The 269,081-nt window shown below is 41.6% G+C and overlaps 12 protein-coding genes across 14 annotated transcripts; 8 read left to right on the top strand and 4 right to left on the bottom strand.

The window, feature by feature from the left end:
• Window positions 1–6,361: 6,361 nt before the first annotated feature.
• znf532 (zinc finger protein 532) lies at window positions 6,362–12,967 on the top strand (the record flags this gene model as incomplete). Its single annotated transcript, XM_079235684.1, has 8 exons — window positions 6,362–8,668; window positions 8,933–9,114; window positions 9,856–10,032; window positions 10,566–10,728; window positions 10,977–11,288; window positions 11,593–11,705; window positions 12,037–12,175; window positions 12,287–12,967. 8 exons carry the CDS (start codon window positions 6,362–6,364, stop codon window positions 12,776–12,778), a joined length of 3,885 nt encoding a protein of 1,294 aa, XP_079091810.1. The 3' UTR covers window positions 12,779–12,967.
• A 2,709-nt stretch (window positions 12,968–15,676) lies between these two features.
• oacyl (O-acyltransferase like) lies at window positions 15,677–21,443 on the top strand (the record flags this gene model as incomplete). The annotated part of the gene is made up of 15 exons (XM_079235197.1): window positions 15,677–15,836; window positions 17,467–17,600; window positions 17,691–17,773; window positions 17,851–17,982; window positions 18,090–18,296; window positions 18,446–18,654; window positions 18,746–18,848; window positions 18,951–19,052; window positions 19,151–19,316; window positions 19,398–19,477; window positions 19,586–19,696; window positions 19,830–19,953; window positions 20,124–20,310; window positions 21,084–21,226; window positions 21,339–21,443. The coding sequence occupies 15 exons, from the start codon at window positions 15,677–15,679 to the stop codon at window positions 21,441–21,443; spliced, it is 2,046 nt and encodes a 681-aa protein (XP_079091323.1).
• A 6,651-nt stretch (window positions 21,444–28,094) lies between these two features.
• On the top strand, window positions 28,095–35,906 carry alpk2 (alpha-kinase 2). Of its 2 annotated transcripts, none has more exons than XM_079235176.1 (10): window positions 28,095–28,937; window positions 30,290–31,820; window positions 31,929–32,076; window positions 32,802–32,929; window positions 33,024–33,068; window positions 33,164–33,459; window positions 34,081–34,169; window positions 34,285–34,502; window positions 34,592–34,640; window positions 34,729–35,906. In XM_079235176.1, the coding sequence occupies exons 1-10, from the start codon at window positions 28,143–28,145 to the stop codon at window positions 34,931–34,933; spliced, it is 3,504 nt and encodes a 1,167-aa protein (XP_079091302.1). In that variant the 5' UTR covers window positions 28,095–28,142; the 3' UTR covers window positions 34,934–35,906. The 2 variants fall into 2 exon arrangements, with proteins under 2 accessions (XP_079091302.1, XP_079091301.1); XM_079235175.1 differs by having other exon boundaries at window positions 28,096–28,937; window positions 33,161–33,459.
• Window positions 35,907–42,303: 6,397 nt separating this feature from the next.
• Window positions 42,304–70,835, bottom strand: nedd4l (NEDD4 like E3 ubiquitin protein ligase; the record flags this gene model as incomplete). Of its 2 annotated transcripts, XM_079234670.1 has the most annotated exons (28): window positions 42,304–44,212; window positions 44,755–44,827; window positions 44,932–45,028; window positions 45,750–45,857; window positions 45,990–46,049; window positions 46,243–46,303; window positions 46,409–46,482; window positions 46,607–46,702; window positions 47,049–47,119; window positions 47,248–47,369; window positions 48,399–48,628; window positions 49,295–49,360; window positions 49,683–49,741; window positions 50,373–50,427; window positions 52,074–52,151; window positions 52,914–53,111; window positions 55,663–55,839; window positions 56,819–56,956; window positions 58,458–58,517; window positions 60,193–60,270; window positions 60,384–60,566; window positions 60,674–60,809; window positions 61,570–61,724; window positions 62,710–62,812; window positions 63,236–63,297; window positions 64,711–64,761; window positions 65,446–65,481; window positions 69,735–70,835. In XM_079234670.1, the coding sequence occupies 28 exons, from the start codon at window positions 70,833–70,835 to the stop codon at window positions 44,110–44,112; spliced, it is 3,831 nt and encodes a 1,276-aa protein (XP_079090796.1). In that variant the 3' UTR covers window positions 42,304–44,109. The 2 variants fall into 2 exon arrangements, with proteins under 2 accessions (XP_079090796.1, XP_079090797.1); XM_079234671.1 differs by lacking the exon at window positions 65,446–65,481.
• Window positions 70,836–91,677: 20,842 nt separating this feature from the next.
• On the top strand, window positions 91,678–97,504 carry prlra (prolactin receptor a; the record flags this gene model as incomplete). The annotated part of the gene is made up of 8 exons (XM_079234987.1): window positions 91,678–91,738; window positions 91,858–91,990; window positions 92,818–92,987; window positions 94,275–94,441; window positions 94,640–94,781; window positions 95,524–95,620; window positions 96,155–96,224; window positions 96,345–97,504. The coding sequence occupies 8 exons, from the start codon at window positions 91,678–91,680 to the stop codon at window positions 97,413–97,415; spliced, it is 1,911 nt and encodes a 636-aa protein (XP_079091113.1). The 3' UTR covers window positions 97,416–97,504.
• Window positions 97,505–98,993: 1,489 nt separating this feature from the next.
• On the top strand, window positions 98,994–104,796 carry agxt2 (alanine--glyoxylate aminotransferase 2; the record flags this gene model as incomplete). The annotated part of the gene is made up of 14 exons (XM_079235532.1): window positions 98,994–99,087; window positions 99,670–99,758; window positions 99,911–100,101; window positions 100,198–100,321; window positions 100,423–100,517; window positions 100,866–100,959; window positions 101,293–101,386; window positions 102,098–102,198; window positions 102,423–102,515; window positions 102,611–102,743; window positions 103,033–103,121; window positions 103,275–103,424; window positions 104,279–104,377; window positions 104,695–104,796. The coding sequence occupies 14 exons, from the start codon at window positions 98,994–98,996 to the stop codon at window positions 104,794–104,796; spliced, it is 1,548 nt and encodes a 515-aa protein (XP_079091658.1).
• A 1,906-nt stretch (window positions 104,797–106,702) lies between these two features.
• On the bottom strand, window positions 106,703–113,344 carry dnajc21 (DnaJ heat shock protein family (Hsp40) member C21). Its single transcript, XM_079235127.1, has 12 exons — window positions 113,004–113,344; window positions 112,649–112,742; window positions 112,437–112,560; window positions 110,195–110,326; window positions 109,686–109,990; window positions 109,431–109,597; window positions 108,977–109,073; window positions 108,266–108,427; window positions 108,106–108,154; window positions 107,839–108,014; window positions 107,402–107,483; window positions 106,703–107,215 (listed from the first exon to the last, which is right to left on the bottom strand). The coding sequence occupies exons 1-12, from the start codon at window positions 113,098–113,100 to the stop codon at window positions 107,054–107,056; spliced, it is 1,647 nt and encodes a 548-aa protein (XP_079091253.1). The 5' UTR covers window positions 113,101–113,344; the 3' UTR covers window positions 106,703–107,053.
• Window positions 113,345–117,331: 3,987 nt separating this feature from the next.
• rad1 (RAD1 homolog (S. pombe)) lies at window positions 117,332–119,369 on the top strand (the record flags this gene model as incomplete). The annotated part of the gene is made up of 6 exons (XM_079235471.1): window positions 117,332–117,526; window positions 117,641–117,749; window positions 117,914–118,071; window positions 118,287–118,387; window positions 118,580–118,678; window positions 118,790–119,369. 6 exons carry the CDS (start codon window positions 117,332–117,334, stop codon window positions 118,962–118,964), a joined length of 837 nt encoding a protein of 278 aa, XP_079091597.1. The 3' UTR covers window positions 118,965–119,369.
• A 123-nt stretch (window positions 119,370–119,492) lies between these two features.
• On the bottom strand, window positions 119,493–122,394 carry bxdc2 (brix domain containing 2; the record flags this gene model as incomplete). Its single annotated transcript, XM_079235470.1, has 10 exons — window positions 119,493–120,162; window positions 120,251–120,379; window positions 120,515–120,616; window positions 120,807–120,857; window positions 121,286–121,359; window positions 121,456–121,505; window positions 121,610–121,680; window positions 121,759–121,802; window positions 121,947–122,058; window positions 122,245–122,394. The coding sequence occupies 10 exons, from the start codon at window positions 122,392–122,394 to the stop codon at window positions 119,908–119,910; spliced, it is 1,038 nt and encodes a 345-aa protein (XP_079091596.1). The 3' UTR covers window positions 119,493–119,907.
• Window positions 122,395–124,707: 2,313 nt separating this feature from the next.
• dym (dymeclin) lies at window positions 124,708–169,973 on the top strand (the record flags this gene model as incomplete). The annotated part of the gene is made up of 16 exons (XM_079235425.1): window positions 124,708–124,847; window positions 126,260–126,312; window positions 126,476–126,569; window positions 127,657–127,793; window positions 128,988–129,060; window positions 131,237–131,362; window positions 132,630–132,769; window positions 138,611–138,796; window positions 138,912–139,090; window positions 140,639–140,764; window positions 140,885–140,998; window positions 141,174–141,268; window positions 145,267–145,366; window positions 158,590–158,772; window positions 161,178–161,291; window positions 168,616–169,973. The coding sequence occupies 16 exons, from the start codon at window positions 124,708–124,710 to the stop codon at window positions 168,763–168,765; spliced, it is 2,010 nt and encodes a 669-aa protein (XP_079091551.1). The 3' UTR covers window positions 168,766–169,973.
• Window positions 169,974–180,376: 10,403 nt separating this feature from the next.
• Window positions 180,377–196,892, top strand: smad7 (SMAD family member 7; the record flags this gene model as incomplete). Its single annotated transcript, XM_079234771.1, has 4 exons — window positions 180,377–180,842; window positions 181,808–181,861; window positions 185,516–185,587; window positions 195,993–196,892. 4 exons carry the CDS (start codon window positions 180,377–180,379, stop codon window positions 196,529–196,531), a joined length of 1,131 nt encoding a protein of 376 aa, XP_079090897.1. The 3' UTR covers window positions 196,532–196,892.
• A 36,533-nt stretch (window positions 196,893–233,425) lies between these two features.
• On the bottom strand, window positions 233,426–268,600 carry ctif (CBP80/20-dependent translation initiation factor; the record flags this gene model as incomplete). Its single annotated transcript, XM_079235533.1, has 13 exons — window positions 233,426–233,647; window positions 234,364–234,417; window positions 239,715–239,870; window positions 242,560–242,859; window positions 243,746–244,370; window positions 248,770–248,850; window positions 252,334–252,410; window positions 263,546–263,624; window positions 263,754–263,858; window positions 265,535–265,608; window positions 265,881–266,003; window positions 268,037–268,108; window positions 268,424–268,600. 13 exons carry the CDS (start codon window positions 268,598–268,600, stop codon window positions 233,426–233,428), a joined length of 2,145 nt encoding a protein of 714 aa, XP_079091659.1.
• Window positions 268,601–269,081: the final 481 nt, after the last annotated feature.

Genomic DNA, 269,081 nt, shown 5'->3' with positions numbered 1-269,081 from the left:
TAATGCCCTTCCTAGTTTCTACTCAGACTATTCATTCTTTTAAAATGTCATATGATACATTAAGTGTTCTGATGGTGCTGTCAAGACAGCAATAATATTGGCTTTATGAAAAGTAAAAATGAGTCATTTAATAAGGAAGGCCTTTCAGCAGCAAAGTGTCAATTAAAAAAGACAGTTTGGCATTATGAGGTCTTTGCTGTTCATCACATTTTAGAATAAATCCCTCATCTCTCCAATCAGAGGCCTTGAAGGAGCGCTGGGATTAAACATATACACATTGCTTTGCTTTCATTTTGTCACACAACAGACGGAAAGAGAATATAAATGACTCTGATTATTATTCATCCGAGCACATCATTTCATTTCCAACATTTTGTATTTCTTTTTTATGTTATAGCTTAGAATTTTTTTTATTTATATATATATATATATATATATATATATAAACACACATTATATTTATAGTGTGTTTTATTTCCATTTGAATGTGTATTGGTGTGGTTTTATTTAATTGCTGTCCTTAAATTCAACTATGTAACACTTATTGTTTTAGAAATTGTTATTAAAGTTTGAAGTTTGAAATTAATATCATAATTATTATTACTTTCTGTATTGTTTGTAAATGAGTCGTTTTCATAAGAATGTAAGAAAGAAAACAATAGCTTTGCTTTAAACATCTGAACAGAGTCAACTTGTGCAAATGCCACTGGATAGGTTTTTCTACTTATATTTGTATATTCCCATTACGTTTATAATCTTATTCCACAATGTCTGACAGTATTACACATACAAATATGTATATATTAACCAGTCAAAACTCGTGTGAAACACAAAGGAGCCTAAAGGCACTCAGGAAATCATACTATCAACACTAAGCTACATATACCATGATATTCTATAATCACTTATCTTGAGAAAATAAATGTACTCTGCAACAGGACTATCTGAATGACTGTATATCTTTGCAAGTCAAGCAGCTCTTCTTTGCTGCTGCTAGTCGATGTGAACGGAGACAACATGACGTCATGTGACCGTGCCTCTGTTCGGGGTGGGGGAGCACAGCAACCTCAGCCTCGTCTCCTGCACTGCATCTGTCACACTGTAGAGAGGCAGGAGGCACCATGAGGGCCTTTTATGATCCATACAGATGCACAAATCCAGCTGCCTTGCAGTGTATAAAACGCATTTGTGTTGTCTGATGAATAAATCTGCAGGATCCTCTGAACAATGAAGGATAATTAGTTTATGCTGCAGCATTCATGGCTGTCTTTGATAGGTCTGCCAGATGAACCAAGGACTGGTAGCAGGCCAAAGAGAGACAGCCTTATTCAGCTAAAGCCTCTCTGCAGTCTCCCAGGTAGGCTATTGCGTTTTCGTTTACCTTTTTTTTATGACACGTAATTTAATGTAATAACATAAATCTGCTTTTTAATTGCCTTGTTACCGATGTTTTGTCTGTGTACATAGCTATGTGGGCTACACGAGTAAGCAAATCATGTTCATGTTTGCATTCGTGAAATACAATGGTTATGAGTTCAAATACGTCACGTGTAGGATAAAATGTTGCCATTAATGTATGCATTACATCTTTTACGTTGAAAATATCTTTTCTCATATACGTATGCACGTTTTGTCTTGCTGAATAAGTTCCATCTTAAACAATAGACACGAGATTGGTTGACCTTGGCTTACACAACATGCAAATGGAGAACAGGCCTCTGCTATTTATACATGATGTTATATAAATGTATAATGCTATCGATCCCTTTAAGAAAAATGTACAGAATTGAATCAAGTTTGTCCCTGCAACCCCACCTCACTAGCTCATATGTCTAAGCTATGGCAGAGGCCTAACATATGAAGTATAGTGTGTATAGTCAAGCCCTCATTATACTCTGTTCCTACTCATTTCCTTGTCTTCCTTTCTATCTCCCCCACCTCCTTCTGTCTTCATCTCCCTCTCTCTCTCTTCTTTCTCTGCACCAGCTGCTGCTCCAGAGCCAGAGTGGAGAGTCCCATCGCCCCCCTGCACAGACAGAGACAAAAGGCCTGATTCGCCTGCTGAACACTGCCCCCTTTCTCTCTCCGTCCCTTCATACACGGCCGTAGTGGTGGTGGTGGCTTCAGGAAAAAGCGAGGCCTGGACTGGGACTAAAATCTAGGACTGACCCAGTGAAGGAGATTGGGAAGAGGGGGGAGGGGAGGAGGAGGAGGATGGGGACTGGAATGGTTGGGGCTGAGTAAAAAGGCAGGTGCTGAGGCCTCTACAGGAAGATTTTTCTTTTCCTGAATATCTCACAGAGTGGAAAAAAATCTGACAAGGGTATGCCACATTTATCTCTATATATGCATGAACGTGCATGTTTATGTGTATGTGTGTCTCTGTGGTGGCATATGTGGGCAGGGGTGGCATGTGTTTGATGGAAATCTGGGTAGTGGGGCGCAGGAACGGCCCATGTTTCCCCCATTGCTGCGGGCTGCATGGAAGTTTAAAAACAACCAGTGTGTCTGGGGTGAAAGCACTGGGGGAGAAACAGGCCAAGGTACCCGACTGAGCTTCTACTACAATCATAGTTACCTCTTTTTGTTTCTTCCTTTCAATGTGCTAAATTGATTATAATTTGGTTTTAAAGCTCATCTCATGTAACCTTTTGTTTCTTCACAGTGTGTGATTTTTCTCAACTGTGCTCACCCAAACCGCACCTTGTTTTGGGTATTGTTGTATTTTTCTGGCCTAATTTTACAGCAGTGCAAGCAACCCGAGTAGAGAATCTCATTCAAATACGTCGCCACCCGTCTATAAAATACTGTGTTCTTGTTTCACTAAATCTATGACAGGATACATGTAGCTTGGTGAGAAATGTTGCAGTGTTTCCAGGGAGGTGAGCACACCGCTTCTGCCTGTGTGTTTCTGAGGCCGTACTGCAGCACAGGGCTTTTTGTTGGGTGAGGAGAACCAGATGAAACCGGTTTGAGGTAGACGGAGGGCTGACAGGAACAATGCAGTCTCTGTGCTCCACTGAGGGATAGAGATACCCAGACTACTCCATGGCAGCCCTTCACAGCTCTGCTACTGGCGACCATGGTACATGCAGAGACCCTGCTGCTGCTGCTGCTGCTCGCTGCTCGCTGGATGTCGGCGTGCTACGCAGCGCGGCTCATAGCGAAGGGGGGCAGGGAGATTTGGGAAGGGATGAGGGCAGGGGGACGTGGCTGACTGGGACTTTGTGAATCTGCAGCCAGGAGCCTCACATACACACACTCATGCAAGAGCATGACCCATCCGTCTGTTTGTATGTCTGTGTGCTGCTAGTGGTGCAGAGAATGACGAAGGAGGATCCTTACACAGGACCACCACCACTCACCAGATCGCTGGATGTAACCTGACCCTGTATTCCTAGGCCTTTGCATGGCTGGGAAGAAGCAGGCTTTTTTTTCTCTCCTGCCGGCAGGGTGGGGTGGGTGGCTTCTTTGTGGGTTAGGAGTGTTGTGACTGTGTTTGTTGCAGGATGGTAAGGAAGGAAGGAAGGAAGGAAGGAAGGTTTGGCTAGTGGCTGGAGAGGGACGGAGGCAAGAGGGTGAGGAGTGGTTGATTCACTTGCATGTTTCCACCATTGTTGTTTTACATTCACTTGACTGAGATTGTAGTTTTACACAGGATTTCAGGTGGTAATGAAACGTGTATTAAACTGCTGTTGTTGAGAGGGTTTCTGTGTTGTATATTTTTCACATTTGTCTGTGTTTAACCTTCATTTACTTTCTATGTCAGGCTGCTCTGGCTGTCATGGCCGTGACTAGCTGTTCTTTCCACCAGGCCTTTCTCTCTGCTGCAGCCTCGCACAGCTCAGCAGACATTTTTTTTTCTCCCCTCGGTGCAATTCTTGCCTGCCCTTTCCCCTCCATAACGTTTCTCTCTGTCATTTTGTTTATGTTAGCCTCATTATTACAACCATCCCGTCATCTGGATTAAACTGAGAATTGTTGCTTTTTGAAACCAAAGACGAGGCTGCAAGATGCGGGTCTGTGTGTGTGCAGATGTGTTTGACCATGCATTTGGATGACAGAGCAGTTCTGGGTTAACTGTACAAGCAGAGCAGCTCCAAGCTGTGCCTTTTGTCCCCAACACCCACAACACATACAGACACAGTGCATTGCAGTCCCATCATTTCTCTTTTGCAGTGCTCACTATTAACAAATAAAAACTGGTTGGTTTCTGAAGAGTTACAACCCACTAAAAGTATATTTCTCTTCTTCTGATATGGAATACTACAGTATCAGACAATTTTCTTGAAAAATTCACGAACAAAAACATGTTCTCTGAACATTGGTTGTTTTCGATTAATAAATATGTTGTGTTTGTTAGTGTTCATCTTTACATTTTCAGTATCCCCTCACAAAAGTCTTCACCTGTCATCATGATCATGTCTACAGTTCATATTTCAGTATTGTTTATATGTTTTATTCAATCACAAAACCAGCTGACTAAGTCCACTGATAAGAAAAGAACTAACAGTATGATAATCACTGATATTGTATTAATCATTTGGACCAAATTTGGACCTCTGATTTCTGTCTTGCTTTGTTACGTCAGCAGCTTTTCTACACTTGAATATACTTGTTTTCTTCTCATTTAATTTGTTTAATTATAGCAATGCTGACCATGTAGTGATTAGAGAGGAAGTACTCATGTATAATGTCCTGAAAATGTCACATCTACCCCCCGTGTGGACCCGCAAGTGGTTCTCCGGTTTTAAAGCATACATAGAAAAAATTGTACGTCAGCTGGACTATTTCTTTTTAGAAGAGCTTTGCATCAGTGTGATGCACAGATTGATTTATAGATGTAGCACGAGAGAGTCCAGAACTCAGTCTGCTAACGCATACATTAAACATCAAACCAGACAGCAGCAACTCAGTCATGTTGTTCAGAGGCTGTACATGTGGACAGTGGTGCACCATGTGGTGATGAATGAAACCCCAAAACAAAAGCTGAATGATGTGTATGTGCCTACACCCAAATCCACAACAAGTCATAGTGTAATTTACAATATAGGAACACATTTAGAGTATTTAATAGAGTGAATGTTGTGGCTTCTTCCTAAAACAGAAATATCCATAGAACGTGTTTGTTACCTTCATTTTAAAAAGAGAGTTTCCAGTATTGTCAAGGAAAGTAACACAGAAACAGGACTGAAAATTAATGACCACATTTTAGTCAAACATATAAGGAATATCTTGCAAAGCTGGAAATCTGTGTTGTATAACATTAAAAATCAAATATGAATTTGGGATAGGGTAACATTTTATAAATAGATATTGAAATGGGACTTCCCTAGTTGATTACTTACATGAAGATAATTCATATTTGTATATTTATTTTTAATGCAAATGGTGCATTAGCTTATTAAATATATGCTAATTTGGTCAAGTTCAAGATGATTGTTTCATTTTGTTGAAATGCTGGAGACGAAGGTTTTTACAGAGGACATTTTGAATATCTCTTTGTATCACTCACTTGTATCACAGGTTATTAATGATGTATGAACAAACCACTCAGTGAAAACCTTCAGAATATAGATATAGGAATACAATTGGTAAATGTGTTGCATGAAATGGCTACAGACCCATTTTTCTGAAAAGTTATGAGAAGCAATTGACGTAATATGTAATGCTAATTGGTGAATTTAGCTTAAATCTACAGTAGCAAATATATTAACTGTAGTAACATAAACCTAATTGTGGATTGTGGATTTTTCTTTCCACTAGTCTGATAAAAGACATGTTATGGAAGCAAAATGGCCCACACTTAAAATGTTCCTCTATAATTTATGATTGACAGATTTTTGCATTGCTGCCTACCATGTCCCAACAAAATACTCATGAACACGATCATATTACAGTGGCCTTAGTCTTCCAAATTCAAAGAGAATTGCAATAATTGGCTTCTAAAAATATAATCAATTTCTCATAATAAACAAATTCTACTATCAACATTAACCTGCCATCATCATGGGAATAGGCCTCATTTAGGACCCAAGATGGATTTAGGTTGATTGTTAGTCAGCGTAGTGACTCGTTCATGATGTTTATCAAGAAAATTCCTATGTAAATTTCTATGATCCATGGATATTATTGGTTGTTATTTGAGCTAAAACCCAAATGTCAGCTTCACACACAAGACATCTCATAACCTACTGAGCAGATGAAAACGACAAGGAACATTCAGCACCAGAACACGACGGATTAACTATAATAGCCCATGTTGTTGATCAAATCTATAGTAAACATGGTTTATGTTACTGATTGTTGCACAATTTCTTCTGTGTTCCCTAGGTAATCTCCTCAGGACAGGGGCAGGACAATGGGAGATATGAAGACGCCAGACTTTGATGACCTGCTGGCGGCCTTTGATATCCCTGACATGGTGGATCCCCATAATGACCATGACGGACGGCTCAAGCATCCCAGTGGTGATGTGACTAGTGGTGACGACGAGTCCCACAACTCCTCAACAGGACTTGACGTTGGCGTTAGTGTCATTGTCAAGAACATCCGAAACGCAGAAACTAGGGAGCATGGTGGAACCATATCAGAGAAGGATAGGCATTTCCATCCCCAACCCCTTTCTGTTGACATTGGCAATGGACTTCATAATAGCTTCTTGGCCGCAATACAACCAGATACTCAATCCAAAAATGGATGGAAAGCTCCCATGGAGGAAGCACAGTCATTTAATAACATTTTACCAACCTTCAATCAATTCAGCCCCATCTCCAGCGCTGAAGAGTTTGATGATGATGATGATGATAAAATTGAGGTTGATGACCCCATGGACAAGCAAGGAGGCCAGTCAACTTTTATATCCACTACAAAGACAGAGGAGCAGAATCCCAAATGTCCTGTATTATTAGACAATGCTTCTAAGCCCACAGCAAACAGAGACCAAAGACCTGGTCCAAACAAGAACACCAATGAAACTCTAGCATGTTCCAAGTCTAACAATCTCCCTCAATCGAGTTTAACTGAAGGGGAACTACAGAAAACAATCCTCAAGTCTCAAGATCAGGAGTGCAGGGAGACTGGAGAGCCAACGGGGCTCGTTAATGTGTCCGGTATGTCTCAAGTCAAAGCCAAGACCTCTGCAAACCTTTCATCTTGTATAGCAGCCATAGTAGCTCTCAGTGCCAAAAAGACTAACATTACAGAATTGGGTGTTTTGGATTCTCCTACAACACAGAAAGAATCCACCCCAGCCGATACAAATCCCAGAGCTCCAGAGAAACCACATGAGCAGGAGTCAGCCCTAGAGTTTGCAAAGAGGCTACTAACAAAACAACCAGACAGTCCCTCCAGTGTCATCAGTGAGGGTAGTAGCAAAGGTTCCCCTGCCTCAAGCACGGACACCACCCCAGTGATCCCAAAAGTCAGGATCAAAACAATCAAGACATCATCCGGGCAGATCAAGCGTATGGTCACCCGAGTTATATCGGAGTTCGGTCCTGAAGGTCTGAAAAGAAGACAGAATAGCATTTCTGTCATGGCAACCACCAGCGCAATGTTCTCATCTCCCAAAAGGCCCTCTGTGTCAACCACCGTATTAGCCACCACTGGAGGCCCTTCAATTGAAATAACCAAGCAAATTACTATTAAACCTGTGGCGACAGCTTTCCTGCCTGTCTCAGCAGTCAAGAAAGCTGGTTCCCAAATCATCAACCTGAAACTAGCCAACAATACCACAGTTAAAGCAACAGTCATCCCCGCTGCATCAGTGCAAAGTGCCAGCAGTGCCATCTTAAAAGCTGCTAAGGCCATCCAACAACAGACGGGCATGGTACCTGCCTCCAGTCTGGCTAATGCCAAACTTGTGCCAAAGACAGTGCATCTTAGTAAACTCAATCTTCTGCCTCAGACTGTATCCTCCGCTGTCTGTGATCTCAAAAAGGCCCTCTCTTCCAAACAACCACAGCAAATCAAACAGCATACAATTCTCGCTAGCCGGGCCACAAAGAAAGTCTCTAGGATTCAAGTGTTCAACAGCTCTCAAAGCTCTGTAGTGGACGCCTTCAACAAAGTCCTGAGTAGCATAAATCCTGTCCCCGTGTATGTACCAAACCTCTCTCCGCCAACCTCAGCTTGTATCTCTCTACCCTCACGTGGCTACAAGTGCCTGGAGTGTGGAGATTCATTTGCTCTTGAGAAGAGCCTGGCACATCACTACGAGCGTCGCAGTGTGCGGATCGAGGTCACCTGCAACCACTGTGCCGAAAGTCTATTGTTCTACAACAAATGCAGCCTCTTGTCTCATGCCAGGGGCCATAAGGACAAAGGGTCTGTCATGCAATGCTCACATCTAATCCTAAAACCCATCCCCGCAGATCAGATGATAACCACATCACCCTCACCAGGCCCACCCAACGTCACTGGCACAACCTCCACCTCCCAAGCAAAAGCAACCACCCAAATCTCAGGGAGAGCCGCTGGTTCAGGATCCCAAAGTACAGTGATTTCAGCTCCCTGCAGTGCTCCTCTTGTTGCAGCCATGCCCTTGGAGGATGATGCATCGAAGCTCTGCCGGCACAGCCTCAAGTGTTTGGAGTGTAACAAAATGTTCCAGGATGACAGCCTGCTAGCTTTGCACTACCAACAGGCACAGGAGTCCAATGGGCAGGTGTGTGTAATGTGTGAACTGCAACGTAATATGGTTCAATTTGATTTCACTGCCTTTCAGTGATTTAGTGGTGGTAGCCACTATATTGGAGAGCCTCTGGTTCAAATGTATTTTTCACATTGACAAAGTTTCTTGGATCCACTTGGATCCACAAAAACACGTCATAAATAACAGTATCCTGATGAACCCCTCATATTTGGGGTGAAATCATGCTGGTGTCATGATGAAACGCAATTGATGATTTTCTTTATCTTCTCTTTTCAGAAAACATGCACCATCTGCCAAATGCTTCTACCAAATCAGTGCAGCTTTCTGTCACACCAGCGAATCCACCAGCACAAGTCTCCTTATATCTGCCCTGAGTGCGGCGCCAGCTGCCGTTCTGTCCATTTCCAATCACATGTCACAAAGAACTGCCTGCATTACACCCGTAGAGTCGGCTACCGGTAAGTCTACCTTAACTAAAACCATAACATTATTCATTTGCATTTTAGTTTTCTCTTGAGGTATGGCTTCAACTTTAATTTCCAATGTATTTTCTTTAAGACCCTGATTTTTTTGGACAGTCAAATCTGAAAACAAATTCATGGTATTTATTATTGAGCAGTGTTCTTCCTTTCCATGTGGCGATACTCAGACTTAATGTCTCTTGCTGATTTCTTTTAAAGTGCCACTTACGATGTCATATCTAATTACAGTTATTATTTCTGCATTAGGTTTGACTCAGCTTGACAATCCCATACAACTGAAAGTGATATAGTTCACAATTGACCTTATGGGGGAAATTAGACAATTTCTATGTGGAGTAACCCAAGATACAAACCATTAAAACTGATGATTTTCATTTGAACTTATGATTCAATAACAAGTCTGCTATTTCAAAATATTATTATAATTAACTTCTTGTCTCAAAGTTAAAATCTCCAAAGTTATATACATTTTGCAGTCTGGTGAGGATACTTTCACAGACATTTGGTTATTTGGTTTCTTGCAGAGAGTTAGATGAGAGGATTGATACCACGCTCAGCGGGCTGTTAGCTTAGCTTAGCATAACAGCTTGCCTGACTCTCTCCGTGCTCTCTATGCAAAGATAAAAACCTTCTTCTGTCCGAGGAATGAATTCAACTGAATTTCTGTATGTTGAAATAAATCTGACTTTTGCCACCTCGTATTCCTTCTCTCTCCAGCTGTATCCACTGCAGTGTGATCTTTGCTGATGCTGCAACTGTAAAGTCCCACATCCAGAGTTCTCACTGCGAGGTCTTCTATAAATGTCCTCTCTGCCCCATGGCCTTCAAGTCTGCACCTGGAACGCACTCTCATGTGAACACACAGCATCCAGGAATGAAGACAGGAGAGCCTAAGTAGGTTGAAAACACTGTGGGAACTTATTATTTATAAATGCCAACATAATCAAAGTTTGCATTTTGTGTACATTTTGAAAGACACACCTTTCAATTACATTTAAAACTATATCGTATAATAAATACAAATAGTACAGAGTACACACATAATACACCAGTTTTGTTTGTATTAAATAATTGTCAACTCACATCAACACACTCTTCCTTTTCACACTGGTACACACCTATATAACCTAATACCCACGTCAAATTCTTTTTTTTCTCAAAGAAAAACCATCTTCGCTGCTTCATCAGTAGCTTTGTGGGTTTTAGACATGGTGGCTTAACTTGGATTTGATTTTTCCACATGGAAACCTTTTACTGACTCACACACACTCCATCATCAGCCCCACTGATGACACAGGTGCTCAGTAGCAGGTGTTCTTGTACCATTGTTTGAGTTAGGCCCTGCTTTTGCCCCAAGCTTTTTTTTCTTTGAACATAAACATGTGCATTTTGTAGTAAATGTAAACGTTTTTTTTTTGGTCTTTCAGGTTGATCTACAAGTGTTCCATGTGTGATACCGTGTTCACGTTGCAGTCCCTGCTCCACTCGCATTTCGACCAGCATATCGTCAATAATAAAGTTTCAGTGTTCAAATGCCCCGACTGCTCCATGCACTACGCACAGAAACAGCTCATGTTGGACCACATCAAGGTGGGCATAACAATGAGTTATTTTGGTGATGCTTAACAATAACATCACCTTTTTATATATGCACAAGTCTGTTTTTAACTTCTAATCCATTCTAAAATCAAACCTCACGCTGTGACTTAATGATGTGTGGCACCATATTACTATCTTCATTCATATTTTCAAGGCCAGTTATGAGTCCTACTAATACATTTATATGCTTTATACATGTATTTGTTTTAATTCAATCTGCATCTGTGGATCCTTTCCAGGCCATCCATGGCACCCTGAAGAACATCGAAGGTCCACCAAACTTGGGCATCAACCTTCCTCTCAGCACCAAGCCCACTAACTCCAATAGCACCAACAGCCCCAGTAAGAATAATAACAACAACAAAGATGGAGGAAAGGACAAAGGTCAAGACAAGGCAGAAAAGAAGCCTTCACATCTAAAGAAAGCAAACAGTAACTGCTCCGTGGACCTCAAGAACCCGCCCAGCTCAGCATACACATGTGGAGACTGCAGTAGTCTATTCAGCTCCAGGGAGGTCTTTGTGGCTCACATGAGGCGCGAACATGGCAAGGTGAATGTTAACAGCTTCTCATGAGGAGGTTTATGATCCGTCACATGGTCCTTTTTGAGATTCTGCTTAGTGTTAAGAAACAGAACAAACAGCTTTTTAATACTTTTGTCATATTATGCATTATATCCTTAGATACAATGAGGTGTAAGCAGCATTTTACAGTTGTATTTAATTGAGTTGGTGCTATTTCTTAAAACAACGTATATAATTGCTGCAGATACTGATTACTTTACAAGTCACACTAGCGTAAATCCATAAATGTCTATATTTTAAAAAGGTATTATGCTTTCTCTTTCCATTGCAGATATTGAAGAAGCACCCATGTCGGCAGTGCGAGAAGTCCTTCAGCTCTTCCCACAGTCTTTGCAGACACAACCGGCTCAAACACATAGGACAGCGGAAGGTCTACAGCTGCCCGTGAGTACACACATCCACTGTGGTTTTCCTCCACAGTCCTCAAAATTCAACGACAAAGTACTTGTTGGTTCATGCCCTCCCGAACGACACATATATAAGTTTCCTGATCTTCAGGTTTGGTTAGGTTTAGGCATAAAAAAAGAAAGATTCTGGTGAAGAGATCTTGGTCATCATGGTGGTCATAAGTACTACTGGGATACAGTTAACCACCACAGCAAACAATCACATGATTCTATTTGCGGAGATAGTTAACAATAATAAAAAAACACAAAAGAAGGCACAAATCAGCTTGCAAAGAGGTTATGATTGTTATTTTCTTGTACTTTGCTAGGCATTGTCCAGCTCTCAGTCAGCCGTTCGCTAAAAGAGTGCTGCTGGATCAGCACATCCATTCTATGCATGGAGTCAAAGACCCAGATGGGAAGCCTGTAACCTCTGATTGCATGGAGGCGCTACCTGACAAGGAAACGGTACTGTGGCACACATTTGCAGACATGCATTTATTTGGTAGCAGTCCATCTTTTTTAACTTACAAGTGATCTTCTTAGATCTTTAATTCCTGATTGTAACCTCCTCTATAGATCCTCAGCCCCAAAAGGAAGCAAGGAGAGGATGAGGGGTCTCCAGGCCTGAACTCCAGGGGCACCGACTCACAGCCATTGAAGAGGCTCAAGGTGAACATCCTTAAAGTTCACAAGTGTGCCGTCTGCGGCTTCACCACCGAGGACATCGCAGCTTTCCATGAGCACATCCCCCAGCACAAGTCGGACGGCTCGTCCCACCAGTGTCAGGAGTGCGGCCTGTGCTACACCTCCCGCCGCTCGCTGGCCCGACACCTCTTCATCGTCCATCGGCTGAAGGAGCCGCAGGGTCTGGCCCGGTACACCGGGAGGGGCAAGGACGACGATGAGAGTCAGCGGGAGAACCAGCTGGACGTTGCAGACGGGACACCAAGTACCAAATGCAAAGTGTGCGGGAGGATGTTTGAAACGGAGGGGAACCTGAATACTCACATGAGGACTCACGGGATGGCGTTCATAAAGTCTAAGAGACTGAGCGCGGCGGACAAGTGACACTTTGAAACCATTCCATCGTAAGCACTGTTGTTTTTAACGTAAACAGATTGTTAAAGCATCAGAGATTCAGTATTATGTTGTGTATGTTATGAACATGTATGGTTCTACAATATGTATACAAGTATACAATATATGTACACACATATGTAATATATGTCTAAGTCACTTTATGCGTCTTTAAGCAAATTGAACATATAGGTCGATGTTTTCGAGAAGCTTTGAATAGATTTTTTTTTATGTAGAAAAGCTTTTTTATTTAAAAAAAAGAGTTTCCATTGGTCTCACTAGGGCTAGATAATGTATGGATAATGTTGTAATGGGATTAATCCTCATGCAGTCGGCAGTGTTCTGAATTGTTTATGTTAGTTTCAAACAGATGTCTTAAAAAACAGACATAGAAAATGTTTGGCAGCTTCAGGTTCCTCAGATCAGCTGATGTCTCAACTTGAGAAGATCAGCTTCAAACATTCTTTTTGTTTCAAGGAAAACTAATATCTCTCTCGGAGCACTCCTCAACTTCTAAAATAAACTCCAGCTCTGAAACTTTTGATTCAATTGAAATTACATGAAATATAGGAAGATAGCAGACAAAGATCATACAGTGTAAAAAGTATGATCATTTACATATCATCAGAAACAGGAAGCTTTTAAAGAAACACAATATGGGCCAAATTTGAATAAGCTTTTAAAAGTATATTTTGTAAAAGACTGTCTTACTGGTTTTGATGTTACATTCCTGACTTAATATATACACGTATATGGCAGCTATTTATGATGATAGGTCACGGAAGATTTTAAAAAGCACTTCTTTAAATCATAACCATCATAACTCGTACTTCAGTTATTGGTTCTTTTGTTTTAATGTTAAATCATAAAGTGTTTATTGACAGGAATAACACTGGGAAAAGTTGTGAGAACCACAACATTGATCTCCATTACTTTGTTTGTTCCAAGGATTTCAAAAAAGTAGTTTTTCTACTCAGACAATGAAGCTTAATTAAACTGTAGAACTGCATGAGAAGCAGTCTGTGAATTGTTTGTTGATTAGAATGTATCTCGCTCCTGCTGCTGCTGTTTTTAGACATTTCTGATGCTCGTGTACAAAGCTGTTCTTGATGTCAATAAATTATGAAACCTGCCATAAGTCAAATCTGAGGTCGACTGCACATTACACATCGTGGAAATATATCAGTTGACCTCTCGTGAACATTCACACTCGTGCTTGTATTGTACCGTGTGTGTCATGGGCATTCTAACTTGAAACAGAGATAAGAAATAAACATTAAGGCTTCCGGATTAAACTTTGCAAAGTTGCAAAACAACAATAATATTTCATTGCTTTCACTACATTATCCACTTGTGGAAACTACATCATGAGCTGTGACTTTGTTTAGGCAACTCAAGGTACCTGGTTAAGGTTAATATTATATAAAAAATGTCAATATTTTACTTGAAGTTTGCTTTTTCTATATTTAACCAAAACCCAAATCTGTTCCTCACTCTAATCTTTCACTTTACAGTTTGATTCATTTGCACTGCACAACACAGCAGACAGATCTGAACACACAAACATTATACACTTATTTTTTTGATTCAGACTCTGTGATATTATTTATTAATGAAACTTTCCTAGGATATAATTATTTCTGATGTTAATTGCGAATAAATGTGATTCATAATTCTGCAAAAAAAAGAAAAAGAGAATTATTACTTCAGAACTTGCTTGAGAATAATCACATGTTTAGGCTTTCTTCAGTATACAGTGACAGCTGCCTATACACCCATTGGTGCATTGCAAACAGGAGCCGCTAATGACTAATTCTGCATACTTGAAACCGTGCCAATCTGCAAAATGTAAACAATATCTTGATTTTGCCTGAAGGGGGTGTCAGGAGACTTTGAAAACCCTTCGTGTGGACGAATACAGAGCTAAAAGGAGAGACCAATATTGTTCAAGAAACATTCGTCAGGTCACCAAATGAAGGATACCGCTGCATTGTGCATTCTAGATGTGTAAATAGACAACCGTCTTGCCATATGAACTCTGCTATATCAACCTTATAAGGTGACAGTAGGTCAGTGTTGAGTTCACAGCTTGTTGTATTGCCCCATGACGCCTTAAAGTCAATGTATGCCGGTTTAACCAAAGTGTTGAATGGTATGGCAATTCTGTGTGGGAGAAGAATATAACACATTAAAAAACAATTTTTTTGAAATACGACAAAATCATTTAGTAAATTCATGTAATCTCTCCAGTTTCTTTTTGCCTGTTTTTACTTTGATGCTGTGCAATGAGATACATGTATTATTATTTTCTAGATACATAGTGAAAGTGTGTAGATTGTTTCCCTCACTGTTGTCTAGTAAAGTCATGGCATTGGTCTTTAGAACAAGGGCACCCTCTAGTGGCCATTGTTGATGTAGTTAAAGTACTACACTATTCTCCAATATTTTACCTTGAGACAAATGGTTCCAGTAACAACAAACTAAGACTGGGAGAAAATTAATAACATGGAGAGAAAGAAATGGAAAGAGGAAATACAATCTGATACTTTTGTAAAACATCTGTCGTTCCAAAGGTGACGATGGGAGTCACCCTACGCTGCCTTGCTTTTGCCGTCATTATTGTACTTGAATTCTAATTATGTTGATCCTGCGTGGTGGCAATAATCACAGCCTGCATCCTTTTTTTTGTTCACCTTTCATCCTCATGTAACCAAATCCTCTTCACACCTGACACAGAAAACCAGGTGAAGACGCTCTGCAGTTGTCAAAGCAGCTTTTCAATCCACCCCATGCAAGATGAATTTCACGCCATCTTTTTCCTGATGATGTGTCCCCTCCTATGTTATTTAAACACATTCTCCACTAAAAAGGTGCACTCAGTCTGAAAACATGGCCGTGGTTTGGGTGGCGTTCCTTCTGTTTGCAGCGTGTAGCAGTGTAGCGCTGGAAAATAAGCAGGCCTTCACTGTGTCTCAGAAATGTACAGAGGATACCAACACTTTCCTCTGGGAAATTAACCAGGACAGGCCAAAGGAATACGCGGTTTTCAGTAAGTGTTGCTGACTTTTGAAAGGCTTTTTCTTTCTGTGTGTTAATTTGTAGGGTCACTTGTGCATTTGCAATGTGTCTGGAGGGCAGTGGAGGTTCAGGTCCATGGAGTGGATCAGAAAACAAGTGAGATGTTTTTGAACAGGGACAATATGGGGTTTGTTGTACTGTATCACTCTAGTTCAATGCAACAAACCGGATAAGCGTTAAGACTTTAATAACAGACTTTTGTTCACAACAAAAAATGTGAATGCACGTGAACCAGAAAGATATACTGTCCTGCAAATATTCAATCTAGATATAAGAGTTAATGTTCACCTCAAAAAGGCATCATTGCATGAATTGAATACATCCCTTGCAGTCTTATACACAGTGTTTTATCTAGGTGTAGCCTACAAAAGTGCCCACGGAATTATATTATTCATGTTAACAAGGATAACAAAGTATTATTATTATTATTGTGGTGCAATTGCTTGTGGTTATGACAATGTCATAGTTTTGATTGTGTATTTTACATTATTCTCCCTTTTTAAAACATTGAATTGTTCCTAAATTGTCTCCTATTGGAACCTTTTAGTATTAGTATTTTGGTTATGAAAGTTGCTATATAACAACGTGTATTAACACAGCTTAAAACCAAAACAGGAATTAATTAATTCTCACAAAGAACTAGCAAGCCTTCTGCTCAGGCTTATTAAAACATTGAGCAACCAACAGGTGAATGAACAACTTGTGGATGAAACATTTTAGAAATTACAAAATTATAGTGTGAAGTTATATCCCTTCACACTATAATAACACACCAGCTTGAGTGTCAACAGGTAGAGAAAAAACAGACAGACTCACCGTTGAAGTCCTTCTTTCTTTCATGGGGACGAAGTCACCTTACACGTGCTGCTCAGATGACCATTTAGTTTGTTTGTTATTCGTTTTGATTACAGCTGCTAGTCTCGCAACCACACAGCTAGGTTATCTTGCAACACCGACAAAACAAACGCTAATATTAACGACACACTACTACTACTACACACAACTAAACACGTGTTCATTCCCAGTGTTACAGTGGCGACACAGTGACCGCGTCTGATTGTTAGACACTTTATAACCAAAGTCAACAATTTACACGCGGCCAGTGCTCGCCACACGTGAGGGTGCAACACCATGTTTGACCGTCAGCACACGGGGGGCGCTGTTTCACTCAATTAAAGCAACTAGATGGAAAAAATGAGGAAGACAACAAAGAAATATCTGTCATATATTTTTATTAAATAATACATAATATTTAAATAATATTTATTTGTTCAATTTCTATTTAAATGTGTACTAAAAACATGAAACACTCATTTACTTTTTTGAGATATATTTGGATTTACATTTTAGTCTTTTACATTGTATTTCAAAGTTGTGAAACTGCCACTGAAAACTGAATTTGTGTTGAATCGTATGACCTTCTTCCACTTAAATATATTGATAATAGTCACACAATTATATTGTCAATTATTGAATCTGTTAAATTAGGTTTTTGAAGAGTCACCAGTTTTGTAGAGGATCACTGTTCGGTTCTTTGCACTAAGTTGCTTTTGTGTGTGTGTGTGTGTGTTTTGTGGTTGTGCGTGTGTGTGCATTGTCAGTGTATGATGCATTTGGAAAGATGGGTAGCAATGTCAAAGGAGGTAACGCCAACCAGCCCGGCCTGCTGCAGCAGTGTCGCTCTGCACACGGTACTGCCTTCTCCGGAAAGTACTGCCAGGTGTTCCTCAGGCAGGTAAAACAAACAGCATAATTACACACAAGTTAAAATGTCATCCTGACAGTTGGCTTAGATTTTGAACAACAGGTGTTTATATCATTGTAGGAAAAAGTCCAATACTTTGTGGGTATTTGCGTTCCTGACTCCTGTGGAGAAGACGATGTGCAAATGCTTGTGGTGTACGGTCAGTGATTTTACGGACATTATCTTTCAGTCAATCCAATACTTGTTTTATGTTTGTGACTCGTTTTTTTTTAACAGGGAGACTTCAGCTGGGCCAAAATTCCCTTATTCCTCCTTTACCTCCCATCCTGGTCAATCATTCCACTCAGGAGATGATCATGACCCACTGCTTGTCCAACACCATTGCCCCTGATGCATCAGATGTCACCTGTCTGTCAGTATATAATTATCTTATATGCATGCATACTTTTAAGCTATGCAGGAAAACTGTCTTTTTACATCTCAAGTCTTCCCCTAAAACAGAAACCTTTCCTCCTGCAGGTTTGTGTGTTGTGTAATGGTAGCAATTCCTCTTGCGGCTACGCTGTTTACGGCTATAATAAGATGGCAACGGAACAGAGAGGTCAAGCCCACAGCGGAGTCTGCCAGTCTAAACACTGACCTCAACCTTTATAGGACCATGAAGACCAATGGCTCCTCCAGTAGCGATATTAATACAGGCACTTCAGAGGACAATAGCAATAGTAAGTATGTGTATTATGTGTTTATGTGTGAGTACATGTTCCACAAGATTTCCCTAAATAGTGTCCCAGATGACGCATCACAAGCATAATGCTGTTCTGTATTTGGACTATAAAATAGATGATGAATACAAATTGAACATCTTTCGTAGACAGAACCAGGCACACTCCGCGGTGTTTTCCTCAAGGCTGTGTGCAACGATGCCTTCAGGCGTTCTCTCTACAGACCACCAGGCAGGGCGTCTTTAGCACCTCCTCATCCGTCCCAGGAGGAGGCTACTCCTCCCTCAATGGCATCCGTGTCCTCAGCCTGTTGTGGATCATATGTGGACACTCGGCACAGTTCCCCGTAATAAACAACCTGGGTACGACAAGACGCACTGCCACTTGCTAATTCAGTCTGCAAGTGATGAACTCACATATATATTCTGACATATTGTGTTATCTCTTTTGCAGATAACTACAAAGACTGGAAGAAAACAGTTGAAAGCAACCCTCTGCATGTGCTTACTATCAGCGGGCCTGTTTTTCTGGCTGTGGACACATTTTTACTGCTAGGGTGAGAGTGAAATAACACAAAGTTTAAAAGCATTGTGTGCCTGTAAAAGTAAGAAAAAGTGAGTATTACGTTGTCAGTGATAAGAGTTTATTTGTGGTGTAGGGGTTTGCTTAGTGCGAGGTCTCTGCTGGGCTCCATCGACAGGGCTGAAGATAAACTGAGCCCCAGTTTGGTGGCCAGCTACCTCTTAAAGCGGATTAAAAGGTACGGTCTGATAATCTATGTGTCATTCTCTTGATTGTATGTGTGATCTAAAACCAGTAACACAAATGTGAATTATATTTGTCTTCCCATTGCTCCAGGATTCAACCACTGCATCTATTCATTATGTGTCTAACCATTGGCCTCATCTCGGTAATCCAGTGGGGACCCTACTGGTTCCCATTTATAGATACTATGATGGATTGCAAGACGTACTGGTGGGCTAACGTGCTGTTGATAAGCAATCTCCTCCCAGTCCATGAGATAGTAAGTTTAAATAATAATTCAGTCGCTCCAATTCTATTTTTGACTTATTTCCTAAAATGTGATTTCACAATGTCTCCTCAGTGTATTCCGTGGACTTGGTACCTGTCTCTGGACTTCCAGTGCTATGCTACCACTCCTCTGTTGGTCTATTTTTACAGACTGTATGTTATTTTTGTACTACCTTGGACAAATTCAATGTATGAATCCTGTCCACAGCTCACTGTAACAACTATAGTTCTAACCTGTTCATCCTGCCTGTGGTTCTGTAGAAACAGAGGAGTGTTTGTGGTTGTTGCTGGAGGCCTTCTGCTGATGACCACTGTGGCCAGTGCTGTAATAACTGCACTCCAGCAGCTGCCAGTCTTTCAGCCTTCTACACTGTAAGATTTAGTGAATGTGATCTCGTATTAACGCAAACAGCTGAGGAACCGAATGCATGACATGTGAAGTGACTGAGATGTCAATGTTTTACTATAATACAGTGAAATACAGTCTTTTTTTCCAATTTTGCAGAACATCGGAGAATTATGTTTTGTCTTACTATGTGAGACCGCACACAAGATATGGGCCATTTTTAATAGGAATCCTGACTGGAATATATTTAACAACAAAGAAAGATCGGCTGCTAAAACAAAAGGTGAGAACATCACTGCCAGAATCGCTCCACACATCGTATTCTTTTTGTAGAAATGTAAACACATCACACTATTTTTCTGATATAATCAAGCCGAACTGTATCAGTACATAATACAAGGGTCTAAGCTGCCATCACACTCACGTGCTTACCCTGTCTTGCTATTAATCCAGTGGCAAGCAGCACTTGGTTGGTTCTGCTGCCTGTCCGTCATGGCTACGGTGGTTTGGTTGGCCTACATCCTCAGGGAGACCCCGGCCCACCCATCTGTGCCACACGCCCTCTACCAGGGACTGCACAGGCCCTTCTGGGCTCTGGCTGTGACCTGGATCATCCTGGCCTGTGAGGAGGGTTACGGAGGTAAACCAAGAACCCAGTAGTCCAGAAATACCATTTAATATGCATCTTGACGAGCATTAAAGTATTTGTTCTGCATTTTGTAACTAGTGACTCGCTGATTAAGGATTTTTTACTTCATGGCATTTTCTTATGGGCCAAAATGGGACTACAAACTGCATTTTATTGCACAGACCTACTGCACAATGGCATTAAATATATAATTATATACATTAAAAATATGACCATGAGAAAAATATACAGTACAATTTGGACAATTTTGATCATTTACCACAAGCAATACTTAAAACAATCAATGTTTAACCCTCACCTACCACTTTACATTATTCAAGATCCAAAATTATTATTGTTATTATTATAATAATAAGAGTAATAGTAATAAGAACAACAATCATAATAATGACATACTAATCATAATAATATTGTATGCGATAGCGCTTAAAAAAGGTGCCCAAAGACACTTTATATGGCAAAAACAGCAACAGAAACAATTAAAGCAATAACAATAAGTAAAAATAAACAAATCACATAACAAATAAAAGCAATAACATTACATTGATAATTAAAACAATGAATCACAGATCAAAATCAGATTAAAATAGATGGGCTATGAGTGCATATGATTGAACAAATATGGATATAAATACAGTTGTAACATGTCTGTAAACTTCTTGTAAAGTGGCATGTGAGTAAAAGCTTGACCTTTCTACATAAAAGCAGAAATACATATTTAAAAAACCGATGCTACATTTTCTTCTGTGTTTCGTGCTCTCCAGGTTTCATCAAGAGCCTCTTGTCTTTGGGTTTCTGGGTCCCTCTTTCTAACATTAGCTTTGCCTGCTATCTAACACACCCTGTCTTCATCCTCCTCTACATCGGCTTGCAAGAGACCCCAATTCACTACACAGACATCAACTTCGTAAGTTAGCGCATTGCATTCAGCTCCATCGAGCCTGATGCTGAGATGTTTCAGTTTTACCTTTATTTGCGTGTGTGTCTATAATGTATCGCATGTCTCCTGTCTCCTTTAGATGTACCTGTTCCTCGGCCATCTGCTGCTCACGCTGGTGGTCAGCTATGTGTTTACCGTGCTGGTTGAGAAGCCATACCTCCTCCTAAAATGGAACAGTACATAAAAAGACAAGTGTTTATCCAGCTATGACCCATTATATATGTATTCTGTTTGCTTTATAGAAAATAAACCTGTTTGTTTTAAAAAAAAAAGAAGAAGCAGGAGGTTTTTTATAGTGATTGCTGATTATTTATGATTTGACAGTGAAGGCAGTATAGTTCAACAGTTTACATATCCTTGAAATGTCAAAAATGAAGGTCAAGATCAACTCATTCATCAAGCTTCACAGTGGTAATGGTGAATGTATTTGAGTTTTAATCTCCAGAACCATTAACGTCAACAAATCAGGAATCACGAGTTAGAGAGGAAGAAAAAAAACAAACATGATGTGATTTATTGTTTCTCCACATGGGCTAATCACGATTTTTGAAGTCATTAAAAGAGGAGGTTTCTAAGTTTAAGTTCTACCTCTTGCCAGGACACAACTATAATGTGACTGGCTTCCTCGTGACCAAAAGTGCATCATATTCCTAGGTCATCCTTCCCCTCCATCTGGAGGAAGACATCACAATAGCACGGGATATATTTCACTGCAGCTTCCATGGCAGTGAGTCAGAATTTACAAGCGACACTGACTCAGCTGATGAGCTCATTAAAAAGGTTTTCAGTTTCTTCTGACGCATTAACGGCCGACTACGTTTCCATTGTAGCGCTTGCGTTATGCGGGGCATGTACTCTGATGTACATTGCATTAAGTAGAGTAATGGGTCATGTACAGCCTGAAAGAAATACCTCGATACCTTCAGCAAATGATTACTATCTCTTCTGCTCACCCAGAAACTAACATTGTATGTGACGACCTCCACTGGGGTCATTTTGTTAAATGTACAGTTTCAGCATCCAATGTGCTTATTTAAATCATGTTTCATTTACTGGTTAAGTTAAGACTAAGCTATGTTTAGTGGTGGAAGATAAATGCCAAATATGGTTTGGCATTTCTCTCATAACGCTTTGGCTGTGAAAATGCATGTCTCAAATTTATCGTCGGCCTGCTGTGGCACCGTTGCCCTAATTGGTTCTGGAAAAGCTTTAGCAGCCAGACAAACAAACCGTGGCTGTGATGCGCACTATTCTCCACCTGGTCCTGGCAGGGAGTTCAGCGAAGGAGGGCAGACGCCAGGCTGAGGCCGACTGTGCGACAACATGGGGTAAAAATATACCTCGCTTTGGTAAGACGACTCTTCTCTCACCATGACGACAAGAGGCCGTGGGGCCACGTCCAATCCCGAACATGCTCAAGATGGTGTAACATGTCTCAGACTGTTTCACATTTTTAACGACACTGTTTAGGAGAAGGAAAATGAGTATGCTAATAGTTCAAGAACTACTGAGCATTGCTGAGATACTGGTATTCATGCTGTGGCCAGATACGTTGTACATTGTGTTATTCCATATACACATGTTTTTGCTGGTGTACCCAGCCGCAAAATACAGGAAGTGGTTATTTTTTAAATTTGTTAATTCATCTTTGTACTGATGTGTCCATCCGCCATCTTAACCCATCAGCTGTTTCTTGAAGATAAAGTGAATGTGTTTATTCTGAGAGGCACATCTATCCACACACATGCATTTATCTTTTAATAGCTGCATCATATCAAGCACGTACCGGATTAAAGTCGTGTCTAAGTGCTGCTTGGTGACTCAAATAATGTAATAGCCCGCCAGGTGACGTCACACATTATGAGAAAAGCTTAATTTTAATGGTTTAATCACATTGCTCTCCTTTATTTATTCTTTATTTACATTATTTCAACTTACAAGCAATAAAGCTGTCGTAAAAATATTTTTCCAGAAGACAGAAATCACAGTAATCTCAAATTGATACACATCATTATTATTATTAATATTACAAACCATTATTTACAACGTGGTGATTTTACAGCTGTAAAAGTATCCGTCCACAACTGTCACAGGAACGATGATGTAAGAGCCGTACATTCCTCTTGGTTATGAAACTGTCCATGTGTCATTATGAAAGAACATTTAGTGAGCGGTTTCCTGAAAGATGCAATTTGATAGTGAAACAACTTTGCATACGAGAGTAAACAACAGCAGGAAGAGAAATGAGCCGTGTTTAAAATAGGAGTGAAGCGTAACAACAGGCCGCTCTTGATTGTAAAAGGTTTGAAAAGTCATTATTTATACTCAAGTCTCCAGACACCTGAACAGCCTGCTACCTTGTCAAGTTGGTGCTCCACATTAAATGTGCGATGATTATCTGTTCGTTTAACATATGGCCGCAGATAGCCGCAGGTTAGCTTAGCTTACAATAAAGACTGCAAAAGGTGGAAAACAGCCTGGTTCTGTCCAAAGTAAAATAAAATAAAAAGAAGTCACCTACTTGCACTCAAGCTGACTAAATAACCACGTTTATCAGACTATTGCAGCATTGTAGTCCAACATTAGGAACCAGGATAATTGTTTCGTGCCTTTAAGTACAAACAACAGATTATAATGTTCCAATAAATTTGAATCATTGGACCATCAAATGATTAAAAACTGACCTGCCATCTATGTCATTAGGGATTTGTTTGTGTCCACTATAAGATGAGTCATTTGGATAAATGAGAGGCAAAGTCACATTTAATCAGCGTCAGACCACTGTGAGATAATTGACGACTAATAATTTTACATAAAAGCCAAGCAAAGTCTGTCCTCATTAGGGTTGTTTTGGCCACTCACAACAGCACAGTGTTGCTTTGCCAAAACAGTTAGAGGCACTTTGATGTTGCCAAAAATATATTTTGTTGTAGGTTTTCCCATGCAGGCTTAACTCCCAGCTGTAACTTTTTTTCCCAATTTATTTGCTTCTTCGCACCTATCTAAGTGAATAAAAGCTAAAAGGTTTCCCACACAAATTATAATTTACAAACCTTTCTACAAGGTGATAGTAACATTCAGGAAATTAATAGTGAGAGTGTTTTCTTATTTACTTAATTGGAAAAATAAACCTTTCAGAAAAAAACTAGCTTTAATGATTAATGTTGTATTAACCGCTTGTCTCTATTTCATTTCTTCTCTTCTAATAGTTTGAGTTGGGCAGACATACAGGATGTCTACTTGTAACAACATTAATACATTATTACCACAGTATGGGCTTGCTTAAAGTTTCTCATTATTTATCTCACTTGCCAGAGTCAAAGACTTCCTCTAATTAAATTTCAATAACACCCAAAAGTTTTTCGTTTAAAACAGCCTGTAAATATAGATATTGAGGGTTAATGTTTAAGATTACATGTCTTCAATATCAGGTAACTGACTTTGTACTTGCGGTGGACAACAGTTAAAAATAGACTCATACCCCGAGACGTCCGTCTCTCGCCTGAGCTCATACTCAGTCCTACATCACAGGTCTATATTCCCAACCGCAGAGCTATGGCAAGGGTACGTACTGCACGCATGGCTGAAAATCCCCCTCGCGGGCTGAGACAACGGGTTTATTGTTGCCTCGAGGAATGATTTATCACGTGTGATTCAGCTGTGAGGTAACAACCTGTTAGACATTAGCTTGTGGTTTCCTTTGGGAAAAGTAAATGTCAGTTGTTGCACTGCTTCGTCTCACACACTGCTGACAGGTTGACACACACTCTCCTGCGTTGCATGACACATATGATGCACTTTGTCAAGCATCAGGATTCATTCCATAAAGTGATTCACAAGTGTGTTGAATATTTGTTCATTTCTCTGCTCATTTGTAGCCATCAGTGGGATGTTTTGAGGCAGCACGTGTTATTATTATTTTCAAAACTGTGTTCCTAATTCAAGTCGCTCGCATACAGAAGCTTTTAAGATGCAGCGGGCTCTTGAGGGTGTTGTGTGACCGAGGATGGAGCTATTTTGGCACACGCATTCAAGATGAAATCAAATTACACTTTCCTGCTCTCAGTCATGCAGGTGCTGACAGCTTTATCATTTCTTTATGTCGTTAGAGATCAAGTCTTATCTAATCCACTAATTAACCACACCACGACAACATTGATTTCTAATTGACCTACGCCTTCCATGTTCTTCTAAAAGTGGGTTTCAACTCAGATATATGGGACTATTAATATGCTTGCCATAATTCAATCTAAATATGGAATCAGTGTAGTCAATGTAATTGTGGCAAATCAAACCGATTGCAGTGATTTAAGGAAAGCGATCTTTAATATTAGGATTTTGTTCCTGTTTTAATGTGTTTTTCAGCTTGAAATGTGAGAATTCTATTTATATTCAAGGTGTTTGTCAATAGACTATCTAAAGTTAGGGTCTCTACCAATACATCAGGCTTGAGTTCTGGGCTAGGTGTCCTTCACTGCAGCAGGAATGTCACAAATGCAGGTCATGGGTGAAGATGTGCTGGTATTTTTCCAGTGTCTGTGCCACTTGTTTTCCTCCTGCAATCTTGTATATCAGAGTCCATGTTTTGAAGGTTCCCCTTTCAACACTTCATAGCAGGCCTCTATGTCAGGTTGCCAGTAGTGGGCAACAGCTATGCTTTTACAGTCACCTTAAGTCTCTAAATAAATGCAAATTTAATCTAAAAAATAACAAACGAAAAATCCCCGGTGTTATTCATCATTTAAGATGGAAATTCCTCCAATTTGACAACTACTTCAAAACCCTTTATTCAAAATGTCTTTTAACTAATTATTGGTTTGGAATATCATGACTAGTGAGAGCATTAGCAACAGTGATACACATCCATAGACTGTAGCTTTCATATTTCATACATGGCATTAATTACAGCTGAATGTGTGCATAAATGTAGCAAATTGTCTTGAGAATCTTAAACCACAAAGACCTGAAATGCAAAATAAAGTGTTGTTTATACCATTTACATTAAACAACCTTTATGTCTGGATACTTTTTTGTATTTTCAATTTAGCACCAAGATAAGAGAAGTGGAATCATCCCTACTTTGACAGCAAACAAGCTGAAACTGGAGATCCTACCTATTTCTTACCTTTGAACTAATGAGTGATACCAGTGCTCTTTAACAAGTCTCTATATGTAACTACTTGCAGCTCTAAGGGCTTGTGACTCAATATTCCTGTGCTTTTACTATTTTACAAATAGCTAATAGTTAGTGAACAGGATTGTGTAAAAGATCACTTTCCAATGAATCCTTTACTGTATATTGCACAACGCACATATTAGTGTATATCATTATATATTGATAATAAAGACAACGCATAATTTACTTGTACAAGAAAATAGAATTAGAGAGTGTAGTGTGCAGCTGGTATCAACACAGCAGCCACACACCAGATGTTGTTATCAGCTTTAAAGTAAGAAAAGTTCCCTGTTGATAAGGTATGTCAAGTGTCCTTTAAAAGCTTCCAAAATAGATGCAACACTTCATTTAAAGTGGCATCTCCTGCAACTAAGATAAACAGCTCGAAGGAGATAGTGGGCCTTACTTCACATACTTTAGATCAGGGAGGTTCATAAACACAAGATCCTCAGGTCAGAGATTATTTAACTCTCTGACTTCATTTTGCAGGGACTGAATCTGAGGTTCGAAGGATATCGCTGGACCGAGGCGAGGAAATGACACCAGAAAAGCAGACACAAACAATCTGGGCGGAGAACTTATTGCAATTTTTTCCCAAAACTTGGCCCAAGTCTTTCTGCTGACACTATCATCCTGCAGCACAACTAGAAGTCCCGAAGGATCCCTCACTCCTTTGCACGGATGAACAAACGGCCACCACCAGCTCTTACGGACAAACGGATTTAGACTTTCTCTCTTTTGAAAAGTCCCAAAGAAAACATGCTGTCTGCACATGAGACAGGAGCAGAGTCAGACCTCTCAGACCTCAAAGACAAATCCACTGGGCCTTCATCAAATGTTTCCAAATGCCTCGCTCATGAGAGAAGCACCGAATCAGACGGCCTGAAGCCTTCATCATCATCCAGCTATAATATGTCGGAGCGTTTGTCACTTTGCTCCCAGCCTGCACCAAAGAATGATGATTTCAGGGTTTGTAGCAATTTTGGCTCATCAGAACCTGTATTACCTCGTTTACCTCACTTCTCTCATGACCTTATTTCCACTCTATCTGAATCTTTTTCAGAGTTTCACGTTAAACAAGAACCAGCGCTCTCCTTTTCTCTCATACAAGTAGATAGTACATCTCAATCTTTTGGGGCCATGACATCAGAATCAGAATGTTCGATGGAGCCGTCTGTCACTGAGCCTTTCTCCAGCTCTGAACACACTCATCTCTTAAGGTCGTTTTCACACAAGTCGGATAGTTTAGAGAGTGATACCGCTATAGCCCCTGTGTCAGACCTTTACATCTATGAAAGTGAGACACAGGACTTCCTCCTGAGCTCTCACGTAGATCCCCAGGATTTTCAAAGTCCGGAATACCAGCCGGGGGAAGCAGGGGAAAAAAACTCTGACTGCGATACACATTTCCTGATGTGTGATTCAGACAACGTGGTGACACGATGTCATCGCAGCTCCAGTGAGGAAGGAGCTACGGTTGACTGTGAGTCAGATGTGAGCAAACATGCAAGGCCACCTGCTGTGGATGCCTGTGGGGCCGGCTCAATGTTGGTAAATGATGGGAGGCGAGGGAATGCAGAGGCCATGGATTTAACCCCCCAAGCACAGCAAAGTAATAGCCCTATCGAGCTGTGGCTGGATGCATGCCAGTATCTGGCAGGTGAGGATACAGAAGACTGGAAGGTTTTGGACAAGACAAGATATTCTATGACGCAAGGAGGGCTCGCCAATCAATTGTCTTTTCCCCCAATAGAGACACAAGTGTCAGGTTACAACCTTGATGGCGGCGACGGGATTGGCTGGTCCAGCGATGACACCAGAGGTTGGGGGCCACCGGTTGAGAGGTGGTCATCAGTGGACAGCTGGGCAAGTGCACTCTCAGACTGGACTGGGATTATCGCGGCTCCACCAGCGGATTTCACGGCTGCCTTCACAGAGATTGGGGCCGAGATAGATGCTCTGACACAGGCACTAGCAGAGGTTAAAACTCATTTAGGAACTGAGACGCCCATAGAGGGAAAGGGTCAAGAGCCAGCAGTGCGGGTACAATCGCAGCCACCCATGGGTGTCCAGGATCGGCCTTTAGAGGCGCAAAACCTCCCAGAGAGCTCCATCCTCTGTCTCTCTTTGGGCCTCGAAGCTGCAGGACCTGAGCTCCGAGACAGAGAGGGCTCCCAGAGCGTTGAATCGTTGTGTGATTCAACAGCTACGGCACAAGAAGAAAAGGAGTCGGAAGAAATCCAGAGCAACCAGGCGGAGCACTCCACACACCAGCACTCATCTATGGGATCATCCGGTGATATGGTGGCCTCTCCTGGAGAACACGGTGTAGGTGTGATCCCTGTATTTACTTCTTCTGCTGATCTGAACCCTTCTCACTTTGAGAGATTTTTCGAGTCAGACTTTTTCATCGGCAGTGAAGAAGATCAAATCGTACTGAATATAACAGAGGATACAGATTTGAAGGGACAAAATACACCTGGAGATCTGATGATTGAGATGGTAAGATGGCTTACTTATATATATATATATATATATATATATATATATATATATATATATATATATATATACATATATATATATATATATATATATATATATATATATATATTTATAGTCGTTATAATAACGTACAATTAAGGGGGGAAACTTGCGCTCTGCTTTATATGAAAAGCATGAACTATGAGGTATGTTTGTTTTCCTGTTTGTCGGCTCAGACACTGAGCCTCTCCACACACTCTCAAACACACACCGCGTTCACTGAAGTATGTGGCAGACAGACAGATTGAGCAGTGGAAAGATTCACCCTTTATGCTCGAGAGAAACACAAGCAATCACCTTCACATCAGTCGAACGGGGCCAACAGATAAATCAGTCATGCACTTTGGAAACATGGCCAGAACGTTAAGAGACATTCCCGCTCCTGCCCTTGTCAGTGTTGTCATACCTACAGTATTGATGGAAAGTCAGCAGGTACTTAGTGTACTTCTAAGAGAGAAATCCACGTACGAGACTCATGAGTATTGTCACCTTACTTTGGATTGGAGCCACTCATTTTGCACCCATGCAGGACTCTCATCCAGTCTTGATTCTGTATTAGTGGATAAGTCCTTTGGCTCCCATCTCAAAGACTGACAGCTGTGTGCGCTGAAGGAAATGGGAGTGCATGAGAGGAAAACTTCAGATGGACAGAAATGGCATCTAATAATAGCAGGCAGTTCAATGATAATAGCATGCATCCATGGCGTGTCAGGGGGGAGAGGTGAGAGGAGAGCACAGCTGAGGAATGAAACATGACCCTCCCTCTCTCTCCCTCTCTCTTTCTCTCTCTCTCTCTCTCTCTCTCTCTCTCTTTACGTACACACCCTTTAACACACCCATTCCCACCGCATCTCCTTTAAAAACACAGGATCAGGACGCCGACAGGTCCGTTGGTCTAGGCGACTGCTTTTGATTGGCTAAGGTGCGCACGGCATAGCTGAAGCTCCTGTCTATAACAGCGACTGTGTAGATTTCAGTTGCATACAGGACATATGGACTGTGGGAGTGGAAATAGAAGCATGGTGTTTCATAACCGTCTGCTTTGTTGTTCTATAGAAAGGTATGTGTTGATCCAATCTGAATGTTGTGTTTTTGTAACGTTGATCTGCATGATCTTCCTTTAAAATAAGTACCTGATTAATGCTATTGATGACAGTACTTTAACAGTATTACATGCTATTATGCTACTTGTTACTATACTATCAGGCAGTCTTATACTTAAGCGCCTGGGGTTTTGATTGTATATCTGAGTCTCAGCAATATAAAACGACCTCACATCTTTATTGTCATTTGTCCATTTTCCTTTCCAGCCCTTTGGAGATAAAGTGTGTGAAGTGACAGAGGAACACCGTGTCTCCCAGCTGCGCTCGTTAACTGAGCAGGAAGTCAAAAGGAGCCGTGGGTCAGCTGAGGTCAACCGTGAAGGAACCGAACCTCCGACCGAGCTTCATTTACACAACACACACGCTCCGACAAACTCACACGTGCCAGGTGTGCACAAACAACCTGGCTTACATATCAATGTTCACACACACGTGTCGTCGTCTGACACTCTACCAGACCTTGACGGAGCACGTCAGGTGGAGCCACAGCGGGGGAACCTTGAGTTTATTATGCCCTTAGCCCCTCTTGGTAATTTAGCTCTGAGCTCCCTCGTCTGTCGGACGAACAGAAGTTTGGAAGGAGATCAAACATGTCCCAAAAGGTCTCTCAATGACAACAGAGACCCCGGTTGTGATCACATTCAAACCCGCGCTCTCTGGCCAACCGTGGAGGGAATTACTGATGTCAAATCCTTGGAAGGTGATGAATTGATTCATAAAAAGGGAAATACAAGAAAGTCTGCTGTGAAGTCTTCACCAGAGGCACAACTGAACTTGATCAGAAAAACAACAATTGAAGAGATTCATGACCTCAGTAGAGAACTATCAAACTTGGCCGATGTCCCTGCAGATTATTTCATCGTGTCAGAGAAGAACCGCGTTGCATTCATCACTTTAGATTTAAATGACCCATTTGTCTCCAGGTCTGCGAAACCCATCGCCAAAGGCATACAATCTGAGCTGAATCTGAAAACCGCCGAAAAGATGCCGCACAAAACACACAAATCCACCTCGGAGAGCAAAGCACGCTCTAAAAAGGACAAAACATCTGGTTATCATGGCGTACAAGCTTGTAAGAAACAGGAGGGTTTCTCTCATCATGTCTCAGCCCAGCAGGTCTGCAAACAGCAAGAAACTCATCCTCTTACTGCGGAGAATCACACCAGTGAGAACACTCAAGTCGGGCTTTTGGAAAAGGAGGCTAAACTGGTGATTGAGACTGGCTTGGCAAATGAGAGGGCTCCGAGCAAGCCACATGGCAAGAAGAAAAAGAAACACACTCCGAATGCAACAGGAGTGAAAAGTGCAGCGGAGCCTCTGGTGGAAGTGGAGAACGGAGCAAAACCAAAGACTGCAAAAGGAAGGATCGACATGTTTGAGGCCAAGCTGGGCGCTAAAGCTGGGAAAGCTCAAAAGGACAGTGACCAGTCAGATGAGAGAAAGTTACAGAAACCGGAGGGTAAAACTAAAGCTTCCCAGGGAGAACTGCCTCCACGTCATGCAGATCAGAAAGACCACCAACCTAAAAAGTTCCCCAGTCCTTTGAACGATGATATTATTAAAAGACGACGGCTGTCAGAAGATAAGTTTGGGAAGACTGTCAGTATATTAGAGTCTAAACTATCAAAGCCAGACGTTTCTATCCAGACAAAGGGAGAGGAGCCCAAGGTCGATACCGTGGCAACTCGCAAGAAGGCGTACAGTGAAGTGGTCAAACTGAAAATCCCACCAAAGGAAGGTAATTGATATGCCTTAAACTATTCATCTATGACAGATTATAAGCACATGCTCTCCTGCATGATGTAAACGCCTCATAATTAATGAAAGCATGTGACAATGTCGGCAGAACCCAAGGTGGTGCAGCCTATCCAGGCGGCCTTAGTGAGCGGGGATCCCCAGAGTCTGTGCCTGTGGTGTCAGTTTGCGGCCGTCTCCTCCCAACACACCATCACCTGGAGCAGAGGGGGCCCGGTCCTGTCCGAGAGCAAGAGAAGGTATTTAGTTTCATTTTACAGGATTTTTAATATGTGTTTTGCTCAAAGTTATATACCCTCATCTTTACATCTTTATAACTCAGCTTCACACCCCAATGTACCAACTAGTCTTCTAGTTGAACAATCATTTAACCATTAATCTATTTTTAGCTAAATATTTCAACTGTTAAACCTTTTAGCTCATTATTAAAAACAAATTAATTTGGCTAGTTCAATTGTTTATCTACTACGTTTTTTTCAAAAACACTGATGAGGAGGCAACAGGTGGTGTTTAATGATTTAATGACAAAAAAATAAATGTACAGGACAGACAGACAGACAGACAACAGAGGCAAATACAAAAAACAAACCAGAGATACAGAAACACTTAAACTAACTTATCAGACTTGAAACAGAGGAAACACACAGACTAAATCCAGGAGGAGGGCAGTTGATTGGACACAGGTGCAACAAATCAGGGCGGGAACGATAATCACGAAGGCGGGAAAACACACAAAGACAGGAAGTAAAACCAAACATGACACACGTAAAACCACAAAGCCAGAAGAGAAACCCTCGAGTTAACTTATCACACAAAAGCAAAGACATAAAAAAGAAGATATAAAACATTATAATCCTAGAAACACTCTATTTTGACCAAAGGCGTAGGAAGGATCCTGGAATGTGTATAATTAAATGTTACAGTGATCCAATACCCTTTTGTGACACTGTACCTCTCTCCGAAGTGCAGGGGATGAAAGCAGAGCGTCACTGAGCATCTCCAATGCTTCTCACAAAGACTTGGGAAAGTACCAGTGTCAGCTCACCAGTTTACATGGATCAGTTACCCTGGACTACCTGCTCACATATGAAGGTATATACATTATTTAACTATTTACAACATAAATGTTTTTTAAATGTGACAAACAAAAAATAAAAATGCATTTCTTTTTTTGACCGTTTTACAGTTCTCAGTGAGATTGTTATCCCTCCTCCTCCGCAAACAATCAGATGTAAGTGTTGATCTAATTTTAACATTTTACACAGTTAAGCTTGAATTGGATTTTGACAGATCACATTATTATAATTTTTTTTAAATCTCCAGCAGCCCCTGTAGAAGTAGGAAGTGAAGAAGAGGACGTCCACTGCTCCAAGCTGATTTTCAAGGAGGATTTCCTGTCTAACCAACACTTTGGAGAGAACCAAGCCGCCAGCATCATCACTGAGAAGGTTCATTTTGGGGAGGGGATGCACCGGCGGGCTTTCCGGACCCAGATGCAGACTGGTCAGATGTCGCTGATACTACCCGGACACTCCTGTGTGCTCAAAGTACACACTTCTATCAGCTACGGGACAAAGAACACCGATGAGCTTGTTCAGAAGAACTTCAGCTTGGCTGTCGAGGTAAGAGTCCAACAGTCCTCCATAGCTCAAAGTAGGAATATGTGCATGGACACCACTTAGTTTGGGAACCAAGCAACTCATTACCTGCCACAACATACTTCCACCTCCACAACATGTTGGCAATGGAATGAAATAATTTGAGATTTTGTGATGAGCCATTCCAACTTTTGTCCGGAAATACCTCATGAAAGGCTTTTGTGGAATTTATTTTGCACAAATAATATAAAATACACATCAGTGGTTTGATTAAAAAAAAAGTATATCTTGTATTGCATTACATTTAATTTATCGTTTAAAAATATATATTTGTAGGGGTTAATGCAAACCAAGTGCAACTAAAATGTGTTTGCACAGAAAACCGTAAGTGCCCCAAAATATACATGACATATAAAAGGTGACACTTTGGGCCACCTATGTTTTCATACCTAAATTATCCAGTTATTATTTAAGCTTTTAATTAACAAAAACTGCAGCAAACCCAATCTATTAGCAAAGCTTTTATGAGATGTCTTTTATTTCTAGCCCTCAAAAGCATTACCGGCTTAGATGACATTATTATTGTGTGCAGAGATCTTCCCATAGAGAAGGTAAGTGTATCGTAATTGAGCTTTTGCTCTGCAGGAGTGCCATGTCCAGAACACAGCCAGAGAGTACATCAAGGGGTACACCACTGCAGCGCAGTCTGTTGAAGCCTTCGGAGAGATCCCAGAGTAAGTGAAAACACATGACAAGTTGTAAACAACACAACTCTCTGCCTTTTTATAGTATTGCAGAACCATGTGAGATACTCAACGCTCGAGGCCTTTTGTTTCGTGCTTCCACCAGGATCATTCCCATCTACTTGGTTCACCGTCCATCCAATGACATCCCGTATGCCACATTGGAGGAGGAGCTGATTGGAGACTTTGTCAAGTATTCGGTGAAGGACGGCAAAGAAATCAACCTGAAGAGACGCGACTCGGAGGCGGGACAGAAATGTTGTGCTTTCCAGCACTGGGTCTATCATAAGACTGAGGGCAACCTGCTGGTTACTGACATGCAAGGTTAGCGGATAAAATGTATATATTTTGAATAATGTGCAAGTAAAAAAAGAGTATCGTGCTTTAAATTGCTGTTTCCTTGTGGTTCTTAGGAGTGGGAATGAGGCTTACTGATGTGGGAATAGCCACCTGTAAGAAAGGGTGTGTATTTATTTGTTTGACACAAACAAGAGATGCACATTGGTTGATACATGCAAACTGATGCATTCATATTTTATTTATTTTTCAGATACAAGGGATTCAAAGGAAACTGTGCCACCTCCTTCATTGAGCAGTTCAAAGCGTTGCACCAGTGCAACATGTACTGTGAGATCCTGGACCTCAAATCCTTGCAGCCCAAACCTAAAAAGCCTGCTCCGAAACCCAAAGCACAGCCCTCTGCTGCAGCAGCCAAGAAGAAAACATTTGGGCCAACAGTGAAGAGCAAGTCATAATCAGAGAAGAATCTTGGACTTTTATTTTTTTATTTAGGGTTTTAGGTGATTTGCTTCACTCACGTTGAACCTTGTCATGCAGAGTTCGACCCGTCAAAGAGGAATAAAAAGGTGTCTGTTGTTTTGGGCTGCAGAAGGACAGATGCTGCAGAGGACGGATGTATTTGACTCTGAAGAAAGCGATCGTTAACCAGCGACTGTTGCTTCTTCAGAGGTTTTGCTTCATTTCATGTTGAACATTTGAGCAATATATGTTATTTCAATGAGATGGTTTCTGTATATGAGTGTATTTATCATTGGGGGGCACTTTATTTTACGAATTTTTGGAAAACTGTGACATATTTAACAAACACTTGAAAGCGATGATGTTGGTGGTGAGTTTTTGGAAAGTGTTGGAACTGTGACGTCTTAGAGATTGCTTTATTGATGAGGCGTGATGATTTTTCTTTACAGATAAATTAATTTTTTTCTACTTTGGTGATGTTTTCAAACAATTAGTTCATTAAATTAATGAACTTGTTAATTGATTGATTAGCAGAAAATATATTTATTTATTTTATTTAATGTTCCACCATCAAAATGTTTGTTCATTTAGTAAAAGCGACTGATTCTGGATAAGCTCATATTTATATTGTAGAAACAACAAAAAACATCTTGTACACATAAAGCTTGTGTAAAGTATGCATTTGAATGTATTCACTGAAAGGTGAAGATTTATTGATTCATCATTTTATTGTCTGGTGCATACTGCTTGTAAATATTGTATTTCAAGGATCTTTACTGTAAAACTAAACATAAACCTGACACCCAGAATACTAACATACACATTACCGAGTAACATACCAGCAATTCATCGGCAGTTTCTGTAATAACCATCTCTGTGTGTCTTTGCTTTTTAAATCCCTTTTACTAAGGCCAGTGTGTAGACAGCACACAGTAGATATTTGTTATTAAAAAGTTGTTACTGGTTCAAGATGCATTCTGATTTATTTTTAATGAAGTTAAATCAACTCACATGTCCTGTAATACGACCTATGACCTACAGGTCTGAGGGATGTGTCTAATGTACATGTGCAGATATCTGCCTGCCTTCGTGCATGCGGCTGGGTTTGCAGGTGTTCATAAAACGTGGACATCATGTCTTATTTAATTCCTAAATGTCACTCTATAGCAGTGGTTCCCAAAGTGGGGGTCGCGACCCCTAGGGGGGCGCAGTGGTACCACAGGGGGGTCGCGGCTTCATCACCAACCCACACACACAGACGCACACATAAACCGGTAAAACAATATAAAATAACCGACGTGACATGCACTGTGTTCCAACCACGCCACCAGAGCGGCTCATGTCACAGACCGACTGTGGCAAAACCAGCGAGAGCGAGAGCGAGCGCGCGCCCGAGAGAGCGAGCGCGCGCCCGAGCGAGAGAGCGCGAACGAGCGAGAGAGCGCGAACGAGCGAGGGAGAGAGAGAGTGAGGGAGCGCGAACGAGAGAGAGACGCACAGCGACACAGAGCGAGAAAGATACGGAGCGACAGAGAAAGATAAAGATAAGAGAAGGAAGTATGTACAAAGATGGACAGATTTGTGACTGGTCTAAAGCGCAAATCCGATGGAACTTCTGTTACAGCAAGCCCACACCAGTCACTGATTGATATATATGAATAGGAATATACATAGGAATATGATCACAAAATAATATGGGCCATGTAGACCTGCACACCTTGTTCATAATTGTGTTATTTTATTGTTTGAGAAAACCTACTGTTCAATGTGAGGAAACACAGTATATGTTGTTTGCACTTTGCTTGAAATTAAGTTAATTGTATTTACAAATTATTTTATATATTTTTTATTTTATATATATTTTATTATTGCTATTTTTTTTCCCAGTTAAACAAACTGTAGAATAAACTGTGAAGTGATATGTACTTATTTTAGAAAAAATATTTTATACAGTTCATGCATTATAATGCAATTCATTAAAAACCAAGAAAAATTTGGGGTCGGGTTGCGGGGAGGGGGTCCAATGATCCTATATCATCAAAGGGGGTCTTGACAGAAAAAGTTTGGGAACCACTGCTCTATAGCAACAGACCAAAACAATAACACTTTATTTACATTATTTGCATGGGTGAAGACAACTGTGAAATCATAGAAGATTAACTGTTTACGAGTGGGAAAGAAGAAGAAGAGAAAAGAAACAAGAAATGGCGGCGGCAATGCAAACAAATGGCGCGTCTATTTTTATTCATACTGACAGTCGACGGTCTTAAGCAGCAAATTACCACCTCAAACGCGAAAGTATAGCGGGTCACACTCAGAGGCTCAAGATCATGTGCTATGGATCAACACACATCTATTTTCATCTATGCCCCTCCTGTATGGTTGATGTGTCCTTAATGTGATTTTAGGCTTTACAGGATGAACGAGGAAACTATTACAAATAGTTCAAAAATGAAAATGAAGATAATACAGAAGCCACAAAACAAACAAAAGCAGACGACAACGCAAACCAGGAATATATTGAGAGGTCTGTTTCACACTGTAGCTATTTAGTGTGATAATGGCGTTTGATACACAGGACACAAACACCATTGTCACACTCCACAGCTCTGGAGGACAACATGTACTGGAGATACTGCAGACGGAGACGTCAACTGGTAGATGGACAACCTGGGGAAGAAAAGGGTGAAAAGGAAGTTTTGTGACATCAATGAGGAGCAATGTTGGAAAGTGATAAAATAAACAAAGATAATGTGAGTGTTAAACTCTAATCAGGCTGAAATCCCACTATAAGCTATGATTTAATATCATCTGTGTCACACTTCTATTTTGGCTGAAATAAAAAAGGAATGAAAAACACTTAAAATAATGCTGAGTAAATACACAAGGCTTATTAAAAATGTCCCAAGCCTACGTGTTCTTTACCGATTGTGGGGATGACTGCAGCTGTGTGCATTTAGAGTGTGTGAGTGTGTGAGAGAGACAGTAAAGAAACACCTGTGTGATCCACATTTCTTATTATATAACAAACATTTGTGTGAAGTTGAAAAATAGAGTTGGTGAGTGCGTGCGTATTTATTGTTTCTGCTTTTAACTATTTGACAGTGACTCCTACAGCTAGGTCAAGTTATATTGGGGAAAAAAAGTTAAATAAAACCTCCTGCATGTCTTGGTATGTACATACCATTTCCGAGCTGACAATTAAATACATTGTTGCATTTCTCATAGTTCAAACTTTACTAATAAAGCGGTGTGATAAAAACATTGTGGAAGAATTCAGACCTATCGCAGGACAACCAACTCACCTAAAGTCTCTAGATCCTTTTCATTCATCTCCTGCTGCTGATTCTCACAGCTACTCTCTCTTGTCTGCTCCTTCCCTCTCGCACCAGCTTGTCTTTTTGTCTTTTCCAAACAGTTAAAAGTCCAGTGGTGCGTACAGAGCTGCAGGTTCACGAGGTGATATGTGCTGCCTTTGGGTTCGACGCTGACCCGTTCCCAGTCTTTATGTAGACAGAGCAGGGTTTGGACAAACAGCCAGTTCCACATTAGTGATAAGCTACAGGGGAAGTATTGATCGACCCTGACCAGAGGTAGAGGGGTGAGAGGTGGAGGAGGGGGAGACCAAAAAAAAAACTGCCCCGGTGAGGCAACAGGGCCCTAATACCAAGGTTTCACTGAATGTGATGGTTCCTGACAGGAGAACAAACTTGAAAATCTATGTAATAAGATATGAAGCGCGGTGAAGATGATGGGGCCAAAAAGTGAGCAAGGTTCACTACCAGCAGGCAGATGCTCGAAGTAAAATTAGACTCTCATAAAGTAAAAGCAAGTCATAGAGTCAAGTCAACACGCTTCCAGTCCACAGGTTAAATCCTCACCATATCCACGAAAAACATCTCAAATAGGATGTCCTATCCTAGTTAATTAGTTAATAGTTAATGGATATAAAGCAGTTAATGGATACACTATTAGTAGTGATATGCCGTCCCCAAAGAATCCGTTGCATAAAAACCTAAGGCAGATTATGAAATCACATAACTGGAGGTCAGACTGTATGTGTCATTCTGCTCAGGTTTCACCCTCTGAAGCCGTTAAATCAGTGATTCCCAACCAGGGTGACTTGCACCTTTGAAGTTGTCAAACATAAACTATTCCCATCAAAGCAGCGCCTGCATGGGCGGGTTAAATCAATCGCAACGAGCAAGACTTGTTCTCTTTCTAAATAAATCCGTTTGAAATTATGTGAAGTAGTTCATTCATAATTATATCATTACATATGCTGTATTACTGTGAATATAGATCATGTAGTGTCTGATCTGACAGTAAATATTTAAAGGGAAAAATGATAATTGTGATTGAACCACACAAGTTACTAATTTTGTTCTTTGACCAACTTTGACTTTATTTAAGATAGTACAATCACCTCTGCTAATAATCATCTAACAGAAAGCTACAGAACAGTAATTTTGGAAAGCAGATCATATTACACTACAATTCACACAGATGTCAAAGACAATGCAACGTTTTGACAGTAATCAGGAGGCAGTTCTCAGTCTTAATAAAATATGTTTTATGTTTGTTATGAACTAATATTAAAAACAAATATTCGACAGGTTTGCCCACATGAGACTAAGCAGAGGAACAACGTGAGAGTTGAAACTCACGAGACTATTTTCAACTTATAAGCGTCTTCTTTCGGTCCGGGCTACTGCCTTAACCTCCCGTCAGGGTTTCATTGAGGTCAGTGTGACGTAACACAGAGAAAGAGGCCGGTGGGAGAATGACAGACTGTAAAACTGTCTTGTCTTTTATAGAAAACCAAATAAACGTTTTTTTATGAGTCATTCTTTTGTCATAATATAACAGCTATGCCATTTGCACATTTTTTTCAAAAAGGTGGAATGTTTTCCAAGGTGGATCTAAAGAGTTGGCTCCTGGTTTGTTTGTGACCAGATCGCAGTTAGCAGGGCACGATAAAATGTCCCCGCACAGGCAGGGAGGCTTTTATTTGCTTGTCCTTGGAGCTGATAACTCCTAGATTGCCTGTGTGAATGAACTGGGGTCCCTTCACCACACCATCTGCACATGTGCACATGTGCACACACACACACACACACACACACACACACACACACACACACACACAGTGCAAAAAAAGCATAGAGACAGGGAGAGTTTAATTTTCATTAATTTCTCAAGACGTGTGATTTATTATTATTGTATATCTTGTATAACAACTTCTTCCCAAATGTTTTGATCTGCTGTGAAAAGAATATGTTGTTAAAACAAGTTAAAATATATTCACATTTATAGCTAAACAACTGCTACAACTGAAAGACTAATCGGGTATTTCTGTCAATTTTAACTCAGAAATTAAATATAAATGTCAATTCAGATCAGTACGAAGTGACAATATCAATATCAATATATATATATATATATATATATATATATATATATATATATATACATATATATATCTGTATATATATAGATATATATATATATATATATATATATATATATATATATCTATATATATATAGATATATATATATATATATCTATATATATATATACAGTGGCTTGCAAAAGTATTCATACTCCTTGAACATTTCCACATTTTGTCACATTACACGCCACAAACATAAATATATTTTATTGGAATTGTATGTGAAAGACCAACACAAAGTGTCACACAATTGTGAAATACAAAGAAAATTATACATGATTTTAACTTGTTTTCACAAATAAAAAACTGAAAAGTGCAGTGTGCAAAATTATTCAGCCCCCTTTTCTCTGAGTGCAACCAATTGCCTTCAGAAGTTGCCTGATGACTGCTGAATGATTGGATGTTGACCGAATGATCTCAGTACAAATACAGCTGTTCTGCGACGGCCTCAGAGGTTTGTTAAGAGAATATTGGAGAGCAAACAGGACCATGAAGTCCAAGGAACACACCAGACAGGTCAGAGATAAAGTTGTGGAGAGGTTTAAAGCAGGGTTAGGCTATAAAAAGATTTCCCAAGCTTTGAACATGTCACGGAGCACTGTTCAATCCATTATCCGGAAATGGAAAGAGTATGGCACAACTGCAAACCTACCAAGACACGGCCGTCCACCTAAACTTACAGGCCGAACAAGGAGAGCACAGACAAGAGATGCAGCCAAGAGGCCCATGGTGACTCTGGACGAACTGCAGAGATCCACAGCTCAGGTGGGGGAATCTGTCCACAGGACAACTATTGGGCGTGCACTCCACAAATCTGGCCTTTATGGAAGAGTGGCAAGAAGAAAGCCATTGTTAAAAGAAAACCATAAGAAGTCTCGTTTGCAGTTTGCCAGAAACCATGTGGGGGACACAGCAAACATGTGGAAGAAGGTGCTCTGGTCAGATGAGACCAAAATTGAACTTTTTGGCCTAAATGCAGAACGTTATGTGTGGCAGAAACCAAACACTGCACATCACCCTGAACACACCATCCCCACTGTCAAACATGGTGGTGGTAGCATGATGCTCTGGGGGTGCTTCTCTTCAGCAGGGACAGGGAAGTTGGTCAGAGTTGATGGGACGATGGATGGAGCCAAATACAGGGCAATCTTGGAAGAAAACCTGTTGGAGTCTGCAAAAGACTTGAGACTGGGGCGGAGGTTCACCTTCCAGCAGGACGACGACCCTAAACATAAAGCCAGTGCTACAATGGAATGGTTGAAAACAAAACATATTCATGTGTTAGAATGGCCCAGTCAAAGTCCAGACCTAAATCCCATCGAGAATCTGTGGCAAGATCTGAAAACCGTCGTTCACAAACGCTCTCCATCTAATCTGACTGACCTTGAGCTGTTTTGCAAAGAAGAATGGGCAAAAATCTCAGTCTCTAGATGTGCAAAGCTGGTAGAGACATACCCCAAAAGACTTGCAGCTGTAATTGTGGCAAAAGGCGGTTCCACAAAGTATTGACTCAGGGGGGCTGAATAATTTTGCGCACTTCACTTTTGTTTATTTGTGATTTCTTTTTTTAAACTTGTATAATTTTCTTTGAACTTCACAATTGTGTGACACTTTGTGTTGGTCTTTCACATAAAATTCCAATAAAATATATTTACGTTTGTGGTGTGTAATGTGACAAAATGTGGAAACGTTCAAGGGGTATGAATACTTTTGCAAGCCACTGTGTGTGTGTGTGTGTGTGTGTGTGTGTGTGTGTGTGTGTGTGTGTGTATATGTATATATATATATATATATATATATATATATATATATATATATATATATATATATACACACACACACACACACACACACACACACACACACACAGAAAGTCTAGCCATATTAACTCAAACAACACACAGAGTAGTTTCATTTTTATTTGACGGAAGTTAAATGAACCACAGAGTTGCAGAGAGTGGTGGAATCTTTAACAAAAGTGATATTTCCTGTCATTCATTAAAAAAAGGACACATATTTACTGAGTGAGTTTGAGTGGGGGATCACAGCAGGGAGGAAAGGGGGAGAGAAAGGGGACAAAAGAAGAGAGAAAACAGAGAAGACTAAAAAGGGAGTGACGTCTCTGCTTCACTTCTGTCAACTTTATCTACCTTAGCAGCAGCAGCCCAGATTTACAGACTATTTATATTGCACCAGGCAAGTGCTCTGAATGGAAACAAAGAATCACATTCAAGTTAATGACAAAAGACATACAATAGGCGACATGACCTCAGAGTGATCTATAAAGTGCCCTTTAGGTTCAATGGTGTTAGAAAAAGGAGAGTGAAACAAAAACATAAAAAAAAGAAAAAGAACATTTTTTTCTTTGTAAGAAACGTGCTGCTTTATATTCAGTGGCAATCACAGCTTTTCTCTCGAACACCCGCGCACACACACAGCTTCATTTTAGTGTTGTTGATCAGTAATACTTGTTAAATTCATACATATATTTATATATAATGAAAGAACTTAAAATGTGCCCACCCTGCCCCTCCCCCCCAGAACAATTTACAGCATTATAAACAGCAACAGGCATGAGAATATTAATATAATCATGACGCAAACGTCTCAGAGAAATACCCCAATGTTTCAGTTCACCCTTCTTGACCTCGAGACCGATTATACGTCCAAATTACGACGATGTAGTCAAAGCAAACACAAGGTACGGTTTCATGCTGCTTTCATAGCACTACAATATAAAACATTTTATTCAACACATTTGCTATCACCATAACAAATGATATGGATTAATTAATTCCCAGACTAGCCTGAGTTACACTTCACACATCATGTCATATAGCATTGTCAAAATAGTAAACAACATTGTTCATCAGTACAAATACGTTGAGTATTTTCCTGCAAGAATTATACCAAATGATTTAAAAAAAACAAATAAACAAATCTCTTTCATGACAAAAACGATAAAAAAAAAAAAAAAATCATGGTTGGGGATCATTTTATCCCCCATTCTTGAATCCTATCCAGTGGCTAATAAACAGAAAACATTGTTCTACAAAAAGGCTGCAGCGGCGATTTCTGATAAAACAACATATAGACAAGGCTCTATGGAGGGGTGTGGCCGATTTCCTGAAATGTGATTGGCTAGCATTCCTAAGGTAATCTGGTGTTGGTCTAAGGATTTGAGAGAGTTGTGATCATAGTGCCATTGCAGTTTCTTAGAGAAATAGTGCATGTAAGAGCCAAATTAAGGCCATGCTAAGTCCCCTCCATTGAAGGGTGCTTGAATACTGTGCTATAGTGTACATAAAAGGAGCTATTGAAATGCATTAGTGTTTTCCAGCACTGCAGATTTTCACAGGATGAGGGTAGAGGGGAAAGAAACGGCAGATCAGGGGCCAGCTCATTCATCGCTCATGCCTGTGGATAATAGATTTCAGCATTCAACAGTGCGACTCTCCCGTTCTTTCCCCAGCACCTTTAAGGAATGACCTAACCTCTGAAAAGATGTAAAGACGTAGGTGCATCGGCTCGACAAATCGCTGTACAGTCTCAAGCCACCGGTGCTGTGGAATGGGCTCACAGTCAGGCATTACAGTACAACATGCTTGCACAGAACTGCTACAGCAGCTGGTTTGATATCCCTGTGGCTTTTTGTTTTATTTTGTTTTTGTTTTATATGGTTGGTTGGTTGGTTGGATGCAGTCAGATGCTGCCGTCTTAGTCGACCCCCTCGAAGCCCTGCGCGTTCTCCACAGCCATGAGGAGTTTCTCTCTCAGGTCCTCAAATGTATCATAAGTGGGCAGATCCAAGCGGTTGAAACTGGGGAGAAAGAAGTTTGACGAATTACAAAAACTCAACATGGTACTAGGCTGCAAAACGCTAAAATAAAATGTACAAGTTGCTAACATGCCGGCTGCATAGCTTCATGGACAGCAATGTCGGTCAAGACTTTGTTCTAGACTAGAATATCTCAACCACCACTTAATTGGCACAACATTTGGTAAAAGCATTCCTAGTTCTTAATGACCTACATGATCCCCTGACTGCTCCTATAGCAGTGGCTCGCTATAGTTCACCATACTTATTGTAAAGCTAAACGAAATGTAATCTATTAAATACATTTCCAATTTATCCAATACTTTGTTCATGACCGAACACCTGTTTTTATTGCCAACTGGCAAATGACTTAACTAAGATGGTTAACATGGTAAACTTTAATCATAGCACCAGCATGTTGGCGTTGGCACTGTGAGCATGCTGCATTAGCATTAAGCTCAACACACTGCCTGAAAGCCTGTACACTTGTTTGTGTGTTTGTGTTTGTGTGTGTGTATGTGTGTGTGTGTGTGGTAGTAACATACCATGTGTGAGCTCTTGGCAGCTTCTCTGGTGTTCCCCACTGCTCTATTGTGAACAGCTGAGGTCCATTAGAACCTGGCACAAAACAAAGAAAACGATAATTGACACACAGTTGAGATACAGTATAGAAAGTATAGGAAACAAAAGGAAACCCGAGGTTCTCTGGCGAGGTAACGTACCATAAAGCTCAGCAAAACCGTTCATGGGCACTCGTGATGTTCCCGTAACAAACTGGAGGAGTCGGATCCTCTTTTCAGCATCCATCAACAGGACGACCTGACGACAGATAAAACATAACAAATAGTTCATTTATCGATACATTTATAAAATATCATCAAATATCATCATCAAACTTTTCTCATTTCCACAACTACAGCACACAAAAAGATGATGAAATCTTTCAAAGCAGCAAAGCTTTTGTTGACAGTTGTGTGTGCGTGTCTGTGTGTGCCTCTGTGTGTGTAAAACATTAAATCAAAGAGAATAAAAAAATAAAAACAGCAGATTCAAACAGAAGCTGTTTGAGCCAGTTCACTTAATCAAATGACATGACACTGTTGTCTGTGTGCATAAGCACGCATAAGCACACACACACACACACACACACACACACACACACACACACACACACACACACACACACACACACACACACACACACACACACACACACACACACACACACACACACAGTGTGTGTGTGCTGTTTGCTGTCTGAGTGTGTTTGCTGCATGTGTTAAAGCTCAAGTCAAGACAGATGATAACCATGAACCATGTCAGGTACTACTTTAGGCTCTTTCATCAGTGCAAACAAGCATGTTCTTCCAAACAGACTTTGATCTTCAAAAGTGAGGCCAGCAAACCAGTCACAGGCACAGGGAAGGATGACTGGACCAAACTTTTATTATGAAATATCCAGTTTCCATCACGAATATGTGGCAAAGTTTAGCTGATGGTTAACGCAACACGTCTTTGTATGGGTGCATCACAGGCGTACCTTCCAGAACCACTGTATAACAGGATGGTTGGGACAGTAGCCGTTCTTGTAAACCGTGTGTTGCCTCCAGTCATTGACGTCGACGTCACCGAGACCACACATGAGCAGCTACGCAGAGACACGGGAGAAAGAAAGTATTAACAACCATTGTCACCTTTTGTTGATTTAAAAAGTGTCATTATGTACACAGGTGTGATAATCGGAGGAGAAAACTGGTTGAATAATAAATCCAAACTGTACCTCCAGTTCGTTTTCGTCAAAGATCTTGATCAGATCTATGATAATGAGCTCAGTGAAGCCCTGGAAATGAAACAAAGTGGAAGTTCAATTCGAGCAACATAACTTCACACTATAATAGCAATGTTATCAAGTTTAGAAAGCACAATCTTTAAGGAATGGGTATAGGTTTAGATACAGAAGGCTCAGGCACACCAACCCAATGCCTGTGGTCACACTGCCCCCATGTGGGGACTATATTAGTGCACATAAATACCTCCAAAAAGGCGTTCATCTGCTTCTGGACTCGATTGACAAACCTCCACTGGATGACCAGGCTGACAGAGGGAAGATAATTGATATTAAGATTCATGTTGGATAAAGTAGCAAATATTGGACAAGCATTGCTAAAAGCTAAAAAAAAATATTTGTCATGTTCTTACTCGATGTATTCCTTTTTGTTCTCGTTGGTGACCACCATGTCTGAGCCGCTGGGCTTCAGGTCAACCTGGTACGTCTGAGAAACAAACAACAAACAGGATCAAATGAGGCTGGTACAGTCCAGAAACCAAACTAGATTACTTTACTGCAATTCAAAATGTTATTTTTTTTAACAGATAAGTGATTTTGAGCGTGCGCACCTGTCCAAAGTTGTCCTCGTCAATACAGAACCTGAGGTCCAGCTCAGTGGGATCATTCTCCAAGATCCACTTCAGAGAGTTGTAGTATTCACTGTCCTGCAGGGAAGCAACGCAGGGCAGATACGAATTTACACACAGAATATTAAATCCTTCTTTGGGCTTTTATTTGGGAGAAAGCACAATTTAATTCTTGGTTTTGTCAAAATTGCTTTAATGAAAAACCCTATTAAATCAAACAATCAACCATGTGATCGATCTTGTTAAGTACTCAATTAGTAAAAAAAACATTGCTGATTGCTAATATTACAATTAAAAGCAAATTAAAAGCATAATCCCAAAATACATATTTCAATATATTTTCAAAAGTAATATGTAGTGGCCCAGAATAGCAGCTTTTTTAAGTAATGAATCAGTAAATAATCTCTTAGCAAGGAGATCTTACCACAGACTCCATGTCTTTGAGAGAGATCTGTTTTCCCAGCATCATCTTGTAAAAGGGTCGGATGAAAAACCCTACAGCAAGAAAGCAGAAAACAACACTGTGCTGTAACTTAAAAAAAGAAGCATTTAAACATCAATACAAAAGATGTAGTCAATACATTTCTAATATTTAAGACAGGATACGACATCAAACTGCTTACCATCCAGAAGCTTTCCATGAAACACAGCCATTCCCGCCACACGCCCGATGAACTTGAAATAGGAGAGGTGGTCCTCGTTGCACAGACCAGAGTTGGGATTGATTTGGAGAGTGTAGTTGTCTCTGCACAAAGGAAGAAAGTCATTTCCAGGTTAAAAAGGTTACACCGAAACACCATGCTGTTATTTCGTAAAGCTTGGAGTAGTCAGTAGCACCCATTGGCTTTATTTCTGGCTTTATGCCAGCTAACTAGACACTCACATGGACTCTGCTGATCCTCCTGCAAAGTCTGTTCTTCTATATTGTTGATCCTTTACGTTTTTTTATAGCAGATTATGTAAAACATGTCTTGCTTTTCCAATAAACCCCTGCATGATTCACACAGACGCTGTTATGGAGCATCGTACATCTCATTTAGAAAAACTCATTCAAATATTACATTATATTCTTTTTGTGTGACCTCGGTCAACATTGTGTTTATATGCACGCAGGAGAAAACACAACGGGAGACCGAGAACTTTAAGGTGGCTGCTAATCATCGGCTTTCCCTATAATTGCAGCTGCTCTCTGATGTTAAAACGAAAAAAGTGCTGTGATGAATAATCACAATGTGGTTTAATTTCAAAAGTTCAAAGTTTTAATCACCCGCTTATTATTTTTTTTAATCAAGTAAACTTCATTAAAAGGACGGTTCAGTTTGAAATGTCCTTTCATTTTCAACAGCTTGATTTGTAATGTTTACCTTTAGTTACCTTTGCCCTACATGGCAAAAATCTGAGATAATCAACATAGTGATCATTTATTGATAACGGTTCCAAGAAATGGAACAAAGCAAACGTTACTTGTATTATCTTAACGTTGCTGTATGTGAGAAACATTTGATCCAGGATGGCTTTTTGAATGAGAGGAAAAGTTAAAGGAAACTTTCACGAGTCTCACAGGGAAACAATACGACAGCTCTGCCCCTTAATCCATCCACGTTGTGGAAAAAGCTCACGAAATATGAGTGGAGAACGATTTTCCAAGGCTGCAAACATATAATAGCGTTCCTTTACTCCGTCAGCTTTGCGCAACACTGTCCTGTGTCATATCCTGTCTATACCTCTTTCCTCTAAATCTAAAGCTAGCACACACAAACAAGCAGAGACTTACGTTGCAGAGTATTCGAACAGGCCGTAGTAAGGGTTGAACATCTCCTTTGATAAGAGGAAGAACCACTCTCTGGCCACGCCGCCGTAGTCCAGTCCTTTCTCTGACTCGAACTCGATCCACAGCCGTGCCTTCAGAACATCTGGCCTCTTCAGGGACATGATCCGGCGGTACGACTCCTCAAAGATGTTGTTCCTGTGTAACTTCATCTCAAACCGGTTGGGGATGTCAGCCTGGAATAGTTTACAAAGAACTCTTTAATGATGAAAGCAAATAAAAACAATATTATATATATATAAGTGGAAGTGGTGATCCTTTAAACTACCGACTCAAGAGTTTGAATACAATATTGGTATATATCATTTACATTTTCTACATGAGATTGATTGCTGAATTTCTTTTCAAAATGCCAAAAAAAGTCTGGGGGGTTGATTATTTTCTGGAAACTTATATCTTCTCATTCCTCTTTAAACACAAAAGTGTGCATATTAAACTCTGCTTTCTGACCTTAAACATCCTCTCGCACCAGACTGAATGCTGTGTCAAAGCTGAAGTCAAAGCACTCTATAATCATTACAATTCACCCAAGATTACAAATAAATATTTCGGGAGAAAAAACAGGCAGTAGTTATAAATGATGCACTCCACCTACGTGTTAATCACGGAGAAATGTGAAATGATTACAATGAATATCTAGCATGCGGTGAACATGCCAAACTCAGTCCCACAGTGTCACAACAGTGTGAAGCAAGTTGAAGTATGTAAATCAGACAGAATCAAAATAGAAGCCAATTAGACTGCCTTTATGTGCAGGGAGAAGTCAGAAGGTTTTAGCTTTGTCGTGAGAAACAAACCCAGGAACCAAAGAGAGGTCTCTATTTCTAAAAGTCGCTTCTTACCGGTTTCTTCAACTTCTTCCTAAAGTAGTCGTATTTCTGCTTGAACTCTCTGGAGTAGGGAACAGCCTGCACAGACAAAAAAAGCAACAGAACTGATCAATATCCTTAATAACCATTTGGCTTGTGATGTGAATGTGTAAATAGGCTTCTATTTTTTTGTGTGACTTGTGGAGGGGAGTTGGCAACACGAGAAAGCGATATCTGAAGTCGTTCACAGAGTGACACGGAGGTGTCGGCGTGTTCAGTGACAACCGCAGCAGCGCCAAGGTGATTTATCTTCACTGAACAAAGACGCCGAGGCTGATGATAGAGTGCGATAGATGGAACCGCAATGTTAAAGTGGAAGAGACGCTCTGAGGGGGCGGAGCAGAGAGAGGAAACTACTCACAGGTCCTGTGATAGCCGGACTCTGCAGACGAGGATCCTCCCACTGCGTGTTCTTTGTATCTGGATGGAAAATAATTGATTCATTATTTCAATTATTCAGCAAAAAAAAAACTGAAACATTTTCAAATGTGAGAGCTTACTGCTTTTCAATGTTTTATATCACTGGAACGTATCTCGACTGTTTGTCGGGCAAAACAAGTTATTTGAAGGGATCACATTTGAATTTGGAATGTCAAATTAATACTTTTCACAATTTTGCCACAGACTAAACAATTAATCCATGAAATAATCAACAGATTTAAACACTCATGCCACTTAACATACACTTACATTAACGTTATCTGTTTGTCTGAGCACTTTATCTTCATCTTATAATTGATTTAAATATCATTGCACTGTTGCTGTCGTTGGCTGTTGATTGTTGTTTGTCTCGTCTAATGTATGCACCTTCCGCCTAACAAAATTCCTCGTTTGTGTAAACATTCCTGGCAATAAACGGTTTCTGATTCTGAACAGATTAAGCAGTAATGAAAACTATGTTTATGACCAATCATCTTTCAGATGCTTTATTCCTCACACCAAAGAATCTGCTGCTGCACTGCAACCACTACACACTGTAAAACGGGTTAATAAAGGGAAAGGCCGATACAGAGTGGAAAAGACAAAAAGTGGAAAGATGGAGTCGACTTACTGTGGTCAATGTAGAAGGTGCGTCCGTCTGAGTGAACTCTTTCTTCCCATCCAGGCTACAAAGAAAGGAAGAAAGAAGAAAAGTGAGAACAAGGACACAGTCACCATGAGACTGCAATATCAAAACAGGCCATGCTCAAATAGTAATTGAAATCCATCAACTATGTGTTTCCTTTTAATTTATGTTTGATTGAACTTGACTGACCATCAAACACCGACTGCAAGTTCAATCACACACCACAAAGGAATAGAGAGGATTTTTTCCGCGCCAATTTGAGTCAAGGCCAGAGACAGGGATACGACCACAACATGAAGGTTAATCACCACCAGTAGATAAAACCAGTACACCACCACTGACACGGTGACTGCTTCGTACAGTGTCACAGGCGCCCCACACACACACACACACACACACACACACACACACACACACACACACACGATTGAGAGTAAAGGGGTGGGGAAAGGGACCGAGTCTGACAACGTGTCAAACAAGGTGAACCTACAGTGTGCGAGTCTCTACGTATGCTGCTATTGCGTGAGTGGAGAGACCAGATTGAAATGCAGCATACAGACCGTTACTTCCTCTAACATACATGTGTAGCTGCTTTTGTTTCTCTCCCTCCCTCTGCCCCTTTATTCAACCCGGTTCTCCTCCTCCAGTACTTCTTGTTCATTCTCCTTCCTTCTCTAACAGATGCCCGGAGCCTCGATCCACTTTCCCGACTCGTCTATCTGTGCCTCAGACACTGATACAGGTGCAGGGGTGGGGGGGGGGGGGGGGGGGGGGGGGGGGGGGGGGCACACAGCGAGAGGAAGTGGGGTAAAAATGCTGATGAAAAGGAAGGGAGAGGGACAGTCCATCCATGCAGAGAGAGAAAGAGAAAAGATAGAGCGAGAGAGAGAGAGAGAGAGAAAAGAAGAACAAAAGGAAGATATAAAATAAAATTAAAAAAAGCGCAAGGCTGTCTGCAGGCATTTGACCAGACTGGACCGGACCAGACAGGTAGGTAGGCAGGCAGAGGGAGGCAGGCACCAACCAACCTCCTCTGGTAGGTTCTGCCAAACAGACATGGCCAGGTGTAGAAGAAGTAGCATACATTAGATCCACCAGAACGGAGAGAAAAGAGAAAGAGAAAGAAGGAGAGAGAACACACACACATGCACACATCACACAAGCCTGTGAGATGTACAAACCTATGAAGCTTTGATTATTCAACATCTATCTATTCTAAGGTAACGTTAGGTCCACTTGTTGTTGTTTTTTGTCTTTATCAAACAGAAAGTAGCGCAGGTCGCAGTCCTTTCTCTCGTAATTATGGATTCTCACTCAGCCCCAGACTCCACTTTCTCATCTTCGCTAGTTACACTCTCCCACTGACACCCTCATTTCTAACAGGACTAAAAAGGGAAATGTCTGTTACATTCTGATCACAAGACCATGTCTCATCCTTTTCTGCAAAAGCTACTTCAGTTACATAGCTCGGAAAATAAATGAATACCTTTTCCTCATTCAAAGTTATCTTAGAGAACTAGTTACACAGTTACGGTAATCTGATACTGATCTAGAACACATAATAAGTATATTGGTAATGATGAGTTAATGAGTGAGTGAACAAAGCTCAAGCAATTATTGGGATTTGTGAGGATGTTGTGGGCCAGAGGTTAAATATGCAGTTGGTGTGATTGTGACTGTACTTACAGGAAGAGGACCAAGTTCCCCGGGCTCAATTGAGGTCTTATTCCTCATATGGACCGGGTATTTCAACCTGGGATCCTCCTGGTTGTCCGAAGAGAGAGGAAAAGATGCAAATACAAATGAGTTATTCCCAAAAAAAATAATACAACACAACAATTTAGTCTTAGGAGCTGAATCCTACAGTAATAAGGACTGAAGTAAAGTGGTATGTCCCACCACTAGATGTCACTACAAGATCTTGGAAGATAAATACTAACCACTGCCCTAGATTCATAAGATCTTTTTTGCCTATTTAATAACTAGAGCTGTCAAATAATGTTCATAAAAACAAACTCTCATAATTAAATGCAATAAACACTTATCAATTGCATAGCCTCATGTGCTTTGTACATGTTATTTTAAGGTCCCAACAGGTTTTAATGGAAAGAACTACGTAAATTGGTACTAATTGTAAAGAAAATAGAGACAAAAAGGTGGAAGAAAGTTTTTTCAGTTTAGTGGATTTTTCACACAGATGGAATGGAGAGGAATTTCCTTGAAATTTAAACCCATGTAAATACTAATTTATTATAAATCATGTGTTGTTGGAATCTTCAGATATGCTGCCTGCATTGGAGGCTTGTCGGCTGACCTTGTGCTTGAGTTCATGCCAGCAGTTCACTGGAACTGTAAATTGTCTCCTTCATTCCCTATAATTATCGCCAAACAACATGATCCATTCCCTGGAAACTTGGTAAGAAATTACAGCCCCGTAAAATAAAGCTTTACCCTTCAGTCATATTTAAAAATTATATTTTCAAGCCTAATTCGACTACAGCCTGTTACCGCAGTGTTTTAGCTCACCCAGGTGGTGACTTTGCTGTTGTGGTCGATGAAGAAAGGCCGTCCATTGGGGGCTATCCTCATCTCCCAGCCCGGGGGCAGGAAGCTCTGCTGTGTCTTGGGTGTCGACTTGGGGGAGCTGTAGGGCGACGGCTGGGGCGTCTGCGGGTTGGATAACGTGTCCTTCACAGCCCTCCGCACCTGGATGTTGTTAGCACCCTGGAACCAAAGTGGAATAATTAAATTAAGCGTAATAGTATCACATTCGTTGGACTAAAAAAGAAAGGAAAGTAAAATAATGAATGACTGACTGACAGCATGAAACAAAACACCACTGATCCTTTGAAAAACAACGGACAACAAAAAGGATGGAAACCAGTCTGCCTTCGTGTTCTGTTAGAAAACTGAATGGGGATTAAAAAGAAAAACAATAACCATCGTCACCACAATATATCATATCGGAGAAAGTCGGGGGTTATTTTTAAAATTAACATGTATAGAGGTTTGGAGCACATCAGCACCCATGCTGCGTACGCCATTGGCCTGTCAAGGCGTCAGTCTAGATGTCAAATCACAATTCTACAGATCTCAGCTTTTTCTGAATCCCCGGCTATTGCTTTGCTTCTGAGGCTTCATGTTACAGTGACAGCATTTTTGTAGATTTTCACACCTTTAAAATAAAGTTAAAAAAGTACGGAAAAACTGCTGATCATTTACAGTTAAATTACCAAAGCTCTTTATGAATCTCATTCTGGTAAAAGATAGAGACTGTGGTCACATGAAACCTACAAACTACTGAAGCAACTTTAAACCAACTTAAAGTTGCTCAGGCTAATGAGTGTTGCCACATCACATTATTCTTTTAACAGTAATTATTATCGCCTGATCTGATTTTTAAACAGAGAAACGTCTACGTTAATTAATCCTCAGACCTCCAACCTCCTAAAAGTTGTAATTACAACTTTCTACATCGACTGTTTCACTTTCTTTTATCTCTACGATGCCTTGTTGAAGCACAGATGTGCGCAGACGTACAACTTAATTAAACCTTCTTCAGTTCTGTTCCCTTGGCAGTAGCACAGAGTCAAACCATTAAATGCAGGTCAAAGCAAGACTGTCTGTTTGTGTGGTGTATTTATAGCTACTTTAAAGTGTAACTTAAAACTTAATTAGCATAGTTGACAAATGTGCAATAAAGTCATGAAACCAAAACTTTCACAAGTTTTCTAAACGTGAGCATGCTTTTGAGCTGCAATTGCATGTTCGACCACAAAACATTCCCAACGGAAACATAGACCAAAACACAGAGTTATGATGAGAGCATGAAATCTGATACATCCAACCAAATGCAACAAAAAACATGAGTTTTATATAAAAACGTTATTTATATAAATGGCACAGCCTAAAAAAAAAATAGGGCTCGACAGTTATTATCTGTCGAGTCATCTGGCTAACACACCCATTCTGTCTAATCATTAAACAATAAGTCAGAAGCTCAGCCAGGACATGATAACATAACGCTGCACTTGGCCAGGACAGAGCGCAGGACTCTGTGTTTACATTTATGATGCTTGGTGTTCAAACATCGTCAAAGTTGATGGACAATGTTTCCCATTGTGCCCGGGGAAATTGTTTTGTTGCAGCTGTTTACGTTTCTCCTGATGCAAATAAAAAAAAAAAATGCAAAATGTTGTTTTCTTTGTTTAGCAAATAAACCACAACTGCATTTTGTTGTGCAACCCTGTGTTCCATAATGACAATACATTCTCTTTGAATCCATTACTGGTCATTCAAGTTAACAATGTTCCAATCTACAAACAATGCAAATATTGAATCCGCCCACATTGTACAGCAGCTGCTTCACAGTAAAAGCCCTCCACTGATGTCGGCTTGCTCCATTGCTTACTTCCATTGATTAAAGTTGGTGTGAACACATAATTGTACATTTTATGCACATTTTTGTTTATGAATCACTGCAGACACTGCAGCGCCAACAAAGCACAGCAAAATGAAAGTTTGGAAGAATTTTGGAAATTCATATCTCAATAGATTTTAAAATGCAAAACAGTTTGTTGTTGTAATATAATTGGCCTCTGGATTTAGTCATATTTAGTTTCTATTAACTATAGCATTGATTTGAATATCTCCAGGTTTGCTTTAGCAAATTCCAACAATTATTTGGGACCTGGGATCAATTCAAATGATGTATTCATCCAGCAGTAACTGAATCTACCATCTTGGACCACAGTTAAAAAACACACGGTGCTGCAGAATGAAATGCTGACTCGGTCAAGAGAACTTATTATTCACAAAAAAGTCATCCTCATGAAAAGGCAAAGCTGGCGAAAAGCTCTGACTATTTCACGTGACTAATCATTGCTTAACAGAGAACTGTTTTAGAGTCTGTCATCGGCTCATAATCCAATGAAGATGAAAAAAAAAAAAAAAAAAAAAAAGAGCAGAAAGAAGAAATTAAATCATCCTCATTGGATGAAGAGATTAATATTTACATAGGATTGTTAGGGGATTAAAAAAGAGAAAAGCAGCATCAAAACAGAATCAACCTAAAAGAAATAGAGATGCCAAAAGAATGGTGTAATATTAAAGAAGGATGGGTGAGGGTGAGGATTTGGTCATCTTCAAAAGGAATGGAAATGAAGGATTGCATGACCATGAAGTGTGGAAGGAAAGAGGGGACAGAAATAAGTCTGGGTGCGAAAAGAGGAAAACTATACGGGGAAGTGGGATGGTACGGGTGACTCATTCTCACCTCCAAGGGGGTGGAAAGGGTGACAGTAGGGGAGCTGAGGCTACGAGGTCGTCGGACTGGGGGCTCATGGAGGTGGTTGTTGGAGGCATTGGAAGAGGAGGAGGGGGTGGATGGGGGTGCCAGGGCCGAGGCTCCTCCTGATTCTGCTGCTGAGTTGCTGGCTCCGTCTTCAGTCAGCTGTCAGTGAGAATAACACTTTTGAGGTTAAGTGGGGTAGGAATAAGGTACCGTATGCGAAATTGCAAAACTGGTTCTCGTAATCCATGCTGCCAGAAGATGCTTGCGTGCACCGGAAAGGTCTGCTTTTCTCACAGGGGAATTAGTTCCTAAAATATCAAAAGCATGGGACACGTAGGCCCAAGAATACAATTAAAATATAATGATTAAGATTATGCATCCGAATGGAACACAGGGACAAAAGGCCTGGGATCAGTAACATAATGTACTGGAAAAACAAAAGTTAGTGTTACTTACAGCCCTAACCCAAAGTGGCTATTACATACATTTAAAATAAGCCACAACTATGTCCCAAAAACAAAGCAATGCTATGATGTTGTTACGTAAATCATTTGGTAGTGTATAACAATAATCAAAAACAGATGAATATCAGAGAATGAGAAGACCATGTGATGAAAAACAACAGATGAACACGTATAATATAACTCCGTTGTTCTGATAAAAGCAGAAATAAAAGGGTGAATTTCAAAGAGGAGAGGCATTAAGCGCACACCCAGTCCCATGAAGCAGTCTCGCCCTGAACTGAGACTATGTGAAGCTGCCACATTTGCAGACAGAAAGACAGGGGGAAGACAAGTGGAAAAACAGGGTAGAAATGTGAAAAAAGAGGGGAAAGTGGTGGTTGCAGTTCCATGCCAGGGTTTGGAAAGGCATAACTAACACAGAGCTGCACTTCTTCCAGAGAACCACACAAAATGCTAGACAAGAGGAGGAAGACATTCAATACAGTTGGACAGAGAAGGAAACCGGACAGCGAGAAAGACAGAAAAAGAAGACTTTGAGGTTGCAAAGTCACGTCTCTTTCAGTCAATTCAGAGAAACACAGAGGGGAGCAGTGGAAGAGGCCCGACACACAGGAGGCCATGGAAAGGTCCAGTCCCATGCATAGAGTCCAGCTAAGCCTTCAGACCTGCTGTACCTGCACAATTGGCCTAGTCCACGTAGTGGTGCGGCTGTTATGGTTGACGTAATAAGTTCTTCCCTTGCCGTCCTTCCTCTCCTCCCATCCAGGGGGCAGGCCAGGGGTGGTCAAGGCGTAAGCAGTCGCCGAGGGAGACTGGCCAAGTGTAGAGAAAGAGCAAAGCAAAGACAACTAATCAGTACATGCTGGTATGCTCAAGGACATGGGGAAGGAAAGAATATTAAAATCAAAGGTTTTTTGTTTGTTTTTCTCCACATCCATCTTTAAAATCATTTCCCATTCAAGCTGCGCAGCACAGTGACATAAACAGTTCAGGATCATGTGACAAAAGAAGATGTTATAACTTAAATGGAAAAGTTAGTCACTGCGTTTGATGTGAACCTTCACCTATAAAAAAATAAAAATACAGAGTCGAACTAAACTAAACACCACATGGGGAAAAGTAGTGGATCATTACTACTTTACTGAGTGAGCTATTAACCATCTGTAGCATTAACATGACTGAAATGCCAAACGATCACAACATTAACGCTGCTGGTATTTAGATATGCCTGCGCAAAGATAGCACCACTGAACATTGGACACCAGAGATGCCCTAAACTGAACCGGGTATATTTTAATGGGTCGGTATCAGCTGATCAAAATGTCCTGATTTCTTTAGTGGACTCTACTGTTGCTAGAGTTTGCACTTGAGTGACTCGGAGTTGAAACACTGAGGATCCGTCTACGAATGAATGTGTTTCTATATACAAAATCCAACAGATTGATACTGTTGATACTTCTCCTCTCTCGTTGATAAGCTTGAATTCATATATTAATATCTTTTAACAAGACCTCAAGTATTTGGAAGCAGCTCCTGAAAAATGAGCTGAGTCACATTAAGTAGTCAGAAAGCTGTTATAGCAATGTCTCAGATACATATTTGATCAAGTATCAGATCAGACTCTGTATTGGCAGACACTGGATATTAAAAGACTCTGATTAGGGCCAAATAAAACTTTGATCCAGATATTACCATTGGACACATTTTATAATGCTGCTTTATGGCTCGGTATCAACGGTTGGTCGGTGATATTCCTTAATAGTGACGACCAGGTTGCCACACCAGCAGACAACACGCTTGTAGACCGATTCATTTGACTGTCGATGGCTTCATCAGCTGATCGTGTCCCGCCAGCAAGGATGAACATTTTTTTATGAATGTACTCACAACACTTCTTCATCTCATTTCAGAGTGAATGTTTGCGGTATCATTATCTCCGCCAATGAGGTTGTGTTTTCCGCTGGTGTGTTTGTCACCAGGATAATGGAAAAAACTATTGGCCTTTCATGATGGTGTAGCATGCCCCGAGGTAGAACCAATTCAGTTTTGGAGCAGATTGGCCTTGGAGGAGGTCTGCGCTCTCCCGAAGGCCATTCTCACATTATACGAAACTAAAGGAAAAGAAAGTTTGTGTGCTGCCCTTTTGGATAACATATTACTGAAAGTCATTATGTGACCTTCTGCCTTAGTGCAAGATCGTATTAAAGTGCTTCACAGAACTAGCCAGGGTTACATACAGCCCATCCTACGTGGTGTATGGGAACTACGAGTTGACTGATAGGATTTAAAACTGTTTATTAACTGAGATATTACCATGGACTCCTCACCACCTGAGACTGTTTGAGCTCTCGTTCTTCTGGTCTGGGAACCCTGCTGATGGTAGACAACAGGGGAAGATGGTCTTTAGTTCACATGATGTTATGTTTTAAATGCCAGGGTGGAATTAATGGGTCAAGGTGTGTGTGGCAGTGAAGGTTGAGTGAGGAAAAACTGAACGCACAAAAGGGGGTGAATTCATTCTTAAAGGAGGTGAGAAGTGATAGAAAGGTGAGGTTGACAGTAGCAGGAAGGAGCACAATTCATTTGGAAAGAACTGCAGGTGTTGATTGGTTGACGTGATTACACAAAATGTGGGTGATGGGAACTTTTAGCAGTGTGCTTTCAGGAACTTTTGAGCAAAGTCAAGTCAACTTTGATATTAGAAAAAGACAAAGAAAGAGACATTGATTATGTTCCCTGAACAATACAGTTAATCCCCGTCGAGGGCAGCGTCTTTAATCTCAACCCAAGTGGAAAATGATGTTCAAGCTACAGAAGCACCAGTCAGAGAAAGCAGAGTCCCGCGTCCTGAAAATCTGAGAGCGGTGAAAGTGAATTAGTGTGTTGAAGTTCAAAGAAAGTTCAGAAAGTTTGAATCTCGTCACATGAACGGCAAGCAAATTATTAAATGCAGGAAAGAGAAAATAAATTGTTTTCATCTAATCAATCCAAAAGTTAAGTAAAATGACGACATCAGTGTAGTTCAGCCAGCAGACACTGGATATTGTTTGGCTTAATCTATGCTACATGTCCTGGAAGACCTGGTAACCTGATTTGCATTTACAGTTGCATCATTACGAACTCTATAACAGTAAATTACCTTATTACTACAGTAAAGAATGACCTCCTCAATTGTTATTTATAATGTCAAAACCATAAAAGAAAACATACATACATGTTGACCTACATGCCCTCAACTCTATACGAGCAATTTTGACATTTAACGTCAACACACAACCTGCAATTAAAGGTTAAGTGTGTATATTTGTATTATTGTCAATAAAACCCAAGACCAAAACCAATAATTAATTGATTCTCTGAAGAGAGTCTGTGTAGCAATCAACTGACATACAGATTGTTCCTCTCCATTGGGTGACATGTTCCTTCATTGCTATGAACATAAACTAGTATAGTTTCTTTTGATATTCTCCACTCCTTAGAGACTTGTCATTCAAAGGAAAATGTGACATTATCACCTGTCCTTGTCCTTGGCTTGACAATACCGAGCTCACTGCTGTGACTCAGCTGTGTGACAAACATCTGACTCAGATCTTGAGACAGTTTCTTCGAGCTGAATCCCCACTGATGCTATGACTCAGAACTCTACTGGGGCACGTTTGATCGGTGCTGTCCTTATTCTCCCTTGCCAGTGGTTTCTACCGGAATGGTCACACAGCTGTAACGCCAACATTTCTACAACATATCAAACATAGCAGCGAGTGAATCACAAAGAGCAGACAGTAGTAGTGGTAGAGTAGGGCGAGGAAGAGGTGTGGTAATCCTACGGAGGCAAGAAGAGAAGACAGAACACGAAAATCTAAGACGCCTAGAGAACAGAAAGGAAAGGTGAGGAGGAAGCACGTACGAGCCCAGTGCGTAGAGGACATTACAAAACGCAAAGAGGCGCAAAGAAGGGGATTTGATGTGTGGCACACCAACACCACTGAGACATGCCAAAGGGAGCAAGAGAAGAAGATGTAGGAAAATGTCGGGGTGAAGAAATATGTACCATAGGAGGAGGAGCCTGGGTCTGATCGCTGACGCCATCCGTCATACTTGAGGATCGGAGTCTGGTCGATAGCTGGCTCTGTTAAGAAAGAAAGAAATAAGCGGTCACTCTAATATCTGAAACAAAAAAGACCTGCCCACATTCACACCATCTAGCCATTTACATGTGGAGGGATTGAGGTTTTGTCTCACCAGAGCGGAGCTGGGCCCTGCCACCTCGCCGTTGGTATCGGGAGTAAGTGACAGCCTCAGATTTAAATCGTCAGAAAACTCCTGGTTGCTCTGTGTTGGCGGTTGTTGGGGCGCCAAGGCGGAGGAAGGACCGGGCTGAGACTGGCTGTCATTAGGATCCTCTTCTGTGATGAGCTCCCAGGACTAGAGGGGAAACAACGAGATGCAGCCGTGAAACAATGATAACGTTCAGTGACCTTATCGCTTGAGACAGCTGGGGCTCAGTATGTATGTATGTTCTTCGCTCTCACGTTGTCCAAGTCCCTCGGCTCCAGGTGCTCGTTCTCTAGGTCTTCACTGATGTGGCGTCTCGAACGGAAAACACGATGTGCTTCCTGATTGATCTGCCGCTGTTGATTGTCACTCTCAGTCTCTGAAATCACATCCCTGAAGGAGAAGAAGCAGAAGCTATTTCATTCGGAAGAAAGTGAAAATGACCGCTAAGCAATATGTATGTCTGTACCGAATGTCTTCAATGTCGTCAATATAAATAAGGGAAATAATCTGATAAAATGAGTAAGTATTTCTTTTTATTACATTATTCTTTAATGAATATAACTCAGCAGTTTTTCTCTTTGAGTGCAGCAAGCAAACTGTTTTTGGACCGAAGTGAAAATGTTGTTTTTAAAAAGGCGAAACGGCAACAAATATGGTTTGAAGCAGAATGTTTTGTTCGATAAAAATATGTTGTGAGATGGAAAAGATTACATCCATATTGTTTCAATAGATTTGACAACACTTCAGAGTTATTGAAAAATATTTGGCTTTTGTGAGTTGAAACAATCCTACAAAAGCCACCACCGGAATCTAAGTCTACAAACAGTATAATAATATTTACTGCTGAGCCGGTTTCTAAATGGTATCGACGTTCAACATCCAGTTCACCTCCCGCTCCTCAGTGGGCAGAGGCTAAGCCCCCCCACTCACGAGAAACACAAGCGTAGACATATGCACAGCATAACAATTATGCCCTAAACACAGAGGATTGGACTCACAGACCCAGAGATTCATTCATACTGAAAATGTACACACCTATGTAATAAACCTATATTAAAAAGGTACGGTTCAGGCCTGTTGTGCTGAATTTACATTTAACTCATGTGAAAATAGATTAGAAAAAAAAAAAAAAGAGAACATAAAGGCGTACATGTTGGAGGGTCGTTTCCACTGTGTATTGCGTTTGTTGTGGTTGACATAGTAGGTGCGTCCCAGGTTGTCCACCTTCTCTTCCCAGCCAGGGGGCAAAGGAGGAAGCAGCTGCTGGGGTCGCTGGGAGCCCGAGTCCGCAGACTCATCCCAACCCTGAAAGAGAAAGTTCGGATTTTTTGACATGAGGCAGTGTGAGTAACTCACTGGTAGCCCGTGGGTCACAGATATCCCAGTGAGCTGACAGCTTGTCAGACACACATGAACGTCCAATTTCAGAGCATGGAAATACATTAAAGATGTCTGAGTCACTTGGTGGCTGGTGAAAACGTGTTGCTGGATTGTGGTTTCAAATGTTTTTGTGAGCATTTACTGGTGTTTATTTTTGTTTGACAAGCTGCCAGCTGGGTGGGATAAGACGTTAGACTGAGCTCATGAGACCAGCATTGACAAATTTGAATTTTTAGGCTAGATTGGCAGAGAAGTAGCCATGACCAAAAAGAACAGTCAATACATTTCAGTTTGGATGTCAGTGTACAGAAGTAAATAACTATCTAGAGAATGAAAATAAAAAAAATTTCATAGCAAGAGCCTGTAGTGAAAAGTGGTATTCAGAGTGGCATTCACATTTCCATACTTTTGCTGCTAAATGGCAGCTTATTTGAAGCCTTTCACTGTCTGAAATATCTAGCACCTCTCTCACACTCTTTGACAATCCACAATAAATCCACACACACACACACACACACACACACACAAAGTAAAAGCTCATATTTCTCCAAATAACAGGCAGTGTTGTAAATGGTTTTTCCATACTCTGACCTGGAAAAGACTTTCACCAGATTCTGGCAGCAAGGTGCTGCCCAAATTCTTAAGAGAAAATAATAAAAAGAAGAGCCTCTAATTCTTTGTCCTCTAACTCTAAGCAAAAAAAAAAAAAATTCTATTGGTTCAAATTAGGACACTCACTTTCATCCTTAAGCTTAAAAGTGTGTTTTCTTTGTGTGGAAGTAATAAATCAAACTAGATTCTGGTTTGGCTTCAGGTTGTTATGACCAAGACGGTCAAAAAGCAAACCTTGAGTAATGCTAAATCAGCAGTTCAAATGAACTCTCAACAACATTCAGAGCCAAGACCTTACCTCAGCCTCCTCCCTCATCTCTCCAGCCTCCTCCTCTGGTCCTCCTTGTTTGGGCAGATAGGCCATCTTCAGACGCAGGTAACCCTTCACCCTGGACTTGTGACTGGAAGGATACCATCAGCAAAAACAGATGCATGTCAAAACAGCACATTAAAACCATGTGGCCTGCGAACCTCAGAGCCTCCAAGAGGCTAAAGCTTAGAAATTAAGGGGGGTTTCCAAACTATTAGCACCAGATGGTCTTTCACATTCAGTGCTCAAAGGACCGTCACATGAATGTACTGCTCTCTGGAGACATGACACCAGTAGTACTGTTGCAAGCCATGATGAAAGTAACTCCGAGTTAAATAATCTGTCAATATCTAATTGCTCATGGGGGGGGGGGGGGGGGGGGGAAATCAGACACAATTTATCCTCAGAAGTTTACTGGTATCAAAGCTACGGGGCTGGCTATACCGAAGTCACTGTTATCCAATTTCACTGTTTACTCATTTCCCCCTGTATGTCAGATGCAGCAGAAACTGACCTTCTGGGCCGTAACAGGAAGTCTTTAAACGTGTACGGCCGCTCCATAGCAGGATCCTCTGTCTGCAAATTAAAAAGGAGGCGTTTGTTGACAGGAATCAATAGAACACACACGCAAATACACATGTTGAGTTTACAGCACGGCTGCAACCCTCTGCTCAGCCATCCCGGTATCATTATGCAACCGAGAGCTACTCCTGTTACATATTGAACAGCAGAAAGGTCTTTTGTAATCCACAGCAATCTCCCACTACTCTCTAACTGGGCCAAACCAGTCCACACTGGCTGCTCATCACATACTGCAGATTCCATATCAAATGTGTGATCTTGAATGCAAAATAAATAATAATAAAAAGAGATGTGGTCCTTCACATCTCAGACATTAATAATTGATATCAAGTTGTGTAAATAATGCATCCAAATAACGGTTTGAAAACATTGCTGTTAAAAGCCTGAAGCAACATGCACTCCATTGTATGTCTTAATAGTGCAAAACAGGGCTAGGAACATGAACTGGGACATGGTGTCATGCCATATGGTGCATGAATAAGGTTTTAAGTAACTTTGAGCTTCCATCAAGCTAAATGTCTTCCAGATTGCTTAAAATGAGTCAAGATGGCTGACTGGATTAATGAAAAGTGAAAGAGGAGACGCTGGTATAGCAAACAGGCGATGACTAAACTTATGTCCAGGAACTATGAATAAGACTTCCTACGACATGTAGTCATGCATGAAACTCAAAGTCAAAAACACACATAAAACACAGATCACACCATTGAAACAAGCATTAGCAGCATATTCATGTGCAGTTTATTCATTTAATGGCTAAATCAGGACCAATATCCAGTCTACTGACTTCATCTCTCAACGTGACTCAGCTGAGGCTTTTATCTGCTGCCAATTTCCTGGACCAATGGGAGTCAAATAGGACATTAATAATTAACCCCAACACCTTGTACTGATGTGCTTTTAAGGCTCACGACTTAGACAGAACTTCAGAGAGCCTCAATCAGTCTTACACTTCTCAGCTGAGTGCAGGAGGTGAGAATGATTTGCAGGTCTATTTGAGTTTTAGGTCCAGTTCACCTACATCAAAACCTATACTGTTATTGTTTTCAAAAGGCCTTCATCTCACAGCAGTCCACACTTTCCAAGCGAGTACATGTCAGTGTGAGAAGTGCAGCTTTTTCCATTTCGTTGTGATGGTAGCCCGCCCTCAAGACAGCCAGCTCTGTTGATATTCTAGACAGCCCGCTTTCCATTTCGAGGAGCATGCTGTCTGATCACAACAACCCTGCTACTTGTGTGAGGCTAAAACTTTCTCACACTCAAGACAGATGCACACAAACAGACTCTTTGCCTGACCTTCACAGAGGTTAATCAGGCAGAGCAAAATTGAAGATAAGAAACAGCTGAGTATTCAATCTGGTCTCTCACACTCTCACACACACACACACACAGATGCAAATAACTCACCGGCAAATGACTGAGAGGAACATCAACCTGTCCCAGGAAATCATCTCTCGTCTTGAGTGGGGGAGGGAGGGAAACAAAACAAGAAGGTCACCTTCAGCAGCTTTATTTTAGGAGTAACAGCTTTTTGAGTGTGTCTGGGGAATGCCAAAATTCCCAGCAGGGAAGAGAGAGAGGAAAACACACAATGGCAAATTACCGAATGCTCCAGAAGGTCCAGCAGCACTTAGTGTTTATTTGTCACAGAGTGAAAAAGAGAACGATTTTTTTCTTCCAGAAATAACCTTGAGCCTTTTTTATGAACACCGATAGTGGTCTGAAAATCTCAGATGGAAGTGCAATTATGTTGCACTTAATTGTAGATCAAACAATGTTTGCTTATGTTTAGTAGACTTATTAGGCGACAAAATCTTTTCTACCAATCAGATTTTGATATTTTGAAAGTGTCCATTGCAGAAGGCTCAGTGTAAGGTTTTATTTATGGACAGGCCTTTGGTATCATTTCATAGGAGAAGAACCTGTGAACCCAGCAAGGAAAAACAACACCCACTGCCACCAGATTGAAGCCAAGTCAGCCAGACAGAGGGAGAAGAAGGATAGAGGCGACGACAGGGGAGAACCAGGGAAGGTTTGCGTTTCAGATTCAAGAAGCCTGTTGATTTTTTCTGAGAGGAACCGGGGGAGATTGACGGATGATTGAGCTGCACAGCAGCAGCCCCCTGAGGGGGCAATGATTACCTGTGTGAGATGGAAAATGCCATTCTTGGAAGTAGCCTGTGTGTGGGACACAACGAATTGATACAACAGGCGTTAACTAACAATGATGTTTGTTTTGAACACTGGTTTGACAGGAAAGGCCGAGTTGAAACAATGCCGGCCACTTTAATTAGTCCAGTGTTTATCTCTTTGAGCTTACGGTCCACAGAAGAAAATGTCAATGTTGTAGCATCTGTAAAAGTTGCTTCACTGCTGCACAAAAAGTAGTACAGTCATAAAAGTTCCAATTGAACTTTTAAGTGTGGGGGACCCCGTATATCAACTTGATTAGACAATGAAACATATGATATCTGGACCCTTTTTCACTTTGAAGAAAATGTGTGAAAAAAAAGTTATTTAAATCTCATCAAATATAGTTTTGCGACATCAACACTTTGAAGTAAAACAAGGTTCATATACAGAAATCACACTGGTCTATTCTGACCATCAGTAGGCGGAAGCTAAAGCAGTGTTTGGAAGTGAGGCCACTGGGCTCCCACCAGTTAACAGACCTGGAATTCAACAGTGAAAGGTTACAAATGAGTCACATTCAGTCACATTAATGCACAGCCACGTAAAACAGACACATGTGATTGCATGTCTACTCACTCACTCACTCACTCACTCACACACACCGTTTAAACTATTTCTTCTTGGAAAAGCCAGAGCCACTATACACTGCTTCAGTTACAGCAGTGTCTACTTTCAATTCCCAAACCAACTACACAATTCATTTACGTCTGGCTTCACTACCAAGTAATTAAAAACAACGAGTCATGAAGTTCATCTGAACTTGGAGAGAGCAACAAAAGCAACCTGGACCACAGCACGGGTTTCTTAGTATTACACTCTGACTGTAACCTACAACAAAGAAGTGCTTCAAAAGTGCTTAATAAGTCAAGTTTAGAACAACAATAAATGCTGCAGAGATGTTACTAACCAGCCAAGATCATCGGCACTGATGATTTAATCTTTACCTGGAAGTCTCACTCGCTCACATGCTTGAACCTATAAAACATAGTGGCACTCTGGCTTGTGACCTATGGGATAGTCAGTGGCAATGGCGGTATCCCATGTGACACATGTACTTACGGCAGGGTTTTTTTTCTGTCCATAACAATAACAAGCATTTTAAGCTGTGGGTATGTGTAAGCAGAGGGATATAATTGCAGAGTCATCAAAGGGTCACAGTTGAGCCTGCAGCTGCCTCCCAGGGCCAGGTTACACTCTCAGAGGGAGGGTGCCTCTGAAGACCAGCAGAAGGAGGGAGGAAGAGTGAAGGAGGCAGATGATGGATTGTAAAACTAGCTAAAAAAAAAGTTAGAGAATAGGACAGAAGCAGGACCGTTCCTTCACCTCATCTCACATACTTCTAGTCGTATGCAGATAGGTTTGGGGTTTTATAATTCCGTCTGTGAGATTTCTGCTGCAGCCCCAGTATAATGGAGAGGAATGCAATTTTAATTGTGTTGCTCACAGCATTGAAACAATTAATAAATGAAAAAAAAGTAATATTTAATATTAATATTAATATTTAATATTGAGAGACAAAAAACAGTAAACAGTCAATTTAGAATTTAAAAAAATGAAAAATTTGAGAAAGAAAAGAAACTAAAATCGCTGTGATGTTTTCATTTAATAGGCCCAATTCATAGCAATGTTCCTACAAACTCTGGTTATTTATGATAATATGGTGATTCTGGGCTAAAAGCAAGAGTATTTCCTTATTGCCAAGTCTAATTTGATTAGCTCAACCACAGCAAGCATAATAAATGGCAAGCAGCAGCTTCTATAATGTGATTAAGTTGATCCAATGACGTGCTTTCTTATGGATGTGTCACTTTAATAATTTTTTCCAGTAAATTGATTCAAAAAAAATCTTGGACACTAATGGCTCTAATCTCAAATAATATTCAATATAATTTTTTGTCTTACTCATAAATGTGCAAATTTAACCTTGGATAAAGTCTTACTTACCACCATTTACTTTTTTTTAACCTATAATTGCCCTAATACGCTGACGTAGTGTTGGGCCCGATCAAATAAAACCTAAACTATCAGTATGCCCGGATAACACAAGACGTAAGTGAGAGAAAAAGGCTTTTCTGTCATTTGGGTGAACCGATGCTTGAAGACAGCAGTCTTAAGTAGCAAACATTGGTAAAGCCAAATGTAGCTGTACTGAACTGCCATGACGGGCTGGTAACAGACTGAGAGTTTATGATATACAGAAACCTTGAACGGGTCCAGGCTGGCACTGAAGTGTGAAAAGGTTGTCTCACCTACTCAACCGCCTCCGTGCTGACACGACTGAATTACAATGCCAGCATGGTATCAGATCTCAGAGATCAGAACAGAGAAAAGCCCTTCACAACAATAGCAATTTGAACCCCTCTTACATGCTCCTGGACCAAAATAAAGAAGAGAATCCCCCCGTCCCCCATCCATCCACAACCCTGTAAATATAGCAAACCCGTTGGCCTGCAGGAGCTCTTTGTGAATGGAAACTGGGGGGCGTCGAGACAGGGCTGTAACGAGGGCATGGCACTGTGGCGTAGCTGTCTCCAGCCAGTCTCACTGGCACACGCACACACTCTCATAGTAGCCCATGCAGGGCTTTAAAAAGGGGCACTCCAACTCCAGGCTAACAGTTGGGGAAGACCTGTCATTATGGTCTAAATGAGGATTTCCTTGTTGTAGGAGAAACAGGATGCCCCGAGGTAACACAACACCACGTGTCTTTAAAAAAAAAAAAAAAAAGGAGGAGAGAAGAAGGTGTGTGAAATGCATTCAAGTATGGTTGTCAAAAATAAAAATAAAATTAAGATTTTACCAAATCTTTCACCATCATTTGGATGAACATTTTGCAATTCTTAGCAGACTGCAGATGTCTTGTTATCTGGCCTTAATGGTCAGGAAGGCCAAGAGAAACCGGTTCATCACCAGCCTCATGAAACGAAAAGTTAGAGAAACCCATCTCATATGTCATGATATCTCATCCTTATTGTGGCTGACATTCGAAAAACTACAGTGCACAATTTTGGGTTCAGAACTGAAGGTGTCGTGTAGTTTTCTTTTAGAACAAACTAATGTGTTGAATGCGTTTTCTTCCTCATTAAACATTTGCACATCTGGATTTTTAAATATTTTAAAACCTGTTTACATCCATGTTGACCTGCTGGGAGTGTTTCCCTCACTGCCTCTGCTGCTGTATTCTTTTTTTTCATTGCACATTGCCACCATCTGTCAAATGAGTGGACCAAAATCAAACTATTGGCAAGATGGTATATTGTGCAACCCGCATACAGAATGGGGACACAATAAACTGCTCCATTTCACTATGGAAGGTGAAAAGCTCCACAGGGTACCGTTACAGAACACAACACATCTGTTTTGCTGCCAAAGGTTTAGCTATACACGACAGGAGAACAGACAAGCAACATCAAAAGATTTTGGGCTTCCAGGAAACAGATACTGATTAGCTTGTTTAACTTCTTCATCGTTTGGCCCGTAATGACATCTTAGTTCTTAATCACCCATGGAGCAGCTGCAAGGATACGGATCCATACCAGTCGAGAGCCAAAAACATGCCGCCGGCCCGCTCTCAAAATCAACAACCACACGAGAAACAGACTAAAGATAGAAACAGCCAACTCTCAAAGAGCGCTGGCTGCAGTTAAGGGTATTACCAAACTTAAGTGTCACGTTTCTGTAGAACAGAAGGCAACAAGTGCATGGGGAGAAATTATCCATTCATCCTGTTCCCGTTTGCCTTTCATGACTGATTTAGCCGATGTGTGTGAAACTTCAAATGCCTGTGGTTATGAAGTGAAAGAAAGTCTGCGTGTGTGTGATTTAGCGCAGCAGCCATGTCTGTGCTTTTCACTTCCCAGAATGTCACCACCCTCTTCCTGCACCATACTGATCTCTCCTCAACTGGGCTGGATTCAGTGAGTGATAAATTAGATGCAAAATATTTAAGACACCCCACAACTTTTGCATAATTTACGCCCCGATTATCATTTTGTATACCCATGGCCCTCCTTCTTCTGGCTACACTGCACACAAGCTATCATGTGTTCTACTAAATGTCATATGAGGGAGATGACCCATCCGCGATTCAATGCGATTGTTTATGATTCATTGTCAAATGAATTTTTTCATCATTAAAAACTCCTAATCTTATTTTCAACAGTCTTCACAATATTTACAAAATAATTTTACATTTAAAAACTTTTCTAGTCCTATTAAAGTTTTCCAATAATATTTACCTTGGGATCATTCTTCATCAAATCATTGCCAGGGCTAACATCCTGATCTCCACCTCCGCCTGGGGTAAAATAGATCTTGAAATGAGGCTGCCTCTGGGAAGAATCTCCACGGATTTTGAAAGTACACCCATTAGATCGGTTTCTTGCTTCCGTTCCCTCCGTGTCTGTTTGGATCTCCTCTATAACTTGGCTATCTTCACCAGTCTCCTTGTGTTGATTTTCCAGCAACAGCCTCGGTTGAGACGAGCGTCTTTCCAGTCGAATTCTCGGGTAACGCACCATACGGCTACCTCTTGAGCTGTCAACGCCAACATCTGTGCATTCGTCCTGGGATGCAGCAGACTGTGGCCTGCCCTGGCTCTGATCCTGGTTCTGACTTTGCTGGAGCTGAAACACGAGCCTCTGTGTTCCACCATTAACCACAGAGCACTGGTCCAAGCCCTGCTGCTGGACAGACCAGCCAGTACCACCATAGGGGTGGATTCTGAAATGCTGGACATCAGAACCATCAGTAGAGTTCCTCTGGATACAAATACCACCAACACTGATATTCGGTTGGCCTCTGCTATACATAGTATGGCCATTGGAGCCGATGCTAAAGACCCTGCGTTTGGGCAGATTCGGCTCCGTCATAAAAGTTGGTGAGTTTAAAGTATCTGGGTCGTAGTACGGAGGCGGCGGGTGTCGTGGAACGTCTGCTTGGATCGGTTCAGAGTAGGCAGGCGCAGGTCCCGGAGGAGTATAACTGGGTGGCGGGACATCATAGGCATAACCTCGGAAATCTCCATTACTGGATCCGTTGGCGCGCTGGAGGGAGATGTGCATGGACGAGCTCTTGGTGGGCCGCGGCTCAGCGTAGGTGGCGAGCTGGGGTATGAACATAGAGGAGCTGCGTTTCAGAGAAAGCTCCGACCACGGAGCTCTTGGTGGGGCATGCTGCGCAGCTGACTCCTGAGAGGATGTCGATACCGGAGGCCGCTGCCTGCCTAGCGCCGTGACCACATCATTGTCTCCCTGCTGCTCCTCAGAGTCTCCTTCCAGTATCTCCGGGGCTGTGTTACTGCGGCCTGAGCCAAAGTACAATCGCAGACGTTGAGCCATTTTCACTTCACGTCCCACAGCTCCCGTTCCCTCTCACTTTCTCTCTGACTGGCTGTTTGGTTCTCTCCTCTGGCTCCAGTCTCTGTCTCTTAGTGTCGCCCACTTCTCTCCTTTGGCTGGCTGGATGACTGATCCCCTTTTTTTTTTTCCTTCCACTCTCCCTAACCCCCACCCCTCCCACCCTCTTCTATTCTCTTCAACAACTTTCCTTCCACAGTAAACTGTACGGAGGAAAGAAGTCACACCACCAACACTGAACACTGCAAAAAGAGCTGACAACTTTACACTGTGCACTCTACGGAATGGCATAATGGAGGCTAACGGGAAGGGTGAGGGGGGGTAAGAAGGATCCCTGTATGCCAGACTCTTAGCACTACCAAGCTCTAGCGACAGACAGCAGAAATAGCCTGAGCCGAGTGACGGCCAGCATTCCTGACATGATTGGATAAGAGCGACCGGCGCTCCTGGTTTCCGAGGTGACAGTGGGTTGCTTGTAAGCCATGTGACCACAAATGGCCCCAGCACCTCCTGTTACAACCCCATGCTGCCATCAAGTGCCAACTGGGCCCCCTAAACACACCGCACGTACCACTGTCCATCACTTCCTCCATTCACATGATCTTTCTAACCTTCGATCATTTCCCTGCCTTAACACCCCTCACAAATGTTCTCACTTCTCCGACCACACGGTTTGGTAGTTTTCAGACCCCAAAAGGTCACCTCCCACTTTATTACTTTACCTAAAACTGACATCTTAAGTATCAGAGTGGAGCTCAATTTCTGTTCTGGTAAATGTGACCTCTACCCTCTAAACTATCTCTTCATTTATGTCATGACTTAAGGCCATAACATCAGTCTTCTGCTGTTACTGATCTGCCCACATCATTTTTCAACAGGTACACTGGTCACAACATGAGCTAAATTTACCAACAAATCTGAAAGGACAAATTGAGCCCTGTTCCTTCTTGTAGCTTGGAAACAGAAAAAAATAAGCATAAGAATATTGTTGCTAAAAATGAGATTTAAAAAAAAAAAAGGCACAGCCAAAGTGAATCTGACAGATTGCAGCTTTGATAAGGCAAACAGCACAATTATCTGTGGAGAAAGATATCAAACAGAATAAACTACGCTGTCTACCATACACAGCCAAGCACTTAACTGTCTGGTGGTTTTATAGGCCACTCTGTTTGCGTCCAGAAAAAGCCCAAAACACGACTCTGCTGTGATTCTAGTCTGCAATGTTGAAGACATGCACACAAATGGTGATGCCTACACACTTGTAATGTAGTATTTGGCTAAATTACAAGATTACAAACAGAGAAGGAGAGATTTTCACAACATACTGTACAGTCATGGGAGGACTCAAGGAGACCAGCGATATTGACTTCAGGCAGAGAAACAGCCAAAAGAAAAAAAAAGACTGTAGAGCAAGAAGAAATCGTGGCTTGGCAGCCGGTTACACTTTGCGATGACACACTGCCTACTGTGTTAGTCAATAAATGTGTGTGAAATGTTATGGAGAGTGTTCTGTAGAAAAATAAACTAAATGCCAATGTGTGGTCCAATGGCACCAAGCCTAGTTTGTCAAATGACATAACATGCCTGCTTCAAACAAAGCACTACACTGTATTGTAGGTTAATTAAGTTAAACCTGTCTTTACAGTCACTGTTAGCAGCCGCTCATGTAGTTCTCCTGTATTTAGTATGTATATTAGTCGAAATTGTGTATCTCTTTTTAAGTATACATAAGTGAACCACAATCTATCACAAGTGCTATAAAACAGACCTTAGTCAAACATGTCATGTCTATAAGAAAAATAGCCCATACATTGTAGGATGCAAGAGAACAAGCAGTCCCTGGCTCGTGGTGGAGGAGCTGCCTTGGCATGCACCTAGAGATAGACAGAAAAGCACCTCCTCAGACATATAAGGAGAGGACCGGGCTTAGGGCTGCCTGCGCTGAGCTGTTCTTGTGTCATCCCCTTCTATACGGCAGCAGAGAGCTCCAACTGTAGTGAGGGAAAGAACTGCGCTGCCCTTTTCTTAGCGGGCTGAGCGCCAGTAATTCCCCGCTATCAAACATGCACACAGCACGCAATTATGTATGCACAGATTCTATCAGTAACATGCACATTAAAGTGACTGAATGAGATTACGATCATACATTTCCCTTAATTAAGTTATCAGGAAAACTGCAGAGTGCGGTGTAACGAAAAGCTAAAATCTTACGACCTCCCACGTCGGTGCTGCAAACATAAAAGCACAGAAGTCCTGAACCTGCGAGGCCAGGACAGAATGTGCCTCATCCCGCCAAGAACATCAATACCTTCTGGGGCTGCATCCGCCATTTGTTTTATCAAACATCAAGACAGACCCCCAGAGTTACTGGGAATTCATGAAGGACGTACTACTGCAGACTTGAACGTCTTCAAGAGAAGCCTTTCGCTTCTTCCACAGGACAACGTCTTCATTACGTCAACCACCACTTCACCCGCCTCTGAAGACGTTCTTCAAGGTGAAAGTTAGACAAAAGCGTAAATTAGTGAATACATCATCAAGGCCTACTCGTGCCGTTTTTAATTGCTGCAACTCTTGACATTGTGCAGACGTTTGATCTAGTTGTCACGGCAACAGAGGGCCTGCAGCTTAATTTCACAAGTCAATGAAACTAGTGTTCTCGTCTGTGGTGGAAATCTGAGAAATTTGACATAAGCGGAATGTAGGAGTTGTTCATGGACTACAGTCTTAAAGTAGAGCAGTAAAACTAAACAGGCCGTACACTGGCTATGACCATGCTTCTTCCATGAGTGCTGCAATGCATTTCTTTTGTTTGAGTTCCACAGCTGAAATCCTGTGATATCAAATCTGGCAACGTGTCAGAGTTCTCAAGAAGAAACCTGTGAAGACACAGGGGTGCAGATAAAGTCAATATCATTAATTCCAGATTGTTTTATTATTCCTGTGGTGAAATGAGAGCAGAACTATTTCAGGGAAATGGCAAAATAAAGAAATGCCGGTGTGGATCATCACATTTCATTTGATGGCACGTTGATGTTTTATTTGCATGACTGAGGCTAAATCATAAAAGAAAGTATCACTGGAAAGCCCATGATAATCCAAAAATAAATGGGGAAAAAAGATGTTATCAAGACTGCACAATGTCCCAAGAGTTTGAAGTCACGACGTAAATTAAAGAGACATGAGGTTCTCGGTGGCTGGACCTCAGTAAATCAACTGCCGGCGCCAAGTATCAAAACATCACTGAAATTAGATTAAAAACAATGTGCGATATACGCAATAGAGTGAGTGAAGGGTGAGAAGTTACAAAGTGTGAATCTTACCAATCGGTTTTCATCGAACACCTCAAAGAGTAGCCTATGATTCTGCGGACACACCTGAGTTGGAAACAAAGTACATATGCAGCCGTCATCCAGCTGTTATGAGGCGTACAAAGCCAATGTAGATGTACATACATGCAAACAAACAGAAGGGGCTCGCGTCACAATAATTCCTGACTACTGTCCCTAAAAGGTAGTCAATCTTTGAATCGTTATAGTATAGGGCTGAACAATAATTATTTTATAAATAACCAGAGAGGAGTAATCATACACATGCAGCTAAGCTTCTCCAGTCTGATATGGTCCATTTGATTACAGGGGTGGACTAAGCTCTGAGTTAAACTGCAACCAAACATGAACAACTCTGACACTACCATTCTAGAGTAAACAAGTGCAGGAACAGACCGTCGTAGTGGAGGGTACTGGGAAGACAGGGAATCTGACACATAATGAAGCACACAAAGAGTTCAAAATCTGAACTCACTCTGAAGTAGAATTCCTCGTTCCATTTGGGATTGAGGGTCTGAAACAGAAAGTGCAGACGTGGTGAGACAGTGAACACCATCATTAGTTTACATAGAAAAACAGAACAGATGTATGAAACCGATCCAACTCGGAGTGAGATGAGCCCGAATGAGAAATTGGACTCAATCTTGTGCGTTAATGATCCTCTTACGTTGTTAGAGAAAGTCTTTGGCTAACAACATGGCCCCGTGATTGGCATTAGTCCCTAGATTAACAACCATCAGGATTGTCATGCCCTTTTCGGGGTGGATCGGCTCAGTGTGTGTACGCGTCGCACAGACTCTCTCCTTCTGCCTCACACATTTGATATTTTATTGGACTGAGAACTATGTGGCACATCTCATGAAAATTCCTTTGGTGATTGAAAGGACTTAAACACTAGAATGTCAACGAAGCCTTAATTTCACAAGTCACTCCGATTAATAAGCACTTCCCAACATTTTACGGCAACGATGAAATAACGCCTCTGTTAAATCAACTGCTGAGATAGCAGAAAATACAAATGAACCTAGTGCCCTGTGACAAAAAGGCCAATTTGACTCAATTCAAGTCAAATTCTTCTGGGTGAAATAATGAAAATGTCCAGAAATGTATGCCAAATGTCAATGTTTGGTAAAGGCTAGGCTTCTAGTTACTGATGTTAGTCAGACTGGTTCTTCCTTTGTCATCATTTTTCATGCCATCTAGCCACAAGCCGTACTCTTAGCTTCAACGACAAAGATGCCATCAGAGGTGTCCTACTTAAAGACACATGGAGCCCATGGAAGAGCCGAGCAGTGATGCTTCACTTTCTGCTCCACATAGCAGTGCATTGTCAGCTATTTATATCCAGTAAGGCAACCATGGCCACTGGCAGCATATGTCTGCCTGCATGGAGGCCTGAGCTGCCCGTCTCCAGCAGAGGGTTGGCTGGCAGCTCCATGTTCGCTAACCTAAACTACCAAGAGAAGGATACATTTTTAATGAAATAAACGGAGTAAGGCTGCTTCACAGTGTTGGAAGCAACCTGCTTCATTGGGGTTTCCCACCTACATGTTATGTAACATGTTGTGCAGAATCTCATGCATTACATGTGAATAACATCTAATGCACCGCTCTCTCGGCTTTATTTGAAACCATATAGCCCAGAGCATTCCACAGCGCAAGCAACACATATAGACACCTGGTTCACAATCACAGCCCGCTTTCACATTAAAATATCCTGTGAGTGGAGTTTACACTAATAACAAGTAATAGCTCCCCCTGCAGTGAATAGATTTCCTCCCCAAAATAGGCCACTGGGGAAAAAGAGCTTGCCCAATGTCTCCCTCTACACTCTAGTGAGCAGAAAAGGAAGCACTGCCTCCCAGGTTTCCATCCCTCAAAATGATAGGACTGCCTTGATTTGAACGAAGGGTGGTAGAAGTGTTTGTGGTCGGATTAGGAGGATGTGGTGACCTTAAACCTATGACTTAAAAGGGGAGTGAACAAAGCCACTTTAAAGTGGCTTAATGGAAAATGCATGGTGCAGGTGTGGGAGGAGATAACTGCGGCAGGAAAGGCTGATCGGATCCCGGTCTGAAGCTACGAGCCAAAAGCTCTGTACCGAACACAGGTGCATCATGGGCACTTCTTACCTCGGGACTTACCTTTTTTATAGTTTTTGTTTGGACTAAGCCAAGCTCTTTGTTTTCCTCCGCAACATAGAGGGAAAGTTTGACGTAAGGATCACTGCAGAGAAACAAAAAACGGGAATTTTAAGAAAATCAGTGGATAAATATTGAGCCTTTTATAGTTCTCACATAACAGCTCAAACCAGTTCACAGATCTATGTTTAGTATATTAAATATTGCTGACAAGATAGATACACTGCAATGTCAATACTAAAACAATATTATTTTCCAATATTTTTCTAAAATCTTTAGAAAATGAGCCACGATGGTTTAAATCGGACAAGATCAGAATAAAAAGTAAAATATCTGACCAAGCATTAGCAGTAACTTTAGGGACTTTGTTTTTAACACTATACTGAAACACACTTTTAGGTCTTGAACTTAGTTTCTAGTAACTGCAGACACAGGTGCCAGAGCCCATATTGCTCGGCTACCTTCCCTCTGACACACAGCTTGTTTCCAGACCTGAAACCTGAGTCTGCCTCGGCCACCAACAGCCCAGCAGATAAAAGCTGCTTGCTTGGGCATTGTGAGATAAGGCAATAATGTGTTATTGACAAAGCTGAGCACCCAAAATAGAAACTGACAAACATTTTGAGGTGAACAGCGCAAATAGTAAGTAGAGTATTGGAGCGTGCTATTTAAAAATAGCCAACTGGTTTATTTGAAGGTGCTGACAGGGTAGAAAATCACCAGTCAGTTGAAGATAGAGAGGTGGAGCCGCACTGTTCACCAGACCAATTACTCTACTGATCTCAGTCCCAACAGGCAACACGAGGTACAGTATCGGGTTATGACCTCTCCAAAACCTCCGTGAGAAAAAAAAAACTCACCGGTCTTAAACCGAGAAGAAATGTTTCACAGTAAACGCAAACCGTGGGAACAAAATCACTGGCACAAATATGATTTACTATTTGTTCTGAACACAAAATACTACAAATGATTGTGTATAGTACATAAAGCGGGTAGTATGTGGAGAGGTTGCACTGTCAACACAGAAAAACATGGTGCCTGTTACACATGCTTGTATCCTGTATTGCCTTTTATAACCACGTCATAGCAGGCAACAGAAAAGATAACGATCGCGACGGCTCTGAGTGGATAAGGGAGCCGACTGCTGCGGGCTGATTGCACGTCAGTAGAGCCAGGTAGATGTGAAAGATAAGTCGTGCTGTTTAACCTGGCTCACTTCTGCTGCAATCTAAACACAACGTATTCACAATCAATACATTATTACTATTTTGATGCAGATTTATCGTTTGGTCAATACAACATTAAAACATTTAAAAAGTAAAAAATGCCCATAACAATATCATGGAGCCCAATAATATCATCAAATGTCTTGCTTTGTGCGACAAATAGTCAAAAAGCAAACTTAAGTGATCGAACGCTTTGCTGATCATTTTTCTCAACTAATCATTTACCTGATTTATCAAATTTATAATCTACTTCAGGTGTCAACAGTTCCCATAAAGCTTCCATTTCTCTGCCCGTTTTCTGCTCGCTGTGTATCCTGAAATAACTTCTATCAACGTGACCACCATCTGTTAGATTATGTGCGTACCACGTACATCGACAGAAGTTATTTCAGGACACACATCTGCTGATGTGCTTCTCCAATGTGGAAGTAAAACAGCGAGCTGAAGGCTACCTGAGGCAAGACATCATATTTCATTCTTTGCATCAACATAATATCTATCTCTCAATCTTCCCAGATGACGTGGAGGGATTGGGGAAATAAAACCTTTTTCCTCATGCTCAGTGTGAGAGGTTGGTGTTACGTGTTGCATTTCCTGTGTAATACATGTTTTTAGATATACTCGATATGTCAGTGGCTAAGCACACAAGGTATTATACATTTGAATTGTATCCCATTTCAAACCATTTATGCGTTTTCAATCTGATTTGCCATAATCAGTTTCCTGAGGATTTTTTTGCCATCCAGACTTGATATAAGCAGCAATTCAATTCTGGATAGATCCAAAATAAGATTTGGCCTGCCAGTTGGCGCGCAGCCTTACATTGATTCTAAGGAAGTTGCTGAGAGAGAGGAAAGGGAAGAGAGAAGAAGGGATGGCAAATATATTGTTTTAAATGTACCAAAAGCAAAACTGCTCTTGCTTGATTGTTGATTATCTCCAGAAATCCCACAGCCTCTAATTGTGTGTATGCGTGCTTCTGTGATGTGCTGTGACTTCACTACAACAATGGACCTACTGTATCTCGGCTGCACTGAGACTCCTTCTTGTCTCCTTTCCTCTATCAAAAAAAAAAAAATCCAGCTGAGGGAGACAGGCTACTTCAGGTCAACTCCGAGTGAATGAAAGCCTGCATGTGTTGCTGGATTCAAATGGCAGCTCGGTCCACTTGTTGTTTGATTGCATGCGAGATCCTCAAGTTCCTATCGACACCTCACCAGAACAAAACACAAGACCTATGGGGTGTTTCACTTAACAGAGCGGAACACAATAGATCAAAGTAGCTGTAGAACTGAATACAGCAGCAACAGGAACCAGTTTGGCGCAAAACGAGGAAAAGCCCCCGCCCAGCCCCGTGTGAGCATCTTTTGAGGCGACAGACTGCCATGTCAGCACCGTCTCCTGTGTGAGCTATCCAGACCTCATTCAGTGTTTCTTTATTACAGTTCAGATTTCTCCTGAGCCGGGTGACACTGTCCTGCTAGCAGGGCATCAGGGATGCGAACACATGCACTTTGGCATGCGAGTAGTACTCACACAGTGCTAAACATGCCAAGCTCTTTCTCCCACAAGGGCAGCTCTCTCGTAGCTCAGACACAATGCATCACTGTAAACAACAGTTGGAACAGTGTTCAAATGTAGATGAGGCTCACACTTGTCATATGGTGATTTCAGCCAGATACCAAGTGCGTTAAAAATGCAGCTGTCTCATCTACACTATACTTGGACCTTCGCGTGCTGTCTGCAAGCAGAAGTCCCAGATGAACATGCAGTTAAAGAATGGTAATATGCAATCTTCAGTGGGATAGCCTGGGATGGTATTACTGCTACATGTATTTGCATTACATGTTTATGACTAGACATAGGCAGGTATTTAAATGGACCTTTGAAGGCTAAAGAGCCGCCTCTTGAACAGGAATATCAGTTCAGCCGTATGAAAATGTGCTTTCATGGTAGTTTGTCGTAAAGAGCGGCAAAAAAGCAACAAGGCTGCAGACACTGAATTAAATGTGGATCCCTAGATAACATTTCAATTTTAACAAGCTTTAAATGAATTTGATCTCTTCCTGTACATCCCACTTTATTTGGGCTAAATGCTAGTGTATGTCATCAATACCAGTGTGGTATTTTGAAAACAATGGCAGCCTATGACTTCCTGAAGATAAAACAAATTTATAGCAGAAAAGATGGTTGGTCATTGTGGCTGTACTCATTCATGTACTTGTTTCAGTCAACTCTGTGTTCTATTAATTGATCACAGCCTTCTAGCAACACAACTACAGAGAGGTAGGCAATTTAAATTGAGAGGGCAGAAGTCATAGTCAAGTTAAGTTAGCCATGATAAAAATAAACTATCTTACACAGATTTGAAATACACCTCCACAGAGGGATATTATGTAACTTTGCATACAAGTTGTGATAACAGTGGGTTACACTTCATCACTGACTCGCACAAGGAGAGAGGAGATCTGACAGCATAAGAAAATTACCCCTTGATGACCATGATGTGAGAAAGACTCACAAACTTTTTATTTTAACAAACAGCGTCTTTCTACGTGTGAGAATGTATGTGGGTCTGTATAATTATTAGTCAAACGTTTGTATCTATAAAAACTGTAATTAAGGTGGGTTATGAATAGTAGGAGAGGCAGGCGGGTAATCATTGATTAACACTTGGAGTTCAAGGTCTTTGTGGGGTAACAGAGTGTAGTCAAAGTGTATAATATGGTGCTGTCCAAGGTTTAAAAGACATACTAAAAGGAGTCCAACTAAATGAGGGCAGGATACGACATTCAATGACAAAATAACAGGTCCCCTACTTGTTTTTCCACCTATAAATATTGATAGTTACAAAAAAGAAAAAAGAAACTTCAAAGATGACGATACACATTTGAGCTCTAGCAGTCCAGAAAGCAGCCAACATATTAAAACATAAGACTAGATTGTCCAAAAGAAGTGCGATGTCAGAGACAGGGGTAGTGCCCCTGAACAGAAGCAGTGGCCAGGCCCTTCACATCCACTCGACAATGATGACATTGAAGTGGGACAACAGCATAAAAACTCAGACCCGCTGATAAGGCAGCATCTTATGTTGTGTCTTAAAAAAGTCATGTGACACTCACCTGGCTCCAATGATGTCTTTCTTTGCCAAATCCATTCCGGCAATGACCTTAACCCGCAGCACTCTCGTTTCATTCTGCAGAAGAAAGAGATGATGGACCAAAACATTAAATCAAATTCATGGAATAAATATTGCATAACTGCAGGCCACTTCAAACATTTAAAGCTGCATGTTTAAGTTAATAACCCAGGCGTAGAAATTAAATGAGTTGGATTTGGAGTTCTATTAGAAAAGCTTTCAGTCCTTAGTGAGTCCAATATTTAGAACCTGACAGATGACACAACATAAGCTAAAGCTACACTAAAATATTGCAGAGAAAGACAATGTTCTGATAGTTAATGTGTGTGCAACTAATTCCCACAGCACGTCTTGTAGGGGAAACTCTACTTTGAGTTAAACCACCTCACACCATGTTTGGTTTACAGCTTCACACACTCTTCTCTACTTGGCTGCAACTTGAGATGGAGTCTTAAGTAAGCCGACACAGCTTCTTGGTGGATTATATACATAAAGCTTTACAACAAGTTACGTCACAATTTGTATACATGTGCAAGATAATGGACCGAAGGAGGGCGTGGGAGCACAGACCAACCCAGCTATTACCTTAGGCTATGGCCTTGTTCAGAGGGTGCAGCATTTCTGAATGCTTGCCTCACAGGAAGTGCAGTGTATCATGGAATGCAAACCCACAATTGTCTTTAAACCATTACTTGTGGAGATTACACAATGTTATTAACGCCTGCAATATGGTCAACCTCAAACAAAAACTAAGCAACCTTTTCTGCGGTCCCCTGTGTTGCATTGTGTGGAATGTTTTTACTGGCATGCTTCGCCTCTAGTAATGACTGACAGACAGGGCACCACAAGGCTATGAAAGTGAAAAGAGCTACCTCATAAACAAAGCAGTACAAACACTGGCTGAGTCAGATAGGTCGAACCCAGTGAAATACCGTTTATCAGTACCTGTTCTGATCTTGATTATAAAAAATGTAAAGTTAAATGCAACACAAATCCATTGAGTTTGGTCATATATTTACAGATATCATCCAGTTAAATGTTCAGTGTATCGACAAAACTGGCATAAAAGGCAACATTCAAATTCGCCTATTTGTGTCTGAGAGTCGCGCCCATATTCTCCACTACGAACCTTGAATACATATATTAAATAATTATGTTTACTCATGCAACCGGATCCTAATTTTTTTTTTGTATTATTTAAAAACAAATCAATCCCCAGCCTTACTATTACTGACTGCATTAACTAGTAATATCTGACAAGTGGTTGGCTGAGTTTGACAGCACTTGCAGCTCGTTATTAGCAAATAATTGTCTCCTCGTGTTTGGCCATCCTGCGACCGTGTGAAACAACGTTTGCATCCCAGCATACTTTGCACCGCATTATGGGTGTAACGAGACACACAGTTCAGCACTAACGCCAATATTGACCTCAATTGACAGAAGCAAGACACCCTCGTCCAGCTCGCCATCAAAAGGCTTTGTTTACTGACAAAAGGCGGCATTTAAGTCAGACAGAGGGGTTGCCATCCAGCTCTCCGCCCTCCCAAAAAAATGTCTCATCTGCACATCTGGGATCCAAAATATCACTTTGGATCTACAAGTCGTCCATACATTGATTCAAATAAGAGGATATATAGAGGTGGATAAGCTTGCTCGGTCGAAGGGAACGGTTTAATCTCAACACCCGGAAGACATCTGTTAATGAAATGAAGATAAATAAAACTAGTGGACCAAGCAGACAAGGGGGCAGGAAACTGACAGCTGCTCGAAAATTACTACGGAATGTCACTATGGGTGAGGGCTTGTTAGCGTGACTCTCGGCTAGCCTTGGTGTTAGCTATTAACGGCTGAACCCCGACTAAGAGACACATAGTCATGACTGAAATATATCTAAGAAAAGCTTACCTCGTCTTCTGAAAGTCCATATATCGGCTCGTAATTCGCAGCCATATAGCCTGCGGTCCACGCTAGACACACAAAAACAAGCCGCTCGGCAGAGCTAGCTAGCCAGCCTTGAACAATAAAGTCCCACTTTGCTCTCTCTGGTGGTGGTCAAATCCACGGTGAGACCAGGTCCTCGGCGCGGCACAGGAAATCGGTTTGGCAGTTGGATAACGTAATCCTCGCGAGGGTTGTCCGTCCAGGACACAACCTGGAAATTACAACAACAACAAAAAAACAGTGTCCAAAATGTTTCAACTGAGACAGATCGCTTTTGTCAACTCCAAGCTTATCCCCCCCGAAACGTTTTGACACTTGACTTCCTCCTGACAGCTCAGCCAATCGTGTGCCGATTAGACGTGATTGCGGTCAACGTCAACCAATCAAATGCGACGTTGATTCCCCCAAAACTCCGCAACGGCCAATAATATATGCAGAGGGCGTGGCGCTGGTGTGTGTGTGTCTGTGGCTGTGTTTGTGTGTCTGTTTTCCCCTTTCTTAGGGTGTGTGAGGCTGTGTCTCGCAAAGCAACTAAATTAACCGTTGTCAGGATTTTTTTTTAAGTATCTCTATCATATATAATATCACCCCTTCCAGCTGACTAGTCTCTGAAGGTAGTTACCCGCTCTGGTCACCATCCAGCCCTGAGCGCGTTCATGTCAGGGGGCGGGCCTTGTGAATGGCAGCCAATCACAGGCTACATAGTCAGAAAGAACCAGATAAAACTACTGATCTGCATCACGAATTTAGGTCGATGAAAAGGCAAAAGTTAGAGAAGTCACCTTGGGAATAAACTCTGTCATTCTCAAACTCAGCATGCTTAATTGTATATAACAACAAGAGGGTGAAAAACAGGATATAAACATAGGTCAACATTGTATGTTATTGGTTATAGCTGTATGTGAAAATAAAAATATGGATTCTTAGCATAGGGAAGTAATCCATAAACAGTATATATATATATATATATATATATATATATATATATATATATATATATATATATATATATATATATATATATATATATATATATATATATATATATATTTCCGTAGCACAGTCAATGTGTATAATTCATGTTTTTGTTCTTGTCGGTGTTTCTAGTGTCGGGACCAATATTTAGTTTTTCATGTATAAACATAGGTCTACTTATTGGTTTGTTTTTATTCATTGATTGATTGATTGTTCAAATAACGAATTCATAATTGTGTTTCATGCGCAAGTTTTTCATTAGATGGCATTAGATTACGTGTGTCCTCAGTGGTGTCTGGTTGTTGTTGTTGTTGTTGTTGTTGCTGCTGTTGTGGTGGTGATTATTCTTACAACTCATTAGATGTGAAGAGTTCCTATTCAGTCGGTCTCAGTGGATACCTCTTGCACACTTTGTGTTAGATAAAGTAAGATAGATAGGATAAGATAATCCTTTATTAGTCCCGCAGTGGGGAAATTGCAGGATTATAGCAGCAGACAGGTAACGTGCACACAAGAGACACATAGTAAAATAGAATGTATTTAAAAGAAACTTATTTAAACGAATCTCTTTGTTTTTATAGTTTAAGCAATGCTTAGGTTATTACATGTGATGGTGCCTTTTTGTCATTCATGTATCATTCATTCACATGCTGATGCTCGCTAACATACTGACAGACAAGTAAATGTAATGTTGTTTGGTTCTGAAATCCCTGCAGCACCGGTGGTCCTATACTGCCGCCTATAGACGCCCACTACACTAATGCAATTCTACCATATACAGAAACACAGACTGCTTTGTCAAACCAGCTCACAAAAGCGCCGCTAGATGTCACTACAAAGTCGTAATCTCCCCATCGTTTGTACCCATTTGTCCCCGAAGCCAGATACCAGATGTCCAGTGATTGAGAGGGCAAATGTCACATGGATAGAAAGCGAGAACCGGTTTTATTGAGTTAGAGGTCAGTCCTCCTCTGACTGGCGCTCGTGCCTCACTCCTCGTTTTCTTTTTTTCACCCGTGTCGAAGAGTAAGGCATGCAATCTGCCACACCAACATATCTGACACATCCTCTGCTACGTGCACGAAAACGTGAATTATAAATGACAGATCAGCTTTTTTTGTTTTAAAGGCAATACATCACAGTTCACTCGTTAACTTATCTACATTCATGAAGTGCATCCAGGTTCAAATGTCCACTGGCATTTACCATGTCCCTTAATGGGACTTTTAAATCAACATGGAGAGCAGATGGGCATATTACATAACATTATTGCTTCTAAGCTGAAATGGGGAGGGCTGGAGTTCTCATTGTACAATCAGTTCAAAGGCTTTTCACATAATGTGTATATTTTTACTCACAAAAATCCATGTTTATTTAGGCATTAATGCAAATATGCATAAAGGTATTTCAATAAACCAGCCCCAAAAAACAAGATATGTTGTCTTTTTCTATTCAAATAAAATATGTGGGTTTTGTATTCACCAATCATTGAAATCATACATACACACATCACAGAAATGTAGCTGACAGGAAGGCTGTTTTGCCATTAGAAGGCATGTATTGCTCAAATTCTCCTGTGTTATGACATTGATAGCAGTGACAGAATGTAACTGAGTACATAATGAAGTATACTTAAGGATAAACTTGAGGTACTCGAATTTCACTTCATGCCTTTCATGCAACTTCTAATGGCATCCTTTTCCAACCAAGGGGCATTTGAGTGCTTATAATGTTGGTACTTTAAGTACATTTTGATGATAACACTTACATACTTAATTAAGCGACAGGTGACATTTTTGTATTTTTACCGGATCTCTCTCCCATTTTAATGCCAGGCCCACATGATGTGTAATAGTACCACCTTCCGTGAATTTCCACGCAGTGCCACCCATACATAGACATACTTTGACCTGTGCTGTCCTGCTCAGGGCAAAGGCATCTTTATACTCATGCATTCTGTTCAGTGGGAACATCATGCTCTGGGTTGCGTCCTGTTGTAAAAGTGATCAAATATGTCTGTCTTTCTTCTCTGTACGTTAAATATCACAAAAAAACCTACAGAAACAAATTGTGTTAATCCTTTGTGTATGAGATAAACACTATGTCACACACATGTGTGCATAATGTTATTGGATTCATAAGATAAAGTGAGTCAGGGACAGAGGGAAGGGGAGAGGGATTTAAAAGACTGGGAGACCTTGCTATGTTTACAGCTCCCAGTAAAAGGAACCAGTTATAATATGTAGAGTGAAAGTCACTTAGCCGCATGTGTTGTGGGTAGAGGTGTCTCACTTGCTTTTGTCATTGAGGAAGAAGTTGCATTGTCTGTCATTCATTTCCTGGAAATTACCTTAACCACAACCACTGTAACATGATCCCGACCTGTAACACACACACACACACACACACACTCTCTCTCTCTCTCTCTCTCTCTCTCTCTCTCTCTCTCTCTCTCTCTCTCTCTCTCTCTCTCTCTCTCTCTCTCTGAGACTGAAAGAGGGATAGAGAGAGAGAGAAGAAAATAAAATGTGATAAAATAGAATAAAAAAGAGAATACATTGTATTGTAGGACTGGACTGCATCAGTATTATATAACACCCTGTGTATTTAAAACCTCACACTTTGTGTCTTTTGTAATAAATCTTCTCAAAACTGCTTTGGCAACATGCTTTGTTTAATGCCATTAAAGTATTTTAATTGAAAATTGAGTTGAGAGCTGAGAGAGGTGAGGGGGGTTATTGACAAAATAATATTACATAATCTAGATTGGGCAGTCACAAAACAAATCAATTTGCATGACCAGATTTGACATTGAAGCAGTTTTAAACTCCCAATCCCACCATGTTCAGTTGAAATACCTCTGAGGAACTTCTGCTCACTTCAAACTCACCTCGACCTCACCTCAGGTCTTTGGCACCATGAAATCTTAAGCCATGGGCGTGGTTTACGTGGCCTCACGAGGAGGGCGGGTCTGCCCCTCTAGCCCCGCCCTCCTCGGGATCAGAGAGACGAGAGAGTTGATGTTGCGATTACCTCGCCGGCGGGGACGGGGCTGACGGTTTATACGTCTTGTTTGCGGTCAGTTATACAAGCCGGTGGACGTGCGCTCTTCTGGGAGCCGGCGAAGGAGTCACCACGGCGAAGGCACCGAGCGAGACTCGCCTGAAAACTCCTCTCAGCTGCTGGTAAGACATCTATTTACTTCTCAGGAGAGCTTCGTTTTCTCATCAGGACCGGCCTGAGTGGGCACGGAGGCGGGGAGCACGTAGAGTTCACTGCACTTTGTGTGCCTGCGTGTGTGTTCATATGCCAAAAATAATACAAACATCAGTCACACAAAAAATGAGATAGAGGATCAAACTTGTTGATGCTTGCAGTAATGTTAAATTGTTCAATTTAACTGAGATCTTTGAGTCTTTGAAAGTGACGTTTTTCAGACCAAGGGAATCAGTCGAGTGGTTTTGCCTCAAGCCAAAGTGAATCTATGTGGCTTGCACACACCAATCAATCCATTTGTAAAGCACTCTTTGTGCACTCACAACGACTTCTTTATTTGTCCCCCGGACAGCGCATTTAAGTAATAGTGATGGAAATAGCAATACATTGGATCAACAAGTTAACTGAATCAGTTTCCACAGACTAATTGTGTGTCCCTCTGGATGAAGGGATGTTCCCTTGTTGACAGCTGACTGATGAAGTTATTTCCTTCAGCGTGGGAGGATGATGATGCTGGGTTGTCAGCTGTGTAATGGGATTTCTAGGGTCATGATCTGCTCCTGCTCTGGTTAAGAAAAGGTTAAAGAGGCTGCTGGCCATTACAGCAAGCTGATCAATTTAATATCGGATTACAATGTTGGGTGGCTCCAGTTTACGGACTCTTTCCACTGTTAGTCCTGCATCGAAGTAAACAAATCCTTCTAGCATTGTATTTGGAGTAGTACATTGCTTGTGCCCATGTTTTGAGGTTCTCGGTCATCAATTATAACTAATTATTCACATGTAAACGATACAATTCTGAAGGGTGCAAATCAGTTTAATCAGTTCTCCAGATCCGAAAGGTAGTGCTGGCATTGGCCCGTACTATGAAGTGTACTGTAATATGAATATGATCTGTACAGGTGAGAAACAAATCATATACCTGTGTTAGCATTGGCTAGATTAGAACCTGCAAGCTTCATTGACATTATATCAACAAGAGTAATCTGTGCACGTAGTAATTGGAAGCATAAGTGGTGACTCATGATCATAAATTCTCTTCACAACCATATGAGTACACTGCTCTTATGTAAGGCAGGTGCTGACTAATGCACTCTCCCGAAATTATTTTTAATCAAACAACTATCTCACTCAATGAGAAACCAGATGGAGGTGAGTGGGGGTGTTATTACACCCACCGCATACCTGCAGCTGCAATCATATCCTGGCAGAGCCACCTAAATTACCCATAACACCCCCGCTATGTCAGGATAAATCAGACGTTCACTTATTTCATCTTTAAAAACATTCACCAGGCTATTATGTTGTGCTGTAGTGGCCTTCAATAAACACATATAGTGCGGTCATTATTGCTTGGGCGTGTCGGCTGCTCTCCTTGAAGCCTTCGTTCTTCTGTGTGAGTGCTTCAAAGAACACAGGAGGGCACAGGATACAGGCTGGCCAAGACAATAGAGGAAGTACTTTGAATGAACAATGAAGAAAGGAAGGGTTGCAGTAACTGGAAATGGAAAAGTGTTGACAGATGATTTACGTTTGTTATGGTGTATTGTATGTAATTGGCATAAAAGCACTCTGGGCTTTGTTTATTCTTGCAGTCACATGCGCATGGCTGTTTGTGTTTAAGTGAGCACCACCATGCGTTTGCACTGCGTATATAGTGTGCGTGTGCTTTTGTATGCAGAATGTGTGTCACAGGGTTATGGGAACCCTGCCTGTACAGGGAAGGATATCTCCAACCATGCCCATGCGGAGAATTACAGATGTCACCTGCACCTTTACATATCGACTGGTATTACACTGGGATCTTATATCGTCATCATACTCTTAAGTTGTGTCAGACAGTCTTCAGTATCCACTAAAAGTTCAGCACATGGGTTCATTAAATGTGTTCATCTCCTTGAAATTTACACAACAACTTCAAGTTCTGCGTCTTGTTTTCTGTTGCTCTTTGCCCGTGAATGCGGGTGTCAGAAAAAAAAAGTTCCTAGAAAGTTGTGGGTGTGGATGATCAAACCTGTTTTTGTTATAGTCCTGGGAAGTGTTTACTCAGAATCAGAATCAGAATCAGAAACTGTTTATTGCCAGGAATGTTTACACAAACATAGTACAGGTTTATGTTTTGATATGAAAGCAACGTTATAGTTGGACTATGCTTTACATTTTTCTTAGATTCATGGCCAAATGTATTAATTGTAACCTGCACTATCTATATTTTCTTATAGGAGGACAAGAAACTTGAGTTATTGCTTTGTCAAGACTCATTTCTGTCATGCCAAACCTGCGGATCTACTGTGTGAAACCGAATCGTGTAATTGTGCGATAAATCATTGAGGATATATTGTGTCCTGGGAAACGGGACCTCTGTAGTTCTGCTTTTGTGGCGCTCGGGTGTGTCTTTCGGCGCATGAGAAAGAAACATAACCAATAAATTACCTTTGCAAAGGTGTGCTGTCGTACAACCAACCCTGCCCCGCGGGGATCTTCTCGCTTCCCTGTTTACCTTAGCATGTAATTTGACTTGTCCTCCGCACCCACTTTGACACTGAGAGGCATCTGATGAACACAAATGATAAATTATTCATAACCACCAGACCTGACTTTAGATCGTAGCCTCAGGATGACCTGACTGACTAATTTTGTTGTACGGCGTTACATTTCAAAACGTGTTCCATAATTACCTTAAACGTTGGTTGCTTGTCTGTAATTTTCTCACGTGTATATCTGTCATATTAACTCTTTGGTACATAAGGTCACCATGCTGAACCAACAGTATGTACAAGTATGGAGCAGTGGGTCACCAAGCAGGCAGTTACATGTAAGCTGGCTTTCTATGTTGAGCATAAAGGTGGAGGGATATACAGCACATAAAACAAGTGTCTCTTGAGGTGAAACTGAGAACAGTCCAGGCCATTATTATCTGTGAGGGAGGAGCTTCTCACTGTTGGCCAGCGCTTTCCCAGCTTAGCAGCTTATTCAGTGTGGGCTACTGGTTATGTAAGAAGACTATATACAGCAGGAGGCTAATCCAATGCCTTGACCTTAATGCCAATTATCAGATCATGGTGACGTTATTGAAATTAAGGCACCATAGAGAACAGTTGGTAACAGTCACTTGCCAACAGTCTTTGTGATATTAAGGAAGTCTAATGTCTAGAAACCATGCTGCCCGCAAAGATACTGCAAAAGCAGAGAACCTGACCAATCTTGGAGCCTGTCATTAATGTCAAATGTATCTGCACTGTACATGGGCCTCATGCTTATATATATTCTTCATATTTTTGTTCAGAGAACAACGGAATATCATCCAAGGATTTTAAATCTCTCTCTTTAAGTCTTAATTGGGATCAGTGGACCACTATTGTTTATTTATTCAATAATCGAATCATTATAATTACTCTTAAACATCTAATAATTGCACATGTAAATTGTTAATGTTAATTATATGACGTTCTTGTGTTGACAATCAAACTATGGACTGCAAAATGAGATATTTTGTCTTACCTAAGAGAAGAGCATAAATAAGAAACATTTGTGAATCCAATCAATGGATACAAACAAAATGAGAACAAAACTATGAGGAAATGTGTTTGCGTATCGCTACCTGCGTGAGGCCCATCGTCTCAAAAATGCATGACCACTAAAAAAGCTGCAAATCTAAATAACAATACAGTCCGACAAGAAATGCATTTCTTATGTTCTAGTTCTTGGTACCTGTGCTTTCGGACATTTCGGTCTTCCGTGTTTTTTATTTGAGAGCCTTATTGGTTGGGCTTTTATCGAGAGGAGTAATTTGCATATAATGATATTTATCAAGACTAAAGTTTATTTAATTTAAGAATATTGTGATCGCTGCCATTTGCTATTGTGAGTGCTCTATATGTGTAATGACTCTCAGGTTCATATCTGATAGGCTGCGTGTGGGAAGGCAGGTCAGTCTGAAGGCAGCATGTGATGTGAGAATGGGAGCATGCCCATATAATATCTATTTAATATGTTGAATCCTTAACGGCAGAAGAATTCAGCATCAGTAATGAGAAGAAAGGGAGTGAGCATGCGAGCAATGAAGTGCTTTCTACCAACCTTTTCTTTCCACGAATGCAACATCAGCTTTACCATCTATTTAGCATCTATCCCCCCAGTAATATCTATCCCCCGAATAGTAGTTTCAGTAATAACTAAAACATCTGCACGTGGATAGGACATCGCAGATTTCCAAGTCATGCGAATGGGATTCGGGCAAACCGCCCCTCCGCTGTGTGTCTCTGTTGTTGAGGCAACAGCCTGAACTTATGCAATCAGTCACGCTGCATGTGCCAGCTGGTAGCGGTAGACTGAAACAGAGAGGATGCTTTTTAATCCTTAGGGAAACAGCAGACATCGTTCAGAGGAGATTTTCTTTCGGTTCGTCATATTTACCACCCTGTAGTCCGATTTGGTTTAATTTAACAGTAACATAATGGATCTGTTTGGAGGCATGAATGTTCTGTACGTTGAATGACAGGATTCAGTCACGTTCTCAAGCACATTGTGTTTGAAGTATATTCTCTACGATCTCAGAAGTAATGTATCCAATATTCTGAACAGTTCACTTGTGGATGCCATCCTCCTACACTATCTCTACTATTAATTAATTCATTAATTGAAGTATTGCACGTAAATCTCAAACAAGGTGTGTGACAATAAGAAAACCTCTCATCTCCTTTGAAGTGTGACTCAACACAAGACGTGCAGTTCTGCTGTTGGGATGGACAGCATCGAAAGTGGCTAACATGATTTGTCTGACAGTTCCCTCATGCTCAACAGTCATTGTGTATTTATTATTTCTCCATCCAACAGCCAAGGCTTTGAGGAGCCACGATGAGGAAAGTCATCCTGCTGTTGTTGCTGCTGTGCTTCACGGCGCATTCCAGGGGAAAACGTAAGTGTTTAGATGTAGAAATATGACAATATGATAAGTAATAGTGTTGTTTATCTGCGGATATGTGTGTGGTGTATTAGACATCATTGTCAATCCATTGTTTTCCTGTCTGTCTTTAGTCCACAGCCCGCCAGGGAAGCCCGCACTCACCAGCTGTCGTTCTCCCGAAAAAGAGACCTTCACCTGCTGGTGGAAGCCCGGCTCCGATGGAGGGCTGCCCACTACCCACGCCCTGTACTATCGCAAAGAAAGGTTCGTGGCAGAGACGGGGATGGGTTGTTCATCATCAAGAGAGAAGTCTAATGTAGGATTCAGCAGCAGGTTTGATTTTGTCAAGTCTGAAGGGCTCCACAGAGGAAGTCAGGAAAGATGAGGACTTCACATCAACATAGGAGAGTAAAATAACTTATTGTCAACACAATTGGACGTCTTGGCATTGTCAAGGTCGGCACAGTTTTCAGTGAGGTACTTTGAGGCATTTAGGTCTACCTTTTCCATTGGATTTGGGAGGTTTTAGACCATACGCCATCCTCAGAGCTGCTCCCTTTCACTTCACCGCTGGGTGAACACAATGCATGCATCCATCTTCCTCTGGTCAATCAACGCAGACAGCAACGACACCATCCTCCAGCTTTTTAAACATAGACACTCCCAGTTGTGATTATTAGAGGACACAGGTCCACAGGAATTTGAAAGCCAAGTGTAACGGGGGCCAAATGCTCATACAGAACACATTGGTGGAGTTATTTTCCATGTCCTCTCGTAAAGAAAAACATTTTAGAGATGTGTAAAAAGCTATAATAATACAGGGATCAAAGTACAACTTAAAAAAAAGTACAGATGACAAAAAAGGGCTAATTGAAAGTAGAGGAAACGGGGAGGATATAACACAAGTATTATTGTGTTTTCTTCCACTGCTGCTTTAAATTCACAAAAACATGGCACCCCATTTCTCCTTTAACACAGAGTTTCAGGAAATGTAGAATGAAGAGTGCATGATGTTCTTCGGAAATGTAAGTGGAGCACAGTGTACACACACACACATGCAATGACGTGCTGTTCCCCTGCCTCTCTTGCAGCTCGGAGACAGTGTACGAGTGCCCGGACTACCACACAGCTGGAGAGAACTCCTGCTTCTTTAACAAGAACGACACGTCCATCTGGATCAACTACAACATCACAGTGTTGGCCACCAACGCACTGGGCAGGGCCTTCTCTGACCCTGTGGAAATAGATGTGGTGTACATTGGTGAGGAAATGTGTGCTTTTTTTTGGAGGGGGGGGGGGGGCTGTATTTGTTCTTTTGATGTTCGAGGCACAATTTCCACATAAGGATTAAAAAAAGTGTATTTTAACGCTCACACATCTGCTCAATGGCACACTGGGTGACACTGCGACTGTTGCACTCTGAGTGCACTCACCCTCCCTCCAGCTGTAACTACTCCCTGAAGGTCACCCTTTAAAAGCAGTGGATATAAACAAAAGTGTTAGACGCCTGCTTAATAAACGTTAATTCTAAACAAACCAAATTTAAAAGAAATTTTGTTATTCCATATTAAAACCAAAAATGAACTGATCCTATCCTATCCTATGTTGCTATAAGTCTAGTATAGTGTATTTATCTGTGCCACAGACCTACATGAATCTTCAAAAACTATGAAAAACACACACAAAAGGGAGACACTGTTGCACGGGCATATTGCTTATGTAGTTTATGTTGAGTCAGTCCCACATACACAATTGCTGGTGGAAATAGTCACCAGAGCACTAAATACGTAATAATCCATGGCTGAAAATAGTCTGCAAGTACTGCACTAATTCTTCTTCTTTGATAAACATTTCATAAAAGCAATAGTGGTCAACTGTTTATTAAGTAAATGACAGCCCTTAAAAAAGTAATACATGAGTAATAAATGAGGCATGGACAGGATAAGGACATTTGTAAGTACTGAGAGATGAAACCACTGGTTTTGGTATTTTTTATGGAATTTATTGATGTCAAGAAACGTGTTGAATAATTCCAGCCATTTTATTTCATCTTGCATCAAATGAAATGGATATTGGGCAACTCTACTTATATTATATAACAATATATGAATATTGTATGAGATGTGTCACATCCTGTCATGTTGCTTATTACAACAGAAGCATATTGTTCATGAAATATCCAAAAGGCAGTGTAAAGCATTAAAAAGACACAAAGCTTATCTAAAAGTGCTCCTCCTCCTCATTATTAGTTTCCTTGACCTGATTTGGTTGGTATCAGTCCTAACCTTTCACTGTCTCCAAGAAATTGACTTAAAGCCTAAACATTAACATTTCCTTTGCAATGGCAGTGTTCCTCCACTGGTGGTGTGCATTGGTTTACTCTTACATAGAGAAAGAGACATGCGCACACTCCTGTCTACAGGAAACACTCCTTACAGTCTTTCTGTGTTATGAACATTATCCGCTTAAATTATTTTTATATTCATCCCTCTAACTCACACACACAAACACATCCACTCATTCACATTTTCTCTCTCCCCCTTTCCAGTCCAGCCTAATCCCACAGAGAAGGTAACAGTGACAGTAATGGAGGACAAGGGCTGGCCCTTCCTCCGGGTGTCATGGGAGCCGCCACATAAGGCTGATACCCGCTCGGGTTGGATCACTCTCATCTACGAGCTCCGCGTCAAGTTGGAGGAGGAGAATGACTGGGAGGTACGTACTTCATCGTCCAAGGGAGTGGACCGGTGGATAAAATGCTCGGTCCTCATGTTAATTAACTAGCTCTGCTGTTAGATTGAACATTTAAAACATATTATTTAACCTCGCCCTACAAAATGTTCTGGACTGTGCATAACCGCTCACGCTGTGTCAACAGTGTCAACGGTGTCAACTGTGTGTGTTTATTTCCAGATACACCTTGCAGGCCAGCAGAAGATGTTTAACATTTTCAGCCTGCGGTCAGGTGGTAAATACCTCGTAGAGGTGCGCTGTAAACCTGATCATGGCTTTTGGAGTGAATGGAGTTCCACTTCCTACGTCAAAGTTCCTGACTGTAAGACGTTTACTATCGATTATGTACAGTTTAATACACAGTAGCATATTGTTTTAATAAGATATAATGCATTTATTGAAGGAATAGTGCAAAATACACACATTCACTTTCTTGCCTAAAGTCCAATGAGTTACGGCAAAAAAAAACGACAAGAAACAGAAACTGAGGCAAATAAAAGCACAAACAAAAAGAAACAAATTGAAGGAAAATGAGTAAGAGGGCAGGACCCAACTGGGAACATGAGGGACAAACGCAGGAACGTAGATATCAGCAAACAAAGGTAGACAACCTGACAATGACATGTGGACTAATACATGATAGGCTAATAAAGTAACGACGCACAGATGTGGTGTAAAACAGGCGGGAAAAAGACAGGAAGTGAAACCAAACACAGGACACAAGAGACAGGGAACTTATAATAAAACAGGAAATGAACTCAACAAAACCCCAACTAAAGCTACAGCCAGGAGATGGTTAGCTTAGTTTAGCATAAATAAACTGTGGGGAAATTGCTGGCCTGGCTGTTGCTAAAGTTAAAAACCAGCTGTTCCCTCTGTCTTTATGCTAAGCTAAATATATCCTTAATTCAGTCCTATGATGAACAGACAGATGTTCTGGTCTGACATATTTCTCGAAATATTCCTTTGACTAATGCTAATGGAATTCATAATACTTCTAATATCCTGTAATATTAATCCCCATATGAAGATAATAAAACACTCACGGTGTTGTTGTCTTACAGATTTTCATCGAGAGAAGTCTACATGGATTCTTATAACAGTCTTTTCTACCTTTACCTTCCTCATCCTCACGTGGTTGCTACACATGAACAGACACAAGTAAGACAATGATCATGAAATTCTGATGCAATGTATCTTTGTGGTAATATGAATGCATATTTTATGCAACAGAGGTCCAAACCTAATCATTAGCTTATCTTAAGATATTTCTGTTGTGATCATGACTTTGATCCTAATAATATAAATAATATAAGTACTTATGTTTATTTTAAGCACATTATTCAGTTGTTGTTTTGTTGTGAAAAGTACAGAAATATCAAAAGTTTTAGTAATTAGTAGTACTTATATGAACTTTATTCACTGGACCATGTTTGAAACCATCAAAGAATAACTAACATGTTATTGTCATTTGTATTTATTTCTTATCATTGGCAACTAGATAATCATTTGGTTATTGCAGAATAATGAAAATCCTAGACTGTAGCTGATACTTAAGTTGTGGTCATAAAATAATACTCTGGGCCTTTATATTATACATCAAAATAAGTGTTGATTTGTCTTATATTATATTTATTTATTTTCCTCTGCTTCTCACAAGCCCTGACGTAGATCTCTTTTTTTTCATGTGTGAAGTCTGAAGCATTGTATTCTGCCGCCCGTCCCTGGTCCTAAGATTAAAGGATTTGATAAGCAGCTTCTCAAGGTAAAGCAGCTACATAATGAAGCAATGTTTTATCTTAATAATATTTTTTTTAATAAGAAAAGCTACTTCTGACTGATTGTATCACTACTTTTCGCTAACTGAATTCCTCTTCGTGTGTAGAATGGCAACTCTAACGAGATCTTCAGTGCACTGGTGGTGCCAAATTTCCCTCCGACCACATCATCCAATTATGAGGACTTGCTGGTGGAGTACTTAGAGGTTTACGTCCCCAGGGAGCAGGAGCTGGTGCTGGAGGAAAGCAAGGATCTACACGACAATTGCCTCAAATCTGAGAGCTCCACATCTGACTGCGACTCTGGCCGAGGCAGCTGCGACAGCCACACTCTGCTGATGGATAAGTGCGGGGAGGCAAAGAAGGGAAAGAGGCCAACAGATCGGGAATGCAGTCCGATGCGGACGGAGGCACAGAGGCGCCTGAAGGACTGGGAGGAGGAAGCGTTGAACTATGCTCACGGAGACATGGCTAGCCGTGAAATGTCCAGTGGGAGGGTGAAGACCTGGCCCTCTGTGTTTTCTCCACTGCCCCGGTACAGCTCAAGCCCACTGGACCAACAGAGCTCACTTAAGATGACGAAACAGCATTCCCTCTCCACGTCCTCCCACCTCAAGCAGCCTGACCACAGCACCAAAGAGGCTCTAGGACAGAGCTACTGGGACATTTGCTTGAGCAGCAAGCAACCTCATCTTCTCAATCCCCAGACGCTGGCCTGCCGAGAACTCCAGGCCCACAGCGACGTCAACATCTCCAGCATCGGCCTCAAGCGTGCACCTGCCGGTCTGCGGTCACCCGCTCTCCACACCACCGAGTATGTCGAAGTCCAAAGGGTCAACAATGAGGATATGGTGCTTCTCCAGCCCGTTGTGTTGGGCTGCAGCCGCATGGAGGGCTGCTTCCAGATGCCCCAGGGGGAGGTCTACAGCAAAGTGAAGGGGGTGGACAGTGACAATATATTGCTGCTGCAGAGAGAGGGGGTGGAAGAAGACAGGTGTCCTTGTGTGGACCAGGAGACGAATGAAGCGACAGGGAACTGCCACACGTCGTGCACAGTTAGCGCTATGCAGAAGCCTTCAGGCTGCATTTACACTGCCACGCCGGTACAGGACGAAATGGCCCCGATAGAGAATGGCTATGTTGACACTGCCACCATGTGCACACTGCACACTTGCTAGCTGCCCACGTAAAGCCCAACTGGCAGGTCTGAGACACTGCAAGACCTGTTTTAGGCCGGGACTGAGACAATAAACATGAACACTGGATGGCTCAGATATTAAGAAACAACTTCTGCTCATGTATGAGATGTCTTTATTCTGATTACACCGCAGTTACACGTTTTACAAAACAAAATTGATTGAATGATATGAATAATAATCTTCAGTTAACTTTATAAAGAATGATTGATTGTATAACTTATTTGTTACTATATGCTGTCATAATGTCTTTATATTTCAGAAATATTTCTCTCTTTATTCACTTTTTTAAAAATGCCTTTAATGAAATATATTGATCGATTCTGTTGGAATGTGAGAATCTGTTCAAATGATTTGTGTAAAATGGCAGAAAGCTCAAACATAAAATATTTTAGTTTTGTTTTCAAATTTTGTTTGTGCGTATTTTCTCTGCTCTCTGAACATTACATGTTAAAGACAATATGGGTTACTGCAATTTTTTCCACAGTTTCAGTTCAAGTACTAGTACATGAAAAAAAATGTTTAAATTAAAAGATAAACATATATTGTATTTCCTACATGACTGCATGCCTTCACCTCAGGCAAAAGCAAATGAATAATGCCGCAGAACATTTGAGTGGGAAAATAGTTTCATAATATTTGGTTGGCCATTTCCCTAATTCTTTCTCTGTTATTTAGCAACGATAAATGGCTATGTTTTGGCCTTTTTTCTGTTTTGCATGTATCCAGCTTTATAAACAGCCAAACATATACAAAATGCAATTTGAAACAGCAATACAATATTTCTGGAAGCTTACCGTAAAAATGTATATATATTATTATATATTTACATTATACAGCAACGGGAAGTAAATTGATGTTTTGTGACAACTACTATATTAAGGATTACATGCTTGTTGTTATTGCATGTATGTAATTCGCAATAACACACGCTGATTGTTTAACTACTATTCATAGAGCACACTTATTTTCTTCACAAATCTGTAGTCATTTATTTTACATAAATATTTTAACACATTAGTAAATAATGGTAGTTGTTTTCAATAGTGTCCATGTAAGAAGACTTAGTGACTATAATTGAACATAACAATGTATCAATACACTGGACACAACCTGTCTTTCAATAACGTCCAGTAAATAGACCTGTACATGTATACAGTTCAATTTAAATATGGCACAGTACAATGCCATATTTAGTTTCATTCATATTCACAAACAGCATTAGCTAATCATGGAAAGTTGGTCCTTGAAGTATAGAGTTCAATATTCAGTTATATGTATTTGTATTTATTAATGTCCAATGCAGTGAGTAACTGGGACACCTGGAAGATATTGGGACACCAAAAAAAACAAGAATGTTTTATTCATTTCATTTTTCAAAAGTCTTACTCGACATTTTGTTTATGAATGCCTCTGGTGCGCACGCATCCAGTGACGTTGCAGAGGAGCCACTTTGCTGGAAAGTCGTTGACGCTCCAGTGTCAGTAACGGTTGAAGTCCGCTGCTGAGTGTCAGACGGTGAAGGGAGTCTGGTTCTGTTTGGGCCTCAACGTGCTCAACATGTTGAAAGTACTTTCCTCTCTCAGTGGCCGGTGTGTTTTAACAGGGCAGGCCGGCCCCCGTTCCGGTTTGGCCAAATTCCACTTGGCAAGTGGTGAGTTAATTGGTTTATTATGGTCTGTGAATGCAAACTAAACATGGGCTGAATTTTAATTATGATGCGTTCTAGAAAACGTTCCGACCTCCTACTAGAAAGAAAAAAATAACTTATTGCAAATTCATCTAGTTCACGAAAAGCACTTGTCTGATGCCACTCAAGAAAATGGGAGCCAAAAATATATATCGCTAATGTTATTAGGTATGGTTACGATGAACAATCTCTGAAAGTAATATTTTCAGCACAGACGTTATTTGTGAAAACGAGCAGCGCTCAAGCATCTCACATTTTACAATCACAAGTTTACAGGCAGGACTTTATCCTGTGTTACATAATGCAGGGTCGAGGTGAATGCATGTGGTTTAGATTCCAAGCCAGGTTTTATGCAGATTATATACTGAAAGTCGGAATTTTACTTAAACAATAACATCATTAACACAGATTAAAATTGTACATCTGTCTGTAGATAATAAGGGGAAATAATCTGAGAGACCTCTGTAAGTAAAATGTCAGTTTCAGCTCCTCAAAGAATACATGTCTCTTTTACCTCACTGAACTTCAATAGCAATTGTTTTACAGGTGCATTATGTCAGAAATCAACCCTCAAGCCCCGTCCCACAGACGTCCCGGATATGCCGCCATGCAATTTCCAACCAGAGGAATACACGGTAATAAAGAACAATATCCTCCAGGAATACAGCGTCTCTGCCTCGCACAGTTATACCTTGTATTTAGAAATAATTCATAGAAAATGTGGATATAAACATGCTGGTACTGACATTGACTGTAACTCCTGCACTGTGTCTCTGTCTCTGTCCAGGGTATGTCCAAAGAGCGGATGATGGAGATCCGCAGGAAGAACTGCAACCCCATGATCATGAAGGTCACCTACTATAAGAAGCCAGTGTTCGTCCACCAGGGATACATGCAGTGGCTGTGGGACGTGGACGGGAAGCGATACCTGGATCTATTTGCTGGTGTGGCCACTGTCAGTGTAGGCCACTGCCACCCGTAAGGGCCTTTTTTCTTTTACTGTGTCGCTGTTGTACAGTTCTGAATAAAAACAATATTTAAATCTTTCTAATATCTGATCATCTGTGGGTACAGGAAAGTGATAGCAGCTGCAGAGCAGCAGTTGAAGAGACTATGGCATACTACAAACATCTACGTCTATCCTCCTATCCATGAGTACTGTGAGAAACTAGCTTCCTACTTCCCAGATCCTCTCAAGGTACATCGGGGGATTTTTATGTCCGATAAGCTAAGACCAGGATGCTGCATAAATACGTGGGCTAACTTCAAATGTCTGCTGGTCTTCGTGTCCCTGTCCAGGTGGTTTATCTGACCAACAGCGGCTCAGAAGCCAATGACCTGGCCATGCTGATGGCTCGACTTCACACGAAAAACTTTGACATCATCACTTTAAGGTACAAGTCTTTTCATGAATTAAGACATCCTCCTTTTAGTCACAATTACTTAAAAAGTATATGAAATTGCAGATTTTTTTTGTGTGATAGTCTAACAGTAACGGCTGTAGTATGTCCTTTACATAGTTAATTATATAATATATAGACAGGAGAAGTACAAAGTTTGAGTTAACATCAGATTACAAAGTTGATGTTTTCAGCTCCTACTCGGGAATATGAAAAAATATTTGTCTTGAATGTCTGTTTAAATATAATTATTATATTCATTCAGCATTTCGCAAAATGTGACACAAGAAAAATGATCTGCAATCTAAATGATGATGTTTCTGATTGGTTTTCCTCTTCCAGAGGATCATACCACGGTGGCAGCCCACAGACCATGGGTCTCACCTCCAACGCACCATACAAATACCCCATCGCCAATGGTTTGGGCTGCACAAATGTATGTATGCATGAATATACTACAGTGCCATATTAAAAACACACAAAACTGATGATGCACAGTATAATTTGTATTCAAATGAAGGTGAATATAGCATATGGGAATTCAAACTTGAAATAAGTTGGCGCTAATTCGTTCTTTTGTGTTCTCACGGCCTCTTTGTGCATATATTCAGTGCATTCATGAACCCATTCGATTTCACAATGTTTTGCAGTTGGGAAATGCTGTGACAGCGTTCCAAGTTTCATGATGATTTCTGTGTGCTGCGTTCTTTCTGAGTGACTGTTGCTGTCAGGTTGATCTCGCTGACTCGGTTTCTGCCCAAACAAACAGACCATGTGTCCTGATGTGTTCAGAGGTCCGTGGGGAGGAAGCCATTGCAGGGACTCTCCTGTACAGACCACCAGAGAATGTGGCTGTGCCCAAGGTACTCCAACGCGTGGACCCACGTCTCCACACACTCACACGAATGTGTTTATGTACAGTTGCAATTCACAATTGTGTTTTTTTCTCTAATATCTGACTAAAAGTCATTAGCGTAAAACAGCTCAGTTCTAAGCCTGAAAAGTCCAAAGTCTCCTACTGTTGATCATTTACCTTTTTCAACCTTTTACCATTTTATGGAATTTTAGCATTATAGTAAAGCATGTGTCTCAGCGAGAGAGCCAACCTGCCAACGTATCTACAGTACATGACAGTTTATACAACACAAACAACCGTTAAGCTTATGAAATATGACATCAATAATCAGTCAATAACAACTCTGCTGCCGAGCTTTATTATAGTTGTTAGTTGTTTTGAATGTGGAAAATTAGGACAAAATTGATGTGGTGATTATAACTCCCATATCTCAATCCACCAAATACAATACAAACCATATTGAAATACAATGGAAAGAGTGAAATCTCAACAACAACAAAACACTGTATATATATATATATATATATATATATATATATATATATATATATATATATATATATATATATATATATATATATACAACACACAAATACACTGTAAACCATGATGAACAATATTTTGCCTGTAGCTTTTGTATAAAGAGTAGCATTACCTTTTGTATACACTTGCTATTGTCTGTATTAGTTTAAAATGAACCCTTTGTTTAATCCCACAGGCCATTGCATGGCTACTGACCAGTACATTGGACAGCTCGAAGAGACGTTTGCTACCAGTGTCCCGAGTCAAATTGCTGCTTTCTTCGCAGAGCCGATTCAGGTACTTTCTTTTGTGGAGAAATACAACAAATGTAGTCTTAGTGTCAACGTGTTGTTAATGCTTTTGCGTGTATGATCTGTTGCTTTGTCACAATGGATATTATATATAACATTATGGAGTATATGTCTTTACAGTAATATCAATGACTTTGTTAGTATGCCATCCATGTTCATTGTGACGACTGCTGGTGTTGGGACTGTGGTATGTGTGTTTTATTTGTACAGGGAGTGGGAGGAGCTGTGCAGTACCCTAAAGCCTACCTAAAGGAGGCTTTCAAACGTGTAAGAGAGAGAGGAGGGGTCTGCATTGCTGATGAGGTTAGATACACATTTCATATGTTTTAAAACATTTTGTTGTGATTTTCTTTTGATAACTTAATCATAAACATAATCATCTTTTTTGCACCTGACAGGTCCAGACTGGATTTGGGAGAACAGGAAGCCACTTCTGGGGTTTCCAAGGTCATGACATCATTCCTGATATGGTTACACTGGCGAAGGGCATTGGTAATGGATTCCCAATGGGAGCCGTTGTTACAACACCAGGTGAGATGATAGCATAAGACGTGAAAACCTGCTTGTATGTTCATAAAAGAATAAAAACAGTTAGAAGTGAGTGTGCAAAGTGTATTGTTCTTCATTATTTCCACTGTTAATTTGGAAAGATGCATAGAAAGACATGACAACCTGGTTTCCAAGATAGGGATGTTTCAAGCAGATTTATTTTGTGAGTTCAGAGTTTGCACTCTCTCCACTAAACAAGCTCAAAACAGCCTCATTGTTTGAAAGAGCAGCGATTGGAGGTGTGAGCTTGTTTATTTGATGTGTTTTACAGAAATTGCGGCCTCATTTGCCAAGGGGGTTCACTTCAACACCTTTGGAGGAAATCCAGTGGCTTGTGCTGTTGCCTCCTCAGTGCTTGATGTAAGAATTGATCTTCTACTTTTAAATCAATCATTGTATCCTTGTATTTCTGCAACGTATTATTGTGGCTGCATCTGAAAAACAAAATATTTTGAATCGCAGAAGCACAGTAAATAACAATTCAAACACGACTCGCGTATTTTTACCTTCCAGACGATCAAAGACGACGACGTGCAGCAGAACAGTCTTACTGTGGGAACCTATCTGATGACAGAACTGGCAAAGCTCAGAGACCAGTATGACATCATCGGTGACGTCCGTGGAAAAGGCCTGCAGATTGGTGTGGAAATGGTCAAAGACAAGGTATTTACTTTGTAACAAAAGGGATGCTCTCCTCAACGGGCATGCTTGAACAACGTGTGCATGCTGGGCCTCCCGGGGGCATGGTTCAGCAGTGCCCTAGTTAACCATTAGCGGGAGCAGCAGTGACCGTCTGTAATTGGGAAGAAAACAATCTCAGCTGCAGTAAATGCACTTTCATTTGTTGATAATGTGATATATTGTATTACAAAAGAGACAAACTGATACAATAAGTCAGCTGTCCTTGCTTGGGTCCAGAACTTTGAATACGCAGCACACCATCACATTCAAATCGACTGATTTATCTGCCGTGGTGACAGGAAACACTGGTTTCTCAGGGAGAACTAACGATTAGCCAATCAGCACCAGGGGCGGGACTAACCCCTTTTGTAATGCCATTGTCATGCTGTTGTCATCTGTGCATTTATGACCCACATAAATAAACAAATCAATTTTTACAAATACTTCTCCTCTTCTCAATATCGCCCGATGTTTCTCTTTGCTGCAGATGTTTTGAGAGGCTACATTGCATAACCTTTTCATGTTTCTGACTATTGGGTCGGCAATTTAGGAATCAGGATTCCGTCCTTATTCTATTATTCTTTGGAAGCTTGCTGATGTGTCAGCAGTCACCACAAAATGATTTAACAAAGAAGCCACTCCATTTTCTATGTTGGAAAATGCCAATCCCACATTCAGATATATAACCTCTCGAGCCAACGAGGTGAGGCGCTCAAGTCCCAATCAAACAGTTATTTGACTCGAGCAGTTGCACAGCGTTCATTACTGCAATTGCTATGGTTACCATAACACATCCAGACTAGTTCATCCTTTCACCTCCTCTCTGCCACCCACAGGCCAGCAGAGACCCGCTGCCTCCGCAGGCAATGAATGAGATCTTCGAGGACATAAAGGACATGGGAATCCTGATCGGGAAAGGAGGACTCTACGGACAGGTAACAGCACTCACCTTCTGCCCCTTTTTGCAGAGTCAGCATGCGGTACAAACACAGCTGGCAACGACATCACTGTTGAGAACTAAAGCTAAATAAGTTAGATTTTTCACGATGCATCATCACAGACCCATGTTGCTTTTGGTAGAGGCTTGAAAAAAGGATTCACCCTGATGACACATTTTAATATGGATTAATATTATGAATATTGCTGCTTAACATATATTCCAGAAATGCCTTTACACTGAATAAATCACCTTATCTGTTGACATGTTTTTCCAAATCTCCCTTCTTGTTTTCTGTTTTTCTTACCACCGTAGACCTTCCGCATCAAACCACCAATGTGCATCACGATGGAGGACGCAGAGTTCTTCCTGGCCATTTTTAACAAGTCCATCCACAACTACATGGAAAAAAGATAAAAGTGTAATGAAGGTCAGCTGGAGTGCTCATTGCCAAGGAACCAACAGACTATACCTCTGTTATTTCCTTTGCATAGGAATAATACAAGTTTTTAACCCCATTCAACTATGTTGTAATTAACGTACTAAATTCACTTAAAGTCAGGGTGTATTTTGTTGTGTATTTTCTCTTTACACCCAGACAGCAATGAATCCATCAAAGAGTCTGACAAAAAGAAAAACAACTAGCAATAGCCAGTTTGTTGTTCACGTTATATAATAAAAAGTTTGGGGGCCGTGGCTTTGGAAGGAGGACTGAAATGACGGGCAGTGTTGTCGACTTGACGGCTTTCTCCATCGCTTTAGCAACCTTTGGAGCTAGTACTGCCAGCTACTTTTGGTTGGATAATTCTTAAATTCTTGGTTTCTCCAATGTGACCGACACAAGATTTCACTCACCTCACTAGATAAATAAGAAAATAATCTTGTACAGTGCCTTTACAACAACTGAATTGAAGATCACTTTGCTTGTTTCCATCTGCTGACTCATGCTTGGATGAAACGTTGTATAATTGTAATTTATGAACACATGCTTTGTTGCTGATCATAGATGTGAATGTAATACTATTAAATCTGTGAGCTTGACACAACCTTGTGGTGTTACACGTTGGTCACTCAGTGGGTTATAATACTTAGATATCTTTTCATTTAGTCCTTGCTTATTCATCTAAGAGAGCACTACCTCGAACTGCTTGACAGTCCTGCACAAAAGAGGGTCACATGGTCCAAATACAAGAGTAGAGTCCCCAAACCAACAGATGGAGCAGAGGTGTTATTTAGGAAGCCTAAGGGGCCGTGGAGACCATGATGCTCAGGATGAGGGATCAGGCTTTCTATAGCCATGGATTCTGCCACTTCGCAGGAGCAGCCAGACGCCATGACAGCCTTCATCAAAGAAGCTGCCAGTTTTGTGCAAAGCAAGCACGGTCACACTAACTCACATAACACTCACCTCAAGGTGGGGGAGGCCAGCATCTTCTCTGACCTCAAACAGGAAAGAACCGGCACCACCCAAAATATACGGCCTGTCTTCCAAACGTGATTGGTGAGCAAGTTGAGAGGACCTCTAGAGACGACTGGTTATACATTTACCTGTGACGTTTTCAGAGGAATCATTGTAGTTTGGGTGGGTCAGGGGACCATTGGCTGCTCACTGGCCACACATCCTTGAGACTTTTTAGAAAAAGAAGATCTTTCTGACTTTGGTGATGGTTATCCAAGGCATCCAAGTTTCATGATGACCTCTCGGTGCTGCGTTCATTCTGGGTGACTGTTGCCGTCAGGTTGATCTAGCCGACTCGGTTTCTGCTCAAACAAACAAACCATGTGTCCCGTGTGTGTTCAGAGGTCCGTGGGGAGGAAGGCGCTGCAGGGACTCTCCTGTGCAGACCACCAGAGAATGTGGCTCTGCCCAAGGTACTCCAACGCACGCACACATGGCTCAACACAGTCTGGTTATCTCACTTGTTGCTCCATAAATCTGCTAACTCACCACTATTGTCCGTGGGACTATGCTTTATGACAATTTCTGCAATATTCCTCCGACAACGTTAATCTTGCACAGCAAATTATGATACGAGACATTTATCAATACTTTTGTATGATACGGAAAGACATTAAACAATGTATAATAAGTAATTAAATAATTGCTAAACCTTTCCATGCGGTAATGTGTTAAAACTATTTTGGTTATACTGCATTTATGCATGCTAATTTCTCACTAAAACAATTTATTTTATGTAATAAATGTCACCAACCAAAACATATACATAGGTTTACTGTCAGAAAAGGTTACTAGAGGTATTAACGCAAATAATTCCAGAGTTGTCGTATAAATACCAACATGCAGTATCACCTTTATTTTTGTATGATGCAGTAATACCACCACGGAGCTCTTCATGACAAACCAAGCGACGCAAGTCCCAAAACTGATAATAAGATGTCTCCTATGCACAGCCTGTATGTTTTTAATCAGCACAGAGATGTTCATAAATTACTGGGAAATGTACTAAGAGTTTTAATCGCACACACGCACACACAGAAACAACTGTCTCACTCAACAGGATTATTGAGTAATTTAAAAAACAAAACTATTCCCTCCTGGGAGTCAGCCAACCGGTCCATTAAAAGTCCACTTTCAAACGGCTTCTTTTAGTTCATCTTCCCAGAATTCCCAATGTCCCTGCTGAGTCACACCCTTGGCCCAGATGAAGATGTGTTATCTGTTCTTCTTCTTGTCTTTTTTGCTCTTGCTCACGGAGCTGTGAGGTGCGTTCGAGGAGAGCGCCCTGGAGTGACCGCTGGTCTTCAGGTGGTCAAACAACTTGTTTCTTGTGGAGAACTCGCTGTCACAGGTCACACAGCGTAGGAGTAGTTCACCCTGGGAGGTGGAAATGGGGATATGTGATTTCATAACAAAAGCAGAGAAAAATTTTCTAACAGTAAATGATGAAATACGGTTATTTTTGATAGCTCAAAAAGGAATGGTAAAGTAAAAACTGATGCTGGACGCATTTGCAAGCAAAAGAGATTTGTAGGGATAAAATTATAAATACAAACCACAAACCTCAGGGATCTGTTCTCCGTCTGTGTTTGACTTGACACTCTTCAGTTTGTCTTTTCCTCCTGCCTTCTTTCCTTTTGAGCTGCTGAGGCAACATTTAGATGACAGATGAGTAAAACTCACAGTCTCAGCTAAATGGCATACACCATTTCATCTAAAACTCTAATCCTGCCATATAATTCAGGAAATAACTGTGTTTAATCACTTATTCCACACACGAGTAGAGTCAGTTCCTGCTTCGCAACTGTAACTGACATGCTAGAATTACCAGCTGCTGCTGCAGTTTGCCTCACCTCTACGGAGCATTTTAGCGTCATTTCATTTCCAACAGGCGGTTGTGTCCAGCGAAAAGGCTCCACAAAACTAACGGTTCACTACCTGCCCAGCAACAAACAACCAACCAACAGACAGAGTTAGACGGACTGGTGAACTGGACCTACCTCTTGACTTCTGTGGGGGCGGGGCCATCCTGCTTCTCAGGCTCTGGAGTGTTCTCTGACTTCTCTGGGGCATCGTCCTCGCAGGTGGTCAGTGTTGGCTTCTCCACCTCCTCTTCCACTTCCTTCTCCACTTCCTCTTCCTTCTCCACTTCCTCCTCTCCGTCCTCAGGAGTACTCTGCCGTGGAGCATGAACAAACAAGGCTTTTTAGGGTCACTTCACACTTAACCATATACAGCTTCTGGAAGAAAGAAAAGTTATTACTCACCTGTACTACTTTCTGCTGTTTCTTTTTTCTCTTTTGCTTTTTTGACAGCCTGAGTAAGTGGAGAAAAAAAGAGAGGCAGAAATGATGTAAACCGTTCATGTGTTGATCAGGTTATTCTAACCGCCCAAACAACCAGGTGAAAAGCAAGAAAGCTACACACTTTTGCCTTGGCTTGTCTTCCTCATCCTCTTCCTCCTCCACATTCTCCTCCTCTATTCCCTCCTTTCCGTTAAGACCAAATGTATCCTCCTCCTCCTCCAGCTGTTGTCGTAGCAACGCCAATAGCTCCCGGTGCTTCTTGGATTTTGAATGGTTTTTCAAACTGTACAAAAGAAAGGAAATTTAACAGTGTGTGAAGTACATGAATACCCTTTGCAGAAGTACTAACATAATCATTAAAAATGATTGACCTTCCTCCCTATAAAAGCTAAATTCAGGAATTAAACCCAGAGTAAGAAAACTAAACAAAAATGCAAAAACAACAATGACTGACATTGTCATTTAAGTTGAACTATTAAGAGTTTTTCTCCATTGTTTAGATACATCGATGCGAATGAAAATAACTTCACCACAAATGTTTTAAACAAAGTACATGAAATAGTCATCAGTGGCAATCAGTTAGCGGTGAAGTGATTTACAACTCCTCATCTTTCCTGATATTTACATCAGACCATAGATTCAGTCACATCAGGCCTACTATGAACACTTTGAATTAAAATAAGCTTTGTTAATGCCGTGTTGAACTCAATAACACACTGCGGCGCTGGACCCCGTGCTGATTTTACATTGCTAAGAAGCATTCACAGCTGAGTGACTGGAACTAGCTTTTAGGTCGAGGGGATAGCAGGTAGGCGAGTCCAAGGTTACTCACGCTTTATCTGATTTGAAGGATTTGTCACAGGCTGGGCAGTACAGATCATCATCATAATAATCATCAATTGTCAGTCCGTCTGCATCAGGCTGGTCTGCTTCAGTGAATGAATATTGATGATTGAAAGAAAAAAAGAGATTTAAAAAAGGCCCCAGACACACAAACAAAGAACAAGAAAAGTACTTCACTGATGATTAACTTCTATTCAAACATCACTTGCCAATTAAAATCTGTGGAAATTGCTTTTAATCTTATATACAAACTGCAAATGACTTTGTTCCAAGACAGCCTGAGAGGATACTGTAACAATGTCTTAAACGTATTTAGAGGAACAGAAGACAAACAGGTGGCTCTGAAAGTGTGTCAAATGTCTCACAAGAGCAGAGTTTTACGGAGCGACAAAACCCATTAAAACAGACGAATAAATGAGGCTTAAATCTCAAACGTCTCTGACCTCCTCCCTCTCCACCGTTCTGCTCCCGCGTGTCTATTTCCAGCTCGTCTTCGTCACTCTCTGATGCATCTCCAAACTCCTTTCCGTACTGAGCCTCTATCTGCTGCAGCTCCTTCTCAAGTTCAGACATGGCCGCCCAGCTCTGCTCCTTGTACTCCTCTGCCAGTCTGGGACACACAGTACAGTATTAGGGGAATAATGGGGGGTAAAAAAACAGAGAAATATAAATGTCACGTTTACCCGTCGACGACCTACTTGGCCTGGCTGAGCTTCTGCTTCCGCCTATCCGCCGCCATCTTCTTGATCTTCTCGGCGTTCTGCTCCTCCACCAGCTTCCTGTGGGCCTGCACGCGACGGTCACGCTTGCGAACAAAAGCCACAAGTGACCGCACAAGCTCGTTGCGCTCTTTCCGAGCCTTCTCCCTGGTCTTCTTGTTGTCCTTCTCCATGGCCCTTTTCTCCCAGCGGTTGGAGGCCTGCCTCGTGTCGTACTCCTCCTTCCAGGCAAAGTTTTTGCGAGTGCAGAAGCTCTGCCAGTAGCCATAAAACACGTGCACTACCTGTAATTTGCAACAGGAGAGTGATTAAGTACGCAAGCCGACTTATAAAAGGTTTAATAACATTGTAGTCTTCCTATTCTTTAGTTTGTTTTTTTTTGCACAGAAATCATACTGTTTTATTCATAGAACTGAATTGTATAAAGAACTCTAACATCATCCAACAGAGAAACAACCGTGAGAGTTTAACGTGTGGTGCCGGCTTACGCTGTCATAGTCACTCTGGGAGTCTCCGAAGGGAGGAAACAACTCCTCTTCTTCCTCTGCATCCACCTTGACATGCTCAATCTCCTCCTTAGCAATGGACTCAAAGAGGTTCCTGTAGACTATGTAAAAGCCCTAAGAGACAGAGAGCAGATAGAAACAAGAGGGAATAATTAATGAGAAAATAAATGTTCTGAGTTGCATAATGAATTTCTTTCCCCAGAGTCAACGTAGCAGAACAGCAAGTCCTGTCGTTAAGGAGGTGTACTCAGTGTTTGGCATTTAAACTCAAAAAATTAAACCTGGGTTTAATTTGAATCTTGACTATATTCCCTGTGCTGTTCTAGTAGACTGTCTGTGTGTTCTTGCATACTAAAAAGGAGACTGGATGTTTTTTGTTTTGTGGGGTAGGGCTGGGCGATATAAAAAATATATCGATATATTTTTAAATGTGATATGGAATTAGACCATATCGCATATATCGATATAGTTCAAATTTGCGCTGTGATCCTTGCTCCAGGCAAGCTGCTGACCCAGAGCTCTCTGCACTGCTCCCCCGCCCCTCCTCTTTCATCACAGAGGGGGGAGGGGCAGGAACAGGAACAGACACTCCGGCACTCTTCAACAAACATGGAGGAAGCAACAACGTCTGCGGAGCGTGCGAAGGAGGAATTGGTTAGCAAAAGAAAAAGGAGTGGCTCAGTAATTTGGAGATGGTTCGGATACAAAGTATCAGATGACCAACAGAATCACGTTATATGTAGGGAGTGCCATAAAGAAGTTACAGCCAGGGGTGGAAGCACTACAAATCTTTTTCACCACCTAAAACAGTGGCACAAACTGCAGTACGAAGAGTGTGTGAAACTGCGCGCTGCACAAGCCCCAGCCGCGAGCCATCCACAACCCGAAAAAGCTCCAGCCCCGAAACAAAGCTCACTGCAAGCTTCATTTTCCCGCAGTGTGCCTTATGAAAAGAAAAGTGGCAAGTGGTGTACTATAACTAAAGCGGTGTCCTATCACATTGCTAAAGATATGGTCCCTGTTGCAACTGTGGAACAAGTCGGATTCAGAAAGCTACTGAAAACTATGGACCCGAGATATGAGCTTCCCAGTCGCAACTACTTTGCACGAGAAGCACTGCCACAAATGTATACCGAAGTCAGGCAGAGCCTTGCTGACCGGCTCGCTAACGTGACCCATTTTGCATTGACCAGTGATATGTGGTCGAGCAGGACGTGTGAGCCTATAGATAGTCTGTTTTTTGTGCAACTGGTTGAGACTGTTCAGATAAGAAATTGAGTTAACAAAAAGGAAAAGGTAATCTCAAGCTGATGTTTAAATAATAAATATATTTATTTCAGAAAAAGATTGGCCTATTTTATAGGCTATTTTTATTTAAGATTTTTTTTATTTAAATGTGCACCTTACAGAGCTTTGATTTAAAAAATGGTACTCCTGTTGTTATACAGTGTTTATGTTTACATTTTAATGTTATTTGAACAGCTGAGCATTTATTCATGTACCAGATGAAGAAACCTGTTTATTATTTATTTATTTGATTTTGCAACTGTTCACTGAAATAGCCGGTTTCAATAAAACTACTTGTGACATGTCATATTTGGCTTTGACTTTGACTGAATATTTGCTCTCACTTTGCAGAATAAATATCGGGATATATATCGTATATCGATATTCAGCCTAAATATATCGGGATATGACTTTTGGTCCATATCGCCCAGCCCTATTGTGGGGCACAATGTCAAGCTTGTCCACATCCTGCAGATGGGGTAAATGTTGTAATTATCTTTATCAGCCTTTTGATAATCACATTACTGCTTCCTCTTACTTGTACTGTCTACCAATAAGGACAGACGGTCTGACCTGTTATTTAATTTAGGTGCCACAACTCCTGGGAAACATCGTCTTATTGTTAAATCAGCAGATAATCAAGTTTCACGTCATGTGCTATGAATTTGTGGTTACATTTCGCAGCCATTCATACTGCTCTCTGTGCTTCTTGTAGAAAACCTGTACAGCTTTTACAATAACAGCTTCCCTTTTTTTCCTCTCACCAGTGTATAACATAGACACAGCACAGAAGATATTGGGCTATGTTGATCGTGTATATTATACAGTGAGATAATTGATTTAAGTGTCTTTGGCAGTGAGATTCAGATTCAAAATGGCATTGTCCTTGTCTGAAAAACACCCGGTTGAAGGTTTTGATGTGACCATAAGAGCTCACCTTCTCGTCATCTCCAAAGCCAGAGTAGCAGGTGACCGTGAAGTACTGCAACAGATCAATGCTGTCATCTTCATAATCGCCACTGATTCCTCCTTTCATCAGAGCATCCCTGTGATTGTCATACCTGCGACACAAGAGCGGACAGTGGCATCAAACCCAGATACACTTGTACACAAACAGCGAATAACATATTGGGACTCTTGAGTACGCACCATGCTCTCTCCTGCGGATCGCTCAGGACATCATAAGCTGCTTGAATCAGCTTAAACTGCTCCGCCGCATCCTCCCCATTGTCCAAGTTTTTATCTGGAAATTTCAGACGGAAACCACCAGCTGTTAAAGTGAAAACCTTTAAACGAAATATCATGACAGCATCACATGCTGCTGCAAGAATAACAAAAGTAGAGGGAACAATATACAACATCACAAGTGTTTACTTTCTGTTAGTTTGGTGTCACCCAGGAGCGTAAATGCAGTGCCTCTAGTTCATTTCAGAGGTGGGCTAAATATTGTACTATTACGTCACACTAGCTGACGGGTCATCGCATGATTTCTACCACAACTTACCGGGGTGCCATTTCAACGCTAATTTACGATACGCCTTCTTCAAGTCACCGTCTCCCGCGTCCCGCTTCACATCCAAGATTTCGTAGTGACACTTCATCGTGAAGCGACTTGAATAGCTGACGTTACTCGGAAAATATGCTCCTCACGTTGTCCCAGATGGAGCAAACCGCAGCGTGTAAGCTAGCTATGCTAACCGCAGCATGCTAGCAACCGGTAAACCGCTCTGAAATGATCCAGACGTGTCGGGCGGAAGCGTTAGTAACACTAGTGTAGTGTTTAACATTACATATTTAGATATACACAATGTCCTTTATCACAGACTAACGGCTTCTGTGCGCTACGTTACTTTCCGACCGGTTGCTAGGACCATAAGCCATATCTGTAGTGTGGGACCGGTAAATCTCGCGAGAATTGACTGGACGCTGTAACCACGTGTTGCTGCCCTCTACTGTTCATCTTATGTCTCTGGTTCTGTCGTATTTATAGGCTCTCTCTACTCGGAACATGGACCAATGTGGTGATCCAACATTAAAGACTCTGCATGTCGAACAATATAAATGAGTTAACTGTTATGTTTATGTTCACAGTTGTTGTGTATGTTGTCCTCCACTACTTCATGACATTCATATAAATCAACCACTCATCTGTTAACTATTATACACGTTGACTACTGTATCTCCTAGTTTATTCCACACTGCTATGGTAAATCTAGGATTGTAGATTGATTATAAGGTATCACAGATGCCAGCTTACTGTCACTAGTTATAATCTTAGACTGTATATAGGTTATAATACCATGATGCTCTCTAGTGGTGACAGGGACACTTGCATTTACACAGGCCACCTCTTCATGCAACCCAATTTAAAATGAACTTTCGAACATGCACGGTAGTTATTTTATGACTCAGTATATTTAAATAGGACTACTTCAATGCTTCAATGTGAAACAATTACATAAAAGTAAATACATGTTCTGGTCAAAAATTTCAGAGGGTTGCGGGTGTGTGATATGTAGACTTGTGCCCTACTAAAATCCTGGTTACTGCCCTGCGTGAGGACATTATATCACATTATGATAAGGACAATATAATCATTTGAATTACTCGCTAATCCTAGTTAAATCAAACTCAAAAAAGTGCTTAAAACTGATTTAAGTTGCCTGATCAGAGTATTTAGGGTCATAAAAAAAGTGTCACATCTCATACAAAGTTGGAGGTGAGTTTACTGGTTGCTCTTTTATCATTAACATCAATAATTAAAACAACAGTACTTCAATATTACATACAATAACAAAATAGGTCAAATATATAATATATATATCCACATTTTAGTTTAGATGTTTTTGGTCAGAAAATCACATCAACGGACAACACGGTTGATTGGCACATGATTCAGCCGTTTTTAGGATTTTATTACAAGGAGCTACTCCTATCAATTCTCAGTTATTTTTCATTACGAAATAAATGCTTTTAGAATTTCACAGATGAAAAAAGAAAAGAAAAAAAGAATACATTCAGAACAGAATTAGATGTTATTAATAAATTAGATCTCTCTTTCTAAAAATACAAACAAAATCGATCCCTTATTAACTTACAATATGACGCGAGCTCATGGAAGTGGAAGCACAGCTTAGTATGGAGCAATAAATGAGCATCTTTTTCTATTTGAAAGTATTTTATTCATTCAGTCATTAAACTGGAAATTTGACTTGAAAAACTATTCTGCTGAGTGAATAATCAACAAATTAAATGCATATATCAATTCATGATGAAGGAGGACAATATTTCAACAAGAAGTACAACTGTACTACTAATGAAATAAATTTAAAACAAGATCCGATAATATGGAAGGCTAATAAAAAACAATCCATTCAAAAAAATATTATAAGTTAATTCATAGTTTCTATACTAATGGAATATTTACATGGTTTTAGATGCATTATAATAATTTAGAGCTATCAATCTGTCTTCTTATCTGCCACTATTGTGGATCCATTGGCAGTGGCATCACCGGTGCATTCAGGCTGAAAACCATGAGAAGGAAAATGTCTTCAAATATGCTGTTGTTATCAACAAGATACAATCCTGAAAGAGACTTTAAAACTAACACCAGTGAGTCATTAGATTAGGTAGTGAAACACAATTTAACAGGAAAACGTCTTCTATCACTGTAAGTTATGTTAAATATGAGAAATGCATTCAGAGTGTCTGGATGAGCTGTGGTTCCTATTAGGAGAGTTGTGGCAACATTATATTTCTATTTGGGAAATACTGATTTTGAAACATTTAAATGGTACTGCCATTAATATCATATTTGTTAGAAAGAATACTTGTTCTATATTCTACTGATATTCAACTTACAATATTGAGCCGTACACAACTAAATAAAGGCAAAGGGGCTACATAATTACAATGTCATAATAATATCATTACTTTTCAATCAACTTACCTTGCAAGTGCCATTACTCTTTTCGCTAACTTTTTGGTCAGTAGATGCAGTCTCCTGGACCGCTTTTTTGGTCCAGAATGTATTAATAATGGGGGCAATGAAAGGATAGATGTAAGGCTCCAGGAACCTCTTGTAGACCCACAACAGGACAGGAATCACAATACAGGGGATGCACACCATGGCTGCAGCTCAGATAGGCTGCACAAAATGAAGCAGAGAAGCAGCACCTGAAGCTGAGAAAGAACACACACAGATCCACAAGTTGTCAAAAAATAATAATGTGTCATAGGGTTTCAAATTTTCTAGGCTAAGAGGTTGGTGCTAGGTGGCTGTTAAGATCTGTGCATCCACAAATCTTGGACAAAGCACAGTGAAACAGGATCAAAATAAGGATTGAACTGATTTGAACTGTATTTAAAAAAACTAAGTGCTGGCAGTATATATTATATTTTACATTATTCCGGCACATTATAGATTGTCAAACAAAAACTACAATTATTTTTTGAGAAATGCTATCTGACAAATCCTATTTTAACTTTTGAATTTTTTTTTTGACAGATTCTTTCTAAATAAATATATATAAAAGGGTTCTTTGTGGGAGTCTTTCTTTACCCAAAAGCAAGGGACTAAGAAGATAGCCATATACTGTAAAGGACTGTAAAGCCCATTGAGGCGTATTTGAGATATTGGGCTGTAAAAATACCTTTTTTTATTATTTCTGTGATATCTTCTCACTGTGTACTACTGGATGACTGACAGCCGAAACAGCAACATAGTTTACCAATTAGCCATCTTCAAGATGATACATTCACAACGGGGATGTAACAAGCAGATTTCATGTGTAAAGATACTGCATATCACAAAGTTTAGTCTCCATACTTTAGTAACGACATTTAAAAGGCCTCCCTCCACCAGTTCTCAAAGCACCGAGGTTTGTCACAAGCAACCTGTCAACAAAACTTGTGGTTAAGACGCTAATATTTCGCCAAGTATAGCAGCATATTTGCAACACGAGTCGTCAACCTGTTGAGGCTCCTCTTGAGACTTCAGGCGACATTTTGTGTCTCATCACCTGCCCCTGTTAGTGAGTAAACAATGTCACAACGTCATCAGAGTCACTCTAGCTAACGTTAATAGCTAACTAGCTAGCTAGCTAGCTCCCTGCCATCGCTCGGTGAACGAAACAGGTATGAAGGCTTATAGTTTACCTATAGTCTAAACAACGTTATTATAGCCATAACACTTTAACTGAGTTACAATTCTCACCTCTTTGGATCACAAAAACACAACTGTTGTCACGTACTGCCGCTGTAGAGATGATATTTCTTTTGTGTTTTGGTCTCTGCTGCGAGGAAGTCTCTGGAACGTATCTACGCATGCGCACACTCTACTTCCGTAGAAGAAGAGAGAACCGGAAGTTGTCAGCGGCGCCTTTCTTCAAAACATGCGAATGAGGTTCTGAAATACATCTTTGTAAGTAGCTGACGCAGTATCAGAAACATTTTAAAGTTTACTTTCCGGGGATGCTAAAGTAGTTCTATGGCACTCAATACATGTAACTTAAATTGTCGTTATTTTCAACTTTTCACTAACTACATGATACGCTGTCATATAACGTTAGCCTAGCTTAAAATAGTTAAATAACAGATAGAACAATGACAGGTTTGTGTGTCTATAGCACAGTAACGTGCCCTTTTTTTGGCTAAGTGATTGCTCTTGACTTAAAATGAAAATAGTATTAAGGTTTGCAATGAAAGAAACACTTCTGTTTACGATATTTTGGAGATTCAACTCTGCAACTAAGGTATTCTTGTTTGTTTTTGTGCAGTCTTTTACACACATGTCTATTGAGTTCTGTGTGTCTTCATGTCAGCGACACGATGCCTCTGTCAACGCAGTCGCAAGCCGACGATGAACAATACGTTTTAGTGGCCAGTTTGGACAATGCCCGCAATCTGTCCAACATCCTGAAAGCCATCGCATTCAAAGACCATGCCATCTTCAGCGCCACACCCAACGGCCTGAAGGTCACTGTGGAGGACTCCAAATGTCTGCAGGCCAATGCCTTCATCCAGGTGGGTTTGCTTTTACATACATAAGCATCCTCATCATTTTTTTTTCATTGAGCATTGAAAAGCAGCACAGTCTGGAATAACAGTTACCAATATGTCTTCTTTTTTCCCATCCAGGCGGAGATCTTCCAAGAGTTCACCATACGGGAAGACTCTGTGGGTTTCCAGGTCAACGTCACAGTTCTGCTGGACTGCCTTAATATCTTTGGAGGAAGCACAATACCTGGTACAGATAAAGGAAGCAATCAATAATCAAAACAGATTCAATCCTATTTAAACACAGTTTACTAAATTTGTTCTTTTTTTCTTCTTCTTTAAGCCATGTTTAGATTATTATCCATCTCAGATATGACTGACCATTTTCACTATCTCTCTTGTCCGATGTTGAAGGAGTGTCGACAGCCTTGCGGATGTGCTACAGGGGCTACGGTTACCCCCTCACCCTGTTCCTGGAGGAGGGTGGGGTAGTGACTGTGTGCAAGATCAACACACAAGAACCAGAGGAGCCAGTTGACTTTGAGTTCTGCAGCACCAATGTAACAAACAAGGTGAACTTACACTATTTCATATCATTGATATTTTAAATATATGACTACATACATTTGGTAGTTTGATAAATACAAACAATAAAATACAACTTTTCTGTTGATTTCAATGATTGCTTGTTTATCAAACCCACAAGGAATATACTGTGTATGACATTATCTGCATTTCTAAAAACAATAATTGATTACGACTGTTGTACCTCTGGTTTTTTTCAAAGGTGATCCTGCAGTCAGAGAGTCTGAAAGAAGCCTTCTCTGAGCTAGACATGACCAGTGAGGTGCTACAGATCACCATGTCCCCCAGCCAGCCATACTTTAGGTTTGTTTAGGTCAACAACTTGAAACTGTTGTTTAAAGCATCACTACTTGTTCTACAGTTTAATGTTGACCATACATATATCCTCTTTTCACGAATTCAACTTCAAATCTATCAAAGTGAAGGAATCACACTTGAAAATTCTTACTTTTATGTTTCTTGTGTTATACTTCTGGGATTTGTTCTGCTCTCCAGATTGTCTACGTTTGGGAACTCTGGAAATGCCCATTATGATTATCCCAAAGACTCTGACATGATGGAGCTGTTCCGATGCGACAAGACACAAACCAACAGGTTAGCGCAGATAAATAAATCGTCATCTGAGGAATAATCTTGTCTCTATCTTCCCGTAATTACTTTTATTAACGTTCCACATTGTGTGCTGGCCTCTGTTAACTGTGACAGGTACAAGATGTCCCTCCTGAAGCCGTCCACCAAAGCCCTGGCGTTGTCCTGTAAAGTCTCTGTGAGGACAGACAGCAGGGGCTTCCTTTCTCTGCAGTACCTGGTCAGGAACGACGATGGGCAGATCTGCTTTGTGGAATACTTTTGTTGCCCCGATGAGGAGGTGGAGGAGTGATTAGTCTGTGGAATTAACTTCAGGGGCGGCCATTCGCTTTGAATGAGTGAGTAAAGTTGGCCAGAGGCGGCATTGCAGCCAGATGGGTGCGCGCAGGTCATAAATGCTGGACTTCATAGGCATACAGTTCGGACAGTGGGAAAGGTTTTATTGTTTCAAAATAACCAGATTCAGCATTTGCCAACAGTCCTTTGAAGCATTGCCACTGGACTAGTGGAAAGACATTGTTACCTACTTGGTCTGATTACATCCCTGTGTGTAGTTAGACCATTATAACAAGTACATAATGTCAGACATGGAAAATGATTGTACGTAGTTACTGTATATATTGGATTATTGTGCGACCATGGCGTTCCAGGGGTTTTGGGTCAGAAAACATTGCCTGTAATTTCATGGTTTGTAGTCCAGTTGAGACCACGATCGGTCAAGATTTACAGATTGATATTTCTGGAGCATCCTTCATGTTTAATGTGTATGCTTACAACTTTAACCACCATTTGTTGGAAGTATACATAAGATGACGCAGAATACATTAAAATTGTTTTATTTTCATAACATTGAAAACAACTGGTCACTCAAAATCATTAAACACGGTGTGTTTTTTTTTTACATTGATGGAATATTTCTGTTTATCACAAAGACAGGGCAAACAGTATTTGCCCCATCTTAAAAGTTGAGACTTGTATGGCCCAATACAAGCGGCACAGTCCTCCAGAGGGAGCAAAATATATGTTGTGTGAATCCACAAACTATGTCAACAGACATTGAACACAACACATGCATTTTTTTTTATTCTCAAATTCTGTCAAGTGATAATTAAATGACGTGTTGCACAGTTTCAAGTCTTTTTTTTTTTAACTTAAAGCTCATAATAGACCCAACTGCACTGTTTCATAACCATATTTGCTTGAGACGACATTAAATCAAGGCAGCAGTGGACCACTCACTTTAATTGTTTCCTGCGTGCTATCCTTTGTCTTTTGAAAAGCTTGTGTTTGTTCTTCTTCACTACTTTTGGTTGAGGTACATCCGTCTGGATGTGAACATGCTTTTCATCAGCTGGTGTTAGGAAGACGTCCGCTGTAACGTCTTGGGTCACGTCCTCCTTCGTTTCAGCCCTCTTCAGTTTCTGCATCTCCTTCACCATCTGTTTCTCACGCACTCTGGCTGCTGCCCCGAGTCGGATCTCTCGCCGGTGCTGTGCGTGTGAGAAAGGTGACAATCAGATAACGTATGATGTAGCAAATCAGGCACATCACACACTTACAATATATCAACTTTCTTACCATGTTAGGAGACTGGAAGTCTTGGTTCTCAAAGAGCGTAGGCCCTCCAAAGCTCCCCTGGAAGATCTTGATGAGGTTGAGAACAAAGCGAGGTCCGACTTCCACAAGAGCGGCATCCTCCTCCATGATCTGAATGTGGGAGAGGATTTTTAGCTGAATAAAAGTATCTGAACACTGAACCCACAACAGAAGAACAAGTAAATATTTACAGGAATATGCTGATGTAAACCTGAATGACTTTGTGAAGAATTAAAGAATGGTTACCTGGTAGTTCCTAAACCATATCCTGTTGTCTGCGATGGTGAATGTGAAGACGTGGTCCACAAAAGGCTGACTCTTCGGGTGGTAGCGTGGGGTGGAAAATGTCTGCAACCGCAAAATGTATTTAGTACTTCCTTAAATTTAAAAATGTAGGTATGAAACCTACTCAGTTTTCAATATTCACTGCTGCATTTAACCAATGATAAATGACATCAATTAAACTTTACTCAACAAAGACTGTTGTTTTACAGTATATGATCAGCTGTACTGATCAATGTATGCATTTTGTACACACCTGGATGAAGAGTTCCTTCAGCAATGCAAAGTGGGGCTCCTTGTCAAAATTCTGAAGAAGAAAACAGAAGAGGAGTCAACTCTTGTCACAGTTCTGACAAATTCGTACAGTTACTGATCAATATACATAAATGCACATTTTAGATAGCTTGTCAAGGCAGATCACTCATTCCTCAGCTCTATGATGGGAATTGATGTACCAAGAGTGGACACGGTGTGCGTAATTAATATTAATATATATATATATATACATACACACACACACACACACACACACACACAAATGTCTGCTATTTTAGAGATACATTCATCCAAATCCAAACAATAATTTGTGTAATGATCATTGAAATCATCTGGTGTTATGTTTGGACTGAATTACAGGTCTTTGTGTCACACAGCTGCCCAATCACTAACACAATACTCCTGATTAAATTATATTGACAGAATAACCAACAGCATTTCCCCTCCAGTACTACTCACGGGATCAAACGAGAGCAGCGGTCTGGATCCTTTGAGGCAGTTTCCTGTCATCTTGAGTTCAGCCAGTGTGTGAACTGTGGAGGAGACAATCATACAGACCCGTTAGTCACTGCGGCACATTGCAGATGTTGTCTACTGCGCTTCAAAACTGTGAGAAAGAAGAAACTCACTGTTTTGAACCAGAAACTTTGCAGACGGTCCATGAGGGCTGTTTGCAATCCTGCAAGGAAAGAACATTGTTGAATTTACTTCAGATGTGTTCTATAATACCAATTAAAATGACATTTAAATGTTCAGGGGGAGTAACAAAGATCCAACACTCACCACATATAGAGGTCCTGCTTTTTCTTGGCTTCGAAAAAGAGGCATTTGTTGCAATTTTTGATTTCACACACCTGGGAACAATACAAATATTTAGTACTGCTGCATGTATGTGATTATACATAGAGTTCAAATTTTGAAAAAAAACTTACCTCATTCACAATAAACAACTTGTCCTTTCTGTCCATTTTTGTATCTAACAGACAAAAGAAAAAAAAACTTGTTTTTAGAGCAGTATAATTAACAAAACCTTCATCTCTGCCTAACATGAGTAACAATGTGGTGTCAGCATATGTTTGAGGTGAAATAATACTGTACATGGTTGACTCAAGGTACTAACCTGCTTTTGCATGAGGCATCAAGGTCCTCAGGTCTTGCATCAAGTGCCTTGTTCTATAGTTGATGCCTCTTGAAGAGAAAATGAGAACTCTTTCCTTGTTTGTCCATCTCCCCTGTTAAAGAAATACAAACAACAAAAACGCTTATCATCATGCAAGGTCAATGTGGGTGTTGCTGCTGCGGGATGTTTTAGTATAACAACAACTTTAAATAACTTTAAAAAACATATCCCCGTGTTTCCAGTTAGCCAGCTAGCTAGCTAACAGCATCAGTGGCTAATAACAAGCACGAGCACTTACCGACGAAACCGGTGGTGGAATCGTGATTTCGTTTGCCCTCTCCTGGTCGGCTTCCACCGACGCTTCGCTTTTTTCGGCGGCATATTTCACTTTCTTTGCCTTTTTATTAGCAAGAGCCTGTCTTCCACGTTTTCGCTTGAACGCCGACATGTTGTACTCCGACACAAATCTCGCATGAACTCGTGTAGAATCCAACTCAAACAGCACACGTGCGGATGGAGCAGACGAGGAGACCCCTAGCGGCGTGGAGGCGGTACTGCATGCACACGTTGCGCCGACGACATCCGGTCTATGGCGTCAACAACAAAAAACACACCTACCAAAACCAGAGCCGTTTATTGAGAGTCATAACTGTTTAAAATAAACACGTGCATCATGATCATAATAATATTAAAAAATAATAATGTATTGAAGATAAACCAGGTGAAGTTGACCAGGTGAAGTTAAGATTATATGAGTTGATTACAACTTTGCTTGTTACTGTAGCAATAAAACATATGTGAGTAAAAAGCCATTACTTTCTCGATATATCTGTTCAACAAGCACAAACAAACGTAAGCGATCCCACTTTATTTTTTGTAAACTAGCTAAAACAACAACGATCTGTAAATATCGTTTGCTACAGTCTAAACAATAGTCTGTTTATCTTATTTTTGTAGACTTCACTGCTGGCTGAGACAAAGCAGACAGGAGGACTGATACTATCTGATGTCTGTATTCTTTGTTATTGAGTATTATCATTTATAAACTTCGCTCAGGAATGTTGTTTATTTATTCATTGACATTTTAGAATTGTTTACAGTGAGATATGTATGACTTTATGTAGGGACTTTGCTGTTTTAAAGAGCAATGTGGTTGCTGTAGAAACAATATTTAGTTATCACTAGATTATAAATACCTCATAATTCTGTTCAGTCATGTAAAAGAACAAAGCAGTGATACATTTTTTTCCTTGTAGTAATAAAATCGTGAAGATACCTGAGGGCAACCGTGAATACCTGTCAATCAAACGTCATGAATTTACGCTCGACGCGATTCTTTCTTTCAACGGCTCTGCTCTGACGTAGTTGACGCCCACATGTCGTCATTACGCAAGGGGTGGCGACGTGGAAAACATGGAGGAAAGGAGTATGTAGAGTAAACTTAATTTTCTCAAATTGCCCTCAGTTTCAAGGCTTTGCGTTTGGAAATTACACCTCAGGAAAAAAATTGGACAAAACTAGTCAATAGTGTGAAAACCAGTCGCCTTTTAACGGTCGCGGGAATCGAGAGAGACACAGAAACTGCGAGAAGCATTTATGACAGGTAAGCGGTCAGCTGATAGCAAACAAGCTGTGGACGTTAGCTGAGTTACTAACCGCCGGTTTTCCGGGACGCGCTCTCAAATGGGTCATTTACCGAGCTACAGTTTCGTGCTATGGATGTGTGGCTTTCAGTGCGCCGGGTTTACAGTAAAAAATTGCTGAGGCTGTAAATTGCATTGGAAACAGGACGAGCTAGCTAACGTCATGCAAGTTGGTTAACTGGAGCAGCAGATGCAAATGCAGTCACACTACTAGCAGATGCAGCTAAAGACCCAGGAGATGACACACTGAATCTAGCAAGCTAATTCTGATCGAGCCAGATCACAATTGTCTGGTAAAATGTCTGGCTCTTAGTGGCATCTAACGCTATATTCCATTATCTCAGAATGTGTGCTTTTTTATTAGTATTATCTGTCTTTCTATGTGGTTTACCTCATCCATGACTCCAGTTGACTTCGACAAATGTTGGCCTGCTTTGGCACTTGTGTGTTAAAGGTGTGCCATTGCATGAAAACAAAACAAACATCCTGGTTCCTATGTGTTATCCTGTTGTCAACTTGACCTTAAATTAATTAGAATCTGAATAATGTATGTATTGGACTTGGGTATTTCCCTTACATTGAATTGCTCAAATCAAAAAGTTGATTAGAAAATACAAGGAGAGGGAGGTTAGAGGTCCACGTCATCCGTTCCAGTGGGAGGGTCCCTTCCTATATTGTTTATCACCTTAGATTTATACACGGCACAAAGGCACACATGGTTCTCCTACTCGTGATTTAAATTAAATTAAATTGACTTGTGAGGTAGGCGGCTTTATGCATCCATCAGAGAGTAGACGTCCCAGAGAGATGAGGAAGAATGACATGAACACTGACTCAAACTGAGGATACTGTTGTTATCTGGCTAGAGCCTTAAACTCTTTGCCACCAGGGCCCCCCCTCTACATATTTACATGAAGTATTAAGAACTAATGAAGCCTTAACATCCTTACATTCTGGGAAGTGGCTTCGACAAACCTAGTTTGTTTGTAGTATGATTGTTCATTTTCTGTTATGGCGTCAATGATTAAAGCATTTCCTCTGTCCCAGGATTTGGCATATGCCTGGTGAAAAAGCAGTGAAGAGTGGCGAGTCTGGCTGAGTGGAGCCAGTAGAGAGCGATGGGAGCAAACACCAGCCAGGTCAGTGACCTGTCCGACAATCCCAGCCTCAAGGCCCTTGTGGGCCCAGATTCCATATCGGAGAATGATCCTTTCTGGAACCAGCTCATCTCCTTCACCTTCATCAGTCCCACCAGCAGGTACGCACACATGCACACAAGGAAAGGTTCTGTGAGACGTGTCTATGAATGTATCACACAAACAAAACATTTCGTGGTTGCTGCTTTACATGCACATTCCTCTGTCTCTTTATCATTATAAAGGGAGTATTCTAATGGATAAATAATTACTCAGGGGAGGTCCACTTGCTTGCTTTGTTTGGAGCTTCCAGAACCATCACAGTGATGATGAAAACAATTTGAAACGAGAGATGAAAGCTAGTAAGCAAACCTTGTGTTAGCGGTTCCTAGCCAAACTAATTAATTAATTAACTTAATTTGGACATTGAAACAAAAATCACTGGTAATTAGAATAACTGTTAGTTGCAGCTCTAGATGAAAATAAAACAAGAAGCCGGCAAGGAGGGAAAACGAATTGAAGGTAAAATTGATCAATACAGTAGCAACATTTGGTGGAAAATATATCGCCTGGAAGTGTTTGTTTATCAGTCTTAGTTATAGCTGGTATGTTAGATTATTTAGAGGACATCAAATTATTAACGACTCTACTGGCAGCTTCTTGAAAACGTCTCAGGTTTTGACAAATGTCCCCAGTATCTGCTCGAGTGCTGAAGTGCGCTCTAGTGTAGATGTTTGGCACACAATCTTTCCTCTGAGAAAGTCCTTTAAGATTCTCAACCAGGATCAAACATCACTGCGGACCGGATGTTTGCAGAGCTCATCTCAGTAATGATTTAACAGGGTTATTGTCCTGCTGGTCTCAGAGTAGATTGACATTTATTTCCTATGTAAATAGTGTTGAGAAGTAAAGAAAGACACTGCATTCTTTCTTGCCACCGGACCGGACTGATAATGGAGCATACGCATTTGTGTACTTATCCTACTCATTTTTGCACCATGCGTTCCCCGTATGATCAAATATTTGTCTTATTTATTTTAACACAAATACGAGACATAAAGACACAAAGTCAACATACACTATCTGCACTGACAACACAAAGTTGTTTAAGTGAGTGCTGCAACAATCTCTTATTTTCATGATCAATGTATCTTTGAATTAATGTCTTGAGTTTTTGTTCGGTCAGTAACATGTGTGTATCGTTTAAAATGCCCACCACAAGTTCCAAGAGCCAAAGTGGACATGTTCAGATTGCTTGTCTTTTTCGATCAACAGCAAAAAAAGAAGTAAATATATGTATACTTGGTCGTAACAATATTACAGAATGTTGTGTTGTATGTCTCATTCAGTCTTTTTTAAGTCAAAGCAGATGCAAACTATTTTAATGCTATCAGTGTTTGGTTATACTGCAGTTTCCAAGCATGACAACAGAGGGCAGATGATGCAAGCGATCAGCTCCTCTGGTCCATTTTATTTTGCGTATCTTTTAGGTATTGTCTCATTCCTTGTGTTTTTTCTTCTTCCTTTGAACCAGTGGAGACTCCAAGTTACTGGAAGAGGCTGTCATCCCCCTCGCCAAGATCTTCAGTAAGTTGCTTATGATATAAAAAAAAATGAATTAACTGCTCAATACGTATTGTTAAAAACAAAAAAATCTTATTGTTTGCATGCCCAACTATCACATTGGGAGGTTTCTGGATCTAATGTAATGCTGCTGATAAATTCTCTCCTCCTTTTAATTTTTCCCAAGTTGAAAACAATCCCAGATCGGGGAACTTTGGCGCTCTCGTTAGAGTTTTCCTCGGAAGAACCAAAGAGCTGAAAATCTCCACAGAATGCCAAGAGTGAGTATGGGAGCCTCAGAGGAGGCTGAGTTCAGACGAGTGCGTCAGTAACAATAAACATGTCTAACAAAAAGCATGTCAGCGTTCGCTGTGCGGGAGTGCAGGCCAGTTATTGTTTGATCACTGGCCGTCAGGGGATCCTTATTCTTTACAGGGGAAGCGGTTGTTGTTGTTTCCCATGAGCAAACTGCTGAGGTATAACCATCAACACATGTGGCATTGTTCTGCACTCGCTGCCAAGGCCTGTATCCACAGAGACTGACCCTGCCCAAGTCACCAAAGGGCTTCGGGTGGGAACTCTTCATTCTGTCAAACATCAGTCGAGGTTATAGTTATCGCTCCCCATCCGCTTGTGTATTTTTCAAACATTTCTCACATTTCGTCCCATAAACAAACCCACGCCTCCTGAGTCTAACAAAATTGGCGTGTGCAAATTGTCAATTTGTGGAACTGATTAGACACGCCCGTGTTGGTGTTTAGTGGTTGTGAAACATTTTGGCTCGCACTGAATGGTTCAAGTCATTTCTCGTTTTCCTCCTCATTTCTTTCCCACCGACGTTGTCTCCGATTTATGTCTGAGGGAAGACATAGTTAACTTGTTTAGTATCATTATATGCTTGGGAGAGGGCGGCGGTATTCTCTTTGTTTTCTTGGTTGTCAAAGTGAAGGTTGTAATGCATTTTTTAGAAAATTGTTCATTATCATTTTAAATAGTTTAGAGGAAGATGCAGTAACTCAAAAAGCTTTGGTGATTATTTGAGAAGCACCAGAGAGTCACTACTTTTGAATTAGACCCTCAATTCTACTGCACTGGTTCTGCTCAGTCAGAGGTCATCAGCTAGAGATGATGATTAAAATAATGCATTATTCATTTGCAAGGAGGAAATTCATATTTAGCCTTCGGGTCCAGTTTTTAGCTTTATTCAGCAAACAACACAGTAAATATATCACGAATGAATATGCAACTGTTAACATTCGAAGCATCATATTACCATAGAACATAAATGGTCACTCAAGCTTTCCTTCATAGCATTTATTTCCGTCACCTTGAACGTGATGTCCTTCTTCTTCTGTTTCCCTTCCACAGTCAGCTGTTTATCTGGCAGGCCCACAATGCATTGTTCATGATTCGCTGCCTGCTCAAGGTGTTCATCAGGGAGATGAGCGAAGAGGAGCTGCAATTACAGTTCTCCTACCAGGAGAGGGCGCTAGGCTCCTGTGGAGGTGAGCCCCATCCATCACAGATTGCTGTGGAAAAGGAAGGCGTGTGGCAGGGAGATTAAACTGGGGCCACAAATTGTGTAACTAAATCAACGTCACAGGATTCAACAATGGATTTTAAGTGGAAAAAAGCTCTCATTTTGTACATATTTAGGGACTTGCAGCTTTATCGTCTGAGACAAAAATGAAGGCGCTATACGTCAGTTTAGAGATTTTTATTTTACACTTAAGTGTACTTTATACCAAAATCCACTTCATCTGCTGAAAAATCTTTCCAGCAACATTCTTGGAAGTGTTTGGCTCCCAGTCGGCTCCTAAGATGTGAGTTATTAGAATATAGCCACAAGGGTCAAATGTGTAACACTTCCCATCGTACCTAAAGAGAGATAAGAAATTGGCTTTTTAATTGCGCACTTATACCCATAGCTACTGACCTGGATCAGCTGTCTCTGAGAGACTCTTTTAATAAAAGTCTGAATCTTTGTCCACTGACTGCACATCGTTTGTTGGCCTCGAACACTCGGCCCGTCTGACGCAAGTCTCCGAACAAACACTCTGCAAATGTGTTCCCTCTTGATAAACATAAATAACATGACGTCTTTGTTGGTGCTCACTCGCAGGAAGCAATTTAAATACTACTCTTTCATTTTTATCATCCTGCCATGGCGTTTTTTTATTATCCCTTCACTTCACTGTTCATTTTTATCATTAAATAACAGTTACATAAATTAATCATATTAATTGGTTTAACCATCCGTTCAGTTTCTGCCTTCTTATATGTGTTCAGGTCGCGTTAATTTGATTAATTATATCATTAGGAATTATTGCTCTATACTGCTAGAAGTACTGAAACTATGATTTAATAATCTGTCCTCTCTCCTGGTTTTACATCCTACTTTCATACTTTGGCCGGTGTGATCATGAAGCAGGTCTTAAATTGCATTCTATGGGTTATTAAAATGTCTGCAGTATTAAAGTATTCAATTTAACTTGGCGAACCCGGCAGAAACCCTGTAATCCCAATTAACAGATTTCTCTCAATGCCGTTCCTCTGTACAGCGAGCATGAAATATGGATGATGCGTAGCATAGAGAGGGGGATTAGTACAGTGGGAGCAGGAAGGAGCCAAGTTAAGAGAGATTATGATCAACAGGGAGCTGCCATATATGTTGCATATAATAACTCTCTCTTGTGTAGAAACCGGCAGCGAGGACCTCCTGGAGGAGCTGTTGTCTAACCTGATCCACCTGATCGTAGAAGTGCCCCTGCTGTAAGTATCTCCTGTGTGTGTGTGTGTGTGTGTGTGAGAGAGAGTGTGTGAGGAAGATTACATTAAACACCCCATTGTGTCTTACATACACTAAAACATTCTCACATGCAACGCTGATTGTGATGCAACACTGTAAAGTGACATTTTATCCTCCACACGGTGATTATTTGTTTTATTGTCATGGTGCAAATTGTTCAAGATCCCTTGTTTGACATTATACAATTAGCACAATATTCACATGAAGACTCTCAGCCCAGCCCATCTGTGAGTTCCTTGTTTTTATTCCTTGTTTGTTGGTTGTTAATGTGTCTGGGATGTTAGTCACTGAGCAGTTAATAAAAAACAGTTTGAAAAGGCCGTAACGCTCTCTTTGCGTGCCCCACTTGCTCATTTGCTCCTGGGTTCACTAACCGCGAGAAGCTGAAATCCATTATGGATCAAGGTTCGGCTCGGATGTCCGTGTGTTTTGGTTTCAGCGTCGTCAGCCAGACTGACGTGCTGGAGCTCTGAGCTGGCAACCGGATTAATAAAAGGGACAAAATAAAAAAGAAGGGGCTGTGACTAATGATGTGTGTGTGTGTTGTTACGGAAGAAGAGAAAGGGCTTGAAATTAAAGTTTGATTAGGAGCGTTGCCAACGAGTGGGAGAGGAGGGAACAGAATGATTGAAAAAAATGGTATCATCCTTTACTCCCTGTGGGCGGCATGCACGCTAGCACTCTTTGCTTTAATGAGTGAATATTTCAGTGTGTTTACTCATCAGCGCTGGAATTATCTCCGGCCCGCCACTCCGTCTGTCACAGAGACACAGAGATACAGTACGTACGTCTCTGTGGACTAAACCCTCCTCTGCAGTGTCAAAACAAGTTCACAGAAGCACAACTCACGATTGGTTTTTCCTTGACGCAGCATCTTCCTCTCTCCCGGTGTCTGTATTGTGTCATTCTTGATCCTCCTCTCTCTCTGTCAACCAGTCGACATTCTCGCTCCTCTTCTGCTGTCTCTGGGCATCAAACCCCCGGCTTTTGTGTAAATGCAGTCAGCATTCCAGCATTATTCATTGTTCCAAGCTTCAAGACTTCAACCTGTTTTTCTCCCCTCCACCACTTTGTGGCTGTCGGCCCACTTCCTGTGTACGTGCTTCTGGTTTAGATGTGAATCCCCCAAATCCCGAGCAGACATCTTCTCTTTTTGTGGCTTCATTTCACAAGAAAGATGGATCTAAATTGTTTTTAGATTATTTCCAGGTATGCAGTTGACGCACATTGGAGAATAAACCAGTTACTTGTTTTTCCACACATACTGGGACATTGTTACGGTTTCCCTGTTAAATTACTTGGAGTCTGAATATATAGCTTGTGTCTTACATTATCACATGTCTTACATTTACACCAAGCTCTATGATTTAAACCTATATCAAGACTTAATTGCTCTATGAATTGTCTAATTTTTATACCAAAATCTATTTTGTGAGATATTCAGTCACCGTAATCACCTGAATGATATTTATTTTAATTGCATTAAGAATATTTAAACTGTGACACAGATGGCTAATGAATTGGTAAAGTTATGTGTAATTAATAAGACATTGTGTTTAGCTGTATAATTGTTCTTCTGACGGCTGTAGAGCTGAAACAATATGGACATTAATTGATTGGTCGGTAAAAAAAACACATTTATTTTTATTATAATGCATTTTTTGTTAATTGAGTATTTTTTGGGGGGAAATGTCGAACATTCTCTGGCTCTAGCTTCTCAAATGGGAATATTTATTTTTTCTGCGATGGTGGGTTTTGGACTGCGGGTTGGATGAAAAGAGCTTTTTCAAGCAGTCAACTTGGACTTTGTAGAATTTGTAATAGACCAAGGAAAGAAAATCAAGATGAAGCAATAATGACAATATTTATTTAGCCCATTAACACACAGTCAGGTGATAACTGAGAGATGTCATTGGCAAAGACTGTGAAAGTAGAAGGAAAACCACATTGACACATTTCTTTAAAGTCAGATCACTTGCTTTAACGAATAAGGAAACGAAAAAATAAAGACTTTCCTTTGCAAATCAACATATCAAAACACTGTCTTCTTATACATTAATTTATAGCTTTTTGAAGTTGTGATATAAGAGCTGATGATTTATTTGCATTAACTCTACTTGCGTCTGTCTTTTCTCGTAGTGACATCACCTACAGCATCCTCTTTGAAGCAGTGACCACGCTGCTGGTCTTCTTCTCCTACCAACTCTTCCACAAAGACATCCTCCGAGATGGATTAATCTACCAGCACATCATGAAGGGGCGATGGTGAGAAAACACACAAGAGTTTATACTGTGAATACACTGAAGTCAAACATTAACATAATGCACCAGACTGTCACTATTAAAACTCCACATCTAAAAGTAACCCTTATCTTTAACAAAATCAGAAACACTAACCTCAAACCCAAAACCTAGTTTGCATAAAAAGAGGACTTCCAAGTTTTAAATAAACACATGCAGAGGGAATAATGTGGTAAAATGTCAACTGCTCTACGAGTTGCACTCACTCGCCTCTGTAACTGGGTCGTCCGCAATCTGTCGACGCCTTTTTTTGAACGCAGGCCCAGATTATTTTTGAATTTCTCCTGGCACCATCTGATCCAGCCTACTGTTCATCTATCAGACTCTGCTCCTCGACAAACCCATCACGTTCCAAACGGACGTGTCATTCAGTTCATACTAAAGAAGGGAAAAGAAGCTAATCTAGTTAAACACGACCTCTGTGTCCACTGTGACCTTGTCGTCTGTGACTCTGAGGAAAAGTGAACCAGGGAGGCTCCTTTTTAAAAAAAGAAAGAAAAAGATAATACCAATAAACTTCGAAATGCAGAAATTGAAATGTGCCAATAACATAATGTATAAGTCCCCAACAATAACACTTTGGATGAATTGCTACTGAGCTCAGGAAAGGCTTCCAAGTAGCTGATGTTATCAAAACTAAAATGGTTTAGTTAGTTGAGAAATAAAGGCTGTGTGTGACTAGAAAAACGGTGACATTGGATCTTGTTCATCGCCAATTACGTGTACGTCACTCGTTGGGAGAGAGCTGATGTGATGAGGGAAGACTAGAGTCTCAAATTGACACCTAATATGGACACCTGTGGACGGAGAATAGGATCTCAGTTAGTCCGGCTGTACACACACACACACACACACACACCTGCATGTAGGAAGAACAAGTCCCGTGTCTTGGCTTTGCTTTTTATTTATCCAATATGACTGGATTGTCAACTGCACACTTCTAATGGGTCATAAGTGACGATTGAGTGAGGATTACTTGTTTTTTGAAAAATCCTACTCCTTCTGCCTATAAAGCCACATGACTAGATGGTTTTATTCTGAAATATTTGCAGCTGAGCTCACGTCTGTGTTGTAACGTATTTTCCAGTGTTCTATAAACACTTGTGAAACTCCTGAAATGTTGAAGACCTTACAAATTAAACCTTTTTCACGAAAAGACCATGCCCTAAAGCTTCCTGGTTTCCAGCTGTCTTTTAAAACCTGTCTTTCCATTTGTCTCTCTTTCCCCCAGTTTGCCTTTGACTAGTCGTCTGGTGAAGACCCTGCTCTATAACTTCATCAGGCAGGAGAAATGTCCACCTCCAGCAACCCACATCTTTGAGCCAAAAGCTGAGGGAGGCCTGCTTTACGGCCTGGCGTCGGGGGTGGCAAGTACGAGAACACACATCCACACAGAATACAGAACAAACAGACACAAAGGAGCAAAAGGAAAAACTAGATCATAATATTGTTCACTCTTTCAGAATGTGATTTACTCTCTCTTATAAGTTATTGTGTATATGGGAAATGGTCAAATTTATACCACAAACTCACCGCAATAGGCATTTTGGATGCAGGTAATGTGTGTTTTCTCCCAAGCTAAATGGCCTTCAGTGGCTTAATGAAGCAATGTCTACTTATGACCCCCAGTAACAGGTTTTGGCCTTGGTGTGGATATGATTGGTGAGCTGTTCAATCAAAGAGTGAATTTACCTTTTAAGAGCATTTCAGTTAAATAATAAATAGTTTTTAGGGTGCAAAATTATCCACTATTGCAAAGAAAAAAGGAAACAGTCAACCTAATATATTGTTCTAGAAATATGTTCTCTTTTTTCTCACCCTTTTAATCATCTTGTGACCTTAGTTTTTTATAATCCCCTTAAGAGGTGCAAATGTTCGGTCGTTCTCATTGTTTGATCACTGTTGCTTGCCAATTTTGCACTTTGTTGCAGTGAGGTCACCACATTCCCCACATCCAAATTAAGCTGGTTCGTAAAAACATCTTCAGAAATCGTGGGAATGATTGTAAAATTACAAAAATAAGAGCCAGACGGTGAATTTATTTAGTTTGTTCATTGGAGCCAGTGAGTGAGATGTATGAATAATCTGATAAATTGAAGTGCGAGCCATACTGACAGCCGTGTGGATGAAAATGATGAGTCAAAAATGAACAGAGTACGTGTGTATCAGACTGGTAATATGTTCTGTGTGTGTGTGTGCTGAATGTTTGTTTGAGTGTGAGAAGAGGGCTGGGTTTCCCCCGCAGATAAATGCTCTTTGTCGGTTGTTGGTGGCAGATTCCTATCAGTGAGCCATCAGCATTCAACCCAGCCTGTCTGTCTGTGGCAGTGATCGGCCCAATGAGTTATGGTGGCCTGTACTGTTCTGTAATCCCCTAGAGCCTGTCTGTCTGCAGCCGCCTCCCTTGTACACACACGCACAGACCAACAAAGACACAAGCGCTCTTATACTCCGAGCTCAGAAACAACACTTGTTTTCTTTCTCCGTCTCTCTGTCTCGTACGTGCACACTGTCATCGGGGATTGGCAGATTGCACAGATTCATCTGAATGTTTAAAATGGGTGTATGCAAGGGTGTTGTTTAATAATGAGTAGTTATCAATTTAATTTCTTTAATTAAAATATTCAGCCAGCTGAAGGGGAACTGTACTTTTTTTTTTGATTAGGGTCATTTTACGAGTCATCGTATCTTTTGTCCTCTGTGTTGTATGAGCAGAAATGCCTGTGTTAAGGTCTAACAGAAGGATCCATACCTAAATGCTTTCTATAAAGTCTGTAAATCCAAATACCACAACTTCCTTTACATGAACTTGCTTTTTATGGAAATCCTGGTCCTCATGCTCATCGCATGTATAATAATTCAGGCCTACACGGTCATATTCATAGACGGTCTGGATTTTTCCCCCAGAAACGAGCACTGGCCATTGGCAAAGCAAAGCAGTGCTTCATTTCCGTCACCATGTTGCTGTGTGGGTGGATGGACGGGATGTCTGTTCCTCTCTTTCTTTACACTCTGCTGTCTGAGTCTGACCGAGAGTCTGCAGGAGGATTATCACCCAGACGAGCAACTCGCAGCTTTTTGGCCCTCTCCTCCTCTCTCCTATCCACTCTATTCTACTCCACTATTTTACTCCACTCGGCTCTAGTCAATTGGACTCGACTTCACTATAAGAAATTACAATTCAAGTGTAAACCTTTTTTAAATGCAGCAATAAAATAGTCAAAACTTAAAATAGAAACATTTAAATTCCAATAAATACTGCACATATATTAAACGTATAACTGAACTGAATGGATCAGGCCCATTGTCACCGATATCGTAATTGGTGCATCCTAACTCGTTACTGCGTTACTTTCTATGTTCTCCTCTACTCTCCATGTAATTTGTGTGTGATATACACGCACACTACTGTTCAAGCCATCCATCTGCCTGCAAGCCCACCCATGAAATGCAGATAATTCCTCTCCAATCCTCATGTTTCACATTGCTGCCACAAGAAGCTAACGATAACTCTGCTTCTCTTATAGTCCAAGGGCGTTGGTCCCAATCTACTATTGATTACTGCTGACAGCTACGCAAACACAGACATCTTGTATGTGGGTTAGGTCCTCATTTGTATCGCACACTTAACACAACGTTTGCCGGTCACATTGGGAAAGAGTACTAGAAGATTCATTTAACGCTTTGACCCAAGCTTTTTATTATGATTCTGAGCATTTGATACAAAACAACATCTGTGGAATGTTTTCATATGCTTTGAATGTTTTTGTTGGTCGGGTTTCGGATGAAAATGCTTTGAGCATATATTTTCATTTGTGTGAGATTATCAGAATAGTGTGTTTGTTTTTGTCTGTACAGCATGTTTCGCCGTGTGCATTTTTGGATAATCATCTGGAGTTGTGTGTGTCTGTGCGTGCGTGTGTGTGTGCACACACACAGTATCTGTGTGCTTGGCCGAGGCATTGGCCTGAAGCCCTGATGTCATATTTCATTCACTGCTATGCAAGTTAATAAGTCAGTAGCACATTCTGTCCGTCTCTGTTCACATCTACGTCCGCACTGAAGAGTTTGTTCTCCGCTGTAACGATGAGAACATATTTTCCACATCAGTTCTCTTGGCTAAAGTGTCTCCACAAGCCACTGAGATGTTCACAATGGTGTTAGAGCACATGTTGTGTGAACTAAAAAAATGCAGATTTGAACCTGTTTCGCAGAGATTGAGTCTATGTTAGTGATTTCTAAATACTGACGAATGAACAAGCTGTTGACTAATGAACAAGCTGAAATTCTGTATAGACTTAGATAACTGAGCTGTGTTAAGATTAAACATTTAAATATAATCCCAATAGTTTCTTATTTCCATCAATCATGTAGACTCGTGTATATGGTTCTGGACGTCTTATTGAAATGGACCTAAATACATTTAGCCTTTATCCCTTATTGTAATGCTGTGTATCAGAATCGGCAAAGAGGAGGGATAATTTGTGTTAATGTGAATGTTTTAATGTTGTGTAGATGTGTAGTCAGAGAAAAATTGTGTTCCTCAAATTATTAACGGGGTACGTACAAGCTTAAATCCCACAGACACTAGGAAGTACTGCAACGCTTCATGAGTAAAGTAAGGGAATGATATTTCCCTAATCGACAGTGTAATGACGGCAGCATCGTTAAGTGCTTTACCGGAGCGTTTGTGTTTGATAATACCCGTGATATGAATATGAGGTTATTGTCAGGCGAGGTAAATATCAGGGGGAAGATGTGGATTTACAAGGAATGGTTTACAGCCTGCGTCTGAATATTTGGAAAGATATTTTGGTTTGAATATAGAAGTTGATTGTGTGCCAGGAGTCGTGTCTGACGGTGGTGGTCATTATGTAAGACAGCACGCAGCCTTCTGTCCTAAAACCAAGGCTGAGTCGAACATTAAGAGCTCTTCTTTTGCTGCAGGAATTTGTAATACGGGCAGTGTTTGAGCCTGTTTTAATGGCTTTCAATAAGCATTTACGGTGTGTAAATATGGAGACCAGTAGAGCTTTGTTGAGATTTGTAGGTAACGAATAGTTTCCAGAGATGTTGTGGATACAGGCTCAAGGGAAATGAGACTTTGTGGGTGCAGTTGTGTTGCGTGTCTCATGGTAGGATGCCTTTCAATGGCCCCGAGTCCCGGAGCCCAGATTCTGATTTCAGCGTGCCAGCCTCTGTGTCCGTGTGTGACTTTCTCTTCCCAACGTTCTCCTTCCCTTTCCTCCTCTTCATGTCCTCCACCTCCTCTTTTTCCACTGGGCGGCCAGCCAGGGCCGGAGCAGGCCTTAGCCGAGTAGCATTATTGGGTTTATGTGGTGGGCAGATAGACAGGCCGAGGGAACCGAGCCAGACGGATAACAAACAGCACCCGCTAAGGTAAAATAGAGGTGTGTATGAGTGTGTGAGAGCGTGAGCGTGTGTGAGCAATAAAGTGTGTGTGCGAGAGTGCAGGAAATGTGGCTGCCAGACCGGGCTCTCTGACACTGTTGGGCTAGTCACCGTGGTGCCAGTGAAGAGATGAACAGGGCTCCATCACAACTTGGCCCCCTCTCTTTTTCTCTCTCACTCACTTCTCTTGAGGAGAGAGAGAGAGAAGGACAAATGATGTAATTTCTCTCTGGGGGATTTCTTTCTGTTGTGGATGCAGTTTGTTGATGTTCTTTTGCACAAATATAAACAAATTCATTCCCCTCCTGACTGGAATTGCAGACACATTGGTACACGCAAAGTCCGCCTCTGTGTTCTTTACAAGCCCTCAGTGAGATTAGAGGCAAACCAACATGTCGTTATAGATGTCACTAAGGATTTGACACAGTCACAAGTTGTCGTGAGTAAACCTGAAGGCGGAGCAAGTATTTGGTCGTGCATACTTGATGAAGACATTGTGAGGTTGAAACCAATCAAAGTTGGAAACAGTCACAAGTCGTTCCTTTGTTCTGTCTCCTTCCTTTCAAAACAGAAAAAAAACTCCCACGTCCTCCTCGAGTTAATCTTTGAATGCAGTAGCATGTCCACCCTGAACTGAGTTTTGAACTAATGTCTCCTTGTTTGCGTGACTTAAATCTTGTTCGGTTCAGCAACCAAGTCAACTGCTGATGCGAGTGTGTCATAGTTGGATGGATCGGGATGGCTCAAAGTTCATCTGCTCTTCCATCCTTCGCCACTAGATGGCAACAAATCTACTGGGCTTCGACTCAAATTCCGCAGCTTGATCATCGTGGACCTGCAGCACACTCGCAGTCTCTCACCAGAGCTCGGTTTGTGCATTCTGTGTGGCTAGACGTGCAGGAGCCAGAGGCTGTCGTCTGTGTACCTTGGTGTTCATGCTTCCCGTGCTTCTCATGACGCCTGAAAGCACCGGCACTTCTGCGGCTCTGTAGGAAATTCGGTTCCCTCCCATTCCCCAACAAGAAAAACCAACCCCACTCCAGTTGGCCTGTCATTCCAGTTTCTCTTTGTTTCTGTGGCGCCGTCTATGTTGTTTCAAATTCCAGGTATTGCGAAGCATCGTGTGTGTGACTCCATTGTGCTCATTTTGGCCTTGATTACTTCAGTCTGACTGCACATATACTCTTTTGCCTTCACTTTCCCCATTAAGCGTAAATCTGTTTCAGGCTGAAGAGTTGCACATTGTGAGAATACTTCAGTGCTTTCTATAAAAAGGTTGACCGCTCTTCATTACTCGGTTCTGCACAGATCCATCCACCCATCTGCTCAACTGAAACTGAGATCTGTAGTTCTCAGACCAGTCCTTAAACTCTCTCTGCTGAAATCCAACCTAGAGAACGGCCAAGTCAAGCACATTTAAAAACAACAGGATTGGACCCAAAGTGCTTTCCGGTCGAGGCAGATGTGTTTAGAGTCCGTAGGATACAATAAAACAATAATAGACAAATAAAATAAAAACCAAAATCGGATCTAATTTGATTTATCATTGTCAGTGGTCAAATAGGTCAATAATGAGTAATGGAGAGATTTGAAACCAGATCGATATATTAGAGAGGATGGAAATATTTGAATATTTTGAAATAAGCTTTAAATGTAACTCTAAAAAATGACCAAAACTAAGAAATAAATAAAAGAATTGTGTAATAATACAGCAAAAAAAATGTAAAGGAAAGAAACACAAGACATGTTTGGTGTATATTATTTTAACTCTGTACTATTTGTGTATCTGTCTGTCTCCAGGTGGGCTGTGGAGTGTCTTCACATTAGGTGGAGCTGGCAGCAAAGTCGGGGTAGAGCAGGAGCACAACCCCTTACCTTTGTCCAATCAGAGCCTTCTGTTACTGCTGGTCCTCGCCAATCTGACAGACGGGCCCGACTGGCCCAACCCCTACCGCCAGGCTATCACTTGTTTCAGAAACACGCAAGGTAATATATTTGTTTATCCATCATACATATTTGAGAGTTGTGTACCAGAGGGTAATAAGGGTAATAAAGTAATGTGATGACGTAATAATGATAATATTTACTTCTAATCATATAGACACATCGTCACTGTCCGCGGAGCAACCTCACACTTTCCAGATCAATTTCAACAGTCTGTACACGGCGCTGTGTGAGCAGCAGCGCTCTGACCAGGCCACGCTTCTACTGTACACCCTCCTCCACCAGAACACTAACATGAGGACGTACATGCTCTCCAGAACCGACATGGACAATCTGGTGGGTATACAGCAAGGTTGACAGTTGGTAATAACGCACATGCGTGCATGTTTGTAATCCCTGTCTCAATTGGTGTTTTGTGGGTAATTTAAAACACAAAGGCAAAAGAAAAAACCACTCTGTGATTGGGTAATCCTCATTAAAACACATTATGCAGTCCTTCCTCACACACATGGGTATGGCCATGAAATCGTTTCATCTAGGACCAATGCTATGGCTCAGTAAATAGTGGGGATGTATGCAGTGGCAGCTGGTGCTATTCTGTCCATGTGGGACAGTGCCAGTTATTCCTTACAGCACAGTGAATGTACTGAGGCAAATAGTGAATGAAAATCAATCTTAAGCTCAGCATGTCAGATGGTATCACATATGAACATGGTGGGCAGTCACACGAGGCTCTGTCACACAGTGTAACAGTAAATAATTTGGTTTCATTGGATATGAGTGGAAGTAGGAGTTACTGTGTGTGTGTGTGTGTGTGTGTGTGTGTGTGTGTGTGTGTGTGTGTGTGTGTGTGTGTGTGTGTGTGTGTGTGTGTGTGTGCGTGTGTTTCACCTTTTTACCAGGTTTAAAAAGACTAGTCATTTAAACTTGCAACAGAAAATGCACGGCAATTACATTTCATTTAGCTGACGCTTTTATCCAAAGCGACTTACAATAAGTGCATTCAACCATGAGTACAAACTCAGAACAACAAGAATCAAGAAAGTACAATTTCTTCAATAAAGTTAAAGGACAAAGTGCTATAACTAAGTGCCATTTAAGTGCTACTAAACATGTACAGGAAATGTAGTTGTTATACAATCATATTTTGAACTGGCAGGTCAATTAGATACATTTACGTCTGTCAGTATGACTTTTTCTGTGTTATTCCCTTTTTATGGCTGCTGTAATAAAATATCATCATTAGCAAATCTAGCTTGAGCTCTTTATGAAGGGGGGGCTCCTAATGAGTCTAGCCACAATAAAGCGCCGCTGCACGGCAGAGTAATGAGCCTACACTGCATCTGTGTGGGTTCATCGCTCACCATGCTAGCGACTAACGGCTTTCACTCCGACGGTATGATTCTGAGAATTCAATCTTGAACATTGCCGTCATTAGCGAATCGCTTTTACCATCTGTTTTGCATACTTCTGAATACAGCATCTGCCTCCACCTATAGTGTAGCAGCCCTGAATGAATACTTAGTACTCAGTTTAAAACTACAGGTGGCAACGCCGCTATCGTTTCGGGGCTTTATGTATTACTGTAATAGTGCAATTTTACTGCACTCGTTGATACATTAAACTTAAAGAAAACCCCTTGGCAAGACAACAAAAGCTTCCTTTCGGAGTAGAAAAATACAAAGGTTACATTTTTGTATTGTAGAAGAGGTATTCAGCGTTTCAGTTTCATGTGCAGCAAGATTGATATTAGCATTTTTGCCTCCTCGGGCTGTTTCATTGTGAAATCTTGTAACGAGGATTGAATAAATGTAATTTCCGCAAATATACCTACAGACGTGCTCAGACTCCCCCCCCCTCCTGCTCTCCCACTCTTCCTCTCAGGTGTTACCCATCCTGGAGATCCTTTACCACGTCGAGGACAGAAACTCTCATCACGTCTACATGGCCCTCATTATCCTCCTCATCCTCACGGAGGACGATGCCTTCAACCGCTCCGTCCATGAGGTGGTGGGTAGAAACGCGTTGTTCACGTTTCAGGCATTGCCACTGCAACCTTCCTTTATTTGCGATGGCCGGGATACTTTTCGACAGATATGTCTCATTCCTGTGGGTCTCTCCCTCTCGCAGGTATTGAAGAACGTCTCGTGGTACTCGGAGAGAACATTGACGGAGATCTCGCTGGGCAGTTTGCTCATCCTGGTGGTCATCCGCACCATCCAGTTCAACATGACACGGACGAGGGTACGTTTAGCACGTATTCACACAGTTTGTGTATTCAGCCATGCTTTCAGAAACCTAAAATTAATAATTAATCACATGCACATAGGCCATTTGTTTTAAAATATTGAAATAACAGTAATGTACAGTTTAACGGCAACATCAGGTAACGTGTATGTTTGTGTGCATCCTCCCCAAGGATAAGTACCTCCACACCAACTGTCTTGCTGCACTTGCCAACATGTCAGCCCAATTTCGTTGTCTCCACCAGTACGCTGCCCAGCGCATCATCAGGTGAGAACATGATGTAACTCTACAACAAACGGAGCAGAACAGAGGATGATGGAATCATTTATTTGGTTTATTTCCTCCATTATTCAAGCAACCTATTCTCTCTCTTGTTCTCCTCTTTTCTTTGGTAGAATATTACATGTGGTTTGAAACTAAATGTAAAATCGTATAACACGGAGGCAGTCTATTTTTATTGTGTACTTTGCCTGTTTAACATTGCATATTTATATATATATCTTTCGTGGTTTAAATTAGAATCTGCATCATGACCTTTTTTTTATATCACGATATATAGCGAGGCCTGTTTTTGACTTTGTCTGTGAATTAAATACCACAAAATATAAATACAAATATAACACACTTCATCAGAATGATCCAAAATGCATACAAACATCCAATATTGCCTTGAAATAGTCCTGCTCTTTGACTTGCAATATTTTAATGATACAAACGTATATATATATCCACAGTATAAAACGTATGCCAAGTCTCTTGGCATCTTCATATCTCTGACCCCTACTAACTCTAACTGTGCTGAATGTGCTTCCTTTCTGACTGACAATTTGAATTAAAAAAAAGTGTGCATCTCAGAGAGAGTGTTTTTAAAGAAATATAAATCAGTTGCTGAAGGAGAAAAAGGCTGGCACACCATCAAAGCAGTTGATGTATTTCCGCCAGAGGCCTTCCTGAGGGCATGATTGTAAATACAGTCTGCTCTAACTACAGTATTGTACAGGAGATAACGTGCTTCCTGACATTTTTTGTAGATTCACATACTGAAATCAACAGTATCACTTCAATTGCTGCCTCAAGTTAAGTGGCAGGCTTTGACGCAATGTTCCTCTGTGAGGCAAGCGAAGACGCCAAAAGAGAGACAGAAATTGCCCAAAGACGAGGGTTCAAGTTCACACACAAGCATGTTCATTAATTTTAATGATGGTTTCAGTAACTCGACAGTACAGCAGAAGAGACTAAGACATTAAATATTGAGAGAGTGGTGGGCCTGTATTGAGAAGAACATTATGTCAGAAGAGGGAACTTAGCGGACGGATTTGGCCTATGAGGAGACGGAAGAGTTTAGAGGACAAGGTCCAAACCGCACACACACATCAAGTCATTCATGTCCGTCTGTGAACTCCAGACAAACAGGAAGGAATGTTTCCTTCCCTGAGGACGTGCACACATCCACGCACACTCAAGGATCCTCTTATCTCGCTGCCTGGGTCTCTGTCTGACTCAAAACACCGGGGAGTCACAGATACAGAGAGGAACACTGTCTGTGACTGTGTACATGTCTGTGCCGTAGTGATGGAGAGCTACTGACTCCATGTCTGATGATAATGATAATGATGATGACTATGATGGCCAAGGCCGGGCTGAACTGGCTAGATAAAGGGAATTTCCTGCCAGGAATTTCCAAATGTCTGCCAGGAACTCTGCTCCTTAATTCAGTTGTTGCTGTTTATTTACAGGCAGCTGTGGGTTTAAATGGCCTCCACCACCTCGCATCTTTCCCTTTTTGTTTTCTATTCATTTTCTACCACAATCAATACTCTCTTTCTGCCGCATTGTTCCTATCCTCCATATCCACAGTCTCCTCTGTCACCACACATGCTTGTTTGTGCGATTAATACACACGTTACTCTCTAGATTAATTGTTTGGTCTGAAGAAGATGCCCATTACAAGTTTCCAGAGCCCACTGTGACATCGTACTTACATTTGAGAAGCCTCAATCTTTCCTTTTAAAATTACTAAAATTATTCTATTAAATATCAAACTAGTGGCCTGTTAATTTCCTCTTGATAAAATAATATATTATTTAAGTATCATTTGGTTTGGTTCAACAGTAGTTCACACTAACTAAAACCTATTTGTATGCTCTTTTCAAATTTCATTTCTAAAAAATATAATTTAAGACAAAATATTGCAAAAAGGGCTTACACTTGCGTGAGGTGTTAAGGTTTAAGAATAAATATAGATTGAGTTTTAAGGGTACACATAACTGGATACACATAACCGCAACAACCCTTGTTGTTATTTGCCCCCTTGTCACCCTGCTCTAAATCACTAAGTACAATGGAGAAAAAAATACCTATAAGTTTATTTTATAAACACAAATACCATTTTTGGTGGGCAGATGTTAATGTTCCTAAATTGATTATATAATCTTCAATGTGCGTCGTCTTGGATATATTACAATAAAGGTAATTGATGCAGCAATAAAAATCTTTTACTTAACTTATTTCCTCTTTTCTTTTCAAAATATCTGAAATGCTCTCAAAATGTGAACAGCTTTTTCATGGAAACATCATTTCCAACAGTCACTCACGCAAGCCTCAACATTAATGTGTAAACATCCACACAGAGTTGTATGAACAGCACACATCCACTCACTGTGCTAGTCCAGATAAAAAAGGATCCTTTGAACTGGTAGAAACAGAGCAGCTACACATATTCAGTGTCGGGGGGACCCACATCTGTCGTTACTTCAGCCTCGTAACTGATTTTGGGATCAGGCCAGCAGTGTGGAACTCCTTCTGTGTGGCGGTTTCCCGGGCCGTGTCCGTCACTGCCTCAGCCCAGATGAGGGATGTTATTGTGGGCAAATGTCCCAGGTGGAACTTGGTCGGTGGTCTCATTTGTAATAGAAAAAAAAACTGAATTGATAGTACAAGAGGTCCCATTCGGTTTGTAGATAACAAGGAGACCTCCTCATAGCTGCTCAGATATCGCCATTCATTTGGCCAATTAGCCGCAAGAAGAAAAGCTGAGAGACTTTGTGAGTGTGTGTGTGTGTGTGTGTGTGTGTGTGTGTGTGTGTGTTTCAGTGCTGACGGATGGACAGGTGATGCTCTGAGAGGCTTAGCTGCGCTCTGCATCTGAGTTTCTGCTAACCCTTTGCTGTCATTGAATTTCATTTATTCTGTAATTTTTTTTTCTTGATTGACACACAAATTACACTTTCAACAGCCTTAGGGGCCTGGAAAGACTATTAAAAAGTTGTAATTAAAACAGAAGGTCACTAATAATTATAATGATAAACACAGATTGAATATGATATGAGACACTGAAGAAAAAAAGACTATAATTATGATATATACGATGAGATGTAATAAAGAGGTTAACAAGAGAGACATTTTTCGTCGAACCAATATAGTAGAACTTGTTCTTTTAGAGTTATAAACTACTCAAAGTGACAGCCAGTTGTTGTTTGCATTAAAAAGTTACCTTAAAGAATAGATTTCTCTCAATTATCTTGCTTGATCACACATGTTGAGTGAATCAGTTTACTGTGGCATCAACACTGTGCACTATAATGGTGTGTGTATGTCTGTGTGTGCGCGTGTGTTGACCCACCCTATTGCTACCCAAGGTCGCCCAAGCACACTGCAGGACCCCTAATGTACCCTATGTCCATGTCTAGCCGTCACATTTAATCATGCAGTCACAACCGTGCATCTGTACACACACACAAACACACACAGACACACAATAAGGGCAGTTAACTTGTGGGTCAACTGGCAGACTGTCCCCTGCAAAGTGCAACAAACATACACACGTGTATAAATACTGGACATTTTCAAAGAGTAACCAAGCCTGTGACCTGCGTGGGCCAAATACAAGCCAGGTTGGAAAAAGGATTTGTGATTATACAACTTGGCATAATGATTATTATTTTTGACACATAATTTCTGAAGCGGTCTCTTGCCATTTTTATGATTATTTTGTTATTCCAAAACTAATCATTATTAATTATTCTAAAGGCCTCATTTAGAAAGCAAAACATACCTGTTTCTCATAATGACCTGTCTTAAATAAAGGCTTCTCTCTTCAGGTATACTGAGTTATTGCCACTGTATTTAAAGCACATTCATTACTGGTCAGCATGTGCAGTATGACGACTGTGTATTTGGGTTATTTGGTGAAGTGTATCATTCATCTCTGGTTGCTGCTCTCACTCCTTTTCCACCCTCTCTCTCTCTTTCTGTGTCTCCTGCAGTTTGTTTGCTTTGCTTTCCAAAAAGCACAACAAGGTTTTGGAGCAGGCAACACAGTCTCTGAGAGGCAGACAGGGAGACAACACAGCCTTGCCCGACTATGTGAGTATCTCTCTCGCTCTCTCTTTCTAATTCAGAGTCAAACAAGCTTCATTGGCAGGAATAACCCAGGTGCATTATTGCCAAAGCTAAATTACAGATAATTGAATAATTACGTTTTACACAAGAAAACCACATTGATAATCACAAGATAACAAATACACTTTATAAAGCTACAGTGGGTAACTTTAATAAAGATAACTTTTTGTCATATTTGGCTCAAACTGTCTCTATATCCTGACTGTAGTACATGAGGCAGATAATCTGTGAAAACAAATCAGGTGTCTGCCTCCTTTGCAAGATTCACTGCGCCTGAAGAATAACAACCAATCGGAGCCGAGGAGGCTCTAACACAGCTGTCAATCACTGCTTGTGAACTCCAATCAAACTAGGCATCGCTGATCAAACATGAATCAAGGTTATGTTAATTCCCATGTCAAATGTATTCCAAAGCACGGTTTAGTGCGCTGCGTGAAAGTGCAAACCGCCCACCAACTGGAGCGAACTTTCTTATTTTATAGCTAAACAGTTGAGGTTAGAAATAGGAAAATCCAGTCACATAATTTTGATTCATATTTGATCTGTGCTGACTAGTTTAACAGTTTGATCAGAGTTCACAAGCTTCACGAGTAGTGATTGACAGCTGTCTTTTTTTATTTTATTTTTTAAGAGCACTAAAACAAGGCAGAGGAACCAGATTTTTTTTTTCTTCTTTCCCCCATCTGTTTCATGTATTGCTGTCAGGATTTATTAATACTTTGAGCAAATATGCCTAAGAGCTATTTCTATTAAAGCAGTAGCTTTAAACACACACCGAACCGGATTGAAATCCATCAGTAACATTTACTATCGAGCTTGTGGCACCTCTTGGTGAATGACAAGTCAGCAGCATGAGTTTCGACTTTTGTATTGTTCTGTTTATGATCTTCAGACTGCAAATAAAAATGATCATCAAGTTATTGATTTTATTTATTACATATTTTTTGTCAATGAAAATTTTCTTCAAGAAATAGTTTTTAAAATACGCATATTCACCTTCTTGCTAGGGTTGGACGTAGGATCAATTCGACAAGCTTATCCTTTGCTTACAGGACCATTTTAATTTTTTTTTTCAAATTGAACAAATGAAATATAATATTTTGATTGGTGCGCTTTAGAGGTGCTGGTAGGCGGATTTTGCTACCTTTGGACAGTGTCGGTTTAGCTGTTTCAAGTCTTTATGCTAAGCTAACCGGTTGCTTGCTGAAGCTTCATATTTAGCATTCAGATGTGACAGTGGTATTGATCTTCTCATCATCTAAAGTAACCATATTACTATTTGTATCCATCTATGTTGTAATGGTTTGCAAAAACAAGCAACCATCATAGTATTTGAATTAAAAGCTGTAACCATCAAAATGCTAAACGTTCCATTTATTGTATTTGTCAGCATTATGTGATATTGTTCAAGTAAAGAAGAGACATCATAATGTCGTGCGCTCCCTTGTAGCATCTCCTATCACACATTTGTACATGTTTTTTTTATATCTCTCTAAGTCTGCTGTAAAACACTGAGACAACTCCACATTTCGCTCCTGGCACCAGTTGTGTCGACCAGTTTAGATACTCACTGGGATTCATTTTAAGGATGTGGTGCACAGTGTGACGCCGTTCCTACATTTTCAATTTCAATTTAAGTCCCATCCCTGCGGGTCCAGCATCGAGTCGCAGTCTGCAGCTCCGTCTACTCCGATCCTTTGTCTTCCTCTCATTACTTTTCCAGCTCACATCCCACACGTTTTGTACGGAAATAGAGTCTCCACTTGTAGAATGATATTAAATGAAACTATTGAGCGTTCATGAAATTGGATGTTAAAAACAGTCAGTCACAGTGGCACCAAAGCAATATTGAAATTTCTCTGGAACATCAGCGTATATCTGAAATTGAAATCTGAAAAGCACGACAGCAGTAACTATGTGGAGTAAGAGTTTAAGCCAATGCATTGAATAGTATTTTGTCCCAATGCATTCGTATATCTATGGATCTTGTTGGGACGCCACACCTAAGTACACTGTTTACTATTGACGGTATAACCGTCTGTATTTGTGTTCAGGCACTTCTGCCTCGGGTTTGTCTGTATACATCTCAGTCTCCCTGTCTCATTAGATTTGCTTGGTCCTAGATAAGTGTGTGTGTGCGTAAACATATTTCTCTGAGTGTGTGTGTGTGTGTGTGTGTGTGTGTTTGTGTATATGGGTTGGAGATATATTAGGAGGTCCCCGTAGATACCCTTAGGTGTTGTGGAAACGTGAGTGTATTTGAGTGCTCTTTCAACCATGTAGCGACTGTCTGATGAGGCCTTCTTACAAACAGACATAGATGCACACACACACGAAAACATATACAATGCAATTATCCAGCTTTGTTTTGATGCTTCCTTCCTTCAGGCCTTATTTTACTGTTCTTTTTTATATACACGCATTCATAAACACCCACCATATATGACTGGAAATGGAAAAGGAAAGCATGAAGAGAGATTACTTTGCCTTGATTAAATCTTCCCTGTTAAAGATATCATTCCAGCCAGCTGTTTCCATAAGAGCTATCGTTATAGTCACGGAGTGCACACTCTGTGACTATAACGGTAGCGACAACAATAACGAGACGCATGCATGCACGCACACAGTTAGAGGTCAAAGTGCAAGGTCGGCTAGACGACGGCACTCCTGCTTTGGGTGTTGCTCAAGGGCACAAGGCACATTTCAAGTCGGATTTTTTCCATGGGAATTTTACAACAAGAGTTTTGTTCCTAGAAGAATGTCTGACATCCAGTCTGGGTCATAGACTTTTAAGACCGAGCTGGTCAACTTTTCTGATACCGCTGTTTATCCTTGAGCTTAGACTATACTAACTCATGTGACATTGGTTCCCATGTCTACAACGGTTGCCGTGGCTTATTGTTCACAGCGAGAAGTCAGCTTTATTGACATCTGTGGATTAAAAGGAACACATTGTATTGTTTGCCTTCTGAGCATATGCACACACATAAAAAAAACACCTTGAGACATGCATTCAGCCTAATTGTGTCTTAACAGCAGAGTGCACAATTAACTTTTCTCACGTATTTGGTTGTAAACAACATCTTGATCTTATTGTTGTTTCTTTCTCAAAGCACAGCTTTCACATACAGTTTCAAATTAGGAGTGCTGCTACGAATTTCATCATAAATCTATCATAATTCTTAATTCATAAATACATAAATTGTGTGTTCTGTAAAGAAATTGGTAGAAAATTACTACCACCACTTCCCAGAGCCAAATGTGATGAATGCATATGGCTTATTTTGTCCAAGCAATACTCCAAGAAGCGTAAAGATATTCAGTGACCCATAATGTTCATCAAAGTAAAGCAGCGCATCCTTACAGCTGAGAGTATAATTGAGATGAGAGCCATTTTGTACTTGTCAGAAATAGAAATAGAAGCACATTATTTTTCTGAAGAAGTTTCTGCTTTACTTATCAAATAATTTCAAAGAAGACTAAAGTAAACAACAGAACTAACCATTATGCTGCGGTGAATTTTGATTGTTGATTTTTTTTTTTTTGTATCCCATATTGTCATTGACCGTAACGCTGGTTTATTTATTTATTTTTTTTATGTGTGACAATGAGGACTTAAACTGTCTTTGCGTGTCGACTAAATCTTGGGCAAATATCTCTGGAGGAATCATATATGGAAAATAAACTGCGAGTTAAATACAACGGCAAATATGAACGGCTATTCCATCCAAGTCAATGGTTGCAAATGTTATCTACAGGCTAAGACTTACCTGACAAGCCATTTGTCTCTCCCCTCTGTTATCAGTGGGAGGCTTTACATACATTCTTTACATAAAGCCTGATGCATAGCTTGTCCTATCTAGCCAGTTATGACCTCACACGCTTGGTCCGTCGCAGGTTTTGTAGATGTGACATCTTAAAGAAGTTGTCGACTCCCTTTGCTTCCTCCATCGGTGGCCCTCCTCTCCTCCTGCAGGAGTAGTGGATGTGGCAGAGTAATCGAAAGCAGCCTGTTCTGGGGTTATTCACAACCTCTCATCTTAACTACGGACGTTTAGGAAACTATAGGGTGAGATAAAGAGGTGCGGAACATGAGGAGCAAAGAAGAACAATAGAAAGAGGAGAAACAAGCGGAAGGTGAGGAAGGGTTTGGAGAGAGGCTGGGCTTGTGATATGCATCTGGAAACAATGTTATTTGGCCGAGTCTGGCTCTGGAGAGAGAACTAATGTTTGTTTAATGTGGAATTGTCCTGGACATGTAATTGCTCTCTTTTACAAGGGAGCGACTAAGAGGAGGATAAGAACAAAAATCGTCGTCTAATGCTCTAAACCGCGGGTTAAAGCTGGGCACATTCTGCTTCTGCGTTAATGTCTCCCCCTCCATTTCCCTCCCTCTCTCCCTCTTGATGTCGGCCTCGTGGTCTCTCTCTCATATATACAAACACAGAGCACACCCCCCATCCTTGTATGTGTTTGTGCTGCTGTGTCTGGTTAGTGTCAGGGAAGAAAGAGTGAAGGGTACAGGCCCCTCGAGCCCCCGGGGGGACAGCCAGAGGCTCCCAGTCCAAGCAGGCCAGCTCTCTGGGGGCCCCTCGGTTGCTTGCTCTGCAGCCTCGGCATCTCTGATTGCAGTTTTTTTCTTTCTTTCTGCCCTTTGAGATATGTGCAGTGACATGCAATATATGCTCGTACACACAAGCAAACATAAAAAGAAAGGAAGTATGACCTGTGTTGCATTGCATTGCGTTGTGTTTCGATGTTAATGCTCCCAGCCAGGGGTAATGTTACTTCTGTGCCTCTTCGTCTGTTTACTGCTGCGCATTCCTGGGAAGAGACTACAAGCGCGCACACACACACACACACACACACACACACACACACACACACACACACACACACACACACACACACACACACACAGAGCCAGAAGCATGTTGGACCACCCTGTCTATGTGTTTATGTGCGCTGGTTGAGTCACAATCTGTGATCTCTTTTTAATAGCCATAGTAGACACATGCCATAGCTTTGTAGCACCATTCCCTTTGTTTAGGAAAAAAGCAGAGCCCGAGGATAAATCAACAGATAATAAACATTATGCCTTCTGTTTATTATCAGGCCTTCCAGGAATTTGCCACTTTCTTATTGGGCTACAGAATTGTTTTGTGAAATTACACAGTTTTTACATTAATGCTGCAATAGCTCATATGACTAGAAGTTGTGTTTTTAAGTTGATTAATGTACAGTCTCTGGGGTACATGTCGGTGAACAGATAATAGAAACCAACCAAACATCAGATTTTATTTCTTTACTTGATGTTACCCTGTCAGTCGGGCTATAGCTATGTAGGCTGTCGTCACTTGTACATGTGACAAGAAGTCATAAAATATACCCAAATCTTTAATTTAACGCCCCCCATTTAGCATTTTTAAGCAGTGTATAAACATTTAATGTATTGTTTATGGCACACTATAATGTAGTTATAAGCAGCTACAAGGTTACTGTTAGTGTTTATAATGTACAGTATTTGTCAAAAATGATAACTTCTCTTATGAAGACACGTTTTATATTATTACATCTGTGTTTTACTACATTGCCTTTTGAAGAGTCTCCACTTATTGTTGCCCACGGGAGAATTGTATAGTGATAAACACTGCTCACGACTACTTTATAGTAAGTTACAAACCCTTTTTAATGTTTATATACTGCCGATAGGGACTACATTTTTTTATTGTTGCATTTTCTGGAAAATTCCATGGAAATGTATTTATGTATGTATATTAATGTTTTTCAGATAAGGTGTGAAGGGTCTTTTTCCATACTTTCCTGTCCACCAGTGAAATTACTATATTTAATGTAGCCTCCTCATGGTTCAATCACAAATGGGAATCTCATACATTTTCAACATCTACTTCTCAGCCTCTGAGATTGTTAAATATTGCAGGTTAATCGAACAGCCTTACGCTGACTTTCTCCCATGTGCATTGCCTCTCCTTCCATGGGGCTGATGGAGACTCTGGGATAACGTTATGTGCAAGGGCAGAGATCAGTGTCTCCCGTCACACATGGTTTACCTGAAAGTAGGGATTGATTGATTGAAGTGTGAACTATCCTGTCACATTTTTTTTTTTTATCATCTTTTGATGTAGAACCAATTCCCCCCAACATTATCATAGCGCTTCACTGAGATCAGAGGTTACGGTGTGCACACACATACACGTATACACATACACATAGACACGAGTCAATTCATGTGAAAATGCCCAGAGGGGTGAGATGGAATAAGAAATGAGGAATGTATAGGAGGAAGGCGCCTATACATTCAACTTTTCATAACTTTCAAACCTTTAATGTATGTGTGTACACTTGAAGGTTTTGGCTACGTATAGCAGTATGAGGAATAATAACTAGGTTGTGATAACAAGTATTTCTGAATTCATCTCGTTACAGTGGGTGAGCAGTGCAACCCGCAAACTAGCATTTTACTCACTTTTCTAGTATCAGCTCTGCTTCTATCTAACAGAAATATTCTCATGGCAGGTGTCGGTAAAATGTGTGGCTCTTTCATCTGACTTTTGCCTTTTCATTTGTTTTCTAGGATCCAGCACCTGTTAATGTTTCTCGCTCTACTTTCTGTTGGCCAATCAAATACATGCAGGCGCGCACATTGGAAGATTATTTTGTAACCGCACACCATATTTCTACTGTTTAGCCTACGATTACTGCGATAAAAGATAAACGGATTGCCACTGTGATAACTTTCCAGATAAGCAACATACTTCCTCATTTAGTGTCTGATAGGTCTCCAAACACAGGAATTGCGCTGAACTTCCTGTATCATATTTTATTGCTCATCGTCTCGCCAGTACCTGAAGCATTAAAATGTAAAATTGGAGCTGTGACCTCTTAGACGGATGCTACTTGCTCATTATGTTATCCTCTCAGTCTCAACATAAGTCTGTCCCCTTGAAATCTTCTCATTAAGTCGGTATCCTGCTGAGAGCTGACTTATTCCCTGACCCTTTTTAGTCTTATCTTCCCAATTGTTACTGCCCAGTAAAGACCATGCTAGACCTAGTTGTTTGTTTATTTGATAGCCAGTCTCTCTATACATACATATCTGTGAGATTCCTATCTTCTGTCCTCTTTTGCTTGGACCCTCTCTACGTTTATTTTCGGGCAGTAGGAGTGCCACCTCTGCAGGCAGCAGGTGTTCCGGGTTCCTAATGATTGTCTGTCTCCACATGGCAGGTTGGGCAGCCCTGCTGTGCGCTGGTCTTTTACTGATCAATGCGCAGCAAAACAACACAGCAAGCAGCGGATCAATTAGTGCTGCCCACCTTTCTGCCACAGTGCTGTTGCAGCCCTTGGCGTCATCTTTTTTTCATCATAGTCACTTGTGTCATCATCAACATTACCGCGCCCCCCCCCCCCCCGCGCGCCACGCTGTGATTGTTGGCCAAATCTCCGAGAGGCTTATTTGAAGGGATAATAAGGTGTCTGTCTGTAAATATGCTGGACTTCCACTCCACACAGACAGTGATGCAGCAGTTGTCCAACGCCGTCTTTCCTAAACAGATCCTAGACGGGCATTGTTGGTGCTGTAGTTCTGGAGGCAAGCACTATCTTTTTTTGCCTCACTCTGTGTGTGTCTGTGTTTGCAACAAAGGATGTTTTGTGAAACTATGGGGTACTAAGAGGCTGACCTGGGCACAATGCTCCACAAAATGATGTGATTATGACATGGCTGTGGGACCATAATGCAGGTCAGACAATGACCTATTTAAAAAAAAAAACTCCCACAAGACTGAGCAGGCTGCTGCTACTCAGCCAGTCTGACCCTCTCTGTCTGTCTGTCTGCATGGGGATTTTTCCCCTGTCTCTTTATGATTTACTTCTATCTTACCTTCCCTCATTGTTTTGCCCATTATAACATTGCATCCAGGATTAAAAATGCAAAGATTCTTTGAAATTCTGATTTAGTGGTTTATATTGTGATGGTGCAAAAACATCTGGCTTTTAGGTGTGGCTTTTAACACTTTCTCTGTTTGTCTTTCTGAGTATCAGTCTGTGTTTATCTCCATGCCCTTGTCTTTGTCAGAACTCTTTCTTAATATGTCTGGTTTGTCTGCCCTGCAACAGCCTGCAGTGAGCAGCGGGGCCAGCCAGGGAATCACTAAGCTATTGGTTTAATGATGCCAGCCCCTACTTTACAGGGATTTACATGTCTGTGTCTCTAAACACCCTGTCCACACACACACAAACATGCATAAAAACACGCATGGGTGTGATAGCACGGCTAGAAACGCGCGCACACACACACACACACACACACACACACACACACACACACACACACACACACACACACACACACACACACACACACACACACACACACACACGCACGCAGTGTTGTGTCGGCAATGTCCTTCCCAGTCACTGATTGCATCTGCAAACTCTATAATTTTCCTTGTCAGACAGATAGCAAAGGTCAAACATACCTGCAGACATAACACATTTGTGCTCAGCATGTTGAAGTATTAGCAGCAGAATCAGACAGACGGAAACATGCACGCACACACACTCACACACACACACGGGCGCGTTCGCCTTCCCCTGAGGTTTGTGTAAATGGTGAAACAAGTAGAATGGGGGCAGGATCATTCAGACTAATGATATAGCTCATGTCTGAGGCCTGTGTGTTCCTGGGCGGAGAGAAGGCATTTTAATAGTGGCATGAGTGGCGGTGACTCAATGACAATGCAGCTGGCTGGAAAATAGCACATGAGTCCTGGAGAAGGAGCTGAAAAGGAAAAAATGAGGAAAGAAAGGCTGCCATGGTTTCACGCAGTCACACATGTCAGGTGTTTTTGGGCTGTCTGGCAGATACTTCTTTGGGAGGGGAAAACAAGTGCAAGAGAACCGAGTGGAAGAGGAGGAGGAGGAGGAGGAGGAGGAGGAGCCAATATATTTAAATCCTGTCTGGGTTTCAACTAGACCACGGAGCTCCTAATCTCATCCACTTGACAAATATACACACAGGGCCAGGCAGACGTCTAGCTAGCCTATTTTCATGTGACCTGAATTCCCCAGTGTGGCATTTTTTTTCCCTACCAGGCTAATCTCATTAAGTTGGGTGCAGAGCCAGAGAACAAACACACGAGGCAACCCTCACGCTCACTCTGCCTTCCTCTCCTCCCCTTTGTCTCCTCTTCATCGCGTTCGCTTTCTCCATCACCCCCACACACACCCCCGCCCCTACTTTCTTCTTCTGTGGTTCCATTTTGGTCGCTGTCTTCCTCCCACTCGGTTGTCTTCCATATCTGTCCCTGCTTTCTGTCTAATTATGGCGTCTAGCAAGGCAGCGCAGTCGAGCCCAGAGAGCCACCTCTGCTTCCAGACACACAATCAATCCTCGTTATAGCCGGCTCGTCTGCCTTCCACTTGCCTCTTCAGGCCCGCCTGTTAAAGCGCCACACCGCCCGTGCACGCTCGCCCACCGGCCTGTTGACAATCGCATCTGTGTGGCAACCCTGATTCATGGTCAACGCACAGCATGCTTTTTTTTCTTTCCTTTTTTACAATCATCCTAATCCCCCTGGCTACCTTCAGGGGGAGATTGTGTGAATTGATGTGTATACTTATTATAAAAAATAAAAAGAACAACGAAGGCCACACAGCAAGCAAAGTTATTTATAAGATGGGGACTAGTTCCCGAAGCAGGGCAGCAAAGATGGAATATAAAACGCTACCACGTGCAGTTCTGTTGCAGATGGTTAGCTCAGATTGGAGGTGGAATCGCTGTTTCCAATCAGCTTGCCGTTGCAGTCTCACTGAGCTGCTGTTGTGAATCTGGTCTTAGCTGGTATTAGCAAATTCTTGGTCAAAACAGGTCGTCATCAGAACAATGATGTTTGTCATGAAAAACAATCCTTAAGGTTAAGTCTCACTTTGGACAACATGCAGCTCATATTCTTTTCTATGAAAGATGTTTGTGTGGGGGTTTTTTTCTCCATGGAAACGGAACAGATTTCATGAATGATCTTTATTACACTTTTTGTATGGTTGTAAATGTGTCTCATAGCGCAAGAAAACCAGCTTTTTTTCTCTTCTTTTTTTTACAAAAAAGCTTTACTGATTCATACGTGTACACATTAAAGATTAAACTGGCTTGCTCAGCACCTCATTCTAATGTATTTTACAGGAATCGCAATACTTCCAAGGGAATACACTTCTCTCATTTCAGGCCTGAAATGAGACAGGATGTAACCCCAGAGGAAGTTGCTGATGAGTACTGTCTAAGGCGAGGCTTCCTGTAAAGCACAGATGAGAATTCAAGTTTTGGGAGCAACTATTCAATTAAGTTTTTAAAGCACTCATTTTATATTTAATTCACAATCCTGGCAGTTATTACAATGATTCAGTCGTGTAGCCATGATGTTCTGTTTGTTTTCTAGTTTTAAATGTCACTGTCCCGTTCTGAGCTACTTTCACATCATAATCGATAGGACACCGTCTGTTTGGAGTAGCTGAAGAGCGGTGGTCTGGATGTAATCTGATGCCCACGCTCGGCAGGAAGGCTGTGCATCTGTGCTGAACTGTCGCTGTAGAGGCAGGTGTTAACAGAGGAGAGAGGCAGTCATGTAGACTGATCTTTTAAAACATTTGGGTTATAGCCGGATAGAAAACATCGTGTCCACTTATGAGTGGACTTCGAGTGCAACGTGGCCATCAATGCAAAAGGAAGACACTTGAATGGAACGGAGCCATTGTTCATGTTTTTAGTAGTACCTGTTTTTCCTAGTATGAGGAGTCAAAATGTCTGCTGCGAAAGCAGCCTTGCTTGAGTCATTTTACAATGTTTTGTTTATTTGTCTTGCATAAATATTTTTCACTTTACATTAAACAAACAATGGCAACTTTTAGTGACTTATAATCACCTTATAATGCATTATAAGATCAATTCAAATCCATTATAAAAAAGTTACAATGTATTGCAACACTGGAAACTATAATACACTGTGAACATTGCAAAAAAATTATGAAGTATTATGACACTTAACCTTGATGATACTTTTTAATGCGTTATTAATATTGTTATAAAGCATCATTAATATGTTTGAATGCATATACATATAATTATACAGTACTCTAAGCTGATTGTAACACATTGTAAGTGTTTATAATGCATTATAGACATAGACAGAGCTACCAAAAGGTCTTCTTTGTATTTTAAGGTTCAAATGGAGACGGTGCATTCTTGCATCCAAGACATTTTTGATGTCCACAACTGGTTCAGTGACATGAGTTTGACGTAATTGTATTGGATTTATTTTGACAGTATGAATAAGATAAATAGACCAATATTAGCGTATTACTGATGTTTCAATATTGGTAATAATATAATTATAAAAGTGTCCCGCTCAGTAAATATCTTGGTCTAAATTTGTTAAAGAAGTAGTAAATGGGAGATTTGGTCTACGTTCTCAGATCCAAAGCACACATATAGCTTTCCACTGTGCCAGGGACTATTCTTGCTCATCATACAGACCCACGATCAGGGATAAGGAATCTTTGCCGTGTGTGTTACAGTGTTGATCGTTCTACCGTCGGACTTATTTCATTAGTGCACCTTGGCATTAGCTAAGCTACTTTGGATGTTCTTGACTCTGGCATTCTCTTAGTCTGCAGTTGTACGTCAGCTTCTTCTTAGCTGTTGTCTTTTCGCTCTGTTCTGCCCAACACAGTGCACTGTTTATAAAGTAGGAACATCTCAGGGAAAACAAGCTTCTAAGCAATTACACTTTTTAAAATAAACTTGTTATAATTTCTTTTCTTACTTTTTGGCAAATGGGAAAAGCAGCAAGTCCATCTTGCAAACAGTGTTTGTTTTCATAGAGATGCCGGTTACTATTCATTGTTTTGTATTTTTAGATTGGTTTGGAAACTGGCTGCATCATCTCCGGATCTTATCTATAATACATCAGCACATGATAGATTTTGCAGAGCGCCCGCAGTTGTCACACCCCAGGAAATCACGCGTCTTTTCTTGAACTGTATTCTCCAAGTCATTGCTGCGTTTTTTTTTTTATCTCTTTAAAGATTATTCATCTTCCCACAGTCTCTCTGCCATTTCCTTTCTGCGCCACAATGCACAAAGCCGCGTGGGACGTTATCTCATCACGGTGGCATCTGTCTGTCCGTCTGCCTCTGTCGACACATGGCTGTGAGAACCTGACCGAACAATGCGTGATAGAATCTCTGTTCTTAAACCGCAGGTAAACTGCAAGTAGAGCAGATGGTCTGATTAGATTTGACCTCGACGCTTAGATTTCCATGTTAATAAGAAGGTTGATTTCCTTGGAACTTCCAACATTTCTTAGAATAGTGATATACGGCTGTAAGGTAACTATTTTAAGAGCTACCATTAATGTACCATTACAAAGGTTAAAGGTTTCAAAGCAGGTTGAAACGGAAATTTCCCTTCTCGTTACAACATCTTAATAAGTTCAATTCCAGGTGAGCTGTTTCCAGCCTTTGTGCTAAGCTAAGTGAACTGACCGCTTCATATTTACCGTACAGACATGAGAGTGGTATTGATTCTCTCATTTAACTCCGAAACATAAAGGTGTATTTCCCAAAACTATTCCTTTGTAATGTACCTTTGAGATTTGAGCTCTCGTAACTACAACACACAAACATTCAAGTTCCTGCCTTCTTCAGCTTTGTGATGTGGAGTTTTCTCTGCTTGATGTCTATATTTCTGAATGTAGTTGATTTGTATTTTGGATTTTTGACAAGCCTGCCTTGTGTGAAGAACTTTGTAAATAACTCATCACGTCAGCCACTCAACCGTCTTTGTCTTTCTCTTGTTTCCCACACCCTCTTCGTCCCAAACTGTCACCTGTCACTTGGCGACAGTTGTCTTTGCCTTCGAGAGGAAACCTACTGTGACATGACCTGATCTGTGGCTTTCAGGGTCACCTATCTGTCCCTCACTAAGTCCTTGGCTGTCAACTTCCATTCTTCTCTCTCTCCTCCTGCTATTTCTTCCAGCTCTCTGTTCCCTCCCCCTGCTGATCAATCAGGAAGCAATCATTTAAAAACACCACTTCAAGTGGAACCAGTGTAGTGAGAAACCAATTAACCTTTACATCCTCCATCTCCCCCCCCCCCTTCCCCCCCAGGCCCAGGACCTGAATGTGATTGAGGAGGTGATCCGCATGATGCTGGAAATCATCAACTCTTGCTTGTGCAGCTCTCTACACCACAACCCAAACCTGGTGTACGCGCTACTCTACAAGAGGGAGCTCTTCGAGCAGTTCAGGACGCACCCGTCCTTCCAGGACATCATGCAGAACCTGGACACGGTCAGTCAAAGTTTTTTTTTTTTTCCTCCCCTTTTATAGTCACTCGCATATCAGAAGTGAGAAGGCATGAGCCAGGGAGCGCTTTGCCTCATGGCTGAGTTGTGGTAATTATTCCATAGATCAAGGTTGTACAGATTTTCCCCTGAATGTCCTCTCGGTCTGCAGGGAAAGTTTCAAAAAGCCAAGCAGCGCTAGAACATATGCGAACTGCATCGTTAACATGGTATGCAGTCGGACTGTACGTCACGCTGAGCCCTGTGAGCTTAAGCAGTATTGATGAATTAATCAGTCCCCTTGTGTCGAGAGGCTGTGCGTCAAATATTCATCGAGTGTTGGGGGAGGAATGAACGGCGTGAGAGAAAGCTGTCATTCATGGCTGTAGTTGTCATATAGAGGAGCAGAGGAAGCTTTTGCTGTCTGAGTATGTATGTTAGGGGGATGGGGGTTGCTGCATACATACACATGGCCATGGGTTTTGCTGTTATCCATAAGTATGAGGGAAGCATGCTATCTAGAATCCCCTCAGTTAAGTCAGTATCCCTAAGGCAATTCTCCGAAGCCTTCCCTGTGCTTGCAAATCCGTGTGTGTGAGCATGAGATTCAGGATGAGGGGCTGCTTTTTTGCTCCTCCAAATTAACCCCATATGGGAGGCCTTCAGAGCTAATGAAGAGATTAGTATTAGATACACACACACACGCGCACACGCACACACACAGAGTGCTCTTGTAGGCTCTGGTGTGTTTGAATTCTCCAAAGCAGCCTCAGAGCATGAGCAGAGAAAACATTGCCTGTAGATGCGTTTTTCACTGTTGGTTAGACAAATAAGGGCATTAAAAAGAATCCGTAATACCTAGAGTTTTTTTTTTAATGATCAAATATCAAACATTTCTCCGGGGGAAGAAACTAGCACAGCAGTGGAAACACAAAATATAGTTTCCTTGATGTCTTCTTTGGGCATAAACCCAGAAGGCATCAGATAATTTGAGCTCCAGTGAAGTGTTCATTTTAAGTAGGATGAAACATTCTCAAACCCTATAGTGAATTTGTAATGTAGAATACTGTATGTATGTATGTGCTTTCTTAGTTTGTAGCCTCCGGGCATATTAGCTGAGGTTCTGCATGTTGAATTTGGTTTGGAGGTATTTCCCTCTCTAAAAGCAGAATTCCTGCAGTGTTACAGCGCTTACTTCAACTTTTATTCACTTAATTGCAATGATTCTCAATCGGTGTTGTCATATAATTGCAATATAAATCATACTATACGTCGCTCTCTATCTCTGCATATTATAGACACATTTTAGTAATGTTGCTAGAAAACATGACAACCCTTGGATACGTCTTGGATGGAAAAGCATCAGAACGTCGTCTCAAATCAAACGAAAAGCTTGTCTTTTAGTCAACATGTAATGTTCACAACATGCCGCGCTAGAACATTCGCCCTCCATATGTAGCACAATGTCACTTTGTTCTGTAACTTAGATCTCCATGTTGCAGCCAGTGTCATCATATAGGGTGTGGCTGCTGCAACATCAGTGTGACAGCTCCCAACAGCGGGATTACAGGAGTCAATGAGCTTCATGACAGAACTAAACCTACAGAGATCAAGAGGCCATGAGATCATGTGTGTTAAGAAACGGTAACCGGATTTAATGGTGGAAGACGAGATCCAACCAGAGCGCGACTCTTACTGGATGTTTGAGGCCAATAGTGATGCTTGAGAATTGGATCAATATTATAACAATATAACTGCTATTAATGTGTTTTTTTTTGGGCTGTACCGACATTCAAGCTTCTATTGAAGTTTTTTTAATTAAGCTTAAAATGTCTGTAGTCATATTTTATGTCTTCAACGTCCTCAATTTGAAGAAAGTGATTTGTATTTTTTTGTTAAATCAACTTTCTTTAATGAATATAACTCGTCGGTGAGTGCTTCCTTTTGTGTGCGGCAAGCAGGAGAACAAACTGTTTTACGACGGCTGTGAAAATGTTGTCTCTAAAAGGCTAAACACCGATAAATATGGATTGAAGCAGAATATTTTGTTGCCTGTAATTATATCCCAAATTGACATGATTTTAGCGGTCCCTATGAACAAAAACGAGTGTTTTTTGTCAGTTACTCTGATTTACTGCTCTTTCATTTATTTGTGCTCTTTCATTTATAAGTGTGTGTGCAACACACACACACACTTATTCCGGTGTATTCATGAACCTAATATTTGCTGATAACATTGGGTGTTCATTTCTAGGTTTAGATTAAACAAACATGAAAAGTTGATTACGGAGCTTCAGAGTTGCCTGTCAGGCTTCGTCTAACTTCTCTGCTTCCAGACTTCATGCTAAGCTAAGCTAAATGTCTCCTGGTTTCTGTATTGTGATTGGTTCTTTCCTCTTTGTGACCTTGCAGGTAATCGGCTTCTTCAGTCAGCGTCTGGAGCAGGCTGGAAGTGACCTGTCAGTCGAGAGGGTTCAGGAAGTCATAATGAAAGGAGCCCAGGCCCTGCCCACAGACAGGCTGAAGGTAAATCTCACACACACACACACACACACACACACACACACAGATACACAGCAGGGGGTTGGATGTAATGGACGAGCCTTGAGACGAGGAACAATGAAATATGAGACTGGCGGCAAAAAAAAGGAAGTGGGACATATTGGACATCAAGGTGCATGTGTAGGGGGTGCAATGTGTTGTCAAGGGCCGGCAGTTATGGTTGATTTGGTGCTGGGGAGGTGAGGAAAGGAGGATTAGTTTCTCTGGACAGGTGAGAGAGGAAGAGGTATGGGATAGGTACATGGACTGAGCCGGGGGAAAGATGGAAAAGAGCTATTGGGACATGAGACAAAAGGCTAAATCCCAATTCTCATTAGCATTAATGCCCATCTTCATTCCATCTCCTGGCCTGCTGCATGCGAACATGTAATGGCATTTCAAGGAGATGGGATGGGGGGGCTAGGGGGCACTTTGTCATGGGCACATAAGATTGGGGGAGGAAGTGGTGGGGAGGGAGTGGTGGGGAATATAAATCTGCCACAGCTCCTCGTTACCCAACACTCCCTCCACTCCTGGCGGGTTTGCTAACCCCCGCCCTTCCCAGTGCTCCTCCATTAATCAGTGAGGAAATATGTAACCGGCGGTCTCCCCACGCCGCTCCTCACCAGCACAGAAGCTCTTAATTGCATGTTTCATCATGTGTTTCATGTTCTATACTTGGCGGCTGGCTGCAAGGCATTTGTCTCGCTAGCCGATGTGGAAGAGGGATGGTGCACCGCCACGAGTCCATGTGCTGTCGCCCCCTGCTCTCGTTCGGCACCGTAGTGTAACGATCGACCAAAGCGCCGTATTATTACGCATTGGAGCCATATGGATAACCCTGCCGTGTCCTTCAGCAGAGGGGCTGTACCTGTAGCACACACTCATGCAGTGTGTGTGTGTGTGTGTGTGTGTGTGTGTGTGTGTGTGTGTGTGTGTGTGTGTGTGTGTGTGTGTGTGTGTGTGTGTGTGTGTGTGTCCCCGCTTTCTTTCTGTGTGGTTGAGTCTCACATTGACTCCCCACCACCTGAGTGCTTTCCAGCTCTACAGGGTGACATGAAGCGAAGAGTATATCTGGGCAAAGGCTCCTCGGGGAGAAGTCCCTGCCGCTTCATGGTACCATTGCTCAAACAAACAGCTGTGTCTCCATCTCTCGCGCCCCCTCATCTTATGATCTCATTGCGCTGTACAGCTCCAAAAGGGAAAATCCATAAATTGTAATGTTGTGTGGAATCATCAATAAGCTGGTAATTACTCTGAAAAGGTTCTTAGAATGACTTTTTCGTGTCTCAATCAGCTGAGTCTAGGCACGTTATTCAATTGTGAAGCTATTCATTAGTGAAGCTATTCTGTAATGTGGTCACTTTGACATGTATTAGCAGCACAATGGACCTCAAATAATGCTTTATAAGTTAACAAATGGTGGGTTTTTTACTTCCTGAAGTCAAAGCCATTTCGACACAAACCTGGGAAGTCTAAAAACACCAATGTTGGGTAGTGTGGATGGCACAGCCAGTTAATTAGTTAACACTTAACTAATTAGACGGTTAATAATACAAACATATATATATATATATATATATATATATATATATATATATATATATATATATATATATATATATATACTCAAATAAATAAAATAACTTTATATGATCAAACAAAAGCATGAGGTCCAGAATCGATAACATTCTGTCAATACATTAAAGCTGCCGTGATGAAGTCACACAGGTTAAAGACCACAGCTGCACCGCATGCTCGGCTAGATTGACATTTAAAATCATCAATCAGAAAGAAAGTTAGAGGTGACAAAAATATCCTTCGAAACTTAACTGCCACATGGCCCCTGGACCTCACCGGGGAGCTGACGTCATTGTCCTGAAAAAGCACTGTTTCCTCTGTACACATATAATTACCAAGTCAGCATTTTAAGATGTATACACTCTGGAGGCAGATAAACATTTTAGTCGGGACAGATGACCAAAAAAACTGCCTCAGCTTGAACGTACTCTTAATCCTTGAGTCAATAGGTGACATTTATAGGTCTTGACCATATTACTTAACCTTCAGTTGTTAGACGAAAAAGTCAAAACTAAGCAAAAAGGCCAAGAAGACAAGAAGAGACACCAGATTGTGTCTGTCGCACTCTCAATATAAATATAAGGAAGAAGATATTTAGCAATTTTCTTTAATTTTTGCATTTTCATGTTTGCGTTCATCCCCCTTAACCGAGCTGCCGTTGGGAGGAACTGACAGTTGTTAAGTCAATCATTTTGTTTAGATAACACCAACCGTGTTGTTTTGGGTGAGGGGAACATTGTAGACGGAGGGCTACAGAAGAAGGGCTGTTTACTTAAGGGATTTTAAAGCACTTACACAAAGACGTGGACATGTAAATGAGGTCTCAACTGAAAGAAAGGTGATCAATGCCCCCGGGACGACCCTCGGTGCCTCGTCACTCAGCCGTCTCCCTCTCATTCTTTGTGTATGCGTGTGTCGTTTCAGGGTGTGTGAGGCTCTCATGGGCAGAGCCTGTGGAATGTGTTGTTTAGCTGGACCAGCTGAAATCAGCCTTATTGAGCAGCGATGGCCCACAGACTCTCTGGCTCCTCGGGACGTGCCCGAGGGGGTGGGAGGAGCTTACCGGCCGTTACTCGCTACCTGGTCACTCCAAAGCCTCTTTCTGACCAATCACCGATCTCAAGTTTAGGTTGAACAAGGCTTTCTGTAATAAATGACAGTTAATGTAGAATTATTATTAAGATTATTAACCGTATAGTAGAAGTGTATTGCACCTTGTAGATCCTGTGCACACAAGCATTGCTCCTATCGATCTTCAGTACTTCAGTATGCATTAACCTTTAATAAATTAGCCAGTTATAGAGACTAATGTATGAGGCATAGGGCCGTTACTATTTTATATCAAAACAGATCAGTGGTTTTGTCTATAAAATGTAAATTAGTTAACGAGACTTTGTCTACAGCCATTCTAGCAGCTTTGTTAGGCAACACTTTGGCACAGCGGTGCTTTGTGATGAATGCTAATGTCGGCATGCTAACAAACTCACAATGATAATGCAATCATGCTGAGTTGTATTGTTTAGAATTAACATTTTCTGATGAGCATTAAACACAAATTCTAACGGAAGCTGAAGGGAATGTCATCAGTTTGGCAGCTATTTGGTCATGAAGCAAAGTGATGACGCTCGAGGAAATCCGAGTCATTACAATTCATCATGAGAGGGACATGAATGTGCGTACCAACAGTTTCTCAAAACTGTACGTCACCCTAATGTTGATTTTTATTTTTCTGGGGGGTTGGAAATCCATCCAATAGTTGTTAAGATATTTCAATCTGAACCAAAGTGTTGGACCAATCACTCAAACCCCAGAGAAACGGCATTCACGTCGATTGAAAGCAGAGAAAAGCCGCAGCGTATATCCAAAGCCCAAACCTGCTAAATTACAATATTTCAATGAGCGCTTCAAAATTGTGTGTAAGTGTCGACAGGAAATTGGGACAGTGGACTTTGAACAAACGTATTTGAAAATATTAGGCTATATTTTATTTTTCACTGTTTGAACCATGGCCTGCAATCACAATTGTTCTTTTTCAGTACATGTACATGTACCTGCATCTAAGTCTGTGTGAGTGTGTAAGTGAGAGAGCGAGAGAGAGAGAGAGAGTTCATATTTGCTGGGAAAGGAACACAAAGTCCTGAGTGAAGATATGAGGCCAGCCAGCCAGTCAGTCTGTGTTCAGGGGCGAGGGCCTGACCCGCCAGGACCCATAACTAACTGATATGAGCCCGGGCCAAGTGGGCCCAGACAGCTGCCAGACTGGGAACAAAACAGAGGAGGGGAGGAGGCCACAGAAGAGCCAGAGGAGATATGTACAGAGCGGAAGCCACAGTATAGACAGAATAAGGGACAGAGATAATATTAAGGATGGTCTGATGGATGCTCAGACTCTTCCCAGTATAATCGGGGACATTTTTGCTGCGAGGCATGCAGTGATATCCAAGACTTCCCGTTGCACCAAATTCCTTGGTGCTGCTGTCCAATATGGAAGTCAGTGGAAAAATGTTGGACACTATGATATGAAGATCTTTTTAATTTGTTCTCTTTTTGTGCTCAGTATCTTGAGGAAATGGTTGGATGTATACATAGTCGTGCGGCCTATTCTTTACCACTTTATTTGTCCTGATTTGTTGTCCTTGTTCTTAGCTGTTGTGACTTCTGTGTCAGTACAGTGACTCAAATTCCTTGTATGCGATCACATACTTCGCTATTTAAGCTGATTCTGAAGTGCATGGAGGGACTTTATATTCCTGCCTTTTAGGTTAACATGTTCTGTTTCTTTATCTCCCAATAATAACCTTTACGTGACACAATACACCAGAGAGGCTTGTGAGAAGAACATACCGGTAGTTGTTTTGAAGAGAGAATGTTGGCCTGTATAGGGGTAAAAAAAAAAAAAAAACTCTGCCTTTTATTGTCGATGTTAGGCCAATTGTTCATAAAGCATTCAAATAGTGGCTGAGAAAAGACCGTTTGCGTCCTTATAGTCCAGCTGATTTGTTTCGCTTGTTCCTGTAAACTGTGAATGCTGCACTCAGGTCATGATGAAGTGCTTCTCGTATGCAATTGCAATCCAGTCTTAGTTTGAGAGAACAATATAATACTAAAGAATATAAACTTAAATACTGTTCTTTGAATGTCCTCCTACTCCGGGAAGCTGCAATGTGCAGCATTATATTGCCACAGTGGCTTCATGTCTGTCTATTCATGTGTTTTAATGAAAACCATCACTTAAAAACATGAAATGACAGTTGCTGTGTACACCACATGTTTCCCATATAGATGATCTGCATAGTTATTGGAGCACTTTTTCCATATATTTGCAAATTAATGAGGGAAAGTGTTTGATTCCTTAATGCTCAGAGAAATGATGTTTATACCACACGCATGTTTGTTGATTAATGCTTTAATTATCTTAATGGCATAATTAGCATAACTAGTTGTGTTTCATTCATCAAGAAGATTACGGCAGGACATTAATCAGCTAAACTGCCTCTCGCTTTAGTTCGTTTGTGCTTATGCGTCAACAAAGCCGCTGAATTTAAAAAAATTAGTAGTTTCCATCATACAAAATGTAAACCAGTTCTATATTCTGCATCCTCTGTGCATGCGAGTAAAAATGCGGCTGGCTTGAGCAGCTCCCCACATCATATGAACATTTGATGAGTTTGTAAGCTTTGCCTACGCGACCGTCACCTACACACAAATACCAGCCCAATAATACAGCTCCTGCATTGTGTCTAGCCATCACAATGGCGGTGGTGTGTGTGGTCTGGCCTCAGCAGCCTGGCATATGGCCTGTGACCCCGCAGTCCCGCTGTCTGTGTCATTATGATACCGATAGTGTGGCTGTGAATAGAGGCAGCCAGTACTCAATAGACCGGACTGGGACCATCACATAAAGGCCCTCTGCGTCTGTCTTTCACCGCAGACTGATTACTGGCTGTGTGTGTGTGTGTGTGTGTGTGTGTGTGTGTGTGTGTGTGTGTGTGGATATACATGCGTGTGTAGACAGGAGGATATAATGAGGTACCCTTGTATTATTGATGGTCTTCTTTTGCTGCCTACCTGCTGTCGTGGGGTTTAGATTGGATTCAAGTGGGTTTGGAGAAGAAAAATCGAACATCCAGTATTTCTTGTGCAGACGCTTTGAAGAGGAACGGCACATTTGTCATAAAAAGACCGTCAAATCTAACTGTATCAGTCGTGAAGCCACCTTTCCAAATGGCCATAATCACATTTTTCGCTTAAAATGTGAAGATTTTCTGCTTCCCTCTCTTTTATGTTTGGAAACTGACCGTTTTTACATTTTATAACTTTTGTTGTATTAAAAAAAGACATTTGAAAAAGCTCGGCAACAATAACTGGCATTTTTCTGAATATTCTAATGAAGCAATATCGAGGCAAAATAAATGATTTACCAATTCATTATTTTGTCCCAAGATATTTAATGTATTATCATAGACTAAGAGAACCTGCAAGTGCAACCACTTTGAAAAGCTGGAACTTTTCTTTGTTGTCATATCTGCTGAAAATCTGAAAATCATATACCCTACAATACGTATGCACACGATAGTACACTCCACAGCCACATGTGTTTTGTTGTCTCTTTTTGGGGCATAATCAACACTGCGGCCCTCAGTATGAACTTGATAACCCCTCGTGGTCCAGCTCAGCGAGTGTTTTGTCCATTGACGAGCCATTCATGACAGGCTGAAGCTTAAAGGCCTGAGTGGCTCTTACCAAGTAATCAGGTTACTCAGCACTTCTCCACGAGTCTAAACAATAAGGCCCCGATGGCTGACAGACTGCTCGGTAAAGTTACACTCCTTATGCTTGGTTTCAGTTCATTAGATTGCCTTTTGTTTGTTCTTTATGTATTTATTAGTTTTGTATCGAGGTCTGTCTCTCATTTGTCTCCGGCTAGTTTCCGAACAAGCGACAGTCGATCCGTAGCGGTTAATGAATAAGTCGCCTGCCGGGGTCTTGAGGTGACGTGAGCACATTAGCCGTCCCTTTAGGAGATTGCCGGTCCGACCACACTGATACCTGCTGTAACCAGTTTTACCCCACAGACGGGTGGAATTACATCTTCTAGTGCTAGTGCCTGAAGAAGAGTAATTACTGAGAGGCCTAAACAAGTTGACCACCTGTATCGCAGCGGAGATGTCACCGTGTTGGTCGAAGCACTTTATACAAATCCAATTTGGTTAAAGGGAACATCTTGTTGGCATTGACGATTTTCAGAACAACAATAGCATTGTGTGAAAAACTGCAGCTCTCTCATTCATTTCAATGAGATGCTGCAGACTTTACATTAAAAACAACTCTGGGTTGTCTGGCACGGAAAGTAGAACCGTGCTCCACTTGTGTCACAGCTCAATGCAACGTCAACGGGCAACGTCAACGGGCAACGTCAACGGCCAACGCACTGCAGTCTCCAGTCAAATATGTGCAAATACACATTCCTGGTAGATGATTCACGTGAACGGCCTAATTTTACCGTTTACCTGGGAATCATTGCAACAGAGGAGGAAATGTTTGTCACCATGTTAGTTTTTCCCATCGGAAAATCCCGTCTCCATGTAGAGCCGCCTTTTCCAGACTGGTTTGACCCCATTTTGTGTATTCCATTTTCAAATATTTCTGTTACTGAACAGTTGTTACTCGGTTGTGACCATCCCACTAATTGTCTTTGCATGTCTCGCTTCTCTTTTTGTCTGAATAGAAGTTTCCGGAGCTTAAGTTCAAGTACGTGGAGGAAGACCAGCCGGAGGATTTCTTCATCCCCTACGTCTGGTCCCTGGTCTTCAACTCTGGAGTCGGCCTCCACTGGAGCCCGCATGGCATCGAGCTGTTCAGCATGGACTCTGGCTGAAACACCTGCTGCAGCAGACTTGTTTGTGTGTGTCTTCATCCCCGTTCAGTATAGGAAAAAAATATTAAAAAAGGACTGACGGCATGTGTGTTTGGGTGGGGTGTGTGCGCATTGCCCTTTATAGTATGTGCACGCTGCTTTGAAAGTGCCTCGACCTTGTACAGACTGGTGTTTCTTTTTATGCACAACCTCTTTTCTCTTCTTATATCATAAAATATCCTCTACTTCGACACTGAAGCTTCATCCGTGCTGTTAAACAGTTCACTCGGTAGCGCCCGCTCAGTCCTGTAGGGATTACCCATTTAACACCTGAGCAGCTTCACCTGGTTCCACAGCACATGCCGAGGTACACGTCTTCTGTCAAATGGCGATGGATAATCCTGTTTTTGTTTCTTTCTTGCTTACAAAGAAAAGGTCAATTAAAACACATGTACCTAGTGTTACACTGCTCTGGTTAATTTGCTGCTGCACTGAATGCTAAGAAATAGTATCAACTTCATATTCAAGACTTATGACATACATTAAGGCATAACTTATAGGATATTGAGTTTTAAGTATCTCATAAAGTAGTGTTTTATTTTGACCAAGCATTGTTCTCTGGATACAATTGGTTTGTATAAAATATTTGTGTTTGTGAAATACAATTTTAAAAAAGGGTCAGAGAAAAGGGACTACGTGATCGCCTTCAGAAAGTCCTGTTTTTTTTGTAACATGCATGGATTTCATATTTCAGAACAATAATGTGGCTTGATGGCCACCTCCAATAACTTTGAATTACTCTATAATTAATGCTTAAATTCAGTCCCTAGATATTATTAGCAGTCTACGTCGCATTTGTTCATGTGATTTAATTTCTACTTCCATCTCGTTTATTTGACTGGTCCGGTTTTTTTTGTCGTTTCCGTTTTCCTCCTGATGCTAATCCAGGGCAAGTCATTGAACCTCCTGTCCTGTTGTGCATAATAACAGTTGATTTGACTCTTTGATTTGTCACTTTATTTGCATGTTTTAGTAGAGACTTTGTATTGAATTATTTATTTTCATGTATATTTTTTTTTTTTTTTTTTTACATATTCAGCTCTCCCAAAATGTAAATGGTAGTAGTGCTACTGCTATGAAAGAAAAACAGTGGTACTATACTTTGATTCTTCCCAGGTCAAAAACTGGCTTTATATTATTACATATAATGTGACAACAGCTGTCATTTTGTGGCGAATATTACTTTGGAAATAGGAATTTAAATAAAAATATGAAACCAAAGTGTTGCATGGTTATTAAGCAAAGTCAACTACTTGTACCATTCAGGGTAGAATATTGACATAAAGGGGGAATATATCCGATTTCACATTGAAATTATATTTTTTTTTTTGCATTGTGACAGATTGTGTATCAATTTTCACTTCTTACTATTGTGTATTTCCCACAAATGTTGAACTATTCCTTTAAAACTATGCAATAGATTTTTATGACTCCTATGAAAGTTGCAAGTAGATCAACCAGTGTGATTTAGATTTTTTTTGAAAGGTTTTTTAAAGCCTGAAGAGCCTCAATTTTGTTTTGTTTTAAGGGAAACATTTGAGAAAAGTCATTGTGTGGCATACATATTTTTTGTATCTGTCCTACCTCATTCATCATCGTGCAGCCCACAAATGTATCTTGCAGCTCCCTGGTTGGAAACCACAACTGTAGACCGCTTTGTTCTGATACATTTGTATGTCTAAGATACTGACATGTTTACTTAATTTACTCAGGAACAGAGTTTAGCTAAGAGGACTTCAACAGTGCTTCCCAGTGTTCTTTGTATGGTTCTCTATACAATATTCTGAGCATTAATAAAGCAGCAAACAACTATTTACATGTAAAGATATAGTGGACTAAAGTCTACTTCCCGGTCCGTGTCAACATCACACATTGGGTTGTGGACTGCTGTTTGAAAGTCTCGAGTTTGACCTTTGGCGGACGCCATCATGGTCGCCATCTTTGCTTTTTGCAACCAGAAGGGGAAGAGCTACAAACAACCAAATGCAAAACGCTGGATTTGCAGGCGACAATGCGGCAAAATGTTACAATTAACTGTCATGAATGGAAAACAGTCTATTTGACCATAATTTACTATTTATCACTTACTAAATGAACATCATGTTAAAGAAGACTTGAAACTAGTTTGAGAACATGAACTCAGGTTTAGAATGTTTACTGAGGAAATTAAGTGAGAAGTTGGGTCCTCTTCCAAAAAACCTCTCTACAATCTGACATGAAGGCCATTAGAGAGAATGCCAGTTTAACTCATTTCCGCGTGGGTACCTTCTAGACTCCACTTTGGTTCCCTTCAGGTAATCACTGAGCTTTGTCAGCATTGTTGCTGTTGTTTGCCCTTTTAGCGTCGTTAGCTTGCGAGCCGCTGCCTCCATGTTGAGTGCCATTTGGAGGCAATAGATATGCTCTGGAGTTCAAATTTAGCACCTTTAACTCTGCAGAGCAAACTACACAAAGATACATTTGCCACAAAAAAAACTCACTGTCACATGCTGTTTATATCTGCATCACAGATATCAGTAAACGTCAGCACTGCATGTGTCTCTCATGTCTCATTGTTGCCTGTTGTGTGCAGAGGCAGCAGAAACAGTGGCATGAAACCACTTTGGGGGGAAAAGTTTACGGCACAATGGTACCCACTGTGCTGCTGGAGCTCCCACTTCCCAAGAGAATTTCATGCCTTTTCGTCTCTATTGTATTGATTTTCATGCCTGAAATTCTCTCATTCTCAAGGACAATATAATGGAAGCAATTTGATGCAAAGAATGGCCCATTTTCACCCCGGGGTCGTCGGTAGGTTACAGTTGGGCTGCGTGCTAGAGGACAAATTATCCAGACTCTTTCTCTCTATGCATCAACGCTCACCTGCTTCCAGCTCCATTATTGCTGTGCCAGATGGTTGAGGGGAGGTTTTCACAAAGTGACATGGCCCTCCTTGTTCCATCATGGCGTAGGGGTCACCTTACCATGGGCTCCCATTTCAGGTGACAGCAGGAAGATGGATGGGGCAGGGGATTCTGGGATGGGTAGTTCCTTTTTTTTTAACAGACTGGTACCTTTTCCTCAAGGTGTACCAGCGCAGCATGGCTCCAGATGCAGAGGTCACACCCAGATCAGCGTCAATTGAATGATATCAAAACTAGAGCACTGGAGACCAGATTGCTGAAGTGGCTCTGCTACTAACTACTGGTAGCCCCCAGTGACACGGGCCTAATTAATATGACGGATTACCACAGCAACGGTGGGAGGTCGTTAGGCTCAACGGTTTTAGGATTAGGTCACAGGATGGAGAAAGCTTGTTCACAGCATGAGAACAGCACAGAGAGTTAGATATAAATACAAAAATAAACACAGATAACACCTCCTGTCATTCCTTCCAAATCCTCAGTGGAATGAAAACAGTTTCTATGGGCTGGACCGTCAATGGAAATACACAAAGAGATATAAAGAAGAGACAGACAGGCGGTGTAGTGCACTTGATGTCTGAAAGATACCAGCGAACTTAAGTTTAGTCATCACAGGTTACTGAAAGTCAACAGTATCTGGGCGCCGCACCGTAGGAAAGGCTTTACGAGTCACATAGCTCTACTGTAGTGCTCCTCATCTATATTTTACAGTATTTTCTATTTTTGAATTGTTGAGTTACTTCGCTCAATTTTTTTCTAGGTTACCGGTTGTTGACCTTTTGACATGGAGCTGCTTATTATCTCATAAAACAGGAGCTGACCGAGGATAAAAGGTAAGAGGGGATTTTTTTGTGTAGCCTTATGGATGATAATGTCGGCCTGTTGGTCAGCCTGGCCTCCGCTGTGGTCAACTATTGGATACATTGATAATAATCTGTGTACTGACATCCTGTACACATTTTAGATTGATATTCACGTCTCCATAAGGAGCATCCGTAATAACTTTGGTGATAATGTTTGCCAAAGGGTGGTGGGAGAGCTTGTAGAGTATCAAAAATGGGAAAGGTTCATCCTCTGGGGAATATGAATGTGCTCATTACATCTCGTGGCAATCTACCAAGTATGTTGATGTTTCCGAGAAGAACAAAAACATCCAGACCACATGTCAAATATTGTTCAACATTAAGTTTGAGATGTCTTGTTCCATCCGTTTGGCCTCAGCACTCTTATATGTAGACCAATTACATGTGTGCAGATCTTCAACATTGTTTTACACTAATGGCCTATAAAGAGAACTGGGTCACCGAGGCCTCCAGCTACTTTAATACAATGTCACAAATTGAATCCCTGAACAAAAACCAGACTAAAGGAACGTGAATATAAAATTACCTGTTCCTCACGGCGTCCCCCACTGGGTGATGCTTTTGTCAAACAGCCGCTTATAAACATGAATCCTATATTGAAAAGATGTTTTAATAAAACCTCTGGACTGTGATCACCGATTTCTTGGGGATAAAAAAAACTATTTTTTTATCCCAATGAAGTTGGGGATGAGAGTCTGGTGGTTATGCATGTCCTATAAGGGTCTTGATGTCAACATTGATAACACTGTAAACGTAGAATATTCATGTTGAATCAGGTAATCAGTGTACTCAGGAATGGAATAACTGCTACTTAGACATTTTGTGTCACAAAAGCACAAGAGCGGCCTCCTGAGTGCAAAACCGTTGTTTTGTTTGGCCCTCTGTTCTGCCTCGTGTGGGGTTTCGTGGTCTTTATACTTCCTGGTTCAAGATTGCTTAGATTACATACAAATCTATTTTGTGGGATATCTAAAAATGACAGCCATTCATTTTTGTAGGTACGCTGTATGTTCTCAGCCTGTTGTACTACCTGTTTTGTATTTTTTCTGTACTCTTTAATGTCTTTTGTTTGCTTGTGTTCGGGGAGTCAAAGTCCCCCGTGGGGACAATAAAGTATCTATATCTGGGTAAAGAAATGTTCTTGCAGGGGGAGAGACATGAATGAAACACTTTTTTTTGTCTGTAAGAGTAACAGCTAAAGGTCTGAAGCCTCTGGTATAACTACGGTTGGTATATTCACTCTATGATTTGTGATGGTTTGCTACATATTCATTTTTACAGAGGACATACATGTATGATTAGGTTATGTAGGGGTGTAAAAAGAACATTGATTCATCATAATGCATCCGTCTGAGTTTGATCCATTTGAAAAGTTTGGATCGATAGAAAGCGATTAATATTGTATTACCGTGTTTCTTTTTATTGATTGACTGCCGTCTGCAGTCTGCGATGTGTTTTTGGTTCAGTTTCCATCTTTCAACCTGCTGAACAAACGGAGCTGTTGTTGGTTCAAGTTTTTAACTGTAAGGTTTAAATGTCTTTCATTTTACAGACTTTTTTTAACATATAATACATTTTGAAAAGAAAATCTAAATGAATGAGTCAAATTGATTTGTTTGGAAGATGCATAACTGCTTATGAAATTGGAATGGATTAAGATGTATGATCTTTAGTGTCTTATGTTCTCGGAAGGAAAATTAAGTTTGTTTAATTCTTGTTTTACTTTTCTGATAAACCCTTTGAAATGTTTATGTGGGACATGATAAATCATAATGTAACCACAGCACAAGGGCCATAAAGTCACCAAAGTCACTCAGTAAAACAAGTCCCACAGCAAGACTTTCCTAAAGCTACTTAACATTAGCCCCAAAGCTACTGGTCATACAGGACCAAATAAGGCTGGAACAGAACAACCACTGCGTGTATTGAGCTGAGCAAGGCTGCGTTTTATTGCTCATAAAGTCAGCTTTTAGTTTGCAAGAGGAAGAATGTGTTATTTCTGCTTTCAAAAATTACATAGTTTAACTTTAAAGATAGACTGTATGGTGTCTAAAAGTTGTGAGCAGTTTAATCTCAGATTGCAGTCGAAGCGTTTAAGGTCTGAAGATGTAAAACTATTCAGTATTTTAGAACGAAGGCTGGAAATGTGTATGCTTTATAATGCTTATATTATAAATTAACTTACAGCCCCTCGGATGTATGTTGCTGCCTTACTAATTCTGAAATCATGCTTTATTACTGTCAGTGGTGACACTTTGAAAGAGACAGCATGTGGACTTCTTTGGTGGATGTCTAGGATTTATTTGCATTCAATATTTTTCATTATGCTTTGCTATTTTGATAAATTAATCCTACCAGTAACGGAAATTAGCCTTTAACAAACATTTAAAACTTTCCTTTCTAGAAATCAGATGTTATATTTGCAGTATATGCCCTTCACTTATAAATATGTTTATTTCCCCCCAGTTTATATGCTATACATATAATTGTCATACTACATTTTACTGCTGTTTTGTTTAAAAGCTAAAACAATTAGCTGAAAAATCGAGTAGCCTAGGCACAGAAAATTAATCGGCAACTATTTTCATTAATGATAAATTGCTCAAGTCATTTTTCGACATAACATTCCTTATCTCCGGCATCTCAATTATGAGCATTTACTCTTGCATCTGCCAAAATAATTTGATGATGTGCCCTCAGGCTTTGGGAAAATTGCAAAGGACTTTTAAAAACTATTTTCTGACATTGTATAAAGCAAGCGATTAATCAATGATGATCTTTTGCCCTACTGCTTCTCTTCTAATGCCCTGCTGTTAAGATAATATCTGTGATTTGAACCCACAGTATCTATCTTTTCCTGCACGCCGAGGGGTAACATCATTGACACATATGTTCTTGAGCTTTTCTGTTCACTTGACATTGTACTGTTTCGCTTTGTGGACTCTTGAGAGGAGCGTTTCTGCTCCTGGCAGCTGTTTATTGTGATGTCGGAATATATTTGGTTAATTTTGACTTTTCTGGCGGAGATTGTTCAATAAGACTACATTTTCTGACTTATAAAAACGAATGAATTACTTTATAGACAGCAAGAGGAGATAGACATGTGCAGTGAGCTTTGACCTTTGACCATTCAGAGAAAGGTCAGCTATAAAGAGTGTAAGGCAGGTAACTACAACTTATATTGCGATTCTGGGTGTTTGGTTCGACAGCTTGTTTGAGGACAGGACATCACCTTTCCCTCTCTCTCTCTTCCATCGTGGTGGAACCACAGCTGGAGACATTGTGAGATTTCTTTCAACACAATATATTTAGATCCAGCTTCTATAGATTTCCACCCCCGATTTTTTATAATTTGTTTAATTATGCAGTGACATCCACCAATGTATGCGTTTTTTTTGCGTTTCCTTGACATGATAACAGATGTGAAAGTGGTGAAAAAATTAATTCTCCGCTATCTTTTTAATTAAACTTGTCTTATTTTGTATTGTTCTTATCTAAGCAATGAGGAGCTCCCTGTGTGCCATCTTCAGCCTATTCTGATTACTGTGGTTCAGACAGAGTAAGCCTCTTTAATTGCATATGCATGACCCCTTGTCTGGAGGCAGCCACTGTGTCAATAAATTATAGTAAAGGCCAAGACTGCTATCTAGAATATTAATCATCATTTTGCCACGATATGGCCGTGTTTCCACATTGCATGGCCTCTTTTGAATCAGGGCTTCACGGTAGACTACAGCGGAGGCCAATTACATATTTCATGCTGGAACCTAAAGTTCTATTTTCTTTTGCTCAAATTGTCCAAATTCATAGAAAATAAATCATCTCACAAACCGTGTGACATTATTTAATGAGAAAAAAGATCACAGTAACACATTGTATAATATGGAAGTCATGTGTATACTGTGATAACAATGTATACTAATGTATTACTTTAATTAATATTCTGGAAAAATAAAGTGAGAAACCATTTATGAACAGGAATGTCTTTTTTTATTAATTCTTTAAAAAATCCAACAAATTTGAGGAACTTCATTACATTGAGGCAAACTCATATTAAAAAGCTAATTAAGCCGTGACACTGCTGCTCATTGATTTGTAACATTGCCCATAATGTCCCACTAAACCACAGATATAAAATAGAGTTATTTTGTGACAAAAACTGTCTAACAAAATCTCTGACCATTGACTCTTTCTCAAATCTGACAGATACATCATCATACGTCCACCTCTGAGAGACGCATGTACATTATTAGTATGGGAGCGCAGGTCAGTTATGTCCCTGCGTCAGGGTTTTATTCGTGGGCACAATTATAAACTATATTTAGAGACATTTAAACTGGGTTACATGATTAAACAACTAATACCCAGTTAATACGTTCACATGTTCCAGCCACCTCGCCATCCTTATAAAGGTTCAGTCTCTAATATGTATAGGCTATAGAACCCACACATGAGGAGTTCACAACCCTTCTAGGATCAAGACCCATATTTAAGAAACAGAACACTATATAATTAGCCCATGCAGTTGAATGCACTAGTCATTCTGTTCATTTTAATGTGTGAGGCAGGGTTTAAAATATGCAAATTCACAGGGTTGTGGCTCAAACATGGTGATGCAAAATGTTCAATAAAACTCCGTCCTGCACCTTTTTCCGGGCTACTTTGCAGACAGACTGCTCCAGCCAGACTGAAATGGAAAACGGTTAGATAAAATTGGCTACTTCCTGGAGTCTGGAGAACAGTCACACACGCACACACACGCACGCACACAATCAAAGGGAAGTGCAGGGAGATGTAGAGAGAGAGAGAGAGAGAGAGAGCGAGAGAGAGAGAGAGAGAGAGAGAGAGAGAGAGAGAGAGAGAAAGAGGAGGGGACAATGTGCGTCTGCAGCCACTTCCACAATCCCTCTGAAAGACCTTTTCCCTGACTGATTGCTTCCAGACAGGCGCAGTCCTCTGAACGGTTTGGGCTCTTGCGTTGCGCTCTTGCGGCGCCAGTGGGGGATCCTGGGACAATGTGGATGAGCTGTTGACTACCCCCATCCACTCACACACACACACACACACACACACACACACACACACACACACACACACACACACACACACACACACACACACACACACACACACACACACACACACACACACACACACGCTCACAGTCTCATCATTATCAGCCATCCACCCCCTCTGCCCTGCAGCGACACTGGCTCACTGATACATTTACATACTGCTGCCTGCACCTCCTCCCTGGACTACTGTCAGTCTGGGGAACTCAATTAGGCTCCGGAGGAGACACACGCATACACATTAGGAAAAAAGGCATTCATGCTAATGCGGCTCAGTGTGACTGAGGACCTCTAAGTGCGTATATGGTCCTCTGCAGCCATGTTGGAGGTCTCCTCTGCTGTTTAAAATGTGATTATTTCAACAGAGTTTGATGTGTTTATTTTGTTCTGGTTAAATGGATCATGAAATTCAATATGCATCATTGCCAATAAGTTTAATATGAGAACAGAGTAGCCATTTATCAAACCAGTGCCGTTTTATTATAGTTTTAGGTAGGCTATAACTATACAAAGAAAAAAAAAAAAAACTTAACTGCCACAGTTTCGTGAATCCTATATATATTTTGTCTCTCTTCCGTAAATTGATCAAATCAATCCATTTCGCCTGTCATAATAAATCGGGATTTAGCTGATATAAAGTGGGCAGATTCTGCAGGCGCGGAAGGAAATTGATCCCCAGTCGATCGACCGTTTTTCTGGATAAATAAAGAAGACACTGCTGTGTTGATAAACCAGAGAGACAAACTCAAAGGACACTGGGATCGTCCCATCGGAAAGACTACCGTCCAGAGGGCGGCAGCAGCGCGCTCTCATCTGGGTTTCGGACATGTTGTTGATTGGCTTTTTTTTGCCCCAAGTCCAGACTCGCAGGCACAGACACGCTCGCGCTTTCCTGGCCCCTTTGTTTGTAGTCGTAGACACCAGCTACACTGATTAAAACCAAACCTGAGCAAGGTCCAACTCCAACCTGAGCAGCTATAGAGTTTAGTGGCGGCGCAAGCGCTGCCTGGGAAGCACAGACCAGGGCTTAAAAACACAAATATACACCATTAACCAGGGAAAACTACACTGATGGATCCACTTTAGAATAGGAAAATGTTTTATTATGAGATTATAGGGACTGCTGTCGTCCATGTTTAAATTATATTAACGTCAAACTCCATTAATAGCTACACAATGTCAGCATGATGCTTTCTTTAATAGCAGACATGCCGAATATAATAACACACTCATAATCAAACGCCTCAAACAACAGTGGGATTAGACATTAACTACAACTAACTCACACTAAAATGCCCAAAAGCTGCCCATCTGTTTCTGTTTGTTCCTTTTGCTTAACTTCTATGTCATTAAACATGATTGGATTGAGCATACACACGAATAAGAAGCTTTAATAAGACACAGAGGGCTTCTTCATAGATGTATCTTTCTCAATTTTAACAGACTTGAAATGAGATTTACTACTTTAGTTTCTCAACCTCGAATTCACAACGTTACACTTCGTCAACTTTTTCTGGGAATTTATTTTTTTAACTTTCCTACTCCTTTGTGTGTACGCGTGTGTGTGTGTGTGTGTGTGTGTGCGTGTGTGTGTGTGCGTGTGTGTGTGTGTGTGTGTGTGTGTGAGTGTGCGTGCGTGTGCGCTGTGGGCTCTACTTGATCTGTTGTTTGCGCAACACAATCACATTTCTTTTAAGCGACAGGGTGTCTAGACACACACGTGACCGGGCGCGTCAATGCGCACTGGAGACTGGAGACGGAGCAAGGGCACCCAAGCCATCCGCCTCATTTGCAGACAGAGAGCCTTCCTCCACCCCTCGAGATCACTCGTCGGCTCGCTTCCTTCCACACACACACACACACACACACACACGGAAACTTCGTGTGAGATGCGAGTTTGGATTATTTAATCTTATATAGAGGATTCGACTACTAAAATAGGTCTCGAATCCCCGGCGCGCGGACGTAACCCGAGGGTCTCTCTCGCTTTTCTGCCAAACGCAACTCCACAACGGGTGAGAGGATTTGCTCGCTGGCTCTTTTTTGGACGAGGCTCACTCTTGCCAGCAGACCACCATCCTCTGCATATTTAGACGATAATCGATTTTTTTAAAAACATTTTTTTCTTCTGAAAAAGCCTCCGCGAGCCCTATAGCTCCGTGCAGTTCGGATCAAGGATTTTGTGGATTAATGCTCTTGAAGACACGGCGTTGAGCTTCGGTTTTCATGGGATAATTGTGATAACGTTTTTAGGCTTAAATAGGCCCCAGTTCGCTTCGTTCCCACCACTGATACAGAACGATGTTTGACACTCTTTTCTAGCTGAAAACTAGTTTTAAAAAAGGGGGTCAGTCCACAGCCCCTTTAGGCTGCACATCACCACGGGAATAAGTGTAACACATTCGGGCTCCATGCTGCCGCGCTGCCGCTGAGGTCTCAGCTGCTAGATTCATTTATATAGGCTCGCCTTAACCGTCTGGATATGATGGTTGTTTATCCCCCGAGGAAAAGCTGACTGACCCGGGAACCTCGACTGCTTTCCGGGGATCAAGTCTGCAGGAGAAGGCAGCAGATACTGGCGTATGCTACAGATTTCCTCTGCTTACCCAGCACCCAGTTCTTCCACCGTATTTTCTCAGGCTGCTTGTCATTGCCTGGACTCGGATCCCGGAATCTTCATGATTTGCGGACACCATGCTCGTTTTTTAGCCGGGGAACCCTCTTTTCGTCCCGCATGTTTAGGACCAAACGGTCGGGGCTCGTCCGGCGACTCTGGAGGAGCCGTGCGCCCGTGGAGGGCGACGGGGAGACGGATAGAGGGACGCATGGCTCCGGGGGCTGCTGCATGGGCAAAACGACAAAGGTGGCCAAGTCCCACGCCGGGTCGGAGGCTGAACTCAAGGCGTTGACCCACTCGATACTGAAGAAGATCAAAGAGAAACAATTAGAGGTGCTTTTGCAGGCGGTGGAGTCCAAGGGGGGTGTCCGGAGCCCTTGCTTGCTCCTGCCCGGCAAAGTGGACGCCAAAGTGGGTCAACAGTCTTACTCTCTCCCCATGCTGCTCTACAAAGTGTTCAGGTGGCCGGACCTCAGGCATTCCTCGGAGCTGAAGAGGCTGTCTTGCTGTGAATCCTACGGGAAAATCAACCCAGAGCTCGTTTGCTGCAATCCGCACCACATGAGCAGACTTTGTGAACTCGGTGAGCTGGATTATTTTCAATGTAACCTCATTTTCACGATGAAAGTTGTAAAAAAAAAAAAAAATGGCGTTTATTTCTTTGGTGGTCAGGCCTCGTTTTTTTTACATTCGAGTATACATTCGGTCACCGTGTCATTGTGTCAACGAACTAGCAGGCTCCTTAAATGCACAATTAGTCTAATTCAAATGACATCACCTCTCTTGGCAGAGTTGTCTTGAGTCTCCATTAGGTCAAACTTGAGTGATGGGGAAAAGGTCCTCTCCATCTTTTCGTCAGTGGGACTTTAGTGTCGTAAAATTTGGCAATCCCAAATATCGATTTTTTTTCTTCTTCTTCCTCCATCGAATTGTTATTACGATTTACCGACTATGTGTGTGTTTTTTTTTTATATATGCTAAATTGATTGATTTCTTAATTAGGCTGCATCCCGTCTTTAACATGTGTTTTTCTTGGCACGTGCGAAAAGGTGGTTTATTCCACCTTAAATCGCGATATTTTTCAACTTCATCAAAAGCCTCGCTTCTTTTCTTTTTTTTTAAACAAACAGCCCATCTGCTATTTCAACATTTCACAATTGGCATTTCCAAAGTGCAAAGCAGACTCATCCAGGGCTTTACAGTCTTTCCACGGGGAAGTTTCCAGGGCCTGTGTGTGTGTGTGTGCATATGCGTGTATGTGTGTGTGTGCTGGCTTGCTTGGCGTCCCAGGCCAAAAGAGGCCCGTATCTCAGTTTGTCCTAGACGCTGATAGTGGCCCTCCTGGCGCCAGGCGGCCCCCTGTTTATCTGCCTGCCAATGAAAGGCAATAGCCGCCCGGCCGGCCTCCCAGCCTGTCTCCCCAGGCTGAGCTGACAGACACAAAACCTTTTCCCAGAAGAATGACAACTCCTATCATAAAGTTAAGATCACTCCCTGGTTTTTGTTTTTTTGCTCATGTTCTGCTTTATTTTTTCTCACTCCATGCAGAGTCTCCTCCTCCTCCATATTCGCGCTATCCCATGGACTATCTTAAACCACCAGGTGAGCTTAATGTACACATACATAAAGGCATATTATTTTATTTCCTGCAAAACATGCACATCTTAAAGGCCATTCATGAATGTTTACATGTTGATTAGCATTTTATTTGCATATGTTCCCACACACTTCCCCTGTTTTGTGTGTGTGTGTGTTGTGGTGTGTGTGTGTGTGTGTGTGTGTGTGTGTGTGTGTGTGTGTGTGTGTGTGTGTGTGTGTGTGTGTGTGTGTGTGTGTGTGTGTGTGTGTGTACGGAAACAGCTCCATGTTATGTTGTGATTTATGATAGCAGTAGAGTGTCTGGCTGGGCAGTTCTAGCATGGCTGGCAGCCAGGGCAAAGCAGCCCAGTTGAGATACCAGCTATAGACTGACTGGCATGTCACCAGGGGCAGAGTGTGCGTCTGATGGGTGGGGTGGTGGTGGTGGTGGTGGGTGGGGGTTGTACGGGTGATTGTTTGTGTGTCCATTTATCTATTGTGAATCGCAGCACAGACAGCGGCGTCTCTGGAGCCAGCAGGCCTTCATCAGCTGAATTAATCATCAGATTAAGGTTGAGGATTTGTATGTGTGTCTGTGTGTGTGTGTGTGTGTGTGTGTGTGTGTGTGTGTGTGTGTGTATGCCACCGTCCCACATCTCTGTTTGGATGCGTTTTGTTTTGGGGGATCGAAAGAGAGAGAGAGAGAGAGAGAGAGAGAGAGAATGCATGTGGCGTTTAATTTCGTCCAGCGACCTTCCAACTGTTCCCCCCTCCTTAAGGAGCTTTGGTGTTGCTTAATTGTTTCCTCCCTCCACCTGTGCCAGACTCCACATGCTGCTTGTGGTTGTCATCCTATTCCTCAAGGCTGGAAAGTGGCATCGGGTTGTGTCATCTCCTGTAAAGTATGTTAGATTTCAGGCTATAACCAGAATAGTGCGAGAGACTGGGGCAGAAGAGAAGGAGATGAGGATCCTCATGTCACAGAGATGGTGACAAATATATAAAACGCAGTATGCCGTTTTCTTTTTTTCTTTGCTCATTTGCATCTGTCTGGCTGCCTGTCAGTGCAGGAATAGCTCAGAGTTGAACAATGACCGGCCAGACGACCAGCCAGCCAGTTAGCCAAGAGAAGGAGAAAGTGGCTTTCAGTGAGTGGAAACAATAGGAAGTCATTGCAGCTGCAGCTGTGGTTCTTAACCCCCCGCCCCCCTCTTCATTTAACAGGCTTCCGCGTTACATTTTCACCTGAAAGCATTTACAGAACCTTAAATACGAGCAGAAAATGATCTAAAGCAATCCCCTTCATACCCAACCTCCCACTGACGCGGTGGCTGTCTCCGGGTAGAGTTGGCGTAGCGTCTTTACACGAGTTCAGTTGGAAACATTCCACTGATGAAAGGAAGCAAGAAGGTAAATAGGAAATGCAAGCTGGATAAAAGACAAAGGAAATTAGTATACAACCCGTGTTACCACCCTGCTTCCCCTCTGAGGGCAAACTGCAAAAAAACTGAATTGGTTTGACTGTCTGGGAATTCATTATCGCCAACAAGAACGGAGCGAGGCAAGAGAAATATCGAGTAGCGCTTTGATACTTTTAAAGAAAAGTTTTAATTTGCCTTTCTTTAAAGGGAAATCTTTGTCAGCATTTAAGTGAGTCACCTGTCATTCTATTTCCTCATTCAGTCAGTGCAGCTGCTATTATGCTTAATCAAAGGACTGTCTGCCTGTCTGTCTGTCTGTCTGTCTGGCGAAAGAGGGTGTAAGACAACATATATTAATAGGACAATGGAGCAGGCTGGAGGGTACAGACAAACACACAGAGGACAGATGAGCTTATCATGCAGAAAGACGGTGGGGGTGGGGGTCCCCGGTGGCCTCTGGGAGCTGTCAATCATCAATTCCATCTCATTACTGGAGGCTATAACAATTTTCTATCCTCCTTTATGTATTTGCTTTATTTTAAGATGTGTTAAATCATCGTGACATGTAGAACATTGGCATTGATAACTTTTAGAAGTCAATGAGGCGTTGTAAAAAAAAATCTACATGAATGGAAGAGCGCTGGATTTTTATAATGATGGTTTTATGATGCCACTGAGCAGGACGCGGGGTTATATGTGTCAGGGTGACTGTCCGCGCCGGCCAGTATGAAAGCAGCCGCAACGTAGAAACGCCACCTTGTTTCAGCTCTGGGGAATATAAATCACACGCCGTTTAGCTCTTTCTCGCTGATGCCCCATCAGGCCTGTGGTCAGCTGTGAACTGTTGCCCAGGAGACCAGGGCAAAGGCTGCTGGCAGCCAATGAAAGCAAGGCATGTCCTGGGCTATGCCCACGTATCTCGTTACTGTGACCACAAGCAGCACGGGCCGCGTCTGGACGGGGAAGGGTGGCACGGAGGAGGGCTCGCAGCGAAACCGCTCCGGATGCTGTTTCTTTAATACTTGTTAGCTACTGCGGCTCTGCTCGGTCAAACAGGAGGCCAATGGGACAATCTGTTAGCTGGAGGGTGGAAGTATTCAACAGAAATACCATCCTCCTCCTCCTCTTCCTCCTCCTCCTCATGTGGATTACATGCATACTAAACCCCTACTCTCTATATTCCTTCAGTTTGCATCCGCTGTATTTGTTCTAAAACACCTCCGATTAGAGCAGCTGTAATTAAATGGTAATTTTTGTTCTGGGAGCGAAGAGTAACGTGCAATGCATGCAGTGAAGGGAGTGTGTGTGGGGGATCACCATCACCCGCTGTGGTTGAATGGATAGAAGGTGCAGCGCAGTATTGACGTGCAGCAAGAGGAATGTATCATTAGCGAATACCAAGCTACCAGCAGCAGCTCTGCAGCAGAGCCAGTCGGCTCCCAGCGGTGTGCTGCTCCGTTCACCGCACACGGCGTTTTTTTTTTTTTTTTTGTTAAAGCTCCATTCAGGTGTCATGTCGAAACAAGTCTACGTTACAAGTCTTAGTGGGAGTTAAGCATTGAAATGCAAAGCAAGGGTAGAGTAAGAGAGAATGAGTAGTTTCCATTGTGTCGTCTGCGTGATGTACATTTATGGTGAACAGCTTTCAAGGCCTTTTCAAAGCTCTGCCCGCCAAGGCCGCCACAAACTAGTATGTAATGTGATGTAGAAACAATTCTGAAACCCTCCTTTGCTGTTGGTGTAAAGGCTCATGTTTATCTGCCCTGACGAAGCAGGAGCAAGAAAAACATCATGAGATCAAAGCAGTTTGGGGATCTCTATAAAAAACGGAAAACCAAGAACACCTTTTGATTATTGAGCAGGGATCAGAAGCCTCCAGGTGGAAAACCTTCCCTCAGTCTTTAGCGGAGAGAATACGGCCCCTTCCAGATCAGAAGCTCGTTTTCTCAGAGATGCAGGGCTAACGCTCCTCCTGAAGCAGTGGCTTATGGGGGATTATCAGGGGTGTAAGAAACTCTCCTCTGTAAGTCTTCCCTGTGTGTGTGAGAGTGTGAGCTTCGTCGTCAGCATCTTCATTAGGCATTGATTTCACCCGAGTGATTGACGGTCTCACAGCTGCTGCTTTGCCTTCTCCACACACACACACACACACACACACACACACACACACACACACACGCACACACACACACACGCTCACACACACACACACACGCTCACAGTGCTAATTCAAAATCTCTCCTTCTTTCTCCATCAGATTCTCCAGACTCTGGACCGTCATCCAGTGATACTGGGGGAACGACATACTCGGCCCCTGTGGGGCTTTCAGGTAAATATTACTACAAATAGTTTGCTCATTGTTTTCTACCATCCCTTCCTTTTCAAAGTCCTATTATTTTCCTTTTATGTTTTCTTTTCCTTCTCCATTGCATTCCTCTCAACACACACACACACACTCGTATTCCCACCATACTTGTGATGACAAGGCGCTGATTGTGGGGGCCCCTGCTTCCCCTCTGTAATAAAAAGCCAGTGAAGGAGGGTGGTGTATTTCTCCCACATCCACATAAATTCCTCCCTCCTGGCTCTTTGAACAACGCTCCTCTCGTCTCATCTTCCTCTTCTCCCTCTCCGCGTTATGCTGTAATGGAAGACAAACATGCGAACAGTTGTTTGGAGAAGAATATGCTCTATTCGTGCGGTATTGTGGGAAAAAAAATAGCTGCAAAGAGCGGCTTCGACTGACATGCGAGTGTTTGTTTGGGTGTGTTAGTGCATAGAGGGGATGTCTTTGTGGACAGTTAACTCTCCTCTGGGCTCTGTGTGTGGATAAGAGCGAGGCACAGGCGCCATTCTTTCGTCCATCTCTCATGCAGGACGTGTTTCGGGCTTCCTCTGCTTTTCTCCCATAATCCCCTTTGGCAGCCATTGCCTTCCTTACCCAGCGCCCTGTCCGCAGGCTACAGAATAAGATGGTGTTCACGAGAGAGGGAGTTTGCTCTCCACTGCCTGAGATCGCTCTGTGCTGTTCTCTGCTTTCCTTTGCCTCAGATGGTTCTCATTACAGGGCCTTTAAAGCCTGTTTTATGTCCGTTAGTGTTCGCTGCCCATTTCCCCTCCTCCTCCTTTGTTTTGGTGGTAAGGGGGGGGGGGGGGGGGGGGGTAGCGTGTGTGTGTGTGTCCCTAGATGGGGGAAGAGATTGGAGCAGTGCTTACAAGAACAGAGAAGGAAAAAAAAATCTGTCTCTCCTCTCCTCCTCACCTTTCAGATGGACACCAAAGTCCTCCCTGTGTGCGTTAACTAAAGACACATTTTAGACCCAGTTCAAACTGTGAAACCCTAGAACTGGAGTCTTAACAGGCGCCCCCATGCTCCCTCCCTTACTCCTTCCCTCCCTCAGCGAGGCAGTCCCTCCTTCTCCTCCTCCCCTGTTTTCCTTCCTGGCGAGGATGACATGGCAGCGGTGGCCAGTGCTCCAGTGAATGGGCCTCCTCAGTAAAAGCAGTAGAGGTAGAAAGGCCCGGGCGGGATGGCCGAAGCTCTTTGCCCTCAAGATTTCCCTGGCGAGCCAAGAAAAAAAAAGGCTGCTCCATTTCTCCCCCGCCATCCCTCCATCGCTCCTTTGCTCCCTCCCTCTGGGGCCCTGACAAAAGAAACATGGCTCTCCCAGAGGCCCGCTGCTGACCTTCTAATTCACTCACTCTGCCCTTTTTATGTTCTTCTCCAGACATATTTACAGAGAGGAAGAAGGAAGAGAGATGAGAGTGGCTTTGAGGGAAGGCGGGTAGCAAAGACTTGTAGTCGGCAAGGAGTTGTGCTGTTACTTTTTGTATTGCAGTTTAGAAAAAGCTTGAGTGGACTGGTAAAGCAGCTTTAGTTCAGACAGAGTTGATGAGATAACATCCTCCTCTTTCCTTTATTGTACTTGTTTATCCATCTTGAGAAAAGCCAAGACCATCCAGACTAGAAGGAGTTAAGTGAGCTGCGACAGCGACAAGCGCAAATGCAAACTAGGCTGCCTGCCAGGCTACCAGCTCCAAAGCTCCTCTCGCTGGCTCACGTCATCAGCTTGGAACAGAGCAGAGAGGAGGGAAGAGAGGAGGGAAGAGGAGCAGAGAGAGGGGGTGCGGGCCTGAAGCTGGGAGTCAGGGTGCTGATCTTGGTTTGCGTTGGCGTGAGGGCTTAGTTCGGAGGTTTAGGTTCACCCAGGAACCGAAGGGAGAGATTGAGAGAGAGAGATTTGGAAATAAGAGATGGAGTCAGGGTGAAGAGGTCGCTGGATTGTTGGTTATGAATCTGTGGGGTGTTAAGTAATATTTAAACTTGTTGGAGACTAGATGGTTTAGCAGCAGCTCTGGTAGCACCCACGTAGCCAGATGTCCATCTCGTCTAGCGCAAAGAAATCTGGATCGAGTTGTCTTCAATTAAAGACCTCTGTCTTTAGGCCTCAACTTTGGTACCAATACAAAAACAATACTGTCACTTAACAAAATAATCCAAATGTTCTCACGTGTTAAATGTTGTCTAATCGCAATCACCCGCACAAGAACTTTGGCTGAATAGAATTGTCAATATTTTTTATTGAGACTGGAACAATCTGATGAAAGATGAAGGAATCTGATTGATCGTATTTGCGTGATGAGTGATAGTAAGTATCAGGGATCAATACTTCTTTTATCTTTTAATCTTAATTAAAGGCGGGTTATAGACGACGTGTTCGTGCCCAGCTCTTACTGGATGTCATCGTTTGTGTGTGTGCGTGTGTGTGTGTCGGTGGCGTGCCTGATGGTGCCATTGGGGACCGGCCCGGAGTGTCTGTGTGTAACAGGATCCAGTCAGGCAGTGACATGTACGCACACACACACACACACACACACACACACACACACACACACACACACACACACACACACATTTTCACACATGCACACAGGCGGGCAGATAGAATGACCTGGTGCGAGCCCTGGCGCACGGCCGACTGTCACACAGGCGCTTCCTCCCACTGCAGGTTAAATTTAGGCCCAGTTGTATTCTTATACCACCAGCCAGTCACCCCGCTCGACAGACAGTCGGCCAGCCCTTCAGTCAGTCAATTAGTCATCCGGGGAATCGGCTGGAGGTATAACCTTCATCAGGGGCTCTGACAGAGATTAAATTTAGTCGCGGCACCTCGGCTCATTAAATCAAACTAGTTCTGCTGTCATATGGGAAGGCCCCGAAGAAACGGCCCATTTCTGGTGCAAACGCAGCGGGAGAACAACGCCTGTGTGTTGTTTTGTTCTCTGCTTTATGTAATAGGTCACCAATTGTATACCTGAGACACAATCTTAGAGTTTAATGGGAAGCTAACTTTCGCTAATCAACAGCTCAAGTCAGAAACAGAGCGCCCTCAGTCTCCCTCCTCTCTCTCTCTCTCTCTCTCTCTCTCTCTCTCTCTCTCTCTCTCTCTCTCTCTCTCTCTCTCTCTCTCTCTCTCGGCATTCCTGCCTTGTTTGGGTTAGCAGGCAAAGGAAAGGGCTGCGCAGGATATGACCTCATGTCTTTGAGGAAAAGGGGAGCGGACAGGGAGGCAGCCGAGGCCTCTTTTTGACGGAAAACAAACACTGGAGTGCACCGGACCAGAAAGGAGGAGGGAGCTAAATGAAGAAGAAAGAAATAGATTGAACTATATATATTTTTTTTTGCAAAGATAGAAATCTGCATGCAGCTTATTACAGCCTGGCATACCTGTCTCTGCTTTTGGTTGAATCGTGATTGTTTTTTCGCTTGCACAGTAAGAGGAAGGAATGAAGTAGGGAGAGAAGATGGCGGCTTTGGGTGGAGGGAGAGATGGCCGGCAGCTCTGCTCTGTTCTCTGTAATTTGGAGGCTGTGTGTTCAGCCAGCGAGTGGAGCAGAGCAGAGCCGGGCCACTCCGAGCCGGGGCCAGGATCTCTCATTACTCCCCACTTCCTCTCCTTGCGCGGCAGCCAAGCCGCCTCTTGGCAAGGGACTTAATTTTGGTTTTGGCTGTCCTCTGTTCCCCACCCTGTGTCATTATGCTGCACAAATCGAAAAAACAGCACGTGGAGACAGTGGAGGATGGAGAGAGGGGAAAAAAGAGAGGAGAGGAAAGAGGAACGTGCGCCTAGCTTGTTTGGGTTTGTGCTGAAGGTTTTATCACATTGAGATGCTTCATGCTGTGTTCTTAGCGTAGCATCAAGGCAGCATTTAGCGCTGAAAACATTGAAAACCTACCTGAGCAACAGCCAGTTGATTGAAAGGTGGACTATGCAGATTTGGCTCTGAGTCAGAGCTGGAGCGAAGCCCAGAACAAGATGAACATTGTTTTGGTTTGCAGTCACTCTGTGGAAGTGGATTTTGATATTACCTCAATGTATGAAGATATGAAAGAGGGACTGAGAGAGTGTGTGTGTGTGTGTATGTGTGTGTTTGTGTGTGTGTGTGTAGGAGAAAGCGGAAGGAAGGGAGAAAACCCTCCTTTAACAGGATAAAGACAGAAATGGAAATAAGTGGAGACACTTCTTTGTTAACCTGTGTGTATGTGGGTGTGTGTGCCAGATTTCTATTGTGACACACACACTACTGCTGTCTCCACCCTCCCGCCTTCTCATTCATGTATTCAGTTTGTCTTTTGTGATCTCAGACTGGTTGGGTGCGAGCCACAATCTCGGCGACAGACTGAGCCCTGTCAGTCGCCACAACTCCTTCACAGACCACAGTGCCGGTGTAAAGTCACATTCGCAGACATTACAGACGCTCATAGATTTTGAAAACAAAAGTAACACAACAGACGCTCAGACCGCACACAAATGGCTCTGCTGGTTGTCTGCCTCTCTGTTTGCATGCTCTTCTGTTATTTAGTTCCCACGGTGTGTTAGCGCCACGACAATGAGGGCGATTGTTCGGCCTGTCTTTCCATCTGTCCGTGGCAAGTGATCCTCTGACTTGTGTGTTTGCAAAAGTGAGCTGATGACATTATTACGGCCTGCCTGGCACCTTGTGTCCAACTAGCTAGTGTTTATTTGTCCTTTCAGCCTGGGAAAGCTGGGCTGCAGGGGGATCATTGTGTACTTTTGTGTGTGTGTGTGTGTGTGTGTGAGGGTCAGCGTGATGAAGCGTTTGGAATAATAACTCTGCAGAAGTAGGAAAAAGGTGTTTCAGGGGAATAAAATGTCCTTCAGGAAAAAATAATCACGCTGTAGTTTTATGATTATATGGATCCAAATGGAAGATGGCGCTTAATTAATTATGAAACGTTCCTGTGTTTTATCTCAAACTTGAGATAAACACCGGGCCTGAGCAGCATCAAGATATGTGGATCGTGTAATTATAGCAGAAGCTTCCACTCAGACAAAATTATACTGTAGACGGAGGCTTTGCGAAAACATGCGCCATTTCTGCTCCTTATCTTCTCCCGGTCGTGGCCGGATGGTTCAAGTTAGAGATGGCGTGTCTGCAACTCATTCTCTCTATCTGTGTTTCTGCAAGGAGCCAGATCTGTAGATAGGGAAACTGTGCCACTCCCCTGTGTGGTTTTCCTGCCATCAGGGCTTTTTGAGGTTTCCTCGAGCGGGGGGGAAGGACTTCATACCCCCTCATATGTAACCTGCCACGCTAAAGAAGAACTTCCTATGTTAACCACTACTATTTCTCTATCTGCCTAGTTATCTACCTGCTAGGACGAAACAATATATCATTCCTTTTGAATTGTCGCTTTGCAAAAGAGGCACTTTAACAAGAAGTAATTGATTGGTTGAGTGTAGCAGCTCAAGGCTACTTCACCTACATTTCCAACCTGCTGTGGCTGGATTTGCATTGTGGGTAATGTAGTTGCCAGGTTTTGAAGACTACTCTTTTAAGAGAAACAACGCAGTCCAGCCTATAGAAGATTGAACCTGATTGTATGACATGTTGGTTTCTCTTCTTAAAGACATAACAAGTAACTATCAAGGTCAATCAAAAGTAGAATGATTCCTTTCTCAAGAAAGTAGGAATCCAAACCAGACAGTGTCCAGTAGTCGATGGCTTAAACTTATAAAGCTATAGTGTATTGACATGAGACAAGGACACTCCTCTGCCTTCACTGCACAGAACAGCTGACCTTTCTCTGTCTGAAGGGGTTTGTCATTGAATAGAAAGAAAGTGAAGTGAATACAAAAGGCAACAAGCCCGCCGTTTAGGACTCTTACTATACTTGTACTTGAAAAATCTATAAGACCGAATATGTTTTGTGAACAAGGAGAGCGAGACATGAACACACTTTCATTTCAAGCCGAAACACACACACAGGGCTGAACATATACGGTGTGGCAGTGAGAACAAAAGGAATGCCTCCAGGGTGACCCTTGACCTTTGGAATAGACTTTCCCCGGCTGGAGAGAGGGTGTTGACTTAGAAAATAAGGCACCATGAAGAGTCCTTCCTTCCCCCTAGAGCTGTTGCCTTCATGTCTTCCCCATTCCTCTCCTCAGCTGCTGTGTGTGTGTGTGTGTGTGTGTGTGTGTGTGTGTGTGTGTGTGTGTGTGTGTGTGTGTGTGTGTGTGTGTGTGTGTGTGTGTGTGTGTGTGTGTGTGTGTGTGTGTCTGATGACGACAGGGTCATTACATGTCTGAGAGCAAGCGAGGCACAAACACACACCCAAACACACACAATCGCGCACATATAGGGCTCTCGGGGATCGATACGAGACTCGTTCTCAGGAGCCTTCTCACTATTTACCGATGTTGATAGTGTTGTGTCCAGGAGTGAAGGTTGAAGTGTGTGTGTGTGTGCATGAGGGTGTAGGTCTGTGACTGTGCTGACTTCTAAGTATAGTAGTGACCTGGTGTGTGTGTGTGGGTGGGTGTGTGTGGAGTCAGACAGAGGTAATGATTAACCTTTCCAGACTGGCCCTGTGAGAAGCTCCCAGTCTGTCGTCGCCCTTCCCCCCCGCTCCCCCTCAGCCGCCCCTCCTCCCTTCAACCAAGTCCAATTGTCTCAGCTAGCATGGCGTCCTCTCTTTAAGACCTTGGACCATTAAAATCCACAGGGGAGCTCGTAGTGTGTGTCTCTTTGCCGAATGTGCCCTGCCTGTGCTGCGGTTTAAATATTTTGCATTGCACAGGGGCTTTATTTAATCACAGATATTTACAGTGTCTCCCCCCTACCTCGCAGACCATAAGCTGATCATCCATTAAATGCCTAGAAAACATGGGACCAATATGCTGTTTTTATGTGCACAGTGTTGCGAATGGCTAACATCCACATTAGCTCACCAGCTGCTCGTTGCAATTTCTTACATTGCAAAAAACTGCGTATAACCTTTTAGCATTATTATAATCCATGATGATATGATGCCAATAAATCTGCTCCAGCATCTTTCAGTAATGGTCTATCAACATTTTAGCTCTCGTAGAGGACCAGCAGTCTTTTTTTTTTTTTTTTTGGATGGGGTTTATGTGTGTCGGCCCCATGGGAGCTACCAGAGTGGGACAGACTGGCAGCAGACATCTGACTGGAGCAGAGCAGAAAAGGCCGGGGTGACAGATGGCCCCGGGCTGCCAGCTAGCCCGCTTATCTCCATCGAGGAGAAGCCCGAGACGCACAGGCTGAAAGGCCGCAGAGCAGACAGGCAGGTGGGGGGCGGCAAACAGACAGATAGATGGACTAATGCGTCGATAGGCAGACGTCCAAAAAGCAGACGGACACGCAGACCGATGTACAGAAGCGCTCTGTCAGTGTTCAGAGGCCGAAGCTGACGGAAACGCGACAGTCGGGACTCTGCGAGCTTGTCAGACGGTGTCGTCAGAGTGTCTGCACCCACACCTACGCGAGAAGCACCTGAAATAGTGTCGGAGCGTAACATGAGGAGCGTGACCGGCAGCAACCTCGTACACAAACGCACACAAACACACGATGTGTTAAAAATTTAAATTCTGTTAAATGAGCCTCGCACTTGGAACAAGGTGTGTCGTTACGGGGGCCAGTAACATTAGTGTGTGTGTGTGTGTGTGTGTGTGGTTCTGTCTCCAGCAACATTACTCATGAGGTGTAAGCTCATCTGCTGTCAGGACAAGCTGTGAACATATTCTTCACAAGGCTGCGACCCACAGATGGAGGAGTCTGTCTGTCTGGCTTTTTCGCTGCTGATGTAGCAGACAAAAAAAAAAAGTTTGGTTTTGTTTCCTTGTGAGCAGTTGGAGCAGGAACAATAATATAACTATATTTATATTTGTCTCTCTCTAATTAGCTTTCAGTCGGTATCTTATCTAACTGTTCCTGTGCTTTTTAAAAATACTTTTCTCCATTACATTTCAGAAGAAAATATTGTACTTTTTACACTTTTTTTCTACTCGGACGGTGAAAGCACTCAAATCCGCTTGTGCCGTGGGAAAGCCTGTGTATTGTATCAGTCGGGGAAGGTCTAACAATTAAGGCTATTGAGTTGCATTGTGGGAAGTAGAGGATCAAGTGTTTTTTGGAGCATGACCCATACCAGGAATGAGATATATCACTGGATTAATGATCTTAACCATTCTTTTTTAATCTCTCTCCGGCAAGACACTACTTGTAATTAATTTTTCCGACATCGTGGTATTGCAACTTTTACACGCGCATACTTCTTAAACCGCTGCTTTGCTAACTGACCTTTTCTATTGGCCTCCATGTTTCCCTCTGTTGTTCTTTCCTTTTCTCATCTGTGGTTCTCACTTGCTACCAGTCAGAGTTTCTGAGAGGGGAAGAAAAGAGAGGAGAGGAGAGAGGGAGGGGAAGCGGGGCAGCTAGTGAAGTCCTGAATAGCAGGGTGTTTTCAGGCTGCAATGACAGGCTCAGACAGGCAGCCGCTCTAATGACCTCTGACGCCAGGCCCTGTCTCTCCCAGCAATAACACACACACACACACACACACACACACACACACACGCAGGGCCCCACAGGTGAGCTCCACCAGCAGGCCCTCTGTCAGCTGTTAAAGTCCAAAGCATCCATCTCCTTATCAACCCTGGCTGTTCTTGTACATACTTGTATAACCCGAGAGCAAAGCCTGGCCAGGAGGTTCAGAGATTCTGTCTGACATCAGCCTGAGACACAAAAGACACTTTCTGTCTCTTATCTCAAAGATAAATGCTCCCCTCCCCATTTAGTCTAAGGTAGATAGCTGGGTACTTAGTTTCCCCCAGCACCCCATGAGGACGGATTTACGATAAACTCCCCGAGGCTAGTCTCTGACCAACTTCAAAGAACACAGCCCCTCTTGTTTTATGGAAGGCATGCTTTCAGTTTTTCTCCCCCCTCCTTGCTCCCCTCCTGTCTTTTTCTGTCTATCTTCTCCTAGTGTTGTCTTTTTCTCCCCCCCCTCCTTCTCCCTGCGTCTAATGAAGGCTAATGACAGGCCGCGGTGAGTTTGCTCAGGCCGGCAGAGATCCTACCGCATTAACGTTGCAGTTTGTCTCAGACGGGACCTTCCAAATTACCGGTTACATTCACAGCCACCGCCAGATGAAACGAGGAGGGGGAGGAGGAGGCTGGGAAGGACGGGGGCCACTGAAATGGCTCTGAGAGGGGCTCTGTTAATTTTTTTTCCCCTCGCATATATTTCCCGTCTCCGAGCTTTTTAACCCTTGAATGTGTCTTTCATCGCGACTGCATTTGACTGCGTGTTTGTGAGCGACTGGAAGGAAGTAAATTAGATTGTCGAGCAGTTGATAGGAGTTGCGGCAATTAGGTGATGACCCTAAAAGCGCAAGAGACGCTTAGAAATCAGGGGAGGAAGCAAAGTTGCAAAAGTAACAGTCAAAATATGTGAAAAGCATTCCTTCTCTTCCCCACCCCGCCCCCTCTTTCTTTCCTCTCGCGCTCTCTCTGTCTCCCTCTATTTCCCTTGCGCCTGACTGGCTCCTACTTTTCTAGCTGGGAGTAGCTGGGAGCCAGATTTCTGTGGAATAGAGATATGAAGGCAGAGAGGAACGGCGCAGGAGGCACACTAAAGGGAGACGGGAGAGGGAGGGGGGGGGGGGGTTTGGAAACTGGAGCATGGCCAATGCTACACTTCTTTTACGCTCAGGGGAAACTTTAGACTGGAGAGACCTAGCCTGTCAACGAATCAGACACCAGGGTCTGAGAGTTAACGGCCTGCCTTGCTCGTCAGCTAAACACCATGTGCTTCACCGAAGACAGGCAATGGTTTATGTGTTCATGGGAAAGTTGCGTATCTCGTTGCTCACTTGCCGCGGCTCTGTATCTTTCAGCGGGAAGTCAAAGATTTAGTTAATAATTTCCTCCAGCAGGGTGAAGCTTGTTGCTGGAGAGAGGTGATCAGGACGGTCGGTTGACGTCACTGCATTGTTGGCCACGCTGCTACAAAAATACAGCGAGCCAGACAGAAGATAAGCGTTTAATGCTTGGATAAATATTGTGCTGCGTGTGGACGCTTGGCTGCCAGTGTCTCCGAGTTGCTCCTCCTGTCTGAAGTCCAGGAATTCCGACATGGTTTTCCTGTGTGGCAGAAATTGAGGATGACAGTTTAGTTTTGGCTCTCCACTAAAGCAAATTCTCTGATTCCCCCAAAAAAGGGACACGGGAGAAGTTGGGAGGATGACATGTTTCAGACGTTTTCCTTTTTTTTATTTTAACTTCTCATTTCCCCTCCTTCTGGATCTTTTGTCTTTTATCAATGTTTCAGTGTCACCATGTCATTACTGTGCAGCTCCCAACAAGCCTGACCAATCTCCTCCTCTCTGTGTTTCCTTTAGATTCCCTGGCATTGCAGGAGTCTGGCGATCGGGCCCATTGGTGCGTGGTGGCATACTGGGAGGAGAAGACACGCGTGGGGCGCCTCTACTCAGTCCAGGAGCCCTCTCTGGACATCTTCTATGATCTACCTCAGGGGAACGGCTTCTGCCTGGGCCAGCTCTGCTCCGACAACAAGTCCCAGCTGGTGCAGATGGTGCGGGCCAAGATTGGCTATGGCATCCAGCTGACGCGTGAGCCAGACGGGGTGTGGGTCTACAACCGCAGCTGCTACCCCATCTTCATTAAGTCGGCCACACTGGACAACCCGGACTCGCGCACGCTGCTGGTGCACAAGGTGTTCCCCGGTTTCTCCATCAAAGCTTTTGACTATGACAAAGCCGGCAGCCTGCAGAGGCCGAACGACCACGAGTTCACGCAGCAGCCTCGCACGGGCTTCACGGTGCAGATAAGCTTTGTGAAAGGCTGGGGACAGTGCTACACCAGACAGTTCATCAGCAGCTGCCCGTGCTGGTTGGAAGTCATCTTCAACACCCGATAGCGGCAGCTTTCCTCTTCTTCACCCTCCTCGCCTCTTCTGCCCCCTCACAAACAGACTACACCCACCTTTCCTTTTTTTGTTTCAGAGAGGTCCAAACAGAGAAAAACAAGTTTTAAAAGAAGAAGAAGAAGAAGAAGAAGAAGAAAGTATAAAATTCTGATGGACTTTGTTTAATAAATGACTAAGATTTAATTAAATAAAATAAGAAGCGAAAATGTATTTTATGTTATATATAAATATATTATTAATTGTAAATATGAAGACGTTTTATATGCATCATTATTTATGTATTGTGCAATGTGTTGATGAGAAAAAGAAAATAAGATGCACTTTGCTTAATATAAATGCAAAACAAAGAAATGCCAAAATAAAAATAAAAATACAAATAACATTTATTGTCCAGTCTCTGTTTCTCTTGAGGTTTGTGGTGGTTTCATTCAGTTTGTCTATATTTTCTTTTGGTTTTGTGTTTAAACCAAATGGGATTATTTCTCTCGAACCTTTCTAATTTAATTTTGATGAAGAATATTGTCTTTTCATTATTACCAAAGTCAACATTGGCTTAACTTCCTTGAAGGACTTTGATGTCATGTTGTGGTTCGTAAAAGCATTTCCCTCTGAGACCAAATGAGTCAGACTCATAACTCATTGTGCCTGTCCTTATAGGCTCATTATGCCTTTTACAATTGTCTGTTTTATTTTCAGAGTTATTTTCGTACCAATGTCCCTCTTCCCCTCTGTCATTAACCGACTGATGACATCACAGCCAGTAAGCAGTAATGGCACATTTCAAGGAACCAATAAAGTCAACAGAGGGTCCAGCTTCCTGGAGGAGCCCTCTTTATTGTAATGGCTGATTAAAAATAAAAGGAATGTAAGGCATCAAACAATCGCACAAAGAATTCAGTGCCACACCTGAGGAAATGAACATACTGGAAGATTACAACTTTATTTCGACATCTTTGATATCAGATGAATGGTCTGAATATGTAATTAGAGGTGATGGCCTATTTATGACCCATTGCATTTCTAAACTTAACACAAAACCGAATACATTTCCTTGTAACGCAACTGTTCTCTGTGTGTACGTGTGTGTGTTTGTGTACGTGTGTGTACGTGTGTGTGTGTGTACGTGCATGTGTCTGTCTGGGCTGCGTCCTGTTGCTAGTCAGATGGGTGTCTGTGAAGAGGATTACTACAGTAAGCCTGCTTTACCCACACACACTGTCTCAAAGACCTACATTTACAAGACCCACTTTCCACGCAATCCAACCCCCATCCTCCTCTGTTCTGCAGCGCTTTGAAAAACCTTGAATTTTATTTAGAATATGAGAGCGAAAAACAACATATTTAGTGCCAATGACTCAGTGGTGGAGGCAGGACTGGAAGCATGCATGTGTACTTCCTCCCTGTTTCTTGAACCCTTCTCATGAAAGCGTTGAATAGCAATTTAAATGAAAATGAATTGTCTTGCCCCTGAAATAGATATTCCACAGCACAATGCATATTGTTTAGTGCTATAATATAATCACCAAATCATTACTGAAAAAAGGACAATACCACTTCATATTTCTGTAGCTGACACATATTATGATACAGACATTGAATAATACACGTTAAAAGTAAACGCTTGTCCAAGGATACATATTAATATTCTTTATCTTCTGTTTTATTGATGACTGAGCCCAGTGCATACATTATGTATCACTGTATTTATTATAAAACCCAGAAAGAAACTTTAACGACAGAAGAAGATAAATTATTCAGAAAACATTAGAATATATCCCACCGTAGGAGTAGAGATGCACAACGGGACCCTGTTCCTTGACATCATGTACTTTAAACTCATGGCTGGCTGTATGTCCTCGCAACAATAATCCCTAACCCTGCTAATACAACTAAAGCAGCTCGAAGCTTTGTGTGTGTGTGTGTGTGTGTGTGTGTGTGTGTGTGTGTGTGTGTGTGTGTGTGTGTGTGTGTGTGTGTGTGTGCGTGCGTGTGCGTGTGTGAAAGAGAGGAATGGCGTAATACTTACGACGTCCCTCAGACAGGGTGACCCTGATTCTGCGCAACAATAATTCCATTAAAACTATTACAGATTTCACCAGCGTCTCTAACCAGCAGCACTGACATGTGTGTTACACATGAAAGCTGTTCTAGTGAGTTCCAAGAAAAACACGTTGAGTGTTTAAATTGGACTATATCTAGGAAATAAATAGATAACGGTTCTAGCTATTTCTGACTGTGTGAAGACTTTGAATCACTGTTTTTACTGTAATGTACAGAAAGCATAATATATATTAATACTTAATGGGAAAAAATGAAAATAATAACTTTAAATATAAAAAATGGTTAAAATCATTCCTGTTCCTCCTTAAGTTAAGTAGTATTTTGTTTCATTTATTTTCGTAAGAGATATAACCCTTGTTCCTATTATTTCGTTGTTGTTCCCTCATTTGGTGAAACAGCGCCCCTCTGGATTGTAACGGCTGGCCCATGTTATTCAGTCTATGTGGTGAGAAAGAGTATGACACTCGGCCGAGGCGCAGCAGCCAGGTGAAGTTTGCATCCTTCTATTAATTATTATTATTTATTATGAACTGGCAGTAAATCAGAAGTGGCCACAACCTTGTGAAACTATTAATAGGCGTGTCTGCAAAAGAAACTATAAACTAGTGTCAGGCCTCAAACTCATTTTAGGCTTCAGTGCGGAGGGACATGGCTATCACCTGGATATTGAGCACATCTGGAGCATGAGCTTCGACGTGTGTGCTTGTGTGTCTGTGAGTGTGTGTGTGTGTGTGTGTGTGTGTGTGTGTGTGTGTGTATGTGTGTGTGTGTGTGTGTGTGTGTGTGTGTGTGTGTGTGTGTGTGTGTGTGTGTGTCTGTGTCTGTCTGTCTGTCTTTGCTTGCTGCCGGCTTCACTTGGGCTTAAATGTGTGTGTTTAACTACTTGCTGTGGCTGTCGGTGTTGTGGAAGTTGTTTTGTTTAATGTCGCCTTGTTTGTCTGCTGTCTGTCAGTCTAAGCAGCACAGACAGCCTCTGAGCCGGGAGTTAGTCTTATTGGCTGTTCAGTCACCTGTTGGCGGGACACGGTAGTTTGTTGCCAGTGCAGATGGCCTTGTTGATGCCTGTGACATTATTTTCCCATGCTTGTTTTTTAGCGAGCTACAGTGAAAGGGTTTAGACCGACTCCAGTCTATTTTAATGCAATACTCCCACAATGGTTAGGGCCACAGCAAACTACTTGTTTGGACTGTCAGTGATATTAATAGTGGCCAACAAACAGTCCAAAATGCAAAGATATTCAGAAATGACATAAAACCAACCAAAAACCAACACATATTCAAATTTGAGAAGCTGGTTCCACTCAAAACAATAATTCACAATAAAAAATGGTTGCAGATAGATTTTCACATATAATACACTTAAATAGTTATTGTTGTAATCATTCCTCCTGCACATGCTGGCTGTGAAATGATCCCTTCATGACATAACTAGATTTTAGAGGATGGAGGATGAAATCAAAGTTTCATTTTTAAGTTCAGAAAAAGCTCTGAGGCTTCAGCAACCTTGAGTTCATCAAGCCAAGTTCCAAAGTTAAAATCTACTCCAAAACAGACATATGGGCATGTGACTATCTGAATGTTTTTGAAACCAATGCTTTTACATTACACTATCATGTTGACAAAAATGCTCCCTTTTCCCCCACCATCATCTCATTCCACAATATAATGAAATACATGGAATCAGCCTCTACGAGCTGTATATACAGTCGATGGTAATACACGTGTGGTTAATACACCCATGCAGTCCATAGCAGGTTAGGCACGAAGCATGTGTGTTTTTTATGTATATTTATATATATATATATATATATACGTGTGTGTGTGTGTGTGTGTGTGTGTGTGTGTGTGTGTGTGTGTGTGTGTGTGTGTGTGTGTGTGCGTGTGTGCAGACCTTGGGGTTGGGAGGATGAACAGGGTTGTGGTCTTTGGGGCCTTATGGGTTAGTGGGCGTTGCTTCGGCCTGCTCTTCGTGTGTGAATGTGCCCTGACCTTTTCACTTCAGGAATATTTCTTTCTTCTCCTAATTACAATGTCATCTGACATGGAATCTGATGTAAACATCCTCTAATTTGTTTGTTTATATAATGTGTCGTACACTTGTCCGGAATGTGAGTCATCTTAAACCGTATTATTGTTTGAGACATCCTATACATGCAGTCTATGTATAGATCAAAGGATCCTGTATGTATTGTCTTTGCATGTGCGTGCCGTGTGTCTGTATATTATTGGCCTGTTTATGTGTGTGCTCATGTGGACGTATGCCCATGTATTCCCGCACACGGGCATGCGTGCATGTCGGCAACATAAAGTCCTCGTCCGTGCCGGTAGACACAAAGCCAGACGCCCCCTCATCCCCCTCTTCCTCTGGGGAGGGGGGGATAAGACAGTCTGTCTATCCGCCTGGTCCCAGCACGAGGGGGGCTGGGGCCCCCAGTATGGGGGGTTATGGGGTGGTCGGGTTGGGGGAGGGGGCTGTCTAGCCTAGCCATGTTTTACTGGCTGGATGTGTCTGTTGGGGGTTTTAAAGAAGGGGACAGTCACTTCTGGCATTCTTATGCTTATTTAACCCCCACATGGCCTGCGGTCATGCTTTTTCTTCTTCTTTCTAACCTCAATGAATCATAGAAAAAAGCAAACGCAATAAACACTCACTCCGTGGCTGAAGCGTGTGTGCATGCACAAAGTAGGTATGTCAGACTTTGATCAATAGTCCCCTCTTATTTCAAAGTTTTCATAAATTGTTAGTGAAACCTGCACTGCGGTTAATTAAAAGATTCTGGCTATTTATATTATCCGCTGTCATCCAAATTAGCTGACAGTGGCAAGAACACAGCTCGCTGATTGTCGTAAGAAAAATGTTTCACCTCGTGCATTTTCCATGTGATGAATTTTGAGCCGATATTGATCTGTTGCTTGGAACCGTCACACACAAGACGGTTTCTCTGTACCCTGTTTGTAGTTAGAGTTAGAGTAATTAGAGTGTGTGAGCTGTGATGTGAGCTGTGATGTCACCTCTTATTCATCTCCATAACAACTCAACTGTTACTTGCATACATAGACAAAAGGAATGCAGCATCTTTAATATGTTCCTGAAGGAAGGTTTTGAAGCCTTAGCCTAGCCTTAGCCCGACCGTCTTCTAGGTTCTTAGGCATTGGAGCCAGCATACGTCCCTCTTTTACGAATACAATACTGGGGTTTGCAGTCAAATTATGGAAATTACCGAAATCCCCTCAGTGCAATAGTGTACTGTAGCCCTGAGGATGTCAGTGGGGATGTTGATATACCCGAGCCTTTTTTACTGAAGAATTCCATGCATTTTTAGAGAAAGTGGAAGGAAGTGGTGATGCTCTTTCTTTACCACTGTGTGACCGGATCACTGTACTTTTACTGCAAGAGCTTGCTAAAGAAAAAAAACCTTGAGATTAGAGACATCACAGATCACAGACATCGCTGGTGTCAGATGCAATTGACCATTGCTTACATTATCGATTCATCTGCAGACTTTTTTTTCTCTTTTGTAAACTGTTTGGTCCATGAAATGTCAGAAAATAAGGAAAAAGGCCCATCAACAGTATTCAGTTTGATATCACAACAAGACAAAGAAAGCAGCAAATCATACACACTGAGAAGCGGTTATAGAGTGCTGTTTGAAAATGGTTGTAGCTAGTAATTAATCAATCATTAATCAATCATATTTCAGTGGCTTTTTAAGAGGAGGATTCTACACTTTATTATGCAGCATACACATCCGACAAAAAGGGACATACATGTGAGACTGGTCTGGACATTAATGTTGGTAATCTCTGTCAGCTCACATTGTGGCACCGCCGACCTTATAAATGTCTCTACTTATTAAATGTTAAATGTTTATCAGACATATCACCCCGAGGATGAGACCTCATACAATATCTACATTTCATTGTCAATTTAAGCGGCTGCAGCATTCACAGAATTGACTTTGAAGTCCGTAGAGCTGCAAAATAAAAAATGTCAACCCAATATGTAAACAACCCCACCCAACTCAATCATTTCTGATTTATTTAAATGAATCCAAGTTTTATCAAACGCTGTCTTTTTCTTTTATGGATGAAAAGGATTGAATCTTTATTTCAGTCAATATTCCACCCAAATATCAAACACTTTCTCTTTGTAGGTTTTTACAGAATCACATCTGCCAGGAACTTTGTTGTCCGATGCATTTTGATACAAAGATTGTTTGGATTTCCATGTTTTATCATAGACACCTTTATTCTATATATATTTTATTCCCTCAACAATCCCCCGTCCCCCGCACGCATCACATCACAATAAGTCACATGCATTTCCCTCTACGATGCCCCCTTCTCTTTCTGTATATTTAGACGCGCAGTATGTGCGTATTATTACTATTATAAATCAAGAGAAATGTCAGTGAACACACAGAATACACCCTATGAAATATGATTGATAGGTGCAATATCAGCATGAGACAAGCTGGAGATGACTACAATATCCTTTTGCTTTTCTTTTCCAATTACATTACACAAGAAGAGCCATTTCCTTGCCTCCCTCTTGATTATGAATTGAACTGTCCTCTGTCCCATTGGGCCATCCTCCCAGAGGCCCAAAAACCCCCTACAGAGGAACAATGTTGATGTCAGTCTCACTGACAGAGTGCTGACTTTAATAAAGAAATGGGAAATCCATTTTCAAAGGAAGGAAGCAGCGGGTGGACACAACAAGCTCTCAAATACGAGACCGTGATGCACACGAGGATGCAACAGTCAGAGATCCCGTGCTGTTCACACACACACACACACACACACACACACACACACACACACACACACACACACACACACACACACACACACACACACACACAAAAACATACAGATTTGTGCAAAAACACTGTTGTAATAAATTGGATGCTCTCTGTGAAAGTACACAACATCCTGTTGCAGTGTCGCAGAAGAGCTTTGCAACATGCGGGCCGTGTGAGCAGCTGATTGGGCCTCTAGTCGGCCGACTGTAACGGCATTCCTTCCAGCAGGAGGGAAACAGACGAGGTCGAGGGCCAAACCACCACATTACCGCTGCTCCCCTCACAGTTTGGTGTCACGTGACAAACACCTCCATGTGGATTACAGCATTTCTGGCATTTTACAACCAGGTTAGCACTACAGCGGCAACGCAACCCTCAGCCACAGCCGGAGTCGTTGTCCAAACTCTCAAGTTGTGTTGCTGTTTTGGATCGATAAAGAGTTTGTGGCAGGGAGAAAAGGAAGAGGAAGTTTAAAGAAGTGTGTGTGGGGGGGGGGGGGATGAGATGAATGTTTCAAGTTAAAAAAAGTCGGTTTAACATTTGACTGGAGATGTGTTGGGTTTGTTGGTCCCTGTGTTTATGTGTGTGTCTGTGTGTATTTGTGCTGTCTGTAGTGCAGACTTTGTAAGATTCCTGTGTGGATTGGAGTAAATGAGGGCTGTGGAATGTGAGTGGAGGGTAATCATGGCAGACCTACAGGAGTAACCAGATACCGGCTGCCAGACTTCAGAGGAGCGGGAATCCCTCTGTGCCGACACACCACCTCCAGCAGGAGACACTTTGGCTGGGACCTTAAAACCTCCCCCTCCTTTAACCCAAACCTGGCCTTTAGCGTCCAGCCTCACTCCAAAAATCCCATTTATGTCCGTTTGCCCTTGTTTGTGTGGTGTGTTTACTGTCCCTGAGGGGGATTCAAGCCATTTGGCTATATCGAATCAGAGGGAAAATTATACTTTTGGCTAGTTTTCTATTTAGTCTGGTTCAGTTTCACAGTGCTCAAATTAAAGTGGGCTTTATTTAGTATATTTTGTGTGTTGTCCTGTGTCCAGCTCAACAAATGCTCGTGCAGGCAGCCCATAACTCCATTGCGTTTTGCTTCATTTCCTACAATTGGGTCTAATTGAGCTCTCCCAGCAATTGAACGGCGCTAGGATTCACTTGGAAACAAGGATTAACCCGAGTACGATTACTGAGTTCACAGCCGCTCAAACCAACTGCACCAGAGGGTAAAACGGACCAAATATTGGCTCTGTGAAAGCGCCCTAAAATGTTCACGTGGTTACATTGATACTACTTAAAATATGAAACAGTTAGTCAATTAATCAATTAGTCACCTGGGAAAAAAAATCAATCTGCAACTACTAAAAACAGTTAATCGTTAAGGTAATTTTTCCAAGCAAAATATTGAACAGTCCTTAATTTCCTCCTCTCAACTTCTCAATAATAATAAAAAAATTATGTATAAATAAACTGGATATCATTAGGTTTTGGACTGGACCAAACAAAAGATTTAAAATATCATCTTGGACTTTTTTCTCACGATAAGAAAATAATCATTAGTTTGCAGCATGAGTTACTATAGTTACTATAGGCTTTGGCAGAGAAATGCAGGTTTAGCGTGCTATTTTGTAAAACTGTACTGCTTACATCACAAATGACATAATGTGATGAGAGCAGGAACTGGATGTGGCATATTTACTTGAGACAACACAGTGCCACTTCCCAATAAGGCATTCATTATAATGGATTTATGGGGTTAATGTTTCATAGATCAGTAATGAGGCTTTTTCAAGAAAAAAAACCTTTTGGGGTTATGATGAAGGAGGATATACACACAGGAACAAACACACACATATGATGCAAAGGAAATGGTTGATCTTTATCATCCTTTCTGCATCAGACCGTGACCCTGCTGTCTTACTCATCAAAACATCCTGGATGACCAGAGAGAGGTACAAACAAGATAGGATGTGTGATGTTATTTACGCTGGCAAGGAGAAAGACAAAATCATCTGAAATAGCACTATATCTGACTGCTGGAGAACATATTGTCCTTGTTTTCAACTTTACACTTTTCCATGCATCTCCTCATTATTCATAAAAAAAAACATTGAACTTTTAACCGACACTCCACAACCAACTTTAACAGTCTACCAGATCCTGAAATGGTATTTATTTTAAAAGGAATAAGACGTTCAGATCTAGCAAAACTAGAGAATGGCCATTTTTTTTATTATGGATACTTTTCTACAAAGTTATCGCCTTCTGCAATGACTATTTATGAATTCACTCAAGCAGCATCATTAGTAGACTGTGATATCCTCCACTAATAAAAGTGGAGTAAGCGTTTAAGAAAAAAAGAAAAGAAAAACCTTGAAGAATTAATCCCTGAGGGAAAGTTTGGTGCATGTCTGACATAAGCAAGACGATATTCAACACATACTTTTAAGTATGTATACTCATGCACACATGTGCGTGTGTGCGTGCACAGACACACACACACTCTGTAGTTTGGACTTTTTCTACTGTCTTGTACAGTAGGCCCTGGGGCCTTGTTATGTGAAGAGCAAGATCAAAGCACGAGTTCTGATTCAGGCAGGAGAGCGAGAGAGAGGGAAAGAACAGGAGAAAGGAGGAACATCCTGGGATTAATGCAGAGGCGGCTGTAACTTCTGCTTTTACTCTAATTATCTCCTCGCTCAATGCAAGAAGAACACAAGTAGCACAGAAACTGCTGCCTATTCATCGTTAACACTCGGCTGAGAGCTTGGTTTCACTGACTCCAGCGCTACTGACTTAGTCATCATTACACCGACAATACAGACTCGCCTCTATGGACCCGGGGCATGAAGAATGTTTTGGTTTGAAGCTTTAGGCCTCCAACTCGATAAAGTTGAATGGATTTTCTTTTGAGACGGTCTCACATTTATATAATTAAAAAAACAACATATTTTTCAAGAGACGTCCTTGGTACTTTTCTATCAACAGTTTTGATTTGAACAAAAAAGAAAAGTTCAGAACACGTTTTTTTGGAAAAATGTGGTTGATTTAAAAATTAGTTAACAATATAAATGTTTCAATGCTTCGAGTGCCACATTGACCCTCTATTCAGCTTCATCGTAGTTGGAAGGCGACGTACATTATAAAACCAGAAAGTATCTACATGGCTACATACTTTTGATGAATGCCAGATTGTCCCAAGATATGTTTTTCTGTGAATCACATTTTAAAAAGCCGGGGTTGTGTTATATTAGAGGACGAGAAATGTAGGAGCTTCTCCGCTGACCAAAAAAAAAACTCAGATATTATTTTTGAATGGCACGAGTATAGCTGTAACTGAAGCTGTGTTGCATTGTGGGTTGTTTGTGCTTTAATGTTGCTAGGCTAGCAGGTTTATTCATGTCAGTTTATAGGGTGCCTTTTCAGAGTTAGTCTGCATGGAGGTCGACCAATATCATGTTTCATTTTTAAAAGAGAGAAGACCTCATGGATGAAGACTTTCTCTTTCTTGGATGTATATTATCCAATTATTATTAGGTGTTTGAAAAGGAAGGGTCGGGCCAAAACGGTACATGTTTCTGCAATTGGACTGAACCAACCCTTCAAGGCATTTAGTCACACACATCCACTGATTGGGTTGTTTTTAAAGAAAGTTTAGAGCAATGAATCTGTTTAAGACGGGCCTTCAGTAGACCCAACACATAAAATCTCTAAGTTATCAGTGTCCTGTACTGTTCATCACCTCTGCGTCTCTCTCCCTCATCCTCCACCCTTCACCCTTCTCTCCTTCACCTCCCCTCCTGTCTCCTTTCTCTCTGAGTGGTCTCTTCCTGTTGCCTTTTTCTAAGCACGAGCCAACAATGCTGACGTACTTCCATGTCGTACTGGGCGAGCTGCACTCTCCAAACAAACAGACGGAGGCCGATAGAGTCACACAGGCAGAGAGAAGATCAAGATAGCGAGGGTAAAAAAATCACCAGCAGGCAGAGACTGTTTGTTAAAATGAGATCCCGGAGAAAGAAAAAGACAGTTTGATTAGTCGTGCCGCATGCACTGGGCTGCACAGACAGTAGATAGAGATATTGTGCTGGATATTAAGCCGCGTTATCAGCTGAACAAATAGATATGTCCACCCAAAGTTTCACATATTAAATCATTGGAGTATCACCTGATTTTACTTCCCGGGAATCGGTTTCAACGCCGTGCTTCTTTATAACTCGACGGTAGCATTAAATCAAAAGCCAACCGGTGCTCCACTGGAAGGTTTGCATTGACAGATTTAGTTCAATTTGAAAATCATTGTCCTTTTTGGATCATTGTTCAAGATAAGTGTGTCTGAATTAGAATCTGGAGCTGCTTTCAAAAGCCTCACACTCGCCCCCTGTCTGCTTCTGAGCAGCGTATTGACAAACGCCTCACTTTAGATTGCCTTGGTCACACTTGATGGAGCTAATCATGCGTGAGCAACGGGCCGCTCTTTCATCTTAAACCATTTTCTCTCTCTATTGCACATCGCTCTTTGGTTTGTGTAGCGATGCCTGACATTGAATGGCACTGAATGAAACGTTGGAGAGAGACTTCTAGCTGAAGTGAAGCAGACGCTAGCTTTCCTCCAGCACCTGCCATCATTCACGGAGGCAACAGGGGTTATTGAGAACAATCACGGACGGAGAGAGAAGTGTGCTGACAAGCTTTATGCGTGTGATGATGTGTAGGTCTCCGTTTGCAAAGAGCCTGAGAAAATGTGTCCTGTTCCAGCTTTCTGCCATCGTTACTTACTGCAGGCTCTCACATTACAGGAAAGTCAATATTTTATTGGAAAGCCAAATAAGACAAATACTGTAAAAAGCAAAAACCTCAACGCAATCAAATCAATTCACATCAACTAAAGAAGAGGGATGTGTAGAGGAATCAAGACTTGTTTTATAGAAAATTCCTATTGTAAAGCTCCATTTAGGAATAGTTTTCACATCAGCATTCAAATAAATTACTTGTTGAGTAGAAAAACCACAAAGATGGAAACTGAGCTTTGAAAAGAGCCGTTTGACTACTTCCCCTCTCTGAGCTAAACTAGGCTAAACGTCCCCCAGACCCGTTTCTGAACTCAGCGCACAGATATGAAATTGATATTGATCCTCTGGTCTGACTCCCAGTAAGACCGCAAACAAGCAGAGAGCCCTGTCAGAGCTCTGCTTCAAGAAAAGTTGCTTTACCGACATAAATCAATAGCGTAATTACTCACTTGACAAATAGGTGAAAATGATGAGTCCAAATGCATTGTGCTGTTTGTGATGGAGAAACGTAACCTTACCATCACTGGTGTCCACTTGCACATCACATAATATGTTTTCAGAGATTGGGTTCATTTCTGAAAAGGTTTCTTTCTTGACTGATGGCAATTCTTATTTATGTAACCGTGGTTGCACATGGTTGCTCCCTGCTGAGAGGAAAATACACCATAAACTGTGGTTGTATAAAAACGACACAATGCCAGCTATCACCAGAATTGTGCTTTTTGTTTGCAAACCTTAAACTAACTAGCTAGTTCAATGAATAAAGATCTATATTTTAAAGTATCCAATACAAGTTTGCAGGTCATAGTTTTCACTTCTTATGTCTTCCAGATGCATTGACACAACATTCTGTCCAGGCGTTCATGGTCTCCAGATGATGTATCCCAGTGAACCAGACTGTTCCTCCTTTTGTGTGAAATGTTTATCTAATTATTGGATGGATTACCATAACATTTAGTACAGGTGTTCATGTCCCCTTCCAGATGATTTGTGATCACTTCTCTAGTGGCATCGACACATCTTACATATTATACTTATGCTCATTATCAGCATTGTGAGCACGTTGGCATTCTGATATTTAGATCAAGGAACCACTTAAAGTTATATATTAGAGGATCAGGTTGACTGCAACTACTCTTTCTTCTTTTTAGTTTGAAGCACTTTTACAACAATTTGCCTCCGTTTCCGAAGGGAATCCAAACAAGTGTGATTGGTTGTCTCCAGGTTGCATGAAGTTGAACCATTGTCAATTTCCATATGCAGCATTTAGCCACTCTAAAGCTTTGGCCACAGAGACACAAGCCAGTTAGCGTGGTACAGCTTTTAGAATTACAACAATCGATGTGAACGATCACAGCGCGATGCTCGATGAGAACAAACCTCTGGAGCCGATGCTCCACAGAGCATGAAAATTTGAACAGCTGATGCAGACATGGTGAGATTATTGAGCATACACCAAATTAACTGGACCACTCTCGGCTTGATTCAGACCCTCACACACACACACACACACACACACACACACACACACACACACACAGCAAATCCTGTTCATATAATGAAATCCCCTTTCTTAGACGAGGAATTTATCAACGGGTCCCGGGGTCTATCTGGGCAACGTGAAGCCTTATCAAATATTTGGCAACACACACACACACACACACACACACACACACACACACACACACACACACACACACACACACACACACACACACACACACACACAGCACTTCTTACCATGATGGAGAGATGAAGGGAAGAAAAAAAAACAGTTGGATGGATATGGGGACGTGCAGGGACCGCCAAGCAAGTATATGAAAAAATAAAAAGGGAGACTCTCAGTCCCGTCGTACACTAATCTCTCATGCACAAACACAACACCCTTGCGTACTGTGATGTTCAGCAGAAGTTATTATAGTGATTAGAGCAGGAGACACAAAACGCACACACCCCCAGAGACACACACAGTTTCTTTAAGCTTTACAGTCCCATCAGACGTGAAATCAAAACATCCACAGACTTCCATCAGAGCAGAAACACACTTTCATCAGCTTACTGCTCTCTTGTGTACGGAGGGAAATACATGCTCAGTAAAGTAAAGGACACGGCACCAACATACTGATTAATTATGAGTCTATAAATGTAATGAGTTAAACAGATGAGTCTTGACATGCAGATGTTTTGAAAATACATTTTTAAAGCTCAGTATTTGGAGCTGGGATCGTTTATAACCTTCCTTTCCATCTACAATTCAAACTTTCTTGTGTAAATGTTCTCCAAGTGTAGCACAAATAAAAAACATGACAAATCATAACAGGAAATTGTTTAACTTGAAGTGTTTATTTGCTTGTCTGATGCTACTGAAGTGTATTTACATAAACTGGAATATTTCAGATCCTTAACTTGGGTCTAAGTCAAAGCTGGAATATGAAGACACTAAGAGCGTGATACGGCTCTGCTGTTGCTAAGCAACTGCATGCCTCAAAGTCCATGGAATTTAAACTGTGGAAGGGATCCAATTTTCCTGGGGACTGATTTCAATGTTGCACCCATCTCAGAGGTGCCCTGGACGTAAGAGAGGAAGCCCGGCTGCACAGTGATGTGTGCGTCAACGTGTAGAAGTGTGTGTTTGTGTGTGTGTATGTGTGTGTAGGTTGTATATAGGGGGAAAAGAAAATCCCACTGCAACCCTGAAACGTGATGGAGAGAAGGCCAATTGCAGCAAGGTCGTGTGTGTTTGGGTGTGTGTGTGTGTGTGTGTGTACTACTGTGTGCGACTCGTGGCCTTGTTACCAATCAGCTCTCCAGTTGGTGTGGAGGTGAATAAAAAGCAGAAGACCGGCTGCTCCTCCTCCATTAAAGCAAACTCCTCATAGACACACAACGGCCGTGCGTAGCTGACTCTCCAGTTGGTTTAACGTCTTCACTGTATGCAGATTAATAATGCGCAAACAATGCTAGAATTTATTTTTTGTTCATCTGGGGCTTGTGTTACCTCTTGTCCTACCAGCTGAGCCACACACAGATTCCCCCACCGTTTACTGTGGCACGCTGAACTCTCACTGAACCAGTGTACTGTTAGTGGAGCTGAAAAGCACATCCAGTCCACAACATTGATTTCACTCACCCAGTCAATTAGCCGGCCAGTCAGTCATCCAGGCCGCCATCCAGTCATCCAGGCGGCTGGTCGGCCTTTTTTTGGAACATTTCAGCTGGGTGTTTGGGTGTGAGTGAGCATTAAGGGATGAGATTCGAAGAAGATTACCAAAGACCAGAAAGCTGCCTTGGGGCTTCATGTGCTTTTCAACAGAACTGCCGTTGTCCCTGCTGCATTAGCGCTGGAAAGATGTGGTGTGTGTCACTCTCTCCCCCTCTTCCTGTTTCTCGCTCATTCGCTAAGTGGTTCAGACATTGAAAAACATGACTGCAGGGACTTACAGTGATATTTAGGTCTTCCCTTTGATGATATTTCACCATGTGTTGTTTGTGCGGCCATGACAACATCACATCTGCACCTCTGTCTGCTCTGCCTTTGACCGTCCTGCACTCGCCTCTCATGGGGACTCCCTCTGTGTGTCTGCATTTAACTGTGGGGAAGTAGCTGGGCATTGCCGGCCCAGAGCAGGACATCTGGCCTAATTATTCATGCTGCTAATACCCTCATCTGGCCAGGGAGGCGACAGAAGATTACAGTGGCAAAGCTCTTTGGGGAGAGGTTGAGTCTGAGGTGACCAGCATCCGGAAAGTCGCGGTTTCTCCGGTTAGTTATGTTGTGGTGCGAGTTAATAAAGGCGTGGAATTATAAAGCATGTTATTAGTGGCTCTGTTGTTGTAATCGTTTGTGTATATTGGTGTGTGGCATCTGTGTGTAGTATTCGTCTGCTCTTTTGTTTTGTTGGGAGGGTTGATGTTGATTTAGGTTTGGTCTGGTCAGTGTGTGTCTGTTGGACGCACCTTAGGCCAACAGCATATGTGGCTAGCATAAATACATGTTGATGTTGAATTAAATGTATTTTAATGGTGGCAAGTCTGTGAAACCTCTGTGAAAACTTGTCATGTTAGCTGTCCAGCCCGCTACTCGACAGAAGGCGGTCAGACGTAGTGACGAGCTGGTGAAGATGGACATTTTCCTCAGGAGTTGGTAGAGACCAAAAACTGTGATAAAAAGAAACACAACTCAAAACAAATGTTTCTCCATAACTGCTGGATGTGCAAATGAGCATCTGTCAATCATGCCAATGTTGTGTTCACAACTTGTTCACACTGACCCCAAATCACAGGTGAGGGTGTTGGGACACACCTCATAATCCTTTTGGCTTCCATGTGAATTTGTGTTTTCCTAGAAAATCATATTGTGTGCTCTCATCCCCCTTCTAATCTCTATACACTGAAGCTGTGCAGACCCAAGACAACCAATACGGTGCAGAGAAAGTCTGGTTCTGATTATGCAAGATTTAACCAAGACACCCACACAGGAAGTGGTGTGTATAATTGGCATGGCTCTTTGAAAATGTGCAGCACATCCCTCAAGTAAACGTTTGCCAGTGGAGTGCACTTACCTGTCCTGCTGCCTTCAGATAAGATGACTGTGGGGATTTAATCACCTGAAAGTGATGTGTCTAGCATACAAACAGCTGTGGACGACAGATACTCACTACCATGGAGCAGACTCAGCCTCGCTGGCCTTAATCACCACTGATGTGTGTGTAGTCGTGTCTAGCGGTTGAAGAATTGATATCAAACTGGCAAAGGGAAGTATTTGCAGTCATTTTAGAGAGCTGCCTGTGGGAGGTACTTTGCTAAGTAAAGCTGTTTTCACAGCTTTGGTTAGCAAGTCTTACTGTCTTTGCTGAGACTAGCTTTGAATGGTGGGAGAACGGGAGAACGAGAGACACTGATTGGTTTTAAACCTTAACGAAATGATGAAAACAAATGTAGAAATCAGAGGAATAGTCAACATGAAACACAATATGTGGCAACTGTGCCAGCCAACCCACAACTGAACCCGCAGTGTGACTGAGAGTGTGAGAGACAAGAGAGGAGGAGGAGGAAGGGGAGGAGGAGGAGGTGGTGGTGGTGTGGGCGCGACAGAAAAAGCCTGGTGAGAAATGAAGTGGTGAGTGTGTGTGTGTGTGTGCGCGGGTGTGTTCATGTCACCTCCTCCTCTCTGCCCCACAACTTGTGAGGGCGACAGCCTGTGAAAGAACAGGAAACAGAGGAGACTGTGGAGGTTTGTGTGTGTGCGTGTGTGCGTGTGTGTGTGTGTGTGTGTGAGAGAGAGAGAGAGAGAGAGAGAGAGAGAGAGAGAGGGAGGGTAAAAGATGAGTTGGCAGGCTAGCAGCTGAGCAGACTAGCACTCTGTTCTATTAATAGGATCAATATTTTGTATCTCCAGAAGTCACCTTTGGTTGAAATAGAAACTATGCTACAATAATGCATTTTAATTCAAATTAAACACTAATTAACATAGTAAAAAGTATAATTTTCACTGGGATTTTTCATTAAGACTGTATAGTTTACATAAATATGCCCTATTTCTTTGAAGAAAGCCCCTTTTCTGAGTGTCTTTCCTCTAAAAGACATTCATGCTGTTGAAGAGCACCTGCTTGTTCCCTATGGGACCAAATTGCTTTTTACTGAGGGGCCAAACTAACCATCGCAGTTAAATATTAAAACCAAAAACGTGCCTTTGAAGAAAGTCAGCCACTGAATCATTGAGTCTCCACACAATTTTTTCTGCAGATAAAGAAAACAACCTTTATTCTTTCAAATAAAGTCCTGCAGGTAATGAATTTAATTTAGCTTCTGAGGTTTTTCGCAGCGCTAAAAATGTTGCTGCACATCACTTTTGTGAGACAAAAAGAAAAACAATGTGAAACTTTCGTACAAAAAGCATACATAATCAAAAGAAATAGTTCAAAAGGAAACGTCAATATTTGATCAATCTTACCTATAGCATACGCTCGCTATACACAGTATGTGAACAGCATAGTGATCACATCCCAGTATCAAGGGAATTCTTTAGTATGGATTTATTTTTTTTTATTTTTTAAGGTGGCAAGATTGCAGTATTGATGCATGGACATTACCTCAAGCTGCAAGGCTCTAACTGGAGTTCCTCTAGCCAGCTGGTTCCTTGTCTAATAAAGACAAACTGCAGTAATCAGGGCTGAGTTAGCTTAGGTTAGGTTAGCTAGACATTTTAAGCCACAACACAACAAGAAATAAACCGTCTTGTGTGTCTCTCTGCCCTCCCTTCTCAGTGTAACCTTTTCACAGATAACAATGCCAAGATTATTGACTTTAAGATGATTCCGGTGCCTGCTGCTAAAATGTCAGCAGTGACAGCGGACTGAAAGAGCAGTGACCTGCTGGAGGAGAAACACCGGGCAGCCCGACTCATATCGTTTTTTGTGTGACTGACACTGACGTCGATATGTGAGAGTTCAAAAAATCAGATGTGAGCTGGCTGTCAGTTTTTTTAAATGTAATTTCTGCACAACAATTTCTTGTAACATATCAGACGACTTATACAAATATACATATACACATGCGTCAAGCTAATATTGGTCAATATATCTGTATGGCCAATTGGGGGTGGGGGGTCATTTTAAGAAATTGTTTTTATACTCTCTCTCAGAATGTAGTGTTGGATTATAAGTGGAAGAGAGACTTAAAGGTAAAATCCACCATAAAACAATGTGTGGTGCACAGAGAATGATGATTCTGTATTCATAACCTGCCCCCAACCAGCAGACAGGATACCGAACGCAGCTGGCAGCCCAGTGTTGATGTGTGTGTGTGTGCGTGTGCACATGGTGGCTGCATCTAAAGTAGCCCCTGTTGTACACTCATGGCACCATGATTCAATTAAATAGAGCCAGTGCTTTGCCTGAATATTAATCTGGGAGCCCAAACTTAATTTGTCTGGCGATGGGGGACACAAGCCCATCTGGCTGTATGGTAAGTGTGACCGTGTATGTGTGTGGACGTGTGTGGACGTGTGTGGACGTGTGTGTGTGTGTGTGTGTGAGAGAGGGGGTTGTCTGTCTATTGTGAGACACAGAGGGACCTGTCACACTGCTCTGAGGAAGACAGATCAGTTTGTAGGAGGCAGGCAATCAATGGACTCACACACACATGCACCCACACACACACACACACACACACACACACACACACACACACACACACACACACCCCAGAGACAAGCGGAATGAAAAAAGACAAAGAGAATTATCCAGAAAATGAAGGATAAGTGATAATGATTTTTCTATGCGAAATATAAAAGTCATAACAAGTCGTGTTATAATATGAAACATCCAATCTCTGTGGGAAGAGAAGACTGCTAGCATTTTAATTGGATATAGATGCTGGTATTCACAATAAACTGAACAATTCCGCTCCAAATGTGAATCTGAAGCTTTATTTTCTGCCATTCAAGCTGTAAACGGAAAAAAACAAACACATTTCTTTCAAATACATGACTTATAAAGTAGACCTTCACTCAGCATAGTTACACTATTACACTCGTGGAAGCATACAGCTGTATATTTGTTAGCTGAACATCCACAACCCCCTTAGGTCAAGTGGGAGCCCCCACAACCCCCCACCCCGTTCTTGTCACATTGCCCAGAGTCCTTTGGGACAGAAGCAGCGCCCCGGGGCACGAACGCAACCTCTCCTTGACCTCCCTGTGTGCATGTGACCTTCCTCTGACGTGTACGGTTGGCTTTTATGCTGGTGCCGAGGTCACAGGCAGTGACTGGGAGGAAAGAGGCTGAATAGAGGGGAGGAGAGGGAAAGAGACAGGGGAGAGAGCTGGGACAAAGAGCAGAGTGCAGGAGTGTGGGTGAGACGAATGGGGGTGGGTTGAGAAAGTTAACAGTTCATCCAGCGTGTCTCTCGCATTCTGCCTCACAGTTATTTTTTTTTCTTCTTCTTTTTTCTTCTTTTCTTGCTTTTCTCGTCAACAGGAAGCCACGGGGCAATAGAGGGGTGATAATGCAAGGAGACAGACACCAACACACACACACACACACCCACACACAGTATATGGTTGAACGCTCATGTTTCAAGGAAGGCGCCCATGACTTTGCGCATGTGTAGGTTTAGTGTTTTGGTTTTGTGAGGGTGATGGAGAGAGTGTGAAGAAGAGGTGTCTGAGGAGGCTATTTCTGGTTGTCTCCTCTTTCTCCACCGTGTCTGTCTCTGTCATTGAGGGGGGAAAAGTTTCCCCTCGTCTCAGTCTAACATTGCACGCTTTACTTCTTAAATTCAATCTTCTCTCCTCTCGCCCCGCTCCTCCCGCATCTGTTCTCCTCTTAACCTCATGAGGCAGACTTTCTAAGCTTATCACCAACATCGTAAACAGATCCTCCCCATTAGACTTTCTTTCTCCTAAATTCTCACCTGACGGGTGAGGCTTTGGGCTCCAGCTGTGCTCTCTGTGATTACATTTGGGTGCATTTGATACAAGCTCCTACCAAAAGTTGAATACATCTATGAAGGAAGTTGATACTCTGCAAAAAAACGTACAAATTTTCAACACATCCATTGTGTTGAATAATTTAATTTGAAGAAACTTGTGCCAGATAACTTTTTTTTAAAATTCGTATTGATTTATTTCATGGACCAGACCCCCCATAGTATAGCAAATGTATTTTAGCCTATTTTCTGCCATCCTTTTTACAAAGTATATTATACGTTTTAAGATGAAGTTCCTACTTTCCAGGCAGCCACTGGTTCCTATTATGTTCAATACACAATGAAGATCCATCCATTTATTGACTAAGTGATTATTTTCATTATTCGTGTATCAATTATGTGTTTCATGAAATGTCAAAGAAACTGTGAAAAATGTCTTCAAATGTCTTGTTTTGTGCAAACAGTCCAAATCCCCAAATATTGAGTTTACAATGATATATAAACAGAGAAAAGAAGCACATCCTCAAATGAATGAAGCTGCAACCAATCTTTGCTATTTTTGTATGAAAAATTGCAGGTTGTCAAATGCCAAAAAGCATTGCGTCCATAAGTCGTCGATAAGTAAATTTAGCTTCTGGATGAGTAAAGCTGCTGTTTAAGCTGCAGGTAAAATGGTCATTGAAACTTTCACAAAAATCTAAAGGTTTAGTTTCTCTCAAGCAATAAAAAGTGTGTATTGTTTACAAATACAAATTGGCTGCCTAAAAGGCAGGAAGGAGAAGAGATACTTAAAAAAAAAAAGATCGGCAGCGATGTAAAGTAAACACGTAATGGTGAATGACCTATAACCACCAGTATAGTCCTATTTACCTAGAAAACATCGTGGCACTTGATTTACTCGCCTCTGCATCTGGTGTTCGAGTGTATGTCTTTTGATTCGAGGTCAGCGTCCAGTCAGCTTACTTTAAAAGCTTTCTAAATGCACATTGAAATACACCTCAGCCTCTGTTAGTTAGCCTGCCGGCTCAGATCTGTGTGTTGACACGGATATATCAGCCGAGCCCGTGGCTCTGGGGGCGGAACAGCTTTTTGCACCTGCATGTTAATACTGACACGTTGGTGTTTCCCTTGGCTCTGAGGCGAGTGTTAAGACAAACTAGGGTTTAATTACTGGCCAGGCAGTCACTCCCCACACACGTTACACTGCACTATAAATACATGCGGGAGCAAAAGGTGGATTAAAGTACCACACTGATGAAAGTAAGCAGTCCTCGTCTCTCCTCCTTTTGACTCATGGAGATCAGGAGTGAAATACTTTGCGTGTCTGAGCCGTCTGTGTCTGCTATTCTTTGTTCTCCATTTCTTCACCCTCCAATCTACGCAGCTAAAACGGTGACAGTGATTTTTTTTGCATCAAAAATGTTATCGGGCATTGCAAAAGGAAACCTTGGCAGATAAATACATATTTGACTTTGATATGTTTTTGCATTCTGATGTGTCTTGTGACATGAAAAAGATTTTCAATGAAAAAAGATTTTCATTGAAAAAAACATCCGAATGCACAACATGTCAAAATAAAATACATTTTAATGCCTGCCTGTGTTTTATCTTTCAGTGGAACTTTTTTCAGTGCCAATGTTTCACTTTTCAATGCCAAATCTTACTTCTGATGCCAACACGTACTGTCACTGTCCCTGTTGCATCCCGTTCATCAATATATCCTCATCCCTCATCTATCGGCCTCCTTTACCATCCTCCTATCTCACCACATGCATAGATCTTGGTGTTAAAATGCACACGTATAAGGTGTGAGCTTTATTAATATTTTAGGTCAATGGCATTGGCCATTATATAACAAAACGAAACACATGCCGGAGGAGATTTTATTGAACAGTAGCTATGTTCTTACAGTGACCAATCACTAACTTAATCAATCTTTCTGGGAAAGGTTCGAATGATGAGCACTCAAACTCAATAATGTATCACCGTAACTAGAGCAGCACAACTCCATCAATAATATACAAAGCAGTTGGAAAGAAATCAATCAAGTCTATCTGATTGTCTAAAGGGTTTGTCAATATATTAGACAGTATACGAGGTTCAGTTCAACTTCTCCATTGGTTGTCTTACTTTTGGATGTACGAGCTCATGTTTTTGTCCCCTCGTGATCATTTGTACCTCGTTGTAAAAGTCTTTCCTCGCTATTTTAAAACCAGGGCTTCATTTTGTGAATGAAAACTAACTTCAGAGTTGCAGACTTTTTAAAAGCATGTTGACAAGCTAGAAAAAAACACCGTGACTGTTAATGGCAGGGGAGTCATACCATGTGCTCCTCACCGACGCGCCATAAAAAAACAATGAGTGTTTGTGAGAATGTGCAAAGAGGTGAGAACCGAGCAGATCGCCTCGAGGGAGCTGGGAAATATGCCGTTACCAAGACAACATGCCTCTAAACACCTACTGCTCCTGGGAAGAGAAACAAGCATCTCCATCACGACTGCAGAACACTTCCAGGATGGCAACGTCTTACTTTGTTTCAACGAGTTTGTACCACACACACACACACACACACACACGCTGCTCGATTCACAAACGCGTCCTACACGCGTGTACATGCTTTTGTTTGCGTGTTCCCAGTATTTGGAGCCTTTGGAGTCTTTGAATCGTTCTTCTAAGGAGCGTGGCGTGCTTATGCTGACGCCATATAATGTCACCATTGTCGCGGCCGGTGCCACCAATCTCGGCGTCAGCCCCAGTGTCTCCAAGAGAGGCCTCGCGGTCCGCTGAATGGGTTGATGAATGGTCCTTTGTCTGCATGCCTCGTGTCTGAAGTGCAGCCATGGAGGCTCCGACACACACACACACACAAAGACACACACACACACACACACACACACACACACACACACACACTATTGTAACACCCACTCATCTACCGGATACTTTTGGTCGGGTAGAGGCCAGTCTGAAATGTTAAGTCTGTGTTTCATACAGATTGCATTAAGTGAAGCATTTACCAGCATACACAGACATCTCCTCACACACACACACACACACACACACACACACACACACACACACACACACACACACACACACACACACACACACACACAGACGCACAGATAGGAGACCTGGGGAGATGGATAATGAATGACTTTAAGGAGGTGGGAGATGCTCAGGCCCCCACATTGTAATTATCATATATATTGTATTGGCATTTCACTCATGGCTCAATGTCAAAAAAGATACATATTTAATGAAAAGTGTGGCTCTTGGAAGAAGAGTACCAGGTAGAGAGTGGATCATACGATCTAATTAAGCATGTTATTATTGTCATAAAAGAGCAGTAATATATAGTTTTACCTCTTGGAGTAATAAAGATGCTGTAATGGAAATTCAACGCTTCACTACAAATCACATTTTTCGACATCGATTTAGTGGAGGGCCTTTAGTAGGTTGATAATAAAAAAGATTCTTGCAGGTGAACATGTACTGTAATGTTTTTTTCTCCAGCTTAACGCTACGTGCCCTTGTGCTGAAAACGCTGCGATAAAGAAGGAGACACATTATGATGAACTGTCTACCCCACTTTACCGAGAGACGGAGAGAAAGCTACATTTTTGTTTTTCTCCGAGACAGACAGAGGAAGGAAGGAAGGAATTCATAAACACTGATACGGAGAAAAAGAAGGAGAAAAAAAATCGGAGAAAAGAAGTGTTTGTGTGTGCTGTGGATATCTCGGCTCCGTAGGCACAAATTGTTTTTCCGACACAATGGAGCATTCAGCGCCAGGAAGCAACATCGCCAGATAGCTGTCGCCAAGCCTGCTGCCCCTCTGGACTGGTTACAGTTTGGGCTCCACATGAGTAACATGGTGACCCACTGACCACCAACTGACATCAGTCAGAGCCGGGCGAGGCGTGTGCGACCCCTTCGCTGTCGAGTGTGTGTGTGACAGGTGAACCTCGGCCCGCTTGGGCCCCAGGGGCGCTGTGTAGTGTTTGTGTAGGACGGTGTGAGACAGAGTCAGTCAGGTGGAGTCTGACATTGGACAGAGAGTGTTGTCTGGGTTTCCCAAAAGACACCGGGGACTGTTTTGGTCATGTGAGCTCAGAGTGGGGGAGGATCAACATCAGCGTGGTTTTATGTTTTATGTGAGCATTGACAGATCGCTGTTGTCAAACAATCTGTATGAGGGAAAAAAAATAGTGCTTTGACCACAAAACAGACACATAGGTCACCACAAAACCTGTATTGTTCAGCTGCTCTAAAATGCAACATAAGTAGCACGAGCTATTGGAATAGCCTCAATGCTTGTTGTCATATATTCCTTAAATCAGTTGGGGGTAGGAAACACAAAATGGAGAACGTTTTGATGCCAGCTGCTTTCCCACTGTGCTCCTCTCTGTAACGCTCCCACTGAGCACTTATTTCATCCGTCTTTCTGAAAAATGTGAATGTGTTACTGGAGAAAGGATAAATGGGCATCTGCGGCAGCACTTGCTCATAGAAGTTGAAAGCTTTTGTGAGGTGAACAAAGATTTTTTTTCAGGGTACAAGAAAAAAAAGAAAAGAAACTCCCATTATAGATATCTGCCAGGAGGCAGTGTCCCGTTTTCGGTTATTATATCCATGAAGTCCACCAAAGCTCTCTTCCCAGGGATCTGCATGTCGTGCTGATAGCTCCGAGCTAATTTAATTTAACAGAGCAACGTTTCAATCCAACAGGGATCTTGTGAAATAAACATATTTAATGAATGTAGAGGCTGGAGTTTTACATTTAAATGAACCTCCGTGACATTCAAGCCATTTGCTAAACGGGTTCACACAATCCTGATTAAGCCAACAGCCGCCAGGGAGAAGCTCTCTGCATTTCTCAGTGAAGCGCAGTTGTGGCGTCTGCGGCGATATTTCCGCGCTAAGAGCGCCAGAACAAAGCTGAACGAACAGTTTGTGAACTCCACAGCGACGTTGCCGCACCGAGCTGGCAAAAAGTTCCGCGCTCTCGCTTTAACGCTTTCACGTGCAGCAGTTTTTCTCTCTCTCTTCTCCGGCGTAAAGAGAGCAAATAACAAACAGCGGGGGTTTGTTCTCAAGGAGATGAGATTCCTCTGAATTACATGTATGCAGTTTTTCTTTGAAACCATTGCGCCTCAGCGGGCGATCGGACTTCAGTGAGGGAATGGTGGACTCCAGCACGACGAACAAAAAGCACTATATCTCCTGAATGTGTAAACATTGAATTAATTGAGTGTTTTGATGATTGTTTCCAACAAGCGGGCCCTCAATTTCCGAAACCATTGTATGGCCCTTCGCGCATGAAAGCATCCTTATTAAGGTGTTTACCTCGAGCAGTCTGTACGTCAGCCACGCTTGTGAAAGGTCTAGTGCACGGCAGCCAGCTTTGCTGTGAAAGAGATGCATTTCCAAATTCATTCACACTAATGTGGACATGGTAGACAGAAGGCAGCTAATAAAACAGTAGACAGCTGCTCTACCGCTGCACCAACTCTGGTTACTAGGAGACTAGAAGACTCAGTGTGTAAAGACGCCTACTGTGCCTAACGTCTGTGTGCCTTTTGTGTTGTGTTGTGTGTGTGTGTGTGTGTGTGTGTGTGTGTGTGTAGGTGCCAAGTGGGCACGCCGTTGTTATGTACAAGTAAAAGAGGAACAGGGAAGACAAAGATGGGGTGGGGACAAGAAGAAAACAACTCTTATTAGTGTTGTATTCACTGTAAGATGAGGGTGAAGATAAAGGAGAGGAAAACAAACAACTCTTATAGTGTGACATCTACTGTAAGATAAAAGACTTCAGAGCAGTTAACATGCCTTTGTGGAAACAGACAAAAAATAATGAAGGCATTCTGAATAATTCACGCACTGGCCAATTGTTTTGTGTTTATTAATTCACTTTTTACTGTTCTTTTGTTCGCAAACTTCAAAGCTCGGCTTGTACAAATGCACCCGACATCCTCTGATGAGCTGATACGCATGCTACAATACTCTTAATTAGATGAATTAACTGAGCTCTCGGCTCGGTGTAATTATGCTACCTATTCTCCTTTCTATTGGCTTTGAGCCACAGCTCATTCATTAGCAGTCTTTGTGTTGCTGGGTATTACCATCATGTTTTACCAAGCCTTAGGATGATGGTATGATGTACATCAGTCACGTCTTCCTCCTGCAGTCCCAACAGTTAAGTGGATTGGGGACTCTGATAGAGGTGGAAGTGGCAGCGAGTACATATACAACTCATGAAAATATCATGTTCTTTCATTTTAAGTATCTGCATCAATGTTTCATGTCGTGTCCAACTTTGATGAACGTCCACACCCAAATGTGCAGCGTTGACCAGTGGGAAAGAGCTAACCTCCCTCAAAGGTTGCTGTTTTGTACCATCCACTTTTAGTTAACCTCCTCTGCTCCGCAAAAGTAACATGGTTTAAAGACAGTAAAATCCAGGAGTTACATTTACAAATACCCCTCTTGAACAAAGCTGATGTGTTGTTTTCCTGCATATTGTCTGAGTTTTGAGCATCGATGTACAAAGAGAACTACAGAGTTCATTCCACTGACAGTTTTCCGGTGGCTAATGAAGCAAAAATGGCTGCATTGCCAAGTGATAAAACTACCTTTCTCTTCTGGCGATCGTCCGCATCTACGGGCCCATAGATCAGAGGCAGTAGCGTTTCAGTTAACTTTGACTCTCAGCAGCTCGGCCTCCAGCTCATTACGGCTCATTCACATGAAAGACAGGAAAATATCTCTGGATTCGGCTGTAGGGGCATTTTATAACTTTTAGTATAAAATGATTTAGGAAATAAGTTATATTTTTATGTTTATAATTTTTACGTGTTTATACGGAGAAGTTTATTTACCTCTACAACAAAAAAATATAATCCACTGATTAAGAGATGTCTCTTTCCCAATGTAAGCATATGGGAGAAAGTCTGTTTGGGCCTAATGTGCCAGAAGTTGTAATTCTAGTGTGCTTACAACAAAAATTAGCATCACAGCCCGGCTCTCTTTCTGAGGGCTTTGTTTGAAGAGTTACTGTGACTAGCACTAGCATGCTAGTGGTTAGCTCTAGCATGCTAGTGGTTAGTTCTAGCATGCTAGTGGTTAGTTCTAGCATGCTAGTAGTTAGCTCTTCAGCTACTGTAGTTAACAAGCTAGCCCCATAAGAAGTCGCAATGTCAGCGAGCCTCTCGTGTGAGGATGAAGTTTGCTGTGCTTTGGTGCTACACGCTTTTAGACAATTAATAAAGGCAATAAAAAACACCCATGCAGTGCAATACATATTGGAGATTTTGCTGCTAAAGTTGTAGATATTGAAAAGCATTTGCCCTGCACCAGTGAATATGTCAAAGATGAGTAAAATAATAAATAGTACATCCAAGTAGAAGTTATTTCATGTGTTCGGTCCAAGCAAAAGTCAAACAGACTTACTGCAATCTCTTTTTAGAATCGATCATACAATTTTGAGAGATTAACATATGCATAGGATGAGAAATATAAATATATGTAATACATCCCTGTTCTTGGTGGATTGTGTTGGACAGTGCTCGGTAACGCAACATCATTTAAAGACAGAGAGATTACATCGCTGCCCGGATCTCGTGGGTGTATGACACTCGCCCGTCAAAATCACTCTGACTCACACATTATAAGTATTCACACAATGCCAATACTAATAGAGTTTGGACACTGACAGTTATATTTTGTGGTGTAGCACTGCCGCTGCCTACCCCTCTGAATCATCCTCGACCATTATGAGGAATGTCAGGTTGTATTGACTTTTTTTGATATCAATTTGTTTTAGCTCCTGAAATGTCAGTGACATTCCTCACACACTTACTACTGTATAAACATGGCTCTGGATTTTTCAATGTACTGCATATGTACTGATGCAGCTTCAGACCTACAGCACATACAAATATACATTGAATTGACATCAATCTTTTTCTGTTAAACTAAATGTTTCATCAGCCAATACATCAAAACAAAATTATCTACCACACTCCTCACTTGTTAATAAGATTAGATCTTGTGTCAGGAATTCTAAAAGCATTAAAAACATCTCAGCATTGCATTATTTAGCACTTTAAAACACATGAATTAATACTGACTGATTAATTCTTAAACTTATTTAATTATTATCTTCTCAACAGGACGATCAATCCGGAAGGAACTATAGTCGCCATATTGAGATGTGGCATTGAGTTAAATGCATTGAGGCAGATGGATCCCATCATTTTGCTTAAAGGCGTGTTGTAGACCAGTGAGAGGAATTCAAAAGACATTAATGATAATAATAGTTGATATTGTGACTCACAGTTGTTCTTGACATTTAACAGACACAACAATATATTAATTGGTGGCTATGCGTCATAACCTGAAGCTTACAAATACAGATTGATATTAAGACTTTTTAAATCCAGTATTTGTCGACATACAATTGCTGTGCATTAAGCAATATGCAGTGTGAGTTATGCTGTTATGCTGCAGCTAGTTATGCTGCATGGAGGGCTTTGACGAAGCAGGTTGTGTAGAATAGATGATGTGCATTCAGCTGATGTGTTTGTGTATGTTGAGCGTCTGCATGGACAAAGCAGTACCTTGTACAGTCCATGTGATCCACTGGCTGTGCGCTGAACTCTTTTATGTGTGTTTACACACACACACACACACACACACACACACACACACACACACACACACACACACACACACACACACACACACACACAGTATACTGGGAACACGCCTTGCACAGCATGCCACCTCACAAATCAAAGAACTGCTGGCACGCAGGGCGGCGGGTCTGTAAAAGCAGACAGATGCAGCTGTTCTGGTGAAGACACCCTTCTTCCCTTGAGAAGCTGTCCACAGACCTTCATGTACCTCAGTGATTTCATTCCTTTCTGTCGTTCAGTTTCGCTCTCACCACAGAACTTTCAAACTATCTGTCACAGAAGTTCAGGTTGCCTAGCAACAGGGTCTTGCTTGTCGCAGCGGGTTGCCACAATGACAGTCGCTAGGCGGGAGTCTTCCAACAAAGACATCAGGTGTTATTTCCCACTGCTTGTCTGCGGACACTTCTATCGACCGCCAACGGCTGCAGTGTGTGTGTGTGTGTGTGTGTGTGTGTGTGCGCACCGCACAGTGTGTGTGTTCACCTCTGCTCCAGTTAGCAGCAGAGCCTCTGCTGATGCTACTCATGTCCCTTTCACGTCTCTAATTGTGGTGTGCATGTGCATGTGCATGTGTGTGTGTGTGTGTGTGTGTGTGTTTGTTGATTTCTGCATGAGTGATCAGCCACTGAGTGCCGCTCACAGCAGAAGCTTTGCTCACGCCGACTTGTCAGCCACAAAGGAAGACACACTTCTGGGTGGCTGGTCTAGTCTGGCCAGGCTTGAAAATTACACACTGACCCCCCCTGCACACATACACACACACACACACACACACACACACACTCACATTCCTCATAAATTACAGCATTTAGCTGAGATGAACCTTGAAAGAGAGATAAAGGCAGAGAGAGAGAGAGAGAGAATGATCTAATGGTTCCCCACCGTTTATTTTCTCTGTACATGAACTGCTAATTCCTCTCTGTTATGCTGTTCTCTGAAGTTTATTAATTTTCTCTATTTTCTCCTCACCCTCACCTTTGTTCTCCTCTCCCTGTATGAAGATCCGTCTGTTGACGTTGGCAGCGTGTGTGTGTGTGTGTGTGTGTGTGTGTGTGTGTGTGTGTGTGTGTGGGAAAAGCCTAACTGCAGCACACCCTCAGCCAGGCCACCGCGAGGGCACACATGCTCATGAACAACAAAGACGTCATGTTTCCTCACCTAAAAGCGAGCTGTTTTAGGACCTGTCACTGGCATTCATCAAAGTGTGCTATTCACATTTCTGCAGAAAAAACATGTTGTGTTATGCATTCATTGGCCTTAAATGGCTGCTGCTTAAATTACTTGATTTAATGTCGGTTTCAAGAACACATCCTTGAGTCACTTGGTCCCTGTTTGTGTTTGAGTACACTGGTGAATGGCCATTTGTCTCTCTACTGTATTCATTGCGTTGTGATGGCACTACATATGTGCCACACTGATACAGTGTTGACAAACTTGCATCTTTTCATGTTTATTATTGTGTGCTAAGAGGCAATGTTGATCTATTGGATCCACCACTTTATGAAATATGAGTTCAACCTGTTTCGGATACAATTTGGCTTCTTTCAAGAATTCTACAGAATTGAGTGCCATTATTTTTTTAAATGAGGTTGAATAATAATGGATTGAATCATACTATCATTTTTTGAAAAGCATTGAGCATTTTGAAAAGCGCTATAACAAAGTAAAGTATTATTATTATCATGAAACTGAATAGATCCACCGAGTATCTGATGCTGCAAGTGAATGAATGGGGATGTGATCCATTCACAGCCCAAGAAGCAATCATTTGGTTCATTTACTGACTCAGTAGGTGATTCACCAAAAGAGGCACTGAAACAGTTCATTCAGGAAGTGAGCAGGTCATGACATCATTTCCTACACTGCCAGTCCAGGAAGCAGGAATACAGCTTTCCAGTTTCCGCTCTTATTGAGATCACATTTGTACTTTTCCTGGGAAAACTACATTTTAACATAAAGTGTGTGTGTGTGTCTATTAGTTTTTAGGTTTATGCTCTGTTATTAGGTCATATTCTGTTGTTTTATTGAGCAGCAGCTGGCACATCAATAGCTACATTATGTTGCGCCCTACTTTTAATTGGGAGAAAAGTAGTTTTAGTTGTTTTACTTTATTGTTCGAGGGTGTACGTTTACTGTAGCAACAACTACATCGACACGACCTACAGAGAAGCTAAATACTAAAAACTCTCGCCAGATAATAAATCCTTTAGAAAATGGGGCAACTTTATCGTTATATTGTATAACACATAATGTCAGGCTCAGTTTGACACTGTAAATGTATTTATAAATGAGAAAATTAGTAAATTTAAAAGCTATATAGGTGGAAATGACACCCGGATTAAATTCAGAAGCAGATTTAAAGAAACAGGGTTACTAAAAAGTAGTATAAATAAATACATGTTGTCCAGATATCCGCAATAGACTCCAGAATCAGTACATGATTCAACTAAAATGTCTGATTCCAATTATAGCAGAGATGGAGTCTGTTTTTTGGGCAGCAGAATAAACTTCAGCGCGGTAGCTGCTGTTGAGATGGAAAGGTCAAGAGAGCGAGCTAAAACTACTTCGTAGCCCACAGTTATTGATTTCTCCCACAGCAAACGTACTGTAGGAAAACATCTGGGGATGCTTGTGTGTGTTTTAACTTCACTTTGTTTTACACAATATCTGGCCTCTCTACCCCTCGGACCAAATAGAACAGATTCTGCAGTACTCTCCTCTATTTTGTTTGTGTGCTGATCAAACATAGAAAGACTCACACTGTGCAGACGAAAAAAATACCAAAAAAAAAGGTCACGAAGGTCTAAAAAAAACATAGTGTGTGAGCCATCAGACAACTGACGATACGAGACACATCCACAAGGAGATACTTGAACACAGGATCTGCTGCCGCTTGTGTTGTTTAAGCTTGTGGGAGTGTGTGTGTGTGTGCGGTTAGTGTGTAAGCAGTTATCTTAATTCAAGGGTCCTCTCTCCACGTCTTGTCATCAAGGCCGGCTGAGATGCAGCCTGCTTTTGTCTGCCTCAAACATTGGATGGTGCTGCTGTGTGAGTCACCCTGAGCACCCAAATCCATTCATCCATCAACGCCAGCAGAGAAAGCTCCGGTCATGATGATCACTTTTACCCATGTACTCCAAATTATGGACACAGCTAATGTTTTTTTTCCATTATCAATAATCCGCTGATACTTTTCTCGATGAAATGATTGTCTATTCTATGAAATATCAGAAAAATTGTGAAACTACTGTGTTCGAAAATAACTACTTCTTTGATAAAACGTTGAAGTTTCAAGTCTGAATACATGAAAAGGTAAAGAGTTCGGTAAAGAGTACACTGTGACTCCCAACATGCATATTGGGAAGAAGCATCCAGTCAATCACAAGCACAAAGTATAAGATACTGTTATGTGCACCCAATGGCAAGCTGGAACTAAAGATTAGGCCTTCAGTGTTGAGAAAAAGATCACACCACCTGCAGCTTGATTATAAATCCATTCACTTTTGTATTCTGGCAAATATGGCGCCACGTCTAATTCACAAGTTCAAGGATGAAATGTTTTTAATTCCCTTCCGCTCTGACTTCTTCTCCATCGTATTGGCAGTAATTGTTGCATTTAGACCTGTTACAGTCATACAGTACACCAAAGTAAAGCAACACATTCTGCCATTTGAGAGACTAAAAGCAGTAATTTAGCTTTTTTTGTTTGATATTGTCAAAATGGTTGTTGATACATTTTGTTTCAGATCATTTCAGCTGTATTCCTACATCTAATCTCTGCAAACATTTTTATTTGAAAGTTCCATACATTTGACATCAATCCATATCCATGTACAGTCCTTGTATTCACTCAGAAGTCTCTTCTCCCAGTCTCCTAAATCTTTCCTAATTGTGTCACTTTGCTTGCAGACAAATAACACCATCTTGTTGTAATGTGATTTTGTTCTAAATTGGAGACTCAGCTACTGTGTCTTACCAGTTGAGGCTCCAGTGCCATAGCAAGCCAGCCAGCAGGACGTTATCCCTTCAGGCCAACATGTCTGTTCAACTGTCTGTTTTCAATGCACAGAGCCAAATTAACTATGATGCTAATTGTCAGCAGGCGCAGCTCTGTTTTTCTTCCACATTTTGCTTTTACTCCTCAACATTTTTTTGCATGACATACTTTACTATAACTTCGAAGTATGACGTTTTCTTCATACTGTACTATCACTTTTTTTATAACATACTATTTAATTGATTTTTGTATGACTTTTAATGACTTACTTTATACTGTCACTTCTGTTTTCTACATACTATACTATGACATTTGTTGACATACTATAACATTACTTTTTAATGACTTTTCTACATAGTATACATTTACTTTTTACCCCTTTTTTGGCACGCTATCCTATTACTTTTTTATGTTTTTTTTTCACGTTATATAGTGTGTCGAAAAAAGTAAAACAAACTCATAGTATGTCGAAAAAAGTCATAAAAAAGTAATAGTATAAAAAAAGGGAAAAAAGTCATAGAATACGTATGTCGGGAAAAAAAAGTTATAGTCTAGCATGATACAGGGTAAGATTGTTCCTGCCTGTATTGTGTGAAAAATACTCAGTTTTGGTTCTAACAAAGCCATCATCATGAATCCACCTCTGGCAAGTTTGTGGTTTGTATCACTCTGTCAACATGTATTTAAATATGTATTTTGCATGGGATTACGCTGAGTGATGTGTACGAGTGCTGAAGAAAGTCCTATAGGTTCTAAAGGTTCTAAAGGTTCTAAGGATGAAGTGGGGATCTCAGTGGGGATGCAACCGCGGCCCTGAGATCTCCCGTTGGGATGCCCACAGCCAGGGAGCCCCAGGCATGTGTCGGGGGCCAACCAACGGCAAATCACTGTCCAAGGATGGCAACATCCTTTTCAAAAGTCTCAAGTGTGGTCAGTTAGTTTAATGTGTGACCATGTAAAAGCGAAGACATGTAAATGAGGAGTTTCAGTGTGCACATGTATGAACTGTTTGTATAATGACCTACTGTGGTGCCAAGATTAGTTCCGCAGTCTAGCTGGTAATGGCAGAGGAAATGATGTGTGCACCATTGTTTCCTTTGTGAGGTCTGCATATCTTCACTGCACTGACTTCCATGTGATCGTGCTGACACAAGTGAGCAGACAGAAAAACACACCTTTTTTTTTCCTGTTAGTTTATTTTTCAGTTGCTTAGAAAAACAAAAAAAACAAGCGCTTACAAGATGACCCACTATTGCCAATCTACAGCTTGACTGTGTGCTAACCAGAACCTCATTTTTCAATATTCATGCAAATATGCAAATGAAGGGGTGTCTCATTCAATTGTCGAGTGAGTCATTGGACCCGAGCAGAAGGGTCTAAGGGCACACAGGGTGGGGGAGGCTCCAGAACCACAGACGAGGGGGGCTCACTCCACCTGCCCCCATCTGCTGCCAGAGCAACTTGCTCTTTGCATAATTGAAACTCACCGATGGGTATTTTATTTTCATAAACTAAAACACTGTAATACCACACTTACACAGCAAGCTCGGTATCACAACTGTTTCTGATGTCTTGAAAACCCACCAGATACACGTACGTGTGTGCGTGCGTGCGTGCGTGTGTGTATATGTATGTATGTATAATATATAATATATATATATTATACATACATACATACACACACACACACGCATACACACACACATACATATGCATACATATATATACACATATACATATGCATACATATACATATACATATGCATACATATACATATGCATACATATACATATACATATATGAGCTAAATATAATTTAAATAGAAAACCTAAAAACAAAATGAACACAACAAAAAACAAAAACAAATTCCTTCTTAAGTAGACACACGCTTACAGACGATTAGGCTGCACCCCCAAAAACATATGTGAGCTTTAAATCACCCTTCTCATCCAACTAATTTCTGGGTGGTGTTTCTACCACACAGGATTCTTATATTCTTGATGCAAGACAAAGAAAATAATATAAAAACACTTAAAACCGCCCACAGAGATCCAATGGGTAACTAGGTATGTGTGTACATGTGCGTATGCACATGTATGTGTGTGACTACTCCCAACCAAATAACTAGGTCCTCATAGAAATGCATGGGAAGGCTAAACTCAGCCACGCAACCAGAGCCGGCCTGTGTGTAACATCTCTGTTGCACTATTCCAATGTTTTTAAATACTTGTAAATATACTGTTGCAGACTATATATATAGAGCCCATTTACAAATGGTACATGATTGGCATGGTACGTCAATATCATAGTACACACGTTAGCTGGAATAAGGGTCCCATATGATGAGCTAAAGAGGTCATACAATAAGATTTATTCTTTTCATCATTGTCATCTTCAAATACACAGGTTAATAGTTGTCATTTTCCTCAAACACAAAGCAAATACAGTCAATATTAAACACTTGCAAAAGGTCCACTGCAAAGAATGGCTTGAGTACGAGAACATTTTTCAGAAGCATTTCACTTCCTGTTTCTGTGTGCCATGCTCTTTTTTGTTTTGTTTTGTCATCACATCACTTGCTGTCCTTTTTTTTCTTCTTCCTTCAGCAACAGAATGACGTGAATGAGAGCAACTGTTAAGTCCTCCGCATGCCCTCTGCTGCCATAGGCCCCGCAACAAGAAAGCTCCTATAAAGATGGATAAATCATAAGGCCACTAGTCCATTAAAACATCCCAAAATCCCTCACTAAGGCGCAACCCATTTGTCTCACTACCGAGATGTTTACTTACTATTAATCCACAAGCACTGATTCAAATTCAAACTTATTTTTTCCTTTTAAACTTTAAAGCAAAACAGTGCAAAACAAATCAAACCTGTGCAATAAGGCCTACCACTAATACCTCATACATATGTCGTTTTCATAAAAACAAGACTTCAAAATGAACCAACAATAAAAACACAAACTGATTAAAAAAATAATATGATGATAATATCAAAGACGTGGTTAACAAAGCATGTACATGCACGACTTAACACGGGAGAAGAGACCTTCCCCTGGCGGACCAAAACAAAAGAATTATCACGCAGCAGTGTTTGTTTTAATGCTTTCCTAATGCGGCCCCCCAACTGCAATATTTTTTACTGCTTCTATTGGCGACGCCGGCCAACGCTCGGGGAGCAGCGGTGCCAGAGGGGTGTGTCGTCTCACATGGGCTCAAGCAGCCATCTGCCGCTCTACTCTAGCCAGCCTGATCCTTATCCTCAGCCCAGCCTGGCCCAGCAGGCCCGCTGTCTCATCTCCACAAAAAGGTTTCCTGCAGGGTGGGGGTGGAGTTTGGGGAGACAAAGGCGGGGAGGAGCTGTGGGAGTTCCACAGCGAGGCCCTTTGACCTGGTCCCTGGCCCGGCGGGGCAGACGGCCCAGACAGACAGCACCGTGTTTTCTCCCTGCCTCCTCCTCCATCTCCTCTCTCTTTTATCAGCCACACAGACCCCAGGGGCCGACGCAGAGACAGAGGCGGGGGGGAGGGCGGTGGGCAAATGAACACAATGAAGAGACTGACACGGACGAGCCTGACCTCCCACCCTGCCCCCGCCATTCATCTTTGGGTACGGATCTCTCTATTCCCCACGGGCAGGCTGCTGCCCTCTCCTCCTCTCCCCTCACCCTTCTAGTCTGTTCCCTCCTTTATCCCCCAGCAGCCAGTGCAAGGCGAGCTCTCGGACGCTGTGTGGCCAAGCATGCCCCTACTGGCCAGTTACACGTTGCCGTTTTCTTGAATGTGTGTCAAATACGCTTTGCGTCGTTTGAGCGCCACATGTAGTGTGTTGCCTTGGTGGCTCGACCGTTTGGTGGATAGTGTTCGGTTATTTGTGGCAGTGGTCGCCTATCTTGGAGAAATTAGCGAATTATACAGCTAAGTTCAAAACCCACATGAAGCATGGATTTATTTATCTACGTAAGAGTGTGATTTTTTTTTTTATTCCTGTGTTTTGGTAAAACTAGAAGAGCCGATTGAGGCTCAACTGGAAAATGTTTCCAAGGGGCTTTCAGAAGGGCTTGTCTCCTCGTCTCCTCGTCTCCTGTGGGAGCTGGCACCTAGGCAGTGGTGGTGAGCTTCTGGATGGTACGATTGTAGTATTGGGTGGTGAGAGCCTCCAGGGGGCTCCAGTGATGTGCGTGCAGCTCGATGACCTCCATGAGGAGCGAGCGAGTCAGCTGCGATTCGGTCGGACTGAGCATCTTGTCCCTGACGGCTGCTAGAAGCTCCGTCATCATCTCGGGGAGCTGCTCCTCCAGGAGGCGCCCCATGCTCTGCAACTGGTGGAGAGAAACAGGGATGGAGGCCGGAGGTTAAAGAAGGTGTGTGTGTGTGTGTGTGTGTGTGTGTGTGTGTGTGTGTGTGTGTGTGTCCCTTACAGTGAGCAAAACACAACGTCTGGCACCTTGTTACTTTGGATTCACTTCGACAGCAGAGGTTCACACACCGCCACACAGCTGTGAGTGTGTGTGTGAGAGAGTGAGAGCCTGCTGGTAAGTAATCAAGACTGCAAAGGATGTGGTTGTGTTTCTGAGCAACTGGAACTGTTTGCCAACTCAAGCTCACCTATCTTTGCTCTTTCTGTTGTTGTTTTAAACTCAATATTACAATTGTTAAATAATAATAATATATTTTCACATCATTGCTGGTGAGAGCTTACTGATATTCTATATAACCCCAACTCCGATTAAATCCATAGTTCTACTTAAATTCACCGGCACTACTTTATTATTCATAAGCCTCAGGAGACTGCCTTAGAATATCAAAGAGATGTGTTTGAGATTGTACATACTAGAGACGACTCCAGCATGTACTGTGCATTATAATAAAACATGGGCGTTGTTGGTTCCAATGCGCAGAATTTGTTTCATACATACATTTGCTTGAGTGTTTTACTGCATTTAATTTTCAAAGCAGCCTTTTGTCTCGAACAAAAAACTAAGTATTAACGGTGTGTGTGTATATGTGTGTGTCTGTGTGTGTTAGGGGTCCATACCTCCATGGAGCAGCACAGGACTGCATCTTCCTTCACATCTGTAGACTCCAACAGCTGCAAAGCAAAGAGATGCATACAGGAGTGAGCAAACCCAAGGCCTAGCAGATATATAAATGTATATTTGGATGTAGGCCACATGTGGAGATTAAGCAAATGGAAGTGTTTGTGTGTGTTAAATCAGTTCACATGGAGGAAAAAAAAACAAAAAAACAAAAAACCTAATCCCAATTGTAAATATTTTCCACATTAACATTTTAAATCTTGGAAGACAACACACCAGGCTTTCATCCTGGCAAGCCAGCTAACCATCAGACATCAAGGCTGGCTTTACGCACGCTGTATGTCTGCACACACACACTGCAGCCAAAAACTAACAGTGTGGCTGCTAAACATGCTTGCTGGCTTTCCAGCCCCAAAGCTGGCCCCATGCACAGATGGGCAGAAACTGGCACTTTCAAACAATGCAGGGAGCGACGGCAACAACAGGGAGGCAGAACAACAGTGAGTCGGTAAACATCTCCTGTTGGATCACAGCAGAAAGGAATTTGGCTAAATTTTTTATTTTTTTTTTACTCCTCACATGTCGGTTTCCAAAGTGCTAGTTTGATTAACACGAGGGAGGAAAATGAAGTAACAGAGGAATGAAGTGTAATCAAACTCTAGAAGCCTAGACCTGTTGCACAATGAGCAAAATAAAGCCCCTTTCACACATGCACTGCAACTCCAAACTGATGTAGACCCAGAGGAGCTGGACGTGAGACGCAAATGTCCGAATCAATCGGACCGGACATTAAACAGACTTCAGGCCTGCCAGCTCCCCAGTACAGAGTCAGTGTATTGTCTGATTAAGCCCATGTGTGGACAACACAGGTAATTGTCCAGAGAATTCATGGCAAGCGAATATGCATGTGTAAGTAAGCACGAAAACGGCAGAATACAAACATCCGAGGGTGAGGAAAATGGGATAATTTAAACAAAGAAGGCCACAAACATGTTGAATTGGAAATATTAAGAAACATGAAACTGTTGGTAATGTCCTAAGAAGCCAAAATCGTCAGAAAAATTCAAGACACGGCAAGAGATTTGGTTGATTATGACCAAACTGGGAACCTGCTACCTAACCGCAGTGTAATCCGCGTCACGTCCCGCCTCTTGCATTGCAAACTCTACCCAGAAGCCACCTCTCTCCAAAACCAACCGGAGTTTTTCCAGTAGGAGAGACAATCTCCTATTGTGCGCTAGATGCGTACAAGAGAATCTTCAGACAAGTTAACATAGTTGAGGTGGAGGCGCACACAATAAATATGTGCGATCACCGAGAGAATACACACAAACAAAACTGTGTTTAGAAGCAGGATTTGTGAGAGCAATGTGACTTGAGAGTATGATTCATATGTTTAGTACGATCAAATTGTCTGTAAAAAGGTATTGTATGACTTTATGACTACTTTACACTATGATTTGTTATCACATTTCTTTTGAGATACTACTATAATGTTTTAGGACTTATATGTTTATGATTTTTATGACAATAAAATATCTTCTTTAATGAATACTATGACATGCGTTATGATATTTATGACAAACCTCGAATTTCTATATTCAGTATGCACCAACTCATAATGTAATAAGATACATAATTTAAATGTAATAAAACCTCATGATGTAATAATAGGCACAAACAGAAGATGTATTATAAATGAAGAAACAAATGTTAAATAATTTAAAACTAAATGTTTTATGAGTGTAATAATTTTTTATGAGTGTAATCATAAAAAATAAAAAAGTACTCCCTTCTACTTCTTAAAGGAAAAGGGAACTTTCTAGTTCTATGTGACACAAGAGTCCTGAATTTAAATTGAATGCAAAAGGTAATATACTGGTTTATTCTTAGCATATGAATAATTGTTCTATACCATTACAAAAAAAACAGGCAAGAGCGATTGTGATTGACTAAAGGTGCCCAGAAACACGACTGCAAATTAATGATAATGTTGCTCTGTAACATTGGATGTGTGAATAAACAGATTTCCGAACAAGTTCGCTATATGCCCCCAAGTTATTGCAGGTTTAAATAAACAGGATCAAAGAAGAGTTTGTGTTTGTGTTTTTCAGTGGGCTTGATGGAGCCCACCTGCAGCATAAACAAGCCAGACAACTCACCCAATCAGCTTAATTTGAACCCTTATAAGAGATACACGGACAAACTAATGAATGCCTAAACGCTTTCCTTAGGAAAGAGCTCAAAGAAAAAACGTTATGATAATTACGTCGGAATCTTCTTAACTGAAGAAAAAGAAAAAGGATCCCCACCATCTGATGCTGTGATTCACACTCAATATGAACAGTTATTTCTAGGCTGTAAGCTTAATGGTATTCCACCTATCCTTCAGGCCCGTGCAGACGTCAGCTCCTCAGTATGCTTAGATGGGTGTGGCGACAGCGTGGCTTTGATGTGGGAACTAAAGTCTTGTCGTTCCCAGAGCAGGAGAGGTACGTGACAAGCAGGATTAGCTCATAATGAGTTCTCTGGGGAGCCTAGGGTGAAGTTATTGCTCAATACCTTTAAAATGGTCTAATCTATACTCATTTAATCAGTGCCCCGATCCACTGAGCGCTCCCTCTCTCCCTCCCTCCCCCCCACCCCCCGTCTGTTCTCCAATGCGATAGCCCTTCTGTCGCTCCTACACGACATCATACATTAATCACTCCATATTACCTGCATTTTTTAAGTAGAAGGAACAGCTCAAGGGAAAAAAATACACTGTTTCTGTGAGACAACTAAACACACAAAAGTATCTCTGCTGAAGCTGAAAACAGCCAGATCTCTGCTTGGTTACATAATCAAGAAGAAGAAAAAAAGAATTGGGCTTCTGTGTGATTTCCAGTCACAGTATTTCCATTCAAAAGAAATGTTATCAGGAACGTAAAAAGCAAGAAAAACTAGGACAGCTGTAATCGTCTTATGGCACTGAATGGAATAAATGCATTCAACACGACGACAACGCCTTGAATGACTCACTGAATAACATCCTTATTTTTTTAAAGTCCTAATCTGTCGCTTGACCGAATTACTCAAACTCGAAAAATTTGTATATTGTATGTCACCGTACTGCCGGCTAAAAAAAAAAAGGAGAGAAAAATATGTTTAATAACATTTACACGAATGAGTGCTCAAAGTTAAATTATGACTGCTTCGACTATAACTGGGTTTCCAATAGTTGCATAGCAACAGCAACTCTAGCATCAGCACCAGAACGCACAATCGATGATGCTCAAAATATTCAAGTTTTTTTTAATCCATAAGCATTGTGCTATTATACTGCATTTTCTGAGTTGATTGTGGAAGACTATAAAGGGCCCATGCTGACTTTAAAAGAAGTATACCAAGGCACAATAGTAATAGACCCTGAGGTCACATGACCGTGAATGTGCAGCTTTCTGCAAACCATGGGTCACATGCAGGTCTTTCTTCTTCTTTCTTCTTCTTCTTTTTTCTCCCTTTCTGATTTTCCATGGCTATTTGGCTGTACAGGACTGTACCTTCTTTGGTCTTTTTTAATGTTCAGTATTATGATAAAATTAAGTTTTCCATTTTGTATGTGCAGTCTACTGCAGGCTGTGCTTTACATACGCTTAGAAATAGTGGAATAGTCTGGGTAAATGTTATAAAAAAATGTAAATCTTTGATTTAGGTGTATTTAAAGAGTTTAATGAACATGCAAAATGTACTAAACAATCTATATAACTACAGGACAATGCTGAAGTGTAGCAAGGCCAATGAACAAGTAAAAGAAAGGATAAGGTTTGCTTCACAAATATCATAGTGAGCCTAAAACATTCATTTTCATGTATTCTTCACCCTGGCAACTAAAAAGTTGATTATATGGCAGTTTACAGCTTTTGCTGATCCTAAGTTGCCTCCCCGCAAAAAAAATATCAATGAATGTAGGTTTAACATTTGTGGCAAATAAGGGTGGTGAATAAGTTATAATTCATTTTAAAGTGTGCTTCAATGCACGCTTAGTCGGAGATTGTCTAACATGAAAGTGGATTTTTGTATATATATTTTTTTTAAACGTGAAAATCCACATCGATGCTTTTGGCTAGTAAATCATGAATGGATGAGATCACCGCGCACCGACTTGCTTCGTTTATATGTACAGCTGTCATGTACACTCAAACACACATCCTAACACACCTCAGTTGTTACATAATCCTGTTCTGCCGGTTACAACTACAGAGGACAGCCGCTGCTAAATGCCCTGACACACACACACACACACACACACACACACACACACACACACACACACACACACACACAGGAGAGTGCACATAGATTATAGCTGGAATCCAACAACTACATGCTACGACAGGATGGACAAAACAGCAAATGGATAGAAATCTAAATAGTGGCTCTGGGAAACGAAGATGGCCTAAACAAGCACAAGACTTGCCACAACAAACACACAAAATCACATTATTATACATATATTTAGACACTGTTCACAGTGGTCTGACCTCCAGCATCATCAGGCTAAATGAGACATGTGCTGATGTTGGACTATGGAGGTCCACGCCCTCAGTCGTGTCGCGGAGTCTCTTAACAAGCTGAGATAATGCCCTAGGCATACGCTCAGACAGGGTGTGGATGCCGTTAGTTGTGTGTTGATTGTTGTGTGTGTGTTGAGAGCCAGACCGGCAGAGGTGTTGACGTGGGTGGTGAAACTAACCGGCACGTACCATTACTTCTTCTCCACCTCTCAAACTACACATTAAAATGCTTTTCATTCCCAGATCCTGTCGCCTCCTCTCCGTTCTCTTCTACCTGTCACACCGTCAGTACATTTCTTCTGCAGTAACCGTGAACCTGACCGCAGACTCCTTCGCTTCCTCTCACTTCTTCTCTTCTCTCTTTCTCCCTCCCCCCCCTCTTACTCGCTTCCCCTTTCAGTATTCCATCTGTCGTTAACCACTTCTGTATCGCGATGCATCTGCTGTGGCTACCCTATATGGTTGCCATGGAGACCAAGGGAGTGTGTGTGTGTGTGTGTGTAAGGCAGCATGACCAGCTGATGAGAACTGAACCTGGGGTCAAGACATTTTCCTGGAACTGATGGCGTCCTGACTGTTTACACCACTAACCAAACCCTGCTGTGGTGTCTCAAGTCTAGACAACGTCTGGCGAAAAACAGGAAACTAGACGCACGTATCGATCCGAACGCACAAGATATACAGTCACAGCTGGACGCTTTCCTTTTTACTGGAACAAGTAGACTGGGTCGATCAATTGGTAATTGGCATACTTATTGATTTAAAAAAAAAAGGGGGCGTATCTGGATACAGACCTCTCGAAGGCAGGTGTATATGGGACACACCAGCACCCTGAACGGCTGCGCTGTGTTGCTCCTCATGGTGCCGAACACCTCACACAAGAAGGTGATGAAACCGAGCCACCTCTCCACGTCCGACTGCTGGAGCTCCTCTCGACAGGCAAAGTCCTTCTGTAGGGGGGTGGAGAGAAGGGAGAAAGACATGTACAGATACAGGTTCAATCCCGGAAAATCCAATGAAAAAAACAACAGTTTAGCCAGCTTTTGTAAATGTGCAATACAAGTTCTAAGTAGGCGGTAGGTAGGTGGATGTATAAGTGTTTAATAAATTCATCAGCAGTGGTGGTAATCACCATTAACATCTTTGCTATCTCCCTGATGGGAGTTTTTGTAGGTGGCACACATATTAACCTAGAAGCTTAAAGCACTCAAAGCCAAAAAGCAGTTGAAAAGCACATTAAACAAATTCATGAATTTCTTTTATCTGGCAGAAGTAGAGGATAATATGTTAATTTAGTTAGAAAGTGAAGGGTAGTGAACCGTGTCAATGCTGTAAAAGTGTTGGGGTTAATATGGGTTAATGCGTAATGCGCACTTGTAAAGATGTTGCACGTCAGGTTAAACTGAAACTTTATTAACAGTCAGAGGAACTCACTCTGCTTATCCAGAATGTACCGCCTGTTACTGAAGTGCACTAGAAACACAAGCGGCTTATTTATTTTTTCACGGACTCTTACAACTGCGTACAATATGCAGACTTGAATGGATAACAAAAAAAAAAAAAAACTCACTGTCAAAAACAAACCACCCACTCAAAAACAACTGCACATGCCTCTCATACATCTCCAAGGACATCGTGGCGTTCGCCACAGCGCTTGACACTTCCACAACAAGCCAACAAAATGGCAGGATACACACAGATGCACACACTGAAGCAACAGAAAAGACAAGCTTATTTCAGAAGAAAGAAGATGATGAGGAAGGTGCCAATAGCATTAGCATATAACAAAAAGGCCACCAGCTTTTCTTTGTAAATAAATAAATAGCGTCTTTCACAGGTATCAACAATCTGACCACATTTAATGACAGCAACAACAAACCATGACGCCTCTCTTTTTATACACTAATTGCCCCCATATTGAGATCCAGGGGTCTGGAAGCAACATCATTAATGACGGCCTTCATGAACCCTCTAGTGGCATTTAAAAAGGTTTAAAGCAACAAAAAGCCTAAATGTCAAAGACGATGAGGGGGTCCATGCTGGCTGGGAAGTGGGGAAGAAAGCGTGAAATGAAAGAAGAGGAATAGGGTAAAAGGATTAAGGTGGGATTCACTAATGCTGGGTCTGGGATAAAAATGTCAACATCTAAAGAAAGAGGTGTTTTTTTGGGAAAACAAAACCAGAATGGAAGAGAGGAAAGACAAAAGTGTACGAGTACGGTCTGCAGGAGCCGGAAAGAGGAGTACAAGTAAAATGAAGGCAGCAGGTGGCTGAACATTTAGAAAGAGTGTATGTCTTGTTTGCCTACTTCTAGATTGCCTGAGATGAGGTTTGTATGAATATCAGGATTGAGGAAGGGGTGAAAGGGAGGAGCATGGTTAGAGAAAAAGAGAGAGAGAGAGGAGGAGTTGAGCAGGGAGAATAGCGAGGCACTGGCCCATGTCGTTCTGGGTGAAAGGAGGCAATAAGACAGGAGAGCGCGGTAATAGAGAGCTCATGAGGGACGAGGAGGGGCAGAGGCAGTGAAATATATAACAGCTGAGAGCATGTTGTCATCCTGGGTACACGACTGGAACTGTGCCGTTAAGTGAGGGTGGTGGGGGGCTCCCCCTCGATCAGGTCTCTCTCCCCTGGGTGTTTAGATTAGCTACTTTACCTACTGACATTTACAGCAACACACACACACACACACACACGCACACACACACACACACACACACACAAAAGTGCTTCCTCATAAAACTACTGCAATTACCGGGAGAATTTTGTTGAAAACAGTATTAAAAAAAAAAGAAAGAATTACTACTTTATTATCAAGTGCTGGTAGCTTAGAATGACCTTTAAAAGGGCATTTTGAGATGTGTTTACTGAAAGTACTGCATTTCTTGTGAAAGAAAAGCAATAGAATTTCGTATTCAGGGTCATTAGCGCTTAATCTGCTGACTAGGTGGATCAATTGACAATTTAGTTTATAAAATGTCATAAAACTTTCCCAGGGACACGGTTGAAATCTTTTAAATTGACTGTTTTGTACGACTAACAGCCTAAATTCATCAATTAAGACGCTGGACCAAGAGCATGTATAACATTTTTGCTTGATGAATGACTTTAAACGGATCAATATTAATAATTAGATACTTTTCTGTTGATGGACATTGCATGCTGTATTAGACTGCATTGGTTTTACCTACGTGTAACGAATACTTCTTCAGTCTGAGCTTGCCCCCACTCGATTGGATTTCCATTGTGGGGGGGGGGGGGGATTTGATTTTCACTAACCAATCACTGGAGACCAACGTATCTGCCTGATTCTACCCTAATTTTAAGTCAATAGCTACTTTGTGCCAACTAGCTAACGATGTCCAGCAATATTGAGAAGACATGCAGTATTGAATTTGTTAATTAAGGGGGTCATCTCAAATTCAATCCTATTATTCTGACTAATATTCATCATACAGCTGTATCTTTCTCAAATTGTATCTTTGTGAGGAAGTAACTACAATTAAAGTTAGGGATGTTCATTTAAAAAGAAGTAAAAACAAGGCAGGTCCATTTCATGAATATGTTTGTAATATTGAACCCCGAGTTATGTCAATAAAGAAGAAAATATTGAAGAGTAAAGCTTCGAGCAACTCTCACCTGCAACATGTTGAGCAGCAGCGATCTGAACTTGGTCCCCTCCACCATGAACAGCGCCATCTTGTCACAGAGCTTGGCGGCGGTGGCGGCAAAGCTCCTGTCCGACACGGCCTTTGAGTAGATGGTACCGACCACCTGAGCCAGCGTTTCCTCGGACCGCGCCGAGCACTGCGCCTCCTCCATGAAGGAAGCCAGCTGCTGCTCCACCCCGCTGCTGTTGCTCCGCATGCTGTTGAGAAGGTCCACCAGCCGGTCCATGCTCTGGGATCCGGAGCCTGGCGCCTCCACACGCGCCTCTTCCTGAGGCGCAAGATGAAAACGAATATGAGGCGACAATATTCAAGTTCAACATACTGGAGGTTAAGTTACCTGATTGAAATGTCTTGATTTTAAGTTGCATCTTGTTGAACACTGTAGATCCCATAAAAGTGTGTATTTTACATTTATTTATACTACCTATATCTGTCTATTGGAACTGTTCATCAATCAATTTGAGTAATGCTATGATCGCTATCAGCCGATATTCGTTCTAAACAGTTTTATCGGTGGTCTCTGAAAGGCCTATCATAAGACAATTTAAATAAATAATTAAACAATAATAATTGATATGAAGGCAGTAGTTATATTGGAAAGTTGAGGTGACAGCCCTCAAATAAGTTGCATTTTATTTGCTGGAGTTCAGTACATAATCCAATCAAGTAAAAGCTGGCTCCGAGACAGGATTCATTGATTTATTGGCGTGGCCGTTTATTAATTCCTGCCTTGCTGCTTGCTGGAGAGTTCCATGCTGTCAAATCAAACCACCCCCATGGTGGTAACGAGTTAGAGGAGGAAGAGAAGTGGAGAGCAGAAACGCAGTTGGCCGACTCGCCAGTTTAGTGCACAGGGTAGAAAACATCAAAAACGGTTACGCTAATGCTGCTTTGGTTCCTTCACCTCCTGAGTGAGAACACGTGCTCCCCTCCCCGCCAGTTTGGGTCAATCTGAATGCTAAATAACAAAGTAGAGGGACGACTTGAAGAAAGGCAGTGTAAGAACACTATGCGTCTCCTTGATGGCAGTGCGCGTGTGTGCACGAACATAAAGAAAGTAATTACGAGACTAAATGCTAGCGTGTGTGTACACATACACATTTGTCCTGATTGCCTTAATACTAACTGACAGGCACTAAGCAGCTTTACGGTACCTTGTCCTTTAGTCTCCTCCTCAGCCTCTCCTTCGATGACTGCAGCAAGCTGATTTTGGGCTGCTCCGACTGGCCCTCGCCTTCCTTTCCACTTCCTGGTGGCTTGGGAGATTCCTTTCGAACGGTCAGATGTGGGACAGCATTTGTATTGGGCGTCAACTCGGGTCTGGGTGATTCATTGGGACTCTTGCTGCTGTTGTTGTGAGGTGGTCTGATTTGCTTATCATCTGGTTTTACATTCTCAGTCTCTTTGTCTTTGGTTGTTCTTGGGGGAACGCCTTTATCGCCTGTAACGTTCGTTTGTCCATGCCCCTGACCTTTCTGATTGGGGTGCCAACGCCGGTTCTGGCTGTATCCGTGGTGCGGGGGTCCTCCTTGGCGCTGCCCATGTCCACCTTGATACTGGCGAGGCGGCCGACCAGCACTACTGTTTCTGTTATCTCCCAGTTCTGTTAAATTCTGCTCCTGTTGGTTTGGAGATTGATGTTGACATTGATGTTGGGATGGATCCCTCTGATGCTGTGGTGATTGCTGTTGCGTCAGCTGAGGTTGGTTCTTCCCAACTCCTCCACCACCTCCGCCTCCTCCGCCTCCTCCTCCTCCTCCCTGAGGCCGCTGTTGTCTCCTGGAATGAGAGCAGGTTTCAGTTAGCTTCATTGGGATGGAGCAGCTGCTCTGCTACACTTTAACCGCCCCAATGTGTCACAATGGCAGCATGATGGTCTTCAGCCTCCTCCCAGCACCTCTGTGCCCACTCAAAACTCACCGTTAGTTTTGTGAAAAGGATCATTCACAACTAGACACCAACAGTAAACCGTCATCTACTGATCGCATCTTTAAGTCACTAAAAATTTGAAAGCACAATGACTGCTTACATGTGGAGTATGTCTGTGTTTTCCTGTCCTGCATGGCTCTGTCCTTTTGCTGTACTGACTCTGGGCTTGACAAGCCACTGACATATGGTCCAGAGGATTAGTCTCCCTGGCACAGAGGAGGCAAGCTATTATCTGCCTCAGTCTGTGAACCAGCACACCTTTGCTCAGATGTACTCGGCTCTAAGAGTGTTTTTCACAGGGAAATTGTCCAATCAAATGAAGGGGATTTAGATGTTTTGGGCGTAGGGATGTATATAACTCGCCAGTGACAGATTGGCAATAAAGGATAGTGAAATGATCAGTTTTATTGTTGTTGGCTTGAATAGTCAAAACCTGAAACGATTTGGCCAAACTCATCAATGAGCCTGTATAAGGAGCCCACTATGTATCCACTGTATTTCACCACAAACTTAATTTTCCTTGCCAGAGACTACAGATGGAAGGAAACTAGCTAGTTGCCAAATCGGATGCATTCAATAGACAAAACCAAAACGCACACTAAAAGAAACTGTGCTGAGCTGTAACTCATCGCATAATTGCCGGCATGACAGACGAGGCCTTTTGATGGACAGATAAGTGGTTCAAACTAAATCAGATAAACCATAAAGATCTGAGTAAAATCCAGCCGTTTGTTTGAAATCGATAGCCAGCTTCAGTACTTGCTCTGGTATAAAGAAATGATACATATACAAATGTTTAATATTGTATACTATGTGATGGCCGTGTGCCCGAACAGATTTCAATACGGGACTAAACACAAGAAGCAAGGTTTCTTGAATAAAAAAAAGAAAGAAAAAAGAAGCACATTCCTAACATAAACTCGTCTGTTTAAGCCTCGAGGAGGCTGGATTAATGAGCAAAGGAAGACAATTTTCCTTAAAAACTGTTCAAGCGCGGTGCAATGTGGGTTTTGATCAGTGTTCCCTCTAAGCTGCGTGCGTGCCAGTCGAAGTGGCCGCGCAATAGATTTTTCAGACCACGCACATTTCAGACCGCACAAACGTTTTTTTTTTTTCCAGGGGTTAAAAATCTTTTTTGCGCCAGTGTTTCTGAGATAGGAGTGAGTCATCTCCGCAATAATAAGATCTTTGATGTGACGTGTCGAGTCTTCTTGGCCAATCAGCGTCCCGTTTCTCGACATGCGCTCTGTGTACCTCTGCTAGCGCTCTGCCTCCGTTAGCACCCCCCACCCCCGCTGTCCTCCTCCGGGCGCCAGGAGTGAAGCTCGCCCAGAGCGCCACATGAGCTCGGGCTGGCGCTGTTTAGGCTCCTCTTGGCGGGCCCTGCTCCAGCAGCTATAGGCTACCATGGCGAAAAGAAAAGCAGAGCAGGTGCCCCAGAAAAAGGTCTGCCTAACGTTCAAACATGAGTGGCTAGATGAAATAGTCCAAACTGACACAGGTAGGATGAAACTTTCAAACATATTTAAATATGAAGTTATTAAATTGTTCATATAGACTACCTAGGAAAAATGACACCATGTAAATTTAATAGGCCTATAATTATTGTTAAGCACTGCATTAGCATTTTTCTTTCAATGATGTTCCACTTAAATGTTGTACCTGCTGAGAAATGACTAAACACCTTTGATACTTTTATTTTGTATATATAAATATATCATTATCAGTGAACCAGTCATTACCTCCCCTTATTGAAGTTCAACAAAGATCCTTTAAGTTCAACTAAACTGACTGGTAAAACACCATCATTAAAATGTTCCCAAAGTCCAGCCATTATAAAGGATATTGAATAAATATCAAACGTGTATACATATTGAAGCATTTGCTGTCATCTCTTTGAATCCCCTATGGCTAACGCAGGCTTGTGGTCATTTTCGAAATGCTCAGTGATGAAATGTGCGCTCAGAAAAAAAAAAATTTGCTCAGTGCTGAAAGAAATTAGAGGGAACATTGGTTTTGATCCTGTCTCATGAAAGCCTTTCCCTGCACTTTTTTATTTAACCGACTGTCAATACCTTGATTTGACAAAAAAAGAAAAGAAAGTTGAAACGAAAGGTCAGACATTTTTGAGACTGCATTACAAAAGCACATAAAGTATTCTCCCTTGTGAAAGAAAACTGTGTGTCACTATCACACTCAACCGTCACGGTTTTGAAAATGTTCATTCCATCCCAAATAAATGAATGTTTGAACAACCTTGGAAATGTTCTTTAAACTTCATAGAAGTTTAATATATTGCTATGTGCAGGTCAAACACATTTTATCAGAAAGACTGCAGCACTAAGACATGACAGAGAGAGATAATGGATTTTATTGTGCCCGCAAATGAACTGACATTTGCAGAACTTTATAAAAATAAAGTAAAAAAAGTGGAAAAGGGCTTTGCGCAACAAACATTTCAGTTTGAGGACTGATGTTAACAACTAAGCAGCCAGCAACCTATAAATGTGTACCAACAAAGCGGCTGAACATAATAACAAACACATCTTTCATTTCCTTCGAGTCAAACAGGTTCGAGTTATCAAGGCAAAATCTTCCTTTATCACTAGCAACATTCAGGACTAATACAGAAAAAATGTCCACAATCATGGATGAAATCCATGCAGCCGTACAGCTGCGGTGCAAATCTTTCAGCAATAAATGCCAAACCTAATAGTTCCAGGTTCTCAAATGTGAGAATGTGCTGCTTGCGTGGCAGTAAACGTCATCTCTTTGTGGTTTGGACGGTTGGTCGCACAAAATAGAATATGTGATGATCAAGTCACCTTGGACTGTTGTAATAGGCAATTCTAAATCTTTCTGAAAATAGTTGGTAGCCTAATTAATAATGAAAATAATTGCATTTCCTACATGTTTTTTTTTTATATTGTCAAAAATAAAAAAGGTGAACTACTCCTAGCAACAGCTCCTGCAGCTTCTCTGTAAACGATAAATGATGCTGGTGCGATGACCACGACACTCACTTCTGATCGCTTTGGACCATTGGTTTCAATTTTTATTTGACCAACTAAATAATTTAGTAATTAAAATAGTCGTTAGTTAAAGCCATAGTTGTTTTTTCCTTAAATTGTCATCCGTCTGTATGAATGTGTGTGTGTGTGCGCAGGCATAAGCACAGACAAAGTGAATGTGTTCACGGGTGTTTATAGTTGTTGTGTTTCGGTTCATTTGGTTTAAGTCTTGCCTAGCCCCTCTGCCAACCTCCCCAAGAGAGTGGAGCAGACAGTTCATCATCTGACTCCTCCACTCAACAGCCTGCCTTCCCCTCTATGCAAACACCCAGAGCCGGCCTTAGTCGTATGTTCAGCAGCGCGGCACAAAACTGTGAGGGGACACCCGCTCATGTCAGCATCCTTCAACGTCTGTAGAAATTAAAAGTTTGCTGCAGAAAAACAAAGCTGCTTATTAAAGTTTTAATTTTCCTCACCAATGTTTTACCTAATCGTAAAGTATAATAGCTTCACATTGCCTGCATAAATTGTGAAATCTCATTTAATGACTGAGAAGTTTAAAAAGAAGATTATAAAATCTCCCCCTCTGCAGAGACACACTTGAGTACGTCTCTCTCAAACCCACATTCACTCATCTGACGATCAATTTGATCTTTACACGAGCTGTTAGTTTAGGCTCAGCTCTAATAAGCTCTTCTCCTGATCTTCTGGTGATGCTGGGAGGTGAGCGTGAGACAGTAATGAAATGTTAATCATATTTAATGACTGAGCTCTGCAGTAGCTCAAGTGTTGATCGGATTGGCTGTCCAGGGAGATGTTTGCATTAAGGATAAATGATGGGGTCACTGATGAAATTTCATCTCACAATTTCTTGTTACTTAGACACAGGCCGTCTGCGGCCGTGATCGACCATCTAATCAAATGAGAAACTGCAATTTTCTTCGGGTTGACGCGATGAATCTGAAACATTGTGGTACTAATCAGATTTAAATTAGTGTTTGACGTTGCCTGGCTGGGTCCCCTGTTTAAAATCACTATTTTCATCCGACCTACTTTGTATTTTCAGCTTCTAAAGTATTTAATGAAAGAAATCTTATACTTGTCTGAACAATTATCAGCTGACCTTTTGAATGCTGAGGTTATGTCGAGTAGAATAAATCAAATAACTGTGTCAAATGTCCGCAAATGTATCCAGGTTACATTTTTGTGCCCAGAATCTGGTTTATGTCGTCACTAACCTGGCGGAGACTTGCCGCTTTCCCCCGGCGCCAGTGGGCAGAAGTATGGTTAACTGGTCTCGGGTGAACTGATCAAGCGCTCTAAAAGCAGGAGAGGAGGGCGTGCCACAATGCAGACGAGTGGAAGGATGAAGAGTGGAGTAAAGTGGCAGATCAATTTGTGGAAAACTGAAGGGATTTTTTTGTAGACGAAGGAGAAGACAGGAGGTCATAAAAGATAGATGGGAGAGGAAAAAAGCAGGGCAGCAAAGAGGGAAACAAGCAAACAAAAAAAACAACCACAGGTTGATAACTACGTCATTCAAACAACATGCAGAGAACTACAGGAAGTGGGAACTGAAAATGTGGAATGAATTGGCAGTTGTGATCATGGGAGGTGGTGGGATACTGATGATCGATCGAGGCGGTTGCTGTGGATGGGGAACTCGTGGATCCATTGGACCGTTGGTTGACCCAGACCAGCACATCGATCGGCCCGGAGGAAGAGAAGCCTGCAGGCCAGACAGTCAATAACTTGGCCGAAGCTTCACGCCGGCCACAACACACTGGCCTAATGGACTGTGGGGAGACAGGTTTGGGCTGCCTGACTGAACATTTGCATTCCTCTATTTTAAACAATCTCAGTAACTTACTGAATTACATCTGAGAATGCAGGTCAATAACTTTGAATCTTCGTCGGTCAGAAGCAGCAAAGCAGACCTACCGTGTACCTTTACTCGAGTGTGTGTTACACACACAATTCATCATAAAACAGATTGGAATCGGTACTTAATGTGGTGACATGTAGCATTATTCCTGTCAATTCAACAGCTCACACTTAAGTATTTGTTTACTTATCCCTTAACAACAGCAATGTGGGAACCTGGATGGAGTGTTAAATCATCTTTGTTCAATTGTGAGTTAATAGTTCTCGCAAGTCCAGCACCTAAACGCAAAGAAGAAGGAGCATATTAGCTTCTTCTTTGCCCCTTTTTTCTGTTTGAGTTGAGAGCAGTAAGCAGCACATTCCAGTAAATCACAACTAATTTCAGCCCTGCTTGACGTGCATACTAAAGTAGAAACACATGCACTACCTCCCCTTTCTTTTCCTCCCTGCCGCAGCCAGCCTACACTTTTCCTTTACTCAACCTCACAGTCTCACTCAGTTTCTCGTTCTTGTGCTTTATGCAATACAACCCTCACACTTTGTACATGCATTCAAAGGATCAATATGCATCTCCATATTTCATCATCAGTTCCTTTTAACTATTTTTTCTTTTCTTCTCCCAGCTGTGTTGACAGCACACCACGGAATACACAAGACTATCACACTATCTGGCTTCTCCTCACGATTCATATTCATTGCCACAGGCTATTTGTTGTGCTCTGTTTGGGAACCTGCAGACAATATAGACGTAAGAGGATTAGCGTGTTTGATAGACGAACGTGCAGTTAATGTATTTGATGAGCAAACATGCTATGCTTCATGGAGGAAAATATACAGAGGCCATTTTCTGTGTCAACTGGAAATTATCTCCTACGATCACCTGTTTCCACACATTACACTCTTCTCTGGAGCAGGGGTAGTTCTGATGAACCTTTCTTACGTACATGTATGTTTCTTGGGTCTTCCCAACTACCGACCTTGATGCACATTGTAAAAAAGAAATCCATGATTCCTCTCTTCAGTCTTCTTATCCTCCACTACAACATCGTCTCTCCTTTGATTGTCTTCATCCCCACCAGCACCCTGCTTTCTCCATCTCAGCAGTGCAATACATTGGGCCAACATGTACCACACACGCTTAGGTTTAAGGGCATGAGGTTAAAATGCTTTTCTCATGCTGCATGTATGTATGTATGTATGTATGTATGTATGTATGTATGTATGTATGTATGTATGTATGTATAAATACATTAATAAATAACCACACAAGAGATGAATACTAATATGGTTTGCCAATATTGCATTCACATCATAGCCTTTTGGAATATTTATATCAAAACTCACTGCTGAAGCAAGTTTTAAGGAAAATACATTTTTAGTATCCATATCTAATTTCTTCCCTCAAGAGTCACTAAGCGGAAAGTAATACACATTTTTAGTCCAACGAGATTGCATTTCTCATTTCTTGTGGTTGAAAGCTTCAGATTAACTAATTTATTCAACCTTGCGATAACAATTTGCCATTTCCAAGTTTAAGAATCTGCCTTCAAGCTCAACATTTCTCAGTATTTGGTAAGCCCTAAATCACAGGTTTAACTCCTACTGGTCAGTTTCAGCATACGAAGCAGTGTCTTGTTGCGTTTTAGAAAGTATCCCTTTTTCTTTTTCAATTGTTCCTGATGACAGAAAAAAAACGTTGGTACGGGGTGCGTGTGCGTGTGTGTGTGTGTGTGTGTGTGTTGAGATAGTGGTGTGCTGTGATGCAAGCTGTAAAACAGAGTGCTCCAAATCTTTGGTCAGGGTGCAGCTGATCCTGTGTCACCATCTCTGACATAAGGGAAGCATCCACGTGAATATTTTCCACCACCCTGTTTGTCTCTTTGGTGTTGCGTTAAAAGTTTCACTTCATATAACATAATAAAAACAGCAGTGTCAGCCTTTTAGGCCACACTCAACACTTACCAACACGCACACACACGTGAATACAACGAATATCCACATACACACACACGTATGTGAAATCCCCCTCAAATACAAACTGCAAATCACTGACAGTCTTATTGGAAGCGTACAAGAAAACAGGATGGCCTCTGTTAATGTTCCAGCTCCCAAAACTAATAGGCTGAAACCTAAGCAAACTGTTTTTGGTTGAAGTTTATATTTTTGTTCCCTTCTTTTTGCCAGGCCTGTGCAGCGTCCATCACACATAAACACAATAGCGCATGACAGAACCAATTACTCTCTGTACTTAAAAACAAGGATGAAAGTGCTTTTGTCCATTTGGTATAGCTAAAATTTCCTCTTTTTTTTTTAAAACCACAAATACAACCCAAATATTTTCTCTTTGCTTGTCTCTTAGCAACTGAAGAACAGTTTTCCAGTGACATCAGGGCAGGGAGCGAGAGAGATGTTTTTTTTCTCTCTTAAGAACTGGTCTCAGTGAAGTCAGACTTGGTGAAATTAGATTCCAGAAAGTGTACAATTAAAGCAGATGTGCCAGGACAAAAAAATGTAGTGTCAAAATAAAGAGTTTGGGACAGAAGGACGATGTTAACGAGGTTAAAGGTCACAAAGCATGATGAGCAAATGCATAGTCGAAAAAAGAAAGAAAGCCCAAGTATTAAGGACAAACACGGGTGACTGAATAACTGGCTACTCTTTTGGTGAGCGACCTATTAAAACATGGAAAAAAATGTAAATGTCTCCGCAGTGTTTTTTTAAATGTGTATTATTATTCATTTTCCTGTCTGCAGCAAAGTATGGAGCCTGCATTCCTGTCTTGACATTGCTTTGGCGGGGGAGAGAAGGCTATAGGACTGGCTGTGCACCGACATCTAAAAAAAACATTCCCTCTCACTGAGGTAGGTGTGTGTGTGTGTGTGTGTGTGTGTGTGTAGGCTTGTTGCATGCGTCATTACCGTCGGTCATTCCTCTTGCGTCGGAAGAGCTTTTTGGTCTGTGCGATCTCGGCCTCACTGGGAAGGGGTGGGAAGACCTGTGAGAGGAAAAAAAAGAAATCATAGAAGAGACAGCTGATCACTTTGAGGAAAGTATCCACAGAATTCTTCACCACATGCAAAAGTAGATAAAGTGCTGGCTTTTCAAAAAAGATCAGACTAATTATGGCCTTGTTCTTTTTTTTCTTCAATGACAACTTTAAAAAAAACATTCCAACATTTTCATGTCTATACATAAGTTGCATCATATTTCAGTGACATGTCAAAATTGAGAGGCGAAGAAAAAAAAGAGTGTATTTAGGGTTGCCACAAATCACTTTTCAAATTTATGAATAATTTATTAATTATTCATTATAAACGTCAGAAACAATTAAAACAACATGTCCATTATAATCTCTTGGAGGTGACATTTACACAAGAAAAGCAGCACATTCTCACATTTTAGGAGCTGCTACCAGCAAATTCTATTGGGTCCTTTTTGCTAATGAATTTGATTAACTTCAATGATCAATCAATTATCAAAATAGCAATTGACTAATCGATGAATCGTTTTAGTTTTAACAGAAAGCTAACGTGCCTGTATGTCTGTGACAGATAGCAAAGACAGAGGCACCTGTGTATGAGAGAAAGCTGTGTATTGTTCTCTCTGCTGGGAAAAATAACAATTCTAATAATATTGCGTAGAAGGATGCAGCACTTTAAGACTTCAAAGGTATGAATGGAATTTCTTTCTTTCTGAATTCAAACATTTCTCAGAATTTAAAAACTCCTGGCACAGCCTCAGGCAACGTACTGCTTCCCGTTTAACAAGATGTTGTTAAGCACAGGTACAGAAACTATAATAATGATATTAAATGAAGAGTGAGATCATAATGATGCATTCAGGTAAATAAACAATATATTATTTGTATTGTATTATATACATTTTTTGGCATGTGGCCGCGATATATATTATCATTGAATGTATTCTTTACTTACAAAGTTCCCTTCTTCTCAAAAGGAAATAAAAGAATCCATTAAACATCAGCTCTGTCAATCAAACAGCACACTGGCCCTTTGCTCAGCATCACTATGTGCAGCTGTTACCATGGCTACAGGTGGCCCAGGACCAGCGCTGGCGTGTAGACATAGAGCGTGCAATGGTAGCCGTTGCATACATGTGTGTGATTATGTATGTTTGCGTGTGTGTATGTGTTGTCCAACTGCTGTGCATGGGTAGTACAAGACATCGTGTTACAAGCAGATACTGTACACTGTATAAATTGTGGATGCTCAAGTTTGTGTCAGTTAACATCAATGTCAATCAGAGATATATATATATATATATATATATATATATATATATATATATATATATATATATATATATATATATATATATATATATATATATATATATACCGTTATTTAGATGTGATACATTTAACAGATCAAGTCACTTGTGCACTAATACTGAATACCTTCTGTGGAATTAATTCAAATCAAAGAGTTTGACATCAGTGCCTCATGCTCAGTAAATCATGCATCACCATTCAATGATATACTTGTCTAATCCTCTTTACATTGCTCTAGAATAAGTCATAATTCACATTTGGATTATTCAAATCTTGTTACTACTCCCACAGCACTCTATTTCGGGGATTTTGCTTGCATTCATGTTTTTCGTTTCCATTGGTATTTGGTAGAGAAGTAACAAGAGGTTGTGGTTGATTTTATACAGTCGAGAAAAGGAAAAGGTCAGATTTCTTTCAATACTAATCCAGAAGGACAGCATTCATGTGAACATATAAACCATTAACACACTTAACCTGTACAGCGTCGGCACAGTGAAGCAAACAATAGATGTCTCTGTTTTTTCCTTTTGCATAAACATACTGTACCATTCAGACTTCCACACTGTAGATATTCTAATGAGGTTGCTTGATATTTGAAACTGCTGCTCTAACCTACTTCTCTCTTACAGAGGCTGCAAAGGGATTGTTGGATTCTGATTGAAACCAGATGCGAGAGGCAGCGTGTGTGTGTGTGTGTGAGTGAGAGAGAGCGTGCAGAGGGGGACACTCTTTACATGTGGCACAGCAATATCCAGAAAAGGGCAAACAAACACACACTTAAACCGTCTGTTAGTACAAAGCTTTACTTTGAGCAGAGACTTTACGTATAAACCCAAAAAGTATTATTATCTATGAAATCTCCTTTTTTTCAGATTCAAAAGGGCTTGCCACTAGAGCTGCCTCACAGGGAGGAAAAGTAGGTGGAGAAAGAAAAGAAATAAACGGAGGAACTGTTGCATGTTTAGCTACTGTAGTTTTCCTCTAGGATATCATTAGCTGTAATGCTGCCTTCAAATGGTAACCAGATGACGGCGAGAGAGAGCACACACACACTTTAACTTGTAATATTTTCCGAATATTATTCAAGATTTTTGCTCTAAATAAGATAAATGCCTCTTTTGAATGGTCTCCATGCCCCTCCCCCCCAAAAAAAGGAGTATTTTATGGCCAGCAGCATTGCGTTAGAGAAAAGCTTTGGACCCACAGCTGTGTGCACAGTTTGTAAGGAGGAAGCGAGAGATGTAGAGTTGTCTCTGTGGCTGAAAGGGAGAGCGCCGTGTGTGTGAATATGCTATCTGCAGGTAGCAGCCAGAGCGGGGTAGATCAAAGGGAGGCGTGGGCCCTTCCTGGTCCCCAGCCAGGAGACCCCTCACCTCATGGCAGGCAGCTAGAGCCCTGTGGACGTGACAGGGATGGCCGGGGGAGGGAGGGGGGGGGGGGGGGGGGGGGGGGCTGGCTGTGTACAGTGGGAAAGAGACGGCGATCAGATAAAAACGGACAGAAAAAGAGATTTTGTCTGTGGAAATTATGTATATTTGTAAGAGTAAAGACTATTAAGATTATATTTTATTAATTAAATTATAATTAAATTACCATGAGACCGTTAAAAAAAAGGTGTATTTTGGTTTGGGTGAGAGTTTCAGTTGCTTTTATGGATGAAGAGAGTGATCCAGGAAAATACCTCTTCACCCGATAATCTATCTTTAGTGTTCAGACTGAAAATGGAGCTGCGGACAAAGATTTGTGTGAATGTGTTGCTGCAGCTACAGAGAATATCAAATATCAAATATTATAGTGGTGTTCAGTTAAGAGGAACAGATCTACGAGCATCTATCAGACATGCTTTCATAAAGCAAGAAAGTTGTCAGAGCCACAGTCGATTTATCCTCCATCTCAAAAATCACAAGGGAAACACTGGAATTACCCCATTAGTGCTACAAAGAACTATAGCATCAATGTGTGTTTGAATGCATTTGATTGGCCGTCGCCGAGCAGCATGCGGGAAATGTCCGCGAGAAAAGCCCGTAGAGGAGATTAATGAGTCGATGAAAAGGACGGCTGTGGATGTGTTTTGATGGAAAAAAAGACAGTTTTGACAACGTGATTCATGTAGAGTTTGAAGGAAAGAACAAAATGGAAATGACTGGAGCTGTCAACACAGAGGAAGCATGTGCTAGCTGAGGGATTTAGGACCAATGATGACGACTTCAGATTCATGACATGCGAATACGTTTGATGTTTTCTTCGAGGTCATTATATCCCTGAGACAGTTAGGGATGACATCGCGGGCGACTTAGATTCTTTCCGTCTTAGAGGCAGGGCTGAAAAGTAAAGCATTCATTCTAACAAAAGCCAATACAAATAATGACAATATTAGCTTAAAGAGTTGTTTTAGACGTGGACTCCCAACAAAAATAAATGTGATAAAACAACATGTCAACTCGATCATCTAGACGGAAACATAACGAGACGTACTGCAATCGCCTGTTTGTCTTGATATGTATTCAAGCGTCTACTTTACAAACTGGGGGAACATTAAGTTCCTGTAAAGCACGAGCATTAAGAGCAATGCTCAAGAGCAAGTCTCAGTTGTCACTCTGAGAGCCAACAGCTAAACCCAACAACCAAAAAAACCAAAGTGGTTTTCTGTCAAGTTTGAACTTCACAACCCTGATTGGAGGAGGGGGTGTTGTGTTTCACGTGTGCATTGTGTTATGGGCTTGGGTCTGCCTTGAGAGGAAGTTGACACACCGCGTAGCAATCCAGAGAAAAATCACAGGCCACTGGGAGAGGCTACCTGGGATGCTAAAAAAAAAAGAGAGGATGTGTCCTTTTTATAACCACCCCACATTGCCTGAGCAACAGCATATCTTCTTTGAAAGCAATGCATGATTTAGCCATTACATTTTACGACTTGCCCCCGGTAGTATGTAAAACGTTTTTATTTGTATTTTTCCGCGGGCTTTGCCAGATAGGTCACTGACCTGGCTCAGAGACCATTGTCGATCCATTCATAACAATGACGCCGCGTGAGCGTGGAGGGGGGTATAAGTAACAAGGAAGCAAAGTGAGGAAATGAGAAACGCCAACAGGGATGGAAATATGAAGAATAGAAATGGAGAATGATGATTATAGAACTTTCTCTGCAATTTCATAAAAAGTGAAGTGCACGTCTTCCTGCCCCCTCCGAGTGTGCAACAACTCTGGTATGATGCTCATTCAGTTCGTCCATTGTTTCCCTCGGCTTATTTATGTTGCGAGGGCCCTCGGCCAAAAGCAATAAATTTAAAACTGCCCCAGGGGTGGCATTACAGGACAGGTCGTTGAGCGTAGAGGAGAGAGAGAGCAAGTATGAAAACAAGAGAGACTGTAAATACAAGATAGCGAGCACATAAGAGGGCAGCTGAGATACATAGGCTGAATGAATTTGAACATTTTGCGGTCTTGCCAAGCCCAAATGAATAACATTTATGTGGCCTCAGATTGGATTTTTTTATTTTCTGTATCCATTCCACACAGCTACATATAACTGTACCAATAACTAGGATTGTTTAATTTAAAGCTGCAAGTGGAAATGTTTTCAACTCCGTAAACAGTACATATAATCTTGATGATTTCATTGTTTATATTTGTGAAAGGTATATCTAATAAATTGGCAAATCAGTGTGCCACACAATATTTTTTCTAATTTTGAGTGCAGGATTCTTTAGTATCCCCACAATGCAGTGCTTGTGTTTCAGTTTGCTACAGTGGCATCTTACAAACTCTGATTCAGACTCAAATCTGAACTGTGTTCAATTTAAAATAATTAGAGGGGACATTTTAGCACTCCGGGGGGCTGCGATAGAATGTGTTTGTATGTTTTTGGTGACCTTTTCATAATAATTACCATTCATTGATGAAAAACAAAGTGAATTCCAACCATGAGAATTAAGCAAAGGAAGTGCTATATCATGCGATATTGGCTCTGACACGCTGCTGCTGTGATCCTGGATGTGTCTGGCTCTCTTAAGTCAGAAATCAAGTTCAAATTTAGGATTTAGAATTGTTTTTCCGTAAAATCCCTGTAGCAAAAGATTTGCTCCATGTTTCATGATACCTACTTTAGGCCTTTCATGTAACTAACTCTGCAGCTGATGCCTGCCAACCATGAACCAGAAAAAAAAATTGAAAGCTGCCACAGTCAGGTATGGTGGGCGATCCGTGATAAGAGGAAAAGATGTGAGGTCCTGACATCCGTGTCTCATTTAATAAGTGATCTGAGGCCGGGGCCACAGCAGAGCACAGACAGATAGACAGGCACATCAAAGAACTCGGGGGTCTAGCTACAGGAGGAGATGGAGCCATTGTGGGATCAAAGTGTCAGAGAAAGAGAGGAAAATAACCTGTAGTACCCGACAGAAATATAATCATGCGACAACCACTGCTGCAGCAGCAGGTTTCACATGCTTACAGCTCTGCTATAGCCCTCCCACAAAAAAAGAGAGACTTCAATCATATGTGCTCTCTGTGTTATATTACATTAGCAGCACCTCATCTTCTCTACAGAATCCAAATGGATCCTATGTGTGTGTACAGGGTCGGGTTGGATTGAAACTTGAGCAAACCGTCTATTTAAGGACTCCGATTCTTGTGAGGACAGTTTTGGCTGCTCTGTACAGTGAAACAACCCGATTTCACTGCTATATTATCACCATAAATTGACATTGTGGACAGCACTCAGCCCATCATAAACACATACTAGGGAAAGAAAATGAATTTCATTATGGCAGAGGCTGGAGGTTACCTCCTTTCTAGGGATTTAGCTCTGCAGTTATACGCCAAGTATATAAATCAGTTCAGGAGGGAGAAAAAAAAGAAGGCATGAAAGCAATTCATCCTTGATTTTGCCTTTGTTATTCCCCATCATCAACTGTTTTGCAATGCATTTCTTTACCATGCACTTGGAATAGAATACATTTGGTTAATCTTGTTTGTGTGTGCATATTTGCTGTCGTTCACATGTGATAGATGTAACAGATCAAGTCACTGGTGCACCCCTATTGAATAACTCTGTGGAATTAATAACTAATTGTCCAAGGTCCAGTGTTTCTCCAGAGATTGAGGCAAGAGCAGAGCACAGCGGTGATTAAGCCAGTATGTGTGCGGTTAATAGAGTGGAGGAGCCAAGCAGCAGCAGGACCAGGAACAATAGCAGGAAGAGACCACAGGGAGGGGGCTGCCGGTCACCATGACCCCCTGGATATTGTTCTGCTGCCCACCAACATTTGAGGGATGGAGGGGAGGAGTGAAGGACGCCATGAGTAGAGAAAGTGAGGAGGGGCGGAGCGTAAAGATGGTGGTCAGAAGAGAATAGGAAAAAGGAAACAGCAAAGAGGAAGAACCAGAGGGAGACGAGGTAAAAGACGATAGAAGAGACTTGCAGAAGACGAACCAGTGTGTTTGAGGTGAGAAGAAACATACTGCAACAATAAATGTGTGTGAGTGGAAATGCTATGAGTGGAATGCAGCTCTCAGACACACTGACAGCTGACAGACCGCCCAAAAAGACCACCCCACCCCCAGCGTCCCTTCTCAACTGGAGTCCTGCTCTGCGGCACGTACACTTCCAGACGGAGGGGCCAACCAGTCTGTGATATCTCAGCTCCAAACTCCTGCTTTGTTCCACTGTTGGATGGCTTTGTTCACGGATCAGAGACCGGATGTCTCCCAAATGACTGGCCGGTTTCTCCCTCTCTGCTTGGTCGAACCCTAACCTTCTGTTCCTCCCGTGGTGCCCTCCATTCTTAAAGAATTTTAGAATTTCATGACTGACAGAGTGGAAGGAAAAACCCCCTTGAATCACTTTGAAGTAAAATACAGCAAAATCATAATATGTATCGTAAAATGTGTATCCTGTTACAAACTACGATAAAATGGGTTTGCTATGGCCGTGTTTTAAAGGAGAAGTCTTGGTAAATACACTTTCTCGCTTTTGTGGAAAGAAAATCAAATAAGCATATTTCCCAAAATGTCAAACTTCCACTTTAAACATGGCATATGCCGTGGATAACAGCGCTTGCAGCGGTAAGCACGCTGAGGCCGTCCCTCATGGATACTGCTTGGACTCTGGTAACACCGAGATGACATGATCTCTGCAGCCGATAAATCCCCTCATGGGAAAGAACATCAGGTCACAACACTCGTACAGAAACAGAAGCACCCACTCTATTTCAGATGAGTCTTATGATCAAATACCATACACGGTTTATAAAAATGGGTCTAGAAAGATGTGTGTGCATCACCTGTATGTACCACATATTCGCACAAAAAGCTGTTGGTGGATATACACACGTCAACAGCTTGTTTGCTGACAATATTTCAGGTACAGTAGCAGCCAAATATACCAGCACAGGCGTTGCGGCTGTCACAACACGAGGATCATTGCTGACATGATCATGTCGATGACGCCAAACACCATGCGAGTGAGATCGGGTGTCCACGCTGCTGTTCGGTATGTGTCATGGAGGACGGACAGGAGACGGGATATAACAATCTCACGTCTCCGGGGGGGGGGTATAAATAGAATTTATGAATGATAAATCATTATTCAAGCAAAAAGAAAACATTCTTTGGTTCCAGCTTCTCCAAGCTGAGGATTTTCTGCTTTTCAACCCTCGTCTATATATCGTCAAATCAACTGCTTCTTTTATCACTTGGAGTCTCTCTCCGAGGGGAATTTGATCTTACGGCAACACATCTTTCTGTCCAGGGAGGATGGGTTGTTGTTTCTTCACACAAGACAGTAGATAATTAAATCGAAAATCGGTGTATTATTGTGTATAATACATTTTTCGTCATTTAATATCTGTCACAACATGAGTTCTTTCACATAATAAAAATGGATCTGGATACAGTGAAGCTATTGCCTGCAAACTGCAAGGATGTTTGTAAAATCTGAAATTAAATAAAACAAAAATATACATATTTTGCCCATCTTTGATAAGCTAGTTGCTAAATTACCTCTGTAATTTAGCAACTAGCTTATCAAAAATGGGTAGATAAAACACAGTTTAAAACACTGTGGTGCTGTCTGCAAAATACATGTATCAAAAGGATTCTTGCTTTTGCTGTGGAATGATCCACAATTGCCGAGCAACATGTATTAATAATTTGTATTTATTTCTTCTTGTTTGTCGTTTAATATCTATTTTACTAGTTTTCTGCCTTGCTGGTTTTACTGCTATCCAATTTGATCCTATTACTGCATATTTGTTGTAAGTATTTTGTAACATTGTTTTTGCTGTTAATCAGAATCCATGTGATACCCAACGTAAATCTACAGCTAAATACCCTCTGACCCCCAGATGCGTCGTCATTACAACCTGAAGCTGGACGTGAAGGCAGAGAGAGTATTGTATGAGCAGGTTGACATTCCAGAGAGGCCAGTAGAGGTGCGGCAGCATCTGAGGGCAGAAGGAGGAAGCCCTTTCTCATGGAGTTACTCACACGCCCACACACACAAACAAGATGTTTCCCTTATCCCAGGGCTATTTGTAAGTATATTCCGACTCCTGGAAAGGGGAAGTGAATGTTGGCAGGAAGTGTTGAACGGAGACTTCGGATGATGTTGGCCCGCCATACACTAACTGCTGCTGGAGACTGGAAATGAGACGTGTTGTTGGTTTTGCTTGGATGATAATTTTTTAAACAATAAAAAAAAAAAAAAAAAGGAGTAGAGATATGACCAGAAGCCAGTGGAAAAATAATTACTCAGATGCAAGTACCAATACAACAATGTAACATACTCCATTACTGAGAAATAACTAAATGTGTAAAGTATTGACAGCATAATGTACAAATAAAAGTACTTTTTCTGCAGTGAAATTTCCTCTGGTGGCTTGCTGTTGTAGTCTGGAGATAAATTAGATAAAAATCCCCCGCCACATACCACTGGTAAGGAGGATGGACGTGCGGCAGCATAAATCCTCACAGCCAGACTGGAGACAGCCAGAACACTCTGCATCAAATCAAAGCAGCAAACCATCGTACAAACATTGTACGGTACAAAACAAACTCTCTCTCACACAAACCATAATATTCCATGTCTTGTTCTATATTGGTGTAGAGTGTGATTTAGTAGGGGTTTTCTACCCTGATCTGAGCCATGGACAACACCCTACTTCAACACTAATATTCTCCCATAACACTTTGGCACAGTGCACATATACTAAAATGAATCAATGCAATATTATAATAAACAACTTAGATATTTAACACGACAAAAAAAAAAAAAAAAAATTCTCCATCCTCTTGATTGCAAACCACTCCAATGCAGTTCAACTGGAGTTTGAATGTGGTTTCAGTTATGTATGTTATAGTGTGGTTTCTCGAAACTGCTGGCCCTGAAAGTGGAAAATGCTAACTTGATTGCCCTCACAGTCGTCTTGGGGGCTATCCCAGACCAATGAGGGTATTGTTAATGGATGGTGTCATTAGAACGAGAAAAAAAATAAAACGGTGGCTTTGGCATCACCACTGCATGACTGCGCCTGGCAAAGCTTTACTTTAGGGATGCCAGGGGCATGATACCCAGCACAGACAGAGAGGGAGAGCGACTGTCAGAAACAGCTACGGAATGTGAGCGAGAGACAAAGTGTCGATCACTCCCCAGCTCGGTGTCTCTGACCTCGCCGTGTCCCAGTGCCCACGCAAATCCGATCCCAAGCTCACCAGACAAACGCAGTTGACCCCTCTTTTGGCTGTGACTGAATAAACGGAAACGACAATCTTGACTCGGGAGCTATACAATGAGGAAGCCATCTTGGTAGCGCAGCTAGGCTCATCTTGGCTTGAAGAAATATGAGAGGTGAAACGTAGTTTGGCTGCAGAAGCCAAGAGGGGAAGGAAAGAGGAAGGCAACAGCTCAAACATTATGAAAGATGGAAGACATGTTGGCTCAGAGAGCAGGGAAGGAAGAGAAGAGGTGGACATTGGCGACCTAGAGGGAATTCTGTCACCCCGCTGAAACACACCACCTTGAAGCTCAGCAAGGAAACTGTGTCCCGGTAAACAAAAAGGGGGGATTTCTTCTTCTTGTTCAGCGTATACGTGAGCAATTATGTGTTGCTTAAGATAAAAAAAAACATGAATCTATTCTTGTGAGCTCAAAAGAAGTATCAAACCGTCAGAGAAAGAGAACCAAACGACCTACATAACCTTTCTGCAGACATTATTGGCTGCTTGAGGTATACATGTTGTTCATACATTTCACCACCAGGGGTCAGTATATCATTCTGAAGCAGTTTCTATGTCGGTTACAGCTCACTTCAGCGTCTGACCAGCAGATGTCACCAAATGTTAATTTATAATCCACCAGTCTCATTTATAACGTAAATATGTACAGACTGATTTTACATGTATTGATTCAACAACAGAAAAAAAAACAATATAAAAACTGACACTACATTAAAGAAAAACTGAAAAAAAACGAAAACTGAAAGAAAACTGAAAACAACTGACACTACATTAAAAAACTGACACTACATTAATTGTCCTCTTTTTTGCCACAATGTTTTTATATTCTGGTAATTTCACTATGGACCCTACCACAGCACCACTGCTTTAGTCAATACGCTTATAATTGTTTCCCTTTACGCCAACAGGGGTGGCTCTCTACCAAACAATGGATTGCCAGATTATTATCTTGGTGAGAGGCTTTCTCCCTGCGGTTAACTGTGTCGCATCAGTGCAGAAGAACTGCTTTACAAAACTACAAAGGTTTGCTTTTACAAATAATCAGAATGAGAAAACTAGATAGAGGCATTTTCTTGCAAAAAAAGAGAAAACCAGTCACTTACAGAACGCAGATGGGGTAGAAACCTCTCTATGTCATTCATGTCGATGCCGTCATCTTCCTCAAACTTGTTTTTGTTCATCCTGAAAGAGAAGAAAAAACCATCAGGGATGAACGTAGACCTATGTGGGCTTCATTAGAGACATCCTAACGGCATTACTGAGATAATATGGCATGAGGAAAACAATACTAAGACAGAACCAAGAGCTTACCCTTCTCTATCGATGTGTGGCAGGTGCTTTGGTATTCCTCTGAGGTGTTTTCTGTGGAAATGGCTGAAGTCCAGCTTCTCTGGCTGTATGTCCCAACCAGCACCTCTACAACAAGGAGACAAAGAGATTTAAGGTTAGAAACAGCCATGGGCTGAAGGAAAGAGCGGGAAGGTTTGCAAGAGTACAAGACAGCTACTACATTTTGAACACAAATACAATAAAATAAAGCCCAGGTAAAAAAATAAAATCTCAATAAATAAGTAAGCATTATGCACATTTTAAGCAAGCTTTTTTTGGGTTGTTATTCATTAAGAGTTTAACACTCAGATTGACAGTTGCTCAGCAACACAAGCAAACCACTCCACAACTGACGGATTATATTTTGTTTTAGATTCTAGTAAATCCTTATTGGTGCATGGCAGTACGTGACTAGTCTGGATTAACCCAAACTGTTTTGGCAGAAAAGTATGTGTTGCTGCATGGTAACCCGTGCCAACCCAGTACAAGAGACTGGTGAGGCAGCTACATTTAAGAAAAGGCTCTGAAGGCTATGAATCTACATGGTGCGACAATGGACTTGTGTCACCACTAGGGGGGGCTAGCTGACAAGAAACTCACTTCATTCACTACACTAACATTTTCTCCAAGAGTTTTCAGTGCACTGCACGTGAGCAACATGAAGACAACTTTGCACAATCGTGTTCACACACAGAATGGAATAATGCAAATCAGAATTCAGCAAACTCCAATGCATCTGTGCTACTGTTTATTATGGTATTTTGACAATTGTTATCGTTATTATATTAATTATTTGTTGCTAAAATCAATGACATCCACTTTGCTGACATCTTTGTTCAAAGACACTAATTATTTTACTCATTCTGTGCAGACACATTGGGAGCAATGTGTGATCACTCCACCAACCCTACAATGAATGACTTCATTTAGATTGTCAGAAATGACTCCTAACTAAAGTCTGCAATGTCAGTTTTTATTCAATATTGCTACTATGCAATACCTCATCTCGGTGTGGCTGGAGCAGAGTTGCTTACATCATTTGCTGCCCTTCACCGTATGCTCACATGTGCGCAACGTGGCCGGATCTTAGGCCGTGCTGCTGTTACCATGGCAACCAGTGCTCCCTCCAGTTAATTTGATTTCTGTCTCATTCAATTCCTTTTTTTTTTTTTCTTCTCCTGTAAGTTAGTTACAGGTCTAGCTCTTGTTTTGAAAAAAAAAATCATTAAGAGTTACACAGAAAAAAAATCATTAGAGCTACGCAGAATCTGAAAGGATTTTATTCTTCAGACCTCACTTGTATAAGTCAAAACAAGATTTCAAGCTTTGAGGCGTAATGTTTTGTTGGCAAGGCAACACTGAAATTAAATATATTTCATCATCAGCACAACTCATCAGCTTAGTTTGGGATGAAGCAAAAGAGTCGACTTAAGATGTCCCTTATTGCATTGTATGCGAATATATATCACAGCAGTGATCTGAGCCTCGAAAACAAACGCTGGGAATTACTGTCTTGGAATAACCACGAGAAAACTTAAAGATTTAGCAAAGCAGACCTCAAATGAAAAAAATAGAGTTCAGCACAGTCCGGTTCAGCGAAAGTCAAAGACAGAGAGAAGCCTGTTACAAAGTACGAGAGCAAAAGAGGCAACGCAGAATCAGTGTGTGTCTAAATCAGTCATATGACCCTCAAGAAACGATGGCTGGAATTCAGACCCGGTGGACTGGACCACACTTTAGGTTTATGAAACAGAAGCACGTACCCGCGTGAGTCCATCGTGTTGGCAGCCCATATGTCCGTCCCCAGGATGTCGAGGGAGCCCTCTCTGTTCCCGTTCTGGATGGCACAGGAAGACATTTTCAGTATGAATCCACAGCACTTCTTACCAAACTATCACATACTTGGTATCAAAAATCAACAGGTGCTGGAACTGTTTCTGTTTCTTTTTTAAAGCAGATTCCTTTTTAAATAAAAATAACTATGAATTAAAGAGGCTCTAAAGTCTAGTATTTTCTTGCACTTCAAAAAAAGTTGTAATAGTGAGTAGTTTTAGAGAAGAGTTACTTGACAGTAACCAAAGTATTGGTCCCACACAGGTGTATCTGTACCATGGCAGGGGCTGTAAACTGGTTGTTTCTGCCTCTGCTGCCGGAGCGTGAGCCAGATCCTGGTCGAGACCCTGAACTGGGCCTGGAACCGGTGCTGCCGTTGCTGCTGTGCTCCCATTCATCCTGTGGAGTTGAGAGGGAATATAAGAAAAGGACTATGTACTCTGTTACATTCAAAACCTGTTTTTTTTATTTTCTGTCAGAGTTAATCCCAGTGGTGAACATGCAAAAAAAAGAGCCTTTTCACCACTGGAAGAAAGTGGCTCCTAATATGCTTTAAAACAAAAGTATAAAACGCATATTAGGAGTGTAACAACAACCTGTGTTGGATTCTTTTACAATTCAGAGCACAGAGAATAGTGCAGCTCTGGGATTGTTGAGCTGAGATAACAGTTTCCATTTCTTTCACCACATGTTTGTCTTTGTTATTGATGAATTGTTTCCGATTGTTGAGTTTTATCATATTCTGAAATCCGACAAGGTCGTCAAAACTCTAGTTTTAAGTCCACACTGTACTTTCAGAAGCTGAATATAAAACGAAAAGAAAACCTCTATTTTGCTGCACTGAAAATGTATTAAAAGGATTTTTTTTGTACGATATAAATACTGACATTTCAATTGTTTTGGCTCACTCTGCTCTTTGAACCACTCACATCCTGGTGCATCATACCAATGAATCTCAATAATACTCTAAATCACCTCAGACTGTACAGCAGACCAGCGTACACACACGCGCACGCGCGCACACACACACACACACACACACACACACACACACACACACACACACACACACACACACATTTAGCAGACAAACTGACTGGTAATTCATTTAGGGTTATTTAATTACTGACTGTAGCCTCACAGCATCCCATGTTAGTCATGAAGAGCATACTTTGTCTTCAGCAAGCAAACGAGCGGCGGATTGCTTTCGGCTGGCGTTACAGTCTCTTCTAATCACACACTTGAGCAGTCGACAGAGAGGGAAAGACTACACCAACATCCAGAACGGAGAGCGCAGAGCAAACCTACGCCTTAATCAAAGTGATGCTTCAATGACCAGAGGGTGTGATGAGCACAGAAGAGGACAACATGGAGGTAGCAGTAGAATCTGGGAAATAGTGGAAGCTCAACCCACATAAACACTGTTTACTCACCTCTAATACTAAGAAGTAGTATGTATGAATATTTTGCTCGTTTATGGGGTGAAACTAGGACTACTCTCGTAGATTTTTTTCGAACTAGCAGTGGTGCCGTTTTTCATTGTATTGGGTCCCAAATAAAATGTTATGTTTTCGGCAAATTACACTGTTTAACTCATGTTTAATGTTATAGGGTTATACTATTTTTTTATTTTCATGTACTAAAAAAAGGTTTGGTTATTTCTATGATTTCCATTTTTTGTTCACAATGTAGTATTATCAGAAAAGAAAAAAATACATGACTCGTACCTAGCAACAGCCCTGGACTTGCAACATGGGGTCCTTGGCTAAGAAGAATAAATCAGTCTTCGGATGATGAACAAGACATTTTCTGAAATGAGCTGCATCAAATAGAGGTAAATGGCTTGCTTTTTTTGTCATTTATGTTGTTTTAGCAGGTCTGTGTTGTTGCCAATTTCACATAGCATTGAAATGTTCATAGTCTGTTATCTATATTCCTATGATGTCATGTTGCTAATTTGCAAAAGTTTTAAATTACACCATGAAGGTTTTGTCATGTTTTATGCACTGTAAGATTTATTTTCTTCTTATTTTATTTGTATAAATAGAGCCTTCAGGTAAAGGAAGGGATGAGTTGACAGAAGCAAGTATGCAGGACGCAGCAGTAGAGATGCAAAGAGACACATGGAAAGTGGACAAGGCAAGAAGGTGCAAGTCATTTGAGATATCAAGAAAAAAGAAAATATTGTAGAAAAAAAAAGGATATAAACTGTTTTTTTGCCCTGGGAGGGCTATAGTTTTCTCAAAGTTGTACTGCAACTTTAAGTTTAAACAAATTGAATCCCCAGTAGTCACTATTGTTATTCTTCCGGTATTGTCCGAACACACTGATCTATGATGAAGACCTTATAGACTGCATTTGATTCAAGATTGTTTTGAGAAGGTCACCTCCAAAAGCTGGGAAATAAGTAGAACCCTGAGACCCACACTTACTGGCTTGGTTGAGCCTCTCCCCCGTGAAGACGTCCAGCTGCCATCTTTCTTGTTGTTACAGTCATCTGTCCACTGGTGGAAAGAAATGGGTGGAGAAGGTGCTATCATTTGTGAAAGGGGGGTTTGTTTACATGTCAACAAAGAAAAAAGTTACAAACTCTAAGTTTCTCTGGTATTTTCCCTCCAGTGTTTGGTGGAGGTACCTCCACATTTGTCTACGTTTACATACACATTGCAACGATAGGGGCAGCTGCTTTGATGCAGGTTGTACCCCGCCTATCTGTTCTGGAAGATAAACACCAGAGGCCTCACTAAATATTATCACTGCTGCCGACAGATATGGGACTTATGAGAACATGTCATCCAGTCATGTAATAATGCTCTGACCTCTGGCACCTTGCCACCATTGTCCATGTCCAGGTCTCCATCAGCCTTGTCTCCCAGAAGCCCCTGCACCTGGTACTCCAGCACATAGCTGTCAATGAAGCGTTCCAGCTCTTCTATCTCCTGTGAGCGTGTGCTCCCGGCCTCAGACGATGCAGACGCCACCGAAGAGTTCTCCATGGCAACCGGAGCTGCGACAGGTGGGAGGGGAGGAGGGGAAGGGGAGGAGGAAAGTGACCTGAGAAGAAGAGAAAGATACACGGAGATGTTAGAGGACTCGTCTCCTGTGATTGGACGGCTGGTTTACAATAAGACCACCAACATCAAAACAACAAGGACATGATTGTCAACATCCCGTTTAGTACAGCTGAAACAATTAGTAGATTAATCAATTTCTTGATTGACAAACAATTTTCAGTAACCATTTTGATAATGGATTAATGGTTTTAATCATTTTTTGGAAAATACAAAACATTCTCCATTTCCAGCTTCTGAAATGTGATAATGTTTTACTTTAGTTTCTCATGTTACAGTAACATCTATGGTTAGTAAAAGGCTATGGGTTTAGGATTGTTTGCTGAATAAACAAACTGTGATTGGAAGCGTTCACACTTGTGTCATTTTACAACCAAAATGAGAATAATCGTTAGTTGCAGCCTCA

This window comes from Taurulus bubalis, assembly GCF_910589615.1.
Source record: "Taurulus bubalis genome assembly, chromosome: 19".
NCBI classification, from domain to species: Eukaryota; Metazoa; Chordata; class Actinopteri; order Perciformes; family Cottidae; genus Taurulus; species Taurulus bubalis.
The sequence above is the reverse complement of the archived record's forward strand: the minus strand, read 5'-3'. Positions and strand labels throughout refer to the sequence as shown.

What these genes read in the sequence shown, in the direction of transcription:
- alpk2 (XM_079235175.1), top strand. Translation starts at nt 28,143, where the DNA reads ATGACGCAAGGAGGGCTCGCCAATCAATTGTCTTTTCCCCCAATAGAG. An exon ending in CTACCTGCTCACATATGAAG is followed by an intron (nt 32,930 to 33,023) that starts GTATATACATTA and finishes ACCGTTTTACAG; the next exon opens with TTCTCAGTGAGATTGTTATC. An exon ending in GCCTTCGGAGAGATCCCAGA is followed by an intron (nt 34,170 to 34,284) that starts GTAAGTGAAAAC and finishes TGCTTCCACCAG; the next exon opens with GATCATTCCCATCTACTTGG.
- dnajc21 (XM_079235127.1), bottom strand. Translation starts at nt 113,100, where the DNA reads ATGAAGTGTCACTACGAAATCTTGGATGTGAAGCGGGACGCGGGAGAC. An exon ending in AGCGTTGAAATGGCACCCCG is followed by an intron (nt 112,743 to 113,003) that starts GTAAGTTGTGGT and finishes TGAAATTTCCAG; the next exon opens with ATAAAAACTTGGACAATGGG. An exon ending in GCCCCCACAGAAGTCAAGAG is followed by an intron (nt 107,484 to 107,838) that starts GTAGGTCCAGTT and finishes ATGTTGCCTCAG; the next exon opens with CAGCTCAAAAGGAAAGAAGG.